Genomic DNA, 248682 nt, shown 5'->3' with positions numbered 1-248682 from the left:
AACAATCAATGACTCGCTGGCTAAAAGAAAACTTCCGACATTCTAATCTAAATCTCAACTCCTGCAGTGTGACTTTATGACCGCAAGTTGTGGAATTATTTATAACAATGAGAATTCCACCTTCATTCATTTTACTAATCCCTCTCAGAGTGTTATTAGCATTAGCATTAGTAGAGGCATATGATACAAGAAAGCAAGCTTATGCAGCATCAGCCAAAAAAAAAAAAAAACGTTCTTTCGAAATACCTGTCCAGCTGAGCCTTAAATTTATTTAGGCTATCAACTTCCACAACAAGGAATGGAAGTCTGTTCCACCAACCAACTACCCACTGGCTAAAGGCAAATTTCCGCACATCTATCCTACATCTGTCTTTCCTCAATTTGAATTTATGCCCTCTCAGGTGATTATTCTGAGCAAGAGGCAATATCCCAACAGCATTCAGCATGCTCAAACCATTCAAGGCTTTGTACACCTCTATCAGATCACCTCGGCAATGCCTAGTCTCCAGGCTCTGTAATTTGCAAAACTTAAGCCTTTCTTCGTAAGAGCAACCCTTTGTTCCATTCACTAATCTTGTTGCCCTTCTCTGAACTCGTTCCAGCAGCTCTACATCCTTCTTGAAATGAGGCCTCCAGACCTGTATACAGTACTCAAGGTGTGGCCTGACCAATGCCTTATACAAGGGAATAATCACCTCCCTATCCCTGCTAGAAAAATTCCTGTATATCATTGATAAGACACCATGAGCTACTCTTGCAGCCCATCTGCACTGCTCAGAGAACTTCATATCTGCCTGCACAATTACCCCCCAGGTCCTTTTCATTCTCTACCACTGTCAGTGTAGTACCACAGAGTTGCTATGTTGCTCTGGGGTTGCTGTTTCCCATATGTAGTACTTTACATTTGTCAATGTTAAACTTCATTTCCCACCTCTCAGCCCATCTGCTCAACCTTTCCAGATCCTGTTGCAGCAGCATAGTGTCAGTAGTGTCCTTGACAACCCTGCCAACCTTTGTATCATCTGCAAACTTGGACATTAAGCTTGATATACCATCATCAATATCATTTATAAATACAGAAAACAACAATGGACCCAACACTGAACCCTGAGGGACTCCACTAATAACATTAGTCCACGATGAGCAGTGTCCATTAATTACCACTCTCTGTCATCTGCCACTCAACCAGGCGCCTCCATAGCCAGGTGGGCAGGAGCAGCAGTGCTTAGCACATGCTTCTTGATTGGACCGGGGTTCGAGCCCGTGCCCGCCAAATACGGAGGATGCGGAAAGGTCAGGGAATGACCACCGCATATCCCCGGAGCAGTATGGCCTTAGTTGCTAATGCTCCTAAAAACCAAATAACAAACAAACAACAAACAACAGCCACTCAACCATCCCTTTATCCATAGCAACAATTTGCCACTAATGCCACACTGCTCCAATTTGTGCAGCAGTCTTCCATGTGCAACAGTATCAAAAGCCTTTCTAAGATCCAAGTATATAATATCAAAGTTATTCCCTGCATCCAGTTCCTTTGTGACTGCATCATAGTATCCAATCAAATTGGTCAGGCAAGACTTCCCCTTAACAAAACCATGCTGTGTCCGAGCTATAACTGAAGTCTTGTCTAAATGATCCTGCAGTGCTTCTTTAACTGGAGCCTCCATTAATTTTCCTGGAACAGAAGTTAAACTCACAGGTCTATAATTACTTGTGTCAGCCTTTGATCCTCCTTTGTGGATTGATGTCACATTTGCACATCTCCAGTCTGTGGCTCCCCTGAGTCCAAGGAAGCTCTCATAATTATGGCTAAGGGTTTGCTTACTTCCTTTGCTGCCTCCTTTAATATAACTGGATAGATCCCATCCACCCCAGGTGCCTTTTCTTGTGTTTATCTTCAACAATTTCTCCTCCACTTTACTCTCAGTTATTACAAGATTCTCTAGCTTACTGCCAGAGTTGAATACACCTCTGGCCCTCCCCTCGCTGAATAACTCCTCATGTGTGAATGTCGATGCAAAATATTCATTTAGTTTGTTAGCTACCTGAGCAGGATCATCAACAGTTGACCCATCGATATCAAGTGGACCAATCTGATTCATCCCCTTCCTTCTAGAGTTTACATAAGTAAAGAACTGTTTGCTGTTTTTCTTGGCATCCCTTGCCAAAGATTTTTCGTAATCTGCCTTCGCCTGCCTAACCTCCTTGGTAACTTGGTTACAGATCAACTTTTATCTATCATAGGCTTCTGTGTCATGTGTTAATTTGTATGTATCCCATGCATGTTTCTTCTCTGCCATATGCCTCATTAGTTCATCTGACATCCATTTAGGCCTAAACTTTGAACAATATTTCTTAGTTGGTATGTAAAGCCTAGTAGCTTCCAAGATAAGTTCTTTGAATGCTTCGCATTTTGCATTTGCTGTTGGTAACATCATCAGTTGGTCCCACTGTATAGAATTTAAATACTGTCTCAGTCCATCGTAGTCGCCTTTACGAAAGCAATAACCCTTCCCTTTATCCCTAATGGTAGTTACCTCTTTGAGTAAATCCCACTTCAGCACACTGTGATCTCTACCACCTAGTGGTTCATTTATCTGCAGATTCTTAATGCATGAAGAATCACTGCTGTTAATCAAATCAAGAGTATTACTCCCTCTAGTTGCCTCCTGAACATGCTGATGTAGAAAACAATCATCCAATAAATCCACAAAAGCCTTGCTAGTGTGTGAGTGACCAGCCCCCAAATTCCAGTCAATATCTGGGAAATTAAAATCTCCCATTATAAGACACTCTGATTTACTGGCCCACTCTATTTCCCTCTACAGTTTCTTATTATACTCATCAGAGTCATTAGGCCTATAGCACACTCCTACTCTCAATTTTGATCTCCCAATGCTTATGTCACACCAAACTGACTCGACACTGCACTGTCCAGCGATGTCCACTGGCTTCACTTCCTTGGATTTTATGTATTTCTTAACTAATTGCATAACCCCTCCTCCCTTCCTATCCAGTCTATGCTTTCTGTAGACGTTGTACTCCTCAAATTCCAGTTCTGCATTCCTTATATCTGTGTGACACCACGTCTCTGATATCCCAACAATATCTGCCTTTGATGTTTTGAGCAATACCTCAAATTCATCAAATTTATTTACTAAACTCCTAGCATTGGTGTACACGCAACTATATATGCACCTATTTCTATTCTTAGCTACCCTAACACAACCCATGTGTTTACTTGTACTGCAATGACTCCCAGCGGTCTCTGAAATATCCTGCTTCTATTGGAATGAGCAGAAGCCTGTTTTTCAGTCTTCTGCTCATTCCAATAGAAGCAATGCAAGAATCTCTTTCACCTCTGCCAGTGGCTACTGTTAATCTATTCTTCTTTGTCTCCCCCCAAGCTAGCAGTTTTCCGACCCACCTAACACTGCCTCGATAGCATCAGCAAATATTCTTGCACCCTTTCTATTTAAGTGTATCCCATCCCTGTAGAAGCAATCTGTCCTGTTAACAATTACAGTCCAGGCTGAAAAAAATCTACCCCTTGAGCCTTGCACAATCTTTCCAGGGCCGAATTGATCGACAAGGCTCTCATCATATACTCCCTCCTATCGTGTCTGGGCAGAATTGCAGACACTTTCAAATCCAACCCTATTTCACGGCTTTTTTTCAACAGTGACCTGTACTTGTTAAGCAATTCTGCCGGTCTCCTACTCTTGATATCATTAGTGCCAACGTGTACAACTATATCACCTTTTATGCCCTTAAAAGATGATATCTGCTCTACAACGTCATCAACCTTTGCCCCTGGCATTCTGAGTCATTAGGCCTATAACACACTTGTACTGTCAATTTTGCATTGCCAGTGTTTATTTCACACCAAACTGACTCAACACCCATATCAACTGGCTGCACTTCCTTAGATTTTATGTTAATTACCTATTAATTTCTATACATCCCATGGAATATTCTTCGTTGCCACAAGTCTTATTGGTTAACATGACATCCATTTAGGTCTAAGCCTTAAAGAGTATTTCTTAGTTGGTGTAAAAAGTCTAATAGCTTCTATGATTACCTCCCTGAATGCTTCTCATTTAGAATTTGCTGTTGGTAACATCACCGGTTGGTCTTCCTGTATAGAATTAATAAACTGTTTGTAATCACCTTTATGAAAGTAAAGTCCTTCCCTTTACCTCAAGTGGTAGTTACATTTTTGGTGCCTCCGTAGCCAGTTAGGCAGGAGCAGCAGTGCGTAGCACACGCTTCTTGATTAGAAGAAGCACATGCCCACCAAATACAGAGGATGCGGGAAGGTCAGGGAATGACCACCGCATATCCCCGGAGCAATATGGCCTTAGTTGCTAATGCTCCTTAAAACCAAACAACAAACAAACAGTTACATTTTTAAGTAAATCCTACATCAATACACTGTGATCAGTTCTTTTATCTTCACTGTGTGAAGATTAAAGAACCACCTAGTGGTTCTTTTATCTTCAAATTGTTAAGAAATGAAAAGTTGCTTCTGATAATCAGATCAATAGTATTGCTTTTCCTTGCTGCTTCTCTATCATTCTAATGTAATAATGTCAGTCATGATATCCACAAAAATTCTGCTACTCTGTGAGCAACTAACTCACAAGTTCCAATTAATATCTGGAAATTTAAAATCTCCCATTATCAGACATTCTGATTTATTGGCTCACTCTAGTGGCTGTATAGTTGTTCATCATAGTTATCAGACTCATAACCCACTCCTACATTAATTTTTGTTTTCCCAGTGTTTATGTCAAACCAAAGTGACTCAGCTCTGCACTGGCCACCCTTATGTACATGCAAGTATACATGCATATATTTTTACACTTTGTTACCCTAACACATTAGTATTAGTAGAGGCATATGATGCAAGAAAGCAAACTGATATGGCATCAGCCAAAAAAAAAGAAAAAAAAAAACCCTTCCCACTTAACCCATCCATTCACTCCAAATGTTTTAGTTCTGCATTGAACTTATTTAAGTTGTGGACCTCCACTACAACTGATGGAAGTTTGTTCCAACTATCAACCACCCGCTGGCTAAAGGAAAATTTCCACATGTCTGTTCTACAATTGTCTTTCCTCAATTTGAATTTAACAATCCCATTACTATTGAGCTTGCTCAAACCATTCAAGCCTTATACACCTCAGTTAGATCACCTCTCAGGTGCCTAGTATCCAGAAGCTGCAATATGCAGAATTTAAGCCTTTCTTGGTAAGAGAAACCCTTTTTCCACTCATGAATATTGTTGCCCATCTCTACAATCGTTCCAGCTGCTCTACATCCTTCTGAAAATGAGATCCAGGACTTTATGCAGTACTCAAGGTGTGGCCTGATGATTGCCTTATACAAGGGGATAATCATTTCCTTTTCCCTGCTAGAAAAATATCTGTATATCACTGACAAGACACCACGAGCTACCCTTGCAAACCGTCTGCACTGCTCAGAAAACTTCATATCTGAATAGACAATTACCCACAGGTCCTTTTCATTTTCCACTACCCTGAGTATAGTACCAGCCCATTGATATGTTACCCTTGGGTTATTGCTACCCATACGCAGTACTTCACTTTTGTCAATGTTAAACTTCAATTTAACATTGACAAAAGTAAACAAACCTCTCATCCCATCTGCTCAACTTTTCCAGATCCTTTTGTGGTAGTGTACTATCATTACTGTCATTAACAACCCTGCCAACCTTCATGTCATCTGCAAACTTCGACTTAACCCTGATATACCTTCATTAGTATCATTGATAAATACAGAAAACAACAATGGGCCCAACACCTAACTATGGGGAATCCACTATTAACATTAGTTCATGAAGATCAGTGCTCATTGATTACCACTCTCTGTCTTCTCTTACTCAGCCATCCCTTTATTCATTGTAGCAACTATCCCCTAATGCCATACTGCTCCAATTTGTGTAGTATTCTTCCATATGCAACAGTATCAAAAGTTTTTCTAAAATCCAAGTATGTATCAAAATAATTTTTTGCATCCAGTTCCTTTGTGACCACATCATAGTAATCAATCAAATTCAGCAGACAAGACTTCCTCTTAACAAATCCATGTTGCATCTGAACTATAACTGCAGTCTTTTCTAGACGATCCTGCGCTGCTTCCTTAACCAGTGACTCCATTATTTTCCCTGGAAAAATATAGGCCTGTTAAACTAACAGGCCTATAATTACTCGTGTCACCCTTTGTGAATTAGGGACACATTTGCACATCTCGAGTTCATGGGGAACTCTACTAAGTCTAAGGAGCATCTATAATTATGGCTAAGGGTTTGCCTACTTCCTTTGCTGCTTCCTTCAGTATAACTGGATAGATCCCATCCACCCCAGGTGCCTTTCTTATGTAAAATTTCAACAATTTCTCTTCCACTTTGTCCTCAGTGATTACAAAATCATTTAGCTTCCTGCCAGAGTTTGATAAGCTTCTGGCCTCCACTTCCCTACAGACTTCCTCATGTGTGAATGTAGATGCAAAATACTCATTCAGTTTGTCAGTTATCTCAGCAGGTTCATCAACAGTCAAACCATTGATGCCAACTGGAATAATCTGATTCATTGCCTTCCTTCTAGAGTTTACATAAGTAAAAAAGTCTGTTGTTTTTCTTTGAATCTTTTGCCAAAGATTTCTCATAATCTGCCTTTGCCTGCCTAACATTCTTTGTGACTTGATTAGAGACCAGCTTATATCTATCATAGGCATCTGTGTCTCATGAGGTAATGTGACATCCATTTAAGCCTAAACCTTGAACAGTATTTCTTAGTTGGTATGAAAAGCCTAGTAGCTTCCAACAGTAATGTCTTGAATACTTCTCATTTTGAATTCGCTTTTGGTAACATCATCAGTTGGTCGCACTCTGTAGAATTTTTAAGAAATCTCTGATACCACTGTAGTCACCTTCACGAAAGCAAAAACCCTTCCCTTTACCCCTGATGGTAGTTACAGGCATGACGTAGCCGAGTGGTCAGGAGCACGAGAGCAGTAAGTACACACTCTTTGAGCAGACTGGGGTTCAAGCCTGTGACTGATAAATATGATTATCATTTGTATTTATTGATTTTTTGTAAACTCCATTGACGTGGTTGTCATGCCAGAGTATAAACAAGAACATCTTTAAATAAATCCCAGATCAGTACACTGCAATCACCACCACCTAGTGGTTCCTTTATCTGCAAATTCTTAACGCATGAATAATCACGGCTGACAAAAGCCGAGAATTAGGGTTGAATTTGAAAGTGTCTGCAATTCTGCCCAGACACGATAGGAGGGAGTATATGATGAGAGCCTTGTCGATCAATTCGGCCCTGGAAAGATTGTGCAAGGCTCAAGGGGTAGAATTTTTTTCAGCCTGGACTGTACTTGTTAACAGGAGAGATTGCTTCTACAGGGATGGGATACACTTAAATAGAAAGGGTGCAAGAATATTTGCTGATGCTGTCGAGGCAGTGTTAGGTGGGGTGGAAAACTGCTAGCTTGGGGGGAGACAAAGACCAATAGATTGACAGTAGCCACTGGCAGAGGTGAAAGAGATTCTTGCACTGCTTCTATTAGAATGAGCAGAAGCCTGAAAAACAAGATGCATGGTATTTCAGAGACTGCTGGGAGCCATTGCGGTACAAGTAAACACATGGGTTGTGTTAGGGTAGCTAAGAATAGAAACAGGTGCAGGTATACTTGCGTGTACACCAATGCTAGGAGTTTAGTAAATAAATTTGATGAATTTGAGGTATTGCTCAAAACATCAAAGGCAGATATTGTTGGGATATCAGAGACGTGGTGTCACACAGATATAAGGGATGCAGAACTGCAATTTGGGGAGTACAACGTCTACAGAAAGGATAGACAGGATAGGAAGGGGGGAGGGGTTATGCTATTAGTTAAGAAACACATAAAAACCAAGGAAGTGAAGCCAGTGGACATCGCTGGACAGTGCAGTGTCGAGTCAGTTTGGTGTGACATAAGCATTGGGAGATCAAAATTGAGAGTAGGAGTGTGCTATAGGCCTAATGACTCTGATGAGTATAATAAGGAACTGTACAGGGAAATAGAGTGGGCCAGTAAATCAGAGAGTCTTATAATGGGAGATTTTAATTTCCCAGATATTGACTGGAATTTGGGGGCTGGTTACTCACGCACTAGCAGAGCTTTTGTGGATTTATTGGATGATTGTTTTCTACATCAGCATGTTCGGGAGGCAACTAGAGGGAGTAATACTCTTGATTTGATTATCAGCAGTGATTCTTCATGCATTAAGAATCTGCAGATAAATGAACCACTAGGTGGCAGTGATCACAGTGTGCTGAAGTGGGATTTACTCAAAGAGGTAACTACCATTAGGGGTAAAGGGAAGGGTTATTGCTTCAGTAAAGGCGACTACGATGGACTGAGACAGTATTTAAATTCTATACAGTGGGACCAACTGATGATGTTACCAACAGCAAATTCAAAATGGGAAGCATTCAAAGAACTTATCTTGGAAGCTACTAGGCTTTACATACCAACTAAGAAATATTGTTCAAGGTTTAGGCCAAAATGGATGTCAGATGAACTAATGAGGCATATGGCAGAGAAGAAAAATGCATGGGATACTTACAAATTAACACATGACACAGAAGCCTATGATAGATACAAGTTGATATGCAACCAAGTTACAAAGGAGGTTAGGCAGGCGAAGGCAGATTACGAGAAATCCTTGGCAAGGGATGCAAAGAAAAACAGCAAAGAGTTCTTTACTTATGTAAACTCTAGAAGGAAGGGGATGAATCAGATTGGTCCACTTGATATTGATGGGTCAACTGTTGATGATCCTGCTCAGGTAGCTAACAAACTAAATGAATATTTTGCATCGACATTCACACATGAGGAGTTATTCAGCAAAGGGAATGCCAGAGGTGTATTCAACTCTAGCAGTAAGCTACAGAATCTTGAAATAACTGGGAGTAAAGTGGAGGAGAAACTGTTGAAGATAAACACAAGAAAGGCACCCGGGGTGGATGGGATCTATCCAGTTATATTAAAGGAGGCAGCAAAGGAAGTAAGCAAACCCTTAGCCATAATTATGAGAGCTTCCTTGGACTCAGGGGAGGTACCCATAGACTGGAAATGTGCAAATGTGACCCCAATTCACAAAGGAGGATCAAAGGCTGACACAAGTAATTATAGACCTGTGAGCTTAACTTCTGTTCCAGGAAAATTAATGGAGGCACTGGTTAAAGAAGCACTGCAGGATCATTTAGACAAGGCTTCAGTTATAGCTCAGACACAGCATGGTTTTGTTAAGGGGAAGTCTTGCCTGACCAACTTGATTGGATACTATGATGCAGTCACAAAAGAACTGGATGCAGGGAATAACTTTGATATTATATACTTGGATCTTAGAAAGGCTTTTGATACTGTTGCACATGGAAGACTGCTACACAAATTGGAGCAGTGTGACATTGGAGGCAAATTGCTGCTATGGATAAAGGGGTGGTTGAGGGGGAGAAGACAGAGAGTGGTAATCAATGGACACTGCTCATCGTGGACTAATGTTATTAGTGGAGTCCCTCAGGGCTCAGTGTTGGGTCCATTGTTGTTTTCTGTATTTATAAATGATATTGATGATGGTATATCAAGCTTAATGTCCAAGTTTGCAGATGATACAAAGGTTGGCAGGGTTGTCAAGGACACTACTGACACTATGCTGCTGCAACAGGATCTGGAAAGGTTGAGCAGATGGGCTGAGAGGTGGCAAATGAAGTTTAACATTGACAAATGTAAAGTACTACACATGGGAAACAGCAACCCCAGAGCAATGTATCAACTCTGTGGTACTACACTGACAGTGGTAGAGAATGAAAGGGACTTGGGGGTGATTGTGCTGGCAGATATGAAGTTCTCTGAGCAGTGCAGACGGGCTGCAAGAGTAGCTCATGGAGTATTGTCAATGATATACAGGAATTTTTCCAGCAGGGATAAGGAGGTGATTATTCCATTGTATAAGGCAATGGTCAGGCCACACCTAGAGTACTGTATACAGGTCTGGAGGCCTCATTTCAAGAAGGATGTAGAGCTGCTGGAACGAGTACAGAGAAGGGCAACAAGATTAGTGAATGGAACAAAGGGGTGCTCTTACGAAGAAAGGCTTAAGTTTTGCAAATTACAGTGTCTGGAGACTAGGCACTAGCGAGGTGATCTGATAGAGGTGTATAAAGCCTTGAATGGTTTGAGCATGCTCAATGCTGATGGGATTCTTCCTCTAGCTCAGAATAATCACCTGAGAGGGCATAAATTCAAATTGAGGAAAGACAGATGTAGGATAGACGTGCGAAAATTTGCCTTTAGCCAGCGGGTGGTTGGTTGGTGGAACAGACTGCCATCCCTTGTGGTGGAGGTTGATAGCCTGAATAAGTTTAAGGCTCGGCTGGACAGGTATTTTGAACGAACAGAGGGGTGAAGTGGAAGTGGGGTGTTTTTTTTTTTTTTTTTTTTTTTGGCAGATGCTGCATAAGCTTTTTTTTCTTGCATCAAATGCCTCTACTAATGCTAATGCTAATCAAATCAAGAGTATTATTCCCTCTTGTTGCCTCTCGAACATGCTGCTGTAGAAAACAGTCATCCAATAAATCCACAAAAGTCTTGCTAGTGTGAGTGACCAACTCACAAGTTCCAGTCTATATCTGGGAAGTTAATAAGACAATCTGAACCTCTGACATCCCATATATTTGTTAGTTCCATGAGGATCTCCAGCAGGCCTTGCAACCCATGACCCCATTCTTTCCAGGCCACTGCGTGTCCTAACAGAAACAGTGCACAAGTCACTTTTACATTCCTTCTGTTTAAGTGTATCCTATCCTTGTAAAAATAGCCTCTCCTGTTAACAAGCCCAGATCACGTTGAGAAAAATTCTAATCAACGAACCTCGCACAGTTTCTGCAGGGCCGAATTGATTGAAAAACTCTCATCATGTACTTTCTTCCAAAGTGTCTGGGGCAAATTGCAGACACTTTAAAACTGAATTCTAACCCTGAATTTTTTTCTTAATTATCCTGTACTTGTTAATCAAGTTTTCAGATCTCTGTTAGTGTCAATGTGTACAACAATATCAACTTTTGCACCTGGTAGACATACCCTGTTCCACCTATCCCTTTTGCACAATATATTTCCAGTTTCCTTGGCAATTGAGTCACTGACAATAACTACCATCTGCAGGATCAGCACATTCCATTTTGTCTTTGGGATTTCCTCTTTGTTGTCTGATGCATGAGTAGTAGTTCTGACATTGAGGTTGAGACAGTGGAGAACTTGATGGGCCCGAATTTTATTTCCTCTGAAGGCATCAATCCTGCTATTTAAACTCTCAGAAATGCCCATCAGAATGCTGAGTACACACTTTATTTCCTAACACTCTTCACTGAACACAAACACCCACAATGACATTCCAAAGGGAATGTCTTTGTGGAATATTATCTGGAATGTCCCATTCCAGATTGTATGTGAACATTGAGCAATTAACACATTTTGTTAGGACATGATTTGTAGGAGTATACTGCTCCCATTCAGTCCTTCCCAGTGCCACAGTGCTCTTGCTATTTTGAGCCTTTTGCTTTACTGCTCTAGCCTGAGACATAATTTCTGTTTAAATTTAATTTAATTTGAGAATACTAAACCAAGAGATACCTAAATGCTATGATACGTATTACATTAAATAATGGTATGAAAAAGGAAAACGAAATCTCAATTTCAGTTAACACTGATAATAATGGCAGAATTCCCTCTGATTCTGACATTCATTATTCAGGAATTTTGGAGCCCAAGTATGAAAAATTTTAAATACTTTATCAAATGAACACAAATAACAACTGAACAACTAGTTTTAAATATAAATGCAACAAAAAATCCTTAAATTTTATAAATTTTATAAGTAATAAAACATCTACTTAGTGTATTCAAATAATTATGCCTAGTCTGTGGATGTTGATACAATTTCAAGCTCTTGAAAATTCAGATCAGGCAAGCTATAAAAGTGCGCACTACAAAAGCACTACTCATTTTTAATCTAACAGAACATAGAATGCATCTGATTAAATTTTCTCTTTCTGTAGAGTGCAATGTTGGCATGTACAAGATTTAGACAGTGGTTTCTAGTATCAGAATGTTAAAATTTCCATCTTAGGACAGTATCAGGGGCGATTGAGATTGTTTCAAATCAATTTCAGAATATTCAAAGAGTTACAATACCTCAAGATGATTGCTATCTGGCTCTTAGTGAGAGATGTCATAGAAAGAAGTTGGGTAGTCCCAGGGGCGGACTGGCCATAAAATTTACTAGGGAAACCCTGGTGAGCCGGCAGGAGGCTGGCGTGATTTTGGCCATAACACTAGTACGAGGTCGCTACAGATTTTCCCCGGTAAGAATTTTTGACCCAGTCTGCCCCTGGGCAGTCCTCCTCCTTGATATGTCAGTGGCCAGAGGAACAGAAGCGTCAAGACAAATTGGATAGATCATCAGGTTTTAGGAAAGAGGATTTTATGCAAGATGACCCACAAAGTCTCAATAGGATTAATATATTTTTTTACTAATAAGCTGAAATGCATTTTATAAACTGATTCTCATTGTGTTTTTCAGCGTGGTGAAAATATGAAATGTATCTCCACCCCAGTAACATCAGGGAAAGGGAATACTAACATCAGGGAAAGGGACTGAGGTCTGGAGATCATGATGAACAGCTGCACTAATCTCCACATCTTTGATGGGAGGCATCTTGGCTGCTGAAATGGCTGTTGTAGCCAATGGGTTAGAACGTGAAGATAACATGATGTGTTTGAGCTGACCTTGGTTCCAACCTATATGACTCCCAAACACAGAGGTGTTCTGGTATTCTTTCAATCTTGTGAACTCCTCTAACTTTTTTTAGTTTTCCTGGAGTATTAAAAAAAAATTATATATATAGAAATGAGGTCCATGAGCCCTATGCAAGGCTTTTCAGAGGTGCCATAGGCCATGAATTCATATTCACAGGTAATATTGCTCTTCCACAAAGGACCCATCTGGTTAACATATTTATTTGAAGTGAGGATATTCTTCAAATTGAGTGGTTAACCAAATCTCGAGAACAGAAACCAAATCAGCATGCTATGATTAATAAGATGAATCAGGTATGTTAACCTCCTTCAAAAACTCTCCTGCATTTAGATCTACTCTTTGTAAAGGAGCCTAATCAGCAACCTTGGAAACAGCACAAGAAGTCATTTGTGAGAGGTGGTTGGCTGTCAGGGTTGATTATACTCCTATTAAATGTCTGATTGGGTAATCATGATATCATGATTATAATTATTTATTAACTAATTAATAATTATAATAATACTTTTCAGTAAAAGAAATGTATAAGCGATAACTCAAAGATTTCAAGTTATCACTTATATATTTATTACTGTCTTTCCAGGTTTAAACCTTGTATCTATCTCCAAATCATTTGTGATAGTGTCACATTATGAGAGATCCATGATCAGTACTAAGGCTATTTTGATAACAAGCTTTGTTGGCTCTGTTTAATTTCTTATATGAAGCTCATTTTTGTATTTTTATACATTTTTCTTGATATTCTAGAGGTTGTCATTATAACTTCCTCAATTTGAATTTATGCCCTGAGAGGGCATAAATTCAAATTGAGGAAAGATGGATGTAGGATAGATGTGCGGAAATTTGCCTTTAGCCAGCAGGTAGTTGGTTGGTGGAACAGACTTCCATCCCTTGTTGTGGAAGTTGATAGCCTAAATAAATTTAAGGCTCAGCTGGACAGGTATTTTGAATGAACAGAGGGGTGAAGTGGAAGGGTTTTTTTTTTTTTTTTTTTTTTTTTTGGCTGATACTGGATGCTGCATAAGCTTGCTTTCTTGCATCATATGCCTCTACTAATGCTAATGCTAACTTGACTTTTGGACCCCAGTATATTAATAAATATCACTTGCAGTAAAAAGCATTTCATTATCCTTTATTAACCGTATTTTTATAATATACTGTGGTTACTTGCAGTCTCTGGAATTGACTACTTGCCTTCACACACAAACTACAAATCATTACAAACTTGAGACTACTCTCTCTCTCTAGGTCCACATTCTGCACATTATATAATGTGCAGAATGTTGAATATTGAAATATCAGTTTCAAGCTTTCCCAAAATGATTAATGATGATATGGTCGGTTTAGTTTAATGCATCATCCCCAGGTATTTGTAGGTCTCTTCCTCTGTCATGGTTCGATCTCTTTACCAGTCTGCAGCTGGTAGTTTTGGCCGACTAATTTCCCTTGATGCAATCCATGGGTCTTGCATATGTCTAGACCAAATTCCATTCTGATATCAATGCTGAATTCTTTGCTGATCTAGGGTAGTTGCTTCTTGGTTGATGCATGGAGCTTAATGTGTTAGTGTGTCTTTTGTAAAATTGTGCCTGGTCATGATTGTTTTAATGCTTTTTTAAATAATGTGTCAGATTAACCATTTGGCAATGTTGATGTGTCAGCAGAAGTTAAGTTGCCATTTAACCATTGTATTATCTTTTAAATAATTGGCAGATTAACTTTTGATGCTGCTGTTTGTTTGAAAGTAGTGCAGTACTAGGGCAACTTGTTGTTAGAGTAAAGTTTTTCGGCTGCAACTATTAAGACCATTGCATTAAACTATATAAAATGTTTGAAAAAATGTTGAAATGTTGACTGCAAAAAAAAAAAAAAAAAAACCCATACATAAGAGAGAACAGCAGAACCCTCCTAACTACAAATAATTTAATAATTATTTGGAGTTAGGAGTTAAGTTTACTTCCAAGTATATAGTAGTTACTATTTTTTCCCATTCAAATTCAGAGTCAAAACAGCCTCAAAGAAAAAAAAAAAAAAAAAAAAAAATGGAGATGTCATTTTTTATTTCCGAAGACAAAATTAAAAAAATATATATATAATAATATTACAATATTAATTAAGTAAATTATAAAATTTATTTTATAAATTAAATAATTTATATTTAATTAAATTATTAAATTAAATATTTATCAAATTTATATTAATTAAATTAAATTAAATATTTATCAGATTTATTTTATAATTTATTTAATTATTATTGCAATATTATTATATTATTATTTTTTAATTTTGTCTTTGGAAATACAAAAATGACATATCATTTTTTTTTTTTTTTTTCTTTTAAGTTGAGGCTATTTTGACTGGATTTCAATGGAAAATAATTGTAACTACTGTATACTTGGAAGTTAAACCATTAATAATTAGCAGTATTTTTAAGGAAACTGCTATGCATTAACCTGATGGTAGTATCATTGTCACCTGGACAGGCCTAGTGGGAAAATATTAATCCTGATGACTCACTGGTTTAGGATTAGTATTGTTACCTTCTTAATAGTGACTTTAGTCTTGTATGTGCTGCTTTTTTGTCAGTTTATATTTTTGTTCAATTTGTGTAAACTGAGTGTGCCTGTGAGGTGATGTGATATTGTTTACATTACTCCATTGTACCTGGCCAAGTATACAGCTGGTCACATAGTGAAACATTGCTTTTCTTCACTGTGAGGGTATTATTCCAGAATGTAAGAGAAATTCCAGTAGGATTTATAGCCACGAACAGTAAATCAGCAACCCCAGTGAATATTCATCTAAAGAATGTCAAAAGAACCTTGGAATACTGAAAGTTACTGTATTTCATGTTTATAATATTTGTTATAAACATGGGCAGAATTAATAGAAATTTGTTATTTTATTATTATTTTATTTATTTATTATTATTATTTTTTTTTCAATGAAGTATGTTAATTTCAGTGTTTTTTGTAAATATTGGTTTAATTTATTAGGTAAGTGTTTTTGAAATTAATGCCTCCATAAATTTAAATTTGGCAGATATTACTGTTTCATGTTTCCCTTTTATGTTACCAGCATTTTTCTCTAAATTTAACTGTAATTAATAAACTTTTTTTCCCCATTAAAACTAATTATTTTAATTATTTAAACTGAGTATTTTAGTGGCCAAAAAAAAAAAAACCAACATTTACAAAATTTTCAATTATTATTAAAAAAAATCAAGTAATTAAATTAATAAGCATTGAAATATACTGGTAAAAGTGCAATCATTAGTACGCTCCAAGCACAATTTGAAAAACTGGATACTTTTTCATATACTGTATTAAAATTAAAATCTGGGGGTCTGTTATTTGTTATCTGGGGGTCTGTTATTATATACCGATAATACTCATGTTACCAAACAGGGCAGTACTCCTGCAGGTTAAAGAACAATGTATATTTAAATTGCCATGCTTGAAAGCACTGCAGTGGTAGGTACTTTATTAAAATTGGCAATCATCATCATCATCATCAGCCATTTTCAATCCACTGCAGGATGAAGGCCTCTCCAGCAACTTTCCAGTTGCTTCTGTTTTGAGCACTGGACATCCATTTACTACCCACAAACTCATGAATTTCATCTATCCATCTCCGCCTTTGTCTTCCAGGTTTTCTTCTAGCTCCTCTTGGATACCATTCTGTTATTTTCTTAGTCCATCTGTCATCATGTCTTCGAGCTATGTGTCCTGCCCAAGACCATTTTAGTTCTTTAGTTTTGATAAGAATGTCCTTTACTTGAGTTTGTTGCCTAATCCATGTGTTTCTCTTCTTATCTAACAGTCTTATTCCCAATATGATTCGTTCCATTCTTCGCTGTGTGGTTCTCAGCTTCTCTTCCATTCTTTTGGTGAGTGCCCAAGTTTCACTTCCATAAGTCATGGTGGGGAGTATACATTGGTCCATTATTTTACGTTTCAGACAAACTGGGATATTGCTCTTCAGTATGTGACTATATTTCCTGAATACTATCCATCCAAAATTTATTCTTCTCTTGACTTCCAGCCATTTATCATTATTACAGCTAATAACTTGTCCCAGATAAGTATATGACTCCACCTTTTCAATTACTGCTCCTTCAATCATTATGTCTCTTTCTGTGGCATACTTGTTCATCATTACTTTTGTTTTAGCCATATTCATCTTTAGTCCAAAATCCTTACTAGCTGTGCATAACTGATTAAGATTTTCCTCTAATTCTTTGGGATCATGGCTTATGACCACAATGTCATCTGCAAATCGCAAATGGTTTAGGTACTCTCCGTTCACATTGACTCCTTTCTGCGACCAGTCTAATCTTCTGAAAGCTTCCTCAAGGGCAGCAGTAAACAGCTTAGGAGATATTGTGTCTCCTTGTCGAACTCCTTTCTCAATTTTAAATTTCCAACTGTCTTTGTCTAGTCTAATAAAGGAGGTAGCACTCTCATATATTTTCTTCAAAATCATAATATATGGGGTATCAATGCCTTGTCTTTCCAGTGCCCGAAACATTGCCTTATGCTGTATGGAGTCAAATGCCTTTTCATAATCCACAAATGCCAGGCATAATGGTGTTTTATATTCATTTGCTTTCTCCATTAGCTGTGATATTACATGAAGGTGATCCATAGTTGAGAATCCTGTCCTAAAGCCAGCTTGCTCTTTCGGTTGATTCTCATCCAGTATTCTTTCTAATCTGTTAGTAATGACCCTTGTGAACAACTTGTAGATGTGGGATAACAAGCTAATTGGTCTATAATTTCCAATTTCTGATTTATCTCCTTTGTTATGCAGCAAAACTATGATTGCATTATTCCACTGCTTAGGCGTCACACCTTTTCTAATGCCCTTTGTGAAGAGCCTTGCCAGTTTTTGTGTTATGTCTCTTCCTCCCAATTTTAACAACTCTACAGTAACTTCATCTTCCCCCGGGGCTTTCTGATTCTTCATTTTCTTCAATGCATGTTCTACCTCATCAGGAAGAATATTGGGTATGTCGTATGTGTTGCTACTTTGCAATCCATCTTCCCCACTGCTGGCATCATTCCCCTGCTCCTTGTATAATTCTCTATAGTAGTCTTCTGCTATTTGAATTATGCCTTCTCTGCTGTTTATAAGTACACCATCGCTATTCTTCAGTTTCAGTATCATTTGTCTTTCTGTATTACTGCTCATGGCTGCTGATTTAAATCCTTTGTTTTCCCTTAATGCTTGTTCTACTTTTCTTGTGTTAAATCTTCTTATGTCCTCTCTGAGTCTCTTTCTAATGGCTTTGCATAACTCAGTATACTCAATTTTCTCCCTGTCAGTGTTTTTCTTGCTTTTCATTTGTCGTCTTCGGTTCATCATGACAAGTGTTTCTTGACTAATTTTTTCTTCTTTGGATTTCTTTTTCCCTATAGGTTTCTTGGGCTTTATCACTTTCAAAAAGTTGTAATATTCCTCGTTGATATCTTGGTCCTCAGCAGTCTGCAGAAGCTCATACTTGTTCTTAAGTTCCAGTACATACTGCTTTTTCTCCTCTTCTGTTATCTCAAAGACCTTTGTATTATTTACTCGAGTCAGTTTTTTCCTTTCCTTTCCTACATCTATATCAAGTGTACATCTTACCATTCTGTGATCACTTCCAACATTTACCTTATTTAGGACGGTGACATCATTCACAATATATCTTCTATTAGTGAGGATGAAGTCGATTTCATTAGTAGTTAATCCATTTGGACTCTTCCATGTCCACTTTCTGTTCACCCTTTTCTTGAAAAAAGTGTTCATTACTGACAGTCCTTGAGATTCTGCAAATTCCACAAGTCTTTCACCTCTTTCATTTCTTTCACCAATTCCAAAATTTCCTATAGTTCTCCTTTCTGTGCTGTTTTGTCTTTTTCCAACCTTAGCATTGAAGTCTCCCATAATAATAGTGTAGTGGGTTTTCTGCTCATCTAGAAGACTCTCAATTTCAGTGTACATTTCTTCAACCTCTTCATCATCATGGCTCGATGTTGGTGCATAAATCATTATAATCTTTAGCTTGTATCTCTTAGAAATCTTTAGTATTAGTCTTGACACTCTTGGTGATGTACTTTTGAATTCCAAAATGTTGTTTTTAAAATCTTTATGGACCAGAAACCCAATTTCACCTTCACTCCTTTCACTGTTTCCATTGGTGTACAGCAGATTTCCACATGATAAACTTATAAGTGATTCATTTCTTCTTCTTGTTTCAGCCAAACCGATGATATTCCAATTCACATTTTCTAATTCCTTTTCCAGCCCTAATATCCTGTCTTCACCGATGAGTGTTCTTACGTTATAACAGGCCAAGTTCAGTTTCCGTGCATGGCAGCCTGGTCGTACCCAGAGATTCTTAGCACCCTCTGCTTCCACTCTAATCCTCTCGCTGCCGTAAGAGGGAGAGTGAAAGCTGCTGGGGACTGAGGGCCATTTGTTTCGTCGTGCTTTCATATTGCTGGAGGGGTTGGTCTTTTCCTCTTCATGCTGACCAGGCATCTTGAAGAGAACCACTCTACACGTTCGTTGCCACCTAAGTGACGTAACAGGGCTTACCATCGAGAAGGTGTGCATGAGTGGATTTTAGGGAGGCAGGCCAACCGGACTTCTCCTAAATCTTCTGTAATAGAGAGATATTGGATCCATCAGTGTTTTAGGCTGAGTGTCTGATAACACACAGGATACCTGTTCCCCTCTAAATTGGCAATAGCTAACAGTGATACTGAAATATTCTAAGTAGCCATTTTATTATATACCTACACCTAACTAGGTTTCCCTTTAGTCCCCAGAACAGACTGGATTCATCATGGCATGAACTCAATGAGGTGCTGAAAATGTGCCAGAAGGATGCAGGCCCATGCTCACCCATTTGGTTCCCATAGTTGTTGCAAATGGGATGGTTGTGTATCTCTCTCTCTCTCTCTCTCTCTCTCTCTCTCTCTCTACAATGAAGCACTCATTCCACCTCATCTTACAGGTGCTCAACTGGATTGAGATCTGGTGACTCGGGAGGCTACCGCAGTAGGCTGAATTCACTTTCTTGTTCATGGTACAGTCAGTCCTCGTATAACACGTGTTTACACTACACAAATTCGATCATACACGATTTATAAATAGGGGAACGATATCTTATATAACACGAACCGAATTCGCTTATGCACGATTCGCCTTTGTGTTTACAAGAAATGGCAGTCGAATGCGGAATCACCCCAACTGAACATAACACGATAGCAATGAAGAGAAGATTCTGAAAATGTATTTATGTGTTTTATATCGGTGAAGGGGAAACACATTTCATCATAATAACGTAAAAACCAACACAATTTCCAGCTATCGGTATAATCGCAAAGGCAATTATATCAGTTTACTACCAGTTTATAACAGATTCCACTAGCAGAAACGCAACTGGAAATTGTTTTTATTGTTTTATGGTCGTAACCCCCTAGAAATGTGAGGTATTAACAGTGTACTCTGCCTTTACGGTGTTGTTTATTCAGTTGCTACACATTTGCAGCTTTGTTTATGTGTATCAAGCATGCCTCCTCGTTTTGTAATTGTGCTTTATTCCCTAAAAATGAGTAAAATACTTAAAAGGTGTGAAAAGGAAGCATCCTGGTGAAGACACTGCAGATTCAGAGAGAAAAAGAAAAGCAATATCAATAAACAGAGGCGGACTGGGTCAAAAATACTTACCTGGGGAAAATTTATAGTGGCCTTATACTATGGTTTATGGCCAAAATCACACTGGCCTCCGGGCCACTGGGGTTTCCCTGATAAGGCTTATGGCCAGTCCGCCTCTGTCAATAGAGAAAAAAATATGAAATTGTGAAACGCTTTGAGCGAAATGAAAGACCATGTGATATTGCACGTGCTACTAAGCTAAATGAGGCAACGCCGAGAATTACAAAGAATGCAGAGAAAATAAAAACAACTTTCATAGCAGGAACAACTCAAAGTGTAATTAAAATCCATTAGATTAAGATACAAAGAATTGGAAGAGATGGAACGGCTGTCATCTGTTTGGATAGAAAATTAAACAAAAAACAAGTTTGCTTACGATAGAAGCAAAAGCATTAGCAATGTTTTATTATGTAATAGTCGTAATAAAATACGTAAGTATTTATTGTGTTTGGTAATGTTTTGGTTACAAATATGTGTTCGCTCTTGGGTGGTCGGCACCTAACCCTATTTTTCCCCTAGGGCCTGTTGTTTATATTGCACGAAGGTTTCTAGGAACACAACTATCGTGCTATACGAGGACTGACTACTCATTCTGTACAATTTTGACTTAGTGCATTATCCTGTTGACTGTTCAAAAATCTCATTAACTGAGGGGTAATTGCAGCTATGAAAGGATATACCTGGTTGGAAACAGTTTCCAAATATCATGTGGTATCTACATGTTGCTCCACTGCTATTAAGGGGCCCAGCATGCATTGTAAAAACACTCTTCACACATTGCCACCACCACCACCTCCATCACTAGATTCATGCTGCTTCCCAGTATTGTGGTCTACCATCAGGGGAACGCTGCAGGAATTTAGATTCATCAGGCTGGCAGTGTTTTTCTGATGTTTCCTTTCCAGGATCGGTATTTCTGGGCCTCCTGTAACTGTACCTTCTTATTTTTTTGTTGACAAGAGTAGATGTTGTTGTTATTTGGTTTTTAGGAGCATTAGCAACTAAGGCCATATTGCTCTGGGAATATGTGGTGGTCATTCCCTGACCTTTCCACATCCTTCGTATTTGGTGGTGACTGGTTCGAACCCCGGTCTAATCAAGAAACGTGTTCTATGCACTGCTGCTCCTTCCCACCTGGCTATGGAGGCGCCTGACAAGAGTAGAACCCAGTTTGGTTGTTGATAACAATACTTCATTCACGACGAGGTATGATAAGTTGTGTGCTTCATGAAATGCCTTTTTGGTTACCATTGTTGGTATTTGACTGAGTGTAGCCTTTCTGTTGCTTTGCACAATTCTTGTCAGCCACTGTTAGCCTTTTGCATCAGCATGCTCTTCCGGACGTACATAGGACTTCCATTGCTGGATGTTATTTGGTTATTGGATCAATCTTGCTACACCCAAGCAGTCATGTGAACATCCCAAGGGGTTTGCAGTTTCCATGATGCTCATACTAGTGTGTCTGGTGCTGACTCCATGCCACGTTCAGAGCCACTTAAATCTTTCTTCTTGCCCATTCTTACACTGAATTGAAAAATTCAGCATCTGTATATATTTGCCTGTCTACTTTGTATTGCATGATATGAATATGTGATGCTACAAAGGAGCACCCATTTCTGAAAAAGGTAGATGCATCTAATAATAAATATATGCTCTTAACATAATTATAATATCCTGGATATGTATATTTAAATATCTGTTTTGTTTTAACAGTAGTTAGCAGAGCTGAAATAGAAAATAGCCAGACTGCACACTTAGCTTCAAGTGAAGGAAGCATCACACCAAGAAAAATAGGATGGTCATCTTGGCAATCTCTAACTGGATGTGGTGATTCCGGTCATTATTTTGGGAAACCTCCATATACCTATACTGAACTTATTGAATTAGCATTAAAACACCAGGGAGAACTGACTGTTTCTGAGATATATAAATGGATTACGTGAGTATGAACAGTGTAGTGTTATATTTTATTTTATATATTTGGTTCCTTCAAACAGAGTCGGAACTAGGGTGGGGCGAGCGGGGTGCCAGCCCCAGGTGCAGCATTTTAAGGGCGCATTCGACCAGTTATATATTTTAAAATTGCTTCATTTTTTATTTTATTGTAGTCGAACCTGTGTTTAATGAACTTTTTTATAGCAAATTTTTTGAATTCCTTTTGGTAATTACATTTAAAAGTTTCTGTAGAATGAAGAAAATTTCCATATAACGGATTACGAGAGACTTAATTTTGTATGTTTTGTTTCCACCTTTGGCCTTTAGGCAATTTAAGCAATTAGAAAGTGCAAATTAAGGGTTAAAGGCTAAAGGGATACCTTTTCACAATGATTCATTGGAACATATTTTTTTCTGTAAATTATGTTACATAAAATATGTTTCTAGCTCATCTCACAATTTAAATAAAGATAATTATTTCATTAAATTATTTCATTATTGAGGATACCTTAAAGGTTCAGGGAAACTGCTAGTTAGGGGGAATGTGGGTAATATTGACACGCGTTTATCTGATAATATTGGTCAAAGTAACTCTTGCACATACCTTAAGAGTTCTTATCTGTTACCCCAACTGGACGTATTATCTAGATGTTCTGGGGGCAGAAACGTTTCACGTGAGCGGGTAGCTAATATCAGGGAAGAGAGCCTAAAAAACTTCAAGGGTTGTGTTAGGGTTGTTAAATATACAAGAATAGTAAATCTTAATTGTTTATACAGTAACGTTAGAAGTGTCGTCAATAAAACGATCGAATTCGAACTGCTGGTTAAAACAAGTAACGCGGACATAATAGGGCTTACAGAGACGTGGTGCTACCCGGAAATTGGGGATGATGAGTTTCAGTACGGCTTGTATAATGTATTTAGGAAGGATAGGTTAGATAGAAGGGGTGGTGGGGTAATGCTTCTTATCAGAAGCAGCCTGAGTGCGACGATAGCCTTCCCGGATTCAGACATTTCACATGCTAGTATAGAATCTGTACGGTGTGAGATAGTTGGAAACAAAAGTATAATGCAAGTAGAAGTAATCTACAGACCAGGTAATTGTGAAGATTATGACAAAAGCCTCTACATGCAAATGGAATGGGCAAGTAAGCGTCAATGCCTTATTATGGGTGATTTTAATTTGCCTCTAATTGATTGGAGTAAATGGGAAGGAAACTCGACATGGGGAACAAAATTTTTAAATCAACTAGATGACTGTTATTTGTATCAACATGTCAGGGAAAGAACTAGAGAAAAGAATATCCTAGACCTCATCATCACACATGAATCAGATGACATAACAGGGCTGACAGTAGAGGAATCAGTAGTAGGAAGTGATCACGGAGTTCTGTGGTGGATGATGACGAGAGAGGTAGCAGAAGTAAAAGGTAAAGGAATGGGTTTTAATTTCAGAAAAGGAAATTACGATGCTTTAAGGTGGCCTCTATTAACTGGGTAGATATTGCGCAGAGAATGAATACAATTGAACTGTGGTACGCTTTTAAAACATTAATCACAGATGCCTTGAACGCGTATATACCATTAAAAAAATACTCCTCGAGAAGGGTTCCAAGTTGGATGAATAGTGAAGTTGCCACATTACTTGAGCAGAAAAAGGTGGCATGGAAAGGTTACAGAGCAATAAAAAGTACTGAAGCCTATAACAGCAATGTGATGTGTAATAGAGCCACAGAAAAGGTTCGACAGGCAAAGGCAGTTTATGAGAAATCACTAGCAAACAAAGCAAAGAAGGGAGGGGGGGAATAAAGAATTCTTCACATGTATAAATGCCAAGAAGAGCAGGACAAACCAGATCGGACCTTTACGTAAGGGAAAGGGGATAGTAATAAATACACCAGCTGCCGTTGCAGATGAACTCAACAGGTATTTTGCATCGATATTTACAAATGAAAAACCTTTTGTGGCAATGGGAAATTGAGGGAGCGAAGTTAAAAAATATGTAATTAATGATATTGAAATTTCACAAGATTATTTAATGAAAAAACTTTCGAGCCTACAGACCAGTAAGGCTCCTGGAGTTGATGGAATATACCCTATAATCTTAAGAGAGGCGGCAAGCGAGTGCATTGAACCATTGAGGCTAATTATGCGAGCATCACTAGACTCTGGGGAGATTCCCTTGGATTGGAAAAGTGCAAATGTATCTCCCATACATAAGGGTGGCTCTAAAAGTGAAGTTGGAAATTATCAACCTATCAGTCTGACTTCAGTAGTAGGGAAAATCATGGAGGCAATGATCAAGGGTGGAATTCAGGATCATTTGGATCGAATTGAAATTCTCAAGGATACTCAGCATGGTTTTGTAAAGGGAAAATCATGTTTAACAAATCTGGTTCGCTATTTCGAAAGGGTCACTCATGAGCTGGATTTAGGGAATAATTTCGACATTGTTTATTTAGATTTCAGCAAAGCTTTTGACTCAGTCCCACATGAGCGGTTGCTTTATAAGCTGGAACAGGTTGGAATCACTGGGAAAATCCTTAGATGGATAGAAGGATGGCTTCAGGGCAGGAGGCAGAGGGTTGTGATAAATGGCTATTTCTCAGATTGGGTTGATGTAAGAAGTGGGGTTCCCCAAGGATCAGTATTAGGACCACTGTTGTTTTTAATTTTCATAAACGACATTGATGAAGGGATAGAGGGCGTGATGTCTAAATTTGCAGATGATGGTAAAATTGGTAGAGTAGTTAATGATCACTGTCAAGCTGAGCTTCTTCAGAGAGACCTAGATAGACTTCAGGAATGGTCAAAAAAATGGCAGCTGTGCCTTAATCCAACAAAGTGTAAGGTATTACACCTGGGAAACAGTAATCCCAAAAAAACTTATTCACTTGGTGGAGTTCAACTAAACCCAGTACTGGAGGAAAGGGACTTGGGTGTTACGATACGGTCAGACATGAAATTCTCTGAGCATTGTAAACAGGTTGCAAGGAAGGCCCATGATGTCCTATTGATGATCTATCGAACTTTTGCAAGTAGAGATAGGGACGTGATAATCCCATTATATAAGGCTTATGTTAGACCACACTTGGAATACTGTGTTCAAGTATGGAGACCGCACCTAAAGAAAGACATCGAGCTTCTTGAAAGGGTGCAGAGAAGGGTAACTCGCCTGGTGAGATCGGCAAAAGGGCATCCTTATGAAGAAAGACTTCGAATATGTGGGTTGCAGAGTTTGGAAACTAGACACCTTAGAGGAGATTTGATTGAGGTGTTTAAGGCTCTGAGAGGCATCAGTAAAATGAATGAGGACAAAATTTTCAAGATTATAAATGATGCTAGAACTAGGGGACATAAATTCAAGTTACGGGGGGGGGAATGTTTAGATTGGACAGCAGGAAGTTTTATTTTAGCCAGCGAGTTATAAATTACTGGAATAAGTTGCCTTCATGGGTGGTAGAGGCCGACAGTTTGGGGAAATTCAAAGGTCATCTGGATAGTACTTTCGGGTAAGGGAAGCGCATAGGATGATAGGTTTAATTTCCTTTTTTTTTTTTTTTTTTTATTAATTATTATTATTTAGTTTATTTTATTTTATTTTTTTTTTTTTTGTTTTTATCATTGTTTTGTTCGGATTTTTTTTTTTGGCTGGTGCAGCATAAGCCATAGGCTTTCTTTCACCATGCGGCCGTTACTAATACCAATACTAATACTAAATAATATGTATTATTATTGCCCACTTTAACAAGATCACATAAACATAGGGCTTGGCACACCCTGAGTTGGATATCATCATATCATCATTCTCTCTTCCTTAGTGGTTCCCTTCTGACTCTCTCTCTCTCTCTCTCTCTCTCAGAGTAACTGGAAAATTTTTTTTTTGGTTGGTGCTGTAAAAGCCTCAGGCTTTCTTGCACCATATGGCTAATGATAATAAAACATATGCAGCCACCTATATAGATCCCACATACCATAGTCGACTTCTTTCTATAGCCAGTCAAAAGATTAAGACATATTCCCGAAATGGATAAAAGCTTCTGGTCAACTTGTGTTCTTTGTTTAAAAAATAAAAATAAAACATTTATTAAAAGAAATGCTGCATTATCTTTGTACGTGCTACTTATGATTCCAGAAATTTTTGTGATTTTGTGAGAGTGAAAAAAAAAAACGGATTTATAATCACTTACAGAAAAAAATATCAGGGAGGAATAGTGCTTTACAAATTTTGAAAATAGCAGAGAAACTCCAATTACAAACTTATAAAAAATATGGCCTATTTTGTGATGTCACACCTCTGAGCCTTTTGGTTTTGTCCTCCATTGGTTAGCACTGGAGGACAAACAAAATTTTTCAAATATCTGTTGATATTTCAACAGATATTTGAAAAATAATGTTTTATCAATTCTGCAGGATCTGTAACTCTTTTACAACTTCTCCAATTCATTCACGAGTATCGTCTAATAGAATCTTATCTAAATATAGAAATAGAGCTATGAATTTTTCTTACCCTGCCTGTAACAGTAGCTTCTTGTGAAAGGTCCTTCAAAGCGAGAAAAATCCAATTAAAATAATACACCTTCATTGCATATTTTTAGTTTGTTTTAATGTTAAAAGTACTGTATTTTGCAATATTTTGTTTCTCTGATTTTATACTAGATATATAAAGATAAACTGTTTTTTTAAATTTCTTTTTAGTTATGTGTTCTTGGTAGTTTATATAGAATTAAATTCTCTGTAGATATAAAAGAATATTTGTAAGTTTCTTTTTCTTTGATATTTTTGTTTTGTCACATTCATTGTATTATTTAAATTATTTTATTAATAAATATATGCAAATCGTAGACAATTACAGTAGTAATTTTTATAAATTCATAAAGATTGCAGGGGCATAGCAAGGGGGTGTGTGCAGAGGGGGAATTTCCCCCAATTATATAAAGGAATTAACCCCAGGGGCTCACATCTGGTGAGTATGGGCTTGGCATGTCTAGGGTCCTGAGCTGGATATCATCATTCTTCTCTTTTTTGGTGATTTCCTTCTACTTCTGACTGTCTCTCTCTCTCTCTCTCTGTGTAATTCAGAAATTTTTTTTTGGCTGGTGCAGCATAAGCCTCAGGCTTCCTTGCACTGTATGGCTAATAATAATAATAATCTATCACAATCAGGGGCACTAGGAAGATATGTTGCCCCTGGGCATCCACGGTCCTAGCTACGCTACTGAAAGATTGACTGCCTGCATATAATGGAGACATACTTATAACACTTTTGCTGCAGGTGTAGGATTGCCTAGTTCTGGCTCTGCCTTCAAAGTATATATAGCCAAATTATATCTTGGCACTCTCCCTTGTGCACATCCTGCATAAATGCCTTGTATGAAATTATTTGGCTCATTTATTGCTTGAAAATTATATATACACAAGGGTCACTGGTTGGTATTTCATTCTCTCTACTCTCTTATAAATTGCTATTTTGTAATTTTCGTGGAGAGCTTTGGCTATGCCTCATTTGAACAAATTATATAAAGCTAAATATATAAGCATAATTGACAAAATTATTATATCAATAACTTTAGGAAACTAAAACATAAATTATCTTAATTATATGTGGGATTCCAAAGTATTGTTGTCATAAAGTATTAATATTGGCAAAATGATGGAGGGAAGCAAAGCTTGTATATCAGTGACCTTAAAAAATCTGCATTTTATTTAATTGCAACCTATAAATACTTGAATTGATGACATTTCACAAGTGTAATGTGTTTAAAATCAATATATTTATTGTTAAGAGTGAACAAATTATGTATTTTGCTGATTTTTTTCTCCTCCACTTTTTTATTGATTGTAATCTTGCTGTTGCACTGGCACAAAAAAAAAAAAAAAAAAAAAAAAAACCGACAGAGCACACTAATCCCCATTTATTAACTGGTTGTCTTGGTGCTTTTTTTTTGTGCTGGTGCAACAGCAAGATTACAAAGATCAAATGGGTAAAGAGGGTATTATTATTATTTTGGGGAACTGGTGATACTGAATGCAGATGAATGGCAACTGCAAATAAGTATGGAGGTATTTAATTTATTCATTCATTTTTTAAGTCTTGTCTGTGAAGTTACTGAGATTTTTTTCCTAAACATATCATTAACCGATGTTCTAATTCAAGTTATTCAAACAAAATTGTATATTTATTCAAGCAAAACTGTAAGTTACGTAAAATGTTTAAAATGAACATAACTCAAATATAATTGGCCATTTATCTTAGAAGGTCTTCTGCTTGTCCATGCACAATCTCAAGCAGGTACTCATATTCAAAAAATTTATTTGAACAAAACTGTAAGTCACATAAAATAGTTTAAAATGAGCTCAACTCAAATATAATCGGCCATTTGTCCCACAAGATTGGATAAATGGCTAACTATATATCCAGGCACAACCTCAAGCATGTAGTCCTCTATTATCTGCCTCACCACTCAAACTACAGATTGCAAGTCTTCAAATGTCTTTTCTTTTGTAGTCAATAAAAATTTAAAGCTCTGTAGCTTACTCATAAAATTTTTGTCTATTCCCACAAACATACCTATTTCTCATCATTATATCTTGCACATGTTAGCAAGTTATGAAAGGAGTGTTGTTCTTCACTCTAAAGGGATCCAGCCTGTAATAAGTTACATTCAGATTAAGCAGGGCCATTTTAATAAATTTGGTCACTCTGGCCTAATAACATGATGCATCCTTTTGTGATTGATGGAATACATATTTTTCGTCAGTAACAATAAATTTTTATTAATTGCTAAAAGTAAATATAGATTTTATGTTTATAAATAAAAACTAAAAATTCACATAAAAAAATATAAATATAAAATACAAAAACACAGAAGAAGAAGGTGCCTTTAAAAGTCTATATCCTGTTTATCCAAATGATTTAGGTGGTACTGAATACTAGCCATGACCTTGTTTTTAATATTTATCCATTCAACTTATTGAATGTATTTAATAGTATGTTCTTTTATGAATATCTCCTATTGCTGTTGCCAAGTAATTTTACTCAGCCTGACCTGACTTTCTTTTTCTTTATTTCATTTTTGAGCATATTATTATTATATTAGCATTAGTAGAGGCATATGATGCAAGAAAGCAAGCTTATACAGCATCAGCCAAAAAACAAAAAAACCTCATTTCACCCATCCATTTACTCCAAATGTTTGTTGAGTTCTTTCTTGAATTTATTCAAGCTATCAATTTTCACAAAGACTGACAGAACCATATTCACCCATCCATTCATTCCAAAAGGAGACAGAACCATATTCACCCATCAGTTCGCTCCAAAAGGGGAACAGCACCATATTCACCCATCCATTTGGTCCAAAAGTTTGTATAGTGCTTCCTTGAATTTATTTAAGCTATCAACTTTCTAAACAACAACCATTGGAAATTTGTTACAGCAATCAACCACCCACTGGCTAAAGGCAAACTTATGCACATCTATTCTACAACTGTGTTTCCTCATCATATAAACCTCAATCAGATCACCAAGCAGGTGTCTAGTCTCCAGATGCTGTAATTTGCAGAACTGCAGACTTCCTTGGTAAAGGCAACCCTTTGTTCCTCTCACCAATCTCGTTGGCCTTCACTGTACTCGTTCCAGCAGCTATACATCCTTCCTAAAATGAGACCTCCAGACCTGTATGCAGTACTCAAGGTGTGTCCTCACCATTGCCTTATAAAAGGGGATGATCATCTCCTTATCCCTGCTGTAAAAATTCCTGTATATCATTAACAAGACCCCATGAGCTGCTCTGGCAGCCTGTCTGCATTGCTCAGAAAACTTCATATCTGACTGCACAATTACCCCTAGGTCTTTTTCATTCTCCACTACTATGAGTGTAGTAATGCACAGTTGTTAGGTTACTATCGGGATTGCTGCTACCCATATGCAGTACTTTGCATTTATCAATGTTAAACTTGTTGCCACCTTTCAGCCCACCTGCCCAACTTTATTGGTCCTGTTTCAGTAAGGTACTGTCATTAACAACCCTGCCAACCATTGTGTCATCTGCAAACTTGGACATTAAGTCTGGTATACCTTCATCATTATCATTGATAAATATAGAAAACAACAATAGCTCCAACACCAGACCCTGGCAGACTCCACTAATAACATTAGTCCATGAAGAACAGTGTCCATTGATTACCACTCTCTGTTTTCTCCACTCAACAATCCCTTTATCCATAGCAGCAATTTGCCCTTAATGCCATACTGCTGCAATTTGTACAGTATTATTTCATGTGCAACAGTATCAAAAGCTTTCCTGAAATCAAAGTATATGATATCAAAATAATTTTTTGCATAGAGTTTCTTTGTGACTGCATCGTAGTATCCAACTAAATTGGTCAGACAATACTTCCCCTTAACAAACCCCTGCTGTGTCTGAACTGTAACTGCAGTCTTGTCTAGATCCTGCAATTCTTCTTTAACCAGTGACTCCATTATATTCCCCAGAACAGAAGTTAAACTAACAGGTTTGTAATTACCTAGGTGCCTTTCTTACGTTTAACTTCCACAATTTCTCCTGCACTTTACTCTCAGTTATTACAGAATTATTTAGTTCCCTGTTAGAGTTTTATAAACTGCTAGCCTCTACTTCCCCACAGAATTCCTCATGCGTGAACATATATGCAAAATACTCATTCAGTTTATTCACTACCTGAGCAGGATCACCAACAATCAAACCATTGATATCAAGTGGGCCAATCTGATTCATCCTCTTCCTTATAAAGTTTACATAGGTAAAGAACTCTTTGCATCCTTTGCAAAGGATTTCTCGTAATCTGCCTTTGCTTGGCTAGCCTCCTTTGTGACTTGATTATGAACTAGTTTATATCTATCATAGGCTTCCATGTTTCCTGATAATTTATATGCATCACATGCATTTTTGTTCTCTGCCACAAGTCTTATTAGTTCATCTGACATCCATGTAAGCCTAAATCTTGACCAGCCTTTCTTAGTTGGTATGAAAAGCCTACTAGCTTCCAAGATAAATTCATCATCAGTTGTCCCACTGTATAGAATTTAAAAACTGTCTGAGATCACTGTAGTCACCTTTACGAAAACAAAAACCCTTCCCTTTATCCTTGATGGCAGTTACATAGTTACATCTTTAATTAAATGCCACATCTGTATGCTGTGATTACTGCTACAAAGTGGTTCCTTTATCTGCAGATGCACGAATAATCACTGCTGATAATCAGATCAGAAGTATTACTCCCTCTGGTTGCCTCTTGAATATGTTACTGTAGAAAACACTCATCCAATAAATCCACAAAGGTCTTACTAGTGTGAGTGACCCACCCAGAAGTTCCAGTCAATATCTGGGAAGTTAAAATCCCCCATTATAAGACATTCTGATTTACTGGCCCACTCTATTTCTCTGTATATTTGTTCATTGTACTCATCAGAGTCATTGGGCTTATAACACACTCCTACCCTCATTTTTGCTCTCCCACTGCTTATGTCATACCAAATTGACTCAATATTGCACTGTCCACTAATGTCAACTGGCTACACTGCCTTAGATTTTATTTGTATCTTAACTAACAGCATAACTCCTCCTCCCTTGCTATCCTCTATCCTTTCTGTACACATTGTACTTCCAAATTTCCAATTCTGCAAACCTTATATCTGTGTGACACCACTTCTCCGATATCCCAATAATATCCACCTTTGATATCTTGACCAGTACTTCAAATTCATCAAATTTATTTACTATAAATGGGATCTTTATTGTAAGGTTCACCGGCACACACAGGTACCACAACTTTACAATACCCTTCATGGCACGTGTTAAAATGTTCTTGTTTATACTGTGGCATGACCACCAGTTCAGTGGAGTTTACAATAAATCAGTCAATCAGTCAAAGTTACAAACTGTTGCACTCGCGCTCTTGACCACTTGGCTACATTAGGCCTTGCATAGGCATACATGCAAGTTCAGCCAGTTCTGCTATAATGCAGTACATGTGTTCCTAAAAATCTCCACATTATGGTATAAGGATAGGGGCAGAACACTCCAAAAATGTTTAGTCTGGTATGAAAAACATTAAAAAAAGTTAGAAATCCAATAAAACTGCTGACACAGGTTTAAACATCTTAAATTTTAATACAGTAAATATAGCACTTTACTTTGAATAGAAATGAAGTTTGCTTGATTGATATTTCTGTTCACTGACACTTTTTTCCTTTTCTTTTTTTTTTTTTTTTTTTTTTGGATTATAAAATTTAAAACAGTAAAAAAGATAATCAATAAATAATGACGAACACTGGATGTACAAATAGCACAAGTGAGACAAGTTTAAGAAGCTTAAAAAATAGGAAAGAAGAGAAGATTATGAAAATTTATTTATGTTTCATATATGATTAAAGATTTCATGGAAGGGGAAACATTTCACAGTAATAATGTAAAAACCTGCAGAATTCCAGCTATTGGTATTATTGCAAATGCAGTAAGATCTAGTTTACTACCCGTCTATAACTAGTTTGTGCTAGCATTAGCATTAGCATTGGGAAAAGGCACATGATGCAAGAAAGCAAGCTTATATAGCATCAGCCAAAAAAAAAAAAAAAAAACACCCTTAATTCACCCATCCACTCGCTCCAAATGTTTGTCAAGTTCTGCCTTGAATCTGTTTAAGCTATCAACTTTTATAACTACAGATGGAAGTTTGTTCCATCAGTCAACTACCCGCTGGCTAAAGGCAAACTTCCGCACATCTATCCAACAACCGTCTTTCCTCAATTTGATTTTATGCCCTCTCAGGTGATTATTCTGAGTAAGAGGAAGAATCCCATCAGCATTGAGCATGCTCAAACCATTCAAGACTTTATACACCTCAATCAGATCACCTCGTAGGTGCCTAGTCTCCAGACACTGTAATTTGCAAAACTTAATCTTTCTTTGTAAGAGCAACCCTTTGTTCCATTCACTAATCTTGTTAACTTTCTCTATACTCGTTCCAACAGCTCTACATCCTTCTTAAAATGAGGCCTCCAGACCTGTATACAGTACTCAAGGTATGGCCTGACCATTGCCTTATACAAGGGAATAATCACCTCCTTATCCCTGTGAGAAAATTCCTGTATATCATTGACAAGACACCATGACTACTCTTGCAGACCGTCTGCACTGCTCAGAAAACTTCATATCTGCCTGCACAATTACCCCTAGGTCCTTTTCTTTCTCTACCACTGTCAGTGTGGTACCACAGAGTTGATACGTTACTCTGGGATTACTGCTTCCCATATGTAGTACTTTTCATTTGTCAATGTTAAACATCATTTGTCACCTCTCAGCCCATCTGCTCAACTTTTCTAGATCCTGTTGCAGCAGTGTACTGTCATTAGTGTCATTAACAACCCTGCCAACCTTCGTATCGTCTGCAAACTTGGACATTAAGTATGATATACCATCATCAATATCATTTATAAATACAGAAAACAACAATGGACCCAACACTGAACCCTGAGGGACTCCACTAATAACATTAATCCATGAAGAGCAGTGTCCATTGATTACCACTCTTGTCTTCTCCTACTCAACAACCCTTTATCCATAGCAGAAATATGACCCCAATGCCATACTGCTCCAATTTGTTCAGCAGCCTTCCATGTGCAACAGTATCAAAGGCTTTTCTAAGATCCAAATATATGATATCAAAGTTATTCTTTGCATCCGGTTCCTTTGTGACTACATCATAGTATCCAATCAAATTAGTCAGACAAGACTTCCCCTTAACAAACCCATTGCTGTGTCCAAGCTATAACTGAAGTCTTGACTTGATGATCCTGCAATGCTTCTTTAACCAGTGCCTCCATTAATTTCCCTGGAACAGAAGTTAAACTAACAGGTCTTTAATTACCTGTGTCTCACTTTGATCCTCCTTTGGATTGGGGTCACATTTGCACATCTCCAGTCAATGGGTACCTCCCCTGAGTCCAGGGAAGCTCTCATAATTATGGCTAAGGGTTTGCTTATTTCCTTTGCCGTCTCCTTTAATATAACCGGATAGATTCCATCCACCCCAGGTGCCTTTCTTGTGTTTATCTTCAACAATTTCTCCTCCACTTTACTATCAGTTATTACAAGATTATCTAGCTTACTACCAGAGTTGAATACACCTCTGGCATTCCCCTCCCTGAATAACTCCTCATGTGTGAATGTTGATGCAGAATATTCATTCAGTTTGTTAGCTACCTGAGCAGGATCATAAACAGTTGAACCATCGATATCAAGTGGATCAATCTGATTCATCCCCTTCCTTCTAAAGTTTACATATGTAAAGAACGCTTTGCTGTTTTTCTTTGCATCCTTTGCCAAAGATTTCTCATAATCTGCCTTTGCCTGCCTAACCTCCTTTGTAACTTGGTTACAGACCAGCTTATATCTATCATCGGCTTCTGTGTCACATGTTAATTTTTATGTATCCCATGCATTTTTCTTCTCTGTCACATGTCTAATTAGTTCATCTGACATCCATTTAGGCCTAAATCTTGAACAATATTTCTTTGTTGGTATGAAAAGCCTAGTGGCTTCCAAGATTAATTCTTTGAATGCTTCCAATTTTGAATTTGCTGTTGGTAACATCATCAGTTGGTTCCATCATATAGAATTTAAATACTGTCTCAGACCACCATAGTCACCTTTATGAATGCAAAAACCCTTCCCTTTACCCTTGATGGTAGTTACCTCTTTGAGTAAATCCCACTTCAGCATACTGTGATCATGCCACCTAGTAGTTCCTTTATCTGCAGATTCTTGATGCATGAAGAATCCCTACTGATAATCAGATCAAGAGAATTACTCCTCTAGTTGCCTCCCGAACATGCTGCTATAGAAAACAATCATGCAATAAATCCACAAAAGCCTTGCTAGTGTGTGATTGACCAACCCACAAATTCCAGTCAATATCCGGGAAATTAAAATCCCCCATTATAAGACACTGATTTACTGTCCCACTCTGTTTCTCTGCACAATTGCTCATTATACTCATCAGATTCATTAGGCCTGTAACACACACCTACTCTCATTTTTACTTTCCCAGTGCTTATGTCACACCAAACAACTCAACATTGCATTGTCCACCAACATCAGTTGGATGCACCTCCTTAGATTTTATGTGTTTCTTAACTAACAACATAACCCCTCCTCCCCTCCTGTCCTGTCTTTCCTTTCTGTACACATTGTGCTCCCAAAATTCTAGTTCTGCACTTCTTATATCTGTGTGACACCATGTCTCTGATTTCCCAACAATATCTGCCTTTGATGTCTTGACTAGCACTTAAAGCTCATCGAATTTATTAACTATACTCCTAGCATTGGTGTACATTCAAGTATACATGCACGTGTTTCTACTCTTAGTTACCCTAACACAGCCCACGTATTTATTTATTTGTTCCACTATGACTCCCAGCAGCCCTGGAAATTCCCATTGCCTTGCTTTCCAGGCTCAATTGCATTTCAATAGAAGTAGTGCAAGAATCACTTTTACCTCTGCCAGCGGCTACTGTTAATCTGTTAGTCCGTGTATCCCCCCAAGCTAGCAGTTTTCCGACCCACCTAACTCTGCCTCGATAGCATCATCAAATATTCTTGCACCATTTCTATTTAAGTGTAACCCATTCCTGTAGAAGCAGTCTCTCCTGTTAACAAGCACAGACCAGGCTGAGAAAAATTCTACCCCTTGAGCCTTGCACAATCTCTCCAAGGCCGAATTGATCAACAAGGTTCTCATCATATACTCCCTCCTATTGTGTCTGGGCAGAATTTCAAACACTTTCAAATTCAATCCTAACTCACGACTTTTTTTCAGCATTGTCTTGTACTTGTTAAGTAATTCTGCTGGTCTCCTACTCTTAATATCATTAGTGCCAACCAGGGGCTCAAATCTGGTGAGTATGGGCTTGGCACACCCAGGGTCCTGAGCTGGATATCATCATTCTTCTTTTTCTTGGTGATTCCTTTTACTTCTGACCCTGGCGCCTCCGTAGCCAGGTGGGAAGGAGCAGCAGTGCGTAGCACACGCTTCTTGATTAGACCGGGGTTCGAGCCCGTCACCACCAAATACGGAGGATGCGGAAAGGTCAGGGAATGACCACCGCATATCCCGGAGCAATATGGCCTTAGTTGCTAATGCTCCTAAAAAAAAAAACCAAAAACCAAAACTTCTGACCCTGGTTCGCTCTCTCTCTCTCTCTCTCTCTCTCTCTCTCTCTCTCACTCAGGGTTAAAAAAAAAATTTTTTTTTGGCTGGTCCAGTATAAGCTTCCGGCTTCCTTGCACCATTTGACTAATGATAATAATATCACCCTTTGTGCCCTTAAAGGATGATATCTGCCCTACAACGTCATCAACCTTTGCCCCTGGCAGACATACCCTGGCCCTGTTCCATCTATCTGTTTTGCACAATATATTCCCCATTTCCCTGAGAATAGAGTCACCTAGAACAACTAGTTCCTTTGGGACCAGCGCATTCTGCCTTGGGGGTTGCCCCTGTGTTGCGTGATGTTCAAGTGCAAGCTCTGGCATTGATGTGGGCAGCTGAGAGCTTGATGGGCCCCTCAATTTAAATCCTTCGAGGGTATCCACCCTATCCTTCAAGCTGTCATATAAGCCCATAACAATGCCTAGTTGGTGCCTGATTTCCTTGCACTCCTTACATCGCGTGCACACACAAAGACATTCCCCCTTAGCAATATCATGTCCTGTTCCTGATTGCTCCACAAACATCAAACAAGCGGTGCATATCAATAGACTGTGATTCAGAGGACAACTGCCCCCCCCCCCCCAGTTCTCCCCTGAGCCACAGCACTTCCACTAGTTTGAGCCTTTTTCTTTGTTGCTCTGGTCTGAGTCATGATTTCTATTCAAGATCAATAAAATTCCAATACAAAATATAACCCTAAATCTATATCCCAATGCGTTATGACACTATATATATGTATTTTGGTATCGAATATTATCTCAGATTTATGTTATATGACTTTCTTATCCCCTGTCAACTGATATGTATTAATTTATGATGTTACATTTGTAATAACTAGGTCGCTATATTTATTTAGTTAAAAAAGTACAATTCAGTTGACAATTAAATTTAATAAGATTAATAAATTTTACTGATTAATTGATACTACTATACTTGCTATCTAGTTTTCCGTTAAACTTTCCACTAATAGAAAAGCCCAATAAACCGGTAAGTGCTAATTGTTTTTGTTTTTTGGTGATGATCTCCTGAATTGTGCTCCTCTGCTCACACTATCATGCATCACAAAATTTCTATTCTAACATAAAAATGTGAGCTTCTGAAAACATGAATTGGCCTACAGTATAACCTGTTATCTTGAGAATACAGCAAATGACAACAGTGTGTCTCTGACCAATACAACTACAGTAAATGGAAATATAGCTGTCACACATTTGATGTTTGACATTTTTTAAGCTTCGTAAACTTGTATGTATTGCTGCGCAGGTCGCTACATTCAGCTTGATGTTACTCGTAGATGAAAATGTGCATGAGCCAACCTGAAAATCACACTATACTTGCATTGTTCCCTAAAATATCAGCCACGTTGGAGCAAATTTGCATTGCGAAAATGCACATTATAAAAGAACTGACTGTATTCATGCTCCTCTTCTTACTCTTCGTTACCCCTACTTACTAAGTAAGTCCACAAATCTCCTACTCTTAATGTCATTAGTGCTAATATGTACAACAATATCACCTTTTGTCTTAAAAGATGATATCTGCTCTACAACATCATCAACTTTTCCCTCTGGTAGATATATCCTGGTTCTATTCCACCTATCCTTTTGCACAATATATTTCCTGTTTCTCGGACAATTGAGTTACCGACAATAACTAGCTCCTGATGCACAATCATGAGCTCTCTCTTTGAGTTGGGTGGCTGAGAGCTTGATGGTAGCCCCATTTTAATTCCTTTGAGGGCATCTACCCTTCTCTTCAAACTCTGAATGCTTAGTTGGCAGCTGATTTCTTCATATTCTCTGCACCTAGCAAACACAAAGATGTCCTCCTTGGCTAGATCATGTTCTGTTCCAGAAAGGTCGGCAAACATTTCACAAATTACACATTTTTTTAGACTGTGATGCATTGCAGATTCGCCCCCTTCGGTTCTCCCCTGAACCACAACACTTCTACTTTGTGTCCATATTTAGACCATACTCTATTCTTCTCTGTTTTCTTATACCCTTTCATATGTATGAATGGGTATATGAAAGGGGCACTCTTTCATACCCACAATTTGGATCATGAGTTGATGATATCTTCCCGGCTTTACCTCTTCCTGGTTTACTGAAGTGCCTATTTATCCATGGCACAAGATCTCTACACTAGACTTTCTGTTTTGCATGGCATATTTTGATCTTTAAGTAAATCCTTCCAAAGCTAAATGTTCTGTTTATATTCCAGCATGACAACATAAGTAAGAAGAATTTAAACTAATCATCTGAACAAGAATACAATTATGTGGGTTCAAGCAAGTGTGTCACTACATGTGTTACTCCCATGCTCTCATGGGAGTAACACAGAAACTCATATTCACTTTATTGTGAGAATTATCCCATTATCTGTTCCTCTCAGTCAAGTCAAATATTTAGAATTACTGTTGGACTGGAATAACTACTGTTATTCTGATGACTACTTCAAGTTATATACCTTTGTTTTTGCAAGCTGTTTGACATATGAGGTATAGTCTAGCTCTGATTCATAATCTCCAGACATACAGAAATATTTTGCTGTGTACTATATTCTGCTCCTCCTTTTTTATATGCATTTCTTATCTGGTCACTTCTCACAAAATTTACTCTACAGCCTATGATGTTTATTGAATATTTCCTGCTGTGTTGTCTAAATGCAAGGATAGGCCTACCTCTATTGAGCATTTAAGGGTATAGGTCAAGATTACATCCCTTCTTGTCCATTAGAATATGAGGATTTAATACTCCCTCTCTTTCACTTGACAAGGCTGATTATCTGAACATCTAGGATTTTATCTACTCGAGAATTCCATTTATGTCCACCCGAACATCACTCATTTCTTCATTCTTTGTTATTGAGGAGCAATAGAGTAATAGAGGCATATGATGCAAGAAAGCAAGCAGATGTGCTTATGTAGCATCAGCTCAAAAAAAAAAAAAAAAAAACTTCACGCAACCATTCCCTCTAAATGTTATCCAGTTCCTCCTTGAATTTATTTAGGATATCAACTTCCACAACGAAGATGGAAGTTTGTTCCAGCAATTAACTACCTGCTGGCTAAAGGCAAATTTCCACACATCTATTCTACAACTGTCTTTCCTCAGTTTGAATTTATGTCCATTTAGGTTCGTAATCTGAGCAAGTGGAAGAATTCCATCAGAATCCAGTGTGCTCAACCCATTCAAGGCCTTATACACATCAATCAGATCACCTCCAGGTGCCTAGTTTCCAGCCGCTGCAATTTACAGAACTTAAGCCTCTCTTGGTAAGAGGATCCCTTCATTCCCCTCACCAATCTTGTTGCCCTTCTCTGTACACGTTCAAGCAAATCTACAACCTTCCTAAAATGAGGCCTCCAGACCTGTATGCAGTACTCAAGGCGTGGCCTGACCATTGCTTTATACAAAGGGATAATCACCTCTTTTCCCTGCTAGCAAAATTCATGTATATTATTGACAAAACCCCATGACCTTTTCTTGCAGCCTGTCTGCATTGCTCAGAAAACTTCATATCTGACTGCACAATTACTCCCAGGTCTTTTTCATTTTCTACCACCTTATAGATGGTATGTTCCCCTGAGGTTACTTCTACCCATATGCAGTATTTTGCATTTGTCAATGTTAAACTTCAGTTGCCACTTCTCAGCCCATCTGCCCAAATTTTCTAGATCTTCCATGTTGCAGTAGTACACTGCCATTAGTGTCATTAACAACCCTGCCAACCTTTGTATCACCAACAAACTTCGACACTAAGCCTGATATACCTTCATCAATATCATTGATAAATATACAAAACAACAGTGGGCCCAACACCGAACCCCGTGGAACTCCACTAATAACATTAGTTCACGAAGAGCAGCGCCCATTGATTACAACCCTCTGTCTTCTCCCACTCAACCACCCTTTCATCCATTGTAGCAACTTACCCTTAATACCATTCTGCTCCAATTTGTTTAGTAGTCTTTCATGCGCAACGGTGTCAAAAGCTTTCCTGAAATCCAAGTATATGATATCAAAATTATTTTTTGCATCCAGTTCCTTTGTAACCACATCATAGTATTCAATCAAAATTGTCAGATAAGACTTTCCCTTAACAAACCCTTGCTGTGTCTGAATGATTGCTGCAGTCTTGTCTAGATGATCCTGCAATGCATCTTTAACCAGTGACTCCATTATTTTACCCGGAACAGAAGTCAAACTAACTGGTCTGTAATTATTCATGTCACCCTTCAATCCCCCTTTGTGAATTGGGGATGTATTTGCACATCTCCAGGTCTGTGGGGACGTCTCCTGAGTCCAAGGATGCTCTCATAATTATGGCTAAGGATTTCCTTAGTTCATTTGCCGCCTCCTTTAATATAACTGGATAGATCCCTTCCGTCCCAGATACCTTTCTTATGTTTAACTTCAACAATTTCTCCTCCACTTTTTTGTCAGTTATTAGAAATCATTAAGCCCTGCTACAATTTGATAACCTTCTGGCATTTTCCTTCCTCATTCAGATAAAAACTCATTCAGATTATCAGCTATCTGAGCAGGATCATCAACAGTCTAACCATCGATATCAAGTGAACCAACCTGATTCATCCCCTTTCTTTTAGAGCTTATATAAGTAAAGAAATCCTTGCTGTTTTTCTTAGTATCCTTTGCCAAAGATCTGCCTTCGTATTTACTAATCACCTTTATGACTTGGTTACAGACTAACTTATATCTGCTATAGGTTTCTGTGTTGCCTGATAATTTATATACATCCCATCCATTTTTCTTCTCTGCCACTAGTCTCTTTATTTCATTTGACAACTATTTAGGCTTAAACCTTGAACAGTATTTCATAATATGTATGAAACGTCTAGTAGCTTCCACGATTAATTCCTTGAATGCTTCCCACTTAGAATTTGCTGTTGGTATCATCATCAGTTGGTTCCACTGTACAGAATTTAAAAACTGTCTGAGACCACTGCAGTCACCTTTACGGAAGCAAAAACCCTTTCCTTTACCCCTGATGGTAATTATATCTTTGAATAATCCCACATCAGTACACTGTGATCACTGCCACCTAGTGGTTCCTTTATCTGCAAATTCTTAATACACGAATAACCAGATGCTGATAACCAGATCAAGAGTATTACCCTCTCTGGTTGCCTTCGAACATGCTGCTGCAGAAAATTATCATCTAATAAATCCACAAAAGTCTTGCTAGAGTGCAAGTGACCAACCACAAGTTCTAGTCAATATCTGGGAAGTTAAAATCCCCCATTATTAAGACATTCTGATTTACTAGCCCAGTCTATTTCTCTGTACAATTTTTCGTTGTACTCATTCGAGTCATTAGGTCTATAACACACTCCTACTCTTATTTTTTCTTTCCCAGTGCTTATATCACACCACACTGACTGAACATTGAACTGTCCATCTATGTCAACTGGATGCACTTCCTTTGATTTTATGTTTTTCTTAATTAACAGCATAAACCCTCCTCCCTTCCTATTCTCTATCCTTTCTGTCCACATTGTACTCCCCAAATTCCAATTCTGCATTCCTAATATCTATGTGACACAACGTCTCTGAAATCCCAACAATATCCGCCTTTCATGTCTTGACCAACACTTCAAATTCATCAAATTTATTTACTATACTTCTAGCATTGGTATACATGCATCTATTCTTATTCTTAATTACCCTAACACCTCCCATATATTTATTTATTTCATGATGACTGCCATCAGTCCCTGAAACCCCCAGCACCCCTCGCTCCAGGCCGCTGCATATTCTAATAGAAGTAGTGCAAGAATCACCTTCACCTCTGCCTGCGGCTACTTTTAACCTTTTAGTCTGTGAATCCTTCCCCCAAGCTAGTAGTTTTTCAACCCACCTAACACTGCCTCTATTGCATCAGCGAATATTCTTGCACAATTTCTATTTAAGTGTATTCCATCCCTATAGGAGCAGTCTCTCCTGTTAATCATTCTGATGAATGATTCCACATTCATCAGAAATGCTGTTGTACTGTATAACAAATATTAACTGGATTTGAATCTGTGATTTCTTGACTGCTCTTACAAATAAACATATTGAGCTTTTTACTAAAAAAAATTTTTCTGTACTTGGACCTTATCCATACATAAATCAACTGGTCTATATCAGGGTGTTGTCATCCTTCTTGGTCAGTAATGAATGATTTTTATATATACATAATCTATTTATATAAAATGTTTATAATCTGTTTATATTTTATATATACATATCTGTTTATATATTGATACATACTTCTCCCCCCCCCCCACCACTTTGACTTTTTACTGACAATTTCAAGTTCTGTATATATTATATATTATTTTATATTTATTTTATAAAAAAATGTATATTTAAAAACTTGGTTGAAAATAAAATTATGCACAATTTATTATAAATTGTGCTTAATTTTATTATTCATTTAATACTTGTAATTAATAATTATAGGTATTAAATGAATAATAATCATAAATAAATTATTAAATGAATATTTTCTATTCATTTAATAATTATAATTTTATTAGTTATCAATGTTCATTTAATAATTGTTATTATTAAATAATATATATGTTACCGGCAAAGTGTGAAAAGCAGGCATTCTATACAATGGCTTATGTTTTTAGGCAAAGTATGAAATGTCTGTTTTATTTTAATATTTTACATACTTTCCATAGGCATTGTATAGAATACCTAGGCATTATATAGAATGACAAATTCTATTTCAGCAAAGTATGAAAAAGGCTTTTATTGAAAAGTTGCATGTAAAAATGTAAGATACGGGATTTTTCTACAGAAAGAGAAAATGACCAGTGCTGAACTACTTGTTGCTACAAGGTAGACTGGAATGGCATTTTGAATTGCACTTAACTGCCTTTTTCACACAAAAGCACCTCAAATTTCGGCACTTGGTCTTGCAAGTACACCTCATGAACCCTTGGCCGTTACCCATGGACTGAGCGGAAGCAGCTGACCAGAGAGCTGTTTCGTGGTCAGGAACGTCTCCAACTCTCAGTAAGTCCTTGGGACATAAAGTGAATTGTGATCTGGCATAGAGTTGATTTAAAATTCCTTCAGCAGTTCCAAGTCGGTAAAAACCATCGTCTGTCACACTTCATAACAACCGCCTGCAGATTGCGCGAGTCACCCCGTCCCTTGTCGACATCTGGGATAGGAACTTGCACAGTGGCCCCTAAAGGTGCAGGAGGAAACTTTTTGTCGGAATCCATTTTCATTTTTTTGGTCTGTATTTCCAGATTCAATTTAGATCGAATTTTACTTTCGACAGCATTCTCAATATTGAAGTAAAGAGTACACAAAATATTAACATCATAGCCTTCTATTTTCTCACTTCCATCATCTTTAGTCTCATGTTCACAGGTGGCATGAACGTTTCGGTGACAGTTTCTGCACGTATGGGCACCACTGGTTTCTTTCAAACAGACGCAGCAGGTAGCAGAACCGGAAGCCTCTTCGGTAGACATGTATTCATCACCACTTTCGTTTATTCCATCGTTGACTACAGTCTTGTCCGTGTTTTGTGCAATAGACTTTCTGTTGAATAGGGTGATCTGTTTATTCTTGTATTGTTTGAACGTTTTCCATCATTTTTTCCAGTTGCTCCTCAGTCTGTATGTCTTGTAAAACATCTTGGGGTAAGGAAGATGTTGTGAGACCCACTTTAGCTTTGCAGCCAAAGAGAGCTACATATGGTGTTCTCTTAATCCCAGAATGAAATGCCCTGTTCTTCATAAGTTGCACGAAACATAGTCCCTCACTCCATCGGTCAGTTTTTTCATCTTGCATCCACATACACAGCATATTTTCAATGTCCTGATTAGCTCTTTCGATACTTCCTTGACTTTGTGAGTGGTGAGGCTTGCCATGGACGATCTTCAAAGTCGGCCAGTACTCCTTTAGGCTTCTCACCACATTATTAGCAAATTCTCTGCCACTGTCGGATTGTAGAATCGATGGTGCTCCAAGCAAAGTAAATATGTCCACGAGGTTACATGCCACTTCTTCTGCTGTCTTCGATGTCAGAGCCTTAAGAACCACAAACTTAGTGAGATGATCTTGGTATACCATTATAAAGTTGTATTCCCTATCAGGATGTGACTGAAAATCGATGAGATCGACCTGACAACGGGAATTGAACTCAGAAAAAATCATAGGCTTCACTACAACACCCTTTTTAAGACCTTTTCGTTTTTTCTGGCACGGCTCACAAAGGGGAATGTACAGTTCAGTGTCAAGACGAGTAATGTTCTTGTACTTGTGTGAGATCTCTTTCAACATTCTGTCAAGTCCTCCATGGCCAATGGCCAAATGAGCTTCAGCTTCATGAAGTACATTAAATAACTCAGAATCTGTGACGTAAAACTGATTTTTCGTTGACGACTTCTTTAACAGGATAACAAACTTACTTTTGTTTTCTACGACCATCACATCATAGCGATTCAGCAGCCAAAAGTCACGTGGTTTCTTCTTAGTAGCCGTATTAGCATTTTTCACATCGTTCACTAACTTTTGGTAGGTAGTTTTGGTTAAAAAAATGCAGTTTTTAGCAGCATTGGCTCGAACTTTAGATAGTTCTTCGTAGAATCGTTGTTGCATGTCAACATGCCGTGATTCCTGCCCAGAAAATGTAGCTTTCTCAGCCATTTTTTGTGCAATAGGGCCAAATTGAAATCGCGTTTTTCTTACCGCCGAACAAAGCCAACAGCGCAAATGGCGGAAGTGCTCTGGCTCTCTGTTTGAGGCGAGTGTAGAAAGTCACGTGACTCGCCTTGTGATATTAAATGTCACTGCCGGGAGTATTTTATACTTTACAATCACCTTTGTGAGCCGTGCCAGAAAATACAAAAAGGTGTTAAAAAGGGTGTTGTAGTGAAGCCTATGATTTTTTCTGAGTTCAATTCCCGTTGTCAGGTCGATCTCATCGATTTTCAGTCACATCCTGACAGGGAATACAACTTTACCAAGATCTTGGTAAAGGTATACCAATGGTATACCAAGATAATCTCACTAAGTTTGTAGTTTTCAAGGCTCTGACATCAAAGACAGCAGAAGAAGTGGCATATAACCTCGTGGACATATTTACTTTGCTTGGAGCACCATCGATTCTACAATCTGATAATGGCAGAGAATTTGCTAATAATGTGGTGAGAAGCCTAAAGGAGTACTGGCCGACTTTGAAGATCGTCCATGGCAAGTCTCGCCACTCACAAAGCCAAGGAAGTGTCGAAAGAGCTAATCAGGACATTGAAAATATGCTGTGTATGTGGATGCAAGATGAAAAAACTGACCGATGGAGTGAGGGACTATGTTTCGTGCAACTTATGAAGAACAGGGCATTTCATTCTGGGATTAAGAGAACACCATATGAAGCTCTCTTTGGCTGCAAAGCTAAAGTGGGTCTCACAACGTCTTCCTTACCCCAAGATGTTTTACAAGACATACAGACCGAGGAGCAACTGGAAAAAATGATGGAAAACGTTCAAACAATACAAGAATAAACAGATCACCCTATCCAAGAGAAAGTCTATTGCACAAAACATGGATGAGACTCTAGTCAACGATGGAAGAAACGAAAGTGGTGATGAATACATGTCTACCGAAGAGGCTTCCGGTTCTGCTACCTGCTGCGTCTGTTTGAAAGAAACCAATGGTGCCCATACGTGCAGAAACTGTCACCGAAACGTTCATGCCACCTGTGAACATGAGACTAAAGATGATGGAAGTGAGAAAATAGAAGGCTATGATGTTTATATTTTGTGTACTCTTTACTTCAATATTGAGAATGCTGTCAAAGGTAAAATTCGATCTAAATTGAATCTGGAAATACAGGCCAAAAAAATGAAAATGGATTCCGACAAAAAGTTTCCTCCTGCACCTTTGGGGACCACTGTGCGAGTTGCTATCCCAGACGTCGACAAGGGATGGGGGTGACTCGCGCAATCTGCTGGCGGTTGTTATGAGTGTGACAAACGATGGTTTTTACCGACTTGGAACTGCTGAAGGAATTTTAAACCAACTCTATGCCAGATCACAATTCACTTTATGTCCCAAGGACTTACTGAGAGTTGGAGACGTTCCTGACCACGAAATAGCTCTCCGGTCAGCTGCTTCCACTCAGTCCATGGGTAACAGCCAAGGGTTCATGAGGTGTACTTGCAAGACCAAGTGCTGAAATTTGAAGTGCTTTTGTATGAAAAATGCAATTCAAAATGCCATTCCAGTCTACCGTGTAGCAACAAGTAGTTCAGCACTGGTCTTTTTCTCTTTCTGTAGAAAAATCCCGTATCTTACATTATCACATGCATCTTTTCAATAAAAGCCTTTTTCATACTTTGCCGAAATAGTATTTGTCATTCTCTATAATGCCTAGGTATTCTATACAATGCCTAGGGAAAGTATATAAAATATTAAAATAAAACAGAGATTTCATAATTTGCCTAAAAACGTAAGGCATTGTATAGAATGCCTGCTTTTCACACTTTGCCGGTAACATATATATATTTTAAATACTTATTATTATCAATTTAATAAATAGTTTTCAATCACAAAAAGGACTGATTATAATCATGTTTAAAAAATTATTTTCAGAGAACATTTTCCATTTTATCAAGCTTCTGATGACCGATGGAAGGTAGTATTTTTCAATTTTGTTTTCTTTTAAAGAGATTAAGATTCAAAGAAGGAAATTAACTAGTTTTGGTGTGGGATTTGATTAATTTTGCAAATAAGAAATTTCTTATGGTTCAAAAAAAAGTTAGTGTGGGCATTTAGTAATACTTTTCTGGTTGCATTATTCTGAGGGATAAAAGTATTTAATTTGATAAAATTGAATAAAACTTTTGGCACAAGAAATTTGTCCACTTTTAGTTGTTTCATCTTCAGGGTCAGACCAAGGTATTTCCGCACCCCGGGCAGAAAGATTTTTTGGCACCCTTTATTTTTTATATATATTTTTTACTTCATTGTTATTCTGTTTTTGGTGCCCCTTAAAGAATGATGCCCTGGGAAAGGGCCCTGCTAGCCTGTACCTTAATCCCGCACTGTTCATCCTAAAATGAAAAAATTTAATAGTAAAAATTTACTGTGAAAAAATTTAATAGTAGCTAGGGGAAAGTTGAGTTTGGGAGAGTTAGAGTTGTCCTCAGAGATGGGCTCAACTATTAGTTTACACTCCATGGTATTTGAAATATACTTTTTTATTAGTTGGAGTTTTCTGCTGTACTACCTGTTTCTTTTAAAGTACCTCATTTTATGCGAAAAAATTTATTATACTATAAATGCTTTATCTTAAATACTGTCTTATCTTATTGTTGAAATAAAATAATTATTAGTGAGTTTCTTATTCAGGATTAATCATGGTAGTTTTTATTGGCAGAAATTTAATGTGAAAAATTTAATGAACTTCCAGGTAGTGGTTGATTAATTTACTTTTCTAAATAAAGTTTAAAGTGTTCTGGTTGTTAAACTTTCAAAAAAAACTTTTCCAAAATACTGAAATGGGCATTGCCATTTTCAAGTTGGAGCACATTTGAAATTTTATTATTGTGTCTGAATAATATTTGTGTATATTGGATGAATTTTTAAAAAAATATATATATAATCATATTTTTGCTACTAAATATTATTCTGGTTCTCCTGGATTCCATTGCATAAAGAAATAAATACTGTATATTCCAGTGAAAAACTTTTAATAACAAATGGTGTGAAGCTTTCAGGGTTAAATGGGCCCCCTTCTTCAGCAAATTATTCTAACAGGATAAAGACATTACAGACAGTGTCATTAAAGACAGTTGTACTCGCAGTGATGCATGCATGCATGATCACGAGATTAAACATTCAACTACTAGATTGCTGCTCATTGTTGTTGCATGGATGTGTGTGGATTTAATACTGGTCAATCACTTTAGCATCACGCATGGAATTCAGGTCATGGTGGTTGACCAGAATTCTCTGGAATATACAGTATTTATCTCTTTATTATTCTGGTTGCTAATATTTTTCAATTCAAGCAGTGCTTGTAGGCCTGTGTAACATCATCGATCCACAGTTTTACGAATCATTATTAAATTATAATTTAAGTAATCATGGTAATGTTTTTATTAATATAATAAATTATATTGATAAAATATAAAAAAATTAAATATTAAAATATTTAAAAAATTCTTAAATTGCTTCATAAATGAAATTAGACACATGGGAAACTGTGAACAGTACTCAGTACTGTGAATGTACTCAGTTCAATCAGTGAATCAGTGTGTGAGAAGTTGGTAGCAATGCCTATAGAAGCATTCTGCATGTGTGTGTTACATTGCTTCTGTTCTATATGATGTGCATATATGCTCACTAGATGTAGAATATCTTAAGAAACAGTTCTTGGTACTAATTTTGGTAATCTCATTCATATGTGAGAATACAATAAATATTGTTTATGCTTGGCACAAGAGAGAAATAAAGCTCATATAATTATGACATTTCAAACATGATCTGTTAGTTGTCTCCTACATTAAAAATGTAGAAGATAACTAACAGGTTACACCATGAGAAGGTGAGAAATGGATATGGGTTTAGGATCCCAATTAATATAAAAAGATTAAAGGAATACTCCTATTATTATATTTACATGAAATTCTTTGCATCTCAATATTTTGACTAAAGACTGGGTTTTCCAGGCTTAATACTCTACGATTATCGTTTCCTAGCAAGTCCAAATGCTGGATCACTTACATAGAAGATTACTGTACAATGTACCTTGTGGCATTTCTGACTTGATTTTTCTTTCTGTTCCATAAACAGATATACAGGATAAGTCAAAATTCATGCAGTCCAAGTTAATTTATCATTGACAAACTTGATTGATGGTATTTGATTCTGATTGCTACAGTAGCAGCAGCAGCAGCACACTGGTCATCCTCAGGTATTGTTATATGTTAGCTTTATAATATTAAACCTACTATTACTAAAACACTAGTCAATAATTTAGTATTAACATTAGTATTGGCAATGTGATGCAAGGAAACAAAGCTTATATATAGCATTAGCCAAAAAAAAAAAAAAACACTCATTTCCCCATTCCTTCCAGTTATTTGTCACACCTTTTTTAAATTTATTCAAACTACCCACCCCAAAAATACTAGGTGGAAATTTATTCCAGCAATTGATTACTTTTAGAGACTGGATGCAAATTTCCAAACATCTATTCTGCAACATTCTTTTTCTAATTTATATAAATTTATTTAAATTTATGCCCCCTTGTGTGTTCATTCGAGAAATGATAAAAATATATCATCAGCATTTAGTTTGCTTAACCCTTTTAAAAATTTATACACTTGTTAGGTCACCACACAGATGCCTAGTTTCTCGAGATTGCAATTTACAGTCTCTAGAAACTAGGCTTTCCTGGTAAAAATATCCTTTAGTTCCCCCCCCCCCCCCAATTAATCTTGTTGCTCCTACCTCCACTCTTTCCAACAGATTTGTGTCCTTACCAAAATGAGGTTTTCTAAACCTGTATGCAATACTCCAGATGTGGAATAATCCCAAAGGGATAATCACATCTTTATCCCTATTTATATTTGGCAGAATCTTATCACTCTATAGCAGCTTGCTTGCACTACTCAGAGAATTCAATGTTGGCCTATACAATTCACCCTAGATATTTTTCATATTTCACATGAGTTTGGTACCACCCCAGATCGTATGTTATTTTGGGGATTGGAAATTAGAGAGAAAATAAGCATTTCAACCTGCATAGAGTGTACTCTTTATTTAAATTCTTAAAGGGTTACAGATTATTCTCAGACATTTCATGATACTTCTTGTACCATTTCTTCAGAAAATGCCTGAAATGCTTTTCCCTATTAGGATGATAGTGCTATCAATTCAGACAAATTTTTACCAGTTTCCATTTCTTGATTTGTCTGTGCATCATACTGCTAAAAGAACATCTGATATGCTGGGATTACTGCTATCCAAATACAGTAACATGCATTTATATTTTTGTTAATCCTCATATATCATTTTCCAGTGATTCCTATATCCTTTTAAAGAAGCATATCCTGATTACTGTCATTAACCACTGTGCCCACCATTATATCATCAAAAAACAGACATTAAACTTGATATGTCTACATCAATACCATTAATAAATATTAAAAACAGTAAGAAGCCCAACGCTGAACCTTGAGGAAATTCTCACTTATAACATTAGTCCATGAAGAGCTGTGGCCATTTATAAGGAAGGATGGTTGCAGTATAGATGTATAGAAGTTTGACTTAATAAAATGGGTGGTTGATTGCTGGAACATGCATCCATCTGTTGTTGTAGAAGTGGATGATTTGAATGAATTTGAATAGGTGAAATGGAATTTTATTATTATTATTAATATTTTTTTTTGGCTGATGCTGTATAAGCTTGCTTTCTTGCATCATTTGCCACTACTAATACTAATAACTATTCTTTGTTTCCTTCCATTACATTCATAGCAGTCACTTACCTCTAAAGCTTTAGGCACCTCCGTAGCCAGGTGGGAAGGAGCAGCAGCACGTAGCACACGCTTCTTGATTAGACCAGGGTTCGAGCCCGTCACCACCAAATACGGAGGATGTGGAAAGGTCAGGGAATGACCACCGCATATTCCCGGAGCAATATGGCCTTAGTTGCTAATACTCCTAAAAACCAAATAACAAACTAACAAACCTCTAATGCCATATTGCTTCAATTTATACAACAGTTGTATATGTGGTACAGTATCAAAGGCTGCAGCATAAAATTTATTGCAATGTAAGTATATATCAAAATTTTTATTTACATACAGCAAAAGTAGTAATTAATTTTCTCAGGCATAGCACATGTTCATTATTGAACATCCATGATCCCTGGATTTTCTACCTTTTTGTACTACTTAAATGGAATGGTTATATACCAACAACCTTCACATATTGTCAGCATAAGTTATAAAAGTCAATATCAAATTTAAAATTTCAATGATACTGTTTTTGCACTATGTTAATCTCATGAAATGTGGTGAAAAGGGTTTGTGTTTACATTTGGATAGGAGGACACTTTTAATGTTTATTGGATCTGTGTTATAATTATCTTATAATAATAACTGATATATAATTTAATGTGATATACTGAAATTCTGATAATTTCTATTATAAAACTGTAAATATTCTATGGGTTACATGTATTTTGACTGATCCTGTACAATCATCACTTTATAACAAAAATATCCTTTTTTTTGTTATAACAAAAAAAAAGAATATTTCTTTATCTTATGTTTAAGTACTGTTGTTTTTCTTTTCTTAGCTTTCTTTTCTGCCATTTTCTTTCCATTGCATCACCTGCACATTTTTGAACAATTGCTAAGAGATTGGTTACTATAAACCACAGTTCTAAATTTTAAAAACATGAATGAAAACATATCAGCTGAAAGTAATAATATATCAGCAAATAAAAGATAAAATAGAGGAATTAATTGTGAATTGCGAGGCTGGTGTTGAAATTACAGTGAAACTAAGACTAACAACTTTATAATTATGAAATAAGAGATAATATGCCTTGTATATATTTAATTTAAGTTAATTGGGTGATTGAAAATAAAATTATAAATGGCTGTTTCCAAATCCAAATCAGCTCTAAACTAAACAATTTTGGTATATCAGCTCTGGAATTTCAACTTCAGTTAGTGAATATGGTAGATATAAACTAGTATGCAATCAAGTTGTAAAGGAAGTTAGGCAAGCCAAGTTGAAGCTGAAGTATAACTGTAGATTACATCTCTGGTAAAGAATGCCAAGAAAAGCAGCAAAGATTTCTTTACTTATATTAACAGTAGAAGGAAGGGGCTGAATCACATAGGGCCACTTGATGTTGATGGTTTAACTGTGGATGATCCTACTGAAGTTGCTGATAGGCTGAATAGGTATTTTGCATCTACATTCGCATCTACCCACCTAGAGTAGATGGGTTCTATCCAGTTATATTAACAGAAGTAACAAAGTAACTAATCAAACCATTTCCAAAAAACCAAACCAAAAAAGTTATGGGAGCATCCTGTTCCCTTGGACTAGAGATGTGCAGATTTATCCCCAATTTACAAAGGGTGACATGAGTAATTACAGAACCATTTGCATAACTTCCATTTCAGGGAAACTAATAAGGTCACTGGTTAAAGAAGTAATGCATCATCATCATCATCCAATTTCAATCCACTGCAGGATGAAGGCCTCTCCAGCAACTTTCCAGTTCCTTCTGTTTTGAGCACTGGCCATCCATTTACTACCCGAAAACTCATGAATTTCATCTATCCATCTCCGCCTTCCAGGTTTTCTTCTAGCTTCTCTTTGGTACCATTCTATTATTTTCTTAGTCCATCTGTCATCATGTCTTCGAGCTATGTGTCCTGCCCAAGACCATTTTAGTTCTTTAGTTTTGATAAGAATGTCCTTTACTTGAGTTTGCTGCCTAATCCATGTGTTTCTCTTCTTATCTAACAGTCTATTCCCAATATAATTCGTTCCATTCTTCGCTGTGTAGTTCTCAGCTTCTCTTCCATTCTTTTGGTGAGTGCCCAAGTTTCACTTCCATAAGTCATGGTGGGGAGTATACATTGGTTCATTATTTTACGTTTCAGACAAACTGGGATATTGCTCTTCAGTATGTGACTATATTTCCTGAATGCTATCCATCCAAAATTTATTCTTCTCTTGACTTCCAGCCATTTATCATTATTACAGCTAATAACTTGTCCCAGATAAGTATATGACTCCACCTTTTCAATTAATGCTCCTTCAATCATTATTTCCCTTTCTGTGGCATACTTGTTCATCATTACTTTTGTTTTAGCCATATTCACCTTTAGTCCAAAATCCTTACTAACTGTGCATAACTGATTAAGATTTTCCTGTAATTCTTTGGGATCGTGGTTTATGACCACAATGTCGTCTGCAAATCGTAAATGGTTTAGGTACTCTCCGTTCACATTGACTCCTTTCTGCAACCAGTCTAATCTTCTGAAAGCTTCCTCAAGGGCAGTAGTAAACAGCTTCGGAGATATTGTGTCTCCTTGTCGAACTGCTTTCTCGATTTTAAATTTCCTACTGTCTTTGTCTAGTCTAATAAAGGAGGTAGCACTCTCATATATTTTCTTCAAAATCATAATATATGGGGTATCTATGCCTTGTCTTTCCAGTGCCCGAAACATTGCCTTATGCTGTATGGAGTCAAATGCCTTTTCATAATCTACAAATGCCAGGCATAATGGTGTTTTATATTCATTTGCTTTCTCCATTAGCTGTGATATTACGTGAAGGTGATCCATAGTTGAGAATCCTGTCCTAAAGCCAGCTTGCTCTTTCGGTTGATTCTCATCAAGTATTCTTTCTAATCTGTTAGTAATGACCCTGAACAACTTGTAGATGTGGGATAACAAGCTAATTGGTCTATAATTTCCAATTTCTGATTTATCTCCTTTGTTATGCAGCAAAACTATGATTGCATTATTCCACTGCTTAGGCGTCACACCTTTTCTAATGCCCTTTGTGAAGAGCCTTGCCAGTTTTTGTGTTATGTCTCTTCCTCCCAATTTTAACAACTCTACAGTAACTTCATCTTCCCCCGGGGCTTTCTGATTCTTCATTTTCTTCAATGCATGTTCTACCTCATCAGGAGGAATATCGGGTATGTCGTATGTGTTGATACTTTGCAATCCATCTTCCCCACTGCTGGCATCATTCCCTCGCTCCTTGTATAATTCTCTATAGTAGTCTTCTGCTATTTGAATTATGCCTTCTCTGCTGTTTATAAGTACACCATCACTATTCTTCAGTTTCAGTATCATTTGTCTTTCTGTATTACTGCTCATGGTTGCTGATTTAAATCCTTTGTTTTCCCTTAATGCTTGTTCTACTTTTCTTGTGTTAAATCTTCTTATGTCCTCTCTGAGTCTCTTTCTAATGGCTTTGCATAACTCAGTATACTCAGTCAATTTTCTTCCTGTCAGTGTTTTTCTTGCTCTTCATTTGTTGTCTTCGGTTCATCATGACAAGTGTTTCTTGACTAATTTTTTCTTCTTTGGATTTCTGTTTCCCTATAGGTTTCTTGGGCTTTATCACTTTCAGAAAGTTGTAATATTCCTCGTTGATATCTTGGTCCTGAGCAGTCTGCAGAAGCTCAAACTTGTTCTTAAGTTCCAGTACATACTGCTTTTTCTCCTCCTCTTTTATCTCAAAGACCTTTGTATTATTTACTCGAGTCAGTTTTTCCCTTCCCTTTCCTTTCCTACATCTATATCAAGTGTACATGTTACCAGTTTGTGATCACTTCCAACATTTACCTTATTCAGGATGGTAACATCATTCACAATATATCTTCTGTTAGTGAGGATGAAGTCGATTTCATTAGTTGTTAATCCATTTGGACTCTTCCATGTCCACTTTCTGTTCACCCTTTTCTTGAAAAAAGTGTTCATTACTGACAGTCCTTGAGATTCTGCAAATTCCACAAGTCTTTCGACCTCTTTTATTTCTTTCATCAATTCCAAAATTTCCTATAGTTCCTCTTTCTGCGCTGTTTTGCCTTTTTCCAACCTTAGCATTGAAGTCCCCCATAATAATAGTGTAGTGGGTTTTCTGCTCATCTAGAAGACTCTCAATTTCGGTGTACATTTCTTCAACCTCTTCATCATCATGGCTCGATGTTGGTGCATAAATCATTAGTAATGCATAAAGAAGTAATGCAGGACCATCTAAACAGGAGGGCAGTTATACTTCAATCACAGCATAGGTTTGTTAAGGGGAGATCTTGTCTGACCAATTTGATTGGATACTAAGATGTGGTTACAAAGGAACTGGATGCAAAAAATAATTTTGATATCGTATATTTGCATTTCGGGAAAGCTTTTGACATCTGTGCAATAAAAGACTGCTGTCCAAATTGGAGCAGTGTGGCATTAAAGGAAAGTTATGGCTATGGATAAAGCGATGGATGGTTGAATGGGAGAAGACAGAGAGTGGTTATCAATGGACCCTGCTCTTTGTGTACTAATGTTATTGGGGAGTCCACAGGATCCCACAGAGTTCTCGTTTAATGATGAGAGTATATCAGGGTATATTAATGATGAGGGTATATCAGGCTTAATGTCTAAGTTTGGAGATGATACAAAGGTTGGCAGAATGGTTAATTACAGAAGATTTCTAGATCTCATTGCAGTGTACCTCCAGGAATGGAGGTATACTGCAATGAGATCTAGAAATATTTAGGCAGATGGGCTGAGAAATGACAATTGAAGTTTAACATTGACAAATGCAAGGTACTGCATGTGAGTAGCAGTAATCCCAGAATAACATATCAACTGTGTGGTACTACACTCAGGGTAGTGGAAATGAAAAGGACCTGAGAGTAATTGTGCAGTGTGATATGAGGTGCTCTGAGTACTGGAGCTGCCAGGACGGCTCATGGGGTTTATTTCAATGATTAGCATTTTTTTTTAGCATTAGCAGAGGCATATTATGCAAGAAAGCAAGCTTATGCAGCATCAGCTAAAAAAAAAAACTGCTCTCATTTCACCCCTCCATTCATTCCAAATACCTGTCCAGCTCAGCCTTAAATTTATTTAGGCTATCAACTTCCACAACAAAGGATGGAAGTCTGTTCCACCAACCAACTACCCGCTGACTAAAGGCAACCTTCCTCACATCTATCCTACATCTGTCTTTCCTCAATTTGAATTTATGCCCTCTCAGGTGATTATTCTGAGCAAGAGGAAGAATCCTATCAGCATTGAGCATGCTGAAACCATTCAAGGCTTTATACACCTCAATCAGATCACCTTGCAGGTGCCTAGTCTCCAGACACTTTAATATGCAAAATTTAAGCCTTTCTTCGTAAGAGCAACCCTTTGTCCATTCACTAATCTTGTTGCCCTTCTCTGTACTCGTTCCATCAGCTCCACATCTTTCTTAAAATGAGGCCTCTACACCTGTATACAGTACTCAAGGTGTGGCCTGACCATTGCCTTATACAAGGGGATAATCACCTCCTTATCCCTGCTAGAAAAATTCCTGTATATCATTGACAAGACACTATGAGCTACTCTTGCAGACTATCTGCACTGCTCAGAAAATTTCATATCTGCCTGCACAATTACCCCCAGGTCCTTTTCATTCTCTACCACTGTCGTTGTAGTACCACAGAGTTGATATGTCACTCTGGAGTTACTGCTTCCCATATTTAGTACTTTACATTTGTCAGTGTTAAACTTCATTTGCCACCTCTCAGCCCATGTGCTCAACTTTTCTAGTTCCTGTTGTGGCAGCGTACTGTCATTAGTGTCCTTGACAACCCTGCCAACCTTCGTATCGTCTGCAAACTTGGACATTAAGCTTGATATACCATCATCAATATCATTTATAAATACAGAAAACGACAATGGAATCAACACTGAACCCTGAGGGACTCCACTAATAACATTAGTCCACGATGAGCAGTGCGCATTGATTACCACTCTCTGTCTTCTCCCACTCAACCATCCCTTTATCCATAGCAGAAATTTGCCTCCAATGCCACAAGGCTCCAATTTGTTCAGCAGTCTTCCATGTGCAACAGTATCAAAAGCCTTTCTAAGATCCAAATATATGATATCAAAGTTATTCCCTGCATCCAGTTCCTTTGTGACCACATCGTAGTATCCAATCAAATCGGTCAGGCAAGACTTTCCCTTAACCAAACCATGCTGTGTCCGAGCTATAACTGAAGTCTTGTGTAGATGATCCTGCAGTGCTTCTTTAACCAGTGCCTCCATTAAGTTTCCTGGAACAGAAGTTAAACTAACAGGTCTATAATTACTTGTCACCCTTTGATCCTCTTTTGTGAATTGGGGTCACATTTGAACATCTCCAGTCCGTGGGTACCTCCTCTGAGTCCAAAGAAGCTCTCATAATTATGGCTAAGGGTTTGCTTAGTTGATTTGCTGCCTCCTTTAATATAACTTGATAGATCCCATCCACCCTGGGTGCCTTTTTTATGTTTATCTTCAACAATTTCTCTTCCACTTTCCTCTCAGTTATTACCAAAACATCTAGCTCACTGCCAAAGTTTAATTCATCTCTGGCATTCCCCTCCCTGAATAACTTCTCATGGGTGAATGTAGATGCAAAATTCTCATTTAGTTTGTTAGCCACCCGAGCAGGATCATCAACAGTTGAACCCACAATATCCAGTGGACCAATCTGACTCATCCCTTTCCTTCTAGAGTTTACATAGGTAAAGAACTCTTTGTTGTTTTTCTTTGCATCCTTTGCCTAGGATTTCTCATAATCTGCCTTTGCCTGCCTAATCTCCTTTGTGACTTGGTTACAGACCAGCTTATATCTATCATAGGCTTCCATGTCACTCATTAATTTACATGTATCCTATGCATTTTTATTCTCTGCCCTATGTCTCATTAGTTCATTTGACATCCATTTAGGCCTTAACCTTGAACAATATTTCCTAGTTGGTATGTAAAGCCTAGTAGCTTCCAAGATAAATTCTTTGAATGCTTCCCATTTTGAATTTGCTGTTAGTAACATCATCAGTTGGTCCCATCATATAGAATTTAAATAGTCTCAGACCACCGTAGTTGCCTTTACGAAGGCAAAAACTCTTCCCTTTACCCCTGATGGTAGTACAGGAATGTAGTACCCTGATGATATACAGGAATTTTGCTAGCAGGGATAAGGAAGTGATTACCCGATTGTATAAGGAAATGGTCAGGCAACATCTTGAGTACTGCATACAGGTTTGGAGGCCTCATTTTAGGAAGGATGTAGAACTGCTGGAATGGGTACAGAGAAGGGCAGTGAGATTGGTGAGGGGTATAGAGAAGGATAGTGAGATTGGTGAGAGGGACAAACGGTGTTCTTGCCAAGAAAGCCTTCAGTTCTGCAAATTGCAGAATCTGGAGACTAGGCACCTGCAAAGAGATCTGATTGAGATATTTAAGGTTTTGAATGTCTTTGACAAACTCAATGCTGATGAGATTTTTCCTCTTGCCAATGACAGACTATATACATGTGGGGGCATAAACTGAAATTGAGGAAGGATGGTTGCAGAATAGATGTGTGGAAGTTTGCCTTCAGCCAACAGATTGTTGATTGCTGGAACAGATTTCCATCCATTGTTGTGGAAGTGAACAGTTTGAATAAATTCAAAGATGAACTAGACAAGCTAATTGCAGGGATGGATAGGTGAAATTGGAATTTTTTAATTTAATTTTATTTACTGATGCTTTATAAAGCTTGCTTTCTTGCATCAGTTGTCATTATTAATACTAATAATGCTAAAATGATGTCAAACCACTGCTACTTGGTTGGTTACTGCTTTATTATAATTATTACCTCATCATTCATTTTGATTTACTCCTAGTTATATGTGACAGCCAATCCAAGTAATAATTGTATAACATCATCTTATTCAAATGTTATTGTTACGGTAAAAAAAAAAAAAACTAAAGTTTTCCAGTAAATTCAATAATAAGATGTTGAAACCAGAATTAAGTTTTACATCTTATTCATGCAGATAAAGATGGAATTTCAGAGTGGATTTAGAAGTATAGCAAAATTATATTGCTGATTTGAATTTTATTATAAAACAGCTTATTTTTAATTTTGTTAAAAAGTGCCCAATGAACCAATTGCAATATATATGTCATAAAGTCTCGTTTTTTTCATGTAAATGTCACATAGTTCTTTTCTAACTTTTTTAGATCTAGATAAACTTTATAATCACTTTTTATAATTAATACAGAGGAAGCAATTGTTAATCCTAGTAAGCATTTTAATTCTCAAATATAAAGCAAATGCTACAGAAATTTAGTGTAAAAATATTACCTAAAAATTTTAGATGCTTTTATGGATTCCATAATTTCTATATATTGCTTAATATAGCTATATTAAGCAATATATAGAAATTCTATATATTGCTATATATTTAGTTTTAATTTCTGGAGAGTATCATATGGAAGTGTTCTACGTATTATATTGAGGTAAACTCCTCTTATTATTTTACAAATATTAATATCAGCATAGAACGTATTGAGCATTACAGCTCGGATTCATATTATCTATATTGCTTAATTATTCTGTTTATGAAGCCATTTTTGAAATCTAAAGATACATTTTAAGAAAGATTTGAATTATTTCTTTTAAATTATTTTTACTGTTATTATTATTTCTTTAAAAATAATAATTTTTATCTTAGAAAAAACATTAAAAAGCAGAAATGGCTAAGGTAAAGAAAGCCAACACGAGAACTTTGGCAAACTATGGAAGAACTTATCGGACAAACTGGTTTGCCACTAATGCAGTTTCTCACTGCATTCTTGGTAAACAGATGGTGTGTGTTATCAGCAGCAGTAGAAGTCGAGAATGATATATTGATTGTAGGCATGGCAGACATTGTAATGATTTAGTTTTTTTCTCATTAAAAGAAGATTATTGGAGTTCATGAGTCACTATTAAAAAAAACATATTACTCATTTCTTTGTACGTTTTTAAGATTAGCTCAGGAAAAAAGGAAAAGATTTACCAGTTTCTGGTAAACCTTTTCCCCTTTTAACTAACCTAACCTTTTTTCGCTAGCCAGGAAAAGGTTTACCGGTTTCTAGTAAACCTTTTTCTGGCTAGCGAAAAAGGTTAGGTTAGTTTGCACCACTCTTCAGGACAGATTCAAGCAGGCTAGTGAAAAAAGTTTATGTTATGTTACATGGAGTGTGCACCCTGTTCTGAAATTTTATCAAGTTTCTTTATTTTTCATTATATTTGCTAACTTGACCTTAAATGATAGCTTAGCAAATAAGAGAGAAAGATTCTTTATATATATGCGTATCATGCCGTCAGTCAATCACTTAATGCCATTATTTCATCTGTTGTGTTCACGCACCAATCAGTACATTGTCTGTCACGCCTACGTGTCAATAAATACAGTGAAACTTCCCTTTAACGGACAGCCATGGGGAACGAAAATGTGTCCGTTAGAGAGAAGTGTCCGCTAACAAGAAGTCTGAGGGAGGGAAAAAAAAAAAGAAAGAAAGAAAAATCGTTAAACTTTTAATGTAAAATTAAATTAAAATATATACAGATTTTGAACAATATTTTTGTAAATAATATACAATTACATACACAAGAGATAAAGAAAAATCGTTAAACGTTTAATGTAAAATTAAATTAAATTATATACAGATTGTGCACAATATTTTTGTAAATAATATACATACAATTGTGCTATGCATATTATGACTTTATCTTAAGAAAAATACATACAGTAATCACTTATTTTCTTCTGCACCTTCTTCCGGCTGATAATTTTGTATTCAACATTTGTTTGGAGTGAAGAAACCATCGAAAGTCCTTCAGTATCTTCTTCAGCGGCGAAAAACATTTTTAAACGATTGATTTGTATGAGCGCTTCTTCTATTTTCATCGGTGGTTCGTCATTAATATGTTCTTTGACAGAATGACCTCCTTCCATTTCTTCATCCTCATGAGGAACTTCTTGAAAAATATTGATGATAATGTCGTTGATATCTAGAGCACCATCTTCTGTAGTGAGGTTTGAGTCTATATTTTTGTAGCCAGGGTCACTTGCAGCAGAAGTATCGTACATTATCAATAGATGTTGAAGTCCTTGTTCTTCTTGGTGCTCCACATTGCTGTTCACAACTTCAATTTTTGCGTTTGAGAAGCCAGACTTTACAAAACAGTTCACGACAGTTTGTTTTCTAATTGCGTTTACTGAAGAGGAAATCCATTGAATCGCATCTAGGATGCTGATTTTCTTTGCAAGGTCACTCCCACATATTACATCGTTCATGTTTGCAATGAGATGTCTTAAAACACATTTTCTGTAGTGAAGTTTAAATTTTTTTATTATCCCTTTATCCAAGGGCTGACACTCTGCGGATGTGTTTGGTGGCAGAAAAATGATTTGAATGTTGGACAATTCAATGTGTGGGTGAGATGCAGCATTATCCATGAAAAGAATAATTTTTCTGTTTTGACGAATCATGTTTTGGTTAAAGTGACTTATCCATTTGCTCATGATATCTCGTGTCATTCACGCTTTTTTTATTAGACTTCCAGTCAATGTTCAAAAGATTCAACTTTATGCCCTTGAAACAACGAGGATTTTGTGGTTTTCCTATAACAAGAGGTTGTTCAAAGTTTTCCAGCATATTTGTACACAATAGTACAGTCAAGCGTTCCTTAGAAATTTTTCCGCCCTGGCACTTTTCGTTTTTAAGACTCATTGTTTTTTCAGGAAGAGCTTTAAAAAAGCAACCCTGTTTCGTCACAGTTGTAAATATCCTTAGCTTCAAAATCACGACATAAATCTTCCAATTTGACGGTCCACTCTGTTACAACTCCAGTATCAACAGATCCACCTTCACCACTTACGGTTTTCCAAGAAATTTTATGCCGAGTTTTGAACTTGTCTAGCCATCCCACAGAAGCTTTGAACTCATTTACTCCCATAGATTTTGCAACCTCCAAAGCCTTTTCCCTAATAATAGGCCCATTAATGGGAATTTTTTTAGCACGTGCGCAACAAATTTGAAGTCCAACAATTTTTGGAAATGATTTTTGAACCTGATCATTTCCGTGTTGCAAAATTGTTTGAGCAGTTCATTTTTTTTCTTTAGGATGTCGCTTACCTGCGTCTTCCCGATTTTGAATTTTCATGGACAGTGCAGATTGCCTGTCCGCGTCCGTTACAGAGAATGTCCGCTAGACAGAAGCTGCAAACATGTTAAAACCAATGGAGGTGAGTTGGGGAATTTGAAAATGTCCTTTGTAGAGAGATGTCCGTTAACGAGAGGTGTCCGTTAGGAGAAGTTTCACGAGATTGCGAACACTATTTTCTTTGCCGATCATACGCATTAATGAGTTCGACTTTATCTTTTAAAGTTAAATGTTTACCAGAAGACATTGTGCACTTCACACGACACTGAACAAAACTGAAAACTAAAACTGAAAAGACAAAAAGCTGACCATATTCCCCCACCCCTGCACACACCGAATTCATCAGAAGTTTTACACGTGCCTTAAAATTCTTGAAAAAGGGTTTAGAACCACAACGTAAACCTTGATAAAATTCAGAGAATTGGAAATAGAAAATAAACACATGATTGAGGCAATACGTGGAAGAAACGTTCCTAGAAAAAGGGCCGTGAGCTCGCCCGCTGCCCGTTATGAGGACATCAAATTAAGTGCTGATCTAACGAAACAGTGCAGATTGCCTGTCCGCGTTCGTTACAGAGAATGTCCGCTAGACAGAAGCTGCAAACATGTTAAAACCAATGGAGGTGAGTTGGGGAATTTGAAAATGTCCTTTGTAGAGAGATGTCCGTTAACGAAAGGTGTCCGTTAGGAGAAGTTTCACTGTCTATCGTTCTTGACTTCTAGTGCCACTATTGATAACACACACACACACACACACACACACACACTGTTTGTTTGCTGAGAATGCAGGGAGAAACTGAAGTAGTGGCAAATCTGTTTGTCTGTTAAGTTTACCATAGTTTGCCATGGTTTTTGTGTTGGCTTTCTTTACCTTCGGCACCTCCGTAGCCAGGTGGGCAGGAGCAGCATTGCATAGCACATGCTTCTTGATTAGGCTGGGGTTTGAGCCTAATCAAGAAGCATGTGACTAATGACCACCAAATACGGAGGATGCGGAAAGGTCAGGGAATGACCACCGCATATCCCCAGAACAATATGGCCTTAGTTGCTAATGCTGCTAAAAACCAAGTAACAAACAAACAATCTTTACCTTTACCGCAAAAATCTAAAAAGTACCTTGGAGCATTCTTCAGAAGTAGTATATAGTTAAACATCATCTTAAGCTTCTTGATCTAATGAATAAAATCAATTATTGGTCCTGCAGGCATAATGACTAGGAATTATAACACAATATAAGTATATGAGAGGCAGCTGTTTGCATTTTATATAAACTTCGAGAAACTAATGAGTGAATTGGTAAAGCAGTATGTATGGACACAAAAAAAAAAAAACTTATACTGTATTTCATTAGTATCATCAGCACAGGTAATATTTCCAAACTATTATAAAGATATACAGGTTGGACCATAAGTCTTGAGATAGTTTTTTTTATTATTATTTTGTAAGTAACAGTGTAGTTGAATACATAAAATAATTGAGGCATATCATTAAACATTAATTTCAATAATTAAAATTTTTCAATGTACGGTGTTTTGGAGAGTTTTTTTTAAATACATTAGTCTGGCTGGATTTAATAATGGTATGTGAGATCTATAGAAATGAAATATTGAATTGTAGTGTTTTTTTTTTTTTTTATGAATTTTTAAAAATTTTATGAAATTTTCGAATTGTCAATGATATACAGGAATATTTCCAGCAGGGATAAGGAGGTGATTATTCCATTGTATAAGGCAATGGTCAGGCCACACCTAGAGTACTGTATACAGGTCTGGAGGCCTCATTTCAAGAAGGATGTAGAGCTGCTGGAACGAGTACAGAGAAGGGCAACAAGATTAGTGAATGGAACAAAGGGGTGCTCTTACGAAGAAAGGCTTAAGTTTTGCAAATTACAGTGTCTGGAGACTAGGCACCAGCGAGGTGATCTGATAGAGGTGTATAAAGCCTTGAATGGTTTAAGCATGCTCAATGCTGATGGGATTCTTCCTCTAGCTCAGAAAAATCACCTGAGAGGGCATAAATTCAAATTGAGGAAAGACAGATGTAGGATAGACGTGCGGAAATGTGCCTTTAGCCAGCGTGTGGTTTGTTGGTGGAACAGACTTCCATCCCTTGTGGTGGAGGTTGATAGCCTAAATAAGTTTAAGGCTCAGCTGGACAGGTATTTTGAACGAACAGAGGGGTGAAGTGGAAGTGGTTTTTTTTTTTTTTTTTTTTTTTTTTTTGCTGATGCTGCATAAGCTTGCTTTCTTGCATCAAATGCCTCTACTAATGCTAATGCTAATTAACAAACCACAACAATTGTAGTAAATTGGGGTCTCTTGCATCAATCCATGCAGGTTTACTACAATGCCGTCTTCCTTCCTATGGCAACTTATGCTGCTGGCACATGGTTCCACAGGGCAGGAAGAATTAAATTTCAAGCTAAGTTGGCCAGTTTACAGAGAACTACATTGCTTAGTATGCTAAAATATGCCAAACTGTGTCTGCACTGGCCCTACAAGTTATCACTGGCAAGATGCCCTTGGACCTACTCAGAGGCCTTTGCTTTCACATTAAGAGACAGATTCCAACCGAGTTTTTGAATATCACCATCAATCCTTCCTCAACCAGATGTTAAGCATGAAAGAGTTGGAACTAGGTGTTGGAACGAACTTTCAAATATGTGGCAAAGACAGTGGGATACCACATCTCTGGGTATTGTTACTAAAGAATTTTTTTCTGAAGTTCCCTTCATGTCAAGCAAGAAAATTAAAACCCAGTTCTCTATGGATCTGCACACTTCTTTTTATTAACAGGATATGGATCTCTAAATGAGAAATTATACAAATTTAGCCTATCTCAAACTAATCTCTGTGAGTGTCAACTGTACAACGACATAAGAGATAGTTAGTAGTAGTAGTAGAGGCATGTGATGGAAGAAAGCAAACTTATGCAGTATCAGCCGAAAAGGGAAAAAACCCATTTCACATCGATTCCCTCTAAACGTTTGTCCAGTTCCTCCTTCAATTTATTTTAGCTATCAACTTCCACAATGACAGATGGAAGGTTGTTCCAGCAATCAACTACCTACTGGCTAAAGGCAAATTTCCACACATCTATTCTATAGCTGTCTTTCCTCAGTTTGAATTTATGTCCCCTCAGGTTTGTAATCTGAGCAAGAGGAAGGATTCCATCAGAATTAAACTTGCTACCCATTCAAGGCCTTATACACCTCAATCAGATCACCTCACAAGTGCCTAGTTTCCAGTTGCTACAATTTGCAGAACTTAAACCTTTCTTGGTATGACCATATGGGTTTAACGATTTTAATCTATACTTTACAATCGATTTTACTTATTTATTTTATTTTATTTGTAATTTTATTTCACTTATTTTTATAAAGTTATAATTGGTCAGAGTTGGCGGCATCAATTATGGATAGATTTCCTGACCACAGAGGCCTTTTTAGTGAACTATTGATGTGTTATGGTCATGTAATGCTGCAAGAGATTTGACAGTATCAAAAGTTGTGTTACAGAAGCCAAGTAAAGGCAACACCTGATATTTGCACATCGCTGTAAAGCTACCGGTCTGATACCACATGGTTTCAGGACAAAACTGCCATTTCAGGATCCAATCCAATGAGAAATATATGGATTGGCAAGCTACACAGGGATCTGATAAACATGAGGAGGTGTATAGAGGTATGTAGGACATACCTTAATAACAATTTAGAGTTGGTGCATTGGGTACGGATATATAGGATGGCAGTGGTTAAAGAGGGTTGCTGATACGTACAGAGGCACGTTAATAAGTTTAATAGACTTAGGGAAGAGGTGGGGGAAGGTAGATTGATGAATCAAGTGACTATATTCATAATCTTAGTCGCAAGATATGGATGAGGGTGCAGAAGGAGGTTTTGAGTCTTGGTTCTGGGTACAGTTTGGTTCCAGACAGGATCCCCTTTGCAAAGGTAGCTATGGGGGTGGAGAGGGCTATATCAGATCTGCCTGAAACCACTGCCAATGAGATCCAGATGAAAACGGTGTGTGTTCTGGGCCGGGCACGTAGGATATCACATAATTTACATCGGCGCAGAGTCGGGCATGCGCCTCCGTAGCCAGGTGGGAAGGAGTAGCAGTGCGTAGCATATGCTTCTTGATTAGACCGGGGTTCGAGCCCGTCACCACCAAATACGGAGGATGCAGAAAGGTCAGGGAATGACCGCCGCATATCGCGGAGCAATATGGCCTTATCTGCTAATGCTCCTAAAAACCAAATAACAAACAAACAACAAGCAGAGGAGGGCGTTGCGAGAGCTACAGCGGGATGAGAGTATCACGGTGTTGCCGGCAGACAAAGGTAGATTGACGGTGGTGTTAGACATGGAGGACTATCGGGGGAAGATTCTTGATTTATTGAATGATACGTCCACTTATAAAGTGGTAAGTAGGAATCCTTTGGTGGGGCTGGAACAACAGACCAATAAACTGGTACGGAAGTGGTACAAGAAGGGCAAGATATCAGAGGAAGTTTCTTGGAGGTTGCGTGCGTGTGTCGGGTTGCAAATTACCCAGATTTTATGGTTTACCTAAAGGTCAATTGTACCATTTGTGGGCAGCCTGACGCACGCCCTTTCTGGATTCTTGACGGGCTTGGTTTCTCCTGTTTTGGGCCGGACTGGCTGGACAGTGAGGAATAGTCAGGAATTTATATGGTTTGCCCAGGATCAGAACATTGAAGAAGAAATTTTGATATCATTTGATGTGGTGTCATTATTCACGTGCATTCCAGTGGATCATGCTTTGAACTGTGTTCATACAGCCTTGGAGGGCGATAATACTTTGAGAGAGAGGATGAATTTGAGTGTACAGGACATATGTGAAGGTGTTAGCTTGTGTTTGTCTGGCACTGCTATGGTATTTGCAGGTGTGATGTATCAGCAGATCCCAGGTGTGGCTATAGGTTCACCTATTAGTGCAGTCATTGCTAATTTAGCAATGGAAGAATTTGAGAATAGGATGTTGAGTTCCTCTGGTCCACTACCGCTGTGGAAGAGGTATGTGGACGATACGTTCACTATACTACATAGGGGACGTGGGCCAGAGGTTCTCACTTGGCTTAAGTGGCTCCCCCTTTATAAATTTTACCTCCGAGGTCGAGCGCGGGGGGAGGGGGAAACTCTGCAATTTTTGGATGTTTGGGTTTACAGGGTGGGCCGACAATTAAAAACAAGAGTGTTTAGGAAGGAGATGTGTCGGGCCCAGTATACTCATTTTGGTTCTGCCCAGACTGGAGGTCATAAGAAGAGTGTGGTTAGGGCTTTAATGAGCAGGGGTTGGTTGCACTGCTCTTCCTCGGAAGATAGGGAGGAAAAAATAAAATGGGTCATGGCCGACCTTATGAAATGTGGATACCCCCGGAATGTGATTGAAGGTTGTTGTGGACAGAGGGAGGAGGGGGGATACCTGGCTCCACTGCATACATTCCCTACTACGGGCATGTCGCAGCCAATAGCCCGTATTTTACGGTCGTACCAATTACGTTGTGTGCAGCTTCCGAGTTGGAAGTTGCGCACGGTGATGGTGACAGTTAAAAACCCTGTTGTGGGAGCTGACAACAGTGGGGTTGTCTATAAAATTCAGTGCCTGGATTGTGAGGGGGGGATGTTACGTAGGTGAGACTAAGCGCAGATTACGCGATAGACTGGGAAGCATAGGTTGGCTAATGTCTCGGTGTCGGCCATGGCAGAACATGCCTGGAAAACTGGGCATGGTATAACAGCCGAAGGAGCTGTAATTACAGATAAGGTAGAGGGTTTCTGGAACCAGAAGTGGCTGGAGAGCCTAAGGATTTGTTCCTTGGGTGATCTTAGCTTGAATAGGGATAGGGGTTGTAGGATTAATGTATTGTTTGAGACCGTTATTAGCATTAGCATTAGTAGAGGCATTTGATGCAAGAAAGCAAGCTTATGCAGCATCAGCCAAAAAAAAAAAAAAAAAAAAAAAAACTACTCCCACTTCACCCCTCTGTTCGTTCAAAATACCTGTCCAGCTGAGCCTTAAACTTATTTAGGCTATCAACTTCCACGAGAAGGGATGGAAGTCTGTTCCACCAACCAACCACTCGCTGGCTAAAGGCAAATTTCCGCACGTCTATCCTACATCTGTCTTTCCTCAATTTGAATTTATGCCCTCTCAGGTGATTATTCTGAGCGAGAGGAAGAATCCCATCAGCATTGAGCATGCTCAAACCATTCAATGCTTTATACACCTCTATCAGATCACCTCACTGGTGCCTAGTCTCCAGACACTGTAATTTGCAAAACTTAAGCCTTTCTTCGTAAGAGCACCCCTTTGTTCCATTCACTAATCTTGTTGCCCTTCTCTGTACTCGTTCCAGCAGCTCTACATCCTTCTTGAAATGAGGCCTCCAGACCTGTATACAGTACTCTAGGTGTGGTCTGACCATTGCCTTATACAAGGGAATAATCACCTCCTTATCCCTGCTAGAAAAATTCCTATATATCATCGACAATACACCATGAGCTACTCTTGCAGCCCGTCTGCACTGCTCAGAGAACTTCATATCTGCCTGCACAACCACCCCCAGGTCCCTTTCCTGGATAGGGATGAATGTTTTAAGGTTGTACAGCCCTGTGCCACTTCCGGTGCTAACATATGGGAAACGGAGTATGCGTAGGTACCATAGTACATCCTGGGTCTGCTGGGAAGGCTTGGTGCTTTATAATGAATTGTTGATACAGCACTACTTATGTTGAGGAAGGCAGCAGATGCTGCCAAAAGCTTCAGTTTTTTAGTAGTACAGGTTTAAAGATTTTAATCTATACTTTACAGTTGATTTATGAACGTTTACTTATTTATTTTATTTTATTTGTATTTTTATTTAATTTATTTTTATAAAGTTATAATTGGCAGCGCCGGCACAAGGTGGGTTCAGTGCATTCCCCTGAACCCGGCTCCGCGCTTTCTAAGGGCTCGCATTACAACTTACAAATACACACGCTTTTTCTGCTGCTGTACTTCCCCGATGTTTCCATGTCACTAAACGACTGGCAAAGCAAACTCCCACCATTCAACCTACTAGAAAATCACTTTGCAGTAGTATGTCGTTACGTACCACCAAATGAACAAAATACTGTATTTTGTTCGTCATGTATTTTAAATAGATGACGTCGTGATGATCAGTTAAATATACAACTGAACGACTGGTCTTTTGGGTGCATGCACTATGCATTACATGTTGCATTTATGATTATTTATTCCTTTCGTTAATTAGTTGTGTTGGGTTGTGAGAGATTTATTGCTGATAGCTGCTACGTATAAATTTTTTACGGTAAGTTCCGTTTTTATTTTTTAAATTAAATTATAAATTATAATTTTTTTAGTATCCAGTTCCAGTATGGCTAGCAGAGATAGAGATTGTGGAAGAAAATACATGGGTGGAACTGAAAAATCAAAAAGAAAGAAGAAGCAAGATGATTATGTTAAGCATCAAACAAACAGTATTATGAAATACGTTATTGAAACAAGATGACCAAATGACGTTGAAGAACACTTGTATACAGATCAAACAGATGAATTTAAAAACAACAGAAACGCAACACAATTTCCTATGAACGATTGTGTAAACCACCCCGAAGAAAAAATTGAAGACATCAATAATAGAGAAACAATCGAATTTTCTACCAACAATAGTAGTGAAAATACTGAAAACCGTCCTGTGGAAGGAGAAAACAGGAACCATTCTGAAGAAGAAATGGAAGACATCGATAATAGAGAAACAATTGAATTTACCACCAAAAATTGTGAAAACACTGGAAACCGTCCTGAGGAAGAAAAAGATAGGAATTTTGACACATTGAAGATCCTGGTATGTGGCCGACTGAAAGAACAAATAAAATAGTAAGTTTGATAGTTAAACATGGTCCTGTACAATTCAGCCAATTTAACTTCCCTAAAAATGAACACAAAAGAAGTTTTTCTACAACATATTTTACAAGAACGTTAGTGAATGGACAAAGAAAAACACGAAGATGGCTAATTTATTCTAAGTCTAAAGATAAGATATACTGTTTCGCTTGCAAATTATTTTCTACAAGTGATGTTTCATTGGGGGCAGATGGATTTTGTGATTGGTCTCATTTAACTCAGCGAATCACAATGCACGAACGATCTTCAATACATCTACAAGCTATAAACAAATGGCTTCAAATAGAGCAAAATCTCCGCATTGACAACCTAATTGATAAAGAATTCGAAAATTGTTTAAAACTGGAAACTGAACGTTGGAAACAAGTTCTTCGAAGAATAGTTGCATCTATTTTATATTTGGCCCAACGTAAGTTAGCTTTCCGAGGAACTTCCGATACTTTATACTCACCACACAGTGGTAATTTTTTGGGTTTAATTGAATTAATTGCGAAATTTGACCCAGTTTTAAATGATCATTTAAATAGAACAGCCATAAAAGGACACCATTATTTATCCCATTCAATTCAAAATGAATTAATAAGTGCAATGGAAAATAAAGTACAAACAGTAATTATAGATGCAATAAAGAAAGCAAAATATTATTCAATGTTATTGGATTGTACTCCAGATGTGAGCCACCAAGAACAATTGTCAGTTGTTCTTCGTTATGTCAGTATAACAGATGATGGTGTTGAAATAAAAGAACGTTTTATTAAATTTGAAGTAGTCCATGATACAACAGGAAAAGGCTTTCTGAAACAATCAAGGTTATTTTGGGCAGTATGGGATTAAATTTATTTGACTGTCGTGGTCAAGGATATGACAATGGCGCCAACATGAGGGGAATATATCAGGGGAGTACAAGCAAACATATTGCTTGAAAACTCAAGTGTTTTATGTACCATGCGGAAGTCATAATTTTAATTTTTTACTGGGAGAAATAGCAAAATATTCACCCGAAGCTCTAACCTTTTTTGGTGTTTTACAAACGATATATACAACATTTGCAGCATCAACATCACGTTGGGATGTTTTAAAAAAACATATTCAAGAAATTACTCCTAAGCTATTATCAGATACTAGATGGGAATGTCGTTTTAATAGTGTAAGAGCTGTTCGCTTTCAACTTCCCCAATTTCGAAATGCTCTCAATGAAGTTGCTACAAACATATCGGACTGTAAATTAAAAAGTGAAATTTTGTTCATTGTCCGAAAAATAAACAAATTTGAATTTTTAGTTAGTCTAATCATCTGGTACGAAATATTATCTAAGGTCAATATTGTTAGTAAAGTTTTGCAGAACCAAAAAATGCATATAGATTTGGCCAGAAAGCATTTAAAAGAACTGAATGCATTTTTCGAAAAATATAGAAACGAAGGATCCGTAAATGCATTTCCACTGCAAAAGATATTGCAAAAGAATTAAATATAACACCTAATTTTAAGTCTATGTACAGAGGTAAAAGAAGAAAACTTTTTGATTACGAAGGAGAGGATGAGTCGTCAACAATCAGCGATGAAGAAAATTTCCGAGTGAATTTTTTTTTGACGATAATGCTGCATTATTATCATTTCAAAATAGGTTTGAATTATATGAAAACCATGAAAACATTTTTGGTTTTTTTATATATGAGTGAAATCGCAAATATGGATGAGCAACATTTATTCAAATGTTGTCAAGATTTGCATCTCTATTTAGAAGGAGATATAGACGGAGCAGATATATATATGAAGAAATCAAGATGTTCTGGACGATTATGCCAGAAAATTGTTTGAGTCTTGACACAATGAAATATATTATAAAAAGCAATCTTTCAGAAGCATACCCCAATTTATTAATTGCCTTGCAAATAATTGACAACGCCAGTAACCATAGCTTCAGCCGAGCATAGTTTTTCACATTTAAAATTAATTAAGAATTACCTTTGATCTGCAGTAAGCCAAGAATGTTTTACCTCTCTGGCTATTTTGTGTATCGAAAGCGAGGTAGCAAATTCTGTAAATTTTGATGATGTAATTAAAAGACTTTGCAACGAAAAAGGCCAAAACAATTATTTAATAATATTCTAGGCTCCTATATAATATGTAATAATGTGTTTATAATAAATAATTTATTTAGGTGTTCTTTTTTTGGCCCCGCGCAAATTTTGAACCCGGCCCCGCAAAAGTTTAGCCGGCCCTGATAATTGGTCAGAGTTGGCGGCATCAATTATGGATGTATCATTACCTTTTATGCTCATGGTCTATGTCTAGACAAAATAGTTGTTGCTTATAATTTTGTTAACACTAATTAGTTAAATGTTCTTGCTTTGTAACTATATATATTCTTTTTTTTAACTAGCTAGTTGGTTTTCGTCCTCCTTGGGATGGTTGGGTTTTCCTTCCTAGGAGTTCTCTGGTCTTGCAGCCAGCTTTGCTCTGCTTCCTGGCTCATACATTTTGCGTATATAAACTTCTCATTTGTCTGGCCTTTTACAGAGCTCTGTATCTATACAATGAAATGAGGCAGAGATGAACTAACTTTCCAGGTGACGCCAAAGCAATATACACATACATACATAGTAACAGTAACAGTGCAAGGAAGCCACAGGCTTTGGCTGCACAAAAAAAAAAGAAAAAAAAAAAAAAAAAAAAGAACCCACCAAGTAGATAAGAAAATGCAAATTATATTCTTCCCTCCTCACATAATTAACTAACCAGTTGACTTCTGAACTAATTCAAACTGTCAGCCTCAACTACCTGTGAGGGCAACTTATAAACCTCATTCAGCTCACCTCTGAGGTGCCTGGTTGCCAACCTCTTTAGTTCACATAATCAGAGTCTTTCCTCGTACGTTCATTCTTTTGCCATTCTCAAAATTTGGATTGCCCATCTTTGGACCCTTTCAAGAAACTTAATGTCTTTTTACAGATGTCTTCATACCTGAACACGTATTCCAAATGTGGCCTTACAATTGCCTTATATCGTGAAATTATGACCTTATCTCTTCATGTTCGCTAAATTATCGGGCTTTCCTGGCTGCCTGTTTACACTGTTCAGAAAACATTATATCTGCACATTTGTAACTCATAGATCCCTTTCCTCCTCTACTATTTTTATTTCAACCCAACCAAGTGTATAATTTATTTGGGGGTTGCTATTCTCCAAGTGTAAGACCTGGCATTTGAGAGCATTAAAACATAACTGCCATTTCTCTGATCATCTTCGAAGTCTGTTCAAGTTATCTTGAAGGAACATCGCTTGGCACTGTTCATTAACGAACCACCAATCTTTACGTAGTCTTCAAATTTTGACATCACATCTTCTCTCCCTTTGTCGATGTCATTTATGAAAATAAGAAACAGTGGTCCAAGGACTGATCCTTGAGGGACCCCACTACTAATGTTATGTTCAAATTTTGCCGCCATTGTTTTAGTATTGATAGGGAGATACTTGAAAGTTTCTACGTAGCTTTGTAGCATGTAATCAGTATTAGAAGAAGTATTAGAAGAAGCTTTTAAACTATAATTTATAGCACTACATATGTGTTTGAATATCTCAACTTTATCGCATAGGCCATAACGTATGATATTAATATTCGTAAATTAATGATTTGGTGTAGATATAGTATGCAAATAGGTTGCTTGAGAGTTTAAATCATGTAGGCCAGTGGTTTTCTACCTTTTTTTAATAATGGCATAATTAAGTAATTTATTTTATTTTGTGGCACCCCTACTCAATTTTCTGCCTGTTAGATCCGATTCTGTGCATGCGTGCGTGCATGTCTTTCTATATATTAAAATAATTTTCCTCCTAATGATATTTATTCAGCCAATGGAGAAGAGAGATGCAGGTTACGTGATAATATGTAACAAATGCAAAAATAGGTAACAGAAGCTTGTTTTACTCTGTTTAAGCGTGATCATGCACTGTTTATTTGATGTGACCACGTGGTACCATTCTTGATTTCCATATCTAACATATTTATTTAAATAAACTAAATGCAACAAGGCATAATATTTTAAGATTCTCTATCTATATAATATTGGTGTAGATAAACCATAGACAATTCTTAAAATAAAACTATGATTGTAGCGTGAAAGGCACCCACCAATGAAAAGCCAACTAGCCTTGAAATTGTGCCGTCTGGGTGGTGGTGGTGCCCACTGAGAATAAGTGACAGTAGTCTTCTCTGTTAGTGAAGCGTTACTTATTCGAGGTAGTGCAATACATGGTAACTCATTGTAACTCTGTTATAACTACTTAGAATTTACAAATGTAATTCTATAGCATACTACAAATAACTTAAATTTGATGGGAGATACAGGATATATATAACATAACTTGGTAGGAGATATGAAATACATATACAGTAAGTTCAATATCGCAATATATGTATATTTTTAGTAACGGAAACTTCATAGCATAACTGGTGAATAGTGTTATTACCACATTAGGATATAAGTTTAGTACATAATGTACACAGTATTAGAGTTGGGTTCCACCTGTGGTTTCCCACATCTGCACCATATGTATGCTGTGAAGAAATACAGTACTACTGTAAATGCCAGAAAAGTGTTCTGTGTTAAATGTGTAGTATTATTGTTGGGCTCTGTTGTTATATTCTCCCATTTCACCTGATGGGACCCCACATTGTCCACACACATCACTAGGAGGTAGCCAGGCTGCCTGTTGTTTTCTGGCTGGTCTCTGTCAGAGTCACCTGAACTTCCTGAATGGAGACCAAGAAAAGAGAAGAATGATAGGAGGTACAGAGTGTACAAAGGAGGGTAGAGTAAAGTGGGGAGTGTCAGAGTATGTAGAGGAAGGCATCCTCTGCATGAAGGTGGTAATTTACACCTATAGGCGAGCCGACCGGGCTAGCTGAGTGGGTAAAGTACCTGCCCGGCAACCCAAAGGTCGCGGGTTCGATTCCCGCCTCGGGCTTGGATCAAAGTACTGCAAAAACCTTGGGAGGTGCAATATGGCCACAGAAGCCGATGCGCCAACAACTACCAAATCAAAAAAAAAAAAAAAAAACACCTATAGGCGAGCATGGGAGGGGGAATCCTTGAGAGGATGGAAGAAAAGTCACATGCCAAGGGAGGCATGTGAGATTGCCATATGGCAGTATGGAATCCTACCATCCAACTGGGTTAGGTGTAAAAATCCCACCCTGCAAATCAGGATCAGCATCCCACCCTAGCCAGGCTAGGCTCAACAGAGTATACAGAAATGCTGTGGAGCAGGCCAGAAGACAATCAAAACCAGTAATGGTGGATGCTCATGGCATGAGGTAGTTAAGGATGTGCTGTCCTTTGTATGAGAAGGGATTTCGTTCTGGTGAGAAGGGATTTCATTCTGGTAAAAAGGTTGTTTGCGAATTTGGTCAAGTCTTGGTAGTAGGTTTCCTCGTTGATAAAAAGGTGCTCTTGACCACAGGGTAGGTCATGGATTGCAGTGATGAGGACACAACGTATGTCTTCATACAGTGGGCAGAATTACATCAGATGGCTCCAGTCCTCCTGTTGTCGATATATGCAGTATGGGTTGTCAATTATGCCCATGGAAGTTAGTGTTTGTTTGGTGGACTAATGTTCCTTGATTAGAAAAGTGATGTAGAGGCCAGGGAGGAACCATGATGGTGCTTTTGGGTGGACAAGTGACACGTCTGATATGAATTGTCTTGTGACTGCACCCTGGTCTGTTTCAACAGACCTTCAACAGCTTGAGAGCGAGAAGCTTCCTTTCTTGTTTAATATTGTTCACCAGATTGATGGTGTGATTCAGTATGGTGCTGGGCAGACCTCTGGATAAGCAATAATGGAGCCCCTGATTGATGACCTCCAGGAAGGACTCCTGCATGAACCTGGAAGGTGGGGGTGCTCATGTGCAATGTGCCCTGTGGGTGTAGCAAGGATGTATTGAATTGTTGCTAATTTCATTTGGTTGTGGTGAATGGTCGCCCTTGTGAACCAAACTCCACCTCTATAAGTGATGGCTGGGAGAAATGTGGCATTTTAAAGCAAGGTAAGGGAGCATCTGTTGAGGCTCCAATCAGTTCTACTGATGCGAACCACCATTACTGTGTAGTTCCTTATTTTGTTCTATAAGTATTTTATGTGCACATGGAAGGCAGGTTTGAATCTAAGGTGATTCCCAGGTGTCGCAATTCATTGACAAGTTTGATTGTTTGCCATCGATCTTGATAAGTGGAGGTCTTTTAGTCTGTAAGGTACCCTTTAGTAGGATTGATTTTGTTTTTTCTCGTGAGATATGGATGTTTTGGAGAGCTGCCCAGTCTTGGAAGTTCCACACGGCTTGATTGGCCGAGGTCTTGAGCGATGTTCTGGATTTCCCAGTCACAGCGAGGATTAAATCATCCACATAGGCATGAGCATTTACTGGTCTCAAATCTCTATTGAGAAATTTGTCTAGCACGATGTTCCACAGGAATGGCCCAAGGATGGAACTCTGTGGACACAACAAGAGAGTGAGTGGTAGATTGAAGACACAACAATACTTCTGTCTGACAAGTAATCTTGTATGCATTTATAGTGGTTTTAGGGTATTCAGATTTTGCATAGTCTATGCACTTAGCCACCAGAGCATGTCAAAGGTCCTGTCAAAATCGATGGAGATAACTAGGAAGTATTTATGGGCTGTGGTTGTGGCAGCATTTATGCTCTGTCAGATGGCATCCACCGTGCTGCACCCCTGTCAGAAGCCAAATTGTTTAGCTGAAGACCAGCTTGCCTGTTCGTAGTGAGTAGGAGCCACAGATGTAGAAGTCTCTCATACAACTTTCTCAGGGTAGAAAGAAGTGCAGTGGGGCAGTACGATTTAGGATGATCTTGTGGTTTATTTGGATGTTCAAGGATTAGTAGAACATTGGCTGTCTTCCAAGCAGTGGGGAAGGTTCCTGTGTCCAGGCAGTGATTGTATAGGTTGAGAAGGCAGTGTGCGTTGATTTCAACTACTCTTTTAAGCACCTCCATTTCAATGAGGCCCAGTCCTGTCTTTCATCTTGAGCATGGCTAGTTGAAGCCCATTTAGGCAGAATGGTTGCTCAATTTGCTGATTTTGATATTGGGTATTTTGATGCCTGCACCCAGCAACAGAATGGCATATATCATTCTGTTGCTGGGTGTTGGGGTCAGGTACTTGAGCGAAGAGGGCATCCAGTATGTTTAGTATGTTCAGATTCTTCCCAAGAGGTTATCACCTGCATCTTTCCTTGATGTTTTGGATTTAACTAAATTAATTTAACATGTTTAGATCCAAGTCAGCAGTAAGTGTATCATCAAAGAAAAAAGGTTCAGAAAAATATTATCCATATAATACTTCTTAAATTATAAAACTGTGTGTTACAGATGTAAGGGATTATAAATATTTTAGTCACAAAAGTGTAAACAATTATTTTGTGTTGTGCAGTTTATTTGACCAACAAGTAATAAAAGTGAAATAAGTGCCACTTACAAAATTCATATGCTTATAAAATAAACAGTGCAATATCAAGTGCAATGCCCAAAAAAAGTGCAATGTGTGGACAGTGCAATGTTGAGTCAGCTTGTGACAGTTTCCCAGTGCTTGTGACATAAGCACTGGGAAAGGGAAAATGAGAGTAGGAGTGTGTTATATTGGCCTAATGACTGTGATGAGTACAATGAACAATTGTGCAGAGAAATAGAGTGGGTCAGTAAATCAGAATGTCTTGTAATAGGGGATTTTAACTTTCCAGATTTTGACTGGAACTTGTGGATTGGTGACTTGCACGCTAGCAAGACTTTTATGGATTTGTGGATTGGAGGATTGTTTTCTTCAGCAACATGTTCGAGGGGCAATCAGAGGGAGTAATACTCTTGATCTGATTATCAGCAGTGATTATTCATGTGTTAAGAATTTGCAGATAAAGGAACCACTAGGTGACAGTGATCACAGTGTACTGATGTCGATTTACTTAAATATGTAACTACCATCAAGGGTAAAGGGAAGGGCTATTGCTTTCGTAAAGGTGACTACAGGTTTCTCAGACAGTTTTTACATTCTGTACAGTGGGTTCAACTGATGATGTTACCAACGTTGAATTCTAAATGTGAAGCCTTCAGGGACTTAATTTTGGTGGCTACTAAGCTTTTCATAACTAAGAAATACCGTTCAAGATTTAGGCCTAAATAGTCAGATGAACTAATGAGGCTTGTGGCAGAGAAGAAAAATGTGTGGGATGCATATAAATTATCAGATGACACAGAAGCCTATGGCACATATAAGCTAGTCTGTAATCAAATCACAAAGGAGGTTAGGCAAGCAAAGGCTGATTACGAGAAATCCTTGGCAAAGGATGCAAAGAAAAACAATAGACTTCTTTACTTATGTAAACTCTGCTGGGAAGGAGAAGAATCAGATTGGTCCACTTGATGTTGGTGTTTCGATTATTATTGATCCTGCTCAGATAGCTAACAAACTGAATGAGTATTTTGCATCTACATTCACACATGAATACAGATGTTTACTAAATTCTAACATGGATCTAAATGATTTTGAAATAACGGCGAGCAAAGTGGAGGAGAAATTGTTGAAGTTAAACATAAAAAAGGCACCTGGGGTGGATGAAATCTATTCAGTTATATTGATGGAGACAGCGAGGGAAGTTAGAAAACCCTTAGCCATAATTATGAGAGCATCGTTAGATTCAGGTGATTTCCCCATGGACTGGATATGTGCAAATGTATTCCCAATTCACAAAGGGGGTTCCAAGGGTGACACATATAATTAGTTTAACTTCTGTTCTGGGGAAAATAATGGAGTCGCTGGTTAAAGAAGTGATGCAGGATCACCTAGACAAGACTGTAGTAAGAGCTCAGATACAGCATGGGTTTGTTAATGGGAAGTCTTGTCTGACCAATTTGATTGGATATTACAATGTGGTCACAAAGGAAACGTATGCAAAAAATAATTTTGATATCATATACTTCATATACTTTGATTTCTGGAAAGATTTTGATACTGTTGCTCAAGGAAGACTTCTTTATAATTGGAGCAGTATGGCCTTTAGGACAAGTTGCTGTGGCACCTCCGTAGCCAGGTGGGCAGGAGCAGCAGACCGGGGTCCGAGCCCGTGACCACCAAATATGGAGGATGTGGAAAGGTCAGTGAATGACCACTGCGTATCCCTGGAGAAATATGGCTTTAGTTGCTAATGCTCCTAAAAACCAAATAACAACAACAACAAGTTGCTGCAATGGATAAAGGGATGGTTGAGTGGGAGACGGCAGAGAGTGGTAATAAGTGGACACTGCTCTACATGGACTAATGTTATTAGTGGAGTCCCCCAGGATTCAGTGCTGGGCCAGTTGTTGTTTTGTGTATTTATGAATGATATCGATGAAGGTATGTCAGGCTTAATGTCCAAGTTTGCAGATGATACAAAGGTTGGTGGGGTTGTTAATGACAGTATAGACAGTATGCTACTGCAACAGTATCCAAAAAAGTTAGGCAGATTAGTTGAGAAGTGGCAACTAAAGTTTAACATTGACAAATGCAAAGTATTTGTGATACTACACTCAGGGAGGTGGAGAATGAAAAAGACGTGGGGATAATTGTGCAGTCAGATGTTAAGTACTCCATGCAGTGCAGATGGGCTGCCAGAGCAGGTCATGGAGTTTTGTCAATGCTATACAGAAATTTTTATAGCAGAGACAAGGATTATCCCCTTGTATAAGGTAAGGGTCAGACAATATCTTGAGTATTGTGTACAGGTCTGGAGACCTCATTTTAGGAAGAATGTAGAGTTACTAGAAGGAGTACGGAGAAAGGCAATAAGATTGCTAAGAGGAACAAAGGGGTGCTCTTTACCAAGAAAGAATAAGTCTGCAAGTTGCAGCATCTGGAGACTAGGCACATGCGAGCTAATCAGATTTTTTTTTTTTTTTTTTAATGAAACCCCCAAATATGAGAAGTAATAGAACCCATAGTACTTAGTACAGTGCATGGGTTGGAGGTTGAGAAGACGAAAGAAGATATTTGTCGACATTAGACTTGAACTTCTGTAGACTGTAATTTTCAGGATGAAAGTAATTTTCTTCATAATATGAAGAAAGGTTGTTCAAGAAAACGGCAGTTCAATGAATAAATGAGGAAGATGAAAAGTTGGTTCTGTGAGTTTCAAGTTGCACAGTAAATGGATGTTGGCTGGTGGCGGCAGGTGTTAGGACTGTTTTGAAAGAGAAAGCGGGAATTATAGAAGCCAATTCAGAAGAACAGTGCCCATGGATGTATCTGTAGAAAAGGCATGCAGCAGAAACAGTACATCTATGAGACAGAGTGGAGAGACTCTGTTAGAGATGAATCATTAATTAATCTAACTTCCCTCTTCTGAATGGAATCTGAATCTAGAAGCCTGAGAGAAGTTTTGGGGGCACCACCCCAGATGTGGGAACAATATTCCATGCTAGGGTGGATTTGCGATTTGTACATAGTGAACAGGTGTTTGTAAGAAAAGTAATGCCAAGAGCGAAAGAGAAAAACAAGTTTTTTAGATGCAGAGTCAGCAATATTTGTAATGTGCTCGTGCCAAGAGAGATTATAAGTCAGGGTAATCCCCAAAAGAGATATATCATCTAGCCTAGAAATCGGAGTGTCACCAAAGATAAGCATAGGAGCAGAAGAATCCTTTTGTGGGAGATAAGATAGGACTGAGTTTTAGAAGGATCGAAATCAACTAAGTTGTCTTTGCCCCACTGGAGAATTACCAGGAGATTGGCATTTAAGGAATTGGTAGCGGATATTCAAGAAATTGAAGCTGATTGAACAGGGCAAGGCTTCTCAAACTGGAAAGTAGAATGCAATGTGCTATCATCAGCAAAACTATGGATAGGATTTTCAGTCAATGGAAGAAGGTCATTAATATACAAGAGGAAAAGAGTGGGGGAAAGAACTGAACCTTGGAGGACACCAGCATTATTGGAGAAGTTAGAAGACAGAGAGCCATCTGCTATCACCCTCAGTGAGTGGTCAGAGAGAAAACTGGATAACGAATTACAAAAAACAGTTGGCAAACTATAAAATACAACCTTGTTTATAAAACCTTTATGGCAAGTCAAGAGCAACTGCTTGTGTTTCACCAAACTTTTCCATTGGTCCATAAATTGGATAACATAAGCTGTAATATTACCAGTGGATCGACACTGACGGAATCCCTACTGACGATCATTGATCACATGGAAGGTTTCTAGATAGTTTTAAGAGTTGGTGGTTAATTGATTTCTCCATTACTTTAGAAAGAGTAGAAGTAATTTCAATGGGATGATAATTGGGTGGGAGGGATTTGTCACCCTATTTAGGAAATGGCTGGATATGAGCAAATTTCCAAGCAGAAGTAAAAACACCTTTGGAATAAGAAAGTTAAAAAAAAAGGTGACAAAGAACCAGCGTAAGTTCAGGAGTACAGGTTTTGAGAACAAGTGGAGAAATACCATCAGGACCTGGAGATTTCTTAGCATCAAGATTCATCAGAATAATTCTGACATCCTTTTGACGGAAGATCACAGGAGGCACTGAATGGAGAGTTCTGGGAATGGTGGGAGGTTTTTTACCAAGATCATTAATACATGAGTTGGAAGAAAAATGGGATGCTAGCAGGTCAGCTTTATCGTTGGCTGATGTGACAATAGAACCATCTGGTTTTGACAGAGGGGGCAGCAGAGATGAGCAAAATTTGCGGCCAATAGCTTTGGTGAGAGACCAGAATGCTCGGCTACCATTAGGACAAGAAACAAGTTTTCTACTCTTAGTCTGTTCAAAATATAGTTTGGATTGATTTACAATTGTTGTGAGCTCTGGTGTAGGCAGAAAATGAAACTGGAGAATTGGAAACAAGCCAGTTACTTTATGCAACATACTTCTCTTGAACGGCCTTAGCACATTCGTTGGAAAATCAGGGTGTAGATGAAGGACGAGATTTTAAGGTGGAATGTGGAATAAAGGTTTCCATTCGTAGAAGAATAATTTCACTGACAAGATCTGAGCAAACGTTGACATCAGAAGTTTTGAAATAGTAATCCGACCAAGGAAAAGAAGAATAGAAATTTCACAGATCATCCCATTTTGCATTCTTTTAATGCCAAACAACACTAGGTTGGGAATAGCCATGAGATAATGGTTCCATTGGAGAAGAGACAATCACCAAGTTGTGATCTGAGGTGCCTAAAGGACCACTCATTTCAACCGTGTACTTAGAAGGGTTGTTTATGAGAAAAAGATCAACCATGTTGGCCGTATGGTTAGGATTGACTGGTATTCTGGTAGGTAAATGAACAATCTGTGCGAGGTCATTAGTAATTGCAAAAGCCTCAGTATCTCTACCAGCTGAGTCTGTGTGACTAGAAAACAGAAACCAGCTGGAGTTGTGAACATTAGAATCGCCAAAATTGGAAAGTTGAACTGGAGAAAGTCAAGTTGCAAAGAGAGGAAGTCAAAGAGTTCCAAGTGATTAGTGGAATTGGGAGAACGGTAGAGATACAACTCATTAATACAACTCATGTATTAATTAACAACAGATGAATTTGACAGAATGTGATGGAGAGATTTTAAACCAGAGAAGATCAAAAAGAGGAGACTCCAAATTATCAAGTCTCTCACAGGGAATGTCGGAATGGACATATGCACAAGTACCACCTTTGAGGCGAAAGGAATCATACAGCGAATAGTTATAATTTGGGCAACTAAGATGAGCAGTGGTTGAATCCACTGATATCTGAGATCCTGTCAGAAAAAGTTCACGGGGCTTGGCAGACTGTTAGTGGAAATGGACATTTCCACTTACCGTCTGCAAGCATAGCTTGTCTTGCATATTAGCATTAGTAAAGACATATTATACAAGAAAGCAAGCTTATAACAACATCTTCTTCTTCAAGAGGAATGTTTCCCTTTACAATGGGTTTCTTCAGCCTACAAGTTATTTCTTGTTAGGAATTTTTTCCTGCCATAAAGTGTGGTTCAAAGTGTCTTGGTCGGTTAAGCCTCGGGCTGTCATGCACTCCCATACTCCATCCATCCATGTCCTCCTAGGTCTTCCTCTTCTCCTTCTTCCAGGAGGTATCCATTCCAGGATAGCGTTTGGATATCTGTTTTCTTGCATCCGTTTTACATGTCCATACCATGTTAGACACTTTTCTCTGATGGTGTCAATAATAGTCTTTTTCACTTCCATTTTTTCCCTTATGTCTTCATTCCGTTTTCTGTCTCTTCTAGAAGTTCCTGCGGAGCATCTCCAAAAATCCATTTCTGTGGAGAGCAATTTGTTTTCCGCTCGCCTATTCAATGTCCAGGTTTCCGCTCCATACAATAGAAGACTTTGTACAATCGTTTGAAATATAAGTTTCTTTGTTTTATGTAGGATATTTTTGCTCCACAGAACAGAGTTTAACATGCCGATAGCCTTTCTGCTGTCTGTAATTCTCTTATCGATCTCTGCTTGGGATGATCCATCACTTTGTAAGATTGATTCCAAATATTTGAATTTATTGACTTGTTTGATTTTAAAACCTGCAATATTTAGAACGTGCCTGGCCCTGAAGACAACATTTCAGTCTTGCTAAAATTGATTTTTAGACCCCATTGTTTATATTCCTAAAACAATTGACGACGTGCATACTTTGCATCTTCTAAGTCTTGTGCTATCATCACCTGATTGTCTGCAAAAAGTAAATTGTGAATATAGGTGTTCTTATTAATCGGCAATCCCATTTTATTACATTTTTTTGACCAGGATCTTAGGCAGATGTCGATATAAATTTTGAAAAGTGTTGGTGACATGCAACAACCTTGTAATAAGCCTTTTGAAGTGTGGAATTCAGGTGACAAAGTTGATTCCACTTTAATTCTGCATCTATTATTCCTGTAAATTGCCTTAATAATGTTAATCAGTTGTCCCTCAATATTTGCCTCTTTCAGTGCTTTCCATAAGAGTTTTCTTGGAACACTGTCATATACCTTTTCAAGGTCAATGAAAATCATAAAGTTTTTTTTCCTTTTGATTGGCATTTTTCAAGGATCTGTCGTACTGTTGAGATATGATCTATACATGACCTCCCAGCTGAAAAACCACTTTGTTCTTCTGATACCTCGATTTGGGCTTCTAAATGGTTCCTGGTCCATTTTCCAAGGATCTTTAACAGCGGGTTCAGGACGCATTTTCCTCTGTAATTTGAACAGCTTTTCCAATCGCCCTTCTTAAAAATTGATGTAATATATCCTGTTATCATTTCTTTCGGTATTTCTTCTCCTCTCAGTATACTATTTAACAGTTTTTGTATCAGAACAGCCACTCCTCTTCCTCCATATTTCAGAAGTTCCGTGTAAACTCCTCCAGGTCCAGGTGATTTGCCATTCCTTCCTTCCTTTAGCAGGAGTTCCACTTCCCTAACAGAAACTTTCAAGCCCGAGTCTTCTACACCAAAATCCTCCATCGTCTTGAACTCTTCTCGGTCTTCTTTTAAAAGTCCTTCATAGTACTCCGTCCAGTCTTTCAAAGGTATTAATTGCAAACCAGCATTGTGTTTATTCTGTTTTCTCAAGTCTTTAAGGACCTTCCATGATTCCGCTGATTGCTTGAAGCCCAATTCGCTATTAATAGTTGCGCATTTCCTTTCCCATTCTTCGCTTCTACTACCAACCGATTGGCTATTTTCTTTTTTTCAACATAAATGTTCCTATATGCATCATTCCTATCACCCAGCCATTTCTGATATGCAAGTTTCCTTTCCTCTACAGCAGCTCTTACTTTCTCTGTAATCCAGGTCTTTTTTGGTCCTTGGCTCTTCTTTTTGCCTAGGATTTCACGAGCTATTTTTTTTAACAGTATTTTTTAAATATTCGTAGATTTCTTCAGTATTACCTTTTATCTCTATGTTAATTGCAGCATCCAGTCTCTGGGTGAAGTTGTTTCTAATGCTGTCGTCCTGGAGTAGGTCAATGTTAAATTGATCCACTTGTAGCATTTCTCCTTCCCTGTATTGTTGGTTGTCCACCCATCTTTTATTAATCCAGTTCCACCTCAGTGTTGTTTTAACAAGAAAATGGTCAGATCCACATTCAGCTCCTCTATAAACTCTGACATCTTTCAATACATAGGTCCCTGAATGTTTTAAAATAATGTAATCTATAACTGATCTAATTTGTCTTGTCTCCTGTGACCAAGTATATTTATGGATATCCTTGTGTTGTTTATTCTCAAGTCGAACTGTTTGCAAAGGTTGCATAGTCTGTCTATCTCCATTGTCATTCCTCTCTTTCTCTCCAAATCTTCCAATAACTTTGCTATTTTGTTCAGTTCCTACTCTTGCATTGAAATCTCCCATTAGAAATATCTCTTTGTTCTTAGGAATTTTTTCTATTAGTTCTCTGAGATCCTCCCAAAATTCATCCTTCAAGGTATCGGTGGTGTCATTAGTCGGGGCATCTATTCCCAAAATACATATTTCTCTCCCGTACATTTTAAGTTCCAATGAGATCATTCTTTCATTAATAAATTGCCAGTTTTTGATGTTGTGTCTCAATTTCTTTTTAACAGCAATAGAAACACCTGCTCTTGCTCTTTCACTCTTATCAACTCCACTCCAAAAATGGTAGTATTCTCCCATTATTTCCTCCCCACATCTCTTTTTCTTTGTCTCTGATAACACGACAATGTCTAATTTGAATTTTTGCAGTTCATCCGAAAGAAAGTTTCTTTTAGTTGAAAGGCCTTGAATATTCCAGCATCCCAAAATCATAGTCCTTTTCCGTTTGCCGAGTCGTTACTAAAAGTGCAGTCCATTTTCATTTTCACTTGTAGGTCGTTTAGCATTTGTGTATTTTTTACACTGAACGAGGAGCTAGCTCGTTGCAGCAACCCCCAACCTGGAGGGCCGGGGTATCTCTCTTAGTCTGGCCCCTACCCTTTGACCTGTCCGGCTTGGGAGGCCCTACCAGTAGCTAAGCTACCGCCGACTTAGCTCTCCGGGTCATCGGGACATGCAAGCTATCCCACCGCGACAAGGTGGAGAATACCATCGGGGGAGCTTATACAACATCAGCCAAAAAAAAAAAAAAAACCCCTTCCTATTTCACTGATCCATTCATTCCAAATGTTTGTCTAGTTCTGCCTTTTATTTACTTAAACTATCAATTTTCACAACAACAGATGAAAGTTTGTTCCAGCAATGAACTACTCGTTGGCTAAAGGCAAACTTCCGCACATCTATTCTACAACTGTCTTTCCTCAGTTTGAATCTATGCACCCCCTCAGGTTTGTAATCTGAAGAGGAAGAATCCCCTCAGCATTAAGCTAGCTCAATTATACTTATACTCCTCAATCAGATTGGCTTGCAGGTCTTCAGAAGCTGCAATTTGCAGGATTTAAGCTCTTTCTTCATAAGAGCATCCCCTCTGTTTCCGTCACCAGTCTTGTTGCCCTTTTGTGTACTCGTTCTAGCAATTCTACATCCTGACAAAAATGAGGCTTCCAGACCTGTACGCAGTACTTAAGGTGTGGCCTGACCATTGCCTTATACAAGAGGATAACCACCTCCTTTTCCCTGCTTGCAATATTCCTGTATATCATTGAGAAGACCCTGTGACCTACTCTGGTAGCCTGTCTGCACTGCTCAGAAAACTTCATATCTGACTGCACAATTACTCCAAGGTCTCTTTCATTCTCCACTACCCTGACTGTAACAGTTGGTACATTTCTCTGGGGTTACTGCTACCCATATGCAGTATTTTGCATTTGTCAATGTTAAACTTCAGTTGCAACTTCTCAGCCCATCTACCCAACTTTTCCAGATCCTCTTTCAGCAGCATACTGTCATTACTGTTATTAACAACCCTGCCAACCTTTGTATCATCTGAGAGAATGTCTGCAACAGCCTCAAGGACCAAAGGAAGAAGGTCATTAATATACAAGAGGAAAAGGGTGGGGGAAAGAACTGAACCTTGGGGGACACCACCATTAGTGGAGAAGTTAGAAGACAGAGAGCCATCTACCATCACATTCAGTGAGCAGTCAAAGAGAAATTGAGGTGTATAAGGCCTTGAATGGTTTAAGCAGTCTCAATGCTTATGGGATACTTCCACTTGCTCAGATTAAGAACCTGAGACTTCCATCTGTTGTGAAAATTGATAGCTAAAATAAATTTAACACTGAACTAGACAAACATTTGGAGTGAACGGATGGGTGAAATGGAAAGGATTTTTTTTGGCTGATGCTATATAAACTTACGTTCTTGCATCGTATGTCTCAACTAATGCTAATAAAATGGCAATGTTATGAAAAATGAGACTCACCCAGTTATGTCTTTGGTGAGATAGTATAACACCTCACTCAAAAGCATACTAATCCCGTTAAAAATGGATGTTTGGTTTTTTTTTTTTTTTTTTTTTAGGAGCAGAGGGGAACAGGTATCCTGTGTGTTATCAGACACTCAGCCTAAAACACTGATGGATCCAATATCTCTCTATTACAGAAGATTTAGGAGAAGTCCGGTTGGCCAGCCTCCCTAAAATCCACTCATGCACACCTTCTCGATGGTAAGCCCTGTTATGTCACTTAGGTGGCAACGAACGTGTAGAGTGGTTCTCTTCAAGACGCCTGGTCAGCGTGAAGAGGAAAAGACCAAACCCTCCAGCATATGAGAGCACAATGATACAAATGGCCCTCAGTCCCCAGCAGCTTTCACTCTGCCTCTTACGGCAGTGAGAGGATCAGAGTGGAAGCAGAGGGTGCTAAGAATTCTCTGGGTATGACCAGGCTGCCATGCACGGAAACTGAACTTGGCCTGTTATAACGTACGATCACTCATCGGTGAAGACAGGATATTAGAGCTGGAAAAGGAATTAGAAAATGTGAATTGGAATATCATTGGTTTGGCTGAAACAAGAAGAAGAAATTAATCACTTATAAGTTTATCAAGTGGAAATCTGCTGTACACCAATGGAAACAGTGAAAGGAGTGAAGGTGGAGTTGGGTTTCTGGTGCATAAAGATTTTAAAAACAACATTTTGGAATTCAAAAGTACATCACCAAGGGTGTCAAGACTAATACTCAAGATTTCTAAGAGGTACAAGCTAAAGATTATAATGATTTATGCACCAACATCGAGCCATGATGATGAAGAGGTTGAAGAAATGTACACCGAAATTGAGAGTCTTCTAGATGAGCAGAAAACCCACTACACTATTATTATGGGGGACTTCAATGCTAAGGTTGGAAAAAGGCAAAACAGCGCAGAAAGAGGAACTATAGGAAATTTTGTAATTGATGAAAGAAATAAAAGAGGTCGAAAGACTTGTGGAATTTGCAGAATCTCAAGGACTGTTAGTAATAAACACTTTTTTCAAGAAAAGGGTGAACAGAAAGTGGACATGGAAGAGTCCAAATGGATTAACAACTAATGAAATCGACTTCATCCTCACTAACAGAAGATATATTGTGAATGATGTTACCGTCCTGAATAAGGTAAATGTTGGAAGTGATCACAAATTGGTAACATGTACACTTGATATAGATGTAGGAAAGGAAAGGGAAGGGAAAAACTGACTCGAGTAAATAATACAAAGGTCTTTGAGATAACAGAAGAGGAGAAAAAGCAGTATGTACTGGAACTTAAGAACAAGTTTGAGCTTCTGCAGACTGCTCAGGACCAAGATATCGACGAGGAATATTACAACTTTCTGAAAGTGATAAAGCCCAAGAAACCTATAGGGAAACAGAAATCCAAAGAAGAAAAAATTAGTCAAGAAACACTTGTCATGATGAACCGAAGACGACAAATGAAGAGCAAGAAAAACACTGACAGGGAGAAAATTGAGTATACTGAGTTATGCAAAGCCATTAGAAAGAGACTCAGAGAGGACATAAGAAGATTTAACACAAGAAAAGTAGAAAAAGCATTAAGGGAAAACAAAGGATTTAAATCAGCAGCCATGAGCAGTAATACAGAAATACAAATGATACTGAAACTGAAGAATAGCAATGGTGTACTTATAAACAGCAGAGAAGGCATAATTCAAATAGCAGAAGACTACTATAGAGAATTATACAAGGAGCGAGGGAATGATACCAGCAGTGGGGAAGATGGATTGCAAAGTAGCAACACATACGACATACCCGATATTCTTCCTGATGAGGTAGAACATGCATTGAAGAAAATGAAGAATCGGAAAGCCCCGGGGGAAGATGAAGTTACTGTAGAGTTGTTAAAATTGGGAGGAAGAGACATAACACAAAAACTGGCAAGGCTCTTCACAAAGGGCATTAGAAAAGGTATGACACCTAAGCAGTGGAATAATGCAATCATAGTTTTGCTGCATAACAAAGGAGATAAATCAGAAATTGGAAATTATAGACCAATTAGCTTGTTATCCCACATCTACAAGTTGTTCACAAGGGTCATTACTAACAGATTAGAAACAACCGAAAGAGCAAGCTGGCTTTAGGACAGGATTCTCAACTATGGATCACCTTCACGTAATATCACAGCTAATGGAGAAAGCAAATGAATATAAAACACCATTATGCCTGGCATTTGTGGATTATGAAAAGGCATTTGACTCCATACAGCATAAGGCAATGTTTCGGGCACTGGAAAGACAAGGCATAGATACCCCATATATTATGATTTTGAAGAAAATATATGAGAGTGCTACCTCCTTTTTTAGACTAGACAAAGACAGTAGGAAATTTAAAATCGAGAAAGCAGTTCGACAAGGAGACACAATATCTCTGAAGCTGTTTACTGTTGCCCTTGAGGAAGCTTTCAGAAGATTAGACTGGTTGCAGAAAGGAGTCAATGTGAACGGAGAGTACCTAAACCATTTACGATTTGCAGACGACATTGTGGTCATAAACCACGATCCCAAAGAATTACAGGAAAATCTTAATCAGTTATGCACAGTTAGTAAGGATTTTGGACTAAAGGTGAATATGGCTAAAACAAAAGTAATGATGAACAAGTATGCCACAGAAAGGGAAATAATGATTGAAGGAGCATTAATTGAAAAGGTGGAGTCATATACTTATCTGGGACAAGTTATTAGCTGTAATAATGATAAATGGCTGGAAGTCAAGAGAAGAATAAATTTTGGATGGATAGCATTCAGGAAATATAGTCACATACTGAAGAGCAATATCCCAGTTTGTCTGAAACGTAAAATAATGAACCAATGTATACTCCCCACCATGACTTATGGAAGTGAAACTTGGGCACTCACCAAAAGAATGGAAGAGAAGCTGAGAACTACACAGCGAAGAATGGAACGAATTATATTGGGAATAGACTGTTAGATAAGAAGAGAAACACATGGATTAGGCAGCAAACTCAAGTAAAGGACATTCTTATCAAAACTAAAGAACTAAAATGGTCTTGGGCACGACACATAGCTCGAAGACGATGACAGATGGACTAAGAAAATAATTGAATGGTACCCAAGAGGAGCTAGAAGAAAACCTGGAAGACAAAGGCGGAGATGGATAGATGAAATTCATGAATTTTTGGGTAGTAAATGGATGGCCAGTGCTCAAAACAGAAGCAACTGGAAAGTTGCTGGAGCGGCCTTCATCCTGCAGTGGATTGAAAATGGCTGATGATGATGATGATGATGATGAGCAACTAAGGCCATATTGCTCCGGGGAAATGTGGTGGTCATTCCCTGACCTTATCGCATCCTCCGTATTTGGTGGTCAATGGCTCGAACCCCCCCGTCTAATCAAGAAGTGTGTGCTATGCGCTGCTGCTCCTGCCCACCTGGCTATGGAGGAAAAATGGATGTCTGGTCTTCCTTTCTAGTTTAGGTATCCCATGGCCTGCCCATGTTGCAATAAATTTTTCATCCTGATATCAGTGTATAAGAAAATAATGAGAAGTGGTACTGTCCTTCATCTTGCATTAATCGTCCAAAACATCTTGATGTTTTGGATGGATTATTTAATATGTTTAGATACAAGTCTGCAGTAAGTGTACCATCAAAGTAAAAAAAGTTCATATACTTCCTACAGATAAAATTCCTTCAAAAAGAATCAACTTAAAGGTGATTTAGTTCCTTTTTAGTTGCCTAATATGTACAGTTATAACAATTTACATGTCTGTTTAATATAAAATCACTTGTAATACCAAACAGTTTGGTTAGGAAAATTGCTTCTGTCGTCACTCAAAATATTTCTGAAAATTCCATCAGAATCACCTTCATTGAGGACTTTGACTAATTTGGTTGTGCAGGATTTTAATCTAATGTTCTTTAGATTACAATATTAGTTTTATTTGTAATTGTCCTTGGCATGCCTTTCATACTGTCTGTATTATTAATTTTTCGTATTGTTCTGCATGTTGTGGACCTTTGGGATGCTGGAGTAATATGTCTTCACCAATTCCTGCTGTACAATGCCTTCACTTTGTATCCATTATTTAATCAATAAATCTTTTTTTGCATTGTTCCCATAACATTTTAAGCTGTATTGAAACATTAGAAATAGATATTTGTTTCTAATTATTTGTGTTGTATAAAAAAATTATGACAAAAATAAAAGTATCTTATGACTTGTGACACTTTTTGCATTCTGGCTTGTTTTGTACTTCAGTAAAGTTAATTAATTTACTTAAAATTTAGATTTGCAGTTATTCATTTAATTGTAATACTAAATAATAATAGCAAAAAACTTTTATTTTAATACTCAAAATTTATTTAGAATTCCATCAGGCACAATCTTTCTATTAATCCAAATTTCAAGAAAGGCAGGAAAGCTCAAGGTGGTAGCCATTTATGGCAGATTGTACCAGAAGAAGAAAGGCCTAATACAGAATCTACCAATGTGTCATCTAGGTTTCATTGGGTATACTTTAAAATATTGACTTTCTTTTTGTTCTTCTTGTATTTTAAATTATAATATGTGAATTATGGAGTTAACTTTAAATATCCAAGGGAGAGTTTAAAAATTTTCTTAATGAGTTATACAAGAGATTCTTTATTCTTGTCATTGAAAAGAGAAGGGAAGCAGTCTTAGAAATTAGAAAGTCTTTAATACTTAGAATTATTGAGATTAATAAACTTACAAATTAACTTTTGATATGTGTTATTGATTATGTCAGATTTGAAGTATGGTTAAAAAAAAAAAATCTGAACATTCTGCATTCAAATTACAACTCTCACCGGCTTTTTTAACTGAGTTGTGTAGTAGCCACATTTATATTCACTTATTTTATTGTTTCATATTCAGTTTGCATCAACTGATTTTTGTTCAAAGAGAGAGTCAGTTAATAATATTTTAGATAATGGGACTACTGTTACTGGATATGTTATTTGTTCTTGTATCCAATCCGATATAATTCAATAACATTACAGAGTACAGTTTTAAAATGTTTTTTGCCTTTGTTTCAAACACATTGAGTGATGTACAGAATGTAACATTCTCTAGCTTGTGTAATTTTATTTTTTGGTATGCTTGCCAAATAAGACAGATGAATTAAGTATTTTAATTTATTTTACTTTTCTGTATCCTGTGGTTACCAATTTTTCACCTTCAAATCTGGGAATAAATGTAGAATTTGGAAAATAAAGATATTCCATTCTGTATTTTGAGGTTTGAAAATCAGTTTTTGTTTTGACCATATATACATTCTATTTTTTGAGGAATTTAAAATACTGCTAACTTTTTCTATATTCAAATAATGAATTAAAATGATTTTTACAGAAAAAAAAAAAAATTCAAGAATACCATGAAATAAAATTCTTTTGTAGTTTCATTGAATTACAATAAATTTAGAGGGAACATTTCTTGGTGAAGTTTTTTTTTTTTTTTAATGTCTTGTTTGGAAATAAGTTTCACACAACTGCTGGAACTAATTGGGAAATTTACCAGTACCATCAGCATTGTCTTGATGGTTTCAGATGTAAGCCTGGAACACAGAGATGTCCACATTGCATTCATTACCAGATTTCCAGGAAAACTTAACTTATCTCAACAAGTTTTTTAAATTCAGTTAAAGATAAACAATTCTTACTAAAAACTGAAAAAACTTTTCAACTATCATCTTTACTGAAATTATTGAAGTTCCATTCTTTTACTTTATCTACAGTGATACAGTTCTTTCAAGTATTAATTTCATAAAATGAGTTATCCCATATATGCTGACTTGAATTTTTTCAATAACCTCATTAAACAAGTACATTTTTTTTTTTTTTCTGGTAAAGTAAGATTTTTTTTTTTTTTTTTTTTTTTGTATGCACTTTTTCTCCCTAATTATGAAAGTGAAAGCGACTGTCTTAGGATGTCATTACTGATGGAAGAATTTTAATTGGTGATTCACCTGTGAATCATAGCGTTTTTTTTTTTGCTTGTACTTTCTTTCATCTGTATACAGAACTTTCTATAAATGGTGGAGATTTAATTATGTGTGCTATACCTAGGCTGTGCAACTATCTAAAATTTAAACTCATTATACTGTTCACATATGATTGAGTTTTGAGGAAACAAATTGATACCCTAGAGCAGAAATTGTGAACTAGTGGTACATATGCCATAAATAGCAGCATAAGAAAATACACTAGTAGTGGCTACTCATAAATAGCTTCTACAAAAAAAAAAAAAAAAAAACTATTTTTTATTTGAAGACAAATTTATTTTATGGTCTGTTGTTGAAAACCGTAAATCTACTTCCTCGTTTATTTCACAAATATACGTAGTCTCAATTCTAATTTCAATGACTTCTATTTCCATTTACAGAGACTGCCAAACCCCATGTACTTTTTCTGACGGTATCTCAGTTATCGGTTGATTCAACCACTGCTCATCTCAGTTGTCTGAATTATTTGCTGTATGATTCCTTTTGCTTCTGGTACTTGTTCATATGTCCGTTCTGATATTTGTTGTCAGAGATCTTAGTAATTTGCAATCTCCTCTGGCTTAAAATTTCTATATCACATTTGGTCAAATTCATCTGTTGCCTCTATCATTCTCCCACCACCACTAATCACTTGAAACTCTTTGACTTCCTCCCTTTGGAACTTTACTTTCTCCAGTCCAACTTGATTAATGGTGAGGTAATTTTCCTTGGTGATTTTAATGTTCACAACTCCAGCTAGCTTCCATTTTCTAGTTACATGGACCCAGCTGGTCAAGATGCTGAGGCTTTTGCAATTACTAATGACGTTGCATAGATTGTTTATTTACCTACCAGAATATCAGACAGTCCTTACCACACAGCCAACGTACTTGATCTTTTTGCCACAGAACAACCTTTCTAAGTACATGGGTGAGATGAGTGGTCCTCTAGACCCTCAGATCACAACTTGGTAATGGTCTCTTCTCCAATGGAGCCTGTCTCTCGTGGCCATTCTCAACCTTGTGTTGTTTGGCATTACAAGAATGCAAAATGGGATGACCTGCGAGATTTCTTTTCTTCTTTTCCTTGGTTTTTTTTTTTTTTTTTTATGAGAACCCCAAACACAAGAGGTATTAGAACCTATAGTACTTAGTACCGTGCTTGGGTTGGAGGTTCAGGAGACGAAAGAAGATATTTGTTGATATTGGACTTGAACTTCTGTAGATTGTAATTTTCAGGAAATACGTATGAAGGAAGGTTGTTCCAGAAAACGGCAGTTGAATGAATAAATGAGGAAGATGAAAAGTTGGTTCTGTGGGTTTGTAGTTGGACAGTAAATGGATGTTGGCTGGTGGCGGCACGTGTTCGGACTGTTTTGAAAGAGAGAGCGGGAATTATAGAAGCCAATTCAGAAGAACAGTGCCCATGGAAGTATCTGTAGAAGAGGCATGCAGCAGAAACAGTGCGTCTATGAGAAAGCGAGTGGAGAGACTCTGTTAGAGATGAATCATTAATTAACCTAACTGCCCTCTTCTGAATGGAATCAAAAAGCCTGAGAGATGTTTTGGGGGCACCACCCCAGATGTGGGAACAATATTCCATGGCAGGGCGGATTTGCGATTTATACAGAGTGAGCATTTGGAAGAAAAGTAACGCCGAGAGCGAAAGAGAAAACCAAGTTTTTTAGATGCAGAGGAAGCAATATTTGTAATGTGCTTGTGCCAAGAGAGATTAGAAGTCAGAGTAATCCCCAAAAGAGATATATCATTTTGCCTAGAAATCGGAGTGTCACTAAAGATAAGCATAGGAGCAGAAGAATCCTTTTTGCGAGATATAAGACAAGATTGAGTTTTAGAAGGGTTGAAATCAACTAAGTTGTCTTTGTCCCACTGGAGAATTACCTGAAGATCGGCATTTAAGGAATTGGCAGCAGATTTTCGAGAAGTTGAAGCTGATTGAGCTGGACAAGGTTTCTCAAAATGGAAAGTTGAATGCAATGTGCTATCATCGGCAAAACTATGGATAGGATTTCCAGTCAATGGAAGAAGGTCATTGATATACAAGAGGAAAAGAATGGGGGAAAGAACTGAACCTTGGGGGACACCGGCATTAGTGGAGAAGTTAGAAGACAGAGAGCCATCTACCATCACCCTCAGTGAGCGATGAGAGAGAAAACTGGATAACCAATTACTAAAAACAGTTGGCAAACCATAAGATGGAAGCTTGTTTGAAGACCTTTATGCCAAACATGATCAAAAGCCTTTGAGATGTCAAGAGCAATTACTTGTGTTTCACCGAACCTTTCCATTGAATTAGTCCATAAATGGGTAACATAAGCCAGAATATCACCAGTGGATCGACACTGACGGAATCCATACTGGCGATCGTTGATCAGACGGAAGGTTTCTAGGTAGTTTAAGAGTTGGCGGTTAATTGATTTCTCCATTACTTTAGAAACAGTAGAAGTAATTGCAATGGGACGATAATTGGATGGGAGGGATTTGTCACCCTTTTTAGGAACTGGCTGGATATGAGCAAATTTCCAAACAGAAGGAAAAACAGCTTTGGAATAAGAAAGTGAAAAAAGGCGGCAAAGAATAGGAGTAAGTTCAGGAGCACAGGTTTTGAGAACAAGTGGAGAAATACCATCGGGATCTGGAGCTTTCTTAGCATCAAAGATTCGTCAAAATCCTTCTGATATCCTTTTGACGGAAGACCACAGGAGGCATTGAATGGAGCGTGTTAGGAATGGTGGGAGGTGTTTTACCAAGATCATTAATACATGAGCTCGAAGAAAAATGGGATGTTAGCAGGTCAGCTTTATCCTTGGTTTGGACAGAGGTGGGAGCAGAGATGGGTAAAAGTTGCCGCCAATAGCTTTGGCAAGAGACCAGAATGCTCGGCTACCATTAGGGCAAGAAGCAAGTTTTCTACTCTTAGCCTGTTCAAACTCTAGTTTGGACTGATTAATACCTGCTTTACAATTGTTGCGAGCTTTGGTGTAGGCAGAAAATGAAACTGAAGAATTAGAAACAAGCCAATTATGATATGCAACATTCTTCTCTTGGACAGCCTTAGCACATTTATTGGAAAACCAAGGTTTAGATAAAGGACGAGATTTTAAAGTGGAGTGTGGGATAAAGGATTCCATTCCTGCAAGAATAATTTCACTGACACGATCTGAGCAAACGTTGACATCAGAAGTTTTGAAACAGTAATCAGACCAAGGAAAAGCAGAAACGAAGTTTCGCAGGTCATCCCATTTTGCATTCTTGTAATGCCAAACAATACGAGGTTGGGAATAGCCATGAGATAAAGGTTCCTTTGGAGAAGAGACAATCACCAAGTTGTGATCTGAAGTGCCTAAAGGACCTCTCACTTCAACCTTGTACTTAGAAGGGTTGTTTGTGAGAAAAAGATCAAGCGTATTGGCTGTATTGTATGATTAGGATTGTCCGGTATTCTTGTAGGTAAATTAACAATCTGTGCTAGGTCATTAGTAATTGCAAAAGCCTCAGCATCTCGACCTGCTGGGTCGGTGTGACTAGAAAACGGAAGCCAGCTGGAGTTGTGAACGTTAAAATCACCAAGGAAAATTACCTCACTGTTAGGAAAGTTGGACTGGAGAAAGTCAAGTTGCAAAGAGAGGAAGTGAAGGAGCTCCAAGTGATTAGTGGAGTTGGGAGAACGGTAGACAACAGATGAATTTTACACAATGAGGTAGAGAGATTTTAAGCCAGAGAAGATCAAAGAGAGGAGATTCCAAATTGCCAAGTCTCTGACAGGGAATATCAGAACGGACATATGCACAAGTACCACCTTTGAGGCGAAAGGAATCATACAGCAAATAATTTGGACATCTAAGATGAGCAGTAGTTGAATCAACTGATAACTGAGATTCAGTCAGAAAAAGTAAAGTACATGGGGTTTGGAAGACTGCAAGTGGAAATGGACATCGTTGAGATTGGAATTGAGACCACGTATATTTGTGAAATGAATTAGGAAGTCCTTGGGAGGTTTAGATCTTTTCGCAGATAAGCTTGCTCTATTATTTTGACAATTCATGGTGTATTCAATAGTAAGAAAAAGTGGGTGGGACATGCTGTATGAAGTAATGAAATTTTTGGATATGGCGTACATGTGGTAAGAATATACCCAGATCCTTGGTTGGATTACTGTTTCAAATTTTCTGATGTCAGCCTTTGCTCAGTCATGTCGGTGCCATCATTCTTATAAGGATGAAATGCTATATTCCACACTCCACCGTAAAATCTTGTCTGTTATCAAAACCTTGGTTTTCTAATAAATGTGCTAAGGCTGTTCAAGAGAAGAATGTTGTATATTTTATATTTTAATTGGCTTGTTTCCAAATCTCCAGCTTCATTTTCTGTCTACACCAAAGCTCGCTTGACTTGAATTTTTTCAATAACCTCATTAAACAAGCACATTTTTTTTCTGGTGAAGTAAGATTTTTTTTTTTGTATGCACTTTTTCTCCCTAATTATGAAAATGACTGTCTTTGGATGTTATTACTGATGGAGGAATTATGTATATATTAAGTGCAGTAGTATACATGTATATATTAAGTGCAATATTAATGATTTTATTGCACTTAATATATACATAGTCTAAATTTGCTTGCAGCTTGAGGCTTTAGCCCTAAATGCATCTAGTCTAAATACATCATACACCATCAGGCATCTCTCATATTGTGGAGTTATACTGCATAACTGTTTGCCATCATTGCATCACTTGGGTACCTACCCACCCACCGAAAAAGGGGCAAATAGCTCTGAAACGGTGCCATCTGGGTGGTGGTACCTATCTGAGAATAAGTAACATTAGTCTTCTCCTTAGGTGAAGCGTTACTTATTCGAAGTAGTGCAATATCATGGCAACTCGTTCTGAAGGTATTCACAATATGAGATATAACTTAAAACGATGCCGCCTTATAAATATTCTGTTTATTCAGAAATGGCTGTGTATTAATGATGCTATTGCACTTAACATATACATAGTCTAAATTTGCTCGCAGCTTGAGGCTTTAGCCCTAAATGCATCTTAGTCTGATGGAGGAATTTTAATTGTTGATTCACCTGTGAATCATAGCTTTTTTTTTTTTTGCTTGTAGTTTCTTTCATCTGTATACAGAACTTCTCTAAATGGTGGAGATTTAATTATGTGTGCTATACCTAGGCAGTGCAACTATCTAAAATTAAAACTCATTATACTGTTCACATATAATTGAGTTTTGAGGAAACAAATTGATAAAGCAGTTATTAATCAGTACAAACTAGATTTTGAACAGGCTAAGAGTAGAAAACTTGCTTCTTGTCTAAATGGTAGTCGAGCATTCTTGTCTCTTGCCAAAACTATAGTTTTGGCAAGAGAAAAGAATGCTCAACTACCATTACTATAGGCTGCAATTTTTGCCCATCTCTGTTCCTCCTTCTGTCAAAACTAGATGTTTCTATTTCCATTTCAGCCAAAGATAAAGTTGGCTTGCTAGCATCCTTCCTAGTATTTCTTCCAATTTGTGTATTGATGATCTTGGTAAACCACCTCCCACCATTTCCAGTACTCCATTCAATGCCTCCTGTGGTTTTCTGTCAAAAGGATTTCAGAAGGATTTTGAACAATCTTGATGCTAAGAAAGCCCCAGGTCCTGATGGTATTTCTCCACTTGTTCTCAAAACCTGTTCTCCTGAACTTGCTCCTGTTCCAACCAGTTCCTAAAAAGGGTGGCAAATCCCTCTCATCCAATTATTGTCCCATTGCACTTACTTCTACTCTCCCTAAAGTAATGGAGAAATCAATTAAGTGTCATCTTTTAAACTATCTAAAAACCTTTCAGCAGATCAACGATCGCCATTATGCATTCTGTGAGTGTCAGTCCACTGGTGATAGTTTGGCTTATGTTACCTTATGGCTTATGGATAAATTCAATGGAAAAGTTTGGTGAAGAAACTCAAGCAGTTGCTCTTGACATTTCAAAGGCTTTTGATCATGTTTGGCATAAAGGTCTTCTAAATAAGCTTCCAACTTATGGTTTGCCAACTGTTTTTTGTAATTGTTATCCACTGTTTTCTCTAACCACCCACTGTGGGTAATGGTAGGTGACTCTCTGTCTTCTAATTTCTCCACTAATGGTTGTGTTCCCCAAGGTTCATTTAGTTCTTTTTCTCACTCTTTTCCTCTTGTATATTAATGACCTTCTTCCATAAATGCATCATTCTGTTGGGTATGTTAATGATCTTATCATTAGACTAGTATGATTCCTTGGGAATGAAAATGCTATAATGTCTAAATCACAAATTCTTTTAATATATGAGCTACATTTACTAGGGGAATTTTGTGCAAAATTATGCAGTAAAATAGCTATTATTAGAACCTCAAGTATTGAGGTTCACAGGAGAGACTGTTTTTACAGGTATACCACTAACTCAATAGCATCAAGAATAATACTTCTTGATGCTATTGAGATAGTAGTAGGTGGGTTGGAAACTGCTAGCCTTGGGGGGGGGGCACAGACTAATAGATTAACAACAGCTGTAGGCAGACTTGTAAGTGATCCTTGCATTCCTTCTACAACTTGCAGCAGCCTGGAAAGCGAGGTGTCGAGTATTTCAAGGCCTGCTGGGGGTCCTCAAGGAACAATAAAATACATGGGCTGTGTTAGTGTAACCAAGAGTAAGAATGGGTGCATGCAAAATGTATACTTCCATGTACACTAATGCTAGGAGAAAAATAAATAAATTTGATGAATTTGGAGTACTGGTGGAAGTCATCAAATGCAGACATGGTAGGGATATCAGAGATGTGGTGTCAATCAGACATATTGGATATAGAATTTGAATATGGAGTACAATGTGACGGTAAGGACAGATAGCACAGGAGGAAGGGTGGGGATGGGGTTATGCTCTTAGTTAAGAAGCATGTAAAACTGGCCTAATGAGTGTGATGAGTATAACAAATATACAGACAATTAGAGTCAGTCAGTAAATCAGAATCTATATAATAATTTGCTTATGTCCCTCTGTCCAGAATGCTCTATGAACTTGAATAAATCAAAGACTAAACATTCTTTTGACCTGATTCTTTTTCAATAGGTTTTATTTAGCAGTAAAATTGAGGGGGGGGGGAGAATCCAAAAAAATGTTCCGACTGATTTTCAAATCCTGAGAATCGATTTAGCTCCCAGTGAAACCAACTTACCATTTACTTCGATCAGAAGACAATTTTGTTGGCATTTTTGTTCACGGACAACTCTACTTAGCAGTTTCCAGGTCCAGTTAATTTTTGTGCAATAATTTTAATTTTTTTTGAAGGGCAATATAATCATACATGGAAAAAATTATCAAATTGCATTTTTATCTGAGTCTGTCCACTTACACATTAGTAGCAGAGGGAGCCGAGAGAAATTTTTGTAATTACTTTGATATTAATCTTTACTTCTCTGAAACAGTTTTGGTGAAATATTCGCAAAGGTATTCTATCATCTTATTATAGAGTTAATTTTGTAGATACTGACTGGAACTGGTTTGGGTTTTCATACACTAGCAAGACCTCTGTGGATTTATTGGATGCTGTTTTCTACAGCAGCAACAGACTAGAGAAGCAACAAGAGAAACCAATACTGTTGATCAGATTATCAGCAGTGATTTCATGCATCAAAACTCTGCAGATAAAAGAATCACTAGGTGGCACTGACCACAGTGTATTGATGTAGAACCTATTAAAGATATTTACCATCCAGGTAAAAGGGTTTTATTTCATAAAGGTGACCTTAATGGTCTCAGACAGTTTTTAAATTCTATGCAGTGGGACCAACTCATGATGTTACCACAGCAATTCTAAATGGGAAGCATTGAGGGAAGTAATTGTAGAAGCTGCTATGCTTTTTCTGTCAACTAAGAAATACTAATCCAGTTTAGATATAAATGGATGTCAGATAAACTAATGACACTTAGTGGTAGAAAAAAAAATGCATGGCATTCTTATAAATTAACAGGTGATACAGAAGCATGTGGTAGATATAAGCTAGTCCAATCGAGTCATGCAGGAGGTTAGATAAGCAAAGGCAGATAATGAGAAGTCATTGGCAGACACTACCAAGAAAAACCAGCAAAGGCTCATTACTTATGTAAACACCAGAAGGAAAGGGATGACTTACATTGATCCACTTGTTATCAGTGATTTAAATGTTGATAATCCTGCTTAAGTTACTGAGAAACCGGATAGATATTTTGCATCTGCATTCACACATGAAGAATTCTTTAGGGAAGGGTTGCCAGAAGTTTATGAAATTCTAATATAGTGCTAAATGATTTTGTAATAACTGGGAGGAAAGTGGAAGAGAAATTGTTGAAGCTATATACAGGGTGTCTCAAAAATATTGGTACAAACGTTTAGGGGAGGTAGGTAACACCTAAAGGAATGTGAATTGCATAGGAACCCATAACTGGAAACATCACGGGAAAGTAATAGCAGAGGCACAAGGAGCAGAAATGACACAAGACAGTAATTAGTGGCAAACATTCATTTGACATAATATTAACAATGGAGTATGAGATGGATGCATTTCACGATGTTACAACAGATGCTCGAAGGTTCCACCATGAGAGGCGATGCATGCGTGACACTGACGCAGCATGGATTGGCGAACACGGTCGAACACACCTGGACTTTCTTTGGCAGTAGCAGCAGCGCAGATGAGTCTCGCCACGAGATCCATTTCCGTCTCCACGGATGATTCATACACAATAGATTTGAGGGCCCCCCCACCGAAAGAAATCAAGTCTCGATAAATCAGGTGAGCGTGGGGGCCCAGGCAATGGGTCCACCACAACTCCATCAACGCCCAAAATGCCTGTTCAACTGGTCACGAACACACCTTCCATAATGGGTAGGCGCCCCGTCATGTTGAAACCAAATGTTGCGTCTCATATTTGCTGGAACATCGTCAAGTAACCCTGATAGAACTTGTTCAAGAAAGATCCAATATTTAGCGGAGTTCATGCGGGATGGTAACAGGTATGGGCCGACTAAGCAGTCACTGACCATACCTGCCCACACATTTATTGCAAAGTGATGTGCCGCATGGGGGCGCACACCGTGTGGGTTGTCGTGAGCCCACACATGAGCATTGTGCTGATTGAATAAGTCTCATCCGTGAACAAAACATAGGCTGGAAAATTGAAGTCTTGAACACTTTCTTGGAGAAACCACTGCGTAAAAGCCACATGTGCAGGATGATCTTGGGGGGAGCAGTAACTGAACCCTTTGGAGTGAAAGGGGTGTAAGGAATCATCGTGCCAGACATGCTGTACACGGCAACGGCACGTGTGCTGGTAGTAGGATTATTCTGGACGGCATTCAGCATACTTTCTTCCATGGTGGGAGTTTGTGTCGAACGTGGTCTGCCTGCACTACTTCTGTTACCTCTAAACGACCCATAATTGTACAAATTTCGATGCATACGTGCAAACAAACGGTGGTCCAGTACATGTCTGTCTGGGAAGCGTTCTCCATAAATTCGTTGAGCGGCTCGTCCATTGCCATCTGCTAATCCATACACTAGGTGCATGTCTGCCAGCTCACAGTTCGTATATCGATGCATGCTCTTCGTGCGGCAACTACTGCTTGAATGAGTAAACCAGAAATTTTCCCTCTCGCGAACTGATGAACAGTGCCGTGGACCGACTTACGGTGACGTTTCTGGTTATGGGTTCCTATGCAATTCACATTCCTTTAGATGTTACCTACCTCCCCTAAACGTTTGTACCAATATTTTTGAGACACCCTGTATAAAAAAGGGAACGCAAGGTGGATGAGTTTAATCCAATTATACAGGTAGGTCCCATTTTATGACTTTTCACATTAACGACTGTTTCAAAATATTACTTAAAAAATTGAAAATAACAAAAAAATCACAACTCAGTAACACATTGCAGCAACACCTGCAAGTCCAAACATGCACTAGGCGTTTTTGTTTTTCGTGGTGCATTGTGGGTGGAATGATAGCTACACCAAGAGTTATTATTAATAACCATATGGTGCAAGGAATCCTGAGGCTTATGCTGCACCAGAAAAAAAAAAAAAAAAAATTCCCCAAGTTATCCTGAGAGAGAGAGAGAGAGAGAGAGAGAGAGAGAGAGAGAGAGAGAGAGAGAGAGAGTCAAAAGTAGAAGGGAATCACCAAGAAAGAGAAGAATGATGATATCCATCTCAGGACCCTGAGTGTGCCAAGCCCATACTCACAAGATGTGAGCCCCCGGGGTTCTTTGTTTACTTTCAGTGTGCCATGTTCGTTTCATTGTAAATTTTCCCTCAATTGTTAACAGGTTACATAGTGTTATTTCTCATTAATAATAATTTTCTGTGCTGTGGGGACCAAAAAGAGTGTAAAATGCTAACAATCAAGGAGAAAATGGATGTGATCGTCACATGGAGTCTGGTGAGCATCGATCAGATGTGTGTGTGTAAGGCGTTGAGTTTAGCACCTTCTACTGTATCAACAATTATGAACAATGTTGATAAAATAAAGCGCACACACACAGGGATAACAAGTGTGTCATCCTCCAGAACAACTTATTCATGCAGTGAGACAATGGAAAAAATGGAGAAATTGTTAGTGTTGTGGGTTGATGATATGAACCAAAATAACATTCCTGTTACACAGGTGGTAATTCTGGACAAGGCAAAGTCGTTATTTGACGAAATATGTGAGGAGTCTGGTAGCACTGAAACATTTACGGCCAGCAAAGGGTGGTTTCATCAGTTTAAAAACTGTTGTAAAATTCACAATGTGAAAGTGTCTGGTGAGGCTGTTAGTGCTGACGTTGCAGTGGTGGAAGAGTACCCTTCCGAATTTAAACGCTTAATAGATGAAGGCAACTACCACCCTGATTTAGTTTTTAATGTGGACAAAACGGGAAGTGGAGTCATCACTTGAGTAAATATGTACTCAAGTGATGACTTCACAGGACCAAAGTAAAATTTTATTTTATTAATTATTTTATATATAAGTATAAATAAAACATGTACATTAAATGTTTAAGATATTTAATTATTTATAAAGAACAGAAATACTAGTGCATACTTGGAAAAATTTTGGGAATTTTGGAGCCTATCTCATTCAGTTACATTATAATTTGTTCTTGTTTTACGACTTTTCATTTTACGACACTGTTTTGCTAGAACCTAACCATGTCGTAAAACAGGTCCTACCTGTTTTAAGGGAGGCAGCAAAGGAATTAAGCAAGCCCTTAACTAAAATTATGAGAGCATCCTTAGATTCAGGAAGGTTCCTATGAACTGAGGATGTACAAATGTATCCCCAATTCACAAAGAGGGATCAAAGTATGACATGAGTAATTACAAACCTATTAGCTTAACTTCTGTTCCAAGGAAAATAATGAGTCTCTGCTTAAAGAGTAATGCAGGACCATCTAGACAGCAGTGCCATTGTACTAGTCATTCTTTCAGGTATGCCAAGCTGTGCTACCCGGGAGTCTAAAACATTGATGGAACTGATATTCGACACTCAAGTCAGCTGGACCTAATTTTGGAAAGGCCGGTCAGTCTGTGGCATCCAAATGCTCTGCTTGCAACTTCACCACCCTGGGTATAATCCCCACGTGTAAGTCCTGAAATACGGCACCTAGCATACCGGAGGTGACCACCCAGGTGCGAACCAATGTAAGCAGAGGTGAGGTCGGGGTGTAGCACCCACACGACACAGAGGATTACCACCCTCTGTGTTACCAGGCAATAATGGGTGGTAGATTACTCTCATCAACTGGTGCAATTCCACCATTTTGCTTATTGGAGGCTTGTATGAGGGAACCCATGTGTAGTCTCCAGAGCAAAGCTCTGGCAACTTCCCCCCATCTCTTCCATCATACAGTACAATTGATGTCTTTTGAGGTTATGATGGATATAATGGTGAGATCCAATCTTCCTTACCTTTCGAGTGTACAGCTCTAAAAATGGCATTCACAGGCTGGGCATTAGAGAGTCCACCAGACCAAACCTATTGTAAATCTCTAGAAGGCTTCTGGATCAGCTAGTGTATAATCTTGCTGCCTCTGCTCTGCCAGATGAGGGAGTCGAAGTAGTGTGTGTGGCGGGACCATTGTCGAGGCCACGTTATGTTATGAGCTGGGTGCATTCTTACCATGTGTACACCATATCCAAAAATTTCATTACTTCATACAGCATGTCCTAGCCACCTTTTCTTACTTCTGAATACACCATGAATTGTCAAAATAATAGAACAAACTTATCTGTGAAAAGATCTATCTCCCAAACACTTCCTCATACATTTCTCAAATATACATGGTCTCAGTTCTAATCTTAATTATGTCCATTTCCACTTACAGTCTGCAAACCCCATGTACTTTTTCTGACAGAATTCCAGTTATCAGTTGATTCAACCACTGCTCATCTCAGTTGTCTAAATTATTTGCTGTATGATTCCTTTCTCTTCAAAGGCGGTACTTGTGCATATGTTTGTTCTGATATTCCCTGCCAGAGACTTAGTAATTTGGAATCTCCTCTTTTTGATATTCTCTGGCTTAAAATCTCTATAACACATTCTGTCAAATTTATCTGTCACTTCTAACGTTCTCCCAGCTCCACTAATCACTTGGAACAACTCTTTGACTTCCTCCATTTGGAACTTTGTTTTCTCCAGTCCAACTTGTCTAATGGTGAGCTAATTTTCCTTGGTGATTTTAATGTTCACAACTCCAGCTAGCTTCCATTTTCTAGTCACATGGACCCAGCTGTTCAAGATGCTGAGGCTTTTGCAATTACTAATGACTTTGCACAGACTGTTCCTTTACTTACCAGAATACCTGACAATCCTAACCACGCAGTCAACACACTTGTTCTTTTTCTCACAGAAAAAGATCTAAGTCGAGGTGAGTGGTCCTTTAGGCACCTCGGATCACAACCTGCTTATGGGCTTTTCTTGTGGATCTTTTTCTTATGGCCAGTCTCAACCTGTTGTGTTGTTTTGCTTTATAAGAATGCAAAATGGGATGATCTGTGAGATTTCTTTTCTTCTTTTTCACAGACGGATCATTGTTTCAAATCTTCTGATGTCAACGTTTGCTCAGATCATGTCAGTGGAATTATTCTTGTAGGGATGAAATCCTTTATTCCACACTCCACCTTAAAATCTTGTCCTTTATCTAATCTCTGGTTAATAAATGTGCTAAGGCTGTTCAAGAGAAGAATGTTGCATCCCATTTTCTGCCTATACCAAAGCTCACATTAATTGTAAAGCAGTTATTAATCAGTCCAAACTAGATTTTGAACAGGCTAAGAGTAGAAAACTTGCTTCTTGTCTAAACTGTAGTCAAGCATTCTCATCTCTTGTGAAAGCTATAGGCTGCAATTTTTGCCCATCTCTTTTTCCCCCTCTGTCAGATGTTTCTGTTGCCATTTCAGCCAAAGATAAAGTTGACTTGCTACCTAGTATTTCTTCCAATTTGTGTATTGATGATTTTGTAAACCACCTCACACCATTTCCAGTACATTCCATTCAGTGCTTCTTGTGGTTTTCTGTCAAAAGGATGTCAGAAGGATTTTGAACAATCTTGATACTGAGAAAGATCCAGGTCCTGGTGGTATTTCTCCACTTATTTCATATCCTATGCTTCTGAACTTACTCCTGTTCTGTATCGCCTTTTTTTCACATTCTTATTGCAAAGGTGTTTGTTTTCCCTTTAATAACATCGTGGACTAATAACATTAGTCCATGATGAGCAGTGTACATTGATTACCACTCTCTGTCTTTTCCCCCTCAACCATCCCTTTATCCATAGCAGCAATTTGCCTCCAATGCCACATTGCTCCAATTTGTGCAACAGTATCAAAAGCCTTTCTAAGATCCAAATATATAATATCAAAGTTATTCCCTGCATCCAGCTCTGTTGTAACTGCATCATAGTATCCAATCAAATTGGTCAGGCAAGACTTCCCCTTAACAAAACCATGTGTCCAAGCTATAACTGAAGTCTTGTCTAGATGATCCTGCAGTGCTTCTTTAACCAGTGCCTCCCTTAATTTTCCGGGAACAGAAGTTAAACTCGCAGGTCTATAATTGTGTCAGCCTTTGATCCTCCTTTGTGAATTGGGGTCACATTTGCACATCTCGAGTCTATGGATACTGCCCCTGAGTCCATGGAAGCTCTCATAATTATGGCTAAGGGTTTGCCTACTTCCTTTGCTGCCTCCTTTAATATAACTGGATAGAACCCATCTACCCCAGGTATCTTTTTTATGTTTATCCTCAACAATTTCTCCTCCACTTTCCTCTCAGTTATTACAAAATCATCTAGCTCACTGCCAGAGTTTACTTCACCTCTGGCATTCCCCTTCCTGAATAACTCCTCATGTGTGAATGTAGATGCAAAATACAGTGAAACTTCTCCTAATGGACACCTCTCGTTAAGGGACATCTCTCTACAAAGGACATTTTCAAATTCCCCAACTCACCTCCATTGGTTTTAACGTGTTTGCAGCTTCTGTCTAGCGGACATTCTCTGTAACGGACGCGGACAGGCAATCTGCACTGTTTCGTTTAGATTAGCACTTAATTTAATGTCCTCATAACGGGCAGCGGGCGAGCTCACGGCCCTTTTTCTAGGAACGTTTCTTCCACGTATTGCCTCAATCGTTTGTTTATTTTCTATTTCCAATTCTCTGAATTTTATCAAGGTTTACGTCGTGGTTCTAAACCCTTTTTCAAGAATTTTAAGGCACGTGTAAAACTTCTGATGAATTCGGTGTGTGTGCGGGGGGGGGGGAGGATTTTGTCGTCCTTTTGTCTTTTGAGTTTCAGTTTTCAGTTTTGTTCAGTGTAGTCTGAAGTGCACAATGTCTTCTCGTAAACATTTAACTTTAAAATATAAAGTCGAACTCATTAATGTGTATGATCGGCAAAAAAATAGTGTTCGCAATCTCGCTGCAAAATTCAAAATCGGGAAGACGCAGGTAAGCGACATCCTAAAGAAAAAAAATGAACTGCTCAAACAATTTTGGCAACACAGAAATGATCAGGTTCAAAAATCATTCCCGAAAATTGTTGGACTTCAAATTGACAAGGTTATGTATGAGTGGTTTTGTCGCGCACGTGCTAAAAAAATTCCCATTAATGGGCCTACAAATAGGGAAAAGGCTTTGGAGGTTGTGAAATCTAAATCTATGGGAGTAAATGAGTTCAAAGCTTCTGTGGGATAGGTAGACAAGTTCAAAACTCGGCATAAAATTTCTTGGAAAACCGTAAGTGGTGAAGGTGGATCTGTCGATACTGGGGTTGTAACAGAGTGGACCGTCAAATTGGAAGATTTATGTCGTGATTTTGAAGCTAAGGATATTTACAACTGTGACGAAACAGGGTTGTTTTTTAAAGCTCTTCCTGAAAAAACAACGAATCTAAAAAACGAAAAGTGCCGGGGTGGAAAAATTTCTAAGGAACTCTTGACTGTACTGTTGTGTACAAATATGCTGAGAGACTTTGAACAACCTCTTGTTATAGGAAAACCACAAAATCCTCGTTGTTTCAAGGGCATAAAGTTGAATCTTTTGAATGTTGACTGGAAGTCTAATAAAAAAGCGTGGATGACACAAGATATCATGAGCGAATGGATAAGTCACTTTAACCAAAACATGATTCGTCAAAACCGAAAAATTATTCTTTTCATGGATAATGCTGCATCTCACCTGCACATTGAATTGTCCAACATTCAAATCGTTTTTCTGCCACCAAAAACATCTGCAGAGTGTCAGCCCTTGGATCAAGGGATAATAAAAAATTTTAAACTTCACTACAGAAAACGTGTTTTAAGACATCTCATTGCAAACATGAACGATGTAACATGTGCGAGTGACCTTGCAAAGAAAATCAGCATCCTAGATGCGATTCAGTGGATTTCCTCTTCAGGAAACGCAATTAGAAAACAAACTGTCTTGAACTGTTTTGTAAAGTCTGGCTTCTCAAATGCAAAAATTGAAGTTGTGAACAGCAATGTGGAGCACCAAGAAGAACAAGAACTTCAACATCTATTGATAATGTACGATACTTCAGCTACAAGTGACCTTGGCTACAAAGATATAGACTCGAACCTCACTACAGAAGATATCAACGACATTATCATCGATATTTTTCAAGAAGTTCCTCATGAGGATGAAGAAATGGAAGGAGGTCATTCTGTCGAAGAACATATTAACGACGAACCACCGATGAAAATAGAAGAAGCGCTCATACAAATCAATCGTTTAAAAATGTTTTTCGCCGCTGAAGAAGATACTGAAGGACTTTCGATGGTTTCTTCACTCCAAACAAATGTTGAAAACAAAATTATCAGCCGGAAGAAGGTGCAGAAGAAAATAAGTGATTACTGTATGTATTTTTCTTAAGATAAAGTCATAATATGCATAGCACAATTGTATGTATATTATTTTTACAAAAATATTGTTCAAAATCTATATATATTTTAATTTAATTTTACATTAAACGTTTAACGATTTTTCTTTCTTTCTTTTTTTTTTTTCTCCCTCAGCCTTCTTGTTAGCGGACATTTCTCTCTAACGGACACATTTTTGTTCCTCATGGCTGCCCGTTAAAGGGAAGTTTCACTATACTTGTTTAGCATTAGCATTAGTAGAGGCATTTGATGCAAGAAAGCAAGCTTATGCACCATCAGCCAAAAAAAAAAAAAAAAACCCACTTCCACTTCACCCCTCTGTTCGTTCAAAATACCTGTCCAGCTGAGCCTTAAACTTATTTAGGCTATCAACCTCCACCACAAGGGATGGAAGTCTGTTCCACCAACCAACCACCCGCTGGCTAAAGGCAAATTTCCGCACGTCTATGCTACATCTGTCTTTCCTCAATTTGAATTTATGCCCTCTCAGGTGATTTTTCTGAGCTAGAGGAAGAATCCCATCAGCATTGAGCATGCTTAAACCATTCAAGGCTTTATACACCTCTATCAGATCACCTCGCTGGTGCCTAGTCTCCAGACACTGTAATTTGCAAAACTTAAGCCTTTCTTCGTAAGAGCACCCCTTTGTTCCATTCACTAATCTTGTTGCCCTTCTCTGTACTCGTTCCAGCAGCTCTACATCCTTCTTGAAATGAGGCCTCCAGACCTGTATACAGTACTCTAGGTGTGGCCTGACCATCGCCTTATACAATGGAATAATCACCTCCTTATCCCTGCTGGAAAAATTCCTGTATATCATTGACAATACTCCATGAGCTACTCTTGCAGCCCGTCTGCACTGCTCAGAGAACTTCATATCTGCCTGCACAACCACCCCCAAGTCCCTTTCATTTCTCTACCACTGTCAGTGTTGTACCACAGAGTTGATACGTTGCTCTGGGGTTGCTGTTTCCCATGTGTAGTACTTTACATTTATCAATGTTAAACTTCATTTGCCACCTCTCAGCCCATCTGCTCAACCTTTCCAGATCCTGTTGCAGCAGCATAGTGTCAGTAGTGTCCTTGACAAGTTTGTTTTCACAAGTTTGTTTGTTTTCACTTTGTGATCACAGTGTGCTGAAGTGGGATTTACTCAAAGAGGTAACTACCATTAGGGGTAAAGGGAAGGGTTATTGCTTCCGTAAAGGCGACTACGATGGACTGAGACAGTATTTAAATTCTATACAGTGGGACCAACTGATGATGTTACCAACAGCAAATTCAAAATGGGAAGCATTCAAAGAACTTATCTTGGAAGCTACTAGGCTTTACATACCAACTAAGAAATATTGTTCAAGGTTTAGGCCAAAATGGATGTCAGATGAACTAATGAGGCATCTGACAGATGAACTAATGAGGCATATGGCAGAGAAGAAAAATGCATGGGATACATACAAATTAACACATGACACAGAAGCCTATGATAGATACAAGTTGATATGCAACCAAGTTACAAAGGAGGTTAGGCAGGTGAAGGCAGATTACGAGAAATCCTTGGCAAGGAATGCAAAGAAAAACAGCAAAGAGTTCTTTACTTATGTAAACTCTAGAAGGAAGGGGATGAATCAGATTGGTCCACTTGATATTGATGGGTCAAGTGTTGATGATCCTGCTCAGGTAGCTAACAAACTAAATGAATATTTTGCATCGACATTCACACATGAGGAGTTATTCAGCGAGGGGAATGCCAGAGGTGTATTCAACTCTAGCAGTAAGCTACAGAATCTTGAAATAACTGGGAGTCAAGTGGAGGAGAAACTGTTGAAGATAAACACAAGAAAGGCACCCGCGGTGGATGGGATCTATCCAGTTATATTAAAGGAGGCAGCAAAGGAAGTAAGCAAACCCTTAGCCATAATTATGAGAGCTTCCTTGGACTCAGGGGAGGTACCCATAGACTGGAAATGTGCAATGTGACCCCAATTCACAAAGGAGGATCAAAGGCTGACACAAGTAATTATAGACCTGTGAGTTTAACTTCTGTTCCAGGGAAATTAATGGAGGCACTGGTTAAAGAAGCACTGCAGGATCATTTAGACAAGACTTCAGTTATAGCTCAGACACAGCATGGTTTTGTTAAGGGGAAGTCTTGCCTGACCAACTTGATTGGATACTATGATGCAGTCACAAAAGAACTGGATGCTGGGAATAACTTTGATATTATATACTTGGATCTTAGAAAGGCTTTTCATACTGTTGCACATGGAAGACTGCTACACAAATTGGAGCAATGTGACATTGGAGGCAAATTGCTGCTATGGATAAAGGGGTGGTTGAGGGGGAGAAGACAGAGAGTGGTAATCAATGGACACTGCTCATCGTGGACTGATGTTATTAGTGGAGTCCCTCAGGGCTCAGTGTTGGGTCATTATTGTTTTCTGTATTTATAAATGATATTGATGATGGTATATCGGGCTTAATGTCCAAGTTTGCAGACGATACAAAGGTTGGCAGGGTTGTCAAGGACACTACTGACACTATGCTGCTGCAACAGGATCTGGAAAGGTTGAGCAGATGGGCTGAGAGGTGGCAAATGAAGTTTAACATTGACAAATGTAAAGTACTACACATGGGAAACAGCAACCCCAGAGCAACGTATCAACTCTGTGGTACAACACTGACAGTGGTAGAGAAATGAAAGGACTTGGGGGTGGTTGTGCAGGCAGATATGAAGTTCTCTGAGCAGTGCAGACGGGCTGCAAGAGTAGCTCATGGAGTATTGTCAATGATATACAGGAATTTTTCCAGCAGGGATAAGGAGGTGATTATTCCATTGTATAAGGCGATGGTCAGGCCACACTAGAGTACTGTATACAGGTCTGGAGGCCTCATTTCAAGAAGGATGTAGAGCTGCTGGAACGAGTACAGAGAAGGGCAACAAGATTAGTGAATGGAACAAAGGGGTGCTGAAGAAAGGCTTAAGTTTTGCAAATTACAGTGTCTGGAGACTAGGCACCAGCGAGGTGATCTGATAGAGGTGTATAAAGCCTTGAATGGTTTAAGCATGCTCAATGCTGATGGGATTCTTCCTCTAGCTCAGAAAAATCACCTGAGAGGGCATAAATTCAAATTGAGGAAAGACAGATGTAGGATAGACGTGCAGAAATTTGCCTTTAGCCAGCGGGGTGGTTGGTTGGTGGAACAGACTTCCATCCCTTGTGGTGGAGGTTGATAGCCTAAATAAGTTTAAGGCTCAGCTGGACAGGTATTTTGAATGAACAGAGGGGTGAAGTGGAAGTGGTTTTTTTTTTTTTTTTTTTTTGGCTGATGCTGCATAAGCTTGCTTTCTTGCATCAAATGCCTCTACTAATGCTAATGCTAATGCTAAAAACCACTAATCTTGAACAGGCAATTAACTGCACAGTTAGTAAATCATTGTAGTACCAAGGCTCAAAACGTAGTTATATTATTTAAGAATTTTATTTTTGCAAATTTCATTATAATAATTATATTTTTTCTTAGCAGTATGAATTTTTATTGTCCTAAACTGATATTTTTGTTAGAAGAATATTTATTAAAATGAAATATTTTTACATAAGGATACATACTAAATTGGTAGCAGTTGGGAAGTGAATTCTTTATGCTGAATATTTCATTACTCTGGTATTTGTTAATGTTTTACTGTAAATGGCTTTGGTGGTCATTATAAATCTGTTGAGGGTTAGTTGTTCAGCAGCCCACCCCACTAGGCACTGTAATAAGACAGACTACTTCAGATAGCTCTTTTAACCTTAGTGAACCTAGAGGCATTAGTCTATCCTCTCAAAGGCAACATTCAATTCTTCTGACAATGTCCTTGAACATTTCAGTCATTTCTTTTGTTGTAAATGGCTTCAGTGGTTCCACTCCATCGCTGGGAGTTTCACTCCACAACCTTCTGGATCTCCAGCTCTATTAAATTCCCATTTGTCTGCTCTTCACCATGTGAATTGAGATTTTCAATATTTTTAGCATTACACTTAATATCCAGTTTCTTTTCTGACTGCATAGATCAGTGGTTTTCAACCTTTTTTTAATAACAGCACCCCTAAATAATTTATTTTATTTTGTGGCACCCCTACTTTACTTCTGCCTGTTAGATCCAATTCTCTCTCTCTCTCTCTCTCTCTCTCTCTCTCTCTCTCTCTCTCTCTCTCTCTCTCTCTCTCTCTCTCTCTCTCTCTCTCTCTCTCTCTCTCTCTCTGTGTGTGTGTGTGTAATATTAAAAAAATGTTATATGATATTTATTACAATAATATAACTATAAACAAAATTACAATTCATAATACAGATTAAATATATATATATATATATAATAATTTTATTCTTTATATAGAGGTACTAAATAAACATCAATTATAGATCACCACAAAATTCAAGTTACTGTACATCTTTTTATAATGAAATAAATATATAAATTTAAAAAAAAATTAATAAGTTTAAGTTACTTAAACCCAAATTACGTGACACCTGGAATATTGTTGCGGCACCCTGGTTGAAAACCACTGGCATAGATACTGTGATTTGAAAATTGCTTTAACCTTTCAATTAATGGGTTCCAGCACCGAAGTCATGTTGGATGTCAAAAACACACTTCTGATGTTAAGATATAATTCATCCTGTGGAGGATGATCAGGAACATTGAAAGAATCAGCAGGATTTTTAAGGGGATTCCTCTGCTTTGGCAATCAATCAACCCTTCATCTGATTGATGGCACGATGCCCAAAATATTCCCCCAACATGGCTGTAAAACCTAGGCCTTTGGGTTTTACACTCATACAGTGGGAGGAGACTGCGCTTCAGTGCCCTGTATTTTTGTATGTGTAAATATTTCTTTAAAATATCTATACTGATTTAAAATGCAGTGTAGCTTAAAATATATAGAATTTTGTCACATAATAATGGAGAGAGGGTATCAAAGGTGTTCGTTATAAAGTGCTATGAAAGGGAGATTGTGAGCTGAAGAGTGAATCAACTTTTTTTATTTACAGTAGTTTCCCCATCATTTTATGATGGGGGTTATATGCAGAGCTGGCTCATCCACTAGGGTGCAAAGGTCCTATGGACGCATTCCAGCAAAATGTAATTTTTTTTAAGTGGTTAAAAAAAATAAATAATTATTTATTTAATTATCAAATAAATAATTATTTATTTAATTATCAAATCAATTATTATCACATCATACAATAAATCATAATGATATATAGCAAGCAGGTAAATATTATAGATGAATGGGTGGGAATAGGTAAGCTTGTTGGTAGGCAGGGTTGATGGATAGATAGGCAGATGGATGGTACAGTATACAACTGGGGTACAAATTTTAAGTCTCGTCTAGGGCACATGAAACCCTTGTGCTGGCTCTGGTTATTTGCTAATTTCATGGGTGCATGATTTTTTACTTTAATGGAAACACAGCAGAGGCATTTTTTTTGTCCACCCTTCAGGCAAACTGATAGTTTTTTGTCTTTTGGAACTAGAGGTGAACCAATTAAGCATAATTCACATTGGGTTATAAATGGACTGAGTATCACTTTGCCTGCAAATTCTTGTAGGGGTAGACAACAGTAATGATACTAATTAACTTCTCAAAGGACAGGCTAACCTTTAATGCTTGCAATACACAAGAAAAGAAAAGTGGCATGCTTGGCAAGAGCACTGTCTCCATATTTTAGCTCAGTCATTGAATGCCAAGCTACGAAGAAGATTAGTTGTACAAATGAAATACTGCTACATTCCTCTATGTCCTCCAGAATTATCACATTTCATCTATGTTGATTGCAATCATTTCTGTGGCAGAAGCATGATTGATTCTCATTGCAAAGTGCAGGCATAAAAAAAAGCATAACAAGTGTGGTTAATTTCAGCTTTCTACATTCCCTCTAAGCAGAATAGGATACAAATACTTTGGTTTAATTTTCAATCCAGGGACTCACATCTGGTGAGTTTGGCACACATTGGTTTGGCACACCCAGGGTCCTGAGCTGGATATCATAATTCTTCTCTTTCTTGGTGATTCCCTTTTACTTCTCTCTCTCTCTCTCTCTCTCTCTCTCTCTCTCTCTCTCTTTCTCTCTCTCTCTCAGGGTAACTCGGAAATTTTTTTTGGCCTTGTGCAGCATAAGCCTCAGGCTTCCTTGCACTATATGGCTATTAATAATAATAATAACTTCTCAATGTTACAAAACTAATGTTGAGAAGATGATACTTTGAAATATAATTTGAGTGAAGAAGTAATCTTACAAATCATATATTACTATTTATAACAAGTTCATTCCTTCAATTTTAATTTTAAATCAATGAAGTTTTAGTGTATTTTTCTACTGAATTATACAGAAAGTTTTTTTTTTAGGTATGGCTCTCAACATTTTCTTGCAGTCAATTCCATTGATAATGTGATGCAGGCATGGAAAACTGTGATCAGTGCCACGTGATAGTTTCATGAGCATATTGTCTTCTCTTAATTTTTATTTCAAATGTGAAATAAAAATTTCACTATTCCCATTTTCCTACCTCAATTAGATATAGTGATATCATTTATAAGTTAGGTTAATGAAAGTAACAAATGAGGGCAAAAAAAAGTATCAAAACCTCCCTATTCATTGCTAAAAAATCTCTTCTGTACATCCTTTATTGCTGAAGACTTTGTCATAGATTTTTTGCAATTGCTTGTGACATAGTTGACGTTAGCTTTCACTAATTGTGACTGACTCATAGCGAGAATGCCACTATGAAAAACTTAATTGCAGTCTTGCAATTGGTTGTTAGACACAGCTGATGTTAACTACCATTCATTGACTTTGATTAATCATAATAATTGACAGCTGGGTATTTCTCATTTTGGTTAATGTGAAGTCAGTACTTGTTCAGGGATTATAGGGTAAAAACAAAAAAGATATTGAAATTCAATTTAAAAATCAACCACACGATAATCTTTGTTGCGAATTGTATGTTTTTGGGGAGGGCTCATTGAATGAATTTTAGCGCATTTTTGAAGCTCCTACATAATTATACACTTTAATATTTGGTAAAATAATGACAAAAAAGGAATTAAACCCATTATGAAAATAAAGGTTCAAGATACTGATAGCAATAGCATTTAGCATTAGTTGAGGCACATGATGCAAGAAATCAAGCTTATACAGTATCAGCCAAAAAAAAAAAAAAAAAAAAACCTTCCCATTTCACCCATCCAGTCATTCCAAATATTTGTTTAGTTCAGCCATAAATTTATTTAAGCTATCAACTTCCACAACAGATGGAAGTCTGTTCTAGCAATCAACTACTCGCTGGCTAAAGGCAAACTTCCGCACATCAATTCTACAGCTGTCTTTCCTCAATTTGAATCTATGCCCCCTCAGGTACTTATTCTGAGCAAACAGAAGTATCCCATCAGCATTGAGCCTTCTCAAACTATACAAGGCCTTATACAACTTGATCAGATCACCTCACAAGTGCCTAATATCCACATGCTGCAACTTGTAGAATTTAAGCCTTTCTTTGTAAGCACACACCCCCTTTGTTCCTCTCACTAATCTTGTTGCCCTTTTCTGTACTCATTCAAGCAACTCTACATCATTCCTAAAATGAGGCCTCCAGACCTGTATACAGTACTCAAGGTGTGGACTGACCATTGCCTTACAATGGTAGGGATAATCACCTCCTTGTCTCTGCTAGCAAAACTCCTATATATCACTGACAAAACTCCATGACCTGCTCTGGCAGCCCATCTCCACTGCTCACAGAACTTCATATCTGACTGCACAATTACCCCCAGCTCTTTTTCATTCTCCACCTCCTGAGTGTAGTATCACACAGTTGGTACATTTCTCTTGGGTTACTTCTACCCATATGGAGTACTTTTCATTTGTTAATATTAAATGTCAGTTGCCACTTCTCAGCCCAGCTGCCTAACTTTTATAGATCCTGTTGCCATAGCATACTGTCTTTACGGTTATTAACAACCCTGCCAATCTTTGTATCATCTGCAAACTTGGACATTAAGCCTGATATACCTTCATCAATATCATTTATAAATACAGAAAACAGTAATGGACCCAACACTGAGCGACTCCACTAATAACATTAGTCCACGAAGAGCAGTGTCCATTTATTACCACTCTCTGCCGTCTCTCACTCCACCATCCCTTTATCCATTGCAGTAACTTGCCCTTAATGCAGTACTGCTCCAATTTGTACAGCAGTCTTCCCTGTGCAACAGTATCAAAAGCTTTCCTGAAATCTAAGCATATGATATCAAAATTATTTTTTGCATCCAGTTCCTTTGTGACCACATCGTAGTATCCAATCAAATTGGTCAGAAAGCTCACTATTGCTCTTTTTGAGGATTACCCGAAGAATAAGAGTAACAGCAGTATGACACTTAGGCAACAACTAATAATACATTTTGATATCAAACAAACAAAAAAATTCTATACCAAAGTAATGGTCTGAGATGATAAATTCAATATTAGTATTTATAGTGGCAAATGGTGCAAGAAAGCAAGCTTATAAAAAAAAAAAAAAAAAAAAGCAACCCTTCCCATATTACCTGTCTCCTCTCTTACATTTTGTCTAGTTCTTCCTTGAATTTATTCAAATTATTGCTTCCACAACACCAGATGGAATTTTGTTCCATCAATTCATTCAAAGCCTTAAACAGCTTACTCAGAACTGGCTAGGTGCCTAGTCTGCAAATGCTGCATTTTCAGAACTGAAGCCTTTCCCAGTTTTGCACCATTTTGTTTTTCTCAATAATCTCACTGCTCTTCTCTGCACCTGTTACAATAGATTAATATCATTTCTAGAATGAGGCTTTGAGACCTGTATGCAGTACTCAAAATGTTAATCCCAACTTTTTTTTCATTCTCCACCACTCTGAGTGTGGTACCACGTAGTTGGTGTGTTCTTCTGGGATTACTATTGCTATCCATATGCAGTACCTTGCATTTGTCAATGTTAAACTTGAATTGCCACTTCTCATCTCATCTGCTTAATTCGTCTAGATCTTGATGCAGTAGCATACCCAGATTATTATTATTAACCACCCCAACAACTTACATATCATCTGCAAACTTAGTCAATTAGCCTGATACGCTTTCATCATTATCATTAATAGATATAGAAAATATCAATGGGCTCAGCTCTGAACTCTACGAAACTCTACTAATAATAGTCTAAGAAGAGCAGTGTCCATTGATCACTCTCTGTCTTCTCTCACTCATCCTTCCCTTAGCAGTAACTTTCTCCTAATACTACACTGCTTCAATTTGTACATGCTTCCATTTGTACAGCAGTCTTTTAGTATTAGTAGGGGCAGATGATGCAAGAAACCAAGCAGCATTAGCCAAAAAAAACCCACGTCACCTGTCCATCCCCTCCAAAAGTTTGTCTAGTTCTTCCTTGAATTTATTCAACCTACCTACTTCCACAAAAGAAATGGAAGTTTATCCCCTCAATCAACTACTCGCTAGCTGAAGGCAAACTTCTGCATATCTGTCTTTCAACCATCATTCCTCAATTTGAATTTCTGCTTCCTCATATCTGTAGACTGATCAAGAGGAGGAATGCCATCAGCAGTGAGTCTGCTCAATCATTAAAAGCCTTAAATATTGCAATCAGATAAATTTGTAGGTACCTCGACTGCTGAAGAAATTGAATTTGCAAACTGAAGACTCGTTTGGTAAGATTTATCCTTTTGTTCCCACCACCAATCTCATTGCCTTTCTCTGCACCCATTCCAGCAACATCACTCTTGAAATGAGGCCTCCAGACCTGTATGCAGTACTCAGTATGTGGCCCAACTATTGCCTTAAACAAGGAGATAATTACCTCCTTATCTCTGCTAGAAAAATTCCTGGATATCATTGACAAATCCTAGTGAGCCTGGCCTGTCTGCACAGCTCAGAGAACTTCATATCGGACTGCACATTTACCCCATGCCATTTTCATGTTCTACAACCCAGTTGCAGATTCAGATTGTAGTCAGATTAAAGTACCACACATGTGGTACTTTAATCCATGATTACTGCTACAATATGCTGTTAGTGCTGTGCATTTTTCAGTGTTAAACTTCAATTGCAATTTTACCTTGCATTCTTCAGTGTTAAACTTCAATTGCCATTTCTCAACCCATCTGCCTAAATTTTCTAAATATTGTTGCAGTAGTATACCCTGATTACTGTAATTAACCATCCTGCCAATCTTTTACTCATCTGCAAATCTAGACCTTAAGCTTGATATATCTTTATCAATATTAGCATTAGCATTGGCACATGATGCAAGAAAGCAAGCTTATATAGCATCAGCCAAAAAAAGCCAATCTTTGACTCATCTGCAAATCTAGACCTTAAGCTTGATATATCTTTATCAATATTAGCATTAGTATTAGCAAAGGCACGTGATGCAAGAAAGCAAGCTTATTTAGCATCAGCCAAAAAAAAAAAAAAAAAAAATCCTTATTTCACCCATCCACTCGCTCCAAATATTTGTCCAGTTCTGCCTTGAATCTATTTAAGCTATCAACTTCTACAACGACAAATGGAAGTTTGTTCCAACAATGAACCACCCACTGGCTAATGGCAAACTTCGGCACATCTGTCCTACAGCCGTGTTTCCTCAATTTGAATTTATGCCCTCTCGGGCGATTATTCTGAGCAAGAGGAGGTATGCTATCAGCATTGAGCTTGCTCAAACCATTCAAGGCTTTATACACTTCAATCAGATCACTTTGCAGGTGACTAGTCTCCAATCACTGTAATTTGCAAAACTTAGGCCTTCCTTCGTAAGAGCAACCCTTTGTTCCATTCACTAATCTTGTTGCCCTTCTCCGTACTCGTTCCAACAGCTCTACATCCTTCTTAAAATGAGGCCTCTGGACCTGCATACAGTACTCAAGATTTGTGGTTTCACCATTGCCTTATACAAGGGGATAATCACCTCCTTATCCCTGCTAGAAAAATTCCTGTATATCATTGACAAGACACCATGAGCTACTCTTACATACCATCTGCACTGCTCAGAAAACTTCATATCTGCCTGCACAATTACCCACAGGTCCTTTTCATTCTCTACCACTGTCAGTGTGGTACCACAGAGTTGATATGTACTCTGCGATTACTGCTTCCCATATGTAGTACTTTACATTTGGCCGACTGGGCTAGCCAGGTGGGTAAAAGTGCCTGCCTGGTAACCCAAAGGTCGCGGGTTTGAATCCCGCCTCGGGCTTGGATCAAAGTACTGCAAAAACCTTGGGAGGTGCACTATGGCCACAGAAGCCGATGCACCAACAACTACCAAAAAAAAAAAAAAAAACTTTACATTAGTCAATGTTAAACTTCATTTGCCACCTCTCAGCCCATCTGCTCAACCTTTCTAGATCCTGTTGCAGCAGTGTACTGTCATTAGTGTCATTAACAACCCTGCCAACCTTTGTATCATCTGCAAACTTGGACTTTAAGCCTGATATACCATCATCAATATCATTTATAAATACAGAAAACAACAATGGACCCAATACTGAACTCTTAGGGACTCCACTAATAACATTAGTCCACAAAGAGCAGTGTCCATTGATTATCACTCTCTGTCTTCTCCCACTCAACCATCCCTTTATCCATTGCAGCAATTTGCCTCCAATGCCACGCTGCTCCAATATGTGCAGCGGTCTTCCATGTGCAACAGTATCAAAGGCTTGTCTAAGATCCAGATATATGATATCAAAGTTATTCTTTGCATCCAGTTCCTTTGTGACTACATCATAGTATCCAATCAAATCAGTGAGACAAGACTTCCCCTTAACAAACCCCTGCTGTGTCCGAGCTATAACTGAAGTCTTGTCGAGATGATTGTGCAATGCTTCTTTAACAAGTGCCTCAATTAATTTCCCTGGAACAAAAGTTAAACTAACAGGTCTGTAATTACTTGTCTCCCCTTTGATCCTCCTTTGTGGATTGAGGTCACATTTGTACATCTCTAGTCCATGGGTACCTCCCCTGAGTCCAGGAAACTCTCATAATTATGGCTAAGGGTTTGTTTACTTCCTTTGCTGCCTCCTTTAATATAACTGGATAGATTCCATCCACCCCAGGTGCCTTTCTTGTGTTTATCTTCAACAATTTATCCTCCACTTTACTCTCAGTTATTACAAGATTATCTAGCTTACTGCCAGAGTTGAATACACCTCTGGCATTCTTCTGCCTGAATAACTCCTCATCTGTGAATGTCGATGCAAAATATTCATTTAGTTTATTAGGTACCTGAGCAGGATCATCAACAGTTGAACCATCGATATCAAGTGGACCAATATGATTCATCCCCTTCTTTCTAGAGTTTACAGATTCATCCCCTTCTTTCTAGAGTTTACATAAGTAAAGAACTCTTTGCTGTTTTTCTTTGCATTCTTTTCCAAAGATTTCTCGTAATCTGCCATTGCCTGCCTAACCTCCTTTGTGACTTGGTTACAGAGCAGCTTATATCTATCATAGGCTTCTCTGTCACCTGTTAATTTATATGTATCCCATGCATTTTTCTTCTCTGCCATATGCCTCATTAGTTCATCTGACATCCATTTTGGCCTAAACCTTGAACAATATTTCTTAGTTGGTATGTAAAGCCTAGTAGCTTCCAAGATAAGTTCTTTGAATGCTTCCCATTTTGAATTTGCTGTTGGTAACATCATCAGTTGGTCCCACTGTATAGAATTTAAATACTGTCTCAGTCCATCGTAGTCGCCTTTACGGAAGCAATAACCCTTCCCTTTACCCCTAATGGTAGTTACCTCTTTGAGTAAATCCCACTTCAGCACACTGTGATCCCTGCCACCTAGTGGTTCCTTTATCTGCAGATTCTTGATGCATGAAGAATCATTACTGATAATCAAATCAAGAGTATTACTCCCTCTAGTTGCCTCCCGAACATGCTGCTGTAGAAAACAATAATCCAAAAATCCACAAAAGCCTTGCTAGTGTGTGGGTGACCAACCCACAAATTCCAGTCAATATTTGGGAAATTAAAATCCCCCATTATAAGACACTGTAATTTACTGGCCCACTCTATTTCTCTGCACAATTGCTCATTATACTCCTCAGATTCATTAGGCCTATAACACACGCCTACTCTCATTTTTCCTTTCCCAGTGCTTATGTCACACCAAACAGACTCAACATTGCATTGTCCACCAACATCAATTGGATACACTTCCTTAGATTTTGTGTGTTTCTTAACTAACAGCATAACCCTTCCTCCCTTCTTGTCCTGTCTATCCTTTCTGTACACATTGTACTCCCCAAATTCCAGTTCTGCACTACTTATGTCTGTGTGACACCATGTCTCTGATATCCCAACAATATCTGCCTTTGATGGCTTGACTAGCACTTCAAGCCCTTTCGAATTTATTAACTATACTCCTAGCATTGGTGTACATGCAAGTATAAATGCACCTGTTTCTACTCTTAATAGAAACAGGTGCATATCATTAATAAATATAGAAAACAACAATGGGCCCAGCACTGAATCCGAGGGGACTCCACTAATAACAGTCCACAAAGAGGTCTATTTATAACAACTCTACCATTCTTTTATTCATAGCAGTAACTTGCCCTTAATTTCCCACTACTCCAATTTGTAGAGCAATTTTTATGTGCAACAGTATCAAAAGCTTTTCTGAAATCAACGTATATGATATCAAAATTACATTTTACATCCGGTTCCTTTGTGACCTCATCATAGTATTCAGTCAAATTGGTCACACAAAATTATCCCTTTATAAATTCATCCTCTGACTGCAATATGTAAGCACTCCTGTCTAGATGGTCCTATATTACTTTTTTAACCAGTGATTCCTTTATTTTTACTGGAACAGAAAGTTAGGCTAACAGGTCTGTAATTAGTCATGTCACCGTTTTATTCCCCATTGTGATTTGCATATTTCCAGTCCACGGGGATCCCCCCCCACCCAAATCCAAAGGTGCTCTCATAATTATGGCTAAAGGTTTGCTAGTTTCTTTTGCTGCCTCTCTTAATATAATTGGATAGAATCCATCAACCTCAGGTGCTTTTTTACGCTTAACTTCAACAGTTTCTCTTCCACTTTCCTTTTAATTATCACAAAATTGATTAGCTTCCTATTAGAATTTGATACACTTCTGACAGAAACCTGAGCAGGATCATTAACAGTGAAATGGTTCAGATCTATTAGATCAATGTGATTCATCCCCTTCCTTTTAGTTTTTACATAAGAAAAGAAGTCTTTGATGCTTTTCTTTGCCAGAGACTTCTAATAATCGGCTTAAGCTTGCCTATCTTCTTTTGTGACTTGATTGCAGACTAATTTATATGTACTGTAGACTTCATCAGCTGTTAATTTATGTGCATCCCATGTATTTTTTTCTTCTGCCACAAATCTTATCGGTTCACCTGATATTCCTTTAGGTCTAAGCAACTAGTTCGTATGAAAAGCCTAGTAGCTTCTCATTAGAATGTGCTCTTGGAACATCATCCATTAGTCCCACTTAATATTATTTAAAAACTGCCTAAGACCATTGTAATCATCTTTATGAAATTTACAAAATTCATCTTTATGAAATTCTCCTTTATTACCAAAGGAAATGGTTCCTGACTTGTTTTACATATGGCCATAATTAATGTTGCTGGTGGCGTTTTACCCTTTTCATTTTCTCACTCTTCTTAATGGGGATTAGTCAATAAAATTTTTATTTCTACTTTGCATTTAAAAGAAGATAATGCGCTCATGAAACTATTAGAGAACTGATTTTGAGTGGTTACAGTTAGCTGATCACAATTTGCAGTGCCTGCATCGTGTTATCAATGAAATTACTTTTAGTAATGCATGTGTGCCATTCTGAGTATAGTCCACAAAAAATCCTGTATTTTTCAAGTATGTTTATTTAACTTAGAATAAATAAGATTTGTTTGAATATTGATTTCTAAGTTTATTTAACCGATACTTTTGGTACTAAAGCAATTTATTAATGAGATATTTTGTTTATTGTATTTAGAAAAAGAGGAAGCTGAATGAATTAGAGTTAAAATTTCCACATCTTTTTGGTAAACATATTGCATCTGCACAAGATGTTGTCCTGACATTAAGTGATCAAGAAACATTGCAAGCTGTGCATTCACTTAATCATCCAACTTCAAAGACAAATATCACTGAAGATGGAGCTCACTATGATTCCAGAGACTATATAGTTCCCTATATCCTGCCTACATCACCACCAGGTTCAGTGTCACAGAGTTCCGATTCAGTACCTTATGGAAAACCAGAACGAGTCAGTGTTGAATTTATAACTCCTGCTAGACAGACATATCATGATTGTCATCCAGTATATGGATGTTATCATCATATAGGTGGTGGAGATGGAAGTCCCATGTGTTTAGGATGGCATCCACATGGTGAGGATAACAACTCAAGTGAAAATTAATATGCATAATGATCTTTTTATATTGTTTGTTTCTTTTCAATCTGTAGTTTTGTTGACTATTATTATGGATTTTACTTATGGAAATACATATTATTCTATGTAGCTCCATAAAATAATAAAAATAATGAGCTGTTATATAAATTTATTAGTCATGTACAGTTCTTCCTTATATACAAAGGATTTTTTTTCAATTTTCTTTAATCTTCAAGAATACTTAGTAGTAGTTTCACTTACTGCTCACATGTTCAGTCCCTTATGCAGACATCCCAAATTTTTCTGGAAAATTTCCAGTTATGACCCATCATTTATGGTTTCTGGCACGTTTTCAAAAAATTCTAGATTTTATTCAAGCTTGTGTTCTTTTTTCCATTTTCACAGAATACTTAGCTGTAGCGGGAGTGCAGTAGCACACGCTCTTTGAGTAGACCGGGGTTCAAACCCCTGACTGCTGAATACGGTCGATCTGCCAACCCACACTGGACCAGCGTGGCAGATTATGGTCCATTTTCCCTCAACATGAATTGTTGAGGAGGCTTCCATCCTGCAGTGGGTTGATAATGGCTGCACTTTACTTTACTTTTTTTATCATGTACCTGTTGACATTTCAACTTCTTATGCAGACCTTCCAACTTTTCTTTTATGGTTTTGCAAGTTTTCTTTTCTTCTTGAGATAGTCAAGCTTCTATTATTTTCTTACATTTTTCAAATCTGTATATGCATTCTTTTATTTATCAATATTATGGCAGCCCTGCTTGTGATCAGTGCAGAGATTGTCAATCATGTGCTCAGTATACACTGACACAGGAGCAGACTGGAAAGTTTTTTTTCAGGGACACAGCCTCTAGGACATTGGGGAGGGGAGATAAAAATTGAACTGTAAAATTATATTGAAAAATATTAAATGTTATTAGATTGTATATACCTCTTAAATAAACAGTCTTTTCCAATATTTTGGAGCTCCTACCAAATTTGTCCATAATTTTTTTCTAGTGGTGGTATTATGCCACCATCCATTGACATAATTAAAAACGATTCCAACATTTTTTTGGTCAGTTGAACATAATTGATTTTTAATTTAGAGAATGTTCTTTAGTAATTTGTTTGGGTTTGGCCCAATAACAGTAAATATTTGTAAGCAATATATAAATTTGTATATTCAGCACAATTTATTACACTTGTATATTATTTTCAAAGCACATGATACATACGTTTTACACTTATGTTATTACATTATATTATTAACTAGGTTATGATAGCATTTATTAAAATTAAGTTCTCTAAGTATTCATAATTAGCTTTTTATTGTTGAAATAAACTGCAAACATTTTGCAGAAGTTAGCATTTTGTGGTTTAAATTTTTGAATCTGAAAGGGCCCAAGAAAATTGAGCTTTCAAATATGTCTTTATTTTAATAATTATCTATTATCATTATTGATGAGAGGTGGTGGTGGGGGAAGGAGTTGGCTCATCCAGGACCAAACACTGTGTAGAAGGTCCATGTCACTGCCACAAGTTATAGAAAAGAGGAGTTAAAGGGAAGGAAAGGTTATCTGGTGAGGTTGTTTACCCTGGCTCTCAACATGCTTCTCCTATTGGCTACATAGAAAATTTTCAAAAAGGTTCCATTTATCTGCATTTTTTAGGTGTCTCTATGAATTTGGGTATGCTGAGTCTGAATATGACCTTAGTTTTTACATAGCATCAGGTTTGCCCAGAAATGAAAGCATTGTAAATATGCAATGATATTATATCACATTTATTGACTTCTCTGCAAACTTGTGAAGTTAAATATTCTGTACAGAATGTTTAATTTTACATGTCAAGTTTCTGCAGAATAACACATATACAGAAGAGAAAATAATACAGAATAGAGTACATCTATTAAAAAAGAAACACGTCTCCGATTAAATCAAAAATGTTCCTTTATACCATCCTTGTCTTTTGGGGTCAGTCTGAACCAAGTTGGGGTCAGTCACCCATTATAGCTTCATCCCACCTTCCTTGGTATACCTCTTCTCCATTGGCTATGTCCTAGTCGAATTTTTTCTCATTCTCTTCACTAACATTGCCAGATTTGGTCTGAAGAAATTGAGGTGAAAGTGCAAGTAACAGAACTTTAATGTGCATATTATGGACATTCTTCATCCCATTTTTCCATAATTTTCAGTCGACTTCTCAATCTTTGCAATTTTCTGTGTTAAATGTTACCAATGAAACCATTCACTATATGGTGAAATGATTGCCAAGAATTTCACTTGGCATCCATCATCATCACTCATCATCAGTTGGTGAAGCCAACAGCTGCTTAATTTGCGAACTAATAACTGTCACTGTTTACTTTTTGCATCAGATAATTATGAAAACTATATTGTATGCAATTTAAGGTATCACCTTGAGAATCCAGTGCTTTAAGAGATTGCTTGACCACTTCCAGCTAGATGTGGAATGGTGGAAGCAAGAATTTTTCCCTTGGAAGCAAGGGACTGTTTACTACATTATGTGCCAAGCTACAATTAATTTCTGATGCACCATCATTTTCTTCTTGTCTTCTGTAGCACTGATTGCAAGCAAGGGAATTTAGTGAAACAACCAGAGGCGGATTTAACGGCGGGCACACCGGGCCCCACAAACCCCCAACTTTACACTTTTTTCTAATGACACCAAGTTTGGTTTCATATGTGCAATTTTAATTACGTACAAGTTTACAATCGGCGGTAAAACCTGATAGTATGTTTATATTCGCTTATTTTCATTATTTCATTACTATGCTGCGCTGCGTACTATACACATACTACACTGCATAGGTGCTGCGCTACCGCTCGTCAGAGCAATAGAATCGTATTTGTTACTTTGTACTTAAGGTTCTCCTGCAGACTTACGATTTACGCAAATACGCGTATATCGTATATTGTTGAAATTATATTAAGATAAAATTAATTCCTGTTGTTACATCAGCGCCTGGATTTTCGTAGTTTATGAATAATTCTTGAATTTTAATTAATTATTAATTTATTGCACTATAACGAAAAATCTCTTCTCTAGACTATTAAATTTTATATTTTTCTTTTCATTGGTAGGCTACCAGTGGTAGCTAGAAAAAGGAAATGACATCTATCAGGGGCTGAAAAAAGACAAATTAAAAAAAGACGCAAGCAAGTTGCCAACCAACAGAAAGGAACATTGGACAAATTTATAACTGGCCCTGGCCATTCAGGCCATCATAATCGAGCAACAATGAAGATGAAGAACAAGGAGCTTCCATCAGTCAACAAAAAGAGTTAGTTGAAGTTGAAAACCAAGGTATAGAAGAAAGCAACAATGATGAAGAAGATGAAGAACCAGTCAACAGTCAACCAGGTGAAAAACCAGTAGAAAAAAAATATATAGAAGAAAGTCCATTAGAAAATATTGAAACGCAAATGGAAAATATTCCATTTGAAGTTACACTAAAAGATATTGCTCTCTCTCTCTCTCTCTCTCTGGCCTAACGTTTTATCTAATGAAATGGTTGAATTTCTAATTTCAAATAAACCAAAAAATATAGGCGATATAACTACACTTAAATCGGTCTATAAACACTGTGATCGCAGTTACTACAGAGGCTTGTGTAAAGACCATTTTTACAGAAAAATTTCGAATGGTGAAAAAGAAGAAAGGACGTGGCTAATTTTTTCCGAAACATCCAAATCAATTTATTGTTACCCATGCAAAATGTTTTCGGGCTCAAAGTCTAAGTTGAGTATAGGGTTCCAAAATTGGAAAAATATTGGAATAACTTTGTCGGAGCATAAAATGTCAAAAGAGCACGTCGCTTCAATGTGTACATTATACAAGCGCTCCTCTACGTTAAATTGCATTGATGTTCAAAATCTGTAAATTACATTGCAAAAAGAAAATTATTGGAGAGAGATTCTGCGAAGAATTGTATCCACAATAAAATTCCTCGCAAGTTTGGGCATTGCTTTTAGAGGCCATAATGAGAGTGCAACATCTTCGAGAAAAGGCAATTATTTGACTAGTTTAGAGTATTTGAATGAATATGACGATTTTTTAAAGTTGCACTTGCAAAAGTATGGAAATCAAGGTAGCGGATATGTAAATTACTTATCACATCAGACGTGTGATGAACTTTTTCAAATAATTGCCGATTATCTTATGGCACACATTGTGGAGGAAATAAAATGCGCAAAATATTATTGTATTATGTGGATCAACTTACTTTTGTAGTGTGCTATTTATCAGCAAATGGGGATGTTAAAGAAAGATTTTTAAAGTTCTTCCCTATAGAAAGACATGATGTGGAGTATCTAGAAGAGACAGTTTTATCTACCTTGCAAAATTTGCCAGTAAATATAAAATATTGCAGTGGACAATCGTACGACAATGCAGCAAATATGTCGGGCAAGTACAATGGTCTGCAAACAAGAATAAGACAACATGCCCCATCAGCAACGTTTATTCTGCTCCAGTCATTCACTTAATTTAGTTGGTTATGTTGCTGCAGAGAGTTGTAGTAATTCTTCCAGATACAGTAGTTTTTATTTGTGCAAAATTTTTTTATTTTTTTCTCTGCATCAACGTTTTGATGGAACATGTTATGCAATAAATTGGATAAAGGTTCTTATACATTAAAGAAATTGTCAGATACAAGGTGGTCTGCCAGGGCTGAAGCAGTTTTAGCGTTAAAATCTGGCTACAAAAATATAAAGAGGCATTAGATGAGATATGCAATTCTACAAAAGAAAAAAAAATTGTTGTTATTGAAGCAAAATCATTACTTAAAGAAATGAATGATTATGGAACTGCTGTAATGACAGTCCTATGGAATAAAATTTTGCAAAGAATCAATGCAACAAGTAAATCTTTACAATCTATTGACTGCACAATTGTTAATGGTGCGTCATTATTAAAAAGTCTAGAAATTTTTATTAATGAAAACATAAGACATAATTTCAACGAAATCGAATCAGAAGTTAAAGAACTAACAGAAAAACATTTGAAGATGATCGCAAGCGAACATATACAGAAAATCGAAAGGAATTTTTTTTACATAATGTACTCTACGTAATATGCGATCATTTAATAGCAGAACTGAACAGACGTGGAAAAATCTATGAAAATGTTATAAGTAATTTTAGAGTTTTTTTCCTGTTTACATTGTGTGTAGAAGAAAAAAAAATGCGTTAATAATTTAATAGAAATGTATAAAGATGGCCTTGATTCAAGTAATTTTAAAGATGAGTTGGAACAGTTTTTAATCTTTTTAGATGAAGAAGAAGACAAGTGATCAATTAATAATATATACAAAAAAAGCATTAGATATGAAAGCAACTTTTCCAAATGTGGAAATTATTTTGAAAATTTTGTTAACCATGCCAATTTCAAATGCATCGGGGGGAAGCTCATTTTCTTGTCTAAAAAGAGTAAAAAATTATCTAAGAAATTCAATTTCAGAGGAAAGACTAAATAATATGGCTATTTTATATATAGAGAGCGATTTACTTAAAATTATTGATTGTGATGAGATAGTTAATAAGTTTGCGAAATGAAAAGCAAGAAAAAAATTTATTTAAATATTTTCACATTTGTAATTTTAATTTCAAGTAAAATTCTATGATTTTTTTGTTCAAATTTCTGATTGTTACTCCTATTATACGTATACTATCATTAATTATAATTATACTTTTACATATGTTCAACTATTAGTTCAAAACTTTGTGATTATTATTATGCTATTATTAATTATATTATACATATATTATATTCAAATTGTATTGGAAATAAAACATTAATAGTACATAATATTTTTTATTTATTTAAAAAAATGGTTAACATGTATTTTTATTTTCCCTGTCTCTCTCTCTCTCTTTTTTTTTTAAGGGGACCAATATTTTCTTCTATGCCCGGGGCCTCAACCGACCTTAATCCGCCTCTGGAAACAACTTTGTAAACCCAGAAGGAACCCCAAGATCTTAAAGCCCCCACATTTATACTGGTCATAAAGGTAAACTGTAGCCATTATCAACCCACTGCAGGATGGAAGCCTCCTCAACAATTCATGCTGAGGGAAATGAACCATAATCTGCTACGCTGGTGCAGTGCGGGTTGGCAGATCGACCGTATTTATCAGTCAGGGGCTTGAACCCCGGCCTACTCAAAGAGCGTGTGCTACTGCACTCCCACTCCTGACCACTCGTCTATGGAGGCCGTTATACTGGTCATACTTTGCAAATTCCACAAATTTCTGTTAGTTATTGCAAAAACAGGAAAATGTTGGATTAAATGTGAAATACTACTAAGTCTTTTAGTTTATTCCCAGCATAAAGAAGCGGGTGTTGCCTCATTAACACTCACTTCAGAAAGAGCTGTCTCATTTACTGGATTTTTTGAAACATCTGTGGTTGCATGCTTCTGTTGTGAATTAGCACGCACAGATAGCAGGCAGCAGCCAGTTAAGCAGTACATCTGCATGCTTCCACACTTCCATACTAAGAATAGAAAAGAACTACACTATCATAGCACCTGTTTCACATTTCCATAGTCTTCTTTGCATATATAGTCCAGGTAGATCGCTAGATTCAAGAAGGAATTTTGTGATTTCGAGCTATTCATCAGCACACAAAAGAGTGATCATTCCTTACAATTGTGTGTTTTTTTTGAAACACACAAAATTATACCATCTTTTTTTTTTTCAATATTACCAGCATGTTAAAGAGCAATAAAGAAAGCAGTATTCTTTATGTGATTATCAGCATTCACTCTTCATGCATTAAGATCTGCAGATGAAAGAACCACTAGGTGGCAGTGATCACAATGTATCGGTATGGGATTTATTTAAACTTATAACTACTGTCAAGGGTAGATGGAAGAGATTTTGCTTTTGTAAAAGTGATTACAGTGGACTCAGACAGTTTTAAATTCTATTCACCAGATGAACTAATGTTACCAACAGCAAATTCTTAATGGGAAGCAGTCAGGGAAGTAACTGCAGAAACTACTTGTCTTTTTATACCAGCTGTCAGATGCTATTTAAGGAGTAGACCTAAATGGATGTTGGATGAACTTGTGAGACTAGTGGAGGAGAAGAAAAATACATGGGATGCATACAAGTTACACTGGTTGGCATCAATTTCCTCCCTGAAATAATTTCGACAGATTCTCATAGTAAATATGTTCAAAAGCTCAAGATATGTGCTTAAAAAGTTCTCATCACCCTCAGTTTTCAAATATCTTAGGTTAATGACAGACAACTAAAACCTGTTGTTAATGCTTCATTTCCTACATTTCCATTTAAACTTTTTTTTTTTTTTTTTTTTTTTACTTGAAAATTTATGAGTGGTCTTTGATGAACACAATGAAAGGTGTCACCAAGATATTTCTCAAATGGAAAAAAGATACCAGGGAGAATGGAGTCAAAATATGTTGGCAGACTACTGTTGGAACCTTGTATGGGTCACCAATGGATGATTATAAATGGCAAAAAATGATGAAATAAGTGTTTTGTTATCAGATAAACATTTTTGTAAATAGAATAAGGTTAATAGACCCATCATTCAATATTTAGTACTGTATGTAAATTTTCTTAAAATATATTAAATATTTTTACTTTAATTCCTTCTCCTTTGAAATTGGTTAGTCTGCATTCAGATATGGAAACCATATTACAGCAATATCGTTGCCATATTTGAATTCAGCAATGTCAAGTCTACAAGAATCACCCTGAATTTTAACAGGGAAGGAAATTTTTTTTTTGCTGACCAGTGTTAACAGGGGATATAGAAACCTACAGTAGGTGTAAATTACCCTACAGTTATATCAGAAAGGAGTTTAGGCCAACTTAAGCAGATTATGAGAAGCCTCTGGCAAAGAGACTTCTCATAATCATATTTAAATTCTATACAGTGGGACCAACTGATGATGTTACCAACAGCAAATTCAAAATGGGAAGCATTCAAAGAACTTATCTTGGAAGCTACTAGGCTTTACATACCAACTAAGAAATATTGTTGAAGGTTTAGGCCAAAATGGATGTCAGATGAACTAATGAGGCATATGGCAGAGAAGAAAAATGCATGGGATACTTACAAATTAACACATGACACAGAAGCCTATGATAGATACAAGTTGATATGCAACCAAGTTACAAAGGAGGTTAGGCAGGCGAAGGCAGATTACGAGAAATCCTTGGCAAGGGATGCAAAGAAACACAGCAAAGAGTTCTTTACTTATGTAAACTGTAGAAGGAACGGGATGAATCAGATTGGTCCACTTGATATTGATGGGTCAACTGTTGATGATCCTGCTCAGGTAGCTAACAAACTAAATGAATATTTTGCATCGACACTCACACATGAGGAGTTATTCAGCGAGGGGAATGCCAGAGGTGTATTCAACTCTAGCAGTAAGCTACAGAATCTTGAAATAACTGGGAGTAAAGTGGAGGAGAAACTGTTGAAGATAAACACAAGAAAGGCACCCGGGGTGGATGGGATCTATCCAGTTATATTAAAGGAGGCAGCAAAGGAAGTAAGCAAACCCTTAGCCATAATTATGAGAGCTTCCTTGGACTCAGGGGAGGTACCCATAGACTGGAAATGTGCAAATGTGACCCCAATTCACAAAGGAGGATCAAAGGCTGACACAAGTAATTATAGACCTGTGAGCTTAACTTCTGTTCCAGGAAACTTAATGGAGGCACTGGTTAAAGAAGCACTGCAGGATCATTTAGACAAGACTTCAGTTATAGCTCGGACACAGCATGGTTTTGTTAAGGGGAAGTCTTGCCTGACCAATTTGATTGGATACTATGATGCAGTCACAAAAGAACTGGATGCAGGGAATAGCTTTGATATTATATACTTGGATCTTAGAAAGGCTTTTGATACTGTTGCACATGGAAGACTGCTACACAAATTGGAGCAGTGTGACATTGGAGGCAAATTGCTGCTATGGATAAAGGGGTGGTTGAGAGGGAGAAGACAGAGAGTGGTAATCAATGGACACTGCTCATCGTGGACTAATGTTATTAGTGGAATCCCCCAGGGCTCAGTGTTGGGTCCAATATTGTTTTCTGTATTTATAAATGATATTGATGATGGTATATCAAGCTTAATGTCCAAGTCTGCAGACGATACAAAGGTAGGCAGGGTTGTCAAGGACACTACTGACACTATGCTGCTGCAACAGGATCTGGAAAGGTTGAGCAGATGGGCTGAGAGGTGGCAAATGAAGTTTAACATTGACAAATGTAAAGTACTACACATGGGAAACAGCAACCCCAGAGCAACGTATCAACTCTGTGGTACTATACTGACAGTGGTAGAGAATGAAGGGACTTGGGGGTGGTTGTGCAGGCAGATATGAAGTTCTCTGAGCAGTGCAGATGGGCTGCAAGAGTAGCTCATGGAGTATTGTCAATGATATACAGGAATTTTTCCAGCAGGGATAAGGAGGTGTAGAGATTTCAAGAGATTTCTACATTTCAAGAAGGATGTAGAGCTGCTGGAACGAGTACAGAGAAGGGCAACAAGATTAGTGAATGGAACAAAGGGGTGCTCTTACGAAGAAAGGCTTAAGTTTTGCAAATTACAGTGTCTGGAGACTAGGCACCAGCGAGGTGATCTGATAGAGGTGTATAAAGCCTTGAATGGTTTGAGCATGCTCAATGCTGATGGGATTCTTCCTCTAGCTCAGAATAATCACCTGAGAGGGCATAAATTCAAATTGAGGAAAGACAGATGTAGGATAGATATGCGGAAATTTGCCTTTAGCCAGCGGGTGGTTGGTTGGTTGGTTGGTGGAACAGACTTCCATCCCTTGTAGTGGAGGTTGATAGCCTAAATAAGTTTAAGGCTCAGCTGGACAGGTATTTTGAACGAACAGAGGGGTGAAGTGGAAGTGGTTTTTTTTTTTTTTTGGCTGATGCTGCATAAGCTTGCTTTCTTGCATCAAATGCCTCTACTAATGCTAATGCTAAAAAAAGAAAGCAGCAAAGGCTTCTTTATTTATGTAAAGACTAAAAGCTAGGGGATGAATCACATTAGTCTGCTAGATACAAATGGTTTAACTACTGATTATCCTGCTCGGGTTACTGATAAATTGAATAGATATTTTGCCTCTACATTCACATATGTGGCAATTTTTAAGGATGAGCATGTCAGAAGTATATCAAATTGTAACAGGGAACTAAATGGTTTGTCATAACTGAAAGGAAAGTAGAAGAGAAATCATTGAATGAAGCTAAACATAAAAAAGGCACTGTGGTTGATGGATCTATCCAATTATATTAAGACAAGCAGTTTTTTAACCTTGTCTTAATATAATTGGATAGATCCATCATGTCTTAAAAAGGGTAAGAAGGCTGTTGGCCATAATCATCAGATCATTCTGAGGCTTATGCGGCAAGTGCCCCAGTGGACTGAAGATGTAAGAATTATGAGTGTTTTCCTAATTTACAAGGGGGGGGGGAAGGCAAAGGGCGATGGTTGGTTGGTTATTTGATTTTTAGGAGCATTAGCAACTAAGGCCATATTGCTCCGGGATATGCGGTGGTCATTCCCTGACCTTTCCGCATCCTCCGTATTTGGTGGTGACGGGCTCGAACCCCGGCCTAATCAAGAAGCGTGTGCTACGCGCTGCTGCTCCTTCCCACCTGGCTACGGAGGTGCCTACAGTCAAAGGGCGAATTGAGTAATTACAAGCCTGACAACAGTAGCTTAATATCTGTTTCAAGGAAGGTAATGGAGTTACTGGTTAAAGAAGTAATGCAGGACCACTGGCAGAAGAACAGTTATATGGTAATCACAGCATGGTTTTGTTAAGGGGTGATCTTGTCTGATCAATCTGATTGGATAATGTGATGCAGTAACAAAGAAACGGGATGCAAAAAAATAATTTTAACATCATATGTTTAAATTTCAGGAAAGATTTTGGTACTATATGATAGTACCAAAATAAAGGGATGGTTAGTGGTTATCAGTGGACACTACCCTTATACTGTTATTATTGAAGTCTACCAGGGTGAAGTGCTAAGCCCATTGTTGTTTTCTATATTTATTAATGATATCATCTGCAAACTTAAGTTTGCAGATGACATGAAGGTTGGCAGAGTAGTTATTATTATTAGCTACATGGGTCAAGGAAGCCTGAGGCTTATGCTGCACCAGCCAAAAAAAAAAAAAAAAAATTCCTCAAGTTACCCTGAGAGAGAGACAGATTCAAAAGTAGAAGGGAATCACCGAGAAAGAGAAGAATGATGATATCCAGCTCAGGACCCTAGGTGTGCCAAGCCCATACTCACCAGATGTTGACCCCCCCCCCCTGGGGTTGTTAATGAGAGTAATGATAATATGCTAGTGCAACAAGATTTAGGAAGAATTGGCAATTCAATTTTAAGGTTGACAAATGCAAGGTATTGGTTATGGGTAGCCAGTAATCCCAAAATAACATACCAACGGTGTTGTGGCACACTCAGGAAGGTAGGGAGAATGCAAAAGACTTTAGGGATAATTGTGCAGTCAGTCAGTCAGACATGAAGTTCTCTGAGCAGTGCAGACAAGTTCTCAGAGAGCCCATGGGTTTATTTTCAGTGATATCTACACAGACCCAGATTGAGTGAGATTCTGAGACTTCCAATTACTAATGTTCTAACAGAGCTTATTCATTTACCTACTAGACAGACCTATACACTTAATCTTTTTCTCATGAACAACCCTTCAAATTACAGTGAGTGGTTCTCTAAGCACCTAAGATCATAACTTGGTGATGATCTCTTCTCCATTTAATCTTGTCTTAAATGTCTTGTCTCTCTCTCTCTCTCTCACGACCATGTTTTATTTGGGTCTTTTTACAGGGTCTTTTTTGGCATTATAAGACATTCTTAAAATCAAAAAAGGCCGTGTCTTTTTTGCATTACAAGAATGTAAAATGAGTTGATGTGCAAAATTTATATTCTTTTTCTTGGTTGCATCGCTGTTTTAAATCTTCTGATCCCAATGTTCACTCAAATCGTGTAAGTGAAATTATTCTTGTAGGGATGAAATCCTTTATTCCACACTCCCCCTTGAAATCTCATCCTTTATATAAACCTTTGTTTTCATAATTCTTTATATAAACTTTTGTAAATATGCCCAAGGCTGTTCAAGATAAAAATATTGCATATTGCAGTTGGCTTGCATCCAAATCTCCAGGTTAATTTTCTGCCTACACTAAGCTCACACTTGTAAAGCAGTTATTAATCAGTCCAAACTAGATTTGATCAAGCTAAGCGTAGAAATCTTGCTTCTTATTCAAATGGTAGTCGTGCATTCTGATCTCTTGCCAGAGATATTGGCCACAACTTTTGGCATTTAAACAGCTACCCCTGTTAAAACCTGATGGCTATATTGTGTCCTCAGCTAAAAAAAATACAACTTATTAGCACCATGCTTTTCTTTGAACTCTTGTATGAACAATCTTGGTAAATCACCTACCACTCCCAGAACACTCCACTCAATGTATGATGTAGTCTTTAGACAAAAAGATGTCTGAAGAATTTTGAACAATCATGATACCAAGAAAGCTTCAGATCCTGCTGGCATTTTTTTTACTTGTTCTCGATACCTTGTGCTTCTGAGGTTGCTCCTGTTCTGTATTGCCTTTCTTATTCCACTAGTGTTTTTCCTTTTTCTTGGGGGGGCGCCTCCATAGCCAGGTGGGCAAGAGCAGCAGTGTGTAGCACACGCTTCTTGATTAGACCGGGGTTCGAGCTCGTCACCACCAAATACCGAGGATGCGGAAAGGTCAGGGAATGGCCACCGCATATCCCCGGAGCAATATGGCCTTAGTTGCTAATGCTCCGGGCGCCTCCGTAGCCAGGTGGGAAGGAGCAGCAGTGCGCAGCACACGCTTCTTGATTAGACTGGGGTTCGAGCCCGTCACCACCAAATACGAAGGATGCGGAAAGGTCAGGGACTGACCACCGCATATCCCGGAGCAATATGGCCTTAGTTGCTAATGCTCCTAAAAATCAAACAACAACAACAGCTAATGCTCCTAAAAACCAAATAACAACAACAATAACCTTTTTCTTGGAAATTGCTCATATATAACCAATTCCTAAAAAGGGTGACAAATTGCTCCTATCGAATTATTGTTCCACTGCACTTATCTCTGCTCTTTTCAGACTAAAGGAGAAATTCATTAATCACCAACTCTTAAATTATCTCAAAACTTTCAATCTAATCAACAATTGCCAATATGGATTACATCAGTTTCAATCTACTAGTAGTAGTGGCATGTGATGCAAGAAAGCAAATGTTTTTGGGCCACCAACCACGATCTTGATCCCAAACGTGACTTTGAAATGGCAGACCACTCATGACACTTTCGCCGCCGCCTATGGCTAGAGTCACTTAATATATTAAACAATTCAAAGGCCATAAACCACTGCAAAGGCACACATCTGCACCCCATCCTAGAGACAACCATTTTAACGCTGGATAAACGCTGGAGTAAAAAAAAAAAAAAAAAACCAGCGCACTCCGTGCAACAACAATAGGAAATGAATAACGTGCCTCACTCTCAACTCATTGCACTTATCCATTGTATTCAAATCAAATCATCAGTTGAAAAAGAGACTTGTCGGTCTTGAAAGCTTCTGCCATTGTATATTTTATTGTATTATATTAAAGTGGGTTATCATTGTATATTCTTCACAACCATGGACCCCAGTACACCAGGCCCATTCATTACAAGTGTATGAGCTTATGCAGCATCAGCCAAAAAAAAAAAAAAAAAATCACACCATTCACTCCAAATGCCTATCCAGTTCCTCCTTAAATTTATATTTACCCAACTTCCACAACGACAGATGGAAGTTTGTTCCAGCAATTAACCACCCGCTGCCTAAAGGCAAATTTCTGCACATCTATTCTATATCTGTCTTTTCTTAATTTGAATTTATGCCCCCTTAGGTTCATAATCTGAACAAGTGGAAGGATCCCATCAGAATTCAGCGTGCTCAACCCATTCAAGGCCTTATACACCTCAATCAGATCACCGCGCGGGTGGCTAGTCTCCAGCCACTGCAGTTTGCAGAACTTAAGCCTCTCTTGGTAAGAGGATCCTTTCATTCCCCTCACCAATCTTGTTGCCCTTTTCTGTACACGCTCAAGCAAATCTACATCCTTCCTAAAATGAGGCCTAGAGACCTGTACGCAGTACTCAAGGCGTGGCCTGACCATTGCCTTATACAGAGGGACAATCACCTCCTTTTCCCTGCTAGCAAAATTCTTATATATCATTGACAAAACCTCATGACCTGCCCTGGCAACCTGTCTGCATTGCTCAGAAAACTCCATATCTGACTGCACAATTACTCCCAGGTCTTTTTCATTTTCTACCACTTTAAGTGTAGTACCACACAGTTGGTATATTTCTCTGGGGTTACTTCTACCCATTTGCAGTATTAGCATTAGCATTAGTAGAGGCATTTGATGCAAGAAAGCAAGCTTATGCAGCATCAGCCAAAAAAAAAAAAAAAAAAACCACTCCCACTTCACCCCTCTGTTCGTTCAAAATACCTGTCCAGCTGAGCCTTAAACTTATTTAGGCTATCAACTTCCACGACAAGGGATGGAAGTCTGTTCCACCAACCAACCACTCGCTGGCTAAAGGCAAATTTCCGCACGTCTATCCTACATCTGTCTTTCCTCAATTTGAATTTATGCCCTCTCAGGTGATTATTCTTAGTGAGAGGAAGAATCCCATCAGCATTGAGCATGCTCAAACCATTCAATGCTTTATACACCTCTATCAGATCACCTCGCTGGTGCCTAGTCTCCAGACACTGTAATTTGCAAATCTTAAGCCTTTCTTCGTAAGAGCACCCCTTTGTTCCATTCACTAATCTTGTTGCCCTTCTCTGTACTCGTTCCAGCAGCTCTACATCCTTCTTGAAATGAGGCCTCCAGGCCTGTATACAGTACTCTAGGTGTGGCCTGACCATTGCCTTATACAAGGGAATAATCACCTCCTTATCCCTGCTAGAAAAATTCCTATATATCATTGACAATACACCAAGAGCTACTCTTGCAGCCCGTCTGCACTGCTCAGAGAACTTCATATCTGCCTGCACAACCACCCCCAGGTCCCTTTCATTCTCTACCACTGTCAGTGTAATACCACAGAGTTGATACGTTGCTCTGGGGTTGCTGTTTCCCATGTGTAGTACTTTACATTTGTCAATGTTAAACTTCATTTGTCACCTCTCAGCCCATCTGCTCAACCTTTCCAGATCCTGTTGCAGCAGCATAGTGTCAGTAGTGTCCTTGACAACCCTGCCTACCTTTGTGCAGTACTTTGCATTTGTCAAGGTTAAACTTCAGTTGCCACTTCTTAGCCCATCTGCCCAAATTATCTAGATCCTGTTGCAGTAGCACACTGCCATTACTGTCATTAACAACCCTGTCAACCTTTGTATCATCTGCAAACTTCGACACTAAGCCTGATATACCTTCATCAATATCATTGATAAATATACAAAACAACAGAGGACCCAACACTGAACCCTGTGGGACTCCACTAATAACATTAGTCCACGAAGAGCAGCACCCATTAATTACCACCCTCTGTCTTCTCCCACTCAACCATCCTTTTATCCATTGTAGCAACTTACCCTTAATACCATTTTGCTCCAATTTGTACAATAGTCTACCATGTGCAACAGTGTCAAAAGCTTTCCTGAAATCAAAATATATAATATCAAAATTATTTTTTGTATCCAGTTCCTTTGTAACCACATCATAATATCCTATCAAATTTGTCAGACAAGACTTTCCCTTAACAAACCTGTGCTGTGTCTGAATTATTGCTGCAGTCTTGTCTAGATGATCCTGCAATGCATCTTTAACCAGTGACTCCATTATTTTACACGGAACAGAAGTTAAACTAACTGGTCTGTAATTACTCGTGTCACCCTTCGATCCCCCTTTGTGAATTGGGGATACATTTGCACATCTCCAGTCCGTGGGGACCTCCCCTGAGTCCAAGGATGCTCTCATAATTATGGTATAGAGGCTTATGTTACACATATTTGGACAAATTCGACGGAAAGATTTGGTGAAACTCAAGAAGCTCTTCTTGATACTTCCAAGACCATTGGTCTTGTTTTGTATAAAGGTATTATAAACAATCACTCACAATTAATGGTGGTGATTTTTTCTCTGATTGCTCTCTAAGGGCAATGGTAGATGTTGTCTGTCTTCTAAATTCCACATGAATTCAATTTTTTACCAAGGTTTGTTTCTTTCTTTCACGAAAAGAGTGTAAGAAAGCACAGAAATTGAAGTCTAACATCAAGAAGTATCTTCTGTCTTTTCAACCTCTAGCCCACACACAGTATTAAATACTATATATTTTTTTTTGCAAAGAAGAGGCTACTGCTCCTATACTCATCTTTGACACTCAGATTTCTAAATATGATCACATATGTCTATTAGAGATTGCACTGACTACTAATCTCTTTTGGCCTAGGCTCATCACAAATATTGCTTCCTCTGTCAAGAAAACTGGGTTTTCTTTTTTTCTAACAAACTATTCACCTTTTACAAATCTCAAACCTGCCCTATTGTAGAATATTGTTCCAATATCTGGGGATTGTTTACTAAATTTCTCTGAAGCTTCTTGAGAGGGCAGTGAGGTTATAACCCATATCTCCACTCTGTCTCATCAATGTTCACTTTCTACTGCATGCATTTTTTACAGACAGTTTCACTCACTCTCCAGCTTCAAAACTCACAGAATCAATCTTTTATCTTCCTCATTTATTCCTTCAGTTTGTTTTTATGTATACAGTGAAACTTCCCTTTAACGGACAGCCATGGGGAACGAAAATGTGTCCGTTAGAGAGAAGTCTCCGCTAACAAGAAGTCTGAGGGAGAAAAAAAAAAAAGAAAGAAAGAAAAATCGTTAAACGTTTAATGTAAAATTAAATTAAATTATATACAGATTTTGCACAATATTTTTGTAAATAATATACATACAATTGTGCTATGCATATTATGACTTTATCTTAAGAACAGTAAACAGTTACATACAGTAAACACTTATTTTCTTCTGCACCTTCTTCCGGCTGATAATTTTGTTTTCAACATTTGTTTGGAGTGAAGAAACCATTGAAAGTCCTTCAGTATCTTCTTCAGCGGCGAAAAACATTTTTAAACGATTGATTTGTATGAGCGCTTCTTCTATTTTCATCGGTGGTTCGTTAATACGTTCTTCGACAGAATGACCTCCTTCCATTTCTTCATCCTCATGAGGAACTTCTTGAAAAATATCGATGATAATGTCGTTGATATCTAGAGCACCATCTTCTGTAGTGAGGTTCGAGTCTATATCTTTGTAGCCAGGGTCACTTGTAGCTGAAGTATCGTACATTATCAATAGATGTTGAAGTTCTTGTTCTTCTTGGTGCTCCACATTGCTGTTCACAACTTCAATTTTTGCATTTGAGAAGCCAGACTTTACAAAACAGTTCACGACAGTTTGTTTTCTAATTGCGTTTCCTGAAGAGGAAATCCACTGAATCGCATCTAGGATGCTGATTTTCTTTGCAAGGTCACTCGCACATGTTACATCGTTCATGTTTGCAATGAGATGTCTTAAAACACGTTTTCTGTAGTGAAGTTTAAAATTTTTTATTATCTCTTGATCCAAGGGCTGACACTCTGCAGATGTGTTTGGTGGCAGAAAAATGATTTGAATGTTGGACAATTCAATGTGAGGGTGCGATGCAGCATTATCCATGAAAAGAATAATTTTTCGGTTTTGACGAATCATGTTTTGGTTAAAGTGACTTATGCATTCGCTCATGATATCTTGTGTCATCTACGCTTTTTTATTAGACTTCCAGTCAACATTCAAAAGATTCAACTTTATGCCCTTGAAACAATGAGGATTTTGTGGTTTTCCTATAACAAGAGGTTGTTCAAAGTCTCTCAGCATATTTGTACAGTCAAGCATTCCTTAGAAATTTTTCCGCCTTGGCACTTTTCGTTTTTAAGACTCATTGGTTTTTCAGGAAGAGCTTTAAAAAAGCAACCCTGTTTCGTCACAGTTGTAAATATCCTTAGCTTCAAAATCACGACATAAATCTTCCAATTTGATGGTCCACTCTGTTACAACCCCAGTATCAACAGATCCACCTTCACCACTTACGGTTTTCCAAGAAATTTTATGCCGAGTTTTGAACTTGTGTAGCCATCCCACAGAAGCTTTGAACTCATTTACTCCCATAGATTTCGCAACCTCCAAAGCCCATCAATGGGAATTTTTTTAGCACGTGCGCGACAAATTTGAAGTCCAACAATTTTCGGGAATGATTTTTGAACCTGATCATTTCCGTGTTGCCAAAATTGTTTGAGCAGTTCATTTTTTTTCTTTAGGATGTCACTTACCTGCGTCTTCCTGATTTTGAATTTTGCAGCGAGATTGTGAACACTATTTTTTTGCTGATCATACGCATTAATGAGTTCGACTTTATCTTTTAAAGTTAAATGTTTACGAGAAGATATTGTGCACTTCACACGACACTGAACAAAACTGAAAACTGAAATGACGAAGGGCCGACCATATTCCCCCTCCCTGCACACACCGAATTCATCAGAAGTTTTACACGTGCCTTAAAATTCTTGAAAAAGGGTTTAGAACCGCAACGTAAACCTTGATAAAATTCAGAGAATTGGAAATAGAAAATAAACTCACGATTGAGGCAATACATGGAAGAAACGTTCCTAGAAAAAGGGCTGTGAGCTGTCCGTTATGAGGAGATCAAATTAAGTGCTAATCTAAAAGAAACAGTGCAGATTGCCTGTCCGCGTCCGTTACAGAGAATGTCCGCTAGACAGAAGCTGCAAACACGTTAAAACCAATGGAGGTGAGTTGGGGAATTTGAAAATATCCGTTGTAGAGAGATGCCCGTTAACGAGAGGTGTCCGTTAGGAGAAGTTTCACTGTATATTAGCACTAGTATTAGTAATGGCATATAATGCAAGAAAGCAGGCTTGTACAGCATCAGACAAAAAAAAAACCCTTCCCATTTATCCTATCCATTCTCTCCAAATGTTTGTCTAGCTCTTCCTTGCTATCAACTTCCACAAAATGACAGATGGAAGTTTGTTCGAGCAATCACCAACTGGCTGGCTGAAGGCAAACTTCTGCACATCTGTTCTGCAACTATCTAAAATAAAGATGTGCAGCATATCTATTGAGATCAGCAAAAAGGTGTCCATATGAGGAAAGACTTTGAATATGTGAACAGCAGAGCATAGTAGCCAATTACCTCAGAGGAGACATAATTGAGGTGCATAAGGCTTGGAGAAGAGGAGAAAGTAAAATGAATGAAGGTGAAATTTTCACTGTTGTAAATTATTCCAGAACTAGGGGTCATAAATTCAAATCTGGTCGGAAATTATGTTTAGATTGAATTGCAGGAAGTTTTATTTTACCCAGCAAGTTGTTAATTACTGGAATGAGTTGCTTTCATCAGTGGTTGAGGCTGATATTTTGGGGACATTCAGAGGTGAACTGGATAGGTGCCTTTATGAGGAGGGGAGTCAAACAGGTAGCTTGTTTTATCGTATTATATTTTTTATTAAATAATTTTTTTTAATTTTTTTTGGCTGGTGAAGCAAAAGCCTCAGGATTCCTTGAACCATACGGCTAATACTATGAATGATAAGAAATTCAGTTTTGTTTGGGGTTTAACAGACACCAGGTAAGCAAAAGCATCTTTCTTTCTTTTTGGCAACTCTCACAAGTCTCCCTGAGATGTGCTAGTGAGAATTGTCTAATCTTTACATAGAACTGTAATTTCACCAGCTAAATGTGAACAGCTGAAAAAAATGCAGACATTCACTTCTTTGCACGAATGGTATCTTAAAAAATGATTAAAACTTACTTTATTATTATTATTATTCATTTCCCTCTTAACTTTTATATTTTTTAATATTTCGTAATTGAGTTTAGGAAAGCATAATTAACAGAACACTGTTTCAATTCAGTAAAAAAGCTAAAAATGAATTGTTTATAATTAAAGCAAAAGAAAATATATCTCACAGATGCCATGCAAACATCTTTGTTCTATTTAGGGAAGTGGAGTAATGGAGGGTTTAAAAATCATATCATTCATGTTCTAACAGCTTAAATTCTTTGTATTCAATTTTATTTTCAGCATATATTTTGTGTAAACATTTATGATAAACACATTTTCTCATGAAAATTTTTCTCTTTCTTTTCATTGTATCTATTTCCTACTAAATTAAATTTGCTGGATTGGGAATAATTTGCTTGTCTTCACGAAGTATGACTTGAAAATATTTATATATAATTCAGACTACTCTTTACCCCTGTTAGTCGAATTACTGAAGTTTTACTCTACATTTGTTTTCATGTTTTCAGTTGAAATGACAGCATGGACAAAAGAAGAAAACTATTAGTAACAGAGCTAATTAAAGAAAGAATGTTTGTGGCAATAAAAGTAATGTTGTCAATGTCTACATTTTCTTTTATGTGATTTTACCAAAAGTAATTCATGTGTACTTAAAAAATTAAAGTTTTCTTTTTTTTTTTGTTTCAACCTAGAATTTTTTTTCTGCATTTGTATATAAATGTAAGCAGATGACATACCCAAACAGTTATATAAGTTATGTGATTTGTGCATAAAAAAGTTCTGAACATGTATCCTGATGTAAATGTAGCTTTAGATATGAAAGCTCAAAATGTAATATTTTATGAAACAGAAGGCTTATCAGGATAATAGACCAGAAATAGGTTAGCACATACAATTGACATTACCAATACTATTAACTGGACACAATTTCTTCTGCATTCCTGTACATCTGAGCCCTGGTGAGGATTTTTTTTTTAAAAAAATTGTCAGACTTTGTAGTAGTAGTAGTAGTATAAATAAGTCTTGAGATTTAATACAACCCATTCTAATATCTGCCATAATTAAATCAAGGATGTGAGCATAGCAGTGAGAGCGCCTCCGTAGCCAGGTGGGCAGGAGCAGCAATGCGTAGCACATGCTTCTTGATTACACCGGGATTCGAGCCCGTGACCACCATATACAGAGGATGTAGAAAGGTCAGGGAATGACCACTGCATATCCACGAAGCAATATGGCCTTAGTTGCTAATGCTCCTAAAAACCAAATAACAAACAAACGTTACATCGTTCGGAGGCATGTGATTGGCCTGTATTTTGCCGTGTTTCTTGTATCTTCATCTTTAGGCTTCAGATATATGACTCCTTCAGACTTCGGGATTGTCTTCGGGTGCCTTATCATTCGAGTGAACTGCTCTGCTAGGGGCTTGTGTGTGCAGGTGAGCTTCTTGTATCAGTAGTTTTGGATGTTATCAATTCCTGGGGTTTGCCAGTTCTGGGTGTTCCTGATCGACTGTTTTACTTCTTCTTCTCGAATCTCCCACTCTCTCATCTGTTGTACATCCTTCGTTTTCTTCTGTTCTACTTCTATCCATTGTGCTCTGCTGTTATGTCTTACTTCACTACTCCAGATATTTCCCCAGAATTCTTTGATCGTCTTCTTCTCGGGTGGTCCGTTTCCTGCTTTCTCATGTTCACTCAGTTTCCTGAAGAAGGCTCTTTGGTCCTCATCAAAAATTCGGTTGTTTATTTTCCTCTGTTTGCTCTCTTTGTATCGGTGTAGTATCTTGATGAGTGCAAGGAGGTTCTGCTTCAGTGTGTCCAAGTACTCTCCTATTCTCTGATTTCTGGTCTTGTGTTTGCTGTGGATGCTCTTCACCTTTCCAAGCAATTTCTTACTTCTATTACCCTGTTGGTACTGGGTCAGCTGACCTATCTTGACTCTTAATTCCTCTATCTTCTGCTGAAGTCTTCTTTTCCAAGCTGGCGGTTCCTTCTGTTTTCGGTTCTTCTGCTGCTGGTCTCTCATTTCTTTTCCATTAATCCTAGTAGCTGCTATGGCAGCACAGTATAAAACTGTGTGGATAGCCTCCAGCGTTGTACTATTGTTGTCAAGTTAATGTGGCATTATTTGCCGATTGAGGTGGTCTGTTACTCTCCACAGGATTTTATTTGGCCTCTGCTTAGGTATCACATGGGTTCTTGTGGGGACATTCCTTCGAATTGTATTAGGGCCTTCTTCCACTCATCTTCTATTCTGGATACCATGACTTCGTCTCTTTCCACTTCAGTTACTCTGGGTTATATTTCTTCTTGCTGTTCCTCCTCTGGTTCCATGGTATGCTGTTCCTCCTCTGGTTCTATATTGACCACATTCTTTGTGCTTTGTAGCAGATTGCTGACATCCTGCTTGATTTTTTTCAAGATGGCAGGAGCTATTAGGTTCTTCGTGACGATGGTACTTGTTGTTGTTTGGGGTTTAATGGCGCAAGAGCAGCTTCGGCTATATTGCGCCTGACGATGGTCCTTCTTTGGTCTGCTAATCACTGTTCGGTGACCTGAATATCCGGGTATTGTTCCAACCATTTGGTATGTAGTCACGATCGGTCTCTAGCCTGGTTATTTCATAGTATGCTCGCATGATGTATGTATTCATTTCAATGCTCCACTTCATGCGTTGGCGTTTTCTTCCTGGGTGGTCACTAGCGCAGTTGTGCAGAAAAAACCTCCAGTTGATGGGGCTGGATGGTCTTTCCCTTCTCTTGTGGTAGCCTTACGGGGGACAGCGCCACATGCTCCACCAACTTTTCGAACCGACCCCCTCTGCCTAAGGCCTGAATGCGAGTGACTTTATCCTGCGCCACACTCAATGCAGTATGAATAATATTTATCTGCAATATCATCCATCTATGGAGGTGGACTTGTTTAGCTTCGGCTTGTGTCCAGTGGTTTATTTATTTTATTTAGTTCTTGCGAGTGACGCCAGACGGCACCACTATCTGCCTCAGCCGTCACTCCGACCTTGGGAAAGGTAAGGGTTTTTTTTTTTTTTTTTTTAATCATTTAATATTATTATTATATCGGTCTCCCAGCGTAATAGAGCCGCGTTCGCTTCCACCAATGCGGGATTTGAACCCTGGTCCATCAGTCTGGTAGTCCAGTGTCTTAACCGCCGGGCCATCGTGCCTTCTTTATTATTATTATTATTATCATCATCAGCAGCAGCAGCCATATGGTGCAAGGAAGCCTGAGACTTATGCTGCACCATCCAAAAAAAAAAAAAATTTCTGAGTTACTCTGAGTGAGAGAGAGAGAGAGAGAGAGAGAGAGAGAGAGAGAGAGAGAGAGAGTGTCAGAAGTAGAAAGGAGTCACCAAGAAAGAGAAGAATGATGATATCCAGCTCAGGACCCTAGGTGTGCCAAGCCTATACTCACTAGATGTGAGCCCCTGGCGGTAAATACAGTAACCTCCTCATTTATGAACATCATGTATTCCTGAAAAGTAATTTATAAAGTGAAAGTTGGTAAATTGGGAACAGTTTTCTCTCAGATATAATGGTAAAATGAGAGGATGTGTTCAAAAAAAATAAAATGCTCACCCCAAAAAATGCATGATAATCATATTCTGCCAGACTCTTGCTGATGCTCCCAGAAACCTGATGTGCATACATCACATTATACATTGTATACATGTATGCAATATATGCATTATACATATTATACACCTCAGATTTCTGGGAGCATGGGCAGAAGGAGTCTGTCAGTAGCATGGTCTGATGATGGGTATCAGTACGATGCCTGAAACATCACCTTAATGTGTAGTTTAAGCAAATAGCTCAATAAACTATATTATTAATTTCACGTGGTATATGAGGGTTATTAAATATAGTAATAATCTTAATCACATTCTGGTTACAATAACCATAAGATTTATGTAAGATATGTTGTCCTAACAACAAAATTAAAACTTTTTAACAATAACATTTTAAAATAGTATCTTTATTGCAATACATACAGTAAAGGTAGATTGTTTAATGAAGCCACACTTATAAGTCAACGACATATTATACGAGTACACAAGAATGTTTTTGCTTAAGGAAAAAATTACTAGAGCACTGCACTTTAGCAAAACAGGTTTAGTATTAGCAATGGCAAATTATGCAAGAAAGCAAGCTTATACAGCACCAGCCAAAAAAAATCTTCCCATTTCACCCATCCATTCGCTCCAAAAGTTTGTCCAATTCTTCACTGAATTTATTTAAGCTATCAACTTCCACAATGACAGATGGATGTTTGTTCCAGCAATCAACCACCAAATGGCTAAAGGCAAACTTCTGCTCATCTATGCTGCAACCATCCTTTCCTCAATTTGAATTTATGCTCCTTCATGTGAGTAGTCTGAGCAAGAGGAAGAATCCCATCAGCATTGGGCTTGCTCAACCATTAAAAGCATTAAATACCTCAATAAGATTACCTCTCTCTCAGACGCTGTAATTTGCAGGACTGAATTCTTTCGTGGTAAGAACACCCCCTCTGTTCTGCACACTAATCTTGTTGTCATTTTCTGCACTCATTCCCCTTAAATAGCATTCCTTCCTAAAATGAGGCCTCCAGACTTGTATGCAGAACTCAAGATGTGCCATGGCCATTGCCTTATACAATGGGATAATCACCTTATCCTTGCTAGCAAAATTCCTGTATATCATCGACAAAACTGAAAGAGCTGCCCTAGCAACCTGTCTGCACTGCTCAGAGAACTTCATATCTGACTGCACAATTATCCTCAGGTCTTTTTCATTTTCCACTACCCTGAGTATAATACCATACAGTCTGGGATTACCGCTACTCATATGCAGTACCTTTCAATGCCAATGTTATTTCAACTGCCATTTTTCAGCCCATCTAATTTTTCTGGATCTTGATGCAATATTAATACCATTGTTACTGTCATTAAGCACTCTGCCAACCTTTGTATCCTCTGCAAACCTGGACATTAAGCCTTTAAGCCTTCATCAGTATCATTAATAAATATAGAAAACAATAATGGGCCCAGCACAGAATGCTGGGGGACTCCACTAACATTAGTCCACGAAGAGCAGTGCCCATTGATAACCACTCTATCTTCTCCCATTCAGCCAGGCGCCTCCATAGCCAGGTGGGAAGGAGCGACAGTGCGTAGCACACGCTTCTTGATTAGACCGGGGTTCAAGCCCGTCACCACCAAATACGGAGGATATGGAGAGGTCAGGGAATGACCACCGCATATTCCTGGAGCAAAATGGCCTTAGTTGCTAATGCTCCTAAAAAACCAAAACAACAACAACAACAACAACAACCCATTCAGCCATCCCTTTATACATAGCAGTAATGTGCCTTTAATGCCAAATTGCTTCAATTTAGTAGTAGCAGTGGCATGTGATGCAAGAAAGCAAGTGTATGAGCTTATGCAGCATCAGCCAAAAAAAAAAAAAAAATAATAAAATAACACCATTCCCTCCGAACGCCTGTCCAGTTCCTCCTTAAATTTATTTAACCTATCAACTTCCACAACAACAGATGGAAGTTTGTTCCAGCAATCAACCACCCGCTGGCTAAAGGCAAATTTCCGCACATCTGTTCTACATCTGTCTTTTCTTAATTTGAATTTATGCCCCCTTAGGTTCGTAATCTGAACAAGTGGAAGGATCCCATCAGAATTCAGCGTGCTCAACCTATTCAAGGCCTTATACACCTCAATCAGATCACCACGCAGGTGCCTAGTCTCCAGCCACTGCAATTTGCAGAACTTAAGCCTCTCTTGGTAAGAGGATCCTTTGATTCCCCTCACCAATTTTGTTGCCCTTTTCTGTACACGCTCAAGCAAATCTACATCCTTCCTAAAATGAGGCCTAGAGACCTGTACGCAGTACTCAAGGCGCGGCCTGACCATTGCTTTATACAGAGGGACAATCACCTCCTTTTCCCTGCTAGCAAAATTCCTATATATATCATTGACAAAACCCCATGACCTGCCCTGGCAGCCTGTCTGCATTGCTCAGAAAACTTCATATCTGACTGCACAATTACTCCCAGGTCTTTTTCATTTTCTATCACCTTAAGTGTAGTACCACACAGTTGGTACGTTTCTCTGGGATTACTTCTGCCCATATGCAGTACTTTGCATTTGTCGAGGTTAAACTTCAGTTGCCACTTCTTAGCCCATCTGCCCAAATTATCTAGATCCTGTTGCAGTAGCACACTGCCATTACTGTCATTAACAACCCTGCCAACCTTTGTATCATCTGCAAACTTCGACACTAAGCCTGATATACCTTCATCAATATCATTGATAAATATACAAAACAACAGAGGACCCAACACCGAACCCTGTGGGACTCCACTAATAACATTAGTTCACGAAGAACAGCACCCATTACTTACCACCCTCTGTCTTCTCCCACTCAACCATCCTTTTATCCATTGTAGCAACTTACCCTTAATACTATTCTGCTCCAATTTGTACAATAGTCTTCCATGTGCAACAGTGCCAAAAGCTTTCCTGAAATCCAAATATATGATATCAAAATTATTTTTTGCATCCAGTTCCTTTGTAACCACATCATAATATCCTATCAAATTTGTCAGACAAGACTTTCCCTTAACAAACCCATGCTGTGTCTGAATTATTGCTGCAGTCTTGTCTAGATGATCCTGCAATGCATCTTCAACCAGTGACTCCAATATTTTACACCCTGAACAAAAGTTAAACTAACTGGTCTGTAATTACTCGTGTCACCCTTCGATCCCCCTTTGTGAATTGGGGATACATTTGCACATCTTCAGCTCGTGGGGAACTCCCCTGAGTCAAAGGATGCTCTCATAATTATGGCTAAGGGTTTGCTTAGCCATAATTATGAGAGCATCCTTCAGTTGCTTTGCCGCCTCCTTTAATATAACTGGATAGATCCCATCCACCCCTGGTGCCTTTCTTATGTTTAAGTTCAACAATTTCTCCTCCACTTTGCTCTCAGTTATTACAAAATCATTAAGCACCCTGCTACAATTTGATAACCTTCTGCCATTTTCAAACCTTATTAACTCTTCATGTGTAAATGTAGATGCAAAATACTCATTCAGTTTGTTTGCTATCTGAGCAGGATCAACAGTCGAACCATCGATATCAAGTGATCCAATCCGATTCATCCCCTTCCTTTTAGAGTTTATATAAGAGATCCTTGCTGTTTTTCTTAGCATCTTTTGCCAAAGATTTCTCGTAATCTGCCTTTGCCTGCCTAACCTTCTTTGTGACCTGATTACAGACTAGCTTATATCTGCCATAGACTTCTGAGTTGCTTGATAATTTATATGCATCCATGCATTTTTCTTCTCTGTCATGAGTCTCATTAGTTCATTTGATAACCATTTAGGCCTAAACCTTGAACAATATTTTTTAATAGGTATGAAACTTTTAGTAGCATCCACGATTAATTCCTTGAATGTTTCCCACTTAGAATTTACTGTTGATAACATCGTCAGTTGATCCCACTGTACAGAATTTAAAAACTGTCTGAGACCACTGTTCTCACCTTTATGGGAGCAAAAACCCTTTCCTTTACCCCTGATGGTAATTATATCTTTAAGTAAATCCCACATCAGTACACTGTGATCAATGCCACCTAGTGGTTCCATTTTCTGCAAATTCTTAATACACGAATGATCACTGCTGATAACCAGATCAAGAGTATTACCCTTGTACAACAGTCTTTTATGTGCAACAGTATCAAAAGCTTTCTTGAAATCTAAGTATATGATATCAAATTATTTTTGCATCCATTTTAATTGTGACTTCATCATAGTATCTAATCAAATTGGTCAGACATGATATCCCCTTAACAAATGCATGTTCTGTCTACAGTGCAACAGCAGCCTTGTTTAGATGGTTCTGGATTACTTCTTTAACCAGTGACTCCATTATTTTCCATGGTACAGAAGTTAACAGGTCTGTAATTACTCATATCACCATTTCATCCCGCTTTGTGAATTGGAATACATTTGAGCATCTCCAGTTGGTGGGAACTTCCCCTGAATAAATAGATGATCTCATACCTATGGCTAAGGATTTGCTTTCCTCCTTTGTTGCCTCCCTTAATATAATTGGATAGATCCCATCCAGTCCAGGTTCCTTTCTTATATTTGGCTTCAAAAATTTCTCTTCCACTTTCCTTTCATTATTACAAAATCATTTAGCTCCCCGTTAGAGATTGATATACTTCTGGCATCACCTTCAATTTGTCAGCAACTTGAGCAGGGTCATCAACAATTTAACCATTGATATAAAATGGACCAATATAATTCATCCTCTTTCTTCTAGTGTTTATATAAGTAAAGAAGTATTTGCTTTTTTTCTTTCCCAAAGATTTCGTATAATCTTGATTGACTTGCTCAACCTTCTTTGTGACTCGATTGCAGACTAGTTTATATCTTTAATAGGCTTCCACCTGTGTCACTTGATAATTTATATGCATTCCATGAATTTTTTTTTTTCTGCCGTGTCTCATTAGTTCATCTGACATCCATTTAGGTCTAATTCTTGAATGTATTTCTTAGTTGGTGTTCAAAAGCTTTGTAGCTTAAAAAGATAATTTTTTTTAGTAACATCATTAGTTGGTCTCACTGTATAGATTGTAAAAACTGTCATAACCACTGTAGTCTTCTTTAAGGAAGAAAAACCCTTCACTTCACCCTTGATGGTAGTTATTTCTTTAAGTAAATTCCACAGCAATACACTGTAATCACTGCCATCTAGCGGTTCTTTTATCTGCGGATTCTTAATGCACGATGAATTGCTGCTGATAACCAGATCAAGAGTACTGCTTCCTTTTGTTTACTTCTCTAACATACTGCTTTAGATAACAGTGATCCAGTAAAACCAAGAAGTCTTGCTAGTATGTGAATGACTGGCCCATATATTCCAGTCGTCATTTGGAAAGTTAAAATTCCTGATTATAAGACATTTTGATTCACTGTCCCACTATATTTCTCTGTATAGTTGTTTGTTATTACTCATCAGTCATTAGGCCTATAGCCCACTCATATCCTGATTTTTGTTTTCCTAGTACTTATATCACAACAAACTGACTCAACATTGCACTGGCCACCCATGTTGACTGGATGCACTAGCTCAGATTTAGTAAGCTTCTTGACTAAGAACATAAGCCTCCTTTCTCTCCTGTATGTCATATGAAATTTAAAATTTGGTCATTTGATGAACTGATCAGAACTTAAAATTCATTTAATTTATTTTCTATGCTGCTAACATTAATGTACATGCAAGTGTACATGTACTTGTTCTTACTCTTAGCTATCCTAATGCAGCCCATGTATTTACTTGTTCTATGACAACACACAGTAGACTTGAAATCCCTTGACACCTTGCATTCCAGCTGCTGCATGTTTGAATAGAAATGGTGCAAGAATCACTTTCAACTCTGCCTGTGGCTCTAGGTAATCTATTAGTTTGTGTATCTCCTTCCAAAGCAGCAGTTTTCCAACCCACCTATCAGTGCCTCTATATCATCAGAAATATTCTTACACCTGTTCTATTTAAGTGTATCCCATCCCTGTAAAAACAGTCTCTCCTATTAAAAAGGACCAATCATGCTAAGAAAAATTTTACCCCACAAGCATTGTACATTCTCTTCATGGCCAAATTCATTGACAAGGCTCTTAACATGTGCTCATTCCTCATGTGTCTGGACAGAATTTGTGACACTTTCAAAGTAAATTCTAACTTGTGACTTTTTCCAAAACTTTGGAAATGTTCGTGGCAATGAAGCCTAAGCAGTGTTATTAAAAAGATTTAAAATTTCTAATTTGGGGGGGGGGGGAGTAAATCTGTATCTTTTTAAGCAGTTATAATCATTAGGTGGTGGCTGTCAAACACTCCAAACTGAAGTCTGCAGACAGAAAAAATCCTAGGTAAGCTAAAGTTTGAAAACACTGTTACTGGCGAACAATCATATGACTATATTTTAATATAAAATATTTTATATTGTCAGTGAAATTTAATTTTGTGTCCGAATTGTATTTAAAAAAAAAACTAGTTTTTTTCTGCAGAAAAAAAAAAAAATCTGCATTGTGATTTTAAAATTTTTGCACTATGCATTTATTTTAATGTTCTCTGCATTATCACTTGCTTTCCTTTCAACATGGATTTGATTTTTGATGTCCATGAATATGGGGAATGGTTTAGTTCTGCAGTCCCATATGTTGTTGAATTTTTCCTTGATCATGCTGATCTGCATAGATTTGACGTTTCTAAAATTATGAGTGATTGTGGGTGTAGTTTTAGTGATTCTAAAAATCCACACTGTTTTTACCTATCATATAGCTTTTTTTACAAAGATTTAATATACACATATGAGTATATGTATAATAATTAATAATATTTATACATAATGTATATTATGTATATCTTAGATTGACAGGTATAGATGTGTTTAGACATGGCGAGACATGCAAGTCAAATAGCTGTCTCTGCATTCAGATGTTTTCTGGTGCCATTATGCTAATTAGTATCTGCTTCTGATGCGATATTCATTATCTTTGACAATATTTAATCATGTTTGTGTGAACAATCCAAGTATATTTTGTTACATTTGTGGTAACTATGTTGGGTGAAACAAAGGCAGGATGTATCATCATTTGTGAAAAATATATATACTGCATATTTTGAATTTAATTAAGTGACCAAGATAAAAGTTGGGATCCCTATAAAGTGCGTCATACATTAGTGGAGGTCTTGCAATTATGGAAATGTGGCAAAAAGAAAACATGATGTTTGCAGTTCCCATGGCGTGGAGTAAACCACACCATGGGAACTGCATGGGATCATATTAATGGCTGCTACATTTTGTTCTGTAAATGTAACAAGTTATAACACAAAGAACAAGAAGCAAAGCATCATATATTCCAAAAACATTATTTCAGCCTCCACCAATTGTTCTTGAACATATGCCCCCAGATCTCAAATCTGACATTTGTGATCTAGAGGATGATATAAACTATTGCGATAAAGAAATTCACAACTTTGGACCACAGCTGTTTACACAAAATGAAATTGAAGACCTTGTGACAGATTTAAATCTACCCAAAGGGTCTGCAGAGCTTTTAGGGTCAAGACTGAAATACAAGAATTTGCTATCCCCAGTAAAAGTCTTTCCATGGTATAGATATTGTGAAAAAGAATTGGTCCCCCATTTTCCTGAAGGCTCAGTGATATATTGCAACAACATCCCAACAGTTATAAACATTTTTGCGATTTTCTACTAACCAACAGAGTGGAGGCTATTTATTGACTCATTTAAGCAAAGCCTCAAAGGAGTTCTTCTTCATAATGGAAACAAGTATGCACTCATTTCTATAGCCCATTCAGTGCACTTCAAAGAAAACGTCAAGCTCCTTTTTGGAAAAAATTCAGTACAAGGATCACTGTTGGCTAGTGTGTGGAGATTTAAGTTGTTGGTCTACTACTTAGCTAACATGTTTGTTTAAGTTATTGGTCTGCTACTCAGCCAACGCAAAAAAAGCCTTGTTCTTTATGTGAGTGGGATGTTCACAGTCAAACAAGAAGTGAATATTAGGAAAGTGTGGCCACCATGATAATCTCTGACACCAGGTTCAAAGAACATTAAAGATGAGCTACTAGCAAATCAAAACAGCATGCTCTTGCCTCCTCTGCATATAAAGCCAAATTCCCATCGCTTATATATAAAAAAAAATCAAAGTAGGAATTTTTGTTCTGCAAGTGCTGCTAGACTCTATTTGAAGAATCTGTGAACCAAACTTGAAAGAGATGCTTGGAAAGACTTTTAAAATGTAGTATGCAGTTTTTGTGGAAACAATAAACACCCAGATTGCAAGATGATCATGAGTGACATGTTGGGGAAATTCAGAAAACTAGGCTGCAATATGAGGTACACTTATGCTCTCATCTCAACTATTTCTCAGGAAATTTAGGTAGTTTAAGTGAAGAGCAATGGAATTTTAGGTTGGTTTACAAGTTTGTAACCAGTGAAAAATGTGAGCAAGAGAGAGCATCTTTACCATATACTCGTTAAACAGTTCACAGATTTCAGTTGCATGTTTCCCCAACTTGAAACAATTTGATGTTTATTCTTTGTTCCATCACTTAATTTAAAAATTGATAAAAGTTACTTGTATCTCCTTGAACAAAATGACAAATCCTTGAACAAAACAAGAGATCTAACACAAGTGCTGAAAGAATGCCTCTGAGGATGGGAAAATCTGGTGCATTTTGAATTCAATCAAACATCAACCAAACTGTATTTTAATAATCCTACAATTCCATGAATCACTGTTTACATAAAAGTATATATAAAACTATAAAATTTTGAAAAATTTTAGTTTTGAACATATTTTTATGTAAACAGCAATTCATAATATCGCTTGCACCCTCAATTTTAACAAAGATACTTGCATGGCATCTGTGTGAGTCCCTGTTTTGTTTTAATTATAAAAAAATTATTTTTAACATTTTTACTGAATCAAAAATGGTGATGTATTAATTATGCTTTGCTAAACCCAATTAAAAAATATAGAAAGAAAATAAAAGGGAGAAACCATTAGTAATAATGTTTTTATTGTATATTTTTTTTAATTTTAAAGGTCTCTGATCCCCCAGATTGAAACCCAGATGCTTGTGTAACATCTGGCAGATGCCACATGAACATATCCATTTTTGTCAGCTGTTCACATTTAGCTGGCAAAGTCAAAGCTCTAAGGTAAGATTGGACACCAATCATTGGTATCTCACAGACACCATTTGAGAATAGTTTTTTTTTTTTTTTTTGTTTTAGTTAGTTGTTGGCGCATCGGCTTCTGTGGCCATAATGCACCTCCCAAGGTTTTTCAAGGTTTTTGCAGTACTCTGATCCAAGCCCTAGGTGGGATTTGAACCTGCGACCTTTGGGTTGCCAGGCAGGCACTTTACCCACCTGGTCGGCTTTTTTATACAGTTCGGTTGGTGTTGATAGAATTCTTAGATAAGTAAATGACCTTGTAAAGAGTAGGAGCCACATAAATCAACTGACATAGTGTGTTGGCCTTATGTACTTTGACATGCATGCAGTGGACACAGTTCTAGAACTTAATTGCCAAACCTTGTATATTATTTTATTCAATATATTTTTGGATAAAAATGTTATCAAACAACCTTGTCCATGGCTTTGTTATGATTTAGATTTTAAAGAGCATTGTTTGACATGTTCATCTGCATTGACAGTGTACTGGCATTATCCACATGTTGGACAAGATTTTGCAGCTCTGCTGAATGCTAAGTTTCATTTATATTTAGCCATTTTATTGACTTAATTGTTATATTAAATTATTTTTTATAAGTAGCTTTATAGTCCTGGTCAAGCTCCTTGTTTATTTTGAATTTAGATAGTGATTTTGAAAGTTAATACTTAGAGTGTCCATAGATTTTACTGTTTGTAACTTGCTGCCATTGTTATATGATATGGAATAGCGTAACACATATATATCCTGAACTTGATAGCATAAGGTTTAACGTAAAACTAGATAGCAAAATACTTAGCATTGTATTAGAAATCTGTTAGCTTAGTTTAGTATTATCAATTAAAAATTTATTAATCTTATTAAATTTCGTTGTTAATTAAATTGTACCTAAATGGAATCATGACCCACACTAGACCAGCAAAGCAACGACACAAAGTAGCTGTAGAACTGTGGCCCGGGTGAGAACCGATGGGGACGATTTTCCAACGCATCACAGTTTAAAAAAATATGTGAAATGTTTGCAGATCTGTCTAGAACAGGATATGATCTAGCCAAGGAGGATGTCTTTGTGTGTGTGTGTGCTAGGAGCAGAGACTGTGAAGAAATTAGGTGCCAACTCAGCATTCTGATGGATGATTATGAGAGTTTCAGGTGTAGGGTCTATGCCCTCGAAGAAATTAATGAGGATTCATCAAGCTCTTAGCTGCCCAACTCAATGGCAGGGCTCACTCCTTTGCATCAGTCAACACAGTGGCAATCTCCAAAGCAGAATGCCATGGTCCCGCAGGAACTAGTTATTGCTGGTGACTCTATTGTCAGGGAGACTGGGAATATATTATGCAAAAAGGATGAATGGAACAGGACCAGGGTATGTCTGCCAGGGGCAAAAGTTGATGACACTGTAGAGCAGATATCATCTGTTAAGGGCACAAAAGTTGATATTGTTGTACACTTTGGCACTAATTACCTTAAGAGTAAGAGATCTGCAGATTTACTTAACAAGTACAGGTTAATGTTGAAAAAAAGTTGTGAGTTTGGGTTAAATTTGAAAGTGCCTGCAATTCTGCCCAGACATGATAGGAGGGGAGTATATGATGAGAGCCTTGTCAATCAGTTTGGCCTGGGAGAGATTGTGCAAGGCACATGGAATAGAATTTTTTTCAGTGTGGTCTGTACTTGCTAACAGGAGAGACTGCTTCTACTGGGATAGGATACACTTAATTACACAAGGTGCAAGAATATTTGCTGATGCTGTCAAGGCAGTGTTAGGTGGGTCAGAAAACTGCTAGCTTGGGGGGGTGGAATTCACAGACTACAAGATTAACAGTAGCCATAGGCAGAGGAGAAGTGATTTTTGCACTGCTTCTATTTTAATAAGCAGCAGCAAACTAGAGAGCAAATTTCTGGGGATTTCAAGAGCTGCTGGGAGTCATCATGGAACAAGTAAATACATGGGCGGTGTTAGGGTAATAAAGAGTAAGAACGTGTATACTTGCATGTACACCAATACTAGAAGTATAGTAAATAAATTTGATGAATTTGTACTGCTGATGAAGACATCAAAGGCAGATATTGTTGGGATATCAGAGACATGGTGTTGCACAGACATAAGCAGTGCAGAATTGGAATTTGGGGAATACAATGTGTACAGAAAGGATAGACAGCGTAAGAAGGGAGGAGGGTTATGCTGTTAGTTAAGAAACATAAAATCTAAGGAAGTTCATCCAGTTGATATGGGCGGACAGTGCAATATCAAGTCAGTTTGGTGTGACATAAGCACTGGGAAAGGGAAAATGAGAGTACGAGTGTGTTATAGGCCTAATGACTCTGATGAGTACAATGAACATTTGTGGAGAGGAATAGAGAGGGCTAGTAATTCAGAATGCCTTGTAATGGGGGATTTTAACTTTCCAAATATTGACTGGAACTTGTTTGATGGTCATTTGCACTCTAGCAAGAATTCTGTGTATTTATTGAAGGATTGTTTTCTACAGCAGCGTGTTTGAGGGGCAACCAGAGGGAGTAATACTCTTGATCGGTGATTATTCATGCATTGAGAATTTGCAGTTAAAGGAAACACTAGGTGACAATGAGCACATTGTACTGATGTGGGATTTACTTAAAGATGTAAACTTAAACTTAAAGATGTAGGCGCCTCCGTAGCCAGGTGGGAAGGAGCAGCAGTGCATAGCATACGCTTCTTGATTAGACCGGGGTTCGAGCCCGTCACCACCAAATACGGAGGATGCAGAAAGGTCAGGGAATGACCACCGCATATCCCGGAGCAATATGGCCTTAGTTGCTAATGCTCCTAAAAACCAAATAACAAACAACAATAACAAACATTATGTAGTATGTATTATATATTTAATCTTCACAGCCTTATAAAATGCACTGTTTGCTTGATGTTTGCAGAGCAATCGGGTACGGGACATGATACTGCCATGGGGGATGTCTTTGTGTGTGCGCGATGCAAGGAGTGTATCGATATCAGGCAACAACTCGGCGTTCTTGTGGGCCTATATGAGAGCTTGAAGGCCAGGGTGGATGCCCTCGAAGAAACTAAATTGAGGGGCCCATCAAGCTCTCAGCTGCCCACATCAACGCCAGAGCTTGCACTTGGGCATCGCGTGGCACAGAGGCAACCCCCAAGGCAGAATGCGCTGGTCCCGAAGGAACTAATAGTTGTTGGTGACTCTATTGTCAGGGAAATGGGGAACATGCTTTGTAAAAAAGATAGGTGGAACAGGACCAGGATATGTCTGCCAGGGGGCAAAGGTTGATGACGTTGTAGAGCGAATATCATCTTTTAAGGGCACAAAAGGTGATATAGTTGTACACGTTGGCACTAATAATATTAAGAGTAGGAGACCGGCAGAATTACTTAACAAGTACAGGTCACTGCTGACAAAAGCCGAGAATTAGGGTTGAATTTGAAAGTGTCTGCAATTCTGCCCAGACACGATAGGAGGGAGTATATGATGAGAGCCTTGTCGATCAATTCGGCCCTGGAAAGATTGTGCAAGGCTCAAGGGGTAGAATTTTTTTCAGCCTGGACTGTACTTGTTAACAGGAGAGATTGCTTCTACAGGGATGGGATACACTTAAATAGAAAGGGTGCAAGAATATTTGCTGATGCTATCGAGGCAGTGTTAGGTGGGTCGGAAAACTGCTAGCTTGGGGGGAGACAAAGACCAATAGATTGACAGTAGCCACTGGCAGAGGTGAAAGAGATTCTTGCACTGCTTCTATTAGAATGAGCAGAAGCCTGAAAAACAAGATGCATGGTATTTCAGAGACTGCTGGGAGCCATTGCGGTACAAGTAAACACATGGGTTGTGTTAGGGTAGCTAAGAATAGAAACAGGTGCAGGTATACTTGTGTGTACACCAATGCTAGGAGTTTAGTAAATAAATTTGATGAATTTGAGGTATTGCTCAAAACATCAAAGGCAGATATTGTTGGGATATCAGAGACGTGGTGTCACACAGATATAAGGGATGCAGAACTGCAATTTGGGGAGTACAACGTCTACAGAAAGGATAGACAGGATAGGAAGGGGGGAGGGGTTATGCTATTAGTTAAGAAACACATAAAAACCAAGGAAGTGAAGCCAGTCGACATCGCTGGACAGTGCAGTGTTGAGTCAGTTTGGTGTGACATAAGCATTGGGAAATCAAAATTGAGAGTAGGAGTGTGCTATAGGCCTAATGACTCTGATGAGTATAATAAGGAACTGTACAGGGAAATAGAGTGGGCCAGTAAGTCAGAGAGTCTTATAATGGGAGATTTTAATTTCCCAGATATTGACTGGAATTTGGGGGCTGGTTACTCACGCACTAACAGGGCTTTTGTGGATTTATTGGATGATTGTTTTCTACATCAGCATGTTCGGGAGGCAACTAGAGGGAGTAATACTCTTGATTTGATTATCAGCAGTGATTCTTCATGCATTAAGATTCTGCAGATAAATGAACTACTAGGTGGCAGTGATCACAGTGTGCTGAAGTGGGATTTACTCAAAGAGGTAACTACCATCAGGGGTAAAGGGAAGGGTTATTGCTTCCGTAAAGGCGACTACGATGGACTGAGACAGTATTTAAATTCTATACAGTGGGACCAACTGATGATGTTAGCAACAGCAAATTCAAAATGGGAAGCATTCAAAGAACTTATCTTGGAAGCTACTAGGCTTTACATACCAACTAAGAAATATTGTTGAAGGTTTAGGCCAAAATGGATGTCAGATGAACTAATGAGGTATATGGCAGAGAAGAAAAATGCATGGGATACTTACAAATTAACACATGACACAGAAGCCTATGATAGATACAAGTTGATATGCAACCAAGTTACAAAGGAGGTTAGGCAGGCGAAGGCAGATTACGAGAAATCCTTGGCAAGGGTTGCAAAGAAAAACAGCAAAGAGTTCTTTACTTATGTAAACTCTAGAAGGAAGGGGATGAATCAGATTGGTCCACTTGATATTGATGGGTCAACTGTTGATGATCCTGCTCAGGTAGCTAACAAACTAAATGAATATTTTGCATCGACATTCACACATGAGGAGTTATTCAGCAAGGGGAATGCCAGAGGTGTATTCAACTCTAGCAGTAAGCTACAGAATCTTGAAATAACTGGGAGTAAAGTGGAGGAGAAACTGTTGAAGATAAACACAAGAAAGGCACCCCGGGGTGGATGGGATCTATCCAGTTATATTAAAGGAGGCAGCAAAGGAAGTAAGCAAACCCTTAGCCATAATTATGAGAGCTTCCTTGGACTCAGGGGAGGTACCCATAGACTGGAAATGTGCAAATGTGACCCCAATTCACAAAGGAGGATCAAAGTCTGACACAAGTAATTATAGACCTGTGAGCTTAACTTCTGTTCCAGGCAAATTAATGGAGGCACTGGTTAAAGAAGCACTGCAGGATCATTTAGACAAGACTTCAGTTATAGCTCAGACACAGCATGGTTTTGTTAAGGGGAAGTCTTGCCTGACCAACTTGATTGGATACTATGATGCAGTCACAAAAGAACTGGATGCAGGGAATAACTTTGATATTATATACTTGGATCTTAGAAAGGCTTTTGATACTGTTGCACATGGAAGACGGCTACACAAATTGGAGCAGTGTGACATTGGAGGCAAATTGCTGCTGTGGGTAAAGGGATGGCTGAGGGGGAGAAGACAGAGAGTGGTAATCAATGGACACTGCTCATCGTGGACTAATGTTGTTAGTGGAGTCCCTCAGGGCTCAGTGTTGGGTCCATTATTGTTTTCTGTATTTATAAATGATATTGATGATGGTATATCAAGCTTAATGTCCAAGTTTGCAGATGATACAAAGGTTGGCAGGGTTGTCAAGGACACTACTGACACTATGCTACTGCAACAGGATCTGGAAAGGTTGAGCAGATGGGCTGAGAGGTGACAAATGTAAAGTACTATACATGGGAAACAGCAACCCCAGAGCAACATATCAACTCTGTGGTACTACACTGACAGTGGTAGAGAATGAAAGGGACTTGGGGGTGGTTGTGCAGGCAGATATGAAGTTCTCTGAGCAGTGCAGACGGGCTGCAAGGGTAGCTCATGGAGTATTGTCAATGATATACAGGAATTTTTCCAGCAGGGATAAGGAGGTGATTATTCCATTGTATAAGGCAATGGTCAGGCCACACCTAGAGTATTGTATACAGGTCTGGAGGCCTCATTTCAAGAAGGATGTAGAGCTGCTAGAACGAGTACAGAGAAGGGCAACAAGATTAGTGAATGGAACAAAGGGGTGCTCTTACGAAGAAAGGCTTAAGTTTTGCAAATTACAGTGTCTGGAGACTAGGAACCAGCGAGGTGATCTGATAGAGGTGTATAAAGCCTTCAATGGTTTAAGCATGCTCAATGCTGATGGGATTCTTCCTCTTGCTCAGAAAAATCACCTGAGAGGGCATAAATTCAAATTGAGGAAAGACAGATGTAGGATAGACGTGCGGAAATTTGCCTTTAGCCAGCGGGTGGTTGGTTGGTGGAACAGACTTCCATCCCTTGTGGTAGAGGTTGATAGCCTAAATAAGTTTAAGGCTCAGCTGGACAGGTATTTTGAACGAACAGAGGGGTGAAGTGGAAGTGGGTTATTTTTTTTGGCTGATGCTGCATGAGCTTGCTTTCTTGCATCAAATGCCTCTACTAATGCTAATGCTAATGTAACTACCATCGATGGTAAAGGGTATGGTTTTTGCTTCCGTAAAGGTGATTACAGTGGTCTCAGGCAGTTTTTAAATTCTATACAGTGGGACCAACTGATAATGTTAACAATGGTGAATTCTAAAGGATGCCTTCAGGGACTTAATCTTGGAGGCTTTTCATGCCAACTAAGAAATACTGTTCAAGGTTCAGGCCTAAATGCATGTCAGATGAATTAATGAGGCTTGTGGGAGACAAGAAAAATGAATGGGATGCATATAAATTATCAGGTGATGCAGAAGCGTACAGCAGATATAAGCTAGTCTGTAATCAAGTCACAAAGGATGATTACGAGAAATATTTGGAAAAGGATGCAAAGAAAAACAGCAAAGAGTTCTTTAGTTATGTAAACTCTAGAAGGAAGGGGATGAATCAGATTGGTACAATTAACATAGATGTTTAACTACTGATAATCCTGCTCAAGTAGATGATAAACTAAATGAGTATTTTGCATCTACATTCACACGAGGAGTTATTCAAGGAGTAGAACGACAGAAATTTATCAAACTCTAACAGGGAGCTAAGTGATTTTGTAATAATTGAGAGCAAAGTGGAGGAGAAATTATTGAAGTTAAACATAAAAAAAAAAGCACTTGAGGCAGATGGAATCTATCCAGTATATTGAAGGAGGCAGCAAGGGAAGAAAGCAAATGCTTAGCCATAATTATGGGAGCATCCTTGGAGTCAGGAGAGTATACCATGGACTGGAGATGTGCGAATATATCCCCAATTTACATAGGGGATGCAAAGGGTGACGCAAATATTTATAGACCTGTTAGTTTAACTTCTATTCCGGGGAAAATAATGGAGTCACTGGTTAAAGAGGTGATACAGGAGGATCATCTAGACAAGACTACAGTAACAGTTCAGACACATTATGGATTTGTTAAGGGGAAGTCTTGTCTGACCAATTCGATTGGATACTACAATGTGGTCACAAAGGAACCAGATGCAAAAAATAAATAATTGTAATATCATAAACTTGGATTTCAGGAAAGCTTTTGATACTGTTGCACATGGAAGACTGTTGTACAAATTGTAGTGGTATGGTGTTAGGGCAAGTTGCTGCAATGGATCAAGGGATGGTTGAGTGGGAGAGGGCAGAGAGTGGTAATAAATGGACACTGCTCTTTGTGGACTAATGTTATTAGTGGAGTGCCCCAGAGTTCGGTTCTGGACCCATTGTTGTTTTGCATATCTATCAATGATATCGATGGAGGTATATCAGGCTTAATGTCCAAATTTGCAGATGATACCTAGGTTGGCAGGGTTGTTAATGACTGAAAAGACAGTATGCTACTGCAACAGGATCTAGAAAAGTTAGGCAGATTGGCTGAGAAGTGGCAGCTGAAGTTTTAACGTTGAGAAATGCAAAGTACTGCATATGGGTAGCAGTAACCCAAGAGAAACATACCAACTGTGTGGTACTACACTCAGGGAGGTGGTGAATGAAAAAGACCTGGGGGTAATTGTGCAGTCAGATATGACATTCTGTGAGCAGTGGAGATGGGCTGCCAGAGGAGATCATGGAGTTTTGTCAATGATATATAGGAATTTTGCTAGCAGAGACAAGGAGGTGATTAACCCTTTATATAAGGCAATGGTCAGGCCTCACCTTGAGTACTGTGTACAGGGCTGGAGGCCTCATTTTAGGATGGATATAGAGTTGCTAGAATGAGTACAGAGAAAGGCAACAAGATTGGTGAGAAGAACAAAGGGGTGCTCTTACGAAGAAAGGCTAAAATTCTGCAAGTTGCAGCATCTGGAGACTAGGCACCAGCAAGGTGATCTGATTGAGGTGTATAAGGCCTTGAATGGTTTGAGCAGGTTCGATGCTGATGGGATATTTCTGCTTGCTCAAATTAAAAACCTGAAGGGGCATAGATTCAAATTGAGGAAAGACAGTTGTAGAATAGATGTGTGGAGGTTTGCCTTTAGCCAGCAGGTAGTTGATTTCTGGAACAGACTTCCATCTGTTGTGGAAGTTGATAGCTTAAATAAATTTAACGCTGACCTAGACAAACATTTGGAGTGGCTGGATGGGTGAAATGGGAAGGGTTTTTTTTTTTTTTTTTTTGGCTGATGCTCTATAAGCTTGCTTTCTTGCATCATATGCCTCAACTAATACTGAAGTCAAGTCTCCAGATGTAGCAGTTCAGAGTAATGAAGCATTTCCTGGTAAAGCACTCTTTATCCCCACCTAACTAATCATGTTGCTGTTTGCTGTATCCACTCCAACAAATCTGCATCCTTCCACAAATGAGTCTTCTAGACCTGTATGGAGTACTCAAAATGGGGCTTAACTATTTCATTTTACATGTGGTAATCACATCTCTATTCTTACTGGCAAAAGTTCTGTTTATTATTTAAAAAACTCCTGAGGATATCTTGGCAGCTTGTTTTCACTGCTTTGAAAACTTCACATCTGACTGCATAATTACCCCCTCCCACAGATTTTTTTTTCACTCTCCACTACCCTGAATGCACTACCACATGGTTGTTACATTAATCTGGGATTACTGTTACCCATCTAATTTTTCTAGATCCCGTTGCAGTAGCATACTGTCATTATTGTCGTTAACCACCCTGCCAACCTTTATACCAGCTGCAAACTTAGACACTAAGCGTGATATACCTTTATCAACAACAATAGGCCCAGCAGTGTTATTAGTGGAGTTCCCCTGGGGAACTCCACTAATAACATGAAGAGCAGTGTCCATTAAAAACCACTATTTGTCTTCTCAGACTCAACTATTCCTTTATCCAGAGAACAGTAACTTGCCCTTAATCCTACAGTGTTTCAATTTGAACAGCAGAATTTTATGTACAACATTTCAAAAGCTTTCCTGAAATCCAAGTACAGGAAATCAAAATTAATATTTTCAGTTCCTTTGTCACTCTGTCTAGTCAAATTGGTGAAACAAGACCACCCTTTAATAAATACATGTTGTGACTGCAGTATAAATGCATTCCTGTATAGATCGTCCTGCATTACTTCTTTAAGTAGTGGCTCAATTATTTTCACTGTAACATTTATCAAGCTAAGAGGTCAGTAATTGCTGTCACCATTTGATCCCCAAAGTAATAATAATGGGCTGAATAAATAAGACGCATTTTTATTTCTTTTCTTTTTTTGAAACTTACATTGGAAAATACACTTTTAGCTACTTATTCAGCTATGGTAATTAGCTGTGATTCTCTTCTATAACATAAATTGAAATTTTGTTTACTTGTTCTTTTCTTGTGCTTAAAATCAATAATTAAGACTAACATTAAACCAATGCTCAATGATTTGGCAAAGCAGGTGAGGCCCTGACTATATCCATGACTGGGGCCATCACAGTGTTAGCAAGTCTTGTGGGATTTGTTCACTTGTAAATGGTTAATTCCTCTTTTTCTTTTTCAAATGTGCAGCTTGTCTCAACAATTGGTTCCATTTCTGTAAATACAAATTTTTTTGTATATATATATTTTTTTCAAATGTATTTATTTTCATCAAATACATTTGGAGAAATCAATTATTTTGGAAAATCTTTTCATTTTATAGATGGAGCAGGTGTCGTTCATTTTTCATTTGAAGCATTCTTTGCCACTTAATGCCCCACAAATCACATATTAAATTGTACATTATGAAATGTGCTTTGTTTTTGCACTTGTGAACAGTTACACTGATGATAATAATATTGCACGAGTTTGTTAAGGGGTGTTCTTGTGTGACCAATCTGATTGGATACTATGATGCAGTAACAAAGTAATTGGATACAAAAAATAATTTTGACATCATATATATATAGATTTCAGAAAAGCTTTTGATATTGTTGTATATAAAATAATGCTACAAATTGGAGCAGTATGGCATTAAGGGCAAGGTATTGTGTGGAGATAAAGGGATGTTTGAGTGGGAGAAGGCAAAGAATGGTTATCAACGGATACTGTTCTCTGTGGACTGATATTATTAGTGGAGTTCCTCAGGTTTCATTGCTGGTTCCATTGTTATTTTCTATATTTATTAATGATATTGATGAAGATGTATCAGGCTTAATGTATAAATTTCAAATGATATGAAGATTGGCTGGACTGTTAATGAGTAATCAGAGTATTCTATTGAATAAGATATATAAAATCAGGCAGATGAGCTGAGAAATGACACTTGAAGTTTAACACTACCATATACTATAGGTAGCATTAATTCCAGATTAACAGTGTCAACTGTATGGTACCACACTCAGGGTAGTAAAGAATGAAAGAGATCTGGCGATAGATAAGTGTAGTCAGATATGAAGTTTTCCGAGCAGTGCAGATAGGTCGCCAGGGCAGCTCATGGAGTTTTGTCAAATGATATACAGGAAATTTGCCAGTAGATATAAGGAGGTGATTATCCTGTTGAATATGCAATGGTTAGTCCACATCTTGAGTACTGCATAAAGGGCTCAAAGCCTCATTTGTAGAAGGTTGTGGTTCTGTTGGAATGGTTACAGAGAAGAGCAATAATATTAGCAAGGGGTGGGTGCTCTTACTAGGAAAGGCTTCAGTTTTGCAAATTGCTGTGCCTGGAGATTATGCACATACAAGATCTGATTAAGGCTTTGAATGGATTGAATAATGCTGTGCCAACTGGAATCATTCCTCTTGCTTAGATATGAGGGAGGATAACTGCAAATTGAGTAAGTGTGGTTGCAGGACAGATGTGTGGAAATTTTCTTTCAGCCAGCTGGTAGTTGATTGTCGGAACAAACTTCCATCTGATGTCGTTGAAGTGGGTAGTTTGAATAAATTCAAGGAAGACTAGACAAACTGTTAAAAGGGATGGACAGGTAATATGGAAGTACAGTAAACCCTCGATTTAACGGATTTTGGACTTAACGGACCGGACAAATAATAATATAGTAATGTACATATTAATCTCAACTATATTATTTTTTTTAGGTTATACAAAACTTCAGTGTTATTATTAATTAAAAATTAATAATAATTACCTATTTCCATTAGAGTTTTGATAATTATCTACTTTTATTTTTATAATCAAATTCAGGAAATTGTTTTTTATTCTTTCTGAAAACGTGTTCAAATAGCTGTTTTCCCAGATTACAGATAAGAGCAGGCGGTGACTTACGAGCTGAATATGACTCCAGACACTGAACTGCAGGTCTACTGACTCGCTTTGTTTCGGTTTCAGTCTGCCTCAAGCTATCATGCGGTCAGGTTGTATACAGAGTGTTTCTGTAATTTCTGAATTGTGACTTTATTTATTAAATAATTTTGCAATCCTTACAATTTAAAATGGCATCAAGTGACAGAGGAGTTAAAAGAAAGCGTGTGAACTTAAATGTGGCACAGAAATTAGAGCTAATTGAGAAATTAAAACAATGTGTCTCAGTAGCACGTGTTTGTGAAATTTACGGCATGAAAAAAACAGTTTCTGAAATCCATAAATCAAAGGCCAAATTGCAACATAATTTTATATTGTACAGTATTGTATATTATATTAAAGCTTTTTTTTTTTTTACATTAAGAACAATAAAAAATGTCCCCCCCCCCCCCAGGTTACATTCGATTTAATGGACTTTTGGCATTAAAGAACACCCCTTCTCCCCTATTAGTCCGTTAAATTGAGGGTTTACTGTACTGAAATTTTTTTTGGCTGATGCTCTGTGAGCTTGCATCATTTGCCACTACTAATACTAATATGTAACAGCAGTCGATTTATATTATAAAATGTGTGTGTGCGCGCATGTGTATGTGAGAGAGAGAGAGAGAGAAAGAGATAGAGAGAATATAATTTGTTATTAAACTCATAAAATTGTGTTTTCTTAAAATTTAAAAGTTAGATATTACAAATGATATTACTTTAGATTTAAATAATGCCTCTGCACAGCAGTGATGAAGATAAATGATGCTCCAATTCAAACATTTTTGATTTACTGTTTCAAACTGTAATTTTAGCTTTTCAGCTCTTTTCACTGACTATTTTATTATGCAGTTTTGTATGTTAGCTTACAGGAGTGCATTTATGTATTTGAGGAGCCCTAGACAAAATATCTATATATGGGCTTCAATGAAGAGAAAGCAGGTGAAAATTATTAACTGAATAATGATTTTCTGAAAACTAACTTTTTTTTTTTTCATTTTTTATTTAGAAATTGTATAATGACTGTAGCATGTATTGTATTCTGAAGAAACTGCTTAGCCATGCCTAATTTCTCAAGATAATCCAGGCCAGGTATTATCACAGGATCTGACAAATTATGAGGTCTTGCAAAGTTATTGGCCTTAGACTTCAGATGTTTTCATAGGATTAAATTTGGTCCTGTCAGCTTATATAAATCCAACAAACAATTTGTGAACATCAGATTTTGAATAGCAAATTTTTGGTTTTGGAGCTGGATTGCTAAGGGTTAAAGGTTTTTAAACAAATCCTCTCAAATTCTAGGAAATGAAGACCTGGCTATTCAGTGGTGGAGTGGTCTTCCAAGGTAGTACAGAAAGCCAGTGAGATTATGCCCTCTTAAACCCTCCCTCATCCCATTCAGATTTTTGGAATAAATCATTTATGAACATCAGCCATTAATGTGGAACACATGGACCCTAGATGGCCTTCTTTAGGGACTTATTCTTTGTGTCAGGTTTCTTGTCTGTAGCAGTTTCCTGATTCATTCTCATAGCAAGTATTCTGAAAGATTTCACTGTTTCTGTCTGTTATTTTGTTGTGTTCATATGTATCAATATCTGTATCTATGCGAGTTTAATTTTTTGTTAATTGTGTTAATATTTTACCAATGAAGAATGAGATAAATATATTTTTTTCAAAGTATTTCATGACTGTTAATGCTTTTATTTGGTTAACTACTTGCATTTCCAGGAAAACCTTTGGATGCATGTGCTGATTAAAGTAACACCTCTTTCTAACCTATAGTTAAGGTGTCATTATTTCTTACAACCTTTTATCTATTATACTGGTGGTGCAAAGTATGATATTTTGGCCCCAATTTGTTAACAAGTGATAATTTCATATTTCTTGTGAGATTGGTTTGATGGCACATTTGAGTCAGTAAATCATTAAAATGTGATTCATATGTTGCTATGCTCATTGAAAATTTATGTGACCACATTTGGCTAGTGATGATGGTGGAAATTAAAGCAAGGTTAATCCAGGGGTTGAGATGGAAAATTTTATGAAATGGAATATTTGTTAAAAATCTTATTTTTAATAATCAAGTATGTATTAATTGTGACATTACTGATCAACTTGATTAATACGTACAATCAAGTATGTATTAATCATGACATTACTGATGTGTATGTGTGATGAACCAGAATGATGTACAGGTGTAGTCCAGTCCATTCTGAACCATGGATTAATCAAAATCTATCTTAGAGATGACTATCTATATTGTGCCCTTGGAAGACAGAAAGGATAATGTTGAGATAATTTGGAGTAAAGCCACCAGAAATATAGAAATGGTCATCTAGGACCATGTGCTGCAATCATGGCAGTTGATTTATATAGTTTTTGGAGATAATGAAAAAACATGATATCATCTGGTGAAAGTGTGAGTATGGACTAGCACACTTTTTTCCTTCCTACTTATACCCAGTCATATTTAACCATATAGCAAACATGCCAATGTATTTTATTCACCAATCAGGTTTTTTTTTTGGGAAAAAGGCAAGAAATTGTTTAAAATAGAGCAGGTGCCTCCCCAAAAAAAAAATGATTGGCAACGAAGCCTAAGCAGCAGGCCATTGTTATAAAAAGACTTAAAATTCTGATTTGAGGAGGGAGGGTGTAAATCTGTATCTTTTTAAGTAGTTATAATCATTAGGCTGTCAAACAATTCAAACTGAAGTCTGCAGACAGAAAAATCCTAGGTAAGCTAAAGTTCGAAAGCACACTGTTACTGGTAAACAATCCTATGACTGTATTTTAATATAAAATATGTTTATATTGTCAGAAAAATTTAATTTCATGTCCAAATTATATTAAACAAAAAAAATACTGCTTTTTTTATGCAAAAAAAAAAAAAAATACACACAAAAATATTTTTGTACTATACATTTGTTTTAATGTCCTGTGCATCAACCAACATTGCCCTGTAACTTGCTAAGTAAGTTCTCTAATCTCCTACTCTTAATATCATTAGTGCTCACATGTACAACACTATCACCTTTTGTGCCCTTAAAAGATGTTATGTGCTCTACAATTTCATCTAATTTTTCCCCTTTCAGACATACCCTGGTCCTATTCCAACTAATCTTTTTGCACAGGATATTTCCCGTTTCCCTAACAACAGAGTCACCAACAATAACTATCTCCTTTGGGACCAGTGCATTCTGTCTCGGGCATTGCTGCTCTGTTGCCTGATGCACACTAAAGGCTCTGGTGTTGAGCAGGGCAGCCGAGAGCACGATGGGCCTTCCATTTTAATTCCTTTGAGGGGGCATTCACACTGTTCTTCCAGCTCTCATAAATGCTCATCAGAACACAGAATTCATGACTAATTTCCTCATACTCTTTGTATTCCTTCCAGATAGTCTGCAAACATTGCATATTTCGTTATTCTACTGAGGCTACCACAGTAGAATTCAGTCTACTGTGGTAGCCTCAGCAGCCACTAGATCTCAATCCAATTGAGCAGTTGCTCAATTGGATAAGGTCGAACAAGCTTTTCAGAGCATAGTTCTGTAATCATACAATTTGCAGCAACTGTGAGAAGCAGTTGGGTCATTGTGGACCAGCATATTCGTGGCACACTTTTGACACCATGCCATGATGAATCCAGACTGTTCTGAGAGTTGAAGGGGGGGGGTGAACCTACTTGCTATTAGGTAGGTTTACCTAATTAAATGAATGGCCACTCAATATACTGTTTTATTAAAATTTCTGAAAGTATCTTATTATATGGGATATGTCATTCTTGACTTAAGGAACTTTTTGATTGGTTGAAAATGTCAGAAGTAAATTACAGTTCTCTTTGATTATTCAGCCTGATAGGGAAGGGGTAGAGTTCATTCGATCTCAAAATTTATTGTAATCTATAATTTCCAAAAAAATACCTGTACAGTAGACTTTTAGAATAACGGCACCTTCAGGGATTCAAGGTGCCGTTATTTCGATTTTTCCATTACCTAGAAAGTTTTATTTTTAATATATTTAATGCAGAAATAATGAGGTTAAATAAAAAATAGTGAGATTAGGAATGTAATTTTATTGTTGTTAATTGGTTTTTAGGAGCATTAGCAACTAAGGCCATATTGCTCCGGGATATGCGGTGGTCATTCCCTGACCTTTCTGCATCCTCTGTATTTGGTGGTGACGGGCTCGAACCTCAGTCTGTGCTACGCACCTGCTACTCCTTCCTACCTGGCTACGGAGGTGCCTTAAGTGTAATTTTATTAACTGCACATAAAAAAACAAATTATATTCTGCCATTAATACACTCCTGCTTATGCCTCGTTCTATTTTCTTTATTGTATCAAGTTTAGTTTGCGCTGATAGCACAGTGGTATCGTCACCATCCTTCCCACACTGGGTAGAAAAGGCCTGGGTTCGAATCCCTTTGATAACACAAGGAACTTCTATGGGTTTTTTTCACTCTATGGCTGAGTTAGTCGGTCTCAGGCGTAGATAGCAAGGTTTTTTCTTCAGAAACTGTGGCTTTTCATCCAGCAAAGCAGGCAAATCAACCAGAGAACACACTCAATTTACAGACACTATACACATGGATATATGAATTTACTTTCCAGGTGACCCTAATGTAATAGTTTGGATAAATCAAGTTTGTCACTAAGTTTAATGTTGTTGTTCTTTTCTTCTCTGTATGAAGTTTATTAACTTTAGGAGCCATAGTGGGGGATTTTAATTTAAATTAAATGTAAAACCACAGTGTAATCCGTGATATCAGTACAGAATTCACTTTCAAAATGGCAAATGTAAACAAATTCAGTAATCACGTGATCTGCTGTTTTCTTTTTTGGGCACTGCAAGACATCTGCCCCGTATGTAAACATCCGATCTCAATGTGCTGGTAGCGCGAATGTTCCATTATTTGGGGTGCTGTTATTTCGACAGTCTGCTGTATTATGATGTTTGGTGACTGTGGTTATTATTTCGCCCATGACCCCATGCTAGGGAGAGGTTATTCTGCAGCTAGGTTTCCACTGATCTGAGATAAACTGCATTGGAGACATGCATTAGTCTGGAATGCATGTTCCTAAAAAGAGCAGGCTTGGTGGGTGGGAGCGTGTTTCTTTGGCTTGGACTTTTTTGGATTGCTCAAGCTTCTTTATAATTCCACCTTCTGCAATGGTATATTCATTGTGATTTTGGACCAAGTGGTGACTTCATTAATGCTGCTTGAAGTCCCTCCCTTCTGCCCACACAAAACTAACATTTCTAGTCTTTTACACATTCAGTCACAAGTGAAAAGTCCCTTGTTTATGTTATAACACTTGCATTATGCTGTTTGGTGACTGTGATTACTATTTTACCATCCCAGGGTGGTAAAGGAAATGTAAAAAATTTAGCATTAGTATTAGAGGTGGCAGATGATGCAAGAAAGCATGCTTATACAGCATCAGACAAACATATACACGCACACACCCTGTACATTCTCTCTAATTTTTGTCTAGTTCTTCCTTGAATTTATTCAAACTACCTACTTCCACAATACCAATTGGAAGTTTATCTTGGCAGAAAGCAAATTTCTGCATGAGCCCTACATCCATCCTTCCTTAGTTTAAATTTATGATTTAAACATTTAAATGCTCCCTTATGCAACACACATAAGTGGCGCATCTATGGCCATAGTGCACCACTGAGCTAGAGTAAAGATGCTATCAGCATTTAGCTTACTCAATCCATCCAAAGCCTTAAACACCACAGTCAACTCTCCTTGCAGGTGCTTTGTCACCAGGCAAATGTTTACAGAACTGAAACCTTTCTTGATAAGAGTATCTTTCTACCCTTGCCAATCTTATTGCTTTTCTTTGAACCTGTTGCAATATGTCCACATCCTTCCTAAAACGAAGCATCCAGACCTGTATGTAGTATTCAAGATGCAGCTTAATCTTGCCTTATACAATGGGGCAATCACCTCCTTTTCCCTGCTGGGAAAATTTCTGTATATCATTGACAGAAGCCAATGAGCTACAGTTCTGCTAGATTGTCTACACTGTTCGGTGAACTTCATGTCAAACTGACCCTCCAGGTCTTTTTTTCTTTCTCCATTACCTTGAGTGTGGTACTCATAATTATGGCCAAAGGTTGCCTCTTTAGGTAACTCCAATACAAGTAGGTAACAACTTTACACACTGTTTTTTTTTGAGTCTTTTTTCACCAACCTTGCGTAGAATTAAAACACCAGGGAAACTAAACTTTTGATAACTGATTTATAATAAGTCAAAATACCCGCATCTACAACAAATTTAACTTTACAATAAACTCTACATATAAATTATTAAAATCTACTACATTACAATCAATAAAATGCATAAAATATACTGATTAAAACGATAAAAACCGTAGCTTTCAAAGGCTCAGCCTTCTTCTTCAGCGGTAAACACTGCTATGCAGTACAACTTTAAATATCAGCAGGCTAACGGTACTCCTCACGTGTTTCCATTCTCGAGAATGGAAACACGTGAGGAGTACCGTTAGCCTGCTGATATTTAAAGTTGTACTGCATAGCAGTGTTTACCGCTGAAGAAGAAGGCTGAGCCTTTGAAAGCTACGGTTTTTATCGTTTTAATCAGTATATTTTATGCATTTTATTGATTGTAATGTAGTAGATTTTAATAATTTCGAGAATGGAAACACGTGAGGAGTACCGTTAGCCTGCTGATATTTAAAGTTGTACTGCATAGCAGTGTTTACCGCTGAAGAAGAAGGCTGAGCCTTTGAAAGCTACGGTTTTTATCGTTTTAATCAGTATATTTTATGCATTTTATTGATTGTAATGTAGTAGATTTTAATAATTTATATGTAGAGTTTATTGTAAAGTTAAATTTGTTGTAGATGCGGGTATTTTGACTTATTATAAATCAGTTATCAAAAGTTTAGTTTCCCTGGTGTTTTAATTCTACGCAAGGTTGGTGAAAAAAGACTCAAAAAAAAAAACAGTATGGATATACCCAACCGCAGAGGCCTGTTTGGAGAGGTAACAACTTTACCTACTTGTATTGGAATAACGTGCAAATTAATGTCTCCAGAAACTTAAATTAGACAGAGATTAATTATTTCATATTTCTGAAAATTAAAATTAATTTAAGTATAATTTATAAACTTTTTTCATTAAAACTAATGAATATTTTAGAATCGAAAAAAGTATAATATTTGCAATTATTATTAAAAAAAATAATAAGCATTGCAATCTACTGGTAAAATGCCAAGCAAATAGTATACTCTAAGCATAATTCAAAAACCAAATAATTTTTTTTGAAATATTAAAGTTAAAATTTTGTGAACTGTCAGGCTGTGTGATATCATTCTTGTTACAAAACGAGTTGATACTATTTCTGGGTTAACTACGATTTTGCAAAAAACTAATTGATAGTCTTCTGTGATGATATAATGGCTTTATCATTTGTGTGGAAAGACTTGAAGTCAAAGAGTTGGACTTCAAAGAAACTATCTTCCCACCCCCATTTCATAAAAGGGGACAATGCCATAGAATGTTATAGCATGCTTGTCAAGGGTCATATCAATAAAATGAAATATCTTTTCTACAAATAAATTTTGTCAAAAATTTTTAGTCAGAAATCTTCTCTGCACTTTTAGGGATGTTTATCCAACTTTACTGAACTTCATTTTGCTCCATTAAATTTGCCTTTTTTTGATTTTATTATTCTCAAGAATAACTCAACATAAAAGGCTGTTTCATGCAGGGATGTTAATGGGTGCAGTGTGAAGTGCTGCATTGAGTCATTCAGTCTAATAATTCACATACTTCTGGGCACGCATATTTTATGAAGACTAAATAAACTCTAGGGGAGAGGGGTGATCTTTGTTAATTTCAGTGTGAGAAACAGTGTTAATTTCTGTAAAATCAAACTAAACACAGGTTACTTAACTCCTGAAGCTCTCTCCTCCCAGAGTACTGCACAACTGTTATTCACAGGAGTATTAAATTTATTTTCACTTTGACTGGTATGTGATTGAGATATATATATATATATATATATATATATATATGTATATATATATAATTTTGTTTCAAACATAATAGTTAATTCAAATTATTTTATGGTTTCTTCACTGACATCCATAAAAGAGGAACTTACAGTTTACCTTCCAACAAAGAAATTTTCAATAACCAAGTTTTTAACAAAGACACTCGCATGACACTATTTTTTTTGTTTAAATTATTAAAAATTAATTTTTGGCTTCTTTACTGAACTGAAAATGGGGATCTATTAATTATGATTATTTTTAACTCAATAAAAATAATGAATGAAAATAAATGAGAGAAACTAATAATTACAAATGTATAGTAATAACGTTTTTATTATATTTTTTAGAATTTTCATGGTTCAGTTTAGAATTTTCATGTTTCATGCCTCAGACTGAAGCACGAGATGCTCATGCTTCAGTCTGAAGGATGTTGTGTCTGGTAAGCACAACATGAATATCTGCTTCACATTTAGCTGGCAAAACCAAGTTTTAAGACAAGATTAGACACCTATAATTAGTGTTCAGAGATGCCTTGTGGGAATGGGAACTGCCCAGAAGAATTAACATCCCATAATTCAAAGTATATTGAAATGAAAATAGGAACAAGTTAGAAAATATTGTTGGGAAAAAGTACATGGGAGGATTTTATTTACAAATTTAAACAAATAACAAAAAAATTTTAAAAAGTGGCATCTCTCAGGTACCACTAGCAGCAGAAGGTTAAGCTTCTGTTCATGATAAATTCTAATTCAGTTTAAAAAAAAAAATTAAGCCAACACATTCAGTTTTTCTTGTGCTTCAAAAACCTAAAAAATTCTTCTTCCGCTACATGCTAAATCAACTATAACAAAACTCATGGTGAAACAAACAGGCATTCTTTGATCCCTTTAATACTAAATCTGAATTAGCTGTTTTCTACATCGATATTGAAGCTGCTTTTGACAGCCTGGACACCATAGTCATAGTCCTTTTTTGAACTATTTCAATCCTTCTTCAGGATAAATGGTGAACTTGCTTTCCTCACTTCATTATTGAAAGATAGATATGTTCATCTCACAATTTAGAAGTCCCATTGTACCAGGCAAATCAGTGTAGGAGTACCACAAGGTTGGATCGTTTCTGGCTCGGCCATAATTATCCCTTATAATATGTTTTACAATTTTTTTTGACAAGGTTTTGGCGCATTATAGCCCAAGTTGCTGATGCGCCAATAAAACTCAATCAATCCCTTATAATTGTTAACCCCCCCATGATGCAATAACATATGCAGCTGGCATAAAGCTGCTAATCTTAATTCCACTTACAGTATTCAATGGCAAATTGCAGTCAAGCCATCACAATTAGTGACAGCTTGATTGCTCTTGTCATATACCCTACAGCTTCAGGTTAAATCTTAATCCAAATGAGTTTGCAATAGTAATTTATTCATTCAAGCATATACCAATTATGATTCAACTATTGATTTGTACTCCCATCCCAGATGTCACTAGCCACAAGAACCTAAGAGTCCATTTTGATCAAAGCTAAGTGATTCAGTGATCACACAGAGTACCTTATGCTAAAGAGCAAAACAGTTTGCTCCCATGTCAATGACACTATAATGATTTTAATATCTGTAAACCATGGGTTTCCCTGTAATTTTTTCTTAAGCCAAACTTATCAAAATTAAGCATGAAAATCATTTCAAAAGTGGCATACACATGCAAAATACCACTCTTAAATGGATGATTTGTAAGCATTACCAAATTCCTTGACTAAGAACCACCAATGTGGTTGAACAACTAAATATACCCAGACTGCAAAAGAGTAGTATCAGGTGCACAGTTATTACTGCAAAAATGCAGGTTTTGAGCAGATTTGTAATACTTGCTGAAGAAATAAACCCTTCATAGTGTCTGATAAAATTAATTTCTACATGAATTATGTGGAAATTAAGTGAGCCATCTATTGTCTATCATTTGTAATATCCATTATAACACTGATTGATACCACTGTTACTAGTTAGCATCCTCTGGCACTGGACCACCAACTTGATTACAGTACTTCCCTCCTCAGATACATGTAAATATTGTTCTACTTTTGTTTTGTCTTTCAGTGGTATATTTTTAATCCTAATACTCCTGCAATGTTGCAATGAGCTGTGTTAAGTAATATTGTTGCAGTATTGCATACTTACCCATACCTTAGTAACAATAAAGATTATTTCTATAAACACCTGATTGAATGGGGTTCATGAATGTTGAGTAAGCTTCAATTTCAGTAGCCATACTTCAGTTTAATATAGAGCTTCTATATCAGGGGTGGTTGAACTGCCGTGCATCTTCTTGAAAAAAATCTTTATTCTTTTTGCTGTGATGGAAAGTTGGCGGTGTGGGGTTGTTACTGAAAAGGAGCTTGACTCACCAAGGATCTAAACTGTATCCAAAATTTGACAATGCAGGAACCAGTAGCAAGCAGCAGCATATGCAGTGTCATAAAATAGGTAGTGTCCAAAGGGATTTGGGGGTCATAGGAAAAAGGGGGAGGACTTCCATTTCAAGTGAGGAGATTATAATGGACTGAGGTATTTGTTGGATGTGATTTTCATATGACATACAGGTTGGAAAGGAGGCATGTAGGAAGTCTTGATTTGATGGGATCAAGTTTTACTAGTTCACTGTTTAGCCAGAGCATTTTTTTTTTTTTTTTTGTTTTGGATTTGATTTCAGTTTGAGGCCTAGTTTTAATGCTGAACTAGGTATGTGGTATAATCTTAATTGAGTATGAGCAACTTTCAGTATTAATAAAGGCCAAAAGATTTAAATTTAAGGAGGCCAGGCTTACTGCCACTATACTTAGATCATGGTTAATGGCATTCCTTATTTCTTCAATTATGCAAATTGTGTACAGTTTTTACATGTGTATATAAATGCTGCGGCTTCAAATGACCACTATTTCATAGTCACTGATCAACCAAAATTAAATGCTGTCAGATGTCTGCTGACCTAGATATGTCCATCACCTCCAATAGTTTATTTAGTTCTTCCTTGAATTTATACAAACTATCCACTTCTTTGCTGAAAACTTGTTCCAGCAATCAACCATCTGTTGGCTGAAAGCAAATTTTCACACATACATTCTGCAACCATCCTTCCTTAAGTTGAATTTATGTCTCCTCATTGAGTATGCACCAACATCGAGCCATGATGATGAAGAGGTTGAAGAAATGTACACAGAAATTGAGAGTCTTCTAGATGAGCAGAAAACCCACTACACTATCAATTATGGGGGACTTCAATGCTAAGGTTGGAAAGAGACAAAACAGTGCAGAAAGGGGAACTATTGGAAATTTTGGAATTGGTGAAAGATGTGAAATTTGCAGAATCTCGAGGATTGTCAGTAATGAACACTTTTTTTCAAGAAAAGGGTGAACAGAAAGTGGACATGGGAGAGCACAAATGGATTAACAACTAATGAAATCAACTTCATCCTCACTAACAGAAGATAGTCATTGGTCAATGTAACTCTTGCACATACCTTAAGAGTTCTTATCTGTTACCCCAACTGGACGTATTATCTAGATGTTCTGGGGGCAAAGACGTTTCACGTGAGCAGGTAGCTAATATCAGGGAAGAGAGCCTAAAAAACTTCAAGGGTTGTGTTAGGGTTGTTAAATATACAAGAACAGTAAATCTTAATTGTTTATACAGTAACGTTAGAAGTGTCGTCAATAAAATGAGCGAATTCGAACTGCTGGTTAAAACAAGTAACGCGGACATAATAGGGCTTACGGAGACGTGGTGCCACCCGGAAATTGGGGATGATGAGATTCAGTACGGCTTGTATAATGTATTTAGGAAGGATAGAGTAGATAGAAGGGGTGGTGGGGTAATGCTTCTTATCAGAAGCAGCCTGAGTGCGACGATAGCTTTCCCAGATTCAGACATTTCACATGCTAGTATAGAGTCTGTATGGTGTGAGATAGTTGGAAACAAAGGTACAATGCGAGTAGGCGTAATCTACAGACCAGGTGATTGTGAAGACTATGACAAAAGCCTCTACATGCAAATGGAATGGGCAAGTAAGCGTCAATGCCTTATTATGGGTGATTTCAATTTGCCTCTAATTGATTGGAGTAAATGGGAAGGAAACTCGACATGGGGAACAAAATTTTTAAATCAACTAGATGACTGTTATTTGTATCAACATGTCAGGGAAAGTACTAGAGAAAAGAATATCCTAGACCTCATCATCACACATGAATCAGATGACATAACAGGGCTGACAGTAGAGGAACCAGTAGCAGGAAGTGATCACGGAGTTCTACGGTGGATGATGACGAGAGAGGTAGCAGAAGTAAAAGGCAAAGGAATGGGTTTTAATTTCAGAAAAGGAAATTACGATGCCTTAAGGTACTACATGGCCTCTATTAACTGGGTAGATATCGCGCAGAGAATGAATACATTTGAACTGTGGTACGCTTTTAAAACATTAATCACCGATGCCTTGAATGCGTATATACCATTAAAAAAATACTCCACGAGAAGGGTTCCAAGTTGGATGAATAGTGAAGTTGCCACATTACTTGAGCAGAAAAAGGTGGCATGGAAACGTTACAGAGCAATAAAAAGTACTGAAGCCTATAACAGCTACAAGGTGATGTGTAATAGAGCCACAGAAAAGGTTCGACAGGCAAAGGCAGTTTATGAGAAATCACTAGCAAACAGAGCAAAGAGGGGGGATAAAGAATTCTTCACATATATAAATGCCAAGAAGAGCAGGACAAACCAGATCGGACCTCTACATAAGGGAAAGGGGATAGTAATAAATACACCAGCTGCCGTTGCAGATGAACTCAACAGTTATTTTGCATCGATATTTACAAATGAAAAGCCTTTTGTGGCAATGGGAAATTGTGGGAGCGAAGTTAAAAAATATGTAATTAATGATATTGAAATCTCGCAAGATTATTTAATGAAAAAACTTTCAAGAGCCTACAGACTAGTAAGGCTCCTGGAGTTGATGGAATATACCCTATAATCTTGAGAGAGGCGGCAAGCGAGTGCATTGAACCACTGAGGCTGGTTATGCGAGCATCACTAGACTCTGGGGAGATTCCCTTGGATTGGAAAAGTGCAAATGTATCTCCCATACATAAGGGTGGCTCTAAAAGTGAAGTGGGAAATTATCGACCTGTCAGTCTGACTTCAGTAGTAGGGAAAATCATGGAGGCATTGATCAAGGGTGGAATTCAGGATCATTTGGATCGAATTGAAATTCTCAAGGATACTCAGCATGGTTTTGTAAAGGGAAAATCATGTTTAACAAATCTGGTTCGCTATTTCGAAAGGGTCACTCACGAGCTGGATTTAGGGAATAATTTCGACATTGTTTATTTAGATTTCAGCAAAGCTTTTGACTCAGTCCCACATGAGCGGTTGCTTTATAAGCTGGAACAGGTTGGAATCACTGGAAAAATCCTTAGATGGATAGAAGGATGGCTTCAGGGCAGGAGGCAGAGGGTTGTGATAAATGGCTATTCCTCAGATTGGGTTGCTGTAAGAAGTGGGGTTCCCCAAGGATCAGTATTAGGACCACTGTTGTTTTTAATTTTCATAAACGACATTGATGAAGGGATAGAGGGCGTGATGTCTAAATTTGCAGATGATGTTAAAATTGGTAGAGTAGTTAATGATCACTGTCAAGCTGAGCTTCTTCAGAGAGACCTAGATAGACTTCAAGAATGGTCAGAAAAATGGCAGCTGTGCTTTAATCCAACAAAGTGTAAGGTATTACACCTGGGAAACAGTAATCCCAAAATAACTTATTCACTTGGTGGAGTTCAACTAAACCCAGTACTGGAGGAAAGGGACTTGGGTGTTACGATACGGTCAGACATGAAATTCTCTGAGCATTGTAAACAGGTTGCAAGGAAGGCCCATGGTGTCCTATCGATGATCTATCGAACTTTTGCAAGTAGAGATAGGGACGTGATAATCCCATTATATAAGGCCTATGTTAGACCACACTTGGAATACTGTGTTCAAGTATGGAGACCGCACCTAAAGAAAGACATCGAGCTTCTTGAAAGGGTGCAAAGAAGGGTAACTCGCCTGGTGAGATCGGCAAAAGGGCGTCCGTATGAAGAAAGACTTCGAATATGTGGGTTGCAGAGTTTGGAAACTAGACACCTTAGGGGAGATTTGATTGAGGTGTTTAAGGCTCTGAGAGGCATCAGTAAAATGAATGAGGACAAAATTTTCAAGATTATAAATGATGCTAGAACTAGGGGACATAAATTCAAGTTACGCGGGGAAATGTTTAGATTGGACTGCAGGAAGTTTTATTTTAGCCAGCGAGTTATAAATTACTGGAATAAGTTGCCTTCATGGGTGGTAGAGGCCGACAGTTTGGGGAAATTCAAAGGTCATCTGGATAGTACTTTCGGGTAAGGGAAGCGCATAGGATGATAAGATTAATTTCCTTTTTATTTAATTTTTAATTTCATTTTATTATTTTTATTTATTTATTAATTATTATTATTTATTTATTTATTTAATTTTTGTTTTTATCATTGTTTTGTTCGGATTTTTTTTTTTTTTTTTTTTTTTTTTTGGCTGGTGCAGCATAAGCCATAGGCTTTCTTGCACCATACGGCCGTTACTAATACTAATACTAATATATCGTGAATGATGTTACCGTCCTGAACAAGGTAAATGTTGGAAGTGATCACAGAATGGTAAGATGCACACTTGATATAGATATCAGGAAAGAAAGGAAAAAAAAAAAAACTGACTCGAGTAAATAATACGAAGGTCTTTGAGATAAGAGAAGAGGAGAAAAAGCAATATGTACTGGAACTTAAGAACAAGTTTGAGCTTCTGCAGACTGCTCAGAACCAAGATATCGATGAGGAATATTACAACTTTCTGAAAGTGATAAAGCCCAAGAAACCTATAAGTAAAAATAAATCCAAAGAAGAAAAAATTAGTCAAGAAACACTTGTCATGATGGGGCGCCTCCGTAGCCAGGTGGGAAGGAGCAACAGTGCGTAGCACACGCTTCTTGATTAGACCAGGGTTCGAGCCCGTCACCACCAAATACAGAGGATGTGGAAAGGTCAGGGAATGACCACTGCATATTCCTGGAGCAATATGGCCTTAGTTGCTAATGCTCCTAAAAAAATAAAAAAAAACCAACCAAACTTGTCACGATGAACCGAAGAAAAACACTGACAGGGAGAAAATTGAGTATACTGAGTTATGCAAAGCCATTAGAAAGAGACTCAGAGAGGACATAAGAAAATTTAACACAAGAAAAGTAGAACAAGCATTAAAGGAAAACAAAGGACTTAAATCAGCAGCCATGAGCAGTAATACAAAAAGACAAATGATACTGAAACTGAAGAATAGCAATGGTGTACTTATAAATAGCAGAGAAGGCATAATTCAAATAGCAGAAGACTACTATAGAGAATTATACAAGGAGTGAGGGAATGATGCCAGCAGTGGGGAAGATAGATCACAAATTAGTAACACATACAACATACCTGATATCCTTCCTTCCTGATGAGGTAGAACATGCATCGAAGAAAATCAGAAAGCCCCACGGGAAGATGAAGTTACTGTAGAGTTGTTAAAATTAGGAGGAAGAGACATGACACAAAAACTGGCAAGACTCTTCACAAAATGCATTAGAAAATGTGTGATGCCTAAGGAGTGGAATAATGGAATTATAGTTTTGCTGCATAAGAAAGGAGATAAATCAGAAATTGGAAATTATAGACCAATTAGTTTGTTATCCCACATTTACAAGTTGTTCACACAGGTCATTACTAACAGGTTAGAAAGAATACTTGATGAGAATCAACCGAAAGAGCAAGCTGGCTTTAGGACAGGATTCTCAACTATGGATCACCTTCACGTAATGTCACAGCTAATGGAGAAAGCAAATGAATATAAAACACCATTATGCCTGGCATTTTTGGATTATGAAAAGGCATTTGACTCCATACAGCATAAGGCAATGTTTCGGGCACTGGAAAAACAAGGCATAGATTCCACACAATATCTCCGAAGTTGTTTACAGCTGCCCTTGAGGAAGCTTTCAGAAGATTAGACTGGTCGCAGAAAGGAGTCAATGTCAATGGAGAGTACCTAAACCATTTACGATTTGCAGATGACACTGTGGTCATAAGCCACGATTCCAAATAATTAGAGAAAATCTTAATCAGTTATGCAGAGTTAAAGAGGATTTCGTACTAAAGATGAATATGGCTAAAACAAAAAAGTAATGATGAGCAAGTGTGCCACAGAAAGGGATATAATCAGTGAAGATATAATCATTGGAGGAAATTGAAAAGTAGTAATTGAAAAGGTAGATTCATATACTTATCTGGGACAAGTCATTAGTAGATAAATGGCTGTAAGTCAAGAGAAGAATAAATTTTGGATGGATAGCATTCAGAAAATAATATGACAAATTGGGAGCAATATCTCAATTTGTCTGAAACATAAAATAATGAACCAATGTATACTCCCTGCCATGACTTACGAAAGTGAAACTTGGGCACTCACCAAAAGAATGGAAGAGAAGCTGAGAACTACACAGCGAACAAAGGAATGAATTATATTAGGATGTTGTTGTTGTTGTTGTTATTTGATTTTTAGGAGCATTAGCAACTAAGGCCATATTGCTCTGGGAATATGCGGTGGTCATTCCCTGACCTTTCCGCATCCTCCGTATTTGGTGGTGACGGGCTCGAACCCCGGTCTAATCAAGAAGCGTGTGCTATGCACTGCTGCTCCTTCCCACCTGGCTACGGAGGCACACAAATTATATTAGGAATCAGACGATTAGATAAGAAGAGAAACACATAGAGTAGACAGCAAACTCAATTAAAGGAACATTCCTATCAAAACTAAAATGGTCTCGGGCAGGACACAGCTCAAAGACATGATGACAGATGATCTACATATGCTAAGGTCAATTGAAATCACCATTTTGCACAATGTGAAAAACAGGTAAATAAACCTTTACAGCTATAATAATAAGAGTTATCTCTGGATTCAGGGGGAAGTTCCTAGAAGAGGGAGTGTTGTAAATTGCTTCAAAGGGTCAAGTGAATCATTATAAACTTGTAAGTTTGATTTCTGTGCCAAGGAAAATTGAGTAAAAGTAGTAGTGTATAATTCTTAAGTGCAGTTGGTACTGCTGCACCAGGGCCCTGAGCTTGGTGGAGGGGGACTTTTGGAAAAAACCTTTAGGAGAAAAGAGGAATCCCTGAAACTTTACAAAAAGATAAAAACTTATAAAGTTGCACCAGGTCCCCAGCACATGATGATGTTGTGCCACCAATTCCATATTTAAAGTAACAAAGACCACCTAGATAGGAATGGGGTCATAAAGCAGCAAGCTAGGCTTACATATACTAAGGCAGGTTATGTATTAGAGGCCATATTAGTTAGACATGAACTTCCTGCAACAAATCTTAAGGGGGGGGATTGTGCCTGACTTATCTGATTGCATGATGTTACTGAGATTATTACTTCAGGAACTCTATGCAAAGAATAATTTTGCCATGATTTATTTAGATTTCAGTAAATATTTTGATACAGTCTCGCATGAATGACTGTTGTATAAATTTAAACAATATGGCATTAGAGGCAAGTTGCTACCATGGATAAAGGGATGATTAAATTGTAGAAGACAGAATAGTTATAACTGCTACTGCTCTTCATAATATTATGTGGAGTCCCACAAGATTCAGTGCTAAGTTCTTACTGTTTCTAAAATTTATTAATGATATTGAAGTATTTCTAGTTTGAGTAGGTTTGCTGATGATAAGGTGAGAAGGGTGGTTAATGACATTAATCAGTTTATGCTGCTTCAGCTAGGTTTAGGTAAATTATCTGGATGGGCTGAAAAATGGCAATTAAGGTATAATATTGATAAATTCAGTATACTGTATTTGGGTAGTAGTAATCCCAGGCCAACATACTATTTGGATAGAAGATCATTGTAATGAAAGGCACTTTGGGGGTTCTCTCAGTGATATGCAAGCACTTTTCCAGGAGGAACAAAAATATGAGATTATCCCATAGTATGAGAACAATAGACTGCATCTTGAATACTGGGTTTTGAAACCTTATTTTAGAAAGGATGTAGATTGGTTGGAAAAAGTGCATAGTAGTGCAGCAAGATTAGTGGGGGGATGTGACAAAGGGAAATTTTGAAGGAAGACTTGAGATTCTGAACATCTGGGTGAAGATTCTTAAAAGAGATGCCCAAGCTTTAAAAAGAGTTGAGGGAAATAATTTTTGATGGCAACTTTAATTTTTCACAAAGGATACACACACAAGGAGGCATAAATTTAAATTGAAAAAGGATGTTTGCAGAATAAATCTTCACCCAGACAGTAATTATTGGCATACACTTCTACCTAAACATTACGGTGGGGATGGGTTCGAATCCTGTCAATGATGCAAGGAACTTTAATGGGCTTTTTTAAATATTTTCTTCTAGGTGATAACATTCAGGGCTGGTGCTAGGGGTGTGCAAGAGAACATTTGCCACAGGTACCACCTAAAATAGGTGCTGATAGATATGTGCTACTGCATATATATGTGTGTGTTAAGATATGATATGAATTAGGCACCATTACAAGGTTTTGCCTCAGGTGCTACAAATGCTAGCACTAGCCCTGATAATATTGAGTGTTTTTTAAATTTTATGTAATAAAGTAGGGCATTGGATTAACTGAGGTTCTTCAAATTGTGTACATGACACTATGTAGAACAGTTATTGACTCTCCACTGTAGCTCAAAGTGGAAAATAGGAGTTCTGACTTGTAACTTACAAGGACCATTTTAATCATTTGAAAAAAAAAAAAAAAAATATGGAGATATGTATGGTGTATAACGAATGGAATTTTTTGTTATATAGCAGTGCAATATGAAAAAGCAAACTTATCGACATGTGTACTTAGAACTAGTTTTTAGGGTCCATAGTCTAACAAAGGACCCTTATAATGTCACTCAGTTGTCTGTCAGTCCATCTGTCACAGCATTGTATCTCTGGAACCACTCAACCTATTGACTTGAAATCTTGCATGGGTTTGTACATCATGTGGGCCAACATAACACCATATGGATCGTTGTGATTTTTAAATTTTTAGCTAATGGAGCTAAAAATTTAAAAATCACATTAGCTATGCATTATTCGATACTTATCAAGGGAAAACTATTCAGATTGAAGTCTATCATTTACTTTTTGTGTTAAAACCAATTTTTTATTGCACTTTGATAGCACGTTTTGTACTAAGTAACTCTTCTTTTGGTGACAAAAAGGTTGTTAAACATCTAGTTAATAAATCTGTAAAGGTCATTTATAAATATTGTGATGAGAAGTATTTTTTAATAATTTTTAAAGCTGGAGTTATCCCGGCAAGGAGGTACTCAGAGAGCCAGTGTTGAGGTGGCAGTGGTGGGGAGGCACCTGCACGGAGTCTTACATGGCCCTCGCCTGTCACTTCTCCCCCAAGGCTTTAATCACTTCTCCAGGAAGAAGTCGGAGCCGCTTCTCCCACCCTTGTCATTAACAACAACTGGAAAGACTCAAATAGACAACATTTTTCTTAGTTCCTCAGTTTTAGGCCAAGCCGGGGTACTAGAAACTTTTTTGTTACCATAAAGCTCTCTATTTGAGATACTACACTAACGACCATTCTTGAGTACTTGAGAGCCTTCATCCTGAGTGCCAGGCACTCAGTAGTTGACTGATTTATTAATTTAGTTCATACTACATATATGCACATTTTTACATATACTACTATGTTGTATTTTGTTTAATAAAAGCTTTTAAAATTACCTTGTATATCTATTTTATTACAATTACTGTAGGCAATAAATACTGTACAGTAATAAGTCAACCCAAGCTCCTGTAAAATTTGATGAAAAGTTGAGTTTCTATTATCTGAGGTTTCTCTTACCAACTAGGAATAGTGCAGTGCATTGTTATTTTGTACATACATATCATATAGTGTTAATACAGCATTACTGATATATGGTGCTGTAGTTTTAATTTAATTTTTTAACTGCAATTATGCAAAGCATATGGCCCAGGAATTTTCCTGGGCCAGGACTCGATACTAGAGACCCCCCTGTATTAGTATTTGGTAGAGGAAAATAATGTAAGAAAGCAAGTTTATACAGTATCAACAAAAAATAAAAAACATTCCCACATCACCAACTCTTATTTGTCTAATCCATCCTTCTGTAAATTTACTAGAACTACAAACTTTCACAGCACCAGATGGAAGTTTTTTTTCTCCCAACAGTCAATTATTCTCTGGCTGAAAGCAAATTATCACACCTATATTCTGCAACCATCCTTTCAAAATTTATGTCCCTCTGTGGTTATTATGTGGAATTCTCTGAGAAAGAGAATACCATCATCATCATGTTTACTCACTACACTTAAATCGTTAAACATTCCCCCCTTATAATGCTGCAAATTACAGAATTGAAGTCTTCCTTGGTAAGAGCACCCTTTTGTGCTCTTGACTAATCTTGTAGCTTTTCTCTGCACTTGTTTCAGTAGATCCACATCCCTCCTAGAATGAAGCTTCCAGACCTGTCTGCAGTACTCTAGATGAAGTATGCAAAACTTAAGGACCAGTGAGGTTTTCACCTGTAGCTTCTCATAGGAGTGGCCTGAATATGGGAAAAGCATACCAAAGGAACCTCATGAGGTACGGAAATGATGAAGGAAACACTGACACAACAACGGAAACAAAACAATACAGAGGGACTTTATTCAAAAATGGCAATATAGCACTGGCTGCCATGATACAGATGCATCACTGCCAAAGATAGAACAAAGGGAACAGGTGGTCCTCAGTAGGAGATATGGCCACCCCTAATGTCGATGCAGGCTTTGCACCGCCTGTGTTTGATGGGATTTACATTGTAGGAAACGGACAGGCCAATCCATACGAACAATGTCCCCACTTTCCAAAAGCATATCAACAGCTGCAATGCGATGGGGTTTGGCATTATCATCCATAAACACAAACTCGGGGCCAATGGCACCTCAGAACAGAAGCACATGGGGAAGGATTACCTCAGTACAGTAAAGTGCACCAATTACAGTACCACCTTCCAGTACCTGGAGTTGTATGCCCATCCAAGATAATGCCTCCCCAGATGAAAACATCTCAACCGCCATATCGATCCCTTTCAGTGATGTTTGAGGGATGATACCGTGTGCCAACCTCGAGCCAGATTAGCTGACATCCAGAATCTACTCTCATCAGTAAAGAGTACCTTACCCTATTGCGCTGCTGTCCAGTCCTTGTGTTCGATGCACCACTGTAAACGGTGTCTCCGATGGGCAGGTGTTAAAGGGACACAGCATACTGGCCGTCAGGCAGACAGCCCACCTTTGTGGAGTCTCCTGGCCACAGTAAACCGTGATATCCTGCGTCCTGTGCAGCTGGTTTGCAATGGATCCCGCTGTCTGGTGTCGGGCCCTCTTGGCCTGTAGGAGTATATAGCAGTCATCATTGGGCGTTGTTTTTCTTGGACAACCACCACCTTCAAACAGCTGTACCTGTCGTTCTGAAGGCCGACCACACACATGAGACGATGCTATTGGCGATACCGAACTCTGCAGCCACACTCCTCGCACTTCGACTTTCCCAATTATTCGACCCTGGGTAAAGTCATCCAGGTATTGTCTACTGGCCATTTCGTTGTCTAGCACTGTATGAATCAAACGTCTGTAACAATCGTGCTCACCATTCAGTAATTTGCACATAACTGCTGCTTTTGTCTGTTTATGTGATCCCTTTCATCACGATTCAAATTTTTGCATGTGCACCAGATTTCTACTGAATGGCCACAGTTATGCAAATCGACACAGGCTGTTTCGTTTGTGGTTGTAACCTTTAGAAATAGTGTTGGTCCTTAAGTTTTGCACACCAGTGTATTACATTAATCAACAAGATAATCATCTCTTCCTTTTCCCTGCTGCAAAATTCCTGTTTACTATTGACAAAATCCTGTGAGCTGTCCTAACAAGCTGTCCTAAACAGCTGATGTGAAGTACCTTGCATTTGTCAGTATTAAACTTCAGTTACCACATCTCAGCCCATCTGTCAAATTTTTGTAGATCAAAATTTTCTAAATTTTTCTTGTTGCAGTAGTATATTATGACAACCTTTGTATCATTTGCAATCTGAAGCCTGATATGCCTGCATCAAGTTAATATAGAAAATACTAAAGAGCCCAGCACCGAATCCTAAGGTGGACTCCACTAATAACATTTTTCCAACAAGAGCAGTGTCCAGTAATAACCATTCTTTACCTTTCATCATTCAGCCATCAGTTTACCATAGCAATAAACTCTCCCGACATTGAGCAATGTGGGGAAAAAGTTACTGCCACACTGCTCCACTTTGTACAGTAGTCTTAATATGTGGAACAGTATCAAAAGATCTGAACTGAGGCATTGCCTGTCATGTTGGAAGGCAGCTTATTCCAGTTTATGAGAGTACCCACTGTTCATAAGGGAACATTGTGAATTTGGCTGTTTTAAAGTTTTGTGTACAAACAATTTAACAAAAAATAAACCTGAATGGTTTTAGCATATCAAACAATGGAATAAAAAAAAAAACAATATCGTGAAAAAAACAATATCATCTTTGAAAAAAATAAAAAACTTTTTATTTTTTTAAGCAGCATAATAATCTATGTATAGTTATGTATCACTTAGCATCATTATACATAACTATATGTAGTTCATTAATTTAATAGATCATTATCAGCCATTTTCAAACCACTGCAGGATGAATGCCTCTTCAGCAACTTTCCTTTCTGTTTTGTGCAATTGCCATCCATTTACTACCCATGAACTCTTAAATTTCATCTGTCCATCTCCGTGTTGTCCAGGTTTTCCATTAGCTCCTCTTGGGTACCATTCTGTTATTTCCTTAGTCCATCTGTCATCATGTCTTCAAGCTATGTGCCCTGCTCAAGTCCATTTCAGTTCTTTAGATAAGAATGTGCTTTACTGCCTAATCCATGTGTTTCTCTTCTTATCTAACAATCTGATTCCTAATATAATTTGTTCCATTCTTTGTTGTGTAGTTTTTAGCTTCTCTTATATTCTTTTGGTGAGTGCCTAAGTTTCATTTCCATAAGTCGTGGTGGGGAGTATACATTGGTTCATTATTTTGTTTCAGACAAATTGGAATATTGCTCCTCAGTACGTGACTATATTACTTGAATGCTATCATCCAAAATTTATTCTTCTCTTGACTTCCAGCCATTTATCATCGCTAGAGCTAATGACTTGTCTGAGATATGTATATGAATCCACCTTTTCAATTTCTCCTCCTTCGATGATTGTATCCCTTTCTGCTCTTGCATACTTGATCATCATTACTTTTGTTTTAACCATACATATTCATCTTTATCCCAAAATCCTAGCTAATTCTGCATAACTGATTAAGGTTTTCTTCTAATTTTTGGGATTGTGGCTTATGATAACAATGTCATCTACAAATCTAAATGATTGAGGTACTCTTCATTCACATTGATTCCTTTCTGCGACCACTCCAATCATCTGAAAGCTTCCTCAAGGGCAGCAGTAAACAACTTCGGAGATAGTGTCTCCTTGTCGTATAAGTATATATACTTATACTATGTATAAGTATACCATCACTATTCTTCAGATTCAGTATCATTTTTTTTTTTCTATATTACTGCTCATGGCTGCTGATTTAAGTCCTTTGTTTTCCTTTAATGTTTGTTCTACTTTTCTTGTGTTAAATCTCCTAAATCCTCTCTGAGTCTCTTTCTAATGGCTTTGCATAACTCAGTATACTCATTTTTGTCCTTGTCAATGTTTATCTTGCTCTTTATTTCATCATGACAAGTGTTTCTTGACTAATTTTTTCTTCTTTGGCTGTCTTTTTACCCATAGGTTTCCCGGGCTTTATCACTTTAAGAAAGCTGTTGTATATCTCAATATCTTGGTCCTGTGCAGTCTGCAGAAGCTGAAACTTGTTCCAGTACATACTGCTTTTTCTCCTCAAAGACCTTCATATTATTTACTCGAGTCAGTTTTTTCCCTTACATCTATATCGAGTGTGCATCTTACCATTCTGTGATCACTTCCAATATTTACCTGGTTCAGGACGGTAACATCGTTCTGTTAGCAAGGATGAAGTCAATTTCATTAGTTGTTAATCCATTTGGGCTTTTCCATGTCCACCCTTTTCTTGAAAAAAGTGTTCATTACTGACATTCCTCAAGATTCTGCAAATTCTACAAGTCTTTCACGTGTAACTATTTCATTTCTTACTCTAATTCCAAAATTTCCTATAGTTTCCCTTTCAGTGCTGTTTTGTCTCTTTCAACCTTAGTGTTGAATTCCCTCATAATGATGGTCTAGAAGTCTCAATTTTGGTGTACATTTCTTCAACACTCTTCATCCTTATGGCTTGATGTTGGTGCTATATCATTACAACTTTTAGTTTGTACCTCTTCTAACTTAAGAGATCAACATTGATTTATTAAGTTGATAAACTTAATAATAATAATAATTGATATATATATGAACTCACAAAATGGTTATTTTATTTTTTAATAATGGTCTATAAGAGCACACATTACTGTCACTAAGTATTTTTTCTTTCTTTTTTTATTAAACTCCAAACATGATTGATATTAGAACCTATAGAACAGTATTGTGCATGGGTTGAAAGTTGAGAAGATATTTGTTGACATTAGACTTGAATTTCTGCAGATTGTAATTTTTAGGAAATACGAGGATGGTTCAATAAATAATCGCCCTGACCTAGCTGCCAAGAATCAACAGTTAGTTAGTTAGTTAGTTGGTTTTTAGGAGCATTAGCAACTAAGGCCATATTGCTCCGGGATATGCGGTGGTCATTCCCTGATCTTTCCACATCCTCCGTATTTGGTGGTGACGGGCTCGAACTCCGGTCTAATCAAGAAGCCTGTGCTATGCACTGCTGCTCCTTCCCACCTGGCTACGGAGGCGCCTCCAAGAATCAACAGGCTAGCCTGTTGATTCTTGGCACAGGTTTTAGTCCTTCTCTACATAGCCACCATGCAGATTTACACATTTTTCCCATTAATGGATGAGGCTATGGATACCGTTTTTGTAGAAGTGGTGAGGTTGGTCTTTGAACCATGACTCTGTTGCAGAAATGAGTGTCTCGTCGTCAGGGAAGTGGGTCCCCTGAAGAAATGATTTGAGGGAAGGAAACAAGAAGAAGTCCGATGGTGCAAGATTGGGTGAGTAGGCTGGATGGGGCAGTATTTCATATACACAAGTGGCTGCTTGTGTTGTTGCAATTTCAGAAGTGTGAACTGGAGCATTGTCTTGAAGCATTCTCACACCTTTGGGCAGCATTCCACGCCTACATGTTTTGATTTTCTCTCATAATTTTGTGAGTAGGTTTTCATAATAGGCAACTGTAATTGTTCTACCTTTCGGCAGCTAATCAGTCATTATTATGCCTTTCTCATCCCAAAACACTGTCAGCAAGACCTTTCCTGCTGATGCTTGGACCCTTGCTTCCTTGGGGGGGAGGGGGAACCATGATGTCGCCATTCTATGGACTGCTTTTTACTTTCAGGGTCAAAATGATGTATCCAACTTTCATCCAGAGTGATTAGACGAGAGAAAGTCTTTCTCATTTTTTTGACACAGGGCTAACAACTCTTGCGATTTCTGTTGTTGATCAGCCTTCCGGAAACCAGTCAATAATCAGGGAATCCATCTTGCCTTGAATGGTTGATCATGAAGCAATGTTTCAACAGAGCCCACACTAATCTTCACCTCCTGGGACAATTCACGCACAGATATCCAACGATCTTACATGATTAACGACTCCACTTTTTTGATTGTGCTGTCATCAATGGCTGAATGGGGACGACCTGGAATGGACTCAGATTCTACCGATGTCCGACCACACCTAAACTGTCTATGCCAGTGCTTCACAATGCCATAGGATGGGGCTTCATCCCTATATACAGCAGTCATGTCCTCGTGGATTTCTTTAGGAGATTTCCCCTTCAAGAACAGATACTGGATTACAGCTCTGGCTTAAACTTTGTCACATATTCAGCTCTGTAAGATAAAAACAAATTAAGATAGAGGGCTGAAAATTTACACCTTTAATACGGAGATGTGTATGATGCTACATACAAAATATCATGACTCTGCGATATGTGGAAGTAGGTGAGGGCGATTCTTTAGTGAACCACCCTCATGTGTGTGAAGGAGGAGCAATATAACCAAAGCAGCTTTTGCACCATAAAAGCACAGATAACAACAAGTGAAGAGAGATTGTTCCAGAAGACAGAAGTTGAAAGAATAAATGAGGAAGAAGAAAAACTGGTTATGTGAGTTTAATGTTGGGTAGTAAATGTTTGTTGAATGGTTTGGCGGAGAGAGAGGGAGAACAGTGGCAGAGTTCAGAACAGTACTCATTAAAGTATTTATAGAAAAGGCATGGAGCAGAAACAGAATGTCTATGAAACACAGAGTGGAGTGACTTTGTAACAGATGGGTCATTAATTAACCAAACTGCTCTCTTTTGAATGGTGTCTAGAAGGCTAAGAGAAGGTTATGGAGGCACTGCCCCAGATGTGGGAATTATATGCTCTGATAGTGCAGATTTGTACAGAATGAGTAGTTAGTTATTTAGAAGAGAAATATTACTGAGAGCAAAAGAGAAAACCAAGTTTTTTTGATGTAGAGGAAGCAATATTTGTGATGTACTTATGCCAAGAGAAATTAGAAGTCAGGGTAATCCCTAATAGAGATATGTGTCCTTGTGAAGAAATCTGAACCATCAAAGATAAGCATAGGGACAGAAGAATCCTTTTTGCAAGATATAAGGCAGAACTGAGTTTTAGGACTGAAATCAACTAGTTATCCTTGCCCCACTAGAAAATTACCTGAGATCAGCATTTAAGGAATTGGTAGTTGATATGTCAAAAGTTGGAACTATTTGTGCAGGGCAAGGGTTCTCAAACTGTAAGGTGGAATGTAGTGTGCTATCATCCGCAAAACTATGGATAGGATTTCCAGTCAACAAAAGAAAGCCATTAATAATATATAGGAGGAAAGGTGTGAGAGAAAGAATGGAACCTTGGAAAACACCAGCATTATTGGAGAAGTACGAAAACACAGAGCCATCTACCACCACCCACAGTTAGCAATCAGAGAAAACTGGATACACAATTACAAAACACAGTTAGCAATCCACAAGATGTTCACATATGTTGTTTTTAGAACATCTGCAACAGAAGTATTTTGTGCTCTCTGGGGCCACCTTAGAACACTGCATTAGTTTTTCTATATCCTTATTTTTTTTTCCCTTATGAGGAAACTTTTACTGGGGGTAAAAGTGATGTGCAGCTTGCACAGTTTTGTCTGAAATACTAATATCTTTGGCCCTATCAGTTTACCAAGCTTGTGTGCTTCTTGAATGATTACTCATGTCAGCCATCCAATTATTAGCATTAGTAGAGGCATATGATGCAAGAAAGCAAGCTTATGCAGCATCAGCCAAAAAAAAAAAAAAAAAACTTCCACTTCACCCCTCTGTTTGTTCGAAATACCTGTCCAGCTGAGCCTTAAATTTATTTAGGCTATCAACTTCCACAACAAGGGATGGAAGTCTGTTCCACCAACCAACTACCCGCTGGCTAAAGGCAAATTTCTGCACATCTATCCTACATCTGTCTTTCCTCAATTTGAATTTATGCCCTCTCAGGTGATTATTCTGAGCAAGAGGAAGAATCCCATCAGCATTGAGCATGCTCAAACCATTCAAGGCTTTATATACCTCTATCAGATCACTTCGCCGGTGCCCAGTCTCCAGACACTGTAATTTGCAAAACTTAAGCCTTTCTTCGTAAGAGCAATCCTTTGTTCCATTCACTAATCTTTTTGCCCTTCTCTGTACTCATTCCAGCAGCTCTACATCCTTCTTGAAATGAGGCCTCTAGACCTGTATACAGTACTCAAGGTGTGGCCTGACCATTCCCTTATACAAGGGAATAATCACCTCCTTATCCCTGCTAGAAAAATTCCTGTATATCATTGTTAAGACACCATGAGCTACTCTTGCAGCCCATCTGCACTGCTCAGAGAACTTCATATCTGCCTGCACTATTATCCCCAGGTCCTTTTCATTCTCTACCACTGTCAGTGTAGTACCACAGAGTTGATATGTTGCTCTGGGATTGCTATTTCATATATGTAGTACTTTACATTTGTCAATGTTAAACTTCATTTGCCACCTCTCGCCCATCTGCTCAACCTTTCCAGATCCTGTTGCAGCAGTATAGCATCAGTAGTGTCCTTAACAACCCTGCCAACCTGTGTATCGTCTGCAAACTTGGACATTAAGCGTGATATACCATCATCAATATTATTTATAAATACAGAAAACAATAATGGACCCAACACTGAACCCTGAGGGACTCCACTAATAACATTAGTCCACGATGAGCAGTGTCCATTGATTACCACTCTCTGTCTTCTCCACCTCAACCAACCCTTTATCCATAGCAGCAATTTGCCTCCAATACCACACTGCTCCAATTTGTGCAGCAGTCTTCCATGTGCAACAGCATCAAAAGCCTTTCTAAGATCCAAGTATATAATATCAAAGTTATTTCCTGCATCCAATTATTTTGTGACTGCATCATAGTATCCAATCAAATTGGTCAGGCAAGACTTTCCCTTAGCAAAACCTTGCTGTGTCTGAGCTATAACTGAAGTCTTGTCTAGATGATCCTGCAGTGCTTCTTTAACCAGTGCCTACATTTTCCTGGAACAGAAGTTAAACTCACAGGTCTATAATTACTTGTGTCAGTGTTTGATCCTCCTTTGTGAATTGGGGTCACATTTGCACATCTCCACTCTATGGGTACCTCCCCTGAGTCCAAGGAAACTCTCATAATTATGGCTAAGGGTTTGCTTACTTCCTTTGCTGCCTCCTTTAATATAACTGGATAGATCCCATCCACCCCAGGTGCCTTTCTTGTGTTTATCTTCAACAATTTCTCCTCCACTTTACTCTCAGTTATTACAAGATTCTCTAGCTTACTGCCAAAGTTGAATACACCTCTGGCATTCCCCTCGCTGAATAACTCCTCATGTGTGAATGTCGATGCAAAGTATTCATTTAGTTTGTTAGCTACCTGAGCAGGATCATCAACAGTTGACCCATCGATATCAAGTGGACCAATCTGATTCATCCCCTTCCTTCTAGAGTTTACATAAGTAAAGAACTCTTTGCTGTTTTTCTTTGCATCCCTTGCCAAAGATTTCTTGTAATCTGCCTTCGCCTGCCTAACCTCCTTTGTAACTTGGTTACAGATCAAATTGTATCTATCACAGGCTTCTGTGTCACGTGTTAATTTGTATGTATCCCATGCATTTTTATTCTCTGCCATATGTCTCATTAGTTCATCTGACATCCATTTAGGCCTAAACTTTGAACAATATTTCTTAGTTGGTATGTAAAGCCTAGTAGCTTCCAAGATAAGTTCTTTGAATGCTTCCCATTTTGAATTTGCTGTTGCTAACATCATCAGTTGGTCCCACTGTATAGAATTTAAATACTGTCTCAGTCCATCGTAGTCGCCTTTATGAAAGCAATAACCCTTCCCTTTACCCCTGATGGTAGTTACCTCTTTGAGTAAATCCCACTTCAGCACACTGTGATCACTGCCATCTAGTGTTTTTTCTATCAGCAGATTCTTAATGCATGGAAAATCACTACTGATAATCAAATCAAGAGTATTACTCCCTCTATTTGCCTCCCGAACATGCTGATGTAGAAAACAATCATCCAATAAATCCACAAAAGCCTGCTAGTGTGTGATTGACCAACCCACAAATTCCAGTCAATATCTGGGAAATTAAATTCCCCCATTATAAGACTCTCTGATTTACTGGCCCACTCTATTTCCCTGTACAGTTTCTTATTATACTCATCAGAGTCATTAGGCCTATAGCACACTCCTACTCTCAATTTTGATCTCCCAATGCTTATGTCACATCAAACTGACTCGACACTACACTGTCCAGCGATGTCGACTGGCTTCACTTCCTTGGATTTTATGTTTCTTAATTAATAGCATAACCCCTCCTCCCTTCCTATCCTTTCTGTAGATGTACTCCCCAAATTACAGTTCTGCATTCCTTATATCTGTGTGACACTACGTCTCTGATATCCCAACAATATCCGCCTTTGATGCTTTGAGCAATACCTCAAATTCATAAAATTTATTTACCAAACTCCTAGCATTTGTGTACATGCAAGTATACATGCACCTGTTCTTTTTCTTAGCTACCCTAACACAACCCATGTGTTTATTTGTACCGCAATGATTCCCAGCAGCATCTGAAATATCCTGCATCTTGTTTTCCAGGTTTCCGCTCTTTCCAATAGAAGCAGTGCAAGAATCACTTTCACCTCTGCCAGTGGTTACTGTTAATCTATTAGTCCTTGTATCCCTCCCCCCCCAATCTAGCAGTTTTCCGACCCACCTAACACTGCCTCGATAGCATCAGCAAATATTCTTGCACCCTTTCTATTTAAGTGTATCCCATCCCTGTAGAAGCAGTCCCTTCTGTTAACAAGCACAGACCAGGCTGAGAAAAATTCTACTCCTTGAGCCTTGCACAGTCTTTCGAGGGCCGAATTGATTGACAAGGCTCTCATCATATACTCCCTCCTATCGTGTCTGGGCAGAATTGCAGACACTTTCAAATTCAACCCTAATTCATGGCTTTTTTTCAACAGTGACCTGTTGGTGGTTCATATGTGCAAAAGACTGAACTTGTTTTCATGTATTAAACTTATTTCGGAAATTTAGGGTAGTTTGAATAAATTTAAAGGATTGGACAAATGAGTTTGTAATTATTATTTTTCTTTATTTTTGGCTTATACTGTATAAGTTTGCTTTCTTGCATCATTTTATCCCTTTAGCACACATCAGCTATGTATTAAAAAATATGGGCACTAAATTCAAAAAACAGCAAGGGATTAATTTTGCTATTTTTTTGAATTTAGTCCAATAAAACAGTACTTTAAGACATACTATAACTTCTAAGTGTAAATTATTGGCGTTATGATGCTAGGAAACAAAGCTTATACAGCACCAAACAAAAGATAAATAAATGAAAATAAACTTCATTTGCCCATACCTTCTAATAATTTGGCCAACCCTTCCTTAAATTTATTCAAACTACTTATCTTAACACCACCAGAAGTTGATTCCAATAAATTGATTACTCTTTGGCTGAGTGCAAATTTCCACACATCTGTTTACAGCCTTGTGCTTCAATTTAAATTTATGACCCTTTGTGTTCTTCAGCTCAGAAAGAATAAACATGCTATCAGCATTTAGTTTACTTAGTCCTTTTAAAGCCTTATACACTTCAGTTAGGTCACTTTGCAGATGCCTAGTGTTCAAAGACTGCAATTTACAAAACCCCAGTCTTGGTAAAAATATTCTTTTGTATCCCTAAGTAATCTTGTTTCTCAACTCATACACTCTGTCCAACAGACCTACATCCTTTCTATAATAAATATATATATATTTTATTTTTATTTTTTCCCCTTCCAAACTTGTATGTTGTATTCCAGATTTGGCCTTATACACTATATCTTTGTCCCTGCTGGCAAAGTTCCTGTATATCATTAACAGAATTTCATGAGCTGTTCTAGCAGTTGGTTTGCACTGCAGAGAGAATTTCACATCACACTGTACAATTATTTCTAGATCTCTTTCATCTTTCACTACATTGAAATTGGTACCATACAAGTGGTACATTATTCTAGAATCTGTTACCCAAATGTTGTACCTTACATTTATCACTGTTAAACCTCAATTGTAATTTTACACTCCATCTGCTTAATTAATCCTGATACCTTGATAACTGGTATCCTCCGTAGCCAGGTGGGCAGGAACAGCAGTGTGTAGCACACGCTTCTTGATTAGACTGGGGTTCGAGCCCGTGCCCACCAAATACAGAGGATGCAGAAAGGTCAGGGAATGACCACCGCATATCTCCGGAGCAATATGGCCTTAGTTGCTAATGCTCCTAAAAACCAAACAAAAACAAACAACCTTGATAACTATCATTAGCACTGTGGTCCCCCTTTGTATCATCAAAAACGTAGATGTCAAACTTGAAATAATTATCTCTAAGGGGGTCTCAGCACTGATCCCAGTGGAATCCCACTCATTACATTAAACCATTAAGAGTAGAGACCTTTTATAACCACCTTTTTTTTCCACCACAAACATCCTTTATAGTAGTAGCTTCCCCTAATGCCACATTGCTCCAATTTATACAACAATTGTATATTATTATTAGCCATATGGTGCAAGGATGCTGCACCAGGCAAAAAAAAAAAAAAAATTGAATTACCCAGAGAGAGAGAGAGAGAGAGAGAGAGAGAGAGAAAAGTATACGGGAATCACCAAGAAAGAGAAGAATAGTGATATCCAGCTCAGGACCCTGAGTGTGCCAAGCTCATACTCACCAGATGTGAGCCCCCAGGGGTAATATGGGGTACAAAGGCTTTAATGTAATGAAATCTATGGAGATTATGTCAAAATTATTCTTTGCATCCATTTCCTTTGTGACAACCTCATGGTAGCTAATCAGATTTGTGAAGCATGATCTCCTTTTAACAAATTTGTGCTGTGACTGCTTTATGACTCCACACCTATTAAGATCATTTTGTTACTACTTCAACTAATGCTTTCATTATTTTTCCGAGCACAGGGGTTAAACTGACAGGGCTACAGTTATCCACTTCGTCATTTGAGCCAAACCTGTGAATAGGGAATACCTTTGTATATCCATATCTCCAATCTACAAGTACCCCCCTTCAATCTAATGAGAGCCATTATTATGGCCAAAGGTTTAGCTATCTCTTTAGCAGCTTCTCTTAATATAATTGGATAGGGATAGATTCCTTCAGCTCTAGGTGCTTTTAGCTGCAGTAATTTCTCTGCACTCTTACTTTATGTTATTATAAAATTACTTGACTCCAGTAAGTATTAGGTGGATTTAAAATAATCCAATCTCTAAAAACTTATATGTGTGAACATATGAGGGCCTTTCAATTAAGAATGATCATAATTTTTTGTTAACTATACCTGCTTGCGATTTCTAGCTGAGCTGCATAGGAACTGCGCAGCTGACATGTGTACAGTGTGACTTTGGTACTCAAGTTTATGCCTAAGTAACAATGGATGTGACATGTGAGGAACAGTATGCTGTTCTCAAATTTTGTTTCTCTCTCTCTCTCAAGAAAACATCAGTTGGAGAGTATGGAATGTTAAAAGAGACTTATGGTGAAACTATAACTTGCATATAGCACAGCTTACAGGTAGTTTAGAATGTTTAAAGATGGACATGATTCAATCATGTCCATCAAAAATTGGCGGTCCTGGAGCTCTAACCTCTGCTGTCACCATAGAAACCATAGACATTGTTTCTGTAATCGTGAGAGAAGATTGTCATATAACAGTAAGGCAACTGGCAGAGATGTTGAAAATATTAGTAGGCAGTATGCATGGTCTTCGCTATGACAATTTGCATAATATGTTTGTGCATGCTGGGTTCCAAGACTACTCACACCTGAGCAACAGAAAGTTTGCATAGAGGTTAGTCAGGAGTTGCAATGGATAGACCGAAGATGGTGAGGTTCTGCACAAGGTGATAATGGCAGATGAGACACGGCTTCATCATTTCAACCCAGAGAGTAAGCAACAAAGCTCTGTTTGGAAGTCTACATCATTGAAAAATGCAAAAGTTGTGGCTTCTGCAGGAAAGGTTATAGTTATCTCTTTTTTTGACATTTACCTACCAGCATTTAAACATCATACAACTGTTATACGACCTTACAATAGAACAGTACTGCACACTTTGCAAATGACCACAACTGCATGCAGGTGGGTGGATGCTATATCATGACAATGTGAGACCTCACATTGCTTGTACTGTCACCAAATACTTAGCCAGTATTAATGTCAAATGTGTTCTGCATCTACCTACAGCCCCGACCTTGCAATCTTTTTATTTCCAAAGTTAAAGAAGGAACTGCGAGGAAAACATTTCCAGTCATCAGAAGAAGTTGCAAAGACATTGGAAGCAATTCTCAAATGCATGTCAAAAAATGGCTTCCACCACGTTTTTCAAGAATGGCAAAAATATTGTAAGTGCATTTCATCAAACAGGGACTACTTTGAAAGGGACCATGAAAATATTTATGATTAATAACGGTATTTTGTGAAAAATAAATTATGACCATTCTTTATCGAACAGATGTTGTAGATGCAATTTATTCATTCAGTTCATCAGCCATCTGCAAAGCATCATTAACAGGCCTGACACAGTCAACTGGAAGAGTGCATTAATGCACACATTTGAGTGAACTATGGTTCAAGCCTGCTAAATACAGTCAAAGATTATATTCATTGTAAAATTTATTGAAACCCCTCTGATCTAGTGGTCATGTCAGAGCATAAGATTTTTTTTTTATCAAGTGGACCACTGTGATTCAATCCTTTCCTTCTAGTGTTTAACATGTGTAAAAAATTGCTTGCTGCTTTTCATTGCACACTCTTGGCCTAGAATTTTCTGCCTTAGACTGCTTGATTCTCTGGGTAACTTCATTACACACTGGTTTATACTTATTAGTATTGGCAAATGATGCAAGAAGGCAAGCTTATAAGAGTATCAGAAAAAAAAAAACTAACCACCTCACAAGAATTTTTTCAAACTGCCCACTCCCAAAACAAGATGGGGTTTTATTCTAACTACCCACTTGCTGAAGGCAAACCATCTTTCCTCAATTTGAATTCGTGCTCTCTCTCAGGTTCGTAATCTGAGCAAGAGGAAGAATCCCATCAACACTGAGCCTGCTCAAACCATTCAAGGCCTTGTGCACTTCAATCACATCACCTCACAGGTGCCTAGTCTCTAGACGCTGCAATTTGCAGAACTTAAGCCTTTCTTGGTAAGAGCAACCTATTGTTCCACTCGCCAATCTCATTGCCCTTCTCTGTACTTGTTCCAGCAGCTCTACATCTTTCCTAAAAATAGGGCCTCCACACCTGTCAGGCAGGGTGTGGCCTGACCATTGCCTTATACAAGGGGATAATCATCTCCTTATCCCTGCTAGTAAAATTTCTGTATATCATTGACAAGACCCCATGAGCTGCTCTTGCAGCCCGTCTGCACTGCTCAGAAAACTTCATATCTGACTGCACAATCGGTACATTACTCTGGGATTATTGCTCCCCATATGCAGTACTTTGCATTTGTCAATGTTAAACTTCAAATGCCTTCTCTCAGCCCATCTGCTCAACTTTTCTAGATCTTGTTGCAGGAGCATACTGTCATTAATAACCCTACCAACCTTCATATCTTCTGCAAACTTGGACATTAAGCCCTGATATACCTTCATCAATATCATTGGTAATCTTTGTTTACAGATTGCACACTATTTTAGAGTATATTAGTAACATTATTTTATTTAATTGATTTAAATAAATCAGTTTATTTGAGTTAATATCACAAAAATCACAGTGAGAAATAATTACAAAAAAATAATAAAAATACAAAAGAAATAATTATATTTGTGTTTTAAAGAAATGTATACTTGGCATTAACAAGAATCCTAGAATTCTCTCTAGATGTTTTGCCATTCCACTAGTGTTAGATCCTGATAATTTATTTTGAGCAGTAATTACACTACCATGAGCCTTCATTTTTACATTTTTTTTTTATAAAGTACTTTTATACTTCAGAGTGACTGCTATCCACTTTAAAGCAGGACAAAATTATTTACTCATATGATAAAATATAAAAAAAATTTATAACATAATATATATTGATATACCCTCTAATTATAAAAAAAAAACTTATAGGCAACTACAGGGTCCAGTCACATTATTATGACTACCTAACTAGTATCCAGAATATGCACATTTTGCAGCACACACCGCAGCCAGCTGCCATGGGAGGGACTCAATAAGTCTGTGGAAGGTTGATATGGGTATTTGTGACCATGCAGACTGCAGTACACCCCAGAGTTCCTATAGGTTCCTTGGTGGAGGATCCATCCGTCTGATGTGTCGATTGAGGTTATCCTATAGATTTGCAATTGGGTTAAGATCCAGGGAATTCGGTGGCCAAGGGAATAGCTTGAAGTCTTCATTGTGCTCCTCAAACTACTTGCGCACAATTCTGGAAACATGGTGCATTGTCTATCAAGATACATAGATACTATCGCCCCCCCCCCCAGGGAACACAGTCAACACGTACAGGTGTACCTGATCGGCGATGATCAATAGGTAACCATTTGCATTCAGAGTGCCCTCCAGAGGTATCAGTGGACCCAAGCCATGCCACGAAAACATTCCCCAGACCATAATGTCGTCCCCACCAGCCTGCCTTCTGCCAACAATCGTGTCTGGGTGTCTGTTCTTGGAGGTTTCATGCCTAATACGCCACCATCTATCCACCTACCCACCCACCCACTTGATTGAGCAGAAACCGTGACTCATCAGAGAAGGCCACCCATTGTCACTTGGCCAGGGTCCAGTGTCGGTATTGCTGTGCAAACTGATGGCATTGTTTGTGATGAATGGCCATCAGCATGGGTACTGTCACCAAGCATCTGCTCCAGAGCCCAATGCACAACAGGGTTTGCTGCACTGTCATGTTGGAGACCTTTCTGGTGGCCTCACGGTTCATTTGGACAACCAGTTGAGTGACAGTAGCACACCGATTAGTCCTAACCAATCGTTTCAGCCGATGTTCACCTCTGGATCAATGCCACATGGGGCTCCACAATTGACATGTCGGGTCGCCAAAACTGTCCCATTCATCCAGTCTGAATGCACTTTCACCACTGCAGCAGCACGTGAGCATTTCACAAAGTCCACTGTTTCGGAAATGCTGGCCACCTGTGGCCCAATAATCATGCACTTTTCCAGGTCTGATAAGTTGCGTGCATTGCCCATGACAGGTGCTGTTACTGTGTTCACTAATGCCAATGCCAAACATCAAGCCTTATATGCTTGTGGTGTGTGTGTGAACTCGACACGTGCGCTGTATGATTTGCTAGGTGTGTGTGATGCCTGCATTGGGAGTGGTCATAATATTGAGACTGGACTCTATATTATATAAACTGAGTTGGCTTTGCATTAGTAATACCCTATTATGTAGGAATGGACTAGTTTGTAATGCTGGTGAAGATTCAAAGTTGGGAAAGGTTGATATAAGATTGTAGTTTGCACGTACTGATCAGTTTTTGATTGTCTGCGAGGAAGAATGGGTCAGCATTGAGATCTTTCTGACCTGAATGTGTAGAATGATTGTGGGGGAAAGATGTGCAGGTGCCAGTATCTCAATAACAGCCTCCAACATGGTTAAGTGCTCTGTTCTGTGGTGTCACGAGTCTACAGTGCTCCGTTCTGTGGTGTCACGAGTCTACAGTGACTGGCTGAACAGCTAGCCAAAGGTCAGATGAGGATAGTCACTTTCGTCTTGGATGCAGTACAATGGCCCAGCTAACCGCTCAGTACAATAAAGGAATAGCAAGACCACCATCCATGTGGACAATGCACCAGATATAAGCTTGTATAGGCCTATGCTGGTCAATGGCCATCACAGGTACCCATGCTCATTGCAAGACACAAGAAAATGCTCCTTGCATGGGTATGTCAGCACTTGCACTGGACCACTGATGTGGAAATCTGTTGCCTAGTCTGATGACACCTGTTTCCAAATCTATCATGCTGATAGGCATATCTACATTTGGAGAAAGCAACATGAGGCCATGGCACCTGGATGCGCTGTTGGTGTTATGGTTGGGGACTGTTTTCCTGACACGATGTGCCCTCTGATCACTATTAATCGACAGTTCAATAGGAATGCATAACTTTCTGTCGTCGACCAAGTACACCCCTTCACGACAGTGTATCCAGACAACTTCAGCACCTAACAAAAAGGCAATATGCTGTGTTGCAAGGCCTGGTAGGTTGCCAATTGATTTCAGGAACATAATGAATCCTCTGTCTTCCCACAGCTGCCCAGCTCAACTGATCTCAGCCAAACTGAGCATGCTTGGGACTTACTGGAAAAGGACATTTGATGCTACAAACCATCCATCTTACAATGTGTGGTCATTAATGGACATATTGTGCAATGCTTGGGTACTTCTACCTCAGGACAGACACCCTTCAACACCTTATGGTATCCATATCAAGACATGCAGGTTGTATTATGTGCCATGGGATATTAGGTGTTGCTAATGCAAAACCAACTCAGTGTATATTCCTCACGCTTATTAACTTAATATATCTGTATTACACTCAGCTGCATTATGAGATGTTAGCATTTCATTGCCTATATTTATAAATGTAGTGTATGCTTTCTCACCTTTGATTATTACTTTTATTTTATATTTATGCTTTCTTTATATAATTATCACGAATTATATTCCTCTTTTTGTGTTGTTTATAAGTATTAATGTAATTGGTTTTTTTTTACATTTTAATATAATCCATATTATTTGTGTGTATGTTTTATAAAGTAAAAAAATAATATACACAGCATATAAATGGCTTAAAGTATTGTTTTCAGGCCCTTTAGACAAAAAAAAAAAAAAGAAATTTCCTTGGAAAACTTTCACAGAATTCCCAAACAGAACAACCTAATTCTGATCTTCCTTCATGGTGCCTTCTGTGAAGATCACAATAATGGTCAAAATTATGGAGAAATTTATTTTAAACACTTTCATAATTAATGCACAAACATTCAGTACTTTTTGTGGCAGTTATTTTTCTAACCCCAAAGTTCCATTAGTTACAACTTTTCTGATTAATATGAAGTGGTATCAAGATATAGGATTATGTTTCAGGACATACATATATTGAGACTGCTCTCACTGAATTGTATAAAAATGTTGAGTAATTGCTTGCCAAAAATGGATGGCACTCGTTTTTCACAGAAATTATAACATATCATATTAAAAATCATACTTGAAATTTACTTTTACAAAAATCTTATACAAACTTTGTTCAATCAAAATGTTGATTTTTTGGTTGAACAAAGTTTGGTTAAGATTTTTTTTACAATGAATTGATGATTAAATCCTAATATGTAAAAATTCTATGACTTAGTAGTAGTTTTTATTGTCCATGCATTTATATCAGTAATTTTTGATTACATAATTTCTTGCCATGGCATTTTATCTGTTTAAAACAGAAAATGCTATGTATTGTATTATCTTTTACTGAAGGAATAAAACAAACTTATGGACAAGATAAAGGTTTTTCCTTTTATAACTAGCCATTAGTTTTAACAACATGTTCCATGCATGAGCTTTGCTTCTATTTCTACTTTGGGCCTATTCATTACTGATTTCATAGGTCAGTTATTTTTTTTATTTTTTATTTTAATCTATCCATTTAAAAGTGGTGGATTTGAAGAGGTGAACTTATACCACATAAATCCATTTTTATTGGATTTCTGTGGTATAAGTGCATGAAATTTATTCGGTGTTTTTGATGTTAATGAATTCTTTTTGTTATCTATTATTTGTGCATGTTTACTGTATCTATTATTTGTGCATGTTTACCAAGACTGTAATAATAACTGACAAAAATTAATTATAGGTGCATTGTGATAATAAATATACGAGTAGAGATTTTATTTAAATACAGGATTGCCAACAGTGTAAATTTATGGACAGTTTGTTAAAAAAACAAACAAAACAAAGTTAGATTCAATATGCCTACAAAATTGCAGCACTAACATTTTTTTGGGTGTTTAAAGAATTTACAGGGTGTTCTATAGGTCAGTTTACAATCTTCAAGTTAATTTAATGTCCGTATCACTTTATTAATATTATATTTATAGGATGTTAATTTGACATTTAAAATAATTGTGAATTGTTCAAACTGATTTTGTTAATTTAATTCTCAGTATATTGCATCTCTTTTTGTAAATTGACACACTGCCCACACTTTCTAAATGTATATTCATCTTATGATTGTACTTGTTTTTGAAAATACTGGAACTATACTTTTAGTGGGTAGAAATCAAAAATAAAGTAAGATGATAAATACACACTGTAGTAGACCTGTTTAATTTTGTAATTGATATGTTGCTGTATGCATGGCTGAGTTCTATCCTTCACTATTTTCCAGATACTTCTAGACTTCTGAGGTGATATCATGTGTGTACATCAGGCTCTGTTTATTATTTAATTTTTTGCATTTAAGGCAATGGGACATCCCCAGTATATTATGCTTGTAAACGCAAACATTCTACAGTTGGTTTGCTGGATAAAAAAAAAAAAAACAAAAAAACAAAAAAAAAACAGCAAGTTTCCAGAAATAAAACCCACACAGCCCAGCCATGAGGCTAACTAATTTGCCTATGGTGTGAAAAAAGCCCATGAAGTATCTCCTGTTTGAATGAGATCTAAATCCAGGTCTTTTCCACTCAGTGGAAGGATGACAACCATAATCATTCTGTTAACTTTGAAGGAATGTATTAGGTGATGTGCACTGCTTCAAGTAAGCATAGACTAAGTAGTGTGGCTTGTATATAACTTTTATGATTTAACTTTACAAACATATCCTTTTGAGCAGTATTAATATAAAAAAAAATATATATATATAGCTGTGTAAAAGTTTAATCCCTATAAAAATCAATTTCACAAGCTCACAACCCTGACACTGATATATAAATATGTTGTCCTGAAGGATATATCTCATGCATCACTTTAACATGAATATGGGGACAGGTAAAAACTTAATGTAATGTTTCTGATATCTGAAATTCTTTTCTTATTTGTATTCTTTTAGCTTGCATGCCACCTGCCCAGTTACTTAACCCTGTATCTACTAATGAAGTGGTACGTGAATGTGGACTTGATCCAGTTTCATCTCAAACTATGCTATCCCTTCCACGAATGCCAAGTGCAAGCTTCTCAGCAGAATTTGAACCAGAGCCCATTAGTGGAGAATTTTTTGAAGCTTTACATTCTTGGAATTATGACAGAATTGGATCCCCCTAATAATATAAAATGAAAAATGAATACTATGAACCTAAACACACTAAGTGAGGGTATCTGAAATTTGTTTTAATAATAAATACCACAAAAACCTGAAGGAAGAAAAAGAATGTTTTTTTTTTCCATTCTATACTTTGATATTTTAATATATCCTCTTCACAGATTTTATTTTTACTTCTTGAATTGAAATATAATGTAAATACATTTCAGATTATTTAATTTAGTATGCTTTTTTAATTAATTATTTTTTCTCTTGTACAAATTAGATATTTCCATATTTTAGATAATGGCAGTTTCTAAGAGTTAAAGAGTAATAATGTAATGTTAAATCCTTTCAAACTTCTCTACTGTGAACAGTATTATAATTATGTTATTCCTTCTTCTTTTATTGATTTCTTGTATCAGTATATATTTGACCAGTATCAACATATATTTTCATGCTTGCCTAAGATAGTAGGAATAGATGCAAAAAAATGTAAAGAAAATGTGACTTATTCTTATGACTTCAAATTTTTCAGTTCTTGCAGTTTGGCCAGAAACAAACTGTTTATTACTTAATTAAAAGAATGTTTGTTGTATATTCTTTAAATCAAGTATTTATATTAAACTACCAGTAAACACCTTTAATGCACTATCATATTGCATATGTACAAGCTGAAATAGATATCACACTAAATAGGCTTTTGTATTTTGTGGTTTATTAAGTTGCACTTTAATATAGTGCAACTTTGTTTTGTAACTTTTATCAGGTGAACAAAAAAGTTTGGACAGTTTTTCAAGGTTAATATATTGGCAAAAATTACGGGGAAGCCATTGTAGATTGATTATCTGCTGATGCACTTTGAAAGTACAAAGTGAAACAAAGCCAATCGATGCCTAGCAAGTGTGAGGTGCAGTTTGGTAAAATAGCAAAATGATGAAAAGATGGCTGTTCCAAGTATATAAAATGAACACAAAAGTTACACAAGCAGCCTGTAAGATATGCATAGCATTTGGAGATGATAAGAGTCATACAAAAAATGGTTAAAAAAATTTAATCAGATGATGAGCTGAATGCTGCCATTGAGTAGGATTTGAGATTTAAACATGACAGGTGCTTGTAAAAGATTCAATATGAGCAACGAAACCATTCATTTGTATCAAACTGGGAAAGGTGTACGTGAATAAATGGGTTCCATATTAACTTATAGTAAACAACAATCCCTATAGACTGTCAATTAGCTTGTTGCTACTTTCTTGTCACAATAATGGGTTGCTTTTGGATCAGTTGTTGGCATGCAATTAAAAATGGCTTATGTCAGCAAACCAAAACAGTCACATCACTGGTTATCATCCTGTGAGGTGCCTCCGTAGCCAGGTGGGAAGGAGCAGCAGTGCATAGCACATGCTTCTTGATTAGACCGGGGTTCGAACCTGTCACCACCAAATACAGAGGATGTGGAAAGGTCAGGGAATGACCACCGCATATCCCGGAGCAATATGGCCTTAGTTGCTAATGCTCCTAAAAACCAAATAACTAACTAACTAACTAACTCATCCTGTGAACTTATACCACACATATCAAAATTCCCATTTTCACCAACAAAAGATTTTTCTATGTTTGGGGAATACATTTGGTGAGCCTATTGTGAACTTCTACCCTCTGGCCAACTAATCACCTGGAAAAAGTGTTTTTGTTTATTTTTATACATATATTTTAATATTATCCCAAAAATCTGCATGAACTTTTTTTTTGTTCACCGGATAAAATGTGATCCACCTAAGCTGTAAAAAAAAAAACAGAAAAACATCATTTCAAAAGTTGTCTTTGCAAATATAGAAGAATTTATCACTTTGGTTTCTCAATTTTTCATATCCAAAGTATAAATATAATTAACCAAACACTTAACTATTAATATGCAGTAATATTTTATTTAATGACACAATTTTATGCATCCAAATTATAAATAATTTATGAAAAGGTACTTATCGAATTTCAAGACCTATCAATATTTTTCTGCTACCCACAGATTAAGAAATGCTGTAGGAAAACACGCTTTGATACAAAAACAAAACCTAAAAGCACTTAAAATCACTGTTTTGCCAAATATTCTTAAAATATTTGCCCACCTGATGAGATAGCTATTAGAGTAGTGGTACCATATGCTAGCAAAACCTCTGTTTTAATTACTTATTAGTAATTAAAACAGAGGTTTTGCCTACTGCAAACTTTGATTTGCCTTAAAGCATGTTACAGTTCATATTAGTTCTGATATTAATGGTATTAATATGATAAAGAAATATCAAAAAACAAAAAAATCTCAATACTTTCAAAAAAATTCCCCTACTCATATCAGAATATTTTGTATTTTGAAATGGATAAGTTTATCCACTTATTTGAATCATAATAGTTATTACGAGATGCTGATAACATTAATATTCTTAGGTGAATCTTTTTTATCTCATTTCAGAGATATGTTTTATACCACCCATTATTACTAGGAAATCAATAATTTATCATTAGCTATGGCTTCGTTTGTTTCCACACTTTACCAATGTAAATTCATACTTGACTGTTTTATTTACTGTTATCGTTTCAAAACTCAAATAATCTTTCTTTAAACTACCAACTAGTGTCTTGGAGTGGATTATCTTAATACACAAGGATCCATGGAATCATTAAAATAAAGTTTCTAATACTGTATTTGTATACATTCCATAATGAAGGCGTTAAACCCTTTCAGGATTAATACCCAGATCTGTTTTTGAAGGTCATTTCATGTACATGCTGCCATCTCTTATTCCAGAGAAGGATATTGAATTTATTGGTCATAGTTGTCTGATTTTGGCTTAAAGGAAAATTAAGTGATACATAGATATAGAAGATACAACAGAGGTAAAAAAAAGAAAAGAAATTAATATTTAAAAGCATTTATATAGAAAGTGTGAGCATGCATGCATGCATGCACACACACATTCAGGAAACTCGCTTGCAAAAGATTTATCCATGCTGAACCCTTCAACTCCTCAAAGTTGTTACGTTTTTATCGAAACCTTTTGGATATAAAATAAGGTTAACCTGCTGGAGGCATATATGTTTTTATAATGCTCTCAGGAGTTTAATTTAAAACCTTTTTTAAAATAAGAAATATTGAATGGACATGTTTACAGTCATTTTTCAATATTTCTCTCTTTTTTTTTTTTTCCCCTTCAATGATTACCAAAATTATATTGATTCCAAAAATATTTCTTAAGGAAGGCAAATTTTTCAGCCACAAATTTAAAAGCAAATAGTGCAGAAAATAAACAAATGCCTCTTTACTAACGGGAAAAAAATTCTCTCCAAATTTTTTGTTAGTAAAGAATAGTAATCTTTAAGCACATCTAATATCTATAGCAGCTATTTTTAATGAAATTTTTAAATATATAACCCTCAAAATGTTTCTGACACAGTGACATATAAGAATCATTATTCATTTTTAAAAAAATGTCAGATACTGTTCTCATAAAAATATAAAATTTCAAGTTCATAGTTGCAATAGTTATTTTTAAGAATTTTTTTATAAAATCATTCCCTTTTTATTTTTTAATAAAATAAACTTTTCACTCTTTCAACAGAATGCCTTGTGAAGGACAAGCTGTTACATAAAAGAATAAAAACAGCTATTTGGTGGCCAGGGGAACACACAAAATGCTTGGACATGATCCTTGCACATTTCTATACAATATGGACCTTGTGACATGGAGTATTGTCTTATTGAAAGAGATCAGTGCCATTTGGATATATGGTCACTATGTACGGAAAAACAATGCCAAAATAGGATCTGGAGGTGAGGGTGTGTTCAATGGGGATGAGGGTATCCATGAAAATATCCCCCAAACCATGATACCACTGCCACTGGCCTGTTTTTAGTCCAGTCTGGCTGCAGCTGTTTACCTGCTTGCCATAATATGTACCTTTCCATCATGTTGGAACCTGAACCTTTCACCTGACCAGGCAAATCTTTTAAGTCATCCATTGTACAAGAATTAGTTCTCCTGTGCCCACAGCAGGAATTGTCCATAACGATCGGTCAACACGGTCACCTGAATAGTTTGCCTACTTTTTAGGCCTTATGGTGTGCTTGGAAACGTTTCTCTGTGTACTCTGGTTGTAGTCTGTTGTTATTTAAGGGATCATGAGGTGTGTGTTGTTCTGGACAGCATGTGACAACTGCCATTCACCTCACCTGTCAGCCAATGGTGGTCTCTCCATTCCAGCACAGTGTGTGTTCCTCTTTGGACCATTCCTGCAACCACATTTTCACTACTGCAACCACTGAACAGCCAACAATGCCTGCAGTTGCCGAGATGCTGGACCTTGCCTTCTTAGCACAGGGAACAGATCATTCCCTGTTTTCAAACACCAGGTCCTTCCCTTTCCCCATTATATGGACTTTATACTGATGAACCGACAGGTGATACTTGTACCATCACTATATATGTGCTGGTTAGGGACATCACTCTTGGGTGCTGTGGGATGTGTCTATTTTTGCAGACGGGGTGGTCACAATGTTTTTGGCTCATGAGTGTGTGTGTGTGTAATAGTGGGAATTTATTTCCCATATATGTAATGTTAAAAATGTTACATATACGTAAGGGTTTGTTCTCAACAATGAAATTAGTTGGCTAATTAGTTTATGCTGAAACAATGATTGATTTATCCAAAGAAATAAAAACGTAGCCTGTAAAAATCAAGGAAATTATAATAATAAAGAAATTATTTATGACTTACAAATGTTAAAGAATGTTTATTCTTCATCATCATCGACTAAATGCACACTTGTTGATCACTCATCGTTGGCTTGGCACTTGTTTGTAGCACAAGGGGGAGTCTTCTTCAGAAATGCATCAAGAGGCATTTGTTTCCAAGATAGTCTTCTGTTTTCTTTATAAATTTCACGATAGCATGCATAAGCATTTTTTAAATCTGTAGCAACTTTTCTAGTATGCTCCAAATTCTCAATTGCTTTTTCTATGTGTTGAAAAGCTTCAATCTAGCCCCTTGAACATGAAGGAATGAAGGAGTTTCAGCTGTTAAATCTTCTTCTTCCTCAGCTTCTTCACATTTTGCCATTTCAAAGAGGTCTTCATTTGTGAGCTTTCCATTGTGTGCTTGAAGCAGATCAGTGACATCAGTTGTAGAAAGTTCAAGATGCAAATGGTTAGAAATAGTAACGACCACTTCTGTTTCATTTTGTATGATCTCTGCTTGTTCTTGAAATCCTTCAAAATTATCAATAAACTGAGGACACAGTTTATTCCAAACACCCTTCATATTCTTCTCTGTAATTTTGTCCCAGGTTCGTTTTATTATTTTAATTACATCCAAAATATGGAATTCTTTTCAAAATTCTTTACGAGTTGGAACTCCCTCCTTATCTGTTGCATTAATTAGCATGTCAAATGTCTCTTGAAGATAATGCACTTTAAACGTTAAAATAGCACTCTGGTCCGTTGGCTGCAAAAGTGGTGTCGTATCTGGTGGCAAAAAAAATTATTGTAACATTAGGGTGGTCAAAAATTATTTTAACATTAGGGTGGTGGGTGGCCAGGTGCATTATCTAAAATCAGCATTGCTCAAAAAGGAATATTTTTATCTTCACAATATTGTTTTACTTCAGGCACAAAGTGATTTGAAAACCAATCTTGGAATAAAGGAATGAAGAGAAAACACATTTCACCATAATAACGTAAAAACCCACATAATTCCAGCTATAGGTATTTTCACAAATGCAATAACATTGAGTTTACTACCCATTTTAATTGATTGCACTAACAGAAAAGCCCAATAAACCAGAAATTGCAAATTGTTTTTATTGTTTTATCGTTGTGACCTCCAGTAATGTGCTTTAGAAAAATATCACAAAGGCATTCAAAATTGATTCTAATAACAGAACATACGATAACGATGAAAGTGAAGTGCATTTTAATGATTTGAATTGGTAACTAATACAATTTTCTTTATAAAAGTGACCCTTTAGAGAGATAAATAGGTGCCTCCATGGGCAGGAGCAGCAGTGCATAGCACACACTTCTTGATTAGACCAGGGTTCAAGCCTGTAACCACCAAATACGGAGGATGCGGAAAGGTCAGGGAATAACCACCGCATATCCCCAGAGCAATATGGCCTTAGTTGCTAATGCTCCTAAAAACCAAATAACAAACAAACAGAGATAAATAGCTTAGTTATATAGCAAAAATTTAACTTTCGAAGTCTTGGAACAAATAACCAAAAAACAATTGTTATTGGGTTCACATTACTATATTTTCACGATCCGATGGTACCTCTGGAACGGAACAATATTGTAAAGCGGGGGTACACTGTACTGCATAGCTACAAGAGTGGTTTGAAATGTGGTATTTATGAATGTTTAACATTCATTTTTTTGCAATTAATTCATATTTTTGATTTTGTTGATACTTAAAAGAAAAACCTTGGGTAAACCTGGGAACTGCCTGTGTATGGGTGTGCAGCAGAAACTAAGGTTTAGTTTCTGTTGCATGCCTTTTCTATAGATATATCCATTGGCACTGTTCTTCTGAACTGGCATCTGTAATCCCCCACTCTCTTCCAAACCAGACCTAACAGGTATTCCAACCAGTAAGCATCCATTCACTATTCAATTCCAAACTCACAGAACCAGCTTTTCCTCTTACTCATTTATTCCTTCTACTTCTGTTTTCTGGAATAACCTTCCTTCACATATATTTCCTAAAATTACAATGCACAAAAATTCAAGTCTAATGTCAACAAGAATCTTTTGTCTTTCTCAACTTTCAACCCATGCACCTAAATACTATAGGTTCTAATACCTTTTACGTTTGAGGCTAAAAAAACCAAAAAAAAACCAAAAAAAAAAAAAAACCAGAACATTCATGTGAAATGCTTTGCTACTTCATTTTTCATAATTGTAGTTAGTGTCTCATATTAGATATTGTTTAAAAACGGGTGTGACTAAAATGAAGTAAAAAGAAAACATGCTGCAAAACCAGGAAAGATGCATGAATACCATGTCAGTGACATGTCTGTCAACTTTTCCTGTGGATTTTTTTTTTTTTTTTTGTTCTGTCTTTTATAAAAATTAGATCCTCTTGTTAAATTTCTTTTTTGCTTTTATATTTTATGAATATACTTTTATTACCAGCAGCTACCTTCTAATTACTTCATTTGTATATTAATTAACAATACTTGCTGCTTTTTAGTTCTATTACTATTTTTTCTGCTTTTGCCAACTTTGAAATAAAAGTTTCCTTTTTTAGTAAATTTTGCTTGGTTTCTCAGTGTCATAATAGTTTGGATGATTTCAAGCATTTATTTGATGGCACCTTGCATACTAATCATAAATCCTTTATCTTAATAATCAATGCAAGGCTTAAAGATTTTTTCCTTTTCAGTAATCTATTTTGTATTGATATTCATTCTATCACATTTGTTTGCTTATATAACTTACATTGCAACAATTATTGAATAGAATGAGAATTAATGATGTGTTAATCATTACTTTGTTAATAGTGAAATCAATGTGTGAAGATCAAGTATACTACAAGTATAACACATGATGGTTACATATGCATATATGAACAAATGTATTGCTCCAATGAGGGAATGAAACTGTGATAGTATATATTATAAATTTTTAGTGTAAGTTAGACCTCTTGTGTATGAAATGTCAAGATAACATTATCAAATATAAAAATGTTATTACATAAATTTCATCAAAGTAAAGCAGCTTGATTCTCCTGTCCAACAAGGCACCTCCGTAGCCAGGTGGGAAGGAGCAGCAGTGCGTAGCACACACTTCTTGATTAGACCCGGGTTCGAGCCCATCACCACCAAATACGGAGGATGCGGAAAGGTCAGGGAATGACCACTGCATATCCAGGAGCAATATGGCCTTAGTTGCTAATGCTCCTAAAATTCAAAATAACTAACTAACCTGTCCAACAGAGAGAAATAGAGAGCCAGACAGAGAGACTGATTATCTGGGCTTGGCACACCCTGGGTCCTGAGCTGGATATCATCATTCTTCTCTCTTTCTTGGTGAGTCCTTTCTATTTCTCTCTCTCTCTCTCTCTCTCTCTCTCTCTCAGGATTTTTTTTTGGCTGGTGCAGCATAAGTCTCAGGCTTCCTTGCACCATAAGGCTAATAATAATAACATCAGTAGTTTTTTTAAGTCTAACATGAACATAACCCTGCACAGAAAATTTTATCAGTTTACCTATTTTAATACTTGTCTTCATAGTGATAAAGTAAACTTCTGTTTCACATTTAAAACATAAAATTACTTTCCTTCTTCAAAGATATCTTGCTGGATGATTAATTCAGTGAAATACAGCACAAAAATAGTATCTCCATTACCATTTATATCTCATAAATCATACAGAAAAGATGTGAAACAGAATATGTTCTACGAAATTTAGTGGACAAAAGCACCTTTTAATTAATTTATTTAAATATTTATTTTTGATTAGTTAATTTTATTTGGTCTGCTCTTGATAGAAATAAACAATTACAAATTGTTAACTCTAACAAAAGTAGAAATCACTCAAAAGCAATCAAAATACCAAAACTTTTACATTTGGCAAACAGATTAAACTTTTTTTTTTTTTTTTTTTGTTAAATAACTGTTAGACACAAATTTGTTGGTGTAGTGAGGCTATTGATCAGACATGTGACAGGTTGCTTTAATATAACATATCAAGTTCATATTAATAATTGCATAAAATAATTTTTTCAGTAATAGATAATGGCAATTTATCCATGCCATTTTTATTTACAAAAATAAATTATCTTTCAAATTATGGAAAAAAACTAACAAAAAGTTATCTATTTCCCCTCTCAACAGAGTCATTTTTTATAAAAAAATTCTACTAAACATTTTGATAAGATACAGAAATACTGTTTTTGAAATCTAAACTTCTAAATGTGACCAAAAAATAAAATATTTTAACTTCATGGATTCCTTGGAATGTATTTTGCATTTTACAAGCAACCGACAAAATACATGGAAAATATTTACAGAGTTAAACAGCAACATATTAAATTAGAATGGTCATATCATAACAGTGTGTCTATACTCTTTAGACTCCGTCATTCCTGAGTTAGTTGCACACTTTGTTTAGCATACTGCTAATTAAAAGGTGAGAAATTTACTAGGTGAATTCCAGCAAATACTTAAGAGTGAAAAAGTGTTGAACAGCAGATATCGAAATGAAAACATTTCAAAGTAGTGCATTAAAGCTGCAGAATTAAAAATAAAACTGTAAAGAGGATCATTATTTGGCAAGAGTTATTTGTTTCAAAACAAAGTACACTGCAATCATGATAAACCAAATCCACACTGATATTATCTCCCTTTACTTGTCTGGATATCCCGATCGAGAGAAGTAGTGCATGTGACCAAAGATTCTAAAACGTGATGCTTTTTATAAAGATAATTATCTTGTGGTGTCACATAATTTCAAAACTTATAGTTATCTATTAATACAGACGACGCTAAACAGAAGTTGCGCTAATCTGAAACTGGTTGGTTTTTTTTTTTTTTTTTAAGTAATAATAAGTAATAAAGTTTTGTACTAAATAGAGCTTAAAATTTTCTTGGAATACTGTATCAAAGATTGTTTATAATATTTACAAAAATTATATGGAATTCTGAAAATAACTAGAAATGTGAGTCACATGCTGCCTACATGTGCTCAACAGTAAAAAGTTTTCTCATACTCAACCAAGAAGGGTTTTAGTGCTAATGGAAGGAAACTTCTCAACATGATAGAAGGTGAATATTTCAGAATTGAGAATAATGTAACAAAAAGTAGAAAAGAATTCTTTGCTTATGTTAACACCAAAAGGAAAGAAATGAATTACACTAACCCACTAGATATGAACAGCATAACTACATGATCTTATTCAGATTGCTGACAAATGATAAATATTTTGCTTCAACATTCTGTGGGAAAAGCTTTTTAGGAATAGCAACATCAGAAGTGTAACGAATTATACCTGGAACATTATACCTTATAGCTGAAAAAGGAATTAGAAAATGTGAATTGGAATATCATTGGCTTGGCTGAAACAACAAGAAGAAATGAATCACTTATAACTTTATCAAGTGGAAATCTGCTTTACACCAAAGGAAACAGTGAAAATAGTGAAGGGGAAGTTGCCTTTTTGGTCCATAAAGATAAAAAACGCATTTCGGAATTCAAAAGTATATCACCAACAGTGTCAAGATTATTACGAAATACAAACTAAATGTTATAATGATATATGCACCAATATCGAGCCATTATGATAGAGGTTGAAGAAATGTACACCAAAATAGATAAACAGAAAACTCACTACACATGGGGGACTTCAATGCTAAGGTAGGAGAGAGACAAAACAGCATAGAAAGGGAAACTATAGAAATTTTGGAATTGGTGAAAGAAATGAAAGAAATCAGAGATATCCCGATACAATTTGCAGAATCTCGAGGATTGTCAGTAATGAACACTTTTTTCAAGAAAAGGGTGAACAGAAAGCGGAAAAGCCTAAATGGATTAACAACTTTTTTTTTTTTTTTTATGTCAACCCCAAACACGAGATGTATTAGAACCTATAGTACTTAGTACCGTGCTTGGGTTGGAGGTTGAGAAGACGAAAGAAGATATTTGTTGACATTGGACTTGAACTTCTGTAGACTGTAATTTTCAGGAAATATGTATGAAGGAAGGTTGTTCCAGAAAATGGCAGTTGAATGAATAAACGAGGAAGATGAAAAGTTGGTTCTGTGAATTTGAAGTTGGACAATAAATGGATGTTGGCTGGTGGCGGCACGTGTTTGGACCGTTTTCGAAGAGAGAGCGGGAATTATAGAAGCCAATTCAGAAGAACAGTGCCCGTGGAAGTATCTGAAGAAGAGGTATACAGCAGAAACAGTACGTCGATGAGAGAGCGAGTGGAGAGATTCTGTTAGAAATGAATCATTAATTAACCTAACTGCCCTCTTCTTAATGGAATCAAGAAGCCTGTGAGAGGTTTTGGGGGCACCACCCCAGATGTGGGAACAATATTCCATGGCAGGGTGGATTTGCGATTTATACAGAGTGAGCAGCTGTTTGGAAGAAAAGTAAGGCCGAGAGCGAAAGAGAAAACCAAGTTTTTTAGATGCGGAGGAAGCAATATTTGTAATGTGCTTGTGCCAAGAGAGATTAGAAGTCAGGATAATCCCCAAAAGAGATATATCATTTTGCCTAGAAATCGGAGTGTCACTACAGATAAGCATAGGAGCAGAAGAATCCTTTTTGCGAGATATAAGACAAGACTGAGTTTTAGAAGGGTTGAAATCAACTAAGTTGTCTTTGCCCCACTGGAGAATTACCTGAAGATCGGCATTTAAGGAAATGGTAGCAGATTTTTGAGAAATTGAAGCTGATTGAGCAGGACAAGGTTTCTCAAAATGGAAAGTGGAATGCAATGTGCTATCATTGGCAAAACTATGGATAGGATTTCCAGTCAATGGAAGAAGGTCATTAATATACAAGAGGAAAAGAGTGGGGGAAAGAACTGAACCTTGGGGGACACCGGCATTAGTGGAGAAGTTAGAAGACAGAGAGCCATCTACCATCACCCTCAGTGAGCGATCACAGAGAAAACTGGATAAACAATTACTAAAAACAGTTGGCAAACCATAAGATGGAAGCTTGTTTAGAAGACCTTTATGCCAAACACGATCGAAAACCTTTGAGATGTCAAGAGCAACTACTTGTTTCCCTGAACCTTTCCATTGAATTAGTCCATAAATGGGTAACGTAAGCAAGAATATCACCAGTGGATCGACACTGACGGAACCCATACTGGCGATCTTTGATCAGACGAAAGGTTTCTAGGTAGTTTAAGAGTTGGCGGTTAATTGATTTCTCCATTACTTTAGAAAGAGTAGAAGTAATTGCAATGGGACGATAACTGGATTGGAGGGATTTGTCACCCTTTTTAGGAACTGGCTGGATATGAGCAAATTTCCAAGCAGAAGGAAAAACACCTTTGGAATAAGAAAGTGAAAAAAGGCGGCAAAGAATAGGAGTAAGTTCAGGAGCACAGGTTTTGAGAACAAGTGGAGAAATACCATCGCGACCTGGAGCTTAGCATCAAGATTCATCAAAATCTTTCTGGCATCCTTTTGACGGAAGACCACAGGAGGCACTGAATGGAGCGTGTTGGGAATGGTGGGAGGTGTTTTACCAAGATCATTAATACATGAGTTGGAAGAAAAATGGGATGCTAGCAGGTCAGCTTTATCCTTGGCTGAAGTGACAACATAACCATCTGGTTTGGACAGAGGTGGGAGCAGAGATGGGTTTGTTTGTTTGTTGTTGTTTTTTTGGTTTTTAGGAGCATTAGCAACTAAGGCCATATTGCTCCGGGAATATGCGGTGGTCATTCCCTGACCTTTCCGCATCCTCCGTATTTGGTGGTGACGGGCTCAAACCCCGGTCTAATCAAGAAGCGTGTGCTACGCACTGCTGCTCCTTCCCACCTGGCTACGGAGGCACCTACGCAGAGATGGGCAAAAGTTGCGGCCAATAGATTTGGCAAGACACCAGAATGCTCGGCTACCATTAGGGCAAGGAGAAAGTTTTCTACTCTTAGCCTGTTCAAACTCTAGTTTGGACTGATTAATAACTGCTTTACAATTGTTGCGAGCTTTGGTGTAGGCAGAAAATGAAACTGGAGAATTAGAAACAAGCCAATTACGATATGCAACATTCTTCTCTTGAACAGCCTTAGCACATTTATTGGAAAACCAAGGTTTAGTTAAAGGACGAGATTTTAAAGTGGAGTGTGGGATAAAGGATTCCATTCCTGCAAGAATAATTTCACTGACACGATCTGAGCAAACATTGACATCTGAAGTTTTGAAACAGTAATCCGACCAAGAAAAAGAAGAAAAGAAGTCTCGCAGGTCATCCCATTTTGCATTCTTGTAATGCCAAACAACAAGAGGTTGGGAATAGCCATGAGATAAAGATTCCATTGGAGAAGAGACAATCACCAAGTTGTGGTCTGAAGTGCCTAAAGGACCTCTCACTTCGACCGTGTACTTAGAAGGGTTGTTTGTGAGAAAAAGATCAAGCGTATTGGCTGTATGACTAGGATTATCCGGTATTCTTGTAGGTAAATTAACAATCTGTGCAAGGTCATTAGTAACTGCAAAAGCCTCAGCATCTCGACCAGCTGGGTCGGTGTGACTAGAAAACGGAAGCCAGCTGGAGTTGTTAAATTATCAAGCTTAATGTCCAAGTTTGCAGACGATACAAAGGTTGGCAGGGTTGTGAAGGACACTACTGACACTATGCTACTGCAATAGGATCTGGAAAGGTTGAGCAGATGGGCTGAGAGGTGGCAAATGAAGTTAAACATTGACAAATGTAAAGTACTACATATGGGAAACAGCAACCCCAGAGCAACGTATCAACTCTGTGGTACTACACTGACAGTGGTAGAGAATGAAAGGGACCTGGGGGTGGTTGTGCAGGCAGATATGAAGTTTTCTGAGCAGTGCAGACGGGCTGCAAGATTAGCTCATGGTGTATTGTCGATGATATATAGGAATTTTTCTAGCAGGGATAAGGAGGTGATTATTTCCTTGTATAAGGCAATGTATCAGGCCACACCTAGAGTACTGTATACAGGTCTGGGTGCCTCATTTCAAGAAGGATGTAGAGCTGCTGGAATGAGTACAGAGAAGGGCAACAAGATTAGTGAATGGAACAAAGGGGTGCTCTTACGAAGAAAGGCTTAAGTTTTGCAAATTACAGTGTCTGGGGACTAGGCACCAGCGAGGTGATCTGATAGAAGTGTATAAAGCCTTGAATGGTTTGAGCATGCCCAATGCTGATGGGATTATTCCTCTTGCTCAGAATAATCACCTGAGAGGGCATAAATTCAAATTGAGGAAAGACAGATGTAGGATAGACGTGAGGAAATTTGCCTTTAGCCAGCGGGTGGTTGGTTGGTGGAATAGACTTCCATCCCTTGTCGTGGAAGTTGATAGCCTAAATAAGTTTAAGGTTCAGCTGGACAGGTATTTCGAACGAACAGAGGGGTGAAGTGGAAGTCGTTATTTTTTATTTATTTATTTATTTATTTTATTTTTTTGGCTGATGCCGCATAAACTTGCTTTCTTGCATCAAATGCCTCTACTAATGCTAATGCTAATTAAAATCACCAAGGAAAATTACCTCACTGTTAGGAAAGTTGGACTGGAGAAAGTCAAGTTGCAAAGAGAGGAAGTCAAAGAGCTCCAAGTGATTAGTGGAAGTGGGAGAACAGTAGAGACAACAGATGAATCTGACGCAATGAGGTAGAGAGATTTTAAGCCAGAGAAGATCAAAGAGAGGAGATTCCAAATTGCCAAGTCTCTGACAGGGAATATCAGAACGGAATATTAAATTTAAATTTGAGGAGAAAGGAATCATACAGCGAATAATTTGGGCATCTGAGATGAGCAGTAGTTGAATCAACCGATAACCGAGATTCTGTCAGAAAAAGTACATGGGGTTTGGCAGACTGCAAGTGGAAATGGACATCATTGAGATTAGAATTGAGACCACGTATATTTGTGAAATGAATTAGGAAGTGCTTGGGAGGTTTAGTTCTTTTCGCAGATAAGCTTGCTCTATTAGTTTGACAATTCATGGTGTATTCAATAGTAAGAAAAAGTGGGTGGGACATGTATGAAGTAATGAAATTTTTGGATATGGCATACATAGGGTAAGAATATACCCTGATCCTTGATGTAACGTGGCCTCGACAATGCTCCCCGCATAGACACTACTCGGACTCCCTCCGTCACTGGCAGAGTAGAGGTAACAAGATTATACACTAGCTGATCCGGAAGCCTCCTAGAGAGGTACCAATAGGTTCGGTCTGGTGTACTAACTAGCAGCCGGCCTGTGAACACCGTTTTAGAGCTGTACCCTCGAAATGTAAGGAATACTGGATCTCGCCACGATGTTCATCATAACCTCAAAAGTCATCAATCATACTGCATGATGGAAGAGATAGGGAATGGTTGACCGGAACTTAGCTCTATAGACTAAACATGGGTTCCACCACTTCAAGCCTCCAATAAGCAAAGTGGTGGTATTGCACCGGTTGATGAGAGTCATGTACCACCTAGTACTGCTTGGTAACATAGAGGGGCGGCATTCCTCCATGTGGTGTTGGTGCCACACCTCAACCCCTGCTTATGTTGGTTCACACCTGGGTGGTCACTCACCATGTACTTGTGCATGGAGGTTATACCCAGGATTACTAACAGTCCCACCATCGTGAAGATGCAAGCAGAGGATTTGGCTGTCACAGACCGTCCGGACTTCGCCGAAATTGGGTCCACTTGACTTGAGTGTCACCCGAATATCAGTTCCATCAGCATTTTAGACTCCCAGGTAGCAAGTGCAACTAATGAAATTGACTTCATCCTCACTAACAGAAGATATATTGTGAACGATGTTACTGTCCTGAACAAGGTAAATGTAAGTGATCACAGAATGGTAAGATGCACACTTGATATAGATGTAAGAAAAGAAAGAAAAAAAACTGACTTGAGAAAATAATAGATTTTGAGATAACAGAAGAGGAGGAAAAGCAGTATATACTGGAACTTAAGAATAGGTTTCAGCTTCTGGAAACCTTTCAGGACCAAGATATTGATGAGCAGTACAACAGCTTTCTGAAAGTGATAAAGCCCAAGAAACCTGAAGGTAAAAAAATTCAAGGAAAAAATTAGTCAAGAAAAACTTGTCATGATGAACCGAAGATGATAAACGAAGAGCAAGATAAACACCGATAAGGACAAAATCGAGTATACTGAGTTATGCCAAGTCAGAAAGAGACTCAGAGAGGACATAAGGAGATTTTACACAAGAAAAGTAGAACAAGCATTAAAGGAAAACAGAGGATTTAAATTAGCACTAATACAGAAATACAAATGATACTGAATTTGAAGAATAGTGATGGTGTACTTATAAATAGCAGAGAAGGCATAATTCAAATAGCAGAAGACTACTACAAAGTATTATATAAGGAGCAAGGGAATGATGCCAGCAGTGGGGAAGATGTATCACAAATTTGCAACACATACGATATACCCGATATCCTTCCTGATGAGACAGAACATGCAATGAAGAAAATGAAGAATCAAAAAGCCCTGGTTGAAGACAAAGTTACTGTAGAGTTGTTAAAATTGGGAGGAAGAGACATGACACAAACTGGCAAGACTCTTCAAAAAATACATTAGGAAAGGTGTACACCTAAGGAGTGGAATAATGCAATCATAATTTTGCTGCATAAGAAAGGAGACAAATCAGAAATAGTCAATTATAGACGAGATAGCTTGTTATCCCACATCTACAAGTTGTTCACAAGGGTCATCACTAACAGATTACAAAGAATACCTGATAAAAATCAACCAAAAGAGCAAGCTGGCTTTAGGACAGGATTCTCAACTATGGATCACCTTCACATAATATCACAGCTAATGGAGGAAGCAAGTGAATATAAAGCACCATTATGCCTGGCATTTGTGGATTATGAAAAGGCATTTGATTCCATATAGCATAAAGCAAGGTTTCGGGCATTGGAAAGACAAGGCATAGTTACTCCATATATTATGATTTTGAAGAAAATATATGAGAATGCTACCTCCTTTATTAGACTAGACAAAGACAGTATCAAATTTCAAATGGAAAAAGGAGTTCGACAAGGAGTACCATCTCTGAAGTTGTTTACTGCTGCCCTTGAGGAAGCTTTCTGAAGACTGGACTGGTCACAGAAAGGAGTCAATGTGAATGGAGAGTACCTAAACCACTTATGATTTACAGATAACATTATGATCATAAGCCATAATCCCGAAGAATTAGAGGAAAACCTTAATCAGTTATGCAGAGTTAGTAAGAATTTTGGGATAAAGATGAATATTGTTAAAACAAAAGTAATGATGTGCAAGTAGGCCACAGAAAGGGATATAATCGTGGAAGGGGTAGAAATTGAAATGGTGGATTCATATACTTATCTTGGACAAGATAAGTATATGAATCTTTAGCTGTAACAATGATAAATTACTGGAAGTCAAGAGTTGGATAGCATTCAAGAAATATAGTCACATACTGAGGAACAATATCCCAATTTGTCTGAAACGTAAAATAATTAACCAATGTATACTCCCTAACATGACTTATGGAAGTGAAACTTGGGCACTCACCAAGAGAATGGAAGAGAAGCTGAAAACCACACAACAAAGAATGGAATGAATTATATTAGGAATTAGACTGTTAGATAAGAAGAGAAACACATGGATTAGGCAGAAAACACAAGTAAAGGACATTCTTATCAAAACTAAAGAACTGAAATGGTCTTGGCAGGACACATAGCTCGAAGACATGACAACAGATGGACAAAGAAAATAACAGAATATTACCTAAGAGGAGCTAAAAGAAAAACTGGAAGACAACAATGGAGATGGACAAATGAAATTCAAGAATTCGTGGGTAGTAAATGGATGGCCATTGCACAAAACAGAAAGAATGGGAAAGTTGCTTAAGAGGCCTTCAACCTATAATGAATTGAAATGGCTGATGATGATGATGATGACCTGGGAGTGATATAATTTTGTGATAACTGAGAAGAAAGGGGAACAGAAATTGTTGAAGCTAAAAATAAATAAGGCACCTGGGGCTGATGGAATTTATCCAATTATATTAAAAGAAGCAGCACACCCTTGGCCATAATTATTAAATCTTTGGATTCAGGGAAGATCCCTACACATTGGAGATGAGCAAATGATTCAAAAAGGAAGATCAGAGGGTGAAGTGAGAATTAAAGACCCACAAGCTTGATCTCCAGTCCAGAGAAAATAATGGGGAAGTAATGTAGAATCATATTGACAGGAATAGTTATACAGAAATCACAGCAAGGATTTGGTAAAGGAAGATCTTTATCTGACTAATCTGATTAGCTACTATAATTCAGTAACAAAGGAACTGGATGCAAAAAATAATTCTGACATCTTATCCTTAAATTTCAGTAAAGCTTCTTCACACTCTTCTTGTACTAATGTTATCAATTGAACATTCAGGGTTCAGTTCCAGGCCCCTTACTGTTTTCAATATTTATTAATGATATTGATGAAAGAATATCAAGCTTATTTTCTAAGTTTACAGCTTCTACAGAGGTTGGCAGGATACTATGGCAACAAGATCTAGAAAATTTAGACATATGGGCTAAGAAGTGGCATCTAAAATTTAACATTTTAACACTGATAAATGTAAAGTACTGCATGTGAACAGCAGTAGTAATCCCACATAACATACCATTTCAGTTATACCACACTTAAGGTGGTGGAGAATGTAATTGACATGGATAATTTTAGAGTCCAACATGAAATTCTCTGATCAGTGTAGACAGGCTGCTAGGACAGCTTATGGGGGTTCTATCAATGAAATACAGGAATTTTTGTCAGCAGAGACCAAGCGGATGACTATCCCATTGTAATAAGCAATGGTTAGGCCTCAACTTGAATTTGTGTACTGGTTTGGAGGCAACATTTTGTATATACATGGATTTCTTGAAACGGTTGCAGAGGAGTGTCCCAGATAAATCAAGGACACAAAATGGTACTTTACCATAAAAGACTTTCAATTCTGTAAATGGTGGTGCCTGAAAACTAGATAACGGCAAGGAGGCCTCATTGACATATTTAAGGCTTTAAATGAATTGAGTCTTTTATATTTCGACTAATCATCTATTCTTTGCTTGGCAAAAAGTGGGAGATGAATCAATGTTTGTTTATACTATTATAGAATTTAATGGAAGTCTGAAGGCAGCTAGAACTACCAATTATGTGCTGCAGGCAGCATGTGATTGACATATGCTACAGAAAATGATATATACAGGCACTACCCAACTTACATAAAACACGACTTCTGTAATTTCAACTTTATGTAAGTTTTTGCCGGCCAGTGCAAACTTAAAAAAATTATGGAAATGTATTTTGTATCCTGTAGGAATAAATGGAGATACAGTGGACCCTGCCCCCTTTACAATGGGTTCACTATATGATCAAATCACTTTACAATGGACTCTCCATAATAAAATATCTTTCACTATACGATATGTAGTAAGCGCAGGATATTGTCATAATGTTTGCGAATTTTATTTTAATTAATTCTATTTAAACGGAGCTTAAAAAGTAGGAATGAAGAAGATTCTGAAAATGTATTTATTTATTTTTATATGATTCAAGATTTCAATCATATAAAAGGGGAAACACATTTCACCATAATAAGGTAAAAACCCTTTTGTGATGTAAGGCGAACATACATCACAAAATAAGAGGCCTCGTTGCCTGGTCATAAGCCTATGAAGGGTAGGCTTATTCTGCTATTAGGGTCCAATGTCTGTGGTGATTTTAAACTTAAGCCAATGTTAGTTTACGACTCAGAAACTCCCAGAGTGTTTAAACAGCAAAAGGTCATCAAAAGCAGGTTGGGTGTCTTTTGGCGGTGTAATAAGAAGGCCTGGGTAACAAGACACCTCTTCAATGAATGGGTATTTGAAGTGTTTTGTCCTTCAGTCAAAGGTTACTTAGAAGAAAAAAAAAACTTCCTTTAAAGGCACTGTTAATTTTTGGTTAAGGCTACAGGTCATGATTCCCAACTTGCCCAATCTCTGGAGGAGCAATTTAACTTCATTACTGTAAAATTTCTCCCACCCAATACCACCCCTCTGCTTCAGCCGCTGGATCAGCAAGTGATTACTTTGAAAAAATTTACACAAAGAAGATGCTTGTGAAGTGCTTTGAAGAGACTTCAGGAGACAGAGCCATCACCTTAAAAGAATTCTGGAAGACCAGGTTTAACATCTTAGACTGTGTACAAATGATTGTCAGTTTTTGGAATGAAGTTTCAGCTCAGTGCCTCAATGCAGCCTGGAAGAACTTATGGCCTTCAGTCATCCCTGATTTTGAAGGATTTGAAGCTGAAGGTGTTCTAGAGCAGGAAATTATCACCCTTGGTGAGTCCTTGGCTCTAGAGATTGATGCGGTGGATGTGGAGGAGTTAATTGTGGACCACGGAAGGGAGTTGACAACAGAGGAGCTCCAAGAATTAGAGCAGATGGGTGAGCATGACAGTGGGGATGAGGAACATGAAGAGGATGACTGTGTAGCAACAACAATTAAGGATGTTTGCTGTGTGGGATATTGTGAAGAGGGCAGTAAGAAAAAACCCAGATATTGAAAATACTGAAATGATGACCTGCAAATTTGAAGATCAAGTGTTAAGTTATTTCAAGAACCTTCAGAGAAAATGCCAAAACCAAACCGCTTTGGACAGTTTTTATATTATAAGTAGCAAGAGGCAGCGAGTGGAAATAATACCAGATCCTGATATCTTGATTGTAAAAGATTCTCTTCCAGCTCCATCACCACACCACCATTGACACAGCTTTTCCAATGTAAGTTAAATAAAAATTATGATTTTTGTTTTTTTTTAATGTTTATAATTATTAATTATCATTTTAAACATTTTTTTGGAGTGGGAGGAAATAAGTAAAAATGTGTGCTACCATCAGCATTTTTTCTTTTCGTTTTTTTTTTTATTTGTATCATGCTCTACTGTTTATTCCGGTGCATAAGACGCACCACAATTTTAGGGCGAGTTATTTTTAGATAAAAGGCTGAATACTGTATTTTCCAGTGGTATACACTGGAAATACAGTATTCTATATAAAACTAATACAATTTCTGTTATAAAAATCATCTTTTACAGAGATAAATAACTTAGTTATATAGTGAAAATTTCAACTTCCGAGGACTTGGAACGAATTATCAAAAAACGGTATGTTATTCATATTACGATATTTTCACGATATGATGGTGTCTCTGGAACGAATTAATATCGTAAAGCAGAGCTCCACTGTATTGTGAAAACATCCTAATTTGAACCGAATATCACACTGTTTATTTGGTAATTCGTTCCAAGACCCTGGAAGTTGAAATTTTCGCTGTATAACTAAGCAATTTATCTCTTTAAAAGGTCATTTTTATAATGGAGTGCTACCTTTTTATCGTTATCCTCTGTTCCGTTATAAGAATCAATTTTGAATGTCTTTGTTGATATTTTCTAAAGAACATTTCTGGAGGTCACGACCATAAAACAATAAAAACAATTTGCACTTTCCATTGGGCTTTTCTGTTAGCGCAATCTACATGGGTAGTAAACTCGATCTTAGAGCATTGGCGATAATCCCAATAACTGGAATTGTGTGGGTTTTTGTTATTATGGTGAAATGTGTTTCACCTTTACTGAAATCTTCAATCATATATAAAAAAAACAAATTTTCAGAATCTTCTCTTCATTCCTATTTACGTATTTATTACAATGGTGAAGGGAAAGCGACCAACGGAAAGTGGGTGGCAGTGCTAGGAAACGAAACAAAATTGATTTACAAATGAAGATGATTAATTAAGAAGTATGAAGCAGGACAAAGTTTGTCATCTATTTCACTGGAATTAGGTCTCACTGCTTCAACAGTGAATGCTATTTTAAAGGACAGTGTGCTTATAAAAGATCATGTTAAAGGATCGATGCATTTAAGATTCAACAGTGATCACAAAACAGCATTCAGGTGCTATATCGAAGATGGAAAAGTTATTAATAATATGGATGGAAAATCAGATTCAGAAGAGAGTGCCCTTGAGTCTAATGGCCATTCATGCAAATGCAACAAGTATTTATGAAGATATTAAGGATAAGTACGGCGTATCCAAAGCCAAATTTGTGGCAACGAACGGGTGGTTTAATAGGTTCAAGCATTGCACTGGTTTCCACAATGTTAAAAGTATGCGATGAAGTCGCCGGTGCTGATTCTGCAGCAGCAGAGATATTTTGTGATGTGTTGGAAAAAACCCCTTCTAAATTTCCACAGCTCTTAACCTCTGCAGCAGCGTACTTATCAGCTGGATAGGTTGATTCTGGCAATGATGTTCAAAAGGTGACGTTATGCTTGTCCCCTCTCTTTTTTTGTAATTTTATAATTTTGAAATTTTTGTAATTGTTCCTATGCATGAAATAAAAAAATTTGAATAAATAACTAATGTTCATTGAACATTTCTTTTTTTGCTTCAATAAAATTCAGTGCACATAGTTGCAAGTGCTGCATAAGCCTTTAGGGAAATTCCGACTTAAGTAAAACTTGACTTACGCAAAGTTCTGCGGAACACAACCCTTACGTAAGTCAGGGAGTGTCTGTACTAAATGGTTTGAGCATGCTCAATGTTGATGGGATTCTTCCTCTTGCTCAGAATAATCGCCTGAGAGGGCATAAATTCAAATTGAGGAAAGACAGCTGTAGGATAGATGTGCAGAAGTTTATCTTTAACCAGCGTGGTTGATTGCTGGAACAACCTTCCATCTGTCGTAGAAGTTGATAAATTAAATAGATTCAAGGCAGAACTAGACAAACATTTGGAGTGAGTGGATGGGTGAAATTAGATTTTTTTTTTTTTTTTTTGGCTGATGCTATATAAGTTTGCTTTCTTGCATCATGTGCCTTTGTTAATGCTAATACTAATACTAGCTCCTCAGATCCCACTTTTATGTCAACTCTAAAAATGTGTTTTAGAGAAGAGTCTCTAAAAAAAAAATGGGTGACTTTTTTTTGTAATAAAGATAATTGGTCCAGAACCAGAGTGTGTTTGCCAGGAGCAACAATTGATGTTACCAACAGATTGTCAGATCTGAGGGCAGCAATGTTTCAAATGAGGGGGAAGATAAAGCTTGGGATACAAACCTAAATAATGTTAAGTGGTGTGTCAGGGTAGTAAACTAGAGAAGATTACTTAAATGTCTTAAATGTGTCTACAGTAATGTCAGGTGTGTTATCAACAAAATGGCTGAATTTGTTAAACTCCTGGTTACGACAACTAGTGCTGACATAATAGGGCTAACAGAATCGTGGTGCCACCTGGAAACTGGGAATGAGGAGTTCGACTATGGTATGTAAAGCCAGAAGGGGTGGCATGGTCATGCTTCTTATCAAAAGCAGCCTGAGTGCAAAAAGAGCTTTTTCTGAGTCTGAAGTTTCATCTGCCAGCATAGAACCTGTGTGGTGTGAGTTAGTTGAAAGCAAAGGTATAATGAGAGTGGGAGTAATCTACAGACTGGAAGATTGTAAAAATTATGATGAGAGTCTACATGCAGATGGAATGGGAAAGCAAGCGTGAATGTCTTATTACGGGTGACTTTAATCTGTCTGAGATTGATTGGAATAAGTGGCAGGAAAACTCATCATGGGGAAAAATTTATTTAAATAACCTAGATGATTATTATTTGTACCAGCATGTTAGAGAAGGGATAAGAATATTCTTGGGGATATTGAGAATTTTTGAGAATATTCTTGACCTCATCCTGACTAATGAATCAGATGAAATCACAGAGCTTAAAGTATAGGAATCATTGTCAGGAAGTGATCACACAATCATCACTTGGAAGACGAAGAAAGATGCTGCAGTAGTTAAAGGCACAGGTTTTAAGAGGGACTTGGACAACTTAAGATGCTACATGGCACCTATGAATTGGGCAGATTGCTGACGGAGATTGAATAAATTTGAATTATGGAATATATGGAATAAGCAAAAATCATACCATTAAGAAAATATTGCAGGAGTAGGATGCCGAAATAGATGACTATGGAGCTGACCAGTCAAAAAGAGCAGAAAAAGATATCATGGGATAGTTACAGAGCAATGAAAATTATTGAAGGTACAAGGTACAAGTTGATCTGTAATAGTACCACACACAAAGGTACACACACCAGGTACAAGGTGATCTGTAATAGTACCACAAATAAGGTTAGGGAAGCTGAGGCTGCATAATGAGAAAGCATTGGCTAAGGGAGCAAATAATGCAGAATTTTTCATGTATATGAATACAATGAAGAAGAAAGCTAATCAAATCAGATCCTTGTGCACTGGGTAGTAGTAGTAGTGGCATGTGATGCAAGAAAGCAAGTGTATGAGCTTATGCAGCATCAGCCAAAAAAAACCCCACTATTTCCTCCAAATGCCTGTCCAGTTCCTCCTTAAATTTATTCAACCTATCAACTTCCACAACGACAGATGGAAGTTTGTTCCAGCAATTAACCACCCGCTGGCTAAAGGCAAATTTCCGCACATCTATTCTACATCTGTCTTTTCTTAATTTGAATTTATGTACCCTTAGGTTCGTAATCTGAAAAAGTGGAAGGATCCCATCAGAATTCAGCGTGCTCAACCCATTTACGGCCTTATTACACCTCAGTCAGATCACCGCGCAGGTGCCTAGTCTCCAGCCACTGCAATTTGCAGAACTTAAGCCTCTCTTGGTAAGAGGATACCTTCATTCCCCTCACTAATCTTGTTGCCCTTCTCTATACACGCTCAAGTAAATCTACATCCTTCCTAAAATGAGGCCTCCAGACCTGTACGCAGTACTCAAGGCATGGCCTGACCATTGCCTTATACAGAGGGACAATCACCTCCTTCTCCCTGCTAGCAAAATTCCTATATATCATTGACAAAACCCCATGACCTGCCCTGGCAGCCTGTCTGCATTGCTTAGAAAACTTCATATCTGACTGCACAATTACTCCCAGGTCTTTTTCATTTTCTACCAATTTAAGTGTAGTACCACACAGTTGGTACGTTTCTCTGGGGTTACTTCTACCCATATGCAGTACTTTGCATTTGTCAAGGTTAAACGTCAGTTGCCACTTCTTAGCCCATCTGCCCAAATTATCTAGATCCTGTTGCAGTAGCACACTGCCATTACTGTCATTAACAACCCTGCCAACCTTTGTATCATCTGCAAACTTTGACATTAAGCCTGATATACCTTCATCAATATCATTGATAAATATACAGAACAACAGTGGACCTAACACCGAACCCTGTGGGACTCCACTAATAACATTAGTCCACAAAGAGCAGCATCCATTGATTACCACCCTCTGTCTTCTCCCACTTAACCATTCTTTTATCCATTGTAGTAACTTACCCTTAATAGCATTCTGCTCCAATTTGTACAATAGTCTTCCATGCGCAACAGTGTCAAAAGCTTTCCTGAAATCCAAATATATGATATAAAAATTATTTTGATATCATATCATATCTAATCAAATCAGATTATTTTGATATCAAATCATATCTAATCAAATCAGATTATTTTGATATCAAATCATATTATTTTTATATCATATCATATCTAATCAAATCAGATCCTTGTGCACTGGATATGGGAAAGTCTTAGATAATCCAGCTGATGTTGCGGATGAATTAAATAGGTACTTTGCATCGGTCTTTACTGATAGAAGACCATGCTGAGGTGAGGCTGAGCCATATGAAATTAGTGATTTTTTAATTTCAGATGATTTTTATTGTTTATTAGAAAAACTTTTGATTATAGAGGCAAGTAAGACTCCCAGAGTTGATGGCATTTACAGTGGACTCCCACTTTATGATATTAATCCTTTCCAGAGACACCATCAATATGAAAATATCGTAATGTGATTTTTGAAAGAAGTTCAAATTTTTGCTATATAACTAATCTATTTATCTCTCTAAAAGATGATTTTTATAATAGAAATTGTACATATTGATTAAAACTAATATACTGATTAAAGCACAACACAAAAAATCACTTCAACTGAAGGATGCAAAAACAAAACATGCAGCCAACACGTTTATAAACACTGCTATCAGATGAGAGGAAGGACCACGTGGTCTGGTCAGAGACAATTGTAAGCCTATCATAAAGTGAAATGAATAGGCACCGATTAACATGAACATTGGTTAGTAGAATCAACAGTTTTTAGAATCAAATTTCAAAAAATCAATTCAAATCATTAAAATGCACTACACTTTCATTGTTGTTGTATGTTTGGTTATAAGAATCAGTTCTGAATGCCTTTGTGATATTTTTCTAAAACACATTTGTGGAGGTCATAACCATAAAACAATAAAAACAATTAGCAGTTTCCAGTTCATTGGGCTTTCAATCTATTATAAACAGGTAGTAGACTCAATCGTATTGCATTTGCAATAACACCGATAGATGGAATTGTGTCGATTTTTACATACATTATTATGGCGAAATGTCTTTCCCCTTCCATGAAATCTTCAATCATATAAAAAAAAATAAAATTTCGGAATCTTCTATTCATTCCAATTTTTTCAGCTTTGCAAACTTGTTACTCCATATCTCACTTGTGTGTATTGTGTTAGTTGCAATTTGTGTGTGCCGTATTCTTTGTTATTGATTGCTTATCTTTTTTGTTTTAAATTTTACAAAAAAAAAAAAAATGAAAAGAAATATCAATTAGTTGATATGTATATATTACAGTATGTACATAAGCGTAAATTTATTTTTAATTTTGTAACCTGTGGAAAGTATTCTTTCGATTTTCACGTATCATTTAATTTTGTTAATTGGTAAGGTAATAAAGTAAAAATTTGTGCTTTATATCTACTTTTATAGCCTGTGGATAATAATCCTCCTATTTTTGCTTTAGAACTGCTTTTTAATTAAAAATCAATTCACAAACATGATCACAACGACCAACACTTACTACATATCGTATAGTGAACAATATGTTATTATGGAGAGTCCATCATAAAGTGATTTGATCGTACAGTGAACCAATCATAAAGCGGGTGTCCACTGCACTCGGTTGTTTGGAGGGAGACTTCCAGGGACTGTATCGAACCATTGATGTTAATTATGAGGGCATCTTTGGACTCTGGAGGTGGGGGATTCCTTTGGATTGGAGAAGTGCCAACATATCACCAATACATAAAGGCAGTTCTAGAGGTGAACTACAGACCAGTTAGTCTGATTTCAGTGGTAGGAAAAATCTTAGATGCAATGGTTTAGTGAAATCCGGGAATATTTAGATAGATATGGCATTCTGAAGGACATGCAATATGGTTTTGTTAAGAAAAAATCATGTTTAACTTAATAGGCTATTTTGACACAGTTACTCATGAGCTGCATTTAGGGAATAATTTCAACATAGTTTATTTGGATTTTAGCAAAGCATTTGACTCGGTCTCTCATGAGAGGTTAACTGTATAAGCTTGATCAGGCTGGGATTACTGGTTTATTCAAAGATGGATTGTTTGGTAGCTGCAGGGCAGAATGCAGAGGGTTATAGAGTAGAGGGTTATATAATGTAGAGGGTTATATGCAGAGGGATATTCTTCGGATTGGTGTAACGTCATGAGTGGGGTCCCTCAAGGATTGGCTCTTGGACCACTGTTGTTTCTTATTTTCACAAATGACAGATGAAGGGATAGAAGGAACGATGTCAAAATCTGCAGATGATGTAAAGATTGGTAGAGTCATTAATGATCAGTGCCAAGCAATCAGGATGAATTGAACAAGCTTCAGGAATGGTCAAAAAAGTGGCAGCAGGTTTTATAAGTTTTAATGCAGCAAAATGTAAGGTCTTACATTTGGGGAAGAGCAACCCCAAAATAAATTAGCAGAGAAAGAAAGGGATCTGGTAGTTAGCATACAGGCAGAGATGAAGTTTTCTGAACAGTGTAAACAGGCAGCCAGGAAAATACATGGGGTCCTATTGACGATTTATCGAATGTCATCCTATAGAGATTGGGAAGTCATAATCCCACTGTATAAGGCAATTATAAGACCACATTTGGAATACTGCGTTCAGATATGGAAACCTCATACCTGTGGTGGCCAAACAAAAGTCAGTGAGGGCAAAGTAGAGCTGGTTCAAGGAAGCACCATGATTAGAGTTTTCAATTTTGTTACTATCTACTGCCGCAAGCACATTTTTTGGTTGGTGAATAAAAATTTGAAGATGCCTCCTATTGTCTGGAAGTGGATTCAGGTTTCTATCATATATCCTATTCACACAATGTTTTGGTTTGTAAAGGAGATTTGTGAATTAAAATTCTGTATTAAAATGAAGTAATAATATATGTATGAAACATAAAACTTTGAGATGCTAATGTTTAATGTACTAGAAAACTACGAAAACTTGAGCTGCTGAATATCTCCGAAAATCCACTTTGAAATATCTGAACTAAGAGCACTAACCTAACTAAAACTACCAAAAACAATAAAAAATTTTTAGAATCTATTTATTATTAATAGTCTACAGATCATAAGTTGCACAGATGTTTTCTCCACCACTTTTAATTTTAATCCATAGCTACCAACTTTTGTTCCAAACCCTTGAGATCAGACATTTGTAAGCAGGAGGAAAACAGGAAGTTTTTGGCCAAAATAGCAGGGAAGCAGTTGATACTTTCAGAAAAAGTGGAGGTTTTTTTTAAAGTTAACATCAATTACTGGTAAAATACACATTTTATATAAAAACACATCTATAGGACTGTTTAACAGTAGTATGCCTTTAAACATTAGCTTGGCATTATTTTTCTGTATGTGGATTTCTATTTGGATATTATTTTGGATATCAAATACATTTTTTCATGAAAGATACTACTGCAGACTTTGCCCTCTTCAGAAATGTTGAGTAAAAGTTTTGTTTATAATAATGCCCTTGCTATCTGACCTGTTTTCAAAGTTTACCAGAAAAAGAAGACCTTAACTCAGTTTTTGTTTTTCTAACTTGGTTGAATATTCTCTCACACTTAGTGCTGCTACAAGTAATTGTTAAATGATAAGCATGATTCGAGATAATTTGTTATATTTCAAACTTCTGTGTGCACTTGTTAGTTCCCCAACCAAGAACCACTGTACATCAATCAATTCTTTCTGTCTTCATAACTGAACTGATGCTGCAAAACATCTGCTGCTATATCAATTTTTTTTTTTAATCTTTAATGACATCAAAAAAGTACTAGAAACTTATCCATTAAAAATTTCAAATTTTAAACAGACGTGCTAACAACTGATGAAATTTGTGTTAACTCAGCATTTATAAGAACATCTTTTTTAATGGTAAACTTGCACACCATGAAGCCATAATGTATTTCCTCACTGAGTAAAAGAATAGAATCTTCTGTCGTTTTAGACTGTCACCAACCTTGGCAGTAGAAATGCCAAGGAATACTGGTTTAGTATTCCTTGACATTTCTGGTTTAGTATTCCTTGACATTTCTGGTTTAGTATTCCTTGACATTTCTGGTTTAGTATTCAATGGCATTTCTACTTGCCAGTAGAAATGCCATTGAATACTAAACCAGAATGATCAATCTGACTAAGTGAGACTCATTGTTCTGGTTTAATATTCGATTTCGAGTTCTGGTTTAGTATACTATTCTGCTGTAATATTCAATTTCCCAATTTCAAATAAGGAAGTGGAAGATTTGAAAACCATTGGTAAAATAAATTTACACATAACATACCTAGAATTAATGACCTCAGGACAAGAATGTGAGATATGTTGGTGTGAAGAATTATATTCAGATTTTTACTGTTGGCATAACATTTAAAAGAAGCAAATTGCTTTATTAAAACCAAGGTGAAAAGGTTTTCTGCACAAGTGAGGATAACATGCATGCATGTATCAGCATATCAGGAGTGTGAAGAAATGAGAGCTTGAAGAACAGGGTAGATGCCCTTGAAGAACTTAAATTGAAGGGGCCCATCAAGCTCTCAGCTGCCCACATCAATGCCAGAGCTTGCATTTGAACAGCAGGCAACACAGTGGCAATCCCCAAGATAGAATGTGCTGGTCCCACAGGAACCAGTTGTTGTCAGTGACTCTATTGTCAGGGAAATGGGGAATATATTGTGCAAAAAGGATAGGTGGAACAGAACCAGAGTATGTCTGCCAGGGGCAAAAGTTGATGACGCTGTAGAGCAAATATCATCTTTTAAGGGCACAAAAGGTGATATTGTTGTATACATTGGCACCAATGATATTATGAGTAGGAGAATGGCAGAATTACTTTAAAAGTACAGATCAATGTTGAAAAAAAGCTGCTAGTTAGGGTTGAATTTGAAGGTGTCTGCAATTCTGCCTAGATATGATAGGAGGGAGTATATGATGAAAGCCTTGTCAATCTATTCGGCTCTGCAGAGAATGTGCAAGGCTCATGGGGTAGAATTTTTTTCAACTTATCTGTACTTGTTAACTGGAGAGACTGCTTCTATAGGGATGGGATATACTTAAATAGAAAGGGTGCAAGAATATTTGCTGATGCTTTCGAGGTAGTGTTATGTGGGTCGGAAAACTGCTAGACTGTGGGGGGGGGAATACACTGACTAATCAATTAACAGTAACCGCCGGCAGAGGTGAAAGTGATTCTTGCACTACTGCTATTAGAATAAGCAGCGGTGTGGAGCGAGGGGTGTTGGGGGTTTCAGGGACTGATGGCAGTCATCATGAAACAGGTGGGTATATGGGATGTGTTAGGGTAACTAATAATAAGAATAGGTACATGTATACTTGCATGGATACCAATGCTAGAAGTATAGTAAATAAATTTGATGAATTTGAAGTGTTGGTCAAGACATCAAAGGTGGGTATTGTTGGGATATCAGAGACGTGGTGTCACACAGATATAAGGAATGGAGAACTGGAATTTGGGGAGTGCAATGTGTACAGGAAGAATAGCAGGATAGGAATGGAGGGATTATGCTATTAGTTAAGAAACTCAAAATCTAAGGAAATGCATCCAGTTGACATGGGTGAACAGTGCAGTGTTGAGTCAGTTCGGTGTGACATAAGCACTGGGAAAGCAAAATTGGGAGTAGGAGTGTGCTTTAGGCCTAATGACTGATGATTATAATGAACGGCTGTACAGAGAAATAGAGTGGGCCAGTAAATTAGATTGTCGTATAATGGGGGATTTTAATTTCACAGATATTGATTGGAACTTGTGGTTGGTCACTCACATACTAGCAAGGCTTTTTTGGATGACTGTTTTCTACAGCAGCATGTTCGGAAGGCAACCAGAGGGAGTAATACTCTTGATCTGATTATCAGTAGCGATTCTTCATGAATTTCCAGTGTTCTGCAAGTCTGGTTACACATTTAACCAAAGAAAGTATGAGTAGTAAGCAGAAAATGATCCTGGAGATTTGGATGCAAGCCAATTGCAATATGCAACAATTCTTATCTTGAACAGCCTTAGCATATTTATTGGAAAACCAAGATTCAGATATTAAGGTTGAATGTGGAATAAAGGATTTCATCCTTACAAGAATAATTTTGCTGATATGATCTGAGCAAACATTAAGATCATAAGACTTAAAACAGTAATCCAACCAAGGAAAAGAAGAATAGAAAGTGTGCAGATGCATTCACAATGCCAAACAACATGAGAATGACAAAGAGAGAAAGGCTCCACTGGACAAGGGACTATCATCAAGTTGTGATCTGAAGTGCCTAGAGGACCACTCACCTCGTCTGTGTACTTGGAAGGGTTGTATGCTTATTTCTCTCATAAATCATGGTTATATATTTTCATAAATCCCTAAATTAGCCTTTCATAACACATAACAGTAGTACAAATATGGTAAAGCTCAAAGCTGATTTAATATAAAATTTTCAATTCCAGTTTTAAAATCACAATATAAATTATTAGATGTAATTACCCACTTTCATTTCAGCTAGAAATTTTTTTTAAATTTCGTTGCCTAGTAAAAGAAATAAAGATGTTCTAGTTTACAGTAAAGAGAAGTAATATGTTTTCCATCATATGCAATATTAATGTTGTATTGGCAGAAACTACAAAATGCAAACACCTTGCATATTTTTCTGCAAAAAATGCAAAAAATGCAAAAAAAAAAAAACAACAGAAATGTACACAAAAGAAATATCTTTCTGTTCTGGAGTATTATTTTTTGCATTTGAGGTAAAAAAAAAGTAACTAACCTGCTCTTCACAAAACAAAAAATGGCTTCATATGCAAAATAAAGAATAAAAGAAATTAAAATATACACATTCTCTATTTATCTAGAAATATTTATTCGTGGAGCAGTAAAGAAAACTAAAACCAATTAGACAGGCCATCAATATGTGCTTGGTACAAATGACTGCTGAATTTAATTTTGATTTCTTTCAACCAAAAGTTTTGCTGCAAAATTATGTTTCTTATTTTTTTTTTTCAAATAAAATTACCATTTTTGTGATTTAAGTTTCCTTCAGAAATCTTCACTTCTAAAGAGTTTTGAAGGAAACTCTTTAGAAGTTTTAAAATATTTTACTGTGAATATTATTTATAAATATTATACTGATTGACTTCAGTTTTTATTAAGAGTGTAGTTCGAAAACAGGTAAGCACATTTGTAAAACTTAACATACTTGACTGAAATTCACAAAAGTTGGCAGGTATGACAGTGTAGTTTTGTCTTCCATTTTAGCATTAGTATTTATTGGAAAACCAAGGTCCAGATTTTAAAGCTGAATGTAGAATAAAGGATTTCATCCTTTATTCCAGAATTAGCATTAGTAGAGACATGCAAAAAAAGCAAGCTTATATAGCATCAGCCAAAAAAAAAAAAAAAAACAAAGAAAAGAAAACCTTCTCGTTTCACTCATCCATTCACTCCAAATGCTTGTTTAGTTCTGCCTTGAACTTATTTAAGTTTTCAACCTCCACTACAACAGATCGAAGTTTGTTCCAACTATCAACCACCTGCCATCTATTCTACAATTGTCTTTCCTGAGCAAGGGAAATAATCCCATCAGCATTGAGCTTGCTCAAACCACTCAAGACCATAATAACGACAAATAGATCACCTCACAAGTGCCTAGTCTCCAGAAAGACTTAAGTTCTGCAATTAGCAGAACTTAAGTCTTTCTTGGTAACAGAAACCCTTTGTTCCACTCACCAAATTCATTGCCCTTCTCTATACTCGTTCCAGTAGCTCTACATCCATCCTAAAATGAGGCCTCCAGCCCCATTTGCAGTACTCAAGGTGTGGCCTGACCATTGCCTTATACAAGAGGATAATGACCTCCTTATCACTGCTAGAAAAATTCCTGTATACCATGGTGTCACTGACAAGACACCATGAGCAACTCTTGCGGACCATCTGTACTGCTCGGAAAACTTCATATCTGGCTGCACAATTACCCCAGGTCCTTTTCATTCTCTACCAGCTTGAGTGTAGTACCACATAGTTCATATGATACTCTGTGGTTACTGCTACCCATATGCTGTACTTTACATTTGTCAGTGTTAAACTTTAGTTGCCACCTCTCAGCCCATCTGCCTAACTTTTACAGATCCTGTTGCAGTAGTATACTATCAATACTGCCATTAACAACTACCAACCGTATTGTTTGTAAACTTAGATATTAACCCTGATATACCTTCATCAATATCATTGAGAAATACAGAAACAACGCTGGGGCCAACGCAGTCCCACAGAACCCTGGGGGACTCTGCTAATAACATTAATCCATGAAGAGCAGTGTCCCTTGATTATCACTCTCTGTCTTCCCTCACTCAACCATCCTTTTATCCATTGTAGCAACTTGCACTTAATGCCATACTGCTCCTATCTGTATAGTAGTCTTCCATGTGCAACAGTATCAAAAGCTTTCCTAAAATCCAAGTATATGATATCAAAATAATTTTTTGCATCCAGTTACTTTGTAGTCACATCATACTATCCAATCAAATTTGTCAGACAAGACTTCCACTTAAAAAACCCATGCTGTGTCTGAATTATTACTGCAGTGCTTCTTTAATCAGTGACTCCATTATTTTCCCCGGAATAGTAATTAAACTAATAGGTCTGTAATTATTCGTGTCACACTTTGTGAATTGGGGACACATTTGCACATCTCCATTGAGTGCAAATAATGGGGTCCATGGGGACCTCCCCTGAGTCCAAGGAAGCTTTCATAATTATGGTTAAGGATTTTCTTACTTCCTTTGCTGCCTCCTTTAATATAACTGGATAGATCCCATCCACCCCAGGTGCCTTTCTTACAACAATTTCTCCTCCACTCTGCTCTCAGTTATTACGAAATCATTTAGCACCCTGCTAGATTTTGATAAGCTTCTGGCCTTCACTTCCCTACAGGCTCATGTGTGAATGTAGATGCAAAATAGTCATTCAGTTTGTCAGCTACCTTAGGTTTATCAACAAACTGTCGATATCAAGTGGACCAATCTGATTCATCCCCTTTTAGAGTTTACATAAGTAAAGAAGTCTTTGCTGTTTTTCTTTGCATCCTTTGCCAAAGATTTCTCATAATCTGCCTTCGCTTGCCTAACCTCCTTTGTGACTTGATTACAGACTAGCTTATATCTACCAAAGTCTTATGTGTTACCTGATAAATTTATATGCATCCCATGCATTTTTCTTCTCTGCCACACATCTCATTAGTTCATCTGACATCCATTTATGCCTAAACCTTGAACAATATTTCTTAGTTGGTATGAAGAGCCTAGTAGCTTCCAAGATTAATTCTTTGAATGCTTCCCATTTAGAATTTGCTGTTGGTAACATGATCAGTTGGTTCCATATAATTAAGTGGTGAAGAGATGAAAGACAAATTTCAAAATATTGCCTGCTAATAAGGGATAATTGGCTCTTCTCTTTAATGAAAAGTTGCTGTGTTATAAGCAAGAAACTTTAATAAAAGACACTTTATCATATGAAATATTTAATTAATTTATTAGTATGAAATGACAGATTGATACAATCAGAAAACAAAGAGCCTCAATAACTAAATAAAACTGACCATTTGATTTCTTAAACTTGAGCTGCAATCTAAATTACAAGCAAAGTTAATTTTTGCTTCTTTTTCTTAAATACTATTTTTTTTATTTTATTTTACTTTTATGAAATCTCCCAAACACTAAAGGTATTCGAATCTGTAGTACTTAGTAGCATGTCTGGGTTGGTTGATATGAAGCTTGAATTTCTGTAGTGTGTAGTTTCAGGAAATATATGTAAAGGAAGAACTTTTATATTTAAATTCAGTATTTAAATATAAAAGTCTAGTAAAAGTAGCATTTTTTATAATTTCAGTGCAAATTCCACCAAAATTAATAAAAATTTGAAACTTCCTTCCATCCGAGCACTGTAAACAGAAGTAGAAGGGATAAACGAGGAAGAAAAAGGTGGCTTGGTAAGTTTGGGGTTGGATAGTGACTGGAATGCTGACTGTTTGTGGAACTTATTCAGACAGGTTTGGATGGAGGGGGGATTACAGATACAGATTCAGAAGAACCGTGCCAATGGAAGTATCAACAGTAAAGGCATTTAGAAGCAGAATGTCTCACAGACATTCTGCTGCTACATGCCTTTTGTAAGTGGAGAGATTTCATGAGAGATGGGTCATTAATTAATGTTATTGCACTCTTTTGAATGGGATCAAGAAGCTGCAGACAGATTTTCGGGGAACTAGCCCAGATTTGAGATCTGATTACATGTATTAGAAGAATAACAATGAGAGTTTTCTTTATGGAGAGGAAGCAATATTTGTGATGTGCTTATAGAAGTCAGAATGATCTCCAATGGAGACATGCAAGCATGTCTAGAAATTTGAGTGTCATTGAAGATAAGCATAGGAGTGGAATGATTAAAGTCAACTAAATTTTCCTTTTAATTCCCACTCGAGAAATGCCCAGATATCAGTATTTGAGGAATTGGTTGTTGTGGATATTCGAGAAGTTCAGACTGTTTGTCATTAATATATACAGAAAAAACAGTGGGAGAAAGAATTGAACCTTGGAGAACATCAGCATTAGTGGAGAAGTTAGAATACCATTAGAATAGAAGTTAGAATAGATGTCTACCATTACTCACAGCAAGCATTCAGAGAGAAATCTGGAATACCCAATTAAAAAAACAGTCAGCAGGCCACAGGACAGGAGCTTATTTCGAAGACTTTTATGACAACCTCAATAAAAAGTCTTAGAAATGTCAAGAATAACTCCTTAAAGTTTACCTAATTTTTCTGCTATTTTTGTCTAAAGATGATTAACATAAACCAGTCTATCACCAGTGGATCAACACTGTGGAATTCATACTGATAACACCACTCTGAATGGTTTTCGATGTTTGTAAAATAATAGCTGCTTTTAACTCAGTTTTTTTTTTTACACTGATTGTAGAAATTTTATTCATTTTTTTTTCTATCACTTACCATTTATTCACAAATCACTTAAGTTGATTTCATGACTTGTATTATTGAATGTATTAAGTTAGGAGAATTTGTAACTAAATCTTCACACGTTGGCAACATTGCCTTCTGCCATTTGTTTCTTAACCTTGAGAGTTCCATGCAGTAGTGTTTATCAGTGTGAGCTAAATTTATTTTTGAGGTTATCATTATGTCAAACTTGTGCTGAAAAGTGAGTAAAATGTCTTCATGCAAGAAAACAATCCCAAACTTATTTTGTTATATTTATTTAGTCCTTAAGCAAAGAAAAGATATTACAGAATTTGTAAAAAATGTGTGTTGTGTTTATTTTGGAGTGAAACTCAGTCGGCAATACAAACAAGGGGATCCACATAAAGTTTGCTGAACCTGTGTTGAAGCATTGAAATTGTGGAAAAATTGCAAAAAGAAGGCTGTGCCATTTGCAATTCCCATGATTTTGCAGGAGTCTACAAATCACTGTGATGACTGTTACTTTTGTTTAGTTAATGTAGAAGGTTACAATGCAAAGAGTAAGAAGAGCATTGTGTATCCTAATATCCCATTAGACCAGTCCCACATGGAGATAACCTGCCGATTCCATGCCCTGCACTTATATTGGAGAATGTAGCAGCAGAGCGTGCTTAAAGTGAAGTTTCTGAAGATGAAACTGAAGTCTACATGCCTGGAAACATTGTGTTTCCACAGAATGAACTCAATGATCTGGTAAGAGATTTAAATTTACCAAAGCAGTCTGCAGAACTAATTTTCTAGACTTCAGTCAAAAAATCTAGCACGTGGGACATTTTTCTCACAGTACAGACACAGAGAATGAGAACTAGTCCCCTACTTTTCTAAGGATGATTCTGTGGTTTTTTGCAGAAAGGTGATTCTGTGGTTTTTTGCATTTAGGAATTAGTTACAATCCTACACAGTGGAGACTTTTTATTAATGGTAGTACTAGTCAACAAA

General features: G+C 37.4%; 1 protein-coding gene across 1 annotated transcript; it reads left to right on the top strand.

Annotated features, from left to right (window-relative positions):
- Positions 1–12815: 12815 nt before the first annotated feature.
- Positions 12816–211569, top strand: LOC150077295 (uncharacterized). Its single transcript, XM_090385847.1, has 6 exons — positions 12816–12861; positions 22322–22547; positions 47422–47464; positions 92227–92370; positions 125353–125749; positions 211358–211569. Exons 1-6 carry the CDS (start codon positions 12816–12818, stop codon positions 211567–211569), a joined length of 1068 nt encoding a protein of 355 aa, XP_090241973.1.
- Positions 211570–248682: the final 37113 nt, after the last annotated feature.

The sequence above is a fragment of the Mastigoproctus giganteus genome, chromosome 12 (genome assembly GCF_048544385.1).
Source record: "Mastigoproctus giganteus isolate SK-2022 chromosome 12, ASM4854438v1, whole genome shotgun sequence".
NCBI lineage: Eukaryota > Metazoa > Arthropoda > Arachnida > Uropygi > Thelyphonidae > Mastigoproctus > Mastigoproctus giganteus.
Note: the sequence above shows the minus strand (reverse complement) of the source record. Positions and strands in the feature narration are given on the sequence as shown.

Bases quoted from the DNA above. Each gene is read 5' to 3' on its own strand.
- LOC150077295 (XM_090385847.1), top strand. From the start codon at position 12,816: ATGGCTGTTGTAGCCAATGGGTTAGAACGTGAAGATAACATGATGT. The intron at 12,862-22,321 runs GTTTGAGCTGAC...TTGTTTTAACAG, and splicing joins ACGTGAAGATAACATGATGT to TAGTTAGCAGAGCTGAAATA. The intron at 47,465-92,226 runs GTAGTATTTTTC...AAATTTATTTAG, and splicing joins CTTCTGATGACCGATGGAAG to AATTCCATCAGGCACAATCT.